Source organism: Danio rerio, chromosome 5 (assembly GCF_049306965.1).
Source record: "Danio rerio strain Tuebingen ecotype United States chromosome 5, GRCz12tu, whole genome shotgun sequence".
NCBI classification, from domain to species: domain Eukaryota; kingdom Metazoa; phylum Chordata; class Actinopteri; order Cypriniformes; family Danionidae; genus Danio; species Danio rerio.
In genome coordinates, this window is record NC_133180.1 from 70,282,254 (window position 1) to 70,535,000 (window position 252,747).

The 252,747-nt window shown below is 36.6% G+C and overlaps 7 protein-coding genes and 1 long non-coding RNA gene across 52 annotated transcripts in view; 4 read left to right on the plus strand and 4 right to left on the minus strand.

Annotated features, from left to right (window-relative positions):
• LOC141385662 (xenotropic and polytropic retrovirus receptor 1 homolog) overlaps positions 1-1,391 on the minus strand; it is a 23,044-nt gene extending 21,653 nt beyond the window's left edge. Inside the window, exons 1-2 of one of the 4 annotated variants that reach the window (XM_073951591.1) lie at positions 400-1,391; positions 255-306 (exon numbers count right to left, since the gene is read on the minus strand). In XM_073951591.1, the coding sequence (XP_073807692.1) occupies positions 255-306; positions 400-540 (193 nt within the window). In that variant the 5' untranslated portion in view covers positions 541-1,391. The remainder of the gene's footprint in view (positions 1-254; positions 307-399) is intronic. The other 3 variants (XM_073951593.1, XM_073951594.1, XM_073951592.1) reach the window with 3 other exon arrangements.
• A 2,395-nt stretch (positions 1,392-3,786) lies between these two features.
• On the minus strand, positions 3,787-11,720 carry fam78aa (family with sequence similarity 78 member Aa). 2 transcript variants are annotated; one of them, XM_068221219.2, is made up of 2 exons: positions 10,786-11,720; positions 3,787-5,262 (listed from the first exon to the last, which is right to left on the minus strand). In XM_068221219.2, exons 1-2 carry the CDS (start codon positions 11,007-11,009, stop codon positions 4,734-4,736), a joined length of 753 nt encoding a protein of 250 aa, XP_068077320.2. In that variant the 5' UTR covers positions 11,010-11,720; the 3' UTR covers positions 3,787-4,733.
• A 2,459-nt stretch (positions 11,721-14,179) lies between these two features.
• On the plus strand, positions 14,180-24,214 carry plpp7a (phospholipid phosphatase 7a (inactive)). The gene is given in 2 exon segments (NM_205660.1): positions 14,180-14,725; positions 22,058-24,214. Coding segments are annotated over 2 exon segments (861 nt in total). The 5' UTR covers positions 14,180-14,253; the 3' UTR covers positions 22,447-24,214.
• An 18,864-nt stretch (positions 24,215-43,078) lies between these two features.
• On the plus strand, positions 43,079-51,496 carry edf1 (endothelial differentiation-related factor 1). Its single transcript, NM_200745.1, is given in 5 exon segments — positions 43,079-43,247; positions 43,553-43,604; positions 43,863-44,023; positions 44,101-44,194; positions 51,121-51,496. Coding segments are annotated over 5 exon segments (441 nt in total). The 5' UTR covers positions 43,079-43,172; the 3' UTR covers positions 51,180-51,496.
• Positions 51,497-53,333: 1,837 nt separating this feature from the next.
• brd3os (BRD3 opposite strand) lies at positions 53,334-54,041 on the plus strand. Its single transcript, XM_068221559.2, has one exon. It carries the CDS (start codon positions 53,647-53,649, stop codon positions 53,899-53,901), a length of 255 nt encoding a protein of 84 aa, XP_068077660.1. The 5' UTR covers positions 53,334-53,646; the 3' UTR covers positions 53,902-54,041.
• Positions 54,042-57,442: 3,401 nt separating this feature from the next.
• On the minus strand, positions 57,443-99,963 carry brd3b (bromodomain containing 3b). Of its 38 annotated transcripts, none has more exons than XM_073949852.1 (13): positions 99,853-99,963; positions 93,821-94,143; positions 91,596-91,733; positions 89,995-90,139; positions 89,730-89,908; positions 84,485-84,853; positions 79,850-79,978; positions 77,221-77,409; positions 74,602-74,670; positions 68,018-68,250; positions 66,001-66,290; positions 62,818-62,943; positions 57,443-59,599 (listed from the first exon to the last, which is right to left on the minus strand). In XM_073949852.1, the coding sequence occupies exons 2-13, from the start codon at positions 94,019-94,021 to the stop codon at positions 59,481-59,483; spliced, it is 2,187 nt and encodes a 728-aa protein (XP_073805953.1). In that variant the 5' UTR covers positions 94,022-94,143; positions 99,853-99,963; the 3' UTR covers positions 57,443-59,480.
• A 4,293-nt stretch (positions 99,964-104,256) lies between these two features.
• LOC137495653 (uncharacterized) lies at positions 104,257-109,541 on the plus strand. The gene is made up of 6 exons (XR_012406487.1): positions 104,257-104,365; positions 104,976-105,009; positions 106,374-106,429; positions 106,523-106,669; positions 106,781-106,857; positions 108,175-109,541. It is a non-coding gene; the product is annotated as an uncharacterized lncRNA (long non-coding RNA).
• Positions 109,299-239,771, minus strand: rxrab (retinoid x receptor, alpha b). 4 transcript variants are annotated; one of them, XR_012406102.1, is made up of 12 exons: positions 239,613-239,771; positions 201,553-201,684; positions 169,827-170,044; positions 148,857-149,010; positions 147,165-147,344; positions 139,808-139,971; positions 131,528-131,657; positions 127,770-127,902; positions 124,631-124,722; positions 122,864-122,969; positions 121,660-122,345; positions 109,299-111,180 (listed from the first exon to the last, which is right to left on the minus strand). XR_012406102.1 is itself a non-coding variant. In XM_009301955.5 (11 exons), exons 1-11 carry the CDS (start codon positions 239,638-239,640, stop codon positions 122,198-122,200), a joined length of 1,485 nt encoding a protein of 494 aa, XP_009300230.1. In that variant the 5' UTR covers positions 239,641-239,771; the 3' UTR covers positions 120,812-122,197.
• Between the last annotated feature and the right edge of the window lie 12,976 nt (positions 239,772-252,747).

Sequence of the window (252,747 nt, forward strand, 5' to 3'; positions counted from 1 at the left end):
TTTATCCGGGGTCGCCACAGCAGAATGAACCGCCAACTTATCCAGCAAGTTTTTACGCAGCGGATGCCCTTCCAGCCGCAACCCATCTCTGGGAATCCATAGAATTCAAATTAATTTAATTGAAAAATCCTATCAACAAAAACATCTAAATACCGAAAGCACAAATAGCACAAATATTATTTTTACACCAGAATTCTCTCACTGGAAATCTGAAAAAAAAAAAAATAATAACCAACAAGCTGATCGTGTCTTACCATAGTGAATGAGATTAAGCCTATCTTCTTTGTTCAGCATTGACTTCAGGCTCTGAAAAATAAAGAGCGGACCTTAATTTGGTCAATTATTCATGAAAAGTTAGCCTTAGACTAGTTAAACTTGACAGTGTATGCATCCACTTACCTCAAAGCTAATATATTGTTTCTTCCATTCAGGGATCATTTGTAAAGATGAATGTTCAGAAAATGTCATTTGGACTGCTTTACCAGCACTGAGTGTGAGACTTCCAGGCTTTCTGCAGGTGTGTGTGTGTGTGTGTGTCATAACAATAGAAAGTATGAGACGTGGAGGGAGGGCAGTCACAGTGCAGGAGCACAGAGAATCACTGAAGCCATGTATAATTTAATGGGTCGTCTAAGCATTTTAACACACTTGTCATGAACTTGTATATCCATAATCCTACGTAAAAGCTCACATGCAATGTTTTAAACTAAAATATTAATAGATTATTTTCTAAAGGGAAAACAAATCTGCTATTTACGAGTAATTTTACAGTGGATATATAATGAATAAATTGTATTTCACAATTCACAAACATTCCAAAGTAGACTTTTTTTTTATTAATTCAAAGTAAAGTGACAAATCACCTGGAGAAACACAAGTCAATTATGTTTATAAAATCAAGAACATGATGGTGAAAATGTATTTAACGAATTTTTATTTTTAATAACTAAATAATAGATGAAATCAGGCATATATATTTAACAATGAACACCTGCTTGCTCACAACAAATAGACAGACGCACAGTATTCATTCATTCATTTTCTTTTCAGCTTAGTCATTTTATTAATATGGGGTCACCACAGCAGAATGAACCACCAGCTTACCCAGCATGTTTTACACAGCGGATGCCCTTCCAGCTGCAACCCAACACTGGGAAACACCCATACACACTAATTCACATACACACACACTACGGCCAATTTACCTATATTTAATTCACCTACATTACTAAACAATGTGACCAATAAGTACGAATAAAACCATAAAATGACAAATAAAAGTCCCTGCAGATGCAAGGCTTTAGAGAATTCAATGAATTCATAAGAGTAAGAAATAGGGCATCCTGAAGTATTTTAGAAACAGGTCATATAGTCCCCGTTGAGAAGACGCTCTGAAACAAAGAACAACGTTTACATTGTCGGTCATATAGTCATCAAATAAATATGAACTCAAATGCTGTTGTGAAGCTTGCATGATACAACAGCTAAAGTTACAATCATGCCTTCTGAGCATTTGAAATGATCACACAAATCAGTGTGTAAAGTGTAACATGTTGATTTTATTGTAGTTTTCACAGTTCTCCACGTCTACAAAAAAAAGAGAAGTACCTGAAACAGCTTGTGCTCCTGAAAAGCTGCCTTTTACAACATGAGAAGACAACTAAATTATTCACAGTTCTAGTTCACGGAACATCCTACAAGACACAAGTAACGTTGCAATTGTCTTGTGCAAAATAAAAGGCAACTGTTCGACACACTTTGGCCACACTAGACTATAAACAGTACAATAAGGTTTCATTTGTTAACATTAGGCTATATGCATCATTGAACTTACAATGTTAACACATACAACTATCGGAAAACATCTTTACATCTTTTATTTATTTTCAACCATTCGTACACTGTAAAACAAATTTTTCCTGAGGCGTTTTTTTGTTGAATCAACTTAGTCATGTCAACTTACATCACTCAATTTGACTAAAAATATTAAGTTAAACTTTGTATAACTTAAACAATTTAGTTTAAACCTTATTAAAATAAAAATATTTGTTGTCTTGACCTAAACTTTTTTTTCAATGTTTGTGTTCTCTTTCATGTGACCTTTTCTGTAATTTGGTGCAACATTAAGCTATTTATGGCTAAAAATCTTGTCAGGCATATTAATATTGATCGATTAATGACATATTAAGAGACTATTAAATAATTGACGTATATATTTTAATGTGTACCAGTCAGAATAAGTATGTTGTTTTGTTTTTACTTCTGTTTCACCGTATATATATATATATATATATATATATATATATATATATATATATATATATATATATATATATATATATATTTATATATATATATATATATATATATATTAACACTTTACAATAAGGTTAATTAGTTAATGCATTTACTAACATGAACTAACCATGAACAACATTAGTACAGCATTTATTAATCATGATTGAACATTTACTAATGCATTATTAACATCCAAGTCCATGCTTGTTAACATTAGTTAGTGCATATATATATATATATATATATATATATATATATATATATATATATATATATATATATATATATATATATATAATTTCATCTAAATTTTATTACACATACAATACATTTACTGTGCATATAAATCACTGTGATAACTTGCACTTCTGTGATGGCACCATTAATGCTAAAAAGTCCATAGAGATTTTGGAGCCCAATTTGTTGCCCTATTTTTCAGGAACACCATGTGTATTTCAACAAGACAATGCAAAATCACATTCTACACACTTTACAAAGTTCTGGAGGATACAGGTATATGACTGGCCTGACTGTAGTCCTGACCTGTTTCTAATAGAGAATCTGTGACGCATTTTGAAGTGTAAAATGCAACAACAAAGACCCGTTATTTTTGCCTTCCTTAAGATCAAAATGATATATTATTTCATCTATCTTTTGAAATTTTATCACACTTACAATACATGTATTGTGCTTTTTATGAATAGAAATCCCTGTGGTGATGCAGACACTAAAACTGATGTCTCATTTTTGACCCATTAATAAATGTTGATTTAACATGAACTTTAATGTACAGTAGTTAAGCAATGTTACCAAAGGAAACCTTCTGATTAGCAAAAAAACGCACTGTTTAAGTGATTAGTTACTATGCTAAAAAAGTGAGTAAACCAGTTGCCTTAAAAGCGATTATTTACTTAAAGTGAGTAAATTTGTTGTAACTTGGGACTGTTAGGTTTACTTAATTTTTATAATTATGCACAGTTTGTTTGCTTAATAATTTTAAAGGGAACCTATTTTCCCCCTTTTACAAGATGTAAGACAAGCCTTTGGTGTCTGCAGAATGTGTCTGTAAAGTTTCATCTTAAAATACCCATCAGATCTGTCCATTTTGGTGTCTGAGTATAGTGTAGCGATTTTTGTAGCTTTAAATCCAAATGAGTTGCTTCTCTCCACCCACCATTTCCACATTCGTGTCTGCTTCTCCTGCATTACAGCAGATAAACAGCAGTCAGTGATAGAGACAGACATGGATGAAGCTTAAATACCAACGCAATCTCACGGCAATTCGTTGCTTTTTGATTTAGTGGCTAATTTGTATGAAATCGTACAATCTAATTCGTACAATTTAGAACTATTTGCCCATCACCCAATGACAGTTGGGGTTAGGGATGGGGTTAGGTGCCACGCCTCCTTTTTAAAATCATACATTTTTGTACGTCTGAACTCGAATTAGCCACTAAACTGACAAAAACGTAAAATACTTACGTTTCCTCGTGAGATCAGGCTGGAAATACAGCTCATTAGTCAAAAATACCAAGTAAGTTTATTTAATGTATTTGTGGTGGAGTTTATTCAAGCCTTTCTGAAATGATGAGTCTCACAAAATGCCGTACACAGAAACACATGTAAATGCGGGTTTACTGACACCATGCGGCTGTGGTGATTATAGCAGTTAAGAATTGCATATTGATTTTACTGTCTTTGTTGTTTTGAAAATTCAACTTAATCTTATAAACCTTGTCAAAAGTTGGAACAGAAATTTCAATCCCAGTTTATTTGCAAAAAAATGTTCTATGGACATGTCTATACATGTTATTATAGCAACATGGTGCCTGTCAATCAATTTGGTGGGTGGGGAAAACAGCACTCCTGCTTCACATTGTGGTGGGCCTCCAAATCACTGGAATTTAGGTCCTTTTAACGTCAGTAAATAATAAAAAAGGAGACTTGTTGGGTTTATAAGACAGCTCTGTCCAAACAGCTTACAAAAGATGATTGTCATCATAGATGCCCTTTAAGTCAACGGGTTTACTCAGGTTTTTCAAGTAAAGCCAACTAATTGCTTTTTTTACAGTGTTTACCACACAATCAACGTACATAACGTGTTAGCAAATGATTTTAAGTTAATGTATAAGGCAACATTTTAAGTATGCAAAGGCCACACGGTTTTTTATATCTTACTAAAAATATTCAAAAACAAAACACAATAAGAATGAATTAAACAATAAGTCATTAATAAATACACTTTGTTCATTCATACTTGTAAATCAGTAACCCTGTTTTAGTATTATTCTGACTTGCTTCATGCACTTTGGGTAAATAAAATATGAACTGCTGGGTTAAAATGATCAAGATTGCCATATTTTACCCAAATTCACCTATTTTTATTCATGTCAAATCATTTCGGTTCAAGTTGGAAGGAAAAATCCTTCATGGGATCAATATTTCGGGGGAATGACCATAATGGGCTCCCCGTTTCTAGGCCGCCACATCAGAACCTGGGCATCGTTGGCGTTAGGCTTAACCAAGGCATTGATTGGGATGGGTTCATTGTGAATTTGGACTTGAGGCTGTTCCTGGACCAGTGGCTCCACGACTGTGGCTCTTTGACCCAGAGGCCTCTTGGGGTCCACTTTAACGCAGATCTGCATCCTCCAGCGGATGGTCCGGAGCAGCACCATCTCAGCTGTGGTTTCGTTCATAGCCACCAGCCAGGTAGTGAAGCGCTGGTCCCTCTGGATGGCACTCAGAAGAGGAGGGCTGCTGGTGGTGCCCACCGGGACACTCCACGTCACACTCGGGCAGAAGTTGTCGTTCATGCTGACAGTGAGTTTGGTGCTCTTTTTGGTGGGACCCACTATGGTGTACATCTCAGTGGTGCAGCCGTACCAGGGGTAGTTCACGCCATCCGAATCACTGATGGCCTGTATTTGCCCACATCTCAACTCTGGCAGCTCCCAGCTGGATCTGAAGAGGGAAGATGACACTTGTCTTTCAAATGAGAAGTGTCTTGAAGGGGGCGGGGCCTGTCAGGTACTAGAAAGCATTTGATTGGTTGCGATTTGAGGGAATGATGCACAAATAGAAAGCCCCGCCCCCTACTCAATACATCGCCATACTGAAATGAAAGTCTTTGTAACTTATGATTCACACAGACTTGAATACTGGAATATTGTCATCCATGAAAACATACTGAGTAATGCAACTCAAAAAATCCTGTAATTTTTTCTGGGAGATCTCAGTCCCTTCACTCAAAATTCATTTCAAAAAGTGCATAAAGCAAACAAGAATTTAATCCATATGCATCAAGATGTTTGGTCAGAGTCTTCAGAAGACACACAGTCATGTTATAAGATGAACAGATTTGATTTATTAATTGATTTATTTAATTAGTGTTATTTATAACACTAGTTTAACAATAGACACTAATCATCATGTAGACGTTAGACATGTTTGGACGTCTATTAGACATCTTTTAAAAACAAAAGAGAATTGCCTGCTTTTGTATTTGTCTATTTCGTGACTTATTCTTCACGTACGAGCTGACGCAGTTATGGTAATCTTTTTAGCTCGATACTTCCAGTCTCATTTACTTCCATTGATTTCCAGGCAATAAACACAGCTCGTTAAGCTGCTCAATGTTGCAAATTGATATTTTCTTATTATATTATTCTACTTGTTATGTATAGTCATGAACATACTCGTGTGTAGAGCAAATAGTTTGACCCAATTTCTGCTGTTCATTTTTCCTAGGCATTTCCCCCATAGTCAAATCATTTGGAAGTCCTCAAACAAGCGCAAAAACGAGCACATTTTCGCATGACAGAATAAGGTCGATTGTTAGATGTCTATTATATTTTCACTTTTATTTAGCCTTGTTTTAGCAAAAGTCTATGTTTGGAAGTCTATTAGTTGTATTTTGAAAATAAAAAAAGCCTGCTTTTTCTCATTGCATGCTTGATTAGTTTATTTTTGGACCATTTTTAGATGTCTATTAATTTTTTTTTATTTAGCCTTGTATTAGCAAAAACGTCTATGTTTGGGCGTCTATTAGATGTATTTTAAAAAACAAAAAAATTGTCTTGTTTTGAATTTGTATCTGTCTATTTAATGACTAGTTTATGTTTGGGCTATTTTTAGATATCTATTAAGTTTTTTATTTACATTTAGCCTAGTTTTAACTAATATGTCTATGTTTGGACGTCTATTAGATGTATTTTAAAAAACCTAAAATGCCTGACTAGTTAATTTTTGGACTATTCTAGATGTCTATTAAATTTTCACTTTCATCAAGCCTTGTATTAGCAAAAATGTCTATGTTTGGACGTCTATTAGGTGTCATAAAAAAATGAAAAAGGATTGCCTGCTTTTTTCTATTTGCATGCCTATTTGATGACTAGTTAATTTTTGGACTATTTTTAGATGCCTATTAAAATTTTATTTTTGTTTAGTCTTGTATTAGCAAAAACATCTATGTTTGGATGTCTAGTAGATGTATTTTTTTTAAAATGCCTACTTTTTCTATTTGTGTATGTCTATTTACTGACTAATTCATTTTTGGACTATTGCGAGATGTTTGTTAGATTTCCACTTTCATTTAGCCTTGTATTAGCAAAAACGTCTATGTTTGGATGTCTATTAGATGTATTTGGAAAAACAAAAAAGGATTGCCTGCTTTTTCTATTTGTACATCTATTTGATTACTAGTTTATTTTTTGACCAATTTTAGATGTTTTTTTAGTTTTTAATTTTCATTTAGCCTTGTATTAGCAAAAATGTCTATGTTTGGACGTCTATTAGGTGTCATAAGAAAAAAACTGAAAAAGGATTGTCTGATTTTTTCTATTTGCATGTCTATTTGATGACTAGTTTATTTTTGGACTATTTTTAGATGTCAATTAGAATTGTATTTTCATTTAGCCTGGTATTAGCAAAAACATCTATGTTTGGGCGTCTATTAGATGTCTTTAAAAATGGCTTCTTTTTGCATTTGTTTCTGACAAATTATTTTTAGGTTTGGACTATTTTTAGATTTTTATTTTAATTAAGCCTTGTTTTAGCAAATACGTCTATGTTTGAAGGTCTATTAGATGCACTTAAAAAAACAACAACCTTTTTTTGTATTCGTATCTCTCGATTTATTGACTAGTTTATTTTTGGAATACTGCTAGACGTCTATTCGATTTTTATTTTTATTTAGCCTTGTTTTTACAATTATCTATCAATTGTCTATGTTCTGACGTCTATTAGATGTATTTTTTTAAAGCCTGCTTTCTGTATCTGTTTATTTGATGACTAGTTTATTTTTAGATTTCTTTAAGTTTTTAATTTTCATTTTGCCTTGTGTTAGCAAAAATGTCTATTAGATGCCTTTTAAAAAAACAAAGCCTGCTGGGAAATGTCTAATTCATACAAATTATGTATGCAATTTGCATATCATTATTGGAGGCATGAGCAAAAAGTACAAAACTATATGAATGAAATATAAATTTATAGGAATTAGCCACTAAATTAAAGTTACAAATTACCCATGGATTGTGTAGATCATATTCAAATTTTGCATACTACAGACCTGATTGCTAAAATTTTCAAATTAGTTTGTTAAACTCAAACAAATGTTCTTGTTTGGGCTTCTGAAAAAACCTATACCTAAAAATGTATACTTTAAATGGTTATTGAAAGAAAGGTTTATTGGGGAACCTAAAAGGCTTTTTCTAAGACATGAGTGCATATATCCCTTATTTGCAAGAGACTGAATATTAATGTCAGGGGAATTTGAATAGTCAATCTTGGTGCAAATAACGCCTTCAGCTAGTTTTCTCAGGACTCACCCTCTAGTAAATGGTAAGTCCTTTGTCCTGCTTGGGGTGTGTTCAACTTTTTCTGCAGTTCAGGAAACAATCCCAGGAAATTGGTTCACAAACATTACTAACATCCTGAGAAATCACATTTACATAGTCTCACATGCCACCCAAACTACACAGGAGAAAGCAGCATCATTATTTATAGTAATCATCATGGATCTAAATAGTTTATAAAAGTTGTCTTAATATACAGTTGAAGTCAGAATTATTAGCCCTCCTGAATTATTAGCTCCCCTCTTCAAAGGTGGGCTAATAATTCTGACTTCAACTGTATATACATGATACATGAGACGCATATATACATGTTTTTTGCCCAATATTATATATACAGTCAGGTCAGGAGCTGTCACTAGGTCAGTATCTTTTAAAAGGTACACATTTGTACCTGAAATGGTGCATATTGGTACCTTAAATATACAAATTAGAACCTTAAGCGTACATATTTGAAGCTTGTGCTTCATCCCGCTCCATTTTCAAGCATGTTAAATTTTTATAAAATGTAAAATTTATAAAATGTATTAATTTTTTTTAATTTATAAAATGTATTTATTTGTTTTTTTGTTTAAGACATTTTATGTATAATATTTCTGTTTGAAAAATAAATAAATAAATAAATAAAATTAAATACATATTTGTACCTAAAAAGTAGAAATATACCAAACTAATGATAGCTCATATGCCTTTCTTTCTGAGAGATATAAGTTGTACTATTTGTGTAATTTCTCTACATTTCCAATGTTGACTAATAGTTGTTCAACTTTTAAAAATATTGTATTAGTAATAGATACTAGCTCTCAAAGAAAACAAGCAGAAGGGTAATGAGTGGGACAAAAAGCGGAAACAACATTTTAAAAGATTTATTATATTATTAGAAATTTATATATATACAGTACCTGTATATAAAAAAACAATAAGTATTTACTATTACTTTATTTCTGCTTTTTTAAAGAAGCATTAATTTAAAGTGAAGTAATATTTACTTTCAAGGAAATATGGTCACAAATATTTGTGTCCGCATCAAAATAAATTGACAAGAGTGTGTGTGTGTGTGTGTATATATATATATATATATATATATATATATATATTTATATATATATATATATATATATATATATATATATATATATATATATATATATATATATATATACACACACACAGTTGAAGTCAGAATTATTATACCCCCTTTGAATTATTTTCTTTTTTTTATTTTTTTATTTTTTTCCCAAATGATGTTTAACAGAGCAAGGAAAATTTCACAGTATGTCTGGTAATATTACTTCTTCTGGAGGAAGACTTATTTGTTTTATTTAGGCTCGAATAAAAGCAGTTTTACATTTTTTAAACACCATTTTAAAGGCAAAATTATTAGCCCCTTTGAGCATTTTTTCCGACTGTCGACAGAACAAACCATCATTATACAATAACTTGCCTAATTACCCTAACCTGCGTAGTTAACCTAATTAACCCAGTTAAGTCTTAAAATGTCACTTTAAGCTGTATAAAAGTGCCTTGAAAAATATCTAGCAAAATATTATTTATTGTCATGATAGCAAATATAAAATAAATTAGTGATTAGAAATGAGTTTTTAAAACTATTATGCTTAAAATTGTGTTGAAAAAAAAAAAAACTTCTCTCTGTTAAACAGAAATTGAGAAAAAAATAAACAGGATCTAATAATTCAGGGCAAATAATAATTCTGACTTCAACTATATATATATATATATATATATATATATATATATATATATATATATATATATATATATATATGCAAAACATAATAATAAATTAAATTAAAATGTCCCCATTAATGTTTCAAAATACTTGTGAAAAAATTTAATTAACATCTTACTAATTCTGACCTGTTTAATAAAATATACAAAAGATATGTGATCGTTCTAAATTGAAAAATTATAAATAATTTAATACCATTTTCTTACAACACTTTTAAAACTATAGTGATTTGAAAGGTTGTGAAGTATAAATATTTCAATTAGCCCACAACACTGTTAACAATTGTTGTAAATTACACTGTATTTAACTGTTATATGAACTGTATTTTGTTGGACAGTTATGCATTACTGTATTTTAAAGTTGCACAGTGAAAATAACCATATTTTACAGTAAAGATACATTCAATACTGTGAATACATTTACAATGTAAATGTCATATTTTTGCTGTAATTGATATACTGTAAGTTGCTGGCGAACTGCTGCCAATAAGTTACTGTAGATTGTACAGGAAATTGTTAACAGTGTAGTATTTTGAGGCTTGTGATTCTTTAATAGTCTTTTAATACATGCCATCAAATCATTATTGTTCTAAGTAAGCATTTAAATATGCACAACATTTGATATATTCCATAAATAATATATAGTAAAAACGTAAAACGGACACGTTATAACATGGAGGCTTTTTTAAAAAACACTATTAATGTGTTGACACTTATTTTTATGACAACTTCATGGACACTGATGCCAATAAAGGACTTAAAGAGTTAGACTGTTAAGCTGTGAATATTAGTTATATATTCAAGAACCAGCTGCTTTTATTTTTAATTAAAGCCCTCACCAATAAAAGCACCAAAAGACTATTCATATTGCGTTATGTGAACTCACTTACACTCCTTCGTTTCCATATATATTGAAGAAGTCCATCTGATTGCAAGCCTGAATCCATCCAACAGTCCAGATCTCTTTGCAAAGCATCGGTGGCACCTGCACCTGAGCGGATGCCCTGAAGTAAGGCGTGCGGTACCGCAGAACCACGTTTGAGGACTCATCCAGGACCGTCGGACTGGGATCGATGGAGGCTTGCAGCTCCAGGACTGTGATGTTCTCATGAAAACTTGGCTTGAGTTTGACACTCTGCACACATCCCATGGTAGTAGAGGCTCTTAGGAGCGGTGGCACAAACACCCATCAGTATCCAAAAGAAGTGAAATTCATGATGATGGGGAAAAAGTCTCTGGTAACAAGATCACTGGATCACCTTGTATTTCTTGTAATCTCTCCCAACACAAATCGCAGGTCTTTTCCCTCTTTCAGTCGAGCAAACATATAACAACAAACCTTACATGTTCAATCCAGTAATAAATAACTACGACGTGTTGGTTTCCCTCAAAAATAGCATATATGATGTCAGCTCATATGTCGTCTGTATTTAAAATCAGAAATGTTTGAGTAGCACCTGTTAGGTGTCGTCCAATTGTGCGGCATTACGACCTGTTATTACGCTCCGCTCCTGTCAAAAGTCGCATGTCGTCGAGTCGCTCCATAATTCAGAAAGTTCATCCGGATGACAGGACAAATAAGCAACATTAGACTTACTTTGCGTTTTTTTTTTATTCCACTGACTGAGGCTTTTTTACAGCTCGAGCTGCACGCCGCGTCTTCTAGCATAAGTTGAGTCCAAAATTGTGGGTGTCAAATTAATTGCCGGTGTTGTGTGATTTTCCGCCTCATTTCTGAGAGGTTTAAAAAGGGCGACCAGTCGGGTTATTTTGTGTCGCCCTTGCCCTATTATAAGGGTGGTCAGGTTCCTCTGGTGTAATACAATACTTCAGCTGTTGGCTTTTTTTATCCAAGCGGCTTAGAATTAGACTTCCCTTCTTGGCGACGTTTTGCATCCTGGGTAGTGTAGTTTTAAAGCAGGGACACAGACGTTAAACCAGTCAACAATTTCACTAAACACAGTCCAGGCCCGTAGCCAGCCTGGCGAAAGGGCTGGGTTTTTTTTTTCTCCTCAAAATGTCGACTTTTTTGCAGTTATTCACCTCATTTTCTATTTAATTATGATGTTTAAATACTCCTAAAAGTGGAATTTGAAGCACTATTTTTAGCTAGATTAGCTTGTTGTATCCTTTATTTTTGATGTACCAAAATATTTCCTAAAGATTTATAATATACAAATACAAAAGCATCGCGATTTTCTTCTAGCCTCTCTTGAAAATTCACCAAACAACAACAGCCTAACTAGTATAAATAGCAAAAGTCAGCCTAAGGCACTCGAAAAATGTGGAAAGAAATATTAAAAAGCTTTTACTGACATGGCTATTTCTTTAAACTGTGCCTACATGTTTTGATAACACCTGACTTCAACAGGGTAACCTGATGTAGCCGCAGTTTTAAGGAACAGCCATGTCAATAAAGGCTTTTTATTATTTTTTCCACATTTTTTAGTGCCTTTTTTAGTGTCTAATTTGGATGTTTATTCTGATTAATCCCTTACACAAAGAGCACCGACACATTATTTAAGCTACCCCTGAAAACTTTTTGTTTGATTTTGGATTTTTATACACAGCCTAATAAATATTAAAATTAACTTTAATAGGCTGTTTTTGGTCCTTTCTAACCTTTTCATTCATTTTTTTCTCTCAAAAATAAGGTTCAAGATTTAAAATAAGTTAGACTACTTGTAAAATGTTTTTTTTTTATTAACAAGTGTTTTTATCAATAGTGAAAGTTGACCACTTATGTCATATTGTGCGTTTTCTTAAAACCTTCGATGGGTTATTTCCACAATTTATCATGACATAGCAGACAAAATAGGTCAAATGAGAATATAATGGCAAAAATTCTGGACCAATGGCAAATTCTGGACCACCCGAACCGAAATTTGGTATTATTAGATGCTAATAAGTTACACTCACCGGCCACTTTATTAGGTACACCTCACTAGTACCTGGTTGGACCCTCTTTTGCCTTCATGCATGCCTTAATCCTTCGTGGCTAGATTCAACAAGGTACTGGAAACATTCCTCAATTTTGGTCCATATTGACATGATACCATCACGCAGTTGCTGCAAACTTGTGGCTGCACATGCATGATGTGAATCTCCCATTCCACCACATACTTAAGGTGCTCTATTGGATTAAGATCTGGTGACTGTGGAGGCCATTTGAGTACAGTGAAATGGAAATAATTTTTACAAAATAAAAGTAGTTGCCTATACGCCCCAATGAATATGCAAAAGTATAATAAAGTGGAAGTCAAGAAATCCATAAAAATAGATACAATTTTGTCAGTTGTAGTTTTTATTTTTTTGCAATTCTTTTTTCTCTTTCTCAATTAGCAATAACACAATAACTGTAATGGATACACACTCACCGGCCACTTTTTTTTAGCTACACCTGTCCAACTGCCCGTTAACACAAATTTCTAATCAGCAAAACACATATCAAAAAGACAAACGAATACATAGACTAAATATTACTTTATAATAAATTAAAACAAGTTATTTGGTGTTTGCAATTTTACTTTAAACATTAGGATTTCAATTAAGATTTATTCAGATAAATACATTAAGCAAATTCATTCATTCATTCATTTTCTTTTCGGCTTAGTCTCTTTATAAATCAGGGGTCACCACAGCGGAATGAACCACCAACTTATCCAGCATATGTTTTACACAGCCGTATGCCCTTCCAGCTGCAACCCATCACTGGGAGACAGAAAGATCAAGATCCTATAACGGAATTCAAAAGCATAAATAAACGGGGGAAAAAAAAAAGAATCACAAAGCTGCTAATTTATAGATACATTTTGCAGTGCAGGGTACAAGTTTGTCTTTGTTTGAATAAAAGACAAATATATATATATATATATATATATATATATATATATATATATATATATATATATATATATATATATATATATATGAACAAAGTATGAAATTGTGATTAGACCACTTCAATGTCATTTATAAATGTAATCTATCTATCTATCTATCTATCTATCTATCTATCTATCTATCTATCTATCTATCTATCTATCTATCTATCTATCTATCTATCTATCTATCTATCTATCTATCTATCTATCTATCTATCAATTCCTTTGCATTAAAGCAGGTGCACAGTGAGTGTGCTTTGTTTATCCTGCTTTTGGGCTGTAATGAGGCGGCATGTGGACGCGCGTCTCATGTATCCAAGCGGCTGGAATGTCTATTTATAGCGTAACTGGAATTAGAAGTCGCAACACTGAGAACGGAGCAAGACATGATCCGGGAATGGACACGGTAGAGCGTCTCTCTCCGCGCACAACAGGACAGTAAACGCAGACGGTGGTCGGACGAAATCAAGATGCCTGCGAACCAGACTCGATCCAGGGCGAGGGAGCGGAACAATGTGCTCAACAGACCCGAGTTTATGTCTTTAAATCAGCCGATAAAGAGCGGCGGCGGCGGCGGCGGTGAATCTCGCGGTACCGCGCGCAGGCCGTCGCAGAGACAACAGCCAAATCAGCAGCAGCAAGGTGATAATCCGCAGCCCGAGAACAACAAAGACAAGAAGGAGCTGCCAGAAGAAGACTGCATGCAGCTAAACCCCTCATTCAAAGGCATCGCCATGAACTCTCTTCTGGCCATTGATATCTGCATGTCTAAACGGCTCGGTGTGTGCGCGCACCCCTCATCGTCGTGGGGAAGCGTGCGCTCCATGGTCAAGCTGCTCGCGCTCACTGGACACGGCATCCCGTGGGTCTTCGGCACCATTGTGTGCCTTATGAGAAGCAACACGTTGGCAGGGCAAGAGGTTTTGGTCAATTTGCTGCTAGGTGAGTTGTTTTGTGAGAACGAGTTAAGACGGGTGCCCTTTCAAAGGGATAGTTCACCCAAAATTGAAAATGTACTCACCGTATGGTAGTACTAAGGCTTTTTGAGTTTCACAAAAGAAGATATTTTGAAGAAAGCTAATAAAACCTGTACCCGCTGACTTCCATATTGATGGTTTTATATTTGCACATTCGTTCAGTGAAAGCTTCATACATTTGTTTACCATGGTACTTTGAATATTCGAACTGAAATCGCATGCATGACTTCAAAACAACATTAGCACTATTTAATTGACTGTAAACAATGTTGTGTACTTTGATAGTCGTTTGCTGATAATATGATTTCACTGTTTAGAATTCGCAATTAATACTTTTCTGAAATTATTTTATTTAGGAGATAGTGTGAACATAAAACCAACTTCTCAAGGACATCCATAGTACAAAAACAAACTGAGGTAAAGTTGGTTTTATATTTTCACATTTGAGCTTCCACATTCCAAATATAATTTCAGAAAAGTATTCTTTGGAAATTCGCAGTGGTGGAAAGAGTATATAAAATCATACTTGTGTGTATCAAAATTTAGTGCAAGTAAAGTATCGGTTGTAATTATTACTCAAAGTATGAGTTAAAAGTAGCCCTTTCAATAGTACTCAAGGGTAGTGAGTATTGAATTGAACTGTAAAAAGCTGATGCATTTACATGTAATTTGTGGATGTTTGTAAACGTAACATTCTGTAGTGCATCGAGTTATTGCCCAGCAGGCACACAACGTCATGAGACGTCAATATCAGGTTAGATTAAGGTTGTGATGTCAGGTGACCAAAATTCATTGTCTATCCAGCATCTAAGGACGATCTTACTTTGATGTCCAAGAACAACATCAAATGATGTTGATATTTGGTTGCTTTTAGGTTGTGTTGGAAAGTGACCAAAATCCAACATCGAGCCAACATCTTAAACCAATTAATGACATATTGACGTCAAAGACTGACATTTATTCATCAGGTATATGGCAACCAAAATCCAACATCTGATAGACGTCACAGTGGTAACATCCACACAACTTCAAGCTGTAACATCATTAGACATTGATATTTGGTTGATTTTAAGTTGGACATTGTCGTCGGCCTGACGATTTTCATTTCCAAACAAAACGCAACGTTCCCACGACGTTGGGGAACAACGTCAATCTGACGTCATGTTGATGTCCTGTGCCTGCTGGGTGTTTACAGCCGTTTTGGTCATCATACAGTAAACATCCGTCACTTTCTCATCAGTGACATGCATCTAAACAGTCTCTGGGTCAAAGCGTGTAAAGATTTTGGACATCTTCTTGGACACTTTTAATGTTTCCAAACAGTTTGCTGCATTTATAAATCGCCCATGTCTTGAGGTAGTTCATTATGATGCGATTTACCTTCTATGTGTGGTTTGATTGGACAGGAATCACAGGAGTGATTTTTCTAATTTGCATAGACAAGAACAAAGAAAGTAGTGACTGCAGGTTGAAGGAAAGTAGTGGAGAAAAAGTACCAGTACAGCACTAAAAATGTAGCATGTCAGACTGCATAAACATGGCTCCCATGTCACACTGTAAGATTTTAGGCAGTTGTCATAAAGTCAGACTGAACAACAATGAAGACGCGCCAAACACAAAAGAAAACGCTCCCGGAGTTTGACATCATCCACCCATGACATTTTCACTATGCTGCGTTCTGAAATGATTCCTCACAGCAAACGTAAACAATCAGTAGCGGCAATATTGGCAAGTCTCAATAATAAAACTAGGAAGACATTTCCCCGCGGTCATTCGAATTGTCGCATGGATTGCGTCACCAAATTGAGAGCTCCTATTGGTTCTTGGATTGACGCTCATCGCAGCTGTTGTCACAAAGCAGGAAAGTGTCTGAAATCTTCTGAGTTCTGACACTGCCAGAACTTAATCGGAGGGCAAATCTGATCCCAACAGACACTAATGCCTAGTTCAGACTGAGTGATTTTAGCCCCGATTTTGGCTCGCCGACAGGTTTTGAGAAATCGCCGACAAATGCCTAAAATCACAGGTAAATCGGTGCTCGAGCACATGAGTGACAATCACACAGTATGAACTATCAAAGACACGATCTGAGAGAATCGCCGATGAGTCGCCGATGCCCGCTAGACATTTGGCATGCTAAATATCTGGAGCTGTCGGCGATTCAAATCATGCCGTGTGAATTGAGTTTTGACTGAAAATAACATCAGCGATTGCCTACAGCCAATGAGAGAGCGGCATTCACTTGCGTGTGTGTGTGTGTGTATACCTATGGTGTATACCTGCTGCAGGCCAGCAGGAGGCAGGGGTAGAAGTTAAAAGCGCTCTTTTTCAGTTTATTTGGACCCACGAAATGGAGGAAAAACTAGTGGAGCATTGACAGGACTCAGGAGCAACCGTGTCTGTTTGACGTTTCATACAGAAAGAAATTAGTTTATTAGCAACGTTGAGGAGAAATGGCTAATTGCCTTTAAACCCAGGTGAGCAAATATGTACATTTTCTACCCCATTAAAAGCTTCTTTCTCATTATGTAGTTAATAACAAAAGATATACAACGTGTTTTTGGCTGTGTTTGGACGAAGTTGTCGAAAAGTCATGCAATGTGAAAGTCCCTGTCGCCGATCCATCTTGCAGTGTAAACAAAGCAGCGACGAAACGCTAGCCCAGATAGTCATGCAGTGTGAAAACATCTGTGACACGACTATTAAAATCATGCAGTCTGAACTCGGCATAAGCGGCTGTCTGTGAACATGTCAAACCCACGATCAAAGACCACAGATTTTAGCACAGGATTTCAGAAAACTTTTTGGATTTCCCAAATTTGTCTCAGATGACCAAATTTTTGCTGAAATCTCATAGTGTGAGCAGGGCTTCAGTAAATTACAATTCCTGAGAAAAACCACTCAATTAGAGTAATTTGAGTATTTGTAATTTTTACTTTACATCACTGGAAATTCGAAATGGGAAAATCATATTAGCAGCCAATGAGCATTAGAGCACAACATTGTTGACGATCAATTAAATAGTGCTAATGTTGTTTTGAAGTGATTTCAGCCCCAGGATTCAAAGTTGGATGTCACAAATTGTCACTGGTCAAAAATAAACAAATGTGCGAATATTAAACCAAATTTACCCCAATCAAAACAAACATGGAAGTTAAGGATTCCGACATTTATCTTTTTTTTTTTTTGTCCAGAAGAGGAAAGTAGCTAATGAACGTTTGACACAAGTAAAGGGTTGGGTAAATTATTGGGTAAACTCTCTCTTTAAGAAGAAACAAAACATTAGAAATCATCACAGAAGTTTTAATGGTTTCCACTACAAATATCATTAAAAGCATTACAAACCATCAAATTTAGTACACCCTAATGGTTCCTAATGTGGTCAGCACATATTCCATTAAAATTTATTGGCAAAAAAGAAAGAAAGAATAAAATAGCAGTCCAGTAAAGACCCAGTGGAGCAATATGGCTTGCATTAAAACCAAAACAATGTCCTTTCTATCCATTCAAACATCTGTGGTGGTTTCTCCTGATTTTTTCCTTCAGCAGAGTATACATTACTATTTTGGTCCCACACTTGCTGCTGTAATTGAGTAATGTCTGCGTCTGAACCAATACAAAGCTCTCCTTACGAAAACGAGTCTTGCTTTTATAAGTCTGCCAATAAAAGCAAAACTTTACCAAATGAACCATTTTATCTGCTGTACGACAAAACAAGATAATAAACATGCTTTTATTATAATAAAACTATGGTCGATTTTGGTGAGGATCTTTTTTAGTCTCTAACAATGAGTAAAATACTATGCTTGTTACTGACATTGATGCTTTAAAATGGTAGCTAAAAAAACTGTTGTTATAACTTGATTTGTATTTGTAAAGTTCAGATATGATGCACATTTTTGGACTCAACCATTTACATTGAATTTGAATCCATTATGTTCATATCTGAGAATGAAAACATGAGCAAGACCTTAAGGAAGGCTGTGATTGTGTTCGGATTTGGATTTGAAAGCGCATCTCCAGCAGCTTGTGAGGATGCTGCTGGGTTTGTAGGTCAGTGGATGAGGGAATATGAGGATATGTGATCTCACCGACAGACATGTGACTACTGCAGGCTGACATACGGAAAACCTTTTCTTTTTTTACTTTTAAATAATAATATTATTAATTTGATTTCACTATTTATTAAAAGAAACATTTCAAACCCAACACTATTTTCTAATCATGAACTCAAACCTAATGCCATTCTAGAAGTATGAGATTATTTCTTAAGTAAAATATTTCAGCAATGGATGTCCATCCATACATGATACTGGAAAAATATGAAATATGCAATGTTGTTGTTGAATACTGCGATAACAATTTTCCTTACAATAAATCTTTATTAGCTATGTTTTTAAATAATGTATTAATTTAGTGATAATAAAATAAACTGGTAAAATACATATTTTTTCAGATCTAATTATTTCAAATTTAGACTAAACAACTGTGTTGAGAAGCAAACATTTAGGGCCCTATCATACACTTGGCGCAATAAGGTGTAAGACTTGTTTGCCACGATTTGTTGCTATTTTCAGACCAGCACAACCCTAATTTTCACATTTTGCACCACGTAGTTTAAACAGCAAATTTATTTGCGGCACTTTGTGGAGTCATGGGCATGTTGGTATAAAATAGAGGTTTGTTAAGGCGCAAGCGTTGCTATCTACGTTGAGAAACTGTAACAAACAGCGCGATTGGCCAAATAAAAGCTGGTCTAAAGTCCAGTGCAGAGTGTGTTAGTTAAGCGCCTATGCATGTCCAAAACTCTTACACATAGCTTAATGTGTAATACACAAATATCTTCAAATATGAAAAAGAATTAAAGGATTAAAATGTTACAAAAATTTTTATTTTTTACACAAATATAAAAACCACCGCCTCCATGCCTTCTTCATGTCTGTGGTTTTTCAATTTATTCACTATTTGCATTAATATAATGCTATTATTATTATTATATGCATGTTTATATTTGTTTTAATAAAAACAAGTTAAGATTTTTCATCTGTTGGGTTTTAAAGACTTCGCATCATAATATGGGGCATAAAAATAGGACGTGTGAATGGATATAACTCAGTTTTTTGACACACTTCACTACATTATTAGTTTATTGAAAATTAGACTGTATTTAGAAATAGTTTTGAAACAAATCGACAATTAGTATTTATTTTCAGCTCTGGGTTCACCTTTAAGCCGCTCCAGCCAATAGCTGAATAACAACTACTGGGAAGGCGGGGCTAGCAAGGCCCCATCTGATTTGTCAAATTTAGATAAGCAATCATTGCATAAAAAAATGTCATTTATCACACTTGTCAGCGAGATGTGTGTTGCATATACTATTATCGCGATATTGTTCCAAAACATATCTAACTGTCACTGTTCTGTTACTTTTGTTCTGTTAGTCTTTTGCTGTCAGTCTGACCGTCTGGTTACACGAGACAAGATGTTGACAGCTTCTAAACCGATTTGAATCTGTGGCATAATGGTGGTCTCAAATTAATGATATTTCTGCTAAATAAAGATAGGCTCATCGTCTTTTCAATAGTGTATCAATATAAGAAGCACAACTGAATGTGCAATATCACAGGAGTAGCAGTGCGATATGACTGTATATCAGCACTGGAGGGAGGCATGTGTTGGCTCGAGGCCTTAGGTCCAGTGACTCTAGCTCCATTGCTAAATGGCTAACATGGATTTTATAAAGAGGATGGCTGTGTTTATGTGCTTTTATGAAGGCTGTAAAACAGCTTCAATTCATTTGGAGGTGTGTCTGAGTCCACTAGATATTTTCAGAGGTGCACCCAGCTCTATGAGTTCATCATCTCCTCCAGAAACTTAACCTGGATGATGGAAGCTTTCAGCAGTGCTTCTGAATGAGCCAAGCCCAGTTTGATGAGGTGTGGTTGGTGTCAACAGGATAATTCGCCCTCGGGACACCAACAACAGGCCCTATGTCATAATCACGCCCCTACAAGAGCAAGCGACTGAATGGTTAACACGCCGCAAATATACGCTGAAGTTCAGATTTTCCAACTCATGTGATTCGCGGGATAAGCGCAGCAATCACATAAAGTGCCCAACTCGCGCCGCTTCATTTGTGTGAATCTTGGCATTCACACCGTCTCATTTGCGCGTATTACGCCACAGGATGTCTATTCACGGCTTTGCATTGACTTACATGTAAAACACTCGCACTTATCGTTTGATCCACGTCTGGTGTGAACGCAGCATTAGTGTCCCACCAGTTACGAAAAATCAAACCCCGAGCGATTAAAATCATTTTGTAGGAGGAACTACTTTCTTTAGCCATTTATTCACATTTGCAGCTGGCTGTCAGAACAGCAGAAACCGTTGCTACTTCACACGTCACTTTAGAGCTAGTATTTGATTCTCTAGCGTAATGTCTAAAATTATGACAAAACAGAACATGAACATGAAATGCCATCAGTCTACAGGGATTTCCCAGTATTTCTCCGTTGCAATCGGAAGATCACAATAATTAACCCTGAAAAAGGGTTAAAAAGCAAAGCAAATACTACTAGATTACTATGGTATAAATACTGCACTACAACATAGAAAAGAGAGAGATCGACTTAAAATGTCACTTACCTGTTTTATAATGATTTGATCAGCTGTAGTTTGATATTTACAGGGAGTTTTTCTCCCCTAAGGACTTATCATGCAGTCTCTGTCGCCATCTTGTGACGGGACATCAACCATCTTTGTTCTGCTCAGTATGATAGGCTGATGCACGCGCTGAATAAAATAATTACTGAATAATTAAAATAGGCATTATTATAAATAAACTGCATAGTTGCAATCTAAACAACTACATTCTTGCCTGAAAAAGCCTCAAAAGTGCATTATGTTTTCCAACAGCTGCAATATTTGTCAAACTGTAGTGAGTTTATTGATCTGCTGTCACTCTATGGGAGCGGAGTAATACACAAGGGTGAAGAGGCTGTAGGAGTGCTGCTATTGCAGAATATCGCCGATCAGATTCGAGAACCAGAGAGAACTTTTATATAAGAAAAAAATACCTCACTTTAAAACCCGACAGCTTTCTGCTAGGATGGCAAATTCACATGACCAGCTTGAACATGAACAAGATCTGCATGGAAAACCGTTGTGAAAAGCGTTATGGCTTAAAATCATGGCAGGAAAACATACCTATTCTAGATTTTTGTAAATGGTAGCTAATTATTGCAAAATGACAGCATTTTTCATTAACATTTCATTAAATGTGCTTGCTTTATAGCTCTCCTGCTGGATGTGATGACCGTATCAGGCATGCAGAAATTGGTGAAGCGTAAAGGCCCATGGGAAATGCCCCCTGGCTTCTTCGACTACCTGGCCATGGACATCTATTCCTTCCCAGCGGCTCATGCGAGCCGAGCAGTCATGGTGTCGAAATTCCTGCTAGCGCACTTGGTGCTCGCAGTCCCTCTGCGCATTTTGCTAGTGTTGTGGGCTATCCTGGTCGGCATATCCCGTGTGCTGCTGGGCCGCCACCATCTGACAGACGTCGGCTGCGGCTTCGCCTTGGGATTCCTCCATTATAGTTTAGTGGAGATGGTATGGCTGTCCTCCAACACCTGCCAGACTCTAATATCCATTGGAACGTTCAACTGGAGCCCCCTTTACTGATCGCTGCGTGTCTTTTGAAGGATTTCAAAAGTCGCTGCATGTTTGTTTTTTGTTAAGTGCCCTCCTCCTATACTGAAAAGTGCATGATAGATACATGTACTTTTTAAAAAACGTTATTCAAAGCAGCACACACGCACACACACACACACATGCACATGCATACACACGCATAAGCTCAATTTCTTGTTCCATTTCTGCCAAAGCAATATAAAGTTTGGAGGAATGCTTTGGGAAAGCATTGGGTGTACAGTTGATCCTTTCGCTTCGAAGAAAGGATGTTAATGCAAGAATGTTTCTTTGTTTTTTTATATTGCTAACATTGATTAAGGCCATTTGGGTATGTGTGATTTTTATTGGTCGGCTGTTGGATTTTATTGATCACGGTAAGCGAGCGAAACGTTTGCTCAGGGACTTTTATCAAGCAGCATAAGGAGTCGTTTTCAGTTTTCTATTTTCTTGGAATCGTACGTAATATTTACAGCGTGTTGGAGAGAAATGTTGTAAATGAAACCACCGTTGTGAGACTTTTTGGACTGGTTTGGTTGCCTTGAGTTTGAATTCAGAAGTACTTACAGTTCACGATACTCTTGATTGCGTCACGTTTATATGAATAAAATGACTTAAGCATTCGTACTGTACATTTCAAGCACATCTTGTTTCCAACAGAAATTGAGTTGCTGTTTATATGAAACTGTATGTTGTATGGAAGCCCCAGATGTGTCGTTTCAATTACATCTCACACCAAAACGTAACTTTTTGATTAGGTGGCTAACTTGTTTGAGTTTGTACGATATCATTTGTACATTTTAGTATGATTTGCTCATCTACAAATAGATATGTTTCCATCCACCTGTTTTTGTGCGCATTTTGGATATGCACATAAAAAATGGTTGATGCTCATTAATTTTGAAAATGTGCATAAAAACGTATGTTTATAACTAAGTAGGATAAACTTTTTATTAGATAAGAAAAGATTCGCATGAACTACAATGGAAATACTTTTACTGAACAAATTCGAGTTCTTCGCATTAAAAAGTCATGTGATTTTGTTACAAGAGATCATGTGACGATACAAATGTGTGTGAATGGACAAACCAGCAGGTTGAGCACATTGTTAAACCTCTGAAATGTTGTTTTGTTCATTCTAAAATGCCGTAACCTTTTCAGTATTAGTGTTATTATATTATTAATTACCTCTATAATTGTCAAGAGCGTCTGTTCTCTACGTCTCACATTTTCAAGCGCCACCACGCATTCATTGCGTGGCATCGTCTTCTGAGGCGCAAGTCATTTATTAAATATGGAAAAGATTGACGCAGCTTCTCCTACCACAGTAAATTCAGTATTTACTTATGATATTTGGTCCCAGTTTATCAAGAAGTGACGATTTTGTTTTCTTTGAGTCATTGGACGGAAACGCTGCTTTATTCGCACGTCTTTTATGCGATATTCCAGTTTGCATCTTTGGATAGAAACATGACTAATGACGGTAGGGTTTGGTGCCATGCCTCCTTTTAAAAATAGTAAATTTTCCTACGACTGAACTCGTATGAATTTGTACGAATTAGCCACTAAACTGACAAAACGTAAAACAGTTACGTTTCCTTGTGAGATCAGGCTGGCCAATTTGTATGGATTCCACAGCAGTTGTTATGTGTTTGGGCCTTCCGTAAAATAAAAATACCTTAAATGAATTTGATACATGATTGTTGTCAACCAAAAGTCTTGTAGTGCTGTACAGAAAAAAAGGCATAAATGATATAACACATAAGTTCAATGAGTTGTATCTTTTATCATTGTCTTTTCTTCACGATACTGATTGGTTAATAACCTTAAAATGTATGTATCTGCCCCCTGTTTATTTTCCCCCAATATCTGTTTAACTGAGTCTAAACATTTCTAAACAAAATTGTTTCAATAAATAACTGAGTTCTTTTATCTTTGCCATGTTGACAGTCAGGGGCGGATATAGTGATTTTGGGGCCCTAAGCCATTTCAGCCACGGGGCCCAAGTCCTGAAATGCACTTTTTCTACTCTTATTAAATTTTTATTTATATTGCTGTTTTTTTTAATTTTTATAATCACTCATTTTTTTTTCGACAATTAAAATAAATAAAATCTCTACATTTTAAATGATTAGTTTTCTTTAAATTAATTTCCAACTAAAAATAATTAATATATATTTTTTAGAAATTTGACTGCTGGACTGCTCCATGATGGATATTTTATTTTGTGATACTAATAATAGGTATCACTTTACAATAAGGTTGTATTAGTTAATGTTAGTTAATCCATTTACTAACATGAACAGACAATGAACAATTCATTTATCACAGCATTTGCTCATGTTGGTTAATGCAAATACAGTTGCTCATTGTTAGTTCATGTTAACTCAAGGTGCATTTATTACTGTTAACAAGTGTGAATTTAGATTTTAGTAAATGTTGAACTATGATTAATAAATGCCCTGACAAGTACTGTTCATACTTAGTTCATGTTAGTAAACACATTAACTAGCATTAACTATTGAAACCTTACTGTAAAGTGTGACCAAATAAGAATATTGCATAACATTACATTATTATAATAATATTATATTTGATTGTGTGCTAAATAATATTAAATTTAGCTAAAATTGTATTTGTTTAACTCTCACCATACAAAATATGGTAGAAAACGATGTTAGATATATAGTTTATAGATCTAATTTATACTTCTAGATATTTATTGGGGGTCCCCAGATTTCTTAGGCCTCAAAGTGGCCGCTTACCTTGCTGTTTGGTTAACTCCGCCCCTGATGACAGTAAATATTATTTGACTAGATATTTTCAAGATGCTGGTATTCAGCTTAAAGTGACATTTAAAGGCTTAACTAGGTTAATTAGGCCAGTTAGGATAATAAGGCAAATCATTGTGCAACGGTGGTTTGTTCTACAATCGAAAATATATATTTACTGCCTAAATAACCTAATATTTAAACCTAAATGTTTTTTTTTATTATAAAAACTGATTTTATTCTAGCCAAAATAAAACAAATAAGACTTTCTCCAGAAGATAAACTATTATCGGAATACTGTGAAAAATTCCTTGCTCTGTTAAACATCAGTTGGGAAATATTTAGAGAAGGGGCTAATAATTCCGACTTCAGTTGTATGGGTGTGACATCACTGAACATCATGACTCTATATTTTATGGATTCACCCAAAAATGTGTATTTGCTGTTAGTTTATTCCTCCTCAGGCCATTCAAGAAGTAGGTGACTACTTCTAAAAACACATACGAGCAAAACAGAAATAGTTCCCTGTGCCTCATGAGGATACATTTGAGGTCTTATAAAGTGAAACTGTGGTCTGTGTAAGAACTCTATAACACAGTAATGTATGCATCCTCAGACATGCAGATTTTTCACTCTATTTCAAGCTGAGCAATGTGTGCTAGGCAGTTTGTCAAAGGATGTTTACCTTTGCATTGAGTCAGTGTCGAGTTTTAGCCAGCTGTCCAGGCAATACCAAATACCACACTGACCAACTGCATTCTTGTACAAGCACACCAGTGGAAAAATGGAGGAGAAATGTATATTGCTCTAAACTGTGCCAACATATTTAGAAAGAATCAAATGCTCTCTGAAATAAGTTACTAGTAACAGTCTTATTTGTATCGCTTATGTTGTGTAGACCAAATGTCCCCAAGTGTAGCAAGACCAGTACTTTTTGACCTTTTGGTCTTAAAGTGTAAAACGACTCATAAATCACACAGAATGAAGTATTTTGAAAATGTAAAAATACAAATTGTTTTCTGTGAGTGTTGAATTTTGGGGCATAGGTATCAAACATACAGTCAGTACACTCTCAGAAATAAAGCTACGCGAGCTGTCACTGGGGTGGTACCTTTTCACAAGGTACAAATTTTTACCTAAAAGGTCTATATTAATACCTCAAGGGTAAATATTAGTACCTAAAAAGTACAAAAGTGTTACTCTTAAAATTTTTAGATACTAATATATACTTTTGAAGTACCAATATGGACCCTTTAAGTACAAATGCTTAAAAAAAAAGGTATCACCCCAGTGACAGCTTGCTTACCTTTATTTCTGTGAGTGTATGTTATAGAATCATTACGTCTATGGGAAGTCCTCATAACTTTACAAGTGTGTGTGTGAGAAACTATACAATTAGTTTATAATGAAGTTTTCAAAAATGCATCCAATAAGTTTAGCTAAACCGTGCTAACATTTAAAAAAAAAAGAGAGAAATTATCTATGAAATCAGATGAAACAACTGAATAAATAAATAAATACAGACTAGTAATTCAGGTGTAAAATTAAAATCCTTTAAAAATATATATTAAAAAACTATTTTGGGATAAAATAATGTGTTTGTGCATATATTAAATTACAAAAATGTTTTACGATTTGATATTTTATCAGTGAAAAAAAAATTTTGTCTGTTTATTTATGATTATAAATTGCATTATAGGTAATTTATCTCTTCTCTGTTGACTTTTGATGTTGAAAATGTAACTCTGCTGTTTAAAAAAGTGGCTTTGTTTGACATTTTAGTAGTTTGAAATGATATATTGAATGAGAAATCAAATTAACCTTATTCTTCAATGCGGAAGTGCGCACATTTTCGTGATTGTTTTAGAACTTCCGATTTAGTTGCCTATGCGAGAAATGACTGGAAATAACGCCAAAAAACTACCTGCTCTACATACAAGTGTTTGCATGAGTATACAAAATAGAAAAATATATAATAAGAAAATATCAGTTTGCAAGATCCAGCAGCATAACGAGCGGGTTTTAACCTCTAAAAATGAATGGAAGTGAATGAGACTGGAAGACTCAAGTCAAAAACATACAAATGTCTGCGCTCGCTCGCACGCCAAGAATAAGGTGAATAGAGAGCATTGAGTGCATAAAATAACAGAAGTACTGCTAGTTCATTACCAGGTTTCCGATCAATAATTTACAACACCAATACAGACAATATATCACTTTAAAATATTAAAAATGTCAATAAAAGTCACTCTTTTTCAAACTTTTCAACATCAAAAGTTGTTGGGTGAAAGACCGAGAACTTATAATGCAAATCAAAAACATAAATAAATTATAAACAACATAAATCACAAAATATAGAAAACTTTACTGTTTTATAAGTGCTATTCTCAACTTTTTAGTTTTAATTTTTTGTGTTGCAGTCAAACTCCATATGTGTGTTTTTGTGTGTGAGCACAATACATTTATTTTTAAAAGTACTGTTAAAAAGAGCCTGTTTAATTGCACTTCATAAGCCATCCCAGTTTTGTGTAAAGATAGATGATGTAAAAATAAAATACAACCCCAAATCAAACCAAAAGCTGGGACAGTATGGAAAAAGTAGTGATTTCTAAACTTACTTTGACTTGTATTTTATTGCAGACAATATAACAAGCATTATTGAATGGGCACCTATGATGAAAATCTTTTTTTTGTAAGCTGTTTGGACTGATATAAAGACAATGAGTCTCTTTTTTAAAATTTCCTTATGTTAAATCCAAATCCCTCCCATTTTGAGGCCCACCCCAAAGTGACATAGGAGTGCGGTTTCCTGGCCCACCGAATTAATTGACAGCAGCATATTAACAAGTCTCCGTAGTAACATGTATAATCCTATCAACAAGACAGGGCGTACACAACAACTAGGAATAAAAGATCTGTTCAGCTCTCTGTGGTCATCAATCATCAAATGTGATCAAGAGTCCTTTACAAGTTTAAAACAATTTAGATCAGAACATGTGTGTAATGAATTACAACGATTTGACCATCTTTATGTACAATTATAGATGCTCTAATCCCGGTTTATAAATCAGGTTTATTTTGTACATTAACATAACAGATATCCATACAGCAGTGGATATTAACCTGTATCCTGTCACATTTGCCATGCAAAAACAGTGCAAAGTTATACGCACGCACTGTGTGCCTGCCAAGACTACCAACAAAGGAGTCTCCTGTATTTCAGACCCATCTCCCGTATTGCTCTGTCTCCCAGAATTCCACCCCAGCCACCCCCATCCCCCCAAAGTTGGAAGAGTAAAGCATTTACCACTTTGTAATGTCATTCCTTTTCACAACACTTAAAAGACGTATAGAGACGGAAGACACCAAGTGATGAAGTGTTTTAGCTGTAATTTTGTCGTATTCTTCCTGCAAAAAAGTCTTAAGTACAGTACGAGGTCTTCGTTGCTGCATTTTGCGCTTTAAAATGCAACACATATTCTCTGTTGGAGACATGTCAGGACTGCAGGCAGGCCAGTCAATTAACGGAACACAATAAATAATGTTTGTTGCATTGTCTAAAATGAAATACAACTAACATTATTTAATGTGTTCAGGTAATTTACTGGCCTGCCTGCAGTCCTGACCTGTCGTTGAAGAATGTGTTGCGCTTCAAAATGCACTACACATTCTCAATTGGAAACAGGGCAGGACTGCAGGCAGCCCAGTCAATTACCCAAACACATTAAATAACGTTTGTTGTATTGTCCGCAGTGAAATACAAGGCAAAGTAAATTTATATATCACTACTTTCTTTTTTATTTGCATTTTTCATGATGTCTCAGCCTTTTCTGATTTGGTGTTGTAGAAAATGCCAAAATCTTATGCTACAAAAATAAAAGGAATCATGTTTAAAAAATAATAAGGATAATTCAGGTGTCAAGTGAAGGTTAGATTTGAATTCAAGCTATAGTAACACATGAACATTATTATTATTATTAATACTATTGTTATGGCTTCATTAACAGTGGAACTGCCAAAACTGCCACGCACACACTTTGTGTTTGGAATGCTTGGTGTGCATGAGTGTTTGACAGAAGAGATCAAGCCTTTATTGAATTGGTTGTTTAATATCTCAGCAGCTGTGTGTGTCAGTCTGCGTTTTCGCTCATAGCTGTGATCTGGCAGAGTGTGACCCTGACTCAGCGCTCTATAAATACCAGCAGGGGTCAGTCTGTGAGTCCATGTTCATGACTGCTGACACCCCACTGCTCCTGGCTCTGACCTACATACACGTCAATACTGATCACGGCTGACATACAAGTCATTTTGGTTTAATAATCATTCAACAATCATTTGCGAACTCAAGTTGGGCTGTGTCCAATTTTTTTCAAATATTTCCTAAATGATGTTTAACAGAGCAAAGAATTTTTACAGTATTTGTTCTAATATTTTTTCTTCAGGAGAAAGTCTTATTTGTTTTAATTCGGCTAGAATAAAAGCAGTTTTCATTTTTTTAAAACAATTTTAGGGTCAATATATAAATTATATACTATATGGGGATCACACTCCTCAGCCTTCCTGGGACAGTCTATGCCAGAGCATTGAAGAGGAGGATCTGGCAGATGGTTGAAACTAATGTAAGAATTTAAATATTATAAATATTTTTGATGTCTTTGACAATTCAAAACATGAGCTGAAAACAGGGCCAATGGACTCCACAACCCACCAGGGGGGAATGCGGGAAAAACCAGTTCCTGCTGCATTTGCATCTGAGTATGCTGAAACTCAGCTTCATCCCCCCAACTCACGCATATGGTCATTTCAATGTTTGAATGTTCTAGATTAACCAAACTGACTTTAACTATCATGTTTGATATCATTTGAAATGTCTCAGTGCGATTGGTACAATGGTCTCATTCTCTCAGAAACAGACATTATCAACACAATAAATATATAACTTCAGGCATCTTTTGAACCACTGTGAAGGGTGTGACTTTTTCCTTTTGTTATACACACACAACCCCTTCCTTGAGGGAATTCTTGGATTATTTAAGGTAAGGTTTAAGAAAGACTCAGGGCGATTCTGCCTACCCAGATCAGCCCATAACATGGAGCCTAGGCTCCACGTTATGTAAAATTTATACGTTATGTAAAAGGTCAGGTATGCATCTTTTCATCTTGGATTTATCTTTGATAATTTGATGTTTTGTATTGATCATTTATGAATTGACTGATTGAATTGGCATAATACATTTACCTGACTAATAAATTGTAATGTTTGACCATATTTTGCTCACTCTGTAATTATTAATTCAAGTAGATTACGCTGTATCCTTGTTTCCGCACGTCTTGCGTCAGGTCAGTAGACGGACTAAAATCCAATTGAGATGGAGCATTGGGCACACTAATTGTGTTTTAGCGATCCGGCTGACTCTTGATATTGATTCATGTGTACTTAGGTGGAAAGGGCGTTAACTTCCGTCTAGGTCAACAAGGTGTTGCACGACTAACCTAGATTGGGTACCCGACCTTTGTTTGAAGGTAATATTATTCTAAATTAAGTTCATATGGGAAACCATGGGCTTGGTGAAAACCAAAGTTACTATAGAGTCCAGTAGTCGGGTACATTTATATTAATGCCCTAACCTCTAATTAGAAATGATGATTGTCTTAACTCAAAGGTGTACACCTAAACTAAAGTATTTTAGAACGAGCGCGCTGGTAGCGGCCATCTAAAGTATTAGTCAATTTACCTCTGTTTAATATTCAAGACTGACCGGAGTGTGACCGTGAGGGACGCCTTCGGCCGAGGCGATTTCTCTGAGCGACATGAGCACCCGAATGAACGAATGTAATAGTTACTAGTGAAGACAAAAGGTTCAAACATTTATCTAAATTACATATTGATATAATCTTCTTAATGTTTTATGATTGGAGTCAGATAAAACGAGGATAAATATATTAATATTCTAAACCACCTCATACTAAAATTGGAGTCAGATAAGAGTTAAGTTTAATATAGATCAACATTGTGCACTGGAAAGACCGAACATGCAGTGAACCTTCATCCACCAGTGGATACCGTCATTGGACCAACTGGGTGGACCCTACACTAAAATCCAGGAGATTTCCAGGAGGACAATTCAGTTTTCGTCCGGGCCGTGGCACACTTGACCAGCTCTATACCCTCACTAGGGTGCTCGAGGGTTCATGGGAGTATGCCCAACTAGTCCACATGTGTTTTGTGGACTTGGAGAAGGCATTCGACCTTGTCCCTCGTTGCCTTCTGTGGAGGGTGCTGTGGGAGTATGAAGTCAGAAATTACTTTGTTAAGGTCTGTCTTGTCCCTATATGAACAGAATAAGGGTGCTTTCACATCTGTAGTTTGCTTCATTTGGTCCGGACGAAGGGCAATAAATGATACATTGTTGCATTTTCTGCCGTCTATGGGTTGTTTTCACACCACACTGCTGGCTTTGGTCCGAACCAGTTGAAACGAACCAAAATGCAGTCGTCTGACAAGTCCACATCACTCATTGGCCAGATGATGTTGAACATATTTCCTAAACTGCTTATTGATTGGTTAGAATTCACATGCAGGAAAATGCCAATGATCTCCCGCAAGTAAACAAAACCGGCAGACACAAAATGTCACTTTTTACTCTGGAGGGACAACTGCGCTGACTAATTGTATCCCTGCTTTAGACAAACTATACATTTCGAGAATGAAGCGTGGCTGCGGCTGGAAAACAGGGTTTTAATGCATCGCTCGTCACTTCAGGAGGTGGCGTGAATTAATTTAGCTAAACTGCGACATGGTCATCTTGCGGAAATATTACCAACGATCCATCAGGTAATGTTTTCCCCTCTCTTTCTCTCTGTTGGTAAAGCACTAAAAATCAATAAATTAAAGTCAATAAATATTTTTCCTCCATATCTCATAATGCAAAGCGCATCGGCCTACGGCAGCTGGATTAGTCCAAAAGGCGCAGTACTTATTGGGGTTGGACCTGTCTTAGTACGGATCATAATCTCAACACAAACGAACCGCTCCAGGGTTTGTTTGAAAGCGTACAGAGACCACCTCTTCAAGCAGGTCTCGGTACACTTGTTTGGTCCGCTTTTGGTGCGCACTCGAGTACAATTGCTGCATTCTCACCTGCCCAAACGAACCGTACCAAAAGGGAAAACGAACTCTAGTGCGATTCAATCTAACTAAATAAGGCAGGTGTGAAAGCACTCTAAGAGTTTGGTTCGCATTGCCGGCAATAAGTCAGACTTGTTTCCAGTGCATGTTGGGCTCTGGCAGGGCTGCCCTTCGTCACCAATTCTGTTCAAAATTTTTATGGACAGAATTTCAAAGCGCAGCCTTGGGCTGGAGGGGGTCCGATTCGGGGACCACAGGATTCCATCTCTGTAATACGCAGATGATGTCGTTCTGTTGGCTTCATCGAACATGGACCTTTAGCATTTACTGAGGTGGTTTGTTGCCGAGTGTGACACGGCTGGAATAAGAATCAGCACCTCCAAGTCCAAGGCCATGGCGCTCCACTTAAAAAAGGTGGTTTGCCATCTCCAGGTTGGAGAAAAGTCCTTACCCCAGGTGGAGGAGTTCAAGCATCTTGTGGTTTTGTTTAAGAGTGAGGGAAGGATAAAATGTGAGATTGACAGGCGGGTCTGTGTTGCGGCTGCAGTTGATGTACCGGTCCCTTGTGGTAAAGAAGGAGTTGAGCCGAAAGGCAAAGCTCTTGATTTATTGGTCAATCTATTTTTCTACTTTGACCTATGAGTCATAAGCTTTGGGTCATGACCGAAAGGACAAGATCTCGAACACAAGTGGCTGAAATAAGTTGTCTTCACAGGGTGGCAGGGTGCACCCTTATAGATAGAGTGAGGAGCTCTGTCATCCAGGAGGAGCTCAGAGTAGAGCCGCTGCTCCTCCACATTGAGAGATGTCAGCTGAAGTGGCTCGGCATCTGTTTCAGATGCCTCCAGGACGCCTACCTAGGGGGGGTTCCAGGCATGTCCCACAGGCAGTTGGCCTCGGGGAAGACCCAGGACACGCTGGAGGGACTATGTTTCTCGGCTGACCTGGGAATGCCTTGGGATCCCCCCAGAGGAGCTGGAGGAAGACTGCTGCCCCCTTAACTCGGCCTCGGATAAGCGGATGAATATGACATGATGACATAATTAGCCCTCTTAAGCAATATTTTTAACAATTGACAGAACAAAACCATTGTTATACAATAACTTTCCTAAATTACCTAACTTGCCTGTTCCATTGCACCCTATTTTTTTGCTATCAAATGATCTCTTTAAACAAAATCACATGACTTTTTTGTGCCTGCTGGTTTTAATTCAGTAAACGTGTTTCCATTGTAGTTTATTTAGCATAAATAAATTTAGTTATTGTTGCAGTTTTTAAAATTTTTTTGAATAGTTCAAAAAGAGTTTTTTACAGAGTAGTGAATCCTACTCAGTTATTCTATGCATTGTTTTTGCGCATTTTCAAAATATATGAGCATCTTGGCTTTTCCATTACGCATTTTTATGCAATATTACAAAATGTGCATAATATAATGTTGATGGAAACATAGCTAGGTATCATGTGTTTATCATATATTTAAGATATTAGTCAGGTTTTATCCTCAAACTGCTACTGTGTTTGGGACTAGTTTCTTTATCTTTTGTCATCAGTTTCATTTTATCCAAAGCCTTTTGTTTTGTTTGATTTATGACTGTTGTTGGCTGCAAAATATCTGAAATCATTTGGTGTGGTGATATTGAACTTTTATGCAGTCAAGACATACCTGGAACTACTTTGGGTGTGGATTTTTCTGAAAGTAATTGCGGAATGTTCATCATCCAATCGAAATCAAGTATTTAAAAACTCTGTAGTATAAGAGGAAACTGAACCAAGTACATGCATTAAAGGGACTTTGATTTTCATGTTAGAAAGGTGGTAAAAACGATGGCTGCCAAGGGATAAGACTTGCCTTAAAGGGACTTTGAAACAACTCAGTTCCTAACACATCTTGGTCATTTATCAAAGTTCATTTAAGCTGGATTCCATCGCAGATTAAGCTAAATTCTTTGAAAGGCTTAAAAAAGTATTAAAGTTGAATTTGGTCAAACAGATATACTACTGTTCTTTAGGATTACGATTAGAAAATGCCTAAAAATACAAGATGAAACAAAGTGTTGTGAAACATGGTAAAAACATCATATGATAAAGAAAAATAGATTGTTATAATAATAATAGCTATGGAAAGAAAATTAAAATATCACTTTCTCTGTATGTTCTCTCAGCATGTACTGGATTTATTTCGGGTTAATATTAGCTAAGGTCTGATAACATTTATTCCAAATGAAAAAGAGAATATTTGTTTTTCTCCAAAAAGTTACAACTGGTAAAACTATAATGAATAACAAATGTAATCATTTGTTGTGATAGATAAATTTCAGAAGCAAAAACATTGGTATTGTGTTGTCCTAAAATAAATGTAACCTCGTCAGAAAATATGACAAAAATAACAACGTTCATATAATAATCTATATTTGTTTTACAGCACTTTGAAATCTTTTTTAATGTTGTTGACAAAAAAATGTATGTGGTTTAGGGTTGTAACAATATACCGGTATGACGGTTTACCACGATTTGAACGTGCACGATTATCATACCATGAACAATTGCATATCAACGGTTTTAACCCTTAAAGACCGAGACAGCCGCCCGCGGCTAAAAATAAGTATTGCTCTTAAATGTTTAATAACTTTTGATCCGCTGATCCGATTCATACAATTCAAAGATTGGCATAAAGAAGAGAATCTCAGCTTTCCAGTGCTGTATCACATAACATTCGCGGACTTTCTTTTTTTTTTTTTTTTCTTTTTTTTTTTTTTTTTTTTTTTTGCAAAAAAAACAGTTGACAAGTTTGTAACAATATTTGTTTACAATGCAGAATATGAATTACATTGTCAATGAAAAGAGATATGAGAGAGAAAGACAGAAAAATAAAATAAAAATAAAGAACATGATATAAACTTGAGGGTAAGACATTTAAGAATCAAGAACAGTACATAAATTAAAGTCATTACAAAATGAAATAGTTCTGTTTGCTTTCTTATTTTTAGATAATGAAATTAATTGTATATAATGAATAAATTCTTGCAAAAACACAGGAAAATATGGTTTAGTATTAGTAAATTTGCATTTGTGGATATGGAATTTACAAAGAAAATAAATTAAATTTATAACAAAACAAGCATTTCTCTTAGTAGGGGCAGATTCATAATAACCAAAAACAATTTCTTTAAAAGTAACAGAAACATCTTGTTGTATATTATCATTAATAAATAATCCAATATGTTTCCAAAATTGTACAGCATAATTACACTCCCAAAATAAATGAATAACAGTTTCAGTATGAAATTGACAAAATGAACATTTTACATCAATATTAGAATTAAACTTTTTCAAAAATTGTTTTATAGGATAAAATTTGTTGATCAATTTAAAAGACACCTCTTTGACCTTGTTGGTGAGAAAATATTTTTGTTGCAAAGACCATATTTTTTCCCATATCAAATCTCTATAGATATTATTCCAATAAGAGATTACAGGGGACAATGTAGCAACTTTTTCAATAAAAAGAGATCTAATTTTGTAATTTCTATCTTTTTTGTTTGAAAAACAAATTTTACCCACAAATGTTTCTGTCGGATCAGAAAGGTACAATTTTTTAGGAGTGAGATGAATGGTACTTTTGAAGAGCATAGTAATTCCTGATGTTATAGCTCCCATAACAATGGCGAAATTTTTTGGACTTACTGGTATGTTATACTCGGAAATAAATTCAAAGTAATTCATTAAAAAACCTCTGTTGTTAAATAACTGACTAACTAAAAGCAAACCGTTGTTAAACCAATCACTGAAAAACAAAGATTTATTTTTATATAAAATATTTTGGTTATTCCAAATAGAAAATGTGTGAGGAGTAAAATTATGTTTATAAATTAAAGTCCAGGCCAGAAGTACTTGTTGATGGAAATTTGAAAGTTTAACAGGAATTTTGGTTATGTTATAATTACACATCAATAAAAACTTAATGCCTCCAACAATAGAAAATACCTGTTTTGGGAAAATATTCCAAATTGAGTCTTCTTTATGTAGATACTGGTTAAGCCAATTAATTTTGAAAGTATAATTTGAAGAGCAGAAATCAATACAGTTAAGACCTCCTTTATTATACGAATTTATTATAACAGTCTTTTTCATATAGTGGCATTTATTTTTCCAGACAAAGTCTGTTAAAGTTTTATCAATTAGTTTGCATGTAGGCTTATCTACGTACAGAGATTGAGCTGCATAAGAAAGACGAGACAGGCCCTCTGCTTTGGTGAGCAAAATTCTTCCTTTAATAGACAGATCTCTTTGAAGCCAACTATTCAATTTTCTTTTAGTTTTTGCAACAATTGGATTAAAGTTAGCATCACATCTATTTTTATCGTTAGTTATATTTATGCCAAGGTAAGATACTGAGTTTTTAACAGCTACTCCACAAATTGAGGAAACACCACAATTTTTAATGGGAAGTAATTCACATTTATTTAAATTAAGATTTAAACCAGATGCATTGGAAAATGTTTGTAGAGTATTTAATGCAGCCGCCACTTGAGATGAATCTTTTAAAAACAATGTTGTATCATCTGCTAGTTGACTTATAATTAACTCTGTACTTCCAATAGTAATTCCTTTTAAATTACTCCTTTTGATATGTAAATTAAGAAACTGTACTGCAATTAAAAACAAATAAGGTGATACTGGGCATCCCTGCCTTACTCCACTATGTAAAAAAAATCTTGGGGAAGTACCACTGCTTAACTTAATAGAGCTATTTATGTTTTTATATAACATTTTAATCATTTTACAAAAAGTAACACCAAACCCAATTTCTTTAAGCGCTTGAAATAAAAAACCATGTTCTAAAGTGTCAAAGGCTTTATAATAATCCAAAAAAAATATGAAACTGTCTCCATCAATCATATCAGAATAGTCTAGGATATCTAAAATTAATCTTATGTTATTAGATATATGTCTATTTGGCATAAAGCCTGACTGAGTTTCATCAATAATAGAAGGTAAAATTACTTTTAATCTTTTAGCTAAAACTATAGCAATTATTTTGTAGTCGTTGTTCAACAAAGTTATTGGACGCCAATTATCTAATAAATTTCGATCTTTATTTGGTTTGGGGATTAGCGTAATCAAACCTTGGCATAAAGTAGGTGGGAGAAAAGAGTTATCTGTACTTTCCTTATAAACACTTAACAAGAAGGGAGCAATATTTTTACTAAACATATGGTAAAATTCTGAAATGAAACCATCAGTGCCAGGAGATTTATTCCGTTTTAATGATTTAATTGCTTCTTCAACTTCTGTTAATGTGATTGGAGCTTCAAGAAAAGCCTGATCAGCATTCTCCAATTTTTTTACACAAGATAATGTTTCGAAAAAATCTAAAGCATTTTGTTTATTAAATTTAGAGGTGTACAAATCATTATAAAACTTAGCACAAAAATTAGCAATAGTCTTCTGGTCTTCACATATTGATTGATTAATTATAAGTTTTTCAATTAGATTTTTTTGCTGTTGTTGCTTTTCCAATCTAAAAAAATAAGAAGAATTCTGCTCACCTTCTTCCAACCATCTCTTCCGTGATCTAATAAATGCTCCCTCTGCTTTTTCCTGATAGATTTGATCTAATTTATTTTGATAATGGGTATATTCAACCTTTTCACTATCAGACAAAATAGTTTTAGATAGAAAATCAGAAATTTTGCATATTATAATATTTTCATTTTCTTTTCTTTCTTTCGCTAATTTACTGCTAAATGTTCTTAAAAACTTTCCGATTTCATATTTTGCTAACTCCCAATTCTTTCCAAAAACATTTTCCTCGTTTGCTTTTTTCCAGTACTTGCAAATTATAAATTCGATTTTTTCATTTACTTCTTTATAGTTAAGCAATGAACAATTCAATTTCCAGTAAGAATTGATTCTACATAAGTTGGCAGTTTCTGAAAAAGGAATAGTTATCGAGATGCATCTGTGATCAGAAAAGGGTGATGGAATAATGTCTGAATTAGCCTTATTTAAATCTCTTGAGATAAGCCACAAATCTATACGGGATTGTCTGGAAAGAGAGTTATTTCCCCATGTGAAACATTTTTGATTAGGATGAGTGTCTCTCCAATTATCAACTAAACAGAATCGTTCAATGAAAGTTTTAAAATAAAGATTTGAGTTATCAGGTGATTTTGGAGGCCATCTGTCTAACCTATTATCCAATGCAACATTAAAATCTCCGCCAAGGATTAAAAAAGCATTTGGGTATTTAGTAAGTAATTTCAAAATGTGTTGTTCTATTAGATCAAGAAGTTTTTCATTTTCTTTTTGTTGATTAAACCCATAAATATTAACAATGATAAACATTGATTTGGATATTTCAGTTACAAGACAAATATAATGGCCATTTGAGTCACATTCAGAGCAAATAATTTTCCCATTAAATTGATTTTTAAGGATGCAAACACCAGCTGATTTGTTTGTACCATGAGCCATCCATAAATCTAAACCCCACTGAGATCTCCAAAAATTATAGTCCTCTTTTACAGAATGACATTCTTGCAAAAAACAAAAATCAGTTTTAAACTTTTTCATATACAAAAATATAGCTTTTCTTTTTAGAGTATTTCTTAACCCTCGTGTATTAAATGAAATTATAGAAAGAGACATAACAAAGATATAACCTAGAATATTAAACTAGATTATTCTCAAAAAAAGGATTTGCAAAGCTACATTCAGAACGATGAGAACTGCAAACTCTATATGAACTATAAAAATAATGTAGTGTTAATTAAGGTGCATAAATTTTACATCAAAGAACAAAAAATGTTTTGTAAATCAGATTAAATTACTTAAGTATAGAAGCTACTCAGTTGAACAATTTTACTTTAGCCCATAAAGTTTTTATAGACTATATTCAGTGATATTTTTTTTTCAGGTGTGTTAATAGAAAAGTAAGAAAAAAGAATAAATAAATAAAATTGTGAAGTCAAATTCTAAATTGAGGCCCTTTTTGTAAAATACCCCTTTACTATTGGCTTAACTGTGTGAAAATAAGAAATTAGCGAAGTAAACTATTAAATCAGTTTTAATTGTCCTAAAAAGGCCATCAATTTAACAAAAAGACATTTTTTTTTAACCAACTTAATATTAACATCACACACCTTCCCATGTAAAGTCTCAAGCAGGAGGGAATATTTCGTTTCCCTCTACGAAAGCCCTACTTCCGATGAAGTATGCTCGTTTATTATCTTTTCTTGCTTTCTCCACTGCTGGCCATAGTTTGTTTCTTCTTTCTTTATCTGCAAGGGATAAGTCTTCTGATATTTTAATGTTATTTTCGCGCAAAAAGGCAGAGTCCTTTGCTGCACGCCAAACAGCATCGCGAAAGAAACGGGAAGCAAATTGTAGAATAATTCCTCTGTTCTTGTTTGGTTGCTTGCGACCTAACCGGTGTACAGTGTCGACGGCGCTGGAGAGTCTGTCCTTGTCCTCTGGTAAGAGATGCTGACAAACGTCTATAACCCTACCACGAACATCCTCTCTTTCATTTTCCGGAATGCCGTGCATCCTGAGATTCCACCGCCGCGAGTAACTTTCTAACTGTGACAGCCTTCGGTCGTGTCCCACGCACGTTTCCTCTACCTTATTCAGTGTGGATTCCATCACTCCATACTTGTTTTTCAGATGGTTAACCTCAGCACTCACAAATTCGATAGCTTCTTTCACACTTGTAATTTGTTTTGTATTTTCATTAATTACGTCCTTCATGGAGGTAATCGCTCTTGTGTTTTCTCCGATCACATTTTCTAAAGCATCAGAACGGGTGTTTATTAATTGAGAAAGAGCTCCGAGTTGGGAGAGAATGGCAACCTCCGAACTTTCAGTTTTCCGTTGTTTTGTAGCAGGTGATTTGCATGGAGTTTCTGGAAGTGCAGGGAATTCTTCCTCACACATCATAAATTCGTCAAAGTCCACACTAATTTTTGAATAATTGTGTAATTTTTCCGTTTCATAACTACATGAGGCTCCCATCGTTTCACTCACGTTACTGCTAACATTAGCAGCGTTAGCTGTCCCCAGAGACACGTTTTTGTTCTTCCTTTTCTCCGATTTACCCATCTTATCACAAACAGGGACTAATTCTGTAGTATTTATATTATATTCTCTCTTTGCACAGAGTAAAATAGCTTTCAACTAATAACACTACTTGCCAATTACAATGTTTGAGCTTACAGAGCACATCGATCCGCTTGTTGTTAGAGCGCCATCTTGGTCGGACCCCACATTCGCGGACTTTCAGAGGCTCCGGAATCAGTGCGGTTACGTCATCAACATTTGACAACGCTGATTTGACAAAGAAACGCTCGTCTCTGTGTCTCCGGACAAATCAGACATGATACATTGATGCATTGTTCCTCCTCCATGCCCAGATTGGTTCAAACTCGCTATATCACAACCAATAAGCATAGGTTTCGCTTTTGTTTGTGGACCAAGGCTGTTTCTCAATTCCAAGAACGCAGAGAATGGACTTGCGTTCTTGTAGAGTGCGGTCTTGCCAGCTGTCCTCGGAAGAACGAACTCAGGAGACCGCGAGGGCAGAGAACGCGTCCTTTGAGAAATGGGATGCTGCGTTCTTCCTGATGGTCATGTGACCTTCACGCGTTTTAAATGGAAATTAATTAAACATTACAGCCTTCATACAACGATTTATTGTTTCCCCCCTCTTCAAAATATATACTTTGCATAAAAACATTATAAATATACTCTGCACATTATAAATAAAACAAATTTTAATACGAATTTCATCAAACAAACACAATTAATGTGTTTATTCCTTTATTAAGATGTTCATGTTAATGTTTACCTTCACCGTTTCATTTAGGGAAACTCCTGAGGTAAATAAGTAATATCTCTGAACTTTAATAATAAATCTAAATAAAATGCTGCGCTTCCCACCTCCAGTCGCAATGACTTCTGGGACTTCCAGAGCGAGCTCGCTGTTGAAGTCTGCATCGGTGCGTCCTCGATATCAAGAACACATCCGGGAAGTTTCACGCGTCCTCCGTACTTGCGGTCTTGAGTATTGGAACTGAACTTAGGCAGCTGATGATGACGTTTCACGAGGACACAAGACCGCTGAAGAACGCATATTGAGAAACAAGCTTTTTGAACAACACGGAATGAGAGATAGGCATACATTTATGCGCGGCTAAATAAAACGCAAAAAAAAAGTTTTGCATGAAATAATTCTCATACTAAGTACTTTTGCATGCACAGCAGCACAGAAACATGACAAAACAGTGACACAGCAAAGACGAACTGCTGCTCTTGCTGTTTTCAAAAGACGCAAATGAAGATGCAGCTGTTTGTCTGCATTGCAGACAACCATATCCATATCCATAGACAACCATATCCATGCTGGCACATAAAACCTAAGGATGTTCCATATTTAATCTAGTTTCGTTATGTAACTATTTATAGTATAGTAAATATTTATATCTATTTTTTTACTGAGGATTTGCACCATGTTTATTTGGACTTTGACACATTATTTATTATTTTCTTATTTTTATTTGTTCATTGTAAGTGGTGTTGTTTATAGTAACTAAAAATATATTATTTGAAAAAAGTCAAATTTGCTTCACTGTTCTATTATTTTGTAACATACCGTATACCGCGAAACCGTCAAACCGTGGTATTGTTTTAGACGATTATCATACCGTGAAAAATTCATACCGTTACAACCCTAATGTGGTTTATTTTCTTTAAACGGATATAAACAAACTAATATTTTATTCCTATTAAAAACAATAAATTAACTTGAACTAAGATACTAAATTGCTGCATTTGTATTATTTCTTGTTATTCATAACTTGCTAACAACTTTGCTAATTCATTCAAGTTGTTGCGGATGCAGATGCAGTCAGATGCCACGAGGGGCAAATTAAAAGCTTTTGACCATTCATGACACACACTATATCATATGATAGAGAAAATAGATTGTTATAATAATAATAATAGCTATGGAAAGAAAATTAAGAGACCACTTTCTCTGTATGTTCTCTCATGATATACTGGATTTATTGAGGGTTCATATTAGCTTTATTCTATAAAGGTCTGATAACATTTCTTCCAAATAAGAAAGAGAATATTTGTTTTTCTTCAGAAAGTGACAAATGGAAAGACTATAATAAGTATCAAATGTATTAATTTATTGTGATAGATAAATCTGGGTTCCAGACACTTTTCAGAAGCTAAAACATTGGTATTGTGTTGTTCTAAAATAAATGTAACCTCGTCAAAAAACATGACAAAAATAACAACGTTCGTTTAATTATTAATACATTTTTACAGCATTTTAAAATCGTTGTTATTTACAAAAAAATAGGTGGTTTGTTAATTTTAAGCTGTAACAAATGTGATCTTATTTCTAATAAAAACGTTAATATTATAACGTTAATATATAATAATACGTTATTTTCTGTCATTCACAACTAGCTAACGTTAACTTTGCTAATTCGTTCAAGTTGTTGCGTCAGATGCCACGCATGGCAAATTAAAAGCTTTTGACCGTTCATAACACGCACTATTTATCTAAACTTATAATAAATTGTACGTTTTTCAGTACAATTTTAAAACCCACACCTTCTCAATACGATAAGCTTTACTCACGTTAAAGGGGCTTGTTGACATGTGCCCACACGGTGACGTATATCCGGTTTAGTTCACTAGCATAAAGAGCAAAAAGGGACGTGCTCGACAACTTCAACGCCCCGCAGTTGCCCTAAAATCAAACACCTCTAAACACACAACAACAACAAAATCATCCAAAAATCATGGCAGAATGCGACTGGGACACGGTGACCGTTTTGAGGAAGAAGGGATCGGCCGCGCAGTCCAAGTCGAAGCAGGTATTTCACACGCTTCTGCTACATATAGTTTGCTGACGTGATTAGTTCACGTATGACGAGCACATTGTTGCTTTGACCTGTTTATAAATGTTTGTCTTCGACTAATGCGATATAATGTGTGTCCCAAAGCATTAAATATCAATGTGACAGTAAAAGGAGTAGTAATGTTAACGTATAACTTCGAGAATTAGCCAGTATGTGAAACGTGCTGTTGGAGGCCATAATAAGTGTGATCATAACAACACAGTTCAAAGATCTACATGGAGTTTCGGTTTACATAACAACGTTATAACCTCTGTTTTTAGGCTGTGACTGCTGCTCAGAGAAAGGGAGAAGCTGTGGAAACGTCTAAGAAATGTAAGAATACATACCTTTTATATAAGATCTGTTTATATCACTAACTGGAGTGAAATGTGCTGGTAATTTCATTGAGGTAAAGTTGGTTTTACCTTCACACATAGTCTTAAAAAGTCTTACATTTTATTTCATAAAACCTGTAGAAACCATGTACTTGAACCATGGAAATCGTACCAAATAGTTCAATATTATATAGAGTATTGGAGCATTGCTAGCAAGTACACTGAGTAAACAATCTTGTTTTTTTTTTCTCCTTAGGGGCTGCTGGGCAAAATAAACAACATGTTGTAACCAAAAACACAGCCAAGCTGGACAGAGAGACGGAGGAGCTCAGCCACCAGAGAGTGCCACTTGAAGTGGGCAAAGTGATCCAGCAGGGCCGGCAGAATAAGGGCCTCACCCAGAAAGATCTGGCTACTGTGAGTGTTTGCCAGACTTACCGTAAGGTTCATTTATTTTTGAGGTGGTGAAATATAATTGTGCGTTTCTCTTGCAGAAAATTAACGAGAAGCCACAGATCATTGCAGAGTATGAATGTGGGAAGGCTATCCCCAATAATCAGGTCATGGGGAAAATCGAGCGAGCCATTGGTAGGATTTTATCCTTCTTCTATTTGTTTTGGTCACAATAGCTAATTGTCTACTGTAATAAAGTTTGTGTTATTTTAATGATATTATCTTAGGCTAGGCTGTTTATTTGTAAAGCACAATGGGCTACGGTTGAAGTCAGAATTATTAGCCCCCGTTTACCTCCCCCCTCTTTCTGTTTAACAGAGAGATTTTTTTTTTCAGCACATTTCTAATCATACTAGTTTTAATAAGTCATTTCTAATAACTGATTTATTTTATCTTTGCCATGATGACCGTAAATAACATTTTACTAGATGTTTTTCAAGATACTTCTATACAGCTTAAAGTGACATTTAAAGGCTTAACTAGGCAGGATAGGGTAATTAGGCAAGTTATTGTATGATGATGGTTTCTTCTGTAGACTATCGGAAAAAATTATAGCTTAAAGGGGCAAATAATATTGACCTTAAAATGTTTTTAAAAAAATAAAAAACTACTTTTATCCTCCGAAATCATTTTCGCCGAAATCAAACAAATAAGGCTTTCTCCAGAAGAAAAAATATTATCAGACATACTGTAAAAATGTTCTTTTCTCTGTTAAACATCATTTGGGAAATATTTAAAAAAGAAAAAAATTCAAAGGGGGTCTAATATTCTGACTTCAACAGTATATGCACAGCTTGTGTTTTTCAGCCACTGATAAACTTCCAGTGAAAGATTTATGTGATTATTTTCAATTTAATAAGGTTCTTTTTACAGAGTCAGTGTTGTCATGTAATTAAAATAGACATTTAAATAGACTTAGGGTGCTTTCACACCTGTAAATAGATGGTTTTGTTCTAAGGGTGCTTTCACACCTACACTTTTGTTTTGGAACATATCTCCTTTGCCCAGTTAGCGCGGTTCGTTTGGCATATGTGAACAGGGCAATCGCGCTCTGTTCCGCGCCAAAGTAATCGCTCCGAGATCGCTTGAATGAGGTGGTCTTGGCTCAATTGAAACTAACCCTGGAGCGGTTCGATTGCAGTGAGAAAGCGATCCGATCCGAGCGCGGTTATATCACAGTGTTTTATGGATATGTAATAGGCATACGGCTGTATGAAGAGAGAATTATGAGTATGGCGGGAAGTTTCGCAAGTCTCCGCATGCTCGCAAACGAGTGATAATCTCCCGGTAATCTCGCGTCTCCCTCCCGGTCCTCAAATAGGCATCATCACGCACCCTTCTCACCCCTCCCCACCGCATCTCTCCTCAGACACGTCGCGCACGCGCACCCTGTCAATCACCACCAAACCACCACCTCTCCTGACAGCTTAGCGTCACGCTGCAAAATAAACCCTGACACTGACCAATGTAAGGAGAGTTTACTCGCAGTCGCACGTGACTTGTTTTAGCTCTTTTGGTCCGATAAGAAACTTTGCAGTGTGAAAGCGAACCGCTCCAAGAGCAAAGAGCAACAATGTAACATTTGTAATCTCTGTTTCGGAACAACTGAATCGATTCATAGGTGTGAAAGCACCCTAAAACAGATAAAAATAGGAACAATGTTGCACTTTGTTCTTCTTGGTGCGGTTCGCTTTCACTCTCCAAAGTTGGTAAATGGACCAAAATAGATAAAACAAGTTACGTGCGAGTAAACTCTCCTCACACTGGTTCCACGGTTTATTTCATAGTCTCTCAGCTGTCATGCATCCCTATTTTAATTTATGACGATGAGCAAAAAGACATTATAAACCCCTTTCACAAAGTAATACCGGTAAATATCCGTAAATTTTCGGAACGACTTTACCGGTAAATTCATAAAAAAGATGTTCACACAGGCACAGACGTTCTGGAATTTTTCAGGAAAAGATCATACACGCATCCATTCCAAAATACCAGTAAATTCTGACATCATTATCCAGAAATGACCTGTAAACGGCTGCACTTTTATTTGTAAACAAAGAAGGGGTCGACATTTTCTTGATGGTTTCACTTTTATTTAAAGCTTTAGCATTCATGCAGCTGCTTTGTGAGACATCCAAAGGCAGAAACGTGAACCACAGCTAAATGTTTACACACTTGACTACATTATAAGTATTGTGAACATCTTATATGAAAACGTATGGAGGAACACTTTCGCATGTTGATATGTACATATTGTGTGTGTGTGCTGAAGCTCACCCGCTCCTTCATGTGCACACACGTCTTGAAGGTAGACAAACAGCGGTTTATTATAAGCATTTTATCAATATATTTTTAAACAGTTGGCATTAAGAAGGAACATAGAAACGTTATCTACCTAACATCTAACGGGTAAATGTGTCTGGAAAAATATAAAAGGTTTTTATTTTCCTAAACCGCGCAGGTGTGAATGCGTCTGAGTGTTCTGATTGGCTAAATTAGACGGCTTACGTCAGCACGTTCTAGTCGTGAGCACACTCTTTCCGGCAGTTATCCTTCTGCATTCACACAGCATTCCAGCAAATTACTGGTAATGTTACAACTTCTCTTTAAGGAAAATTGCTGGAATTAATTTACCGGTATTTTCAAAAAGGGCCTGTTCACACATACAGACTTTCACTTTTATATTCGACATGAAACACACACTTGTCGATAGGAACTAAGATATCCCGCCCTACTCATTCTCTCTTCATATAGCCATATAAACCTATTACATATCCATAATACACGATGTTATAGCCTCGTTCATTGGATCGTATTGCTTTCTTACTATAATCAATCTGTTCCAGAGTTCGTTTCAATCAAGTCGAGACAACCTCATTCAGGCGATCTCGGACCGATTGTTTTAGCGCGGATGCGAGTGCGATTGCTGGTTTCACATATGCCAAACGAACCACGCTAACTGGGGAAATGCGCCAGCTTCTGAAACAAAAGTCTAGGTGTGAAAGCACCCTTAAGCATTCATTTAGTTATTGAGGCGTAAAACGAGATGAAAAGCTGTGTAAACACAAGTTCTGTGTGAAGCAGCAGGCTACTGCAGAAACTCTATTGAAAATACAATGGTTAAATAAATTGGCAAATTTTAAAGACATGGCATGAAAAAAATGGAACTTAATGCAGTGCTTCTTTGAACTCGCATATATTGTATATCAATCAGGCAGTGAAGATTGATGATTTATAAAGAAATTGCACCTTAAACATGGGGATTTTGTAATGGCGCTATCGGAATGGCTGTTGTCACCGGAAGCGCTTGGGCTGGCTGACTGAAAATCTAAAGTCTGTGTGTATATACCCCATTAAAAACAACAGGGGCCTCATGTATCAACGCTGCGTAAGCACAAAAACTTTGCGTACGCCAGGTTTCACGCTCAGAATCGCTCACGTTTGGATTTACTAACGATGAACTGAACGTGGGAATGTGCGCAGCTCCACGGCAGCTTCTTGGCTGGCGTACGCACATTTTTTGTGCGTGTCTGTTTTATTTCCATTGGCGACTCCTAGAGGCAGTTGTGTTAAATTCCTCTCTACAAAGTGTCTGAGCCTTGCAATGGCAGCTGTATGAGACGGGTTCATCTAGCAGGTATATAAGGTTTCCATACTATACAGTTGACCAGCTAAACATAAAAGCGCAATTTGCAGCGGTCGCCTGTTTTCCCAATGTAATCTGAGCTATCTAACGCACGCACATTGCTATAAAGACACTATCTGAAGATGAATTTGCATGCGTGAATCAGAAACATTTCCATTCAATAAATGTGCAAATAAAATATGATGCACAAACTTATTAATGATTCCAACTTGTCTTTCTCGTGATAAATAGTAGGCAAAATCTGATATGTAGTGGGGGAAAAAAGAAGAAAGAGTTCATCAGACGCTGGATTCGAACCGAGTTCATGCTCGATTGTGTCAAAACATGTTGACATGCATCTTACGAGCTGCGCCACTGAGACTGTTAAGGGCATTGCAACATTTTACACCTATAAACCACACTATTTCTTTTTTTATTCACTCAGTGCGATGTTCAGACCCAACTGTGTTAACCGCATCAGCTAAACTCTCCCACTCTATTTTTTTCTTTTGTTGTTTATTCCGGAGAACAAACTTGCAAATAACACCGCTTTTCTCTGGTCTACCTCCGAAAGCAGCACCTCCAATTCACATTCTGTTCAAAGTTTCTCTTTTTGCTTGCTTTTGCCTTTGCTTTTTCGTTGGGTTTTGCCAAAGTGAAGTCATTAGCATATTCATACGGGGGAGGAGGCAGGGAGGGGTTTTGTGCTCGTGCATGTTGCGCTCAGTTTCACGTTCATTCAGATGTACAAAAGAATATGCGTAATATTCGGCGTACGCAGTGTTTCATACATCTGAATTTTTTTCTGCGTACGCAATGTTTTAGTATGATTTCCACGCAAGTCTTCGTACATGAGGCCCCAGGTGACCAATGCGCTGTACAGAAACTTCTGACTGTCTCCATGAATAGCATAGGTATTAGAACTGCCTCCACATTGAGGACCTTCAAAATGTCTCGAAGCTAGGGCTGTGCGATTTAATATAAATTCAGTTTCAATAATAAAGTACACATTACTCCATGCAGGAAAAACCCAGAGTAATAGAATAACACACCAAAACAAGAGATAAAGTTGCAGAAGAGTGCTGTGCAAAGGGCAATGTTAGACTATTCTCATGTGTTATTGACAACATGGCAGATGTACAAGTACGTTCATTCTAAGTACTCCTATTCATAACTAAAAATAATAATAAAATAGTTAATGTCTAAAACGTTAAGGTAACTTCGTTTGTTGATCTGGAGTATATACTCTGGGAACACGGCTCTTTAGCTTGTATGATATTACTTGAATATTATTATCATCATGTCTTATTTTCATTTATAACCATATATTTATGGTCATTCTATCATCCTTTATCACACATTCAATGCTTTTGGACTCAAGCCAAATGAGAAAACAACGATAACATGAGGAAAATAAAGATAAGCTGCAATCGTGCTGTTAAAATTGGCCAAATTTCCTAATGTTTTACTTCATGTAATGAGCTGTTCATATGTGCAAACAGGAAATGATGTGTTTCTCTGGTAATGCTATCCGTCTAAATAAACCTACTTTGGTCAGGTGGTACAAGCTGTCAGGAAATTGTATATTAATATAATGGCTGTTTTTTAAAAAAGATCATTTAGTCTTACTAATTGTAAATGTGAATTTACAGCATCATTACTCTGGTCTTTACTGTCACATGATTCTTCAGAATCTATACCTGACTAAAGTCTTGTCGTCAATCCCAGTTGTAAGAGCAACAAATAATAACTTCTAGTTGATCATTTGGAAAAGTGGCTGAAGGCAGATTTTTCTGATGAATCATTTGTTGAACTGCATCCAGATCATCACAAATACTGCAGAAGACCTACTGGAACCTGCATGGATCCAAGATTTTCACAGAAATTAAGTTTGGTGAAGGAAAAATCTTGGTTTGGGGTTACATTCAGTATGGGGGCATGCGTGAGATCTGCAGAGTGGATGGCAACATCAACAGCCTGATGTGTCAAGACATTTGTGCTGCCCATTACATTACAAACCACAGGAGAGGGCAAATTCTCCAGCAGGATAGCGCTCCTTCTCATACTTCAGGAAAAGAAGACCTTAAAGAAGGTCAAGCTGCTCCAGGATTGGCCAGCCCAGTCACCAGACATGAACATTATTGAGCATGTATTTGGTAAGAGGGAGGAGGCATCAAAGATGAATCCAAAGAATCTTGATGAACTCTGGGAGTCCTGCAATAATGCTTCCTTTGCCACTCTATTACTTTATTAATAAGTGATTTGAGTCATTGCAGAGATGTATGGATGCAGTCCTCTAAGCTCATGGGAGTCAGACACAATATTCATTCTTTTTCCACTGCAGCATGACTGTATATTCTATGCTGTACATTATTTCTGTTAAGTGACAAGACTTTTGTCTAAGGAAAGTCAGACCGTACTGTCCTAATTAAATAATTAAAACTCAAGGCATGATCATACTATATTTTGGTAAAATAAGCATAATCTAGAGGTCTTTGCCTTTCATATAAGACACTTCTGATATCAAATGGTCAACTATAAGTCAAGTTATTATTTGTTGTTCCTAAAACTTGGACAGATAATAAGACTTTTGTCAAGGAGGGTATTCCGATATGCTAATTATTGTTGCTCATTTTTAAGTTTTTTTTTTAAATAGAGAGTTCAATACTAACAGATATTTAAAATTGAAATCTTTTGTTTTATAATGTTTTTGAAGTCACTTTTGATCTATTTAATGAAGGTTGAGTAAAATAATCTTTAAATTGCTGCACCTTCCTTATTAGTAGATACTACAAAGTTCTTAATAAATATACATCGAATAACATATAATGCAGTGGTTCTCAAAGTAAGGGTCGGGACCCCTTGAGGGGTCGCAGAACAATGAAGGGGGGTCGCCTGGTGATTTCCAAAAATCTACTTATTATTATTATTAGGCCATAAGACTTACCATATTTTATCCATAACCAACTGAAGAGAAAAAAACAGTCGTTTATAGTTACTATAGTAGCTTATTTACTAGTTCTATTGGATTGCGACCCCTGGGGTAATTACATTATATTAAAGACAATAGCGTCAGATGCAGCAGATTGATTTTATAACACCAGGTTAAACTTTCTGGCCCATTTACAGCACTCACATCCAAAAAAAAAAAAATTAAACGAAGAATAGACTTTGGTCTATTTGTGTGTGTGTGTGTGTGTGTGTGTGTGTGTGTGTGTGTGTGTGTGTGTGTGTGTGTGTGTGTGTGTGTGTGTGTGTGTGTGTGTGTGTGTGTGTGTGCGCGCCATTGCATGCAAGTTTTCTGTATTTATAACCACCTCAGAGGATATTGGGGGTCGCGAGTCACTGGTATTGTTATTTTAGGGGTCGCGTGCTGAAAAGTTTGGGAACCCCTGATATAATTAATAACATCATTTTTCTCTGTTTAAATTTTTAGGCCTTAAGTTGCGTGGGAAAGACATTGGGCTGCCCCTCGAAGCCTGTTCCAAGAAATGAGTACAAAATCCTCGAAAGATCCACCATCCACTGGAACCTCCCAGTGCTAATAAGATCTTTACAGTCAATCTCTGTTAATTGCTGCATTACTCTATTTCATGGTGGACCAGACGCACTCATTTTACCACCTACACGAAATGCGTATTATCTAACGTTCTATGTCAGATGATAAAAGAAGACTTGGATTATTATCTTTTTTTTTTTTAGCCTGCTCACTGCTTTGAAATAAACTTATTTCTATGAATGACTAAGATGTGTTCTGATTGCTGCTTTTTTTCTTCTTCAGATGATGCATTAAAGAAGAGACACTCAAAAATCTTTTTTTTTTCTGTCTTTTTTCCATGAATGTTGATTTTGAGATTTGGAGCTTTTATTTTTTTGCTTCTAATGTAAAAACATCCAAAACACACTTAATGTAATGTAGTGTGTGTATTTATATAACGCATTTATTGTGTATGGCCATACACCCAAAGTGCTTCACAATCTCTAGGAGGGGGTCTCTCCACACCACCACCAATGTGCAGCATCCACTTAGATGATGTGACGGCAGCCACAGGATAATGCCACTCATCACACACCAGCTATAGGGGGAGTGGAGAGATAGTGATACAGCCAATTCGGTGGATGGGGATGAGTGGGAGGCCATGATGGCCCGATAAAGGGAATTTGTCCAGAATATCGGGGCACACCACTAACATGTTTACTACTCTTTACAAGACTTAGCATTGTCAGTTTGAATCCCAAGGATAATGAGAATACAGTAGGCAGAAAGGAAGATGGCAAAAGTAAATTAAGGTAAAGTTGGTTTTATAATCGCACATTAGTTTAGTGACAGCTCCATACACTGTTTACCATGGTACAATTAATATTCAGACTGACAACACGTGTAAACATGACTACAAACATCCAACATTAGGACTATTTAATTGACTGTGGACAGTGTTGTACTTCGATGGTGTTGGCTGTGGATATGATTTCCCTATGTAGAATTTGCAATTAATGAATTACTGAGATTATATTATCAATGGAAAATGTCAGAATATGCGAATATAAAACCAACTTTACCTCAATCAAAAGTAACTCATTACTTACCATAAAAGGACCTAAGTAACGCAACTAGTTACTTCTTATATACAGATATATACACTAGATATCGCCTGGCCTATTGTTGTCTGTTGGACGGAATGCGTCAATAAGACTGTGGCCGTCCAAAGCCAGAGATATACACATATACACAAATATCTATGATCGGGAGTTTTCCTGGATGTTAGTATGTAATTTTTTTTTCTAATTACGAAAATTATAATTTTACATCACTTTTCTACATTGATGGATCAGGCCATTCCTGACAAAAAAAACTTGAGTTTGTGTGTACAGAAATGTACTATTCACCCTCCCTGATAAATTTGATTTAATCATGTCCTGAAACACAGCTCCTCTCCTGCTTTCACTTCTCATACTGACGGAGGGAGCGATTCGTTTGTGAATGAATCCCCCGTTATGAACGACTCGTTTACTAGCCGACAATAATACAAGTTTCTGGCAGCGCAGCATCTCGTTGTCATATTTCTTTTGCATTGTTTGCTGATTTTATTCAACAAAACTAGCATAAGCCGAGTGTTTAGTGCGAGTTGGAGCTGCTTTGCTTTATGGTGAATGCAGTGACTGTCATCAATAACGTTACCTGATTAGCACAACAGTTCAGAACATACAAAAACAGAAAAAAACTTAATATTACCTATGAAATGTTCTGCCTTTGTGCATCTTCACGTAATAACACTGTCTTGACTAGTGCGGTTGAATGACATTTGTCCTGGGAGCACTGTACCAATGTGGCGGCGCTATTGACGCATGCTTAGGGTCCCTATGCGATATCAAGTGTATATATCTATGGCCGCCTGTCAGTGCTCTGAGGCGGGGGAGGGGCCGACGGCATCACCCGCTGCTCGTTGAGAAAAGTAGGGACGGTAAAGTATGGACAAGTGACAGTCCATAAAAATCTCAATTAACACAGAAAAAAGTCGCTAGATTTGTCGCTAGTCTCTTTTCTGAAAATTTGTCGCTAGGGGTGTCTGAAAAGTCGCTAAGTTGGCAACATTGTGCGGAACCACTAGACGTCTCGTCGTGAGTAACGTTAGTTCCAGTCGGATTTTTATTCAAGCGGACGTTGTTGCCACAGGCAGCCGCTGGCGTTTCTGGAGTTTAACCATCTTCGTTTTTTTCCAGTTTCCCCCAAGAAACATACGGAATACAACAGAAGACCATCATACCTCATGAACGGACTGTTCGTTACAATCAGCACAGACATTATCATTAAACAAAATGCCAAGGAAAGTAGTATCGACTGGCGAACACAAGCGCGTTTCTCCTGTCATCGACCCTGCTGTAATGGAAGCTCTTAAGGAGATTTTTCTGAGATGAATACAGATTCAACGAGACGCCTGTCCGCCTGGATCCGGAGCTCGCGATGACGGAGCGCTGTCCATTAGCCGAGAAGGCGATGTCGGAGGGCTACGCGCGGCTCCGCTTCAGGGACACGTCGCTGTTGATCTGGCAGCAGCAGCAGCTGGAGCTCCAGAAGGCGCCGCCAAGCAACTACCTGAGCCGCAGCCAGAGCTCCTGGTACAGCCGCTACGGAAACCAGGCGGTGGTGGTGCGCGACAAGACGAGACTGCAGGACTCTGACGGAGATGGACAATCCCGCATTTGCGCGGTTATGTGACGGGGTTATACCTATGATGGTGTAATCTCTCCTCAAACAATTGCTAAGACAATCAAGTATTTTAGTTAGCATAGTCAACAAATAGGTACAGTATTATATACTTGAAAAAATGTAGCTGTTGAATGTGTATTGAGTGATTTCAGCGTGATAATAGCAACGTGTGTTGCGTGAGAATTGGTCGACATGCGTGAGACTTGAAACCCCTGTGAAAGTTTGCGCGTTTGCGAACACCAAAACCAAAATTGAACACGCATGGACTTTTATTTAAAAAACTGTTTTATACGTATGGGTCAAAAGCAAAACATGTTTGTCATAATCAGTGTTGGGGAAAGTCACTGTAGAAAGTAATGCATTGCAATATTGAGCTACTCCATGAAGAAGTAACTAGTTGCGTTACTTTTTATGGTAAGTAATGTGTTACGTTACTTTTGAGTTGCTTTTTGTTACCTTTGCTGAGGCTTTTTCAAAACGTTTTTATTAAATAGGGGAGCTCTGCAATTAACAACACAGTATAACCTTCATTTATCTTTAAAAAACACAAAAATAATGTTATCTTCTGAGAACTTTCTGATGGCTTTACATGCTGTATATACAGATTAGGCATGGGCTGGTATAAGATTCTGACAGTATGAGAACCTTGGATAAAAATATCACTGTATTGTGATTACTGCTCTAAAATAGGTTTTTATTAAATGTCTGTGTAAAAAACTTAAACCTTTTCTCTCCTTTGAACACTTTTTTTTAAAGCAAAAAATTCAGATATTTTGTAACATCAAGCATGCCATGCTAAATAATTCAAATAATCAATAATTAATTGACGTCTGCTGTCTTCATTAGTTTCAAAAACAATTTCTTAGTTTAAAACTGCATTTTTGGACATCTTTTCTGCTGGAGATACCATTGTCCTAAAAGCAGAAAAAAAAACGTACACATACCTTAAACGCCTCATTCAAACGAGGCGTCAATGCTTCGCATTCACTTTGCATGGGTGAGATGTCAAGCGTTGCCGAACTGAATTGTGGGTCCGTTGGCGCTGCTTCAGTGGCGTTGCTCGCTGCAGAAGTTGGCAACTTTTTCAATTTCTCAACCACCCACGGAAGCGTCAGCCAATCAGATGGCTTTATGCAAATTCTCCAGCTCAGACAGTAGCCAATTGCAGACTTGTTTTATTGGATGGCGCTGCTATGATAATCGCTTTAGCCCCAACTTCAGACACGCCCTTCGTCAAGAGTTTGATGCTGAAGCAATGTAAGAATTGTAAAGCAGAAAAATTTAGCAGAAAAGGTTTTAAAACCTTGACTTTTCAAAACCGTGGTATACCTTGAAAATGGTTATCGCCCCATGTCTAATACAGATTAATGTAAGGTTAAAGCAATGTGTTTGCTACTTTTTGCCTTATGAGTGAAGAAAAATCACCATGCATTACAACAACACTATTTTCCTTTTTTTTCCATTTGTTCAGAATAATGAGAATATTTCCCTCACAGAAATGTAAGCTAAAGCCATCTTGGTTTCTGTTCCTGCGTTTAATCCAGCAATTTGTTTTTAAAAGCGAATTAATTTAACTAAAAAGTAACTCAAATATCATTACTCAATTTTCTAAAGTAGTGTGTTACTGTACTCGTTACTTAAACAGTTGACTACGAAAAGTAATATTATTACGTAACTCATGTTACTTGTAATGTGTTACCCCCCAACACTGGTCATAATTCATTTCACTAATAATTGTGTTCACATAAAAGGTATATTAGATACTAGAAAAGTGTTTGTTCCAATAACATAATATTGAGGAAATAGAGTTGAGTAGTCTACTTTTTAAAATATGCAGGAAAATGTTGTCACACTGAAGTGTATTATATTTTAAAGTATTTAATTATTTTTGCTAACAATGGTTTGAGAAACAAAGTATAGTCTTAAAATGATGATTATAATGTCTTGAAATGATTTTCTAAATCTATCTGACAAGATATTTTGAGCATGTAAATGAGTCTCTACACCACGTTCCTGGAGGACCACCAACACTGCACGTTTTGGATGACTCCTTTGTGTCACACCCATTACGGGTCTTTCAGTCTCTGCTAATGAGCTGATGATCTGAATCAGGTGTTTGGTTAAAGAGACCCGGAAAAATGTGCAAAGCAGGTGGTCCTCAAGAAACGTGGTTGAGAAGTTGTTATAAACACTAAGTATTGTTACACAACATTATACATATATAGCTATAGAATGACCACTTGAATTTGTTCACGAACGCAACTTAAAATTGTATATCTAGAATTCTCAATAGCTCTCTCTCTATAACATATGTGCTGTATTACCTAATATTCAATATACTGGCATCTGAAGTATTATGCTTTAGTTACTGAATCAAACATCACTGTGTTTATGATTTATGCGAAACAGCAATCTTAATAACCTATGTCATGCTTTCTAATATGGAGCTTTGATGCTGCCAAAAAATATGGAAAATAAAACTTTTGATGTTTGTATCAGTATCGTTTGTTTTTAAGATTTCTATTAACTGGTGCGCTCCAAAACAGTGACAATTTGCGTTTTTTAAGATATAAAACTTATATGAGCTGTAAAGCTTGTAGTTTGTCACTTCGCCTAAATGAATCAAAGGTCACGTCACCTCATAGTTTAGTTTCTGATCAAATTAAAACCAATTGGATGCTCTCTAGAATCTGACAAGCCTCGCCCCCTTCAAGATCTTTCTTATTTGATGCACTTGAGTTCAACCCGTCTTACTGACAGAGCTAAGATAAACCAAAACGCTATTGGCTTTTATAAAAGGGAGGAGATACACTATGCCACACCCTCTCATGGTGTTTTAGTTGAGATTACGTCAAACATCAGATACAAATGCACATTTCAAAGCACTTCATGGGACCTTTAACAAGCTGAAGATGGTACAGTTTAACGTCATTACGCTGGTCAGGAGAGTATTTTAAAATGTACCACTCTGTTAAAGATCCAATGAAATTAAAGTAACGTTTTTAAGATGTTATTTTCAGTATTGTTAGTTTTTAAGATATCTATAAGCTAGTGCGCTCAAAAACAGTGACAATTTGCGTTTATTAGATATAAAACTGATATAAACATATTTGCACACATTTGTAGTTCGTCACTTCCACCTATGGACCAATGGTCACGTCACCTCATACTTCATTTCTAATCATAACCAATCAAATGCTCTCTAGTATCTGACATGCCCCGCCCCTTTAAGATGCCTTTAATTTGATGGAGTTCAACCACTTTCACTGACAAGAGCTGTGATAAAACAAAACACTATTGGCTGTTTTTTAAGGGGGCGGATCTACACTATGCCACACCCTTTTCGAGTTTTAGTTGAGATTGTCAAACATCGCATATAAATGCACATTTCAAAGCACTTCATGGGACCTTTAATGAACTGATGATGATACATTTTAGTCATTACACTGTTAAAGAGAGTATTTTAAAATGTACCACCATGTTATTGCCTTCTAAATCATAACATCTACCTAACAAATATATATATCCAAATAGTAAAAAGACACTCTAATGGGTTTTTTGTGGTTTATTTACGAAAAACGAGGGGCTCAGTGTCCAAATCTCAGATTAGCTTATACATCAGATATTACCATGTAAGTCTTCGCCAAAAACATACCTGCCGAACTTAACATATGCAGCGCTACGCATTTTGAAAATTTGTACTCGAAAGGATGACATTTACAGGTTATAAACTGCTCAAAAAAGTTAAGAAATATACTGTAAATTGGCATGCAATACACAAATGTTCTCTCTCTTTCTCTCATAAAAAAAAAACAAATAAACAAAAGCTAAAATCCTCAGACCCAAGACAGAGTTTGACGAATAAGTAGTGAATATACATTTATATCTGTTATTATATATATCCTATGTATCGTTAAATCTCTGTCTGCATCGCGAAGCCCGGGTGGAGGAATTTCTGACAAAGAGACAAAAGTAGGTTATAGACAAGGGAAATGTAATGCAATACAGTGGTATAATAAATCAAAACATGATTAAAAGCATCCTACATGTAAGAAAAAATCCCATGAAAGTCACTTTACATCACAATTTCATGATTAAAAAACAAAACTATACACATTGGCTTAGACTCGATCAGTTAAACCGGACCCATCGGACTTTATTTTAGTGTGCCGACTAAACTTAAGGCAACTCAAGAGCACATCCAATGATTTCAAGGGGTTCAGAGATGAAGGCTGGAAAATGAAAAGAAATCCCACTGAATGAGCGGCAGTACGAGAAGAAAAATGTGAAAATAACCTCTAATACATTCATATTTATTTTTTTTTAATATATATTTATATATAAAGATTATCAGTCATGGTCCACTTCCAAACTACTCCCGGAAAACAAGTGTCTAGGTACCATTGAAAGCATTCAATACACCATTTAAGTAAAATCAAATCAATTCAAATTGAGAACATACATTAGTTGTGATACTTTCAACTAATAAGAACTATTATCAAACACAAATCCTTCTGAAATGACGTCTAGCACTGCTGCTTGAACTTTCTCCGCCGTTTGTTTCTATACAAAAAGTCTCATTGTCCAAAAGGGGTGCAATATTGTGAGGGAGGGGTGTTGCGTCTTGCTGAACTTGCGTCATTATCTTTAAGACGTCCGTATCTACTGATCTTTGATTGTCCTATGAGTGGACTTGGTATCAGATAGAAAGTAGAGCTATTCAGGGCACCAATATATCAATAGTAAAATAAAAAATACACAAGACGATTCAAATAGAAAACAAATGAGAGTATGATATAGATTAAAAACAAACAAACAAATTCAGACATCGTAATTCTACATCAAATACTGAGCCGAGAGCACCGGAGGAGACATTTTACAGTGTTGAAATTGCCTAAAAATATATATATGAAGGGTTGCCAAATTTCGTACATATTTAAACCGGTCATTTTTGTAAAAACAGAACGCTGAGAACACTCGTGTGCCTTATTGGATTACAAAAAAACGAAATAATAAATAGATTTTCTTTTTAAAAAATAATGGTAACAATGAAAAGCACTATCATACTCAGCAAAAGAATCGTGGAATGAGTTGAAAAGTCACGCGGACATGACAAGAGCCACACTAAGAGTGTAAAAGAGCCGATCGCTTATGGTTCCTTCAGGCTTTGAGAACTTGTGAAGCTACTCGATCGATAAAATGCAGCCAGGCATTTGTCAGTTTTTCCCCACTAACGCGTGTATGAATCTAACGAGCAGCAACCTAACCGAAAATAAAAAGAAAGAACAGACGCACAACCGTTTCACTTCCACAACTGACATATTTTCAAAAAAATATCTTTTTTTTTTGTCTTTTTTTAATCCTCTGGTGATACCAGGCGTTTTTTTCCCTTTGAGGGCCAGAGAGAACCTTTAAAACTCGTACTATTCCCGCTCTCCTCTTGATCTGAGCCGTCCTACAAACTATGTTTAAAATATCCTCTGCCGTCCTGCAAAGCTCTTCGTAAAAGCGGCCCCCTTCAGAGAGATACTATCATGACAACACACACTACTTGGTTAGAAAACAGAGGAGCTTGAAGGATTTGGAGTTCAGTCTGAGTCGCTGCTCTCGGAGCTGGAGCCGCTGGAGCTGCTGCTGCCCGAATCCGAAGAGCTGCTGCTGCCGCTCAACCGGGATGCCCCGCCCCCCTGCGCTGACCCCGCCTTCTCTGCTGGCGACAGGGAAGAAGAATGATTGCGCCGTTTAATAACAAACACTGAGCATTATGCATTTCAAATCAAGTCCCTAGATTGTTCCCTTAGCCACTCCCGCAGATGTGTATTACCATAAAGCAGAGACATGCACAAAGAAAGCAGAGAACAGAGTATTTACGTGCGCACCAAAGCAGCTGATATCAAGTGAAGTCAGTTAGTTACAGCACATACACAACCACATTCATCAGTTTTGGATTTATTTAGCTTCTCTAGCAGGTCTTCACTCTTTGTCCAAAGCAGGGCTCAACAGCAAGGATTTGTTTTTGTTTACAGTTGAACTTTTACTGGCCTTAACATACACAATTATATAGTTATTATCAAAGGTTAAGGGGCTTTGCACATATTTCATCTTTTGCGCACTCAAGTGTATACTAGGGAACAATGCGGTCATGGCATGCTTGCGATATGATAAGCTTAAAGGGCCTCGAAACCCCCCTGTTTCAGCAGGGTGTTTTCACACCTCTAGTTTGGAAAAAGTCAGGAAAGTGGGTGTGTCCAGCTCTGTTTAGGTGGGAGTGTCGCAGGAGGGAAAGAGGGAAGGTGCATAAAAATTTGCATAAAAATGGGAGTGTCGATTTGGGCACACGCTGATTTTCACAGAGGCACAAACACACAGACGCAGGGCAGAAAGACAGTGACTGCGTTTACATGGACATCAGTAATCAAATTATTTGCCAAATTATTAAATGGTGGACTTTAACTGCAGCTAGGCACGTTCATTCATGCACCTTGTGACAAACAAGACATTTCTCGGTAACTTAGATGCACTCGATAGGTAACGTATTGTCAGAAAGCTGTATGTATAGACTATCCCATCACAAAATGCGGGGAAAACCCTACAACACGGTGATGGTTTGATTGTGGTGTTTACATGTTTACACTCGGAGAGCAGCATTTACATCGGATCTTTCAGTCCATAATATTGTAGTGATATTAACATACTGTAAACTTAGTAACTAAATCATTTTGACTAAGGTCTGTCTTTAAACACCGAAAGAGTACTGCTGCTGATACGAACTAACTTTGCCATCTAAATAAACAAACAAAGAACACTGATCACACACTTACCAAATCTGTAGAGACTGGACAATAAACACCAACTGGTGCCGCGTCTTTATTAAAAGGAGATGAGCGGAAAATCCGGATTTCATCATTTCTAGATGTGAAAAGCTCTCGGGTAAATAATGCTCCTTACAAACGTACTTCTGCAACATGCACTGCAATCCACACGTGAGTTCAGCTGCGCTCTCATAGCGGGAAATGAAAACATAACCTTCGTTGCAGCAAATTAATAAAAGCAACACTGACAACCTGTGTCTCCAAACAATTCTTCTTATTCCACTTTTTTGGCAACACCCCGTGGCGTCTCTCTGCTGTCTGAGCACTGTAACAGTCTTCAAAGCTATCATGCATATTAATGAAGTTGCACATACATAATAGAGCGTGCTGATTGGTTTGAACCAAGTCTTTCTCATGAATTAATGCTGCACACTCAGAGACATCATAATGCACTCCCAGGTACAGACATCCAGTCTACACCTTGTGGAATATACACAAGGATCTAATCGTGACGCAGCTTCAAAAATTTGTTTCAAACCGGAAGGAGGAATTTGCTTGAAATAACACAAAAACAACCAATTTTCACTTTTCACACTGTCCTAATAGTGTTTATAGCAGCATGGGACAAAAAATTAGACTGTCAACATCTCAAAAAATGTGTTTTGGTGTTTCATGACCCTTTAAGTTCAAGTGTGCCGACAGAACAGCGCGATCTGATTTTCAAGCACGTCATGTGATAAGAACCAACCAATCAGCTTCATGATTTGTATGGAGTATTAACATTTTAATAATAACAGTAAGCTAATTACGTCAGACAAACAACCAAACTCTGCGGCGTTTAATTTTTTTTTATAAATAAAAGTTGTATCAGAGCTATAGCAGGGTTTTGATCACACCAAACTCGTTTTTTTTTTTTTTGCACCGAGAGACGAATCTTTTGAATAGTTTACTATTACAGGATTTGTACACATTTTTACAAAAATTCCATGACTTTTCCAGGACTTTCAAGTCGATTTTTGTGACCTAATGTATCATGTAATAGTAAATCATAAGAAAAACAACGAACGTTTAAATTTATTACAGCATATGAGAAAACACGCAACAATCTATTTAGTGTCAATTTATTTTCATATCTATGTAAAATAGACAATGCTTACACAGCACTAATGATGTGAGAGCATGTTTTTGGCCAACAAAAGAAGTAAAAACATCTAACTTCCATTCCAGTACAGATTTGCCAAACTAATTTTAGATGATGTTAATAGCTTGTTAAACTAGTAATAGTATGTAAAACTACTTCTATTGTAAAGCCGAGGTCACACTGCACTTCAATCGCTCACTTTTGTTAATGTCTAATCATATTGTTTAACCCCGTCCCTTTTCACAGCGCCATACGACAGAATTCCACAAGCACAAGCTCTAGTATGACTGCAGCTTAAGTTGCTTTGGACAAAAACGTCTGCTAAATGACTAAATGTAATTTCCATTACTTTTTCGAAACCTTGTGGGTTTTTCTGTTTTTCCAAAACTTTTCCAGACACGTTTATTTTCATCATAGTAGTACAGTTTCTCAAGCAGTTTGTGATGCATTTTGAAAACGGGAGATGAGCCCCTAGTCTAATGCGCCACCTGGCTTGAGAAACCCGTTCTCAAAAACTTACTTTTAGTCATTATTTGGGTCGCACATATATTCTGAATGCCTTCGGAAGAATTCAAATCAGCCATTTTAATCTAGATTAATTCCAAGATTACAGTGAGATTAATCTAGATTAAAAAAATATCTATGCCCACGTATATATATTTTTCATAGCAACAGTTAAATCGCTGACAAGCAGAATAAAAATTGTTAGTAAATTTCACACAGAAAGTCCCATCTACTGGTCCTCAGCTTTAGCCAGCAGCCCATCCTTGTTGTTGAGCCCTGCGATCCCTTTTCAGTGTGTGAATAGCATTAAATATGAAAGAAGGTCTGACAGAAGCCCTTCCATCAAGTTAGTCGAATTAGTGAAGCAGCCTATCCTTATCTCGGTTTTCTCATCCTAGCCTCCTAAATCCATCTAAAACCCAATCTGGTGACCTGTCTGCTCACATCTGCACACTACCACACAGGTACCTTTTTTGGGTGGTTTCTTGTTGTTGTTCAGTTGTCCGCTCACGTCCTGTAGCCTCTTTTCTAACTCTTTCTTCTTTTCCTGAACCAGTTCCTCTTTAGACTTGGCACTCTTTTTCCCAGTGCCCGCTGCAGGAGACACACAGCGGTGACCGGTGAGTAACGGGTTGCCCTCGTAGCCCACCGCCGTGGCAAGCAGCAAAAAGCACTCGACTACACTGGTTTTAGACTGCATGACGTCAAATTTGGGATGAAGGAATCCATCAGGTTCAATACAAGCTGAGCCCAAACAGCAGGACCACATTCTTCCTAATTTTTTTGCATCATTTCTCAGGGACTACCGATGGAAATTAGCTTTAAGGCCAACTCTGGCCCAAAATGTCATGTTGTATTTGTGCCTTTCAATTGTGAAATTCAATACCTTTTAAGACCTTTTTTAAGACACGTTCCATACATTTTAAGACCTTAAAACCACTTTACGTTTCAACCGGAAACACTGATGAGATTTTACAGCATATTTACTAAATATTAATGTAAGACATGAGTCTAAAACTAAAACATTATTCATATCCTGAATAAAAATCTGGTAAGTCTAGCTTATTCAGCAGGTTGGCGCCTACAGAACTGCAGAAATAATGGTGTTACCTTGATTACTGCAGTAAACAAAGCAGCATGATGTCAAATCTAGTAGGACTTTATTGATTTCATAAACAATGCAGCATCCTGATATTCGCAGATTTAATTCAGGTAAACTTTAGCATACAACCATACATTGCATTAACACAAATGATATAAAATTTAACAACTTGCAAAATATCATTTAAGAATATTTAATACTTTTAAGGGCCTTAAATTACTCAAAATTGATTTATCAACTTTTAATAATTTTTAAGACCGCAGACACCCTGTTATATGAAGTGGTCAAAAATTGTTTCAATGTTTCCTGTTGCGCTTTTGGGTTTTTCAGGTTTTTCTTTTAGACTTATCAGGTAATCAAAATTTCACTTTGTGAGTCGCTCTTTTTAAGAAATTGTCACAGTTGTAGCTACAAAATCATATTGAGAGGAACAAAAATAAACTGATTCAGATCTGAAACATCAGAAAACGTGCAATAGGCTACCATAAAAGGCGTGAATTCTAACGTTTAACAACCTTAAAGGACTATACAGACTATTTAAATAAAATGGTCTATTGTTGCACAAATGTGAGCATTTTAGCAAATTTTCCACATGCAACATGTTCAATTGTAGATAAACCATTAACGATGATACTACTGTTTACGAACTACGCTGGCACTGGCAGTATTTTGGAGCAATAGTATCACAGGATACTACCATAGCACCGGTAAACCGTGCAACCCTAGTACTGAATATAACTTGTATAACAGAAAACATTAACAAATCAGAGAATCAATCAATCAGAGAATTTTGACAAAATAAATAAAAATAATAATAAATTACAGGAAAATTATTTGAGTCGCGAAGTACCCTAACCTACATAGTACTGTGAATGACTGTATACAATTCTTAAAATAACATTTAAAATTTAATTGTGTATATGAGTGTTAGTTATCAAAATTTGAAGGGATAGTTCACCCAAAATTGTTCAGTTAGGCCCAATCCCAATTCTACCCCTAGGGCACTTACTTACTTAGGGGTGTCCTGATTCTCTTTAGTTTGAAGGCGTAGGGCTAAGGGGAAGGGCTAGACTTGCACTTGAAACTGAGATTTTTCAAGACCACACTTGAAACCAAAAGGTAAGAAAATTTCCAGAGTATGGCTGTTTATAAAGACTACTGGCCCGTTTACACTGAGTGGTGTGGTACAGTACGGTACGGTTTGGTACGCTTTTATGGCCGTTTCCACTGTCAAAAAGCGTACCGAACCAAACCGTACCGTACCACTTTTTCTGCACTCTTTCGAAAGGGTACCAAACGGGAGGAAGGGTACCAAAAGGTGAAGGTACACGTGCAGCAGAACGCTGATTGGTTACAGACATACGTCACGAGCTCGTGGAGCTACAAAGAATGTAAACAAAGGAACCGCCATGTTTTTTTTAAATACAAAGCTGAGACATTACATGGAAATACTATATGCATATAATAATGGGATGACCTGGGCTTAAACAAACCTCGTCGTCGTCTCAATGAACAGACACACAGCCAAGAAGAAAAATCTGCCGTGTCCTGTTGTTGTTTTACGAGCCCGTCTAAAAGTGCGAGCGGTATTCGCTTTCTTCCGGGAGCTTGGGATCGCTTCTATATTTGATACAACGAACTTCTTGAGCTGATGATAATAACGCGTGTGTGTGATTATTGAAAAGTCTCCATCATCTGATCCATTAAAAAAAAAAAAAGGACAATCACGAGAGTAAAGCGAGAGTGAAACGCGGAAAAAAAATTTTTTCGAAGCCCGGCAAAACACAGGATTGTTTTAGCAACCTGAATCATGAATAAACTGCCATGTTTATATTTGCCTTTTGGACTATTATGAACTGGGAATGACAAAATGACCCTTTGTGGTGGAAACGCAAGCCTGATAAAGGTGACCCGTACCGAACCGTACCGTACCAGTCAGTGGAAACGAGGCATAAAGTGCTATCTGTTTTTTAAAAACTAAATGATAAATCAATTCAAGAGAAAATAGCGATGCATTTTGAAATTGTCTGAATTTTGTCTGGTTTTTAGGTTTTCAGAACACTCTGTTTTTGTGGGTCGAACATGCTGGAGTGGTGTGGGCGCCATGCTTAACCATAACAACACTTGCGCGTTTAAAATGTAAACGCATTAGTGTAAACAGCACCTGAGCTGACCTTGTAATGAACCCGGAATATTCCTTATTTGGTACGACAGTGCGCCTAATTAAACGTACATACACTGTGTACAATTAGGAAACCCTAATGGTCTGATATCAAATGTTCTCTACTGTATACTCATGTACTCTTTAAACCCTTGAAGCTTCACTTGAAGGTATTAATTCCAGGAAAAGCACAAGTAAGATAATCCACCAAAAGTCATGCAACACATTGGAGAAAAGTGAGTGCTCCCAGCTCAAAGGAGGAAACAGCACAGCCCATTTCAGCTTTTAGAGCAGACGGACCAGGCAAGAAAAAAAGAGAGCTGCTTGTCTAGAAAAGTACGCCTAGAATAACGAACCATCTGAAGAATGGGAAAAGAAGGGCACTTACGTAAAGGTTTGCGCTGCTTTTTCTGTAAACAGGACTTGACGTATCGCTCCAGCTCGCGCAGCGTGGAAGGCTTGAGTGTTTCGAAGTCGATCTCGATCTCGTCTGGGTTGGAGTCTCGCAGCGAGGGCTCGCGTGATTGGATGATGTGGACCACGCGGCCCAGTTTCTCACCCGGCAATCGGTTGATATCCAGGCTGAGCTGCCGCTTCTCGTCGTAAGACATGGGAAGAGACTCTTCCTCGTCAGACTCGTAGTTTGCTGCACCAGGTTTGCCACCCTTTTTCGCTTGCCTGTAGATTGGAGATTGCGCAGTTTTCACAAAGGATAAGACTCAAAGAATTACATGAAACCCACTCTACCTCTTCTATGGGTGTGTGATAAAACTGTGAAAGTACTAGATCTGTGGCAGAACAATCGTTCAAGAAATCGATTCTGAGATTTTCTAATTCCTTCGATATTCCCTTTTAATTCTGAGTTTCGTTTTAACAGTAGATGGTGCTCCAGGCTAGTTTTAACAGCAGATGGCGATCTATGCTACTTTTTAACAACAGATAGCGCTCTAGGCTAGTTTTTATCAGCAGATGGCACACTCTAGGCTAGTTTTTAACAGCAGATGGCGCTCTAGGCTAGTTTTTAACAGCAGATGGTGCTCTAGGTTAGTTTTTAACAGCAGATGGCGCTCTAGGTTAGTTTTAACAGTAGATGGCGCTCTAGGTTAGTTTTAAACAGTAGATGGCGCTATATACTAGTTTTTAAGAGCAGATGGCACTAGTTTTATGGCAGATGGCGCTCTAGGCTAGTTTTTAACAGCAGATGGCACTCTAGGCTAGTTTTTAACAGCAGATGGCGCTTTAGGCTAGTTTTTAAACAGTAGATGGCACTCTATGCTAGTTTTTAACAGCAGATGGCGCTCCAGGTTAGTTTTTAACAGTAGATGGCGCTCTAAGTTAGTTTAACAGTAGTTGGCGCTCTAGGTTAGTTTTAAACAGTAGATGGCGCTATATACTAGTTTTTAAGAGCAGATGGCACTAGTTTTATGGCAGATGGCGCTCTAGTCTAGTTTTTAACAGCAGATGGCACACTAGTTTAACAGCAGATGGCACTCTAGGCTAGTTTTTAACAGCAGATGGCGCACTAGTCTAACAGCAGATAGCGCTCTAGGCTAGTTTTTAACAGCAGATGGCACTCTAGACTAGTTTTTAACAGCAAATGACACTAGACTAGTTTTTAACAGCAGATGGCACTCTAGACTATTTTTACACAGCAGATGGTGCTCTAGGCTAGTTTTTAATCAGCAGATGGCACTCTAGGCTAGTTTTTAACAGCCGATGGCACTCTAAACTAGTTAACAGCAGTTGGCACTCTAAACTAGTTTAACAATAGATGGCGCTCTAGACTAGTTTTTAACAGCAGATGACACTCTAGACTAGTTTTTAAACAGCAAACGACACTCTAGACTAGTTTTTAAACAGCAAACGGCACTCTAGACTAGTCATTAACAGCAGATGGCGCTCTAGGCTAGTTTTTAAAAGTAGATGGCGCTCCAGGCTAGTCTTTAACAGCAAACAGCACTCAAGGCTAGTTTTTAACCGTGGACGCTGATCTAGGCTAGTTTTTAACAGTGGACAACAATCTAGGCTAGTTTTTAACAGCTGACAGCACTCTAGGCTAGTTTTTAAAACAGCTGACGGTGCTCTAGGCAAGTTAACAGCTAGTTATTTTTAACAGAGGATGACCCTCTAGGCTGGTTTTAACAGCGAATTTTAACAGTGGACAGCTCTCTAGGCTAGTTTTTAACAGCAGATAGTGATCTAGGCTAGTTTGTAACAGCTGACGGCACTCTAGGCTAGTTTGTAACAGCTGACAGAACTCTAGGCTAGTTTATAACAGCTGTTGGCACTCTAGGCTAGTTTCTAACAGCCGATGGCGCTCTAGGCTTCTTTTTTTATACCCCAAGCTTATGCATTTAGTTGTAAATATTGAAACATCCCAACAGAACTATTGAAAAGCAGCTCACCTCGTAGTAGATGTGCTGTTGGGTTTTCGCGCCGAGGTCTTTTTCTGTGGTGTTTGCTTATTCGGTTGCGTGGACTTGGCCTTTTTGTCTTCTTCTGCCTTGACCTTGTTCTTGTCTTTGTCCTTCTCTTTGTCCTTTTTCTTCTTCTCTTTTTCCTTCTTCTCTTTCTTTTTCTTTGGTTTGCTCACAGGACCCTGTGACAGAGCGGCTAGCTGTTCATGAACAGCCTTCAGCTGAGGAGGAAGGTGGAGGGAATGTTAGCAAGCAGGGGATGGTGCATGCTGCATCGCTGCTAACGTAAAACACTAGGATCTCAGCTGTGCGGGGACAGATGATGGGACTGGTGATGGAGGGAAGAGTTTGAAGGATAATGAATGACATTTGTCCCCTACGCATCTCCCATTTTCACGGAAATGCTCTTCCCAGAAAACAGCTGTTTGTAGAGGACACTTATTTAATGGTTTACACGTCTAAAATCTTTGCAAACTAAAGTTATATTTGGACGTTTTCATGTGTTACATCAGCAACATCTTTCTTCTTTTAGTTGTACAGTAACTAAACTTCCCAATAAATTCGAACAAATTTTTGAAACGCAAGTTGACATTATTGGTCTATGCACTGGATTAATTTCGAAACTTGTCATTTTGAATAACGTTTGGAGCTTCAGGATTCACACACATTTTTACTACTAAAATTCAACGACCTTTCCAGGACTTTTAAGTAAATTTTCATGACCTAATGTTTCATGTAATGTCTACGTATGCGTGGTAAATAATAAGAAAAATAATGCATGTTAAACGTTATTAAAGCCTATCGTAAAACATGCAACAATCTTTTATTTTAAATGAATCTGTATCTATGTAATTTTTTAGATAACGTTCACACAGCACTAATAACGCGAAAGCATGTGTTTGACCATGGACAGAAAAGAAGTAAAGCTATATTTAAGTAAACCGATATTTGTTAAACTAATTTCCATGACTTTTCCAAAACTTTGTGGGTTTTTTTATTTTTCCAAAACTTTTTCAGGCCTGGAAAATGCCATGTCAAAAATCCATGACTATTCCAGGTTTTTCATGACTGCATTAACCCTGGAGCTTGCATCTCATCGTTAAAAATGTTGGGATTTTCAGATTAAACAACAAGAGATCTGTTTTTCATATGCAATTCATAAAATACAAGTCTATGGCAACTGGCACTCTGCGAGTCAAAGAAAGGCAAGTAAAATACAAAACAAAAATAATCAGTGGCTAAAATGACTGATTTTGAGGTGATTTTTCACAAAATCTGCAGCAAATTTCGGAACATTTCTTTTATTGTTTTTTTTTTTTGTGAAAGTATAATTTACATATCTTAATTCATCATTAATTGTTGGACCTCTAGAACTATTGATCTCTATAAAGAAAAATACTGAGAGAAACAGAGAAACTACAGTTATCCTATAAAGCCTGTTTTATAATTTGGAAATAAAACCAACTGCTTAAAAATAAAGGCTGATTTATACTTCTGCATCGAGTGATCGGCGTGACCCACGGCGCCTGCTTTTTGCGTAGTCATACCTTTACACGTCTGCGTGCGGTATGTGTTGCTCTGCAATAACACTTCCGACAGCTATCTGGTTTTTATGTTCCTCTGAGTCGTGTTTCTTCCAGGGTGTTTTCTTTTGTCTGAAGGCTACCTTAATGTACAAGTAGCTCAAACTTGCTTATTCAGAGGCGGGAACCGGCAGACATGCAACAACTTTAATCATAAAGTAAACACAAAACTAAAGTTTCCATCTGGAGCTCCTTCACAGGACTCGACACTTGTAAACAATTGCTTGCGCTACGTGTCATCCCAGCGTGTAGTTAAATTTTTTTGTGAGGTGCATGTCAGCCACGGCGAGCGCTATGTGACTGCGTGAAGGACCATACATGTGTGCTTGACGCAGAAGTATAAACAAAGACTATAGAATACACAAGATGTGTCACTCGAATACTTTTGAATGGGGAAGTGTAACTGTTAATATGGTGAATAAAGACGCCTTCTAGTACAAGAGCCGATCAGGGATTGCTATAGAATGACAATTCTCCGGGGGAAGGGCATAGACTAGACTTGAGTTTCTGCAGATTTAAGCCTGGTTTATACTTCTGCATCAAGTGACCGGCGTAACCCACGGCGCTGACGCATAGCCCTTCGCCGTGGCTGATGTGCACCTCTCAAAAAATGTAACTACACGTCGCAACGATGCGTAGCGCAAGCTCTGTGATTGGTTGGGTTGGTAGCGCTGACGAGTCTGGGCAGGACCGAGAACCGCGTGAATGGTGCGAGCCTGATGGAGCGATTGTTTACAAGTGTGGAGTCCCGTGAAGGAGCTCCGGATGGAAAGTTTTGTTTTGTGTTTACCTCATAGTTAAAGTTGTTGCACGTCCGCCGGTTCCTGCCTCAAAATGAGCGAGTTTGAGCCACTTATACATCCAGGAAGTGTTCAGGAAAAGCAAAACAGCAGCGAAGAAACTCGACACAGAGGAACATTTACACCTGACTGCCCACTAGCGTTTCGGAAGTGTTAATGCAGACCAACAGAGACAGAGCGCAGAAGTATAAATGCACAGCTACGCGTGTTGCATGCGCCGTGGGTTACGCCGGTCACTTGAAGCAGAAGTATAAACCAGGCTTTAGTGTGATACGAATATTCAGAAATGAAACTAAAAAGACAGTTGTTTAATTTTATTGGTTATTCGTAATATGAAATGTAATCATAAGCTTGGAGAATGTAGTTTTGGAGAATTTAATCAAACTGAATGCCCGGGAGGCGCTTCAAAGATGGCCGCCGAGTGAAATGACTTGCCTTAAAGCGACTTATAAATCAGCCTTAAATGCTAAGTCAAACATGTTGTTAGACAGCTGTTTGAAACTGTCAATGAAAAGGATGCAGAGCGTTTGTGCTTTTCTGTGTGATGAAGAAAGAAGGCTACATTATAGATGACAGATGCATATATAAAATATTAGTATAAAATAAAATAAAGGTTTAGTAATCGATGCAACTCATGTGGCCCATTTCAAAAAGGTTTTGAATGCGCGTTGCGATAACGTCACACGATGTGGATCACACTGATTGCGAAGCAAGTATTGACAACTCAAGGTTTTGCACACAAGACGACCACATTCCATTCACAAAAACTAAATGGTTTTTCAATGTAAAACTATGCAAATGGCACTCTGTTGCAAAAAGAATTACTGGCACCACAACATTTTCCTACATTTACTTGACCTGACTTGATTATTTAACATTATTTCAACAATTTACCTTAAATCAACACCCTCAGACCTGAGCTCAGTGTATCGCCAGAAACCACATGTATTAACTTTCTTTTGCCTGTATTTATTTTATTTTATTTTTTTTGACTCTCAAAGTGCTGGTAAACCATTGACTTGTACCTTATTATGTCACTAAAGACATTTTCAGCTAAACATTTGTTTAAAGATTCTACTAAAGAAAAAGAACAACATCCCGGACTTCAAATTTTAACTTTTAGATTAAACGATCTCTTTAAGGCCCACTCCAACAACTCTACCTATAATGATGAAGATATAGATTTACAAGTTTTCATTAATGTAATATAAATAGTCCACACCACAACTATAATGACAGCAGCACAGAGGAACAACACTGATGAACTCGATTTCAGAACAATTTGTTTTCAGCTGATGAAAGATTGAAAAGATTAACAGCCAATCAGAATCCTCATTTAATAAGCTTGAAGATTTGAAGCAGCAGATAAGAAAACAGCAGCACATGCTTAGAATAAACAGATCGACGTTGTGCTTATGTGTGAAAGCAATAAATTAGGGCCCTATAACATCATTTCAATTAATTTCTTCCCATATTCTGTTTACTGTTTTTTTTCTCCACATAATTTTATTTAATCTTCTGGACTCAACTTTAATACGCTAATTTCACGCGGCCGCCATTTTAAAACACGAAAGTGAGGCTGCGGTGGGAAGGAACTCGGATGTATAGGATCAGCACTGTAAACATTGATTTCAAAATGCAGATGGGGTAAACATCACTTTAACCTCATTCTGTTCAGTTTAGTTTAACAATTAAAACAGATTAGACATTAAACAAAATCATAATCTCTTTAAGCGTAATATGCTTAAGTGTCCTCCTAGGCTTCAGTTCATTGCACCAGGTAAACACCGCGGTGACGCTTCCCTGTTTGAGCCAATGTAACACGGTAAGCGATGAAACAATACAGTCCTCTGTAGCACACCCTCGTGTTGTCTGTAATAATGTTGTCCTGGTATTGATATTTTATTTTTTCCTGCTAACATTTAAGCACCGCTGAGTGCATTCTTAAACAGAGCTTTTTTGCCTTAGTGTTCACCGGTGCTCAACAGAAAGGACTGTAATTGGCCGTGAAGGTCATCAGCTCACCGCTCTTCACGGAGTAAACACAGATACATGGACACTGGAGTGTTTAAAGCTGCAAAGATTGGCCGATTGCTCATCTGTGTTTGCACTCGGAGAAGTGTGGTGAACTGATGACCTTCACAGCCAATCACAGTCATTTCTGTTGAACACTGGTAAATACTATAGCAAATCAGCGATGTTGCATTCAACAGAGCTTTAACGTTATCAGGAAATTGACGTTTTTTTATTTCAGTACCGAAATTCAGTATCATGACAAGTCTAATATAATAAAAGAATCAGTTAATTAATTTAAGTTTGATAAAAGGTTTCAAAAATGTGTGTTTGGGAAAGAAATTGTTTGCTTACTAGTGATAACTAGTGCCATTTCCCTTAACTTAGCTGAAAATAAAGTTTGATATTCCTTTGTTATTTTCATTTTCCATTCAGAACGGACCTTCGGATCACTCGCAAAGCAGTGAAATGATAAATTGGTGTCACTTTTTCTTCGCTGATAAGATATACAGCCAGGTTACACAACATTCCTGTGTGACTCGGGCGATACTTCCATGTTTTTTCCCCACCGCAGCCTTGATTTCACTTTTTAAATAGCGGACGCATGAAATCAGTCTATTGTTACAATTTCAAAACGCATGTCGATTTAAACTCTGTTTTTTTTTTTCAATAAAAATGCAAAAACTAAAGTAAAACAGTACTCAATAGTATTATAAAGGGGTTTCACAAGACTCTATGCTATGAAAATAATGCTCATGTGCCGTAAAATACACAATAAGCTGAACCAAACTGCTCAAATTATTTAAAGAGACATAGGCTGCGACCGAAATCACATACTATATAGTACGTTAAAAACAATATGCGAGCAGATTAGTATGTCCTAATTCATAGAATTTGAAAAACAGTATGTGGGGTACCCAGATGACCTACTACTTCTGGCTAATTCTAAAGTGTGCATCTGATGCACGCTATGCTATCCCATACAGCACTACAGCAGATTTCATGAACGGGAAAAGCAACGCATCTGACTCAGGTAGGTCGCGCGATCAAAATAGCGAATGTAGTATGTCTGAGTTCCGTTCATACTATTCACATTTATAGTGCAAAGAATGTACTTTTCTAACCGTGGAGTAGTAAATTTAAATGCGGTACCTATTGAGTAAAAGGCCATTTTGGATGCAGCCATGCACAATATGTGGACTAAATATTCTAATAGTCCCTTGCATTTTTAATATTCACTGGCAATAGTTCTTATAATGATTTAATTAATCAAATTCAATGATATTCCATGTTATATTTAGATATAAAAATAACTCCTTTATCAATTCAATTGATCTTTATTTCTATAGAGCTTTTACAATGTAGATTGTGTCAAAGCAGCTTAACATAGAAATTCAATTGATGGATTTTAAATATTCACTGACAATAGTCCTTATAACAATTTGATTAATCAAATTCAATGATATTCCATGTTTTTATATATATATATATATATATATATATATATATATATATATATATATATATATATATATATATATATATATATATATATATATAAATAACTCCTTTATCAATTCAATTGATCTTTATTTCTATAGAGCTTTTACAATGTAGATTGTGTCAAGGCAGCTTAACAGAAATTCAATTGATAGTGTTGTGTTTTGTGCGTCATAGAAATCATAGGGCCCTAATTTGATTCTCTTTATAGTTATCGTTCTTGGTATGACAGTGCTTCAAGTCTAGTTTAAACTCCATTCATTTAAACTCTTTAAAATCTGCCTCCATCCAAACCAAGACCAGCACACTTTCCCCTCATTAATCATATTTTGAAAGAACACAATAATCTACTTTCATTCGATTGTTATTTTCAACCGTTGAAAATAAAAGCTCTACCATGATAATGTGGAAGCACTGGACACCACGTCCCGGCATAAATTTGGTATTCTCCCCGATAAACCTGCCAATCAATGTCATTCACAGAGCAGAGAGGGGGAAACAGAGCCGAAAGACTAGCTGAGTGACAAAAGCAAGCTGACTTAAGGGAGATGCCCAGCTTAAATACACCCCATAAAAGCACCACCTTAACCCTCTACCGCTCACTTAAGAAGAAGCTACGAAAAATAAATGGAGGAGTTAGTGGGGTGGGGGACCGGGAAGTAAAAATATCATTCACCTGAAAACGTTTGGCACACCCGTTTTTTGTCCCCGCCCTGTTACCATTGGGGCGCTCCACAGCGAATTGCTGGCAAAAAAGTCAAAGTGAAATCAAGGGACAAAAAAAATGTATTTTAACAACAGACTGTGTCACATGAGAGCAGAGTAACTTCAAATCGACACAAATGTTTGACACAGAGATAGTGAAACTAGGGTTGTCACGATACTAGAATTCAGTACCAATTGATACTGATATTTTTAAAAGTTCATTTCCCACTAACAATTGAGCGCTGTTGAGCGTGCATTAAAACAGTGCAGATTTGCCATTGTGTTCACGTGCTCAACAGAAATGACTGTGATTGGCCGTGAAGGTCATCAGTTCATTGAACGCACCACTGTTTACTGAATTTAAACACTAGGGCTGTTTCTCAAAATGCGCTCTTGTCTGTACTTGCGTTCTTGTGTCCTCGTGAAACATCATCAACCGTCGCCGAAGTCCTGTTCTAATTCAAAGTTCACATCTTGCCAAGTACAGATAAAGTTCCTGGATGTATACTTGCTGTCCCCCTTTTGTCAAGGATGCATCGAGAGATGACTTGTGCGAACTTACAAAGCGCAGGTATCCCAGAATGCATTGCAGCGTAACCAGTGAAAGCTAATGGCAGAACAGAAAACCTGCACGGTTTTAAAAAATACTCCTCTGTTTCCTTACAAATTGAAGTTTTAGGAGTTTTCAGGCGAGAATGTATTTGTTTTAAACTCGAATCTGCAGTTTATTTATGAAGATAGCGCGTCTTTGGCGATGTGCCTCAGCTTATGCGGACTCTGACCCCCAGCCTGTCAGCGAGAGCTCGGCCATCACCTCCCCTGCCAAGAGCAGCTTTACATCAGTCAGTCCATCACGAATGTATCACTGGATTGCATCTGTCTATTGTAGTTAAAATATGATATTTATTACATTTTGTGCATATCTAACGGACAGTTTTTGGCCTTATATCTCTATTATTTGTTTTCGGTGTATTATTTTGTCACTGTTGTTTTGTTACCTTTTATAATCGTCTTTAACTAAGTTGTGTTGTACGAGGTTTGTCTTTATTTTTGCCAAATTGCTTAACGTTGTCTTTATTTCTTATAGTGTTCGTCTTGTACTTTATACTTGTATAACGCCCATTTTAGTTTATTAAATCTAATAACAAAAGACACGAGTCTGTATATAGTAACACATTTCACTTCACATTTATAGTGATTTATGTTTTCATTTTCTTAAATCAAAAATATAGATTTATAATAATAATAATACGATATTAATTATAAAGCCATGCTTTACAAAATTAAATCATTTTATTTTTAATGTATAGTAAAACCGATGAATCCATGTGAGGTAAGTGACGTTATAAAGTACACTGCCGTTCCATATGAAGAAGTACCCGACTTGTGTCCTCGCGTCCTCTGAGATTTCGTTCTTCCAAGTCTGAACTTCCAAGGACGCAGGTCCGAACTTTGCGTACTTGGTATTGAAATACAGCCTGTCTCATTTCAGAGGCTGCATCCTCCGAAGGATGCAGACTTCAGAGGTGAGTCCTTCGAAGTCCACAAAAGCCGAACTAGCGTTTTGAAATGAGATTATCTAGCCTACAGACAACAGATCTCATCACCTAGCAACCGTAACAGCACCCGCTAATAAAATGTGTAATGACTTTTTTTTCAAAATGATTTTAAAGCTTATTTTAAGCGATCTGAAGGCAAATCAAAATATATTTTTCTTTGATCCATACATGTACACATAAAATGTAAATGTCTTTAAAATCACTCTTTAGCAAGACATCTCATACTCTTTTTGTTATTTAATGCGTTTAGATTTTCAAGTAAAATAAACCCAATTCATATTTTGAATCGTAGTTTTCTGTTAAAAACGTCCTGCCGTTATCAGAGCGCAGTAAATCTTGGGGTGTTCAAGGCCGCATGTTTCCTGCTTGTGTATTTTTTTTGTGGATGTTCCACATACTTCGGCTGCACAATTCTAACTGAACAAAACAAAAGTGTGCTCACTCACTTCACTAGTAATACTGTCACACAGACAACATGCATGCATTTGTTCTGGGTGGGGGAAATGAAATAGTACATATTTCATATCGCAGCCTCTTTTGATTAGAGTCTCAAATCGTGATTGTGATTCGATTTCGAATAATCGCGCAGGCCTAACGATGAAAAAATCAGCACTGTTTAAGACACTCAACAGCGCTTAAATGTTAGCGAGAAATGGACGTTTTTAAAACTTCAGTATCTTCTGGTACCGAATTCCAGTATCGTGACAACTCTAAGTGAAATTAAAAAACTGTCAGGTTGTACAGCATGCAAGCCAATGTATACCAAGATGCCAACACAAACTGCAGAGGCGGTAGAGGGTTAAACGTTCAGTCCAGGGTGAAAATGGGCACTCGTTCATTTCCAAAACATTACCAAAACAGGAGACATTAAAGGAAAAGAAAAGACGTCCGAATGACTCTGACACAAGCAGTCAGACTGGTCAGGCGGTGGTGGTGAATGTGAGGGGAGCGGGTGGAGCCTCTGCCTGTCCCTCCACCCTTGGTTTGGATCTTGGTCCTCAAGTGGTGACACCCACCTGTTTGTCACTCACCTGTTCCTGGAGCTCAGCCAGCCGAGTGGCCCGTTCCTCCTCGGAGTCGGAGCTGGAGCTGGACGAGTCTGCGCTGCTCTCGCTGCTGCCCGTGCTCTTGCTCACCACTGCCGTCGCCGAAACAGCGTTTGGTGAAGATGGTTCTGCCGGTTCATCTGGCATCTTGGCGAATTTCATCTCAAACACATCCTGTGGGATATGGACAAATATGATTAGTGAGATCTGAAAAAAACATTATAAGGCTTTATAGTAATGCCGGGTTCACACCAAACGCAATTATTTTGCATTGATTCTTAAAGGGCCATGAAACCCCCTCGTTTCAGCAGGGTGTATTCACACCTCTACTTTAGAAAGTCAGAAAAGTGGGCGTGTCCAGCTCTGTTTAGGGGGGAGTGTCGGAGGAACTAAAGAGGGATAGTGTGGGAGTGTCGATTTGGGCGCGCTGAGTTTCAGAGTCAAAACACACACACAGGGGAGAAAGTGGCAGTGTTTACATGGACATCTGTAGTCGAATTATTTGCCAAATTAATAAATGGTGGACTTTAACTGCAGTTTGACTCTTTCATTTAGGGAATTCATTCATGTCCCTCATGACAAACAAGATATTTGATTCGAGGAACTGCTCCAAGCGTGTATTTTTCATGCAATGTTTGATACCGCACGGCGAATGAGAGAAAAAATACCTCAGCATTTCCCTGAAACCTAGATGCACACGGCAGGTAGTGTCAGAAAGCCGCGTGTGTTATTCCGGTCACAAAATGCGGTGAAAATCCTACACGACGGTAATAGTTTGGTTGTAGTGCTAACATGTTTACACTCGGTGCAATAGTTTGTTAGATACGAACAAACTGAATAAACAAAGAGCACTGTTCGCTTACTTACCTACCAAAAAAGCCGCATCTTTATTAAGAGGAGACTACAAGCGAATCCAGATCTCAGTGTTTGCAAATGAGAACAGCTCTCAGGTAAACAATGTTCCTCCTTAGACACGCAAGTTATTGTTGTTGAGCGTTGCGTACACAGTACTCCACGCATGACTCCAGCTGCGCTCTCACAGAGAGAAAATAAAAACAAAACCTAACTGCAGCAAACTATAAAAGCAACACTTCACGCTTGTTTTGCCAATACAACGTGGTGTTTCTGTCGTCTAAACACTGTGACAGTAATGAATATTAATGAAGTTGCACAATAGCGCGCTGATTGGTTTGAACCAAGTCTGACTCATGCATCACACTCTGAGACGTAATAAGCCACACTCTGGCACAGACGCCCAGTCTGCACGCTGGAATACAACGCTATTATCTCATGGCTGTGACGCAGCTTCAAAAATTAGTTTCAAACCGGAAGTACGAATTTGCTTGAAATAACACAAAAACAACCAATTTACACTTTTTAGTGAAATATAGGTGTCCTAATAGTGTTTTTTAGCAGTGTGAGACACATATACGACTGTCAACAGCTCAAAAAATGTGTTTTGGTGTTTCATGATCCTTTAAAATATCCTGGGAGTCTACACTTGGATATATCTACGGATTCTCATTTTTACTTATTGTTGAAGTCCCAAAAATGCGAGAAAGCCATCATGTTCGGGCTCATGACACAATCCAGAGGAGCACAAAAAGTGAATGGGGTATATGTACAAGCTAGTGTTTTTTTAGCCAAAGATGAACGAACTTCCATTTCCTTTTATAAGGCTCCTTTTACAGCATTGATGTTGTAATGTACTTAATATATAATCGCTTAAATAGATTTTCATTATCATTCATCTAGCTGTTCAAACGTAAAATTAAATGAAAGACTGTGTAAACACAAGCACCGTCAGTAGCAGCAGGCTAGCGTGACGTGTTTGAAGAGTGAGGAGAAATGCGGTGGGGAGGGGTGAGCAGGGTGCGTGACGTAGCCTATTTGAGGACCGGGAGGGAGGCGCGAGATTTTAATCGAGCCGAGACCACCTCATTCAAGCGATCTCGGCGCGATTGATTTGGCGCGGATCAGAGAGCGATTGGTGGTTTCACATATGCCAAACGAACCATGCTAACTGGGCAAACGAGACAGGTTCCGAAACAGAAGTGTAGGTGTGAATCACCCTTAAAAAAAACTATAGTGTTGCTCAACCACGTTCCTGGAGGACCAGCAGCTATGCACATTTTCCATGTCTTCTTAACAAAACACACCAAATTCAGATCATCAGCTCATTAGCAGAGACTGAAAGACCTGTAATGGATGTGAGAGACAAAGGAGACATCTAAAACATGCAGTGCTAGTGGTCCCTCCAGGAACATGGTTGAGAAACACTGCTATAGACGATCTATCTTAGAGGATGAGCACCTGACTATCTGCCTCAGGTGAGGGGTAGTTTCATATTTGCATACAGATCCACTTACAGCATTAATGAAGCTGTCGATTTTGATTTAACAGGAGGTCAAATGAATGCATCAGGCAAATATTCGTCTCAAGTAGAATTTTTTTAACTCATGCGAAAGATGTGATGGGTTCGTGTTTCTGTGTTATTCACATTGTTTGGTAAAATTAGTTCTCTATTCGCATGTTTGCACTGACTTGGTATGTAACAAATACTTAATTGTGCATTTGGTGTGACCCGAGCATAAGTGATTTTCAAATGCCGTACCTGGAGTTTTCTCGCCATGGCAACGACCTCGTGATCAGGAGGGTTATATTTGTAACAATTTGAGAACATTAACCGAACATCTGCTGCAAAGTTTTGGGCGTCTGGGTATTCTCGACTGTCCATCTTTTTCTGGAAAAGAGACATTGCAGGAGAAACAGTTTAGTAAATAAAAATACACTTTAGTAAAAAATGTTTTTAAAATTTAAAGAAAAATAAACCAATACACACACACACACACACACACACATTTAGTGGGACTAAATGCTATTGTCTTTGAAAAAAGGTAATGTAATACATATTTAACTAATTATTTAATATAACATATATGTAAATAACATATAAAATGTTAGATATAGATGTATAGTTATGTTTGAATATATTCAGTAAACTACTGATGACTTTACTTACAAATTAAAAAAATTTAATAAAAAATAGTAGCCAGTGCCATGTTTATTTTTAGACTTAGGCCCAATCCCAATTCTATTTTTGTACCCCTACCCCCTTACAATTGAGGGTTAAGGGGAAGGGCTTCAAAATTTACCCCTGAGAATTGAGACAGCACTACACCACCTGCACACATCACCATATGTCCTCGCAATCTCCTGCTTCATGTGAGATCAGACAATCATGACTGCTTTAGTTATTCCAGTTGTGTTATTTATTGGTATTTAACTTCAGGAAATCACTAAAGGCATATAGTATGTTATCATAACAATCTAACGTGGCAATAAGATCGTAACTGTACTGCGTATTTACACAGAGGCCATATTCATCAATGTAAACACACCAAAAATAACATTAACATTTTAGCAAACACTGTAAAAAGCTCAATCCCAGCCACTAGACATTACTGACAGGGTATTCCAGTGTCAGAATGCTGTGGGACTGCTGTACAGGAATTATTAATAAGGATTATAGGACGTGAAATTTAGAGGTTTTTATTTTAGCATTTTTTTTTTTAAAGCATGATGGTAAAACACGAACGCGGTTGTGAATATATGAAAAACGTGTTTGTATGTTGTAAAAATGTGTTATGATGAATGAAAAATACTAATTTGTGGATCTCCTTACTTCTGGGTTCAGCAACACTGCTGTTGTGGCTGGTGTATTCTGGGAAATGTTCGTAACCCTTGGTTTCAAGTGTGGTCCTGAAAAATCTTTGTTCAAAGGGCTATTCACCCTTTCCCCTTAGCCCTACACCTTCAAGCTGAAGAGAATTGGGACACCCCTACCCCCTGGCGTGCAAGTGCAAAACGAGGAGAAGGGCTAAGGGGTAGAATTGGGATTGGGCCTTAAAATTTGGAGGAATTTGATTATCAAATCACACAAATTTTTTTTTATTAATTTGTTATTCTGACCAAGAATAAGAACATAAAATAAAATAAAATGTGTATATAAACATATATTTAAATTTGTTCCACTTTTTTGAAAGAAATTGTATTAGACCTGGAGCTGGACGAATTAAAATCCAAATCTCGATTAATTGAGCATTTTAACTTGATTACCATTAATGAACAATTACTATTTTATTATCATTTTTTTTTGCCCTCATAGTTCACTGACAGGTTTTGTACAGTAAACATATATATATATATATATATATATATATATATATATATATATATATATACACACACATACATACATATATATATATATATATATATATATATATATATATATATATATATATATATATATATATATATATATATATATATATATATATATATATATATGTGTGTGTATATATATATATATATATCATTTTTTTTTTAACAGTGAAAATAAATAACTTGCAGTTTTAGAAAATAAATAAATAATTTTAAATGTTTTTCATATTAAAAGTAGAAAATAAGCAGTATCTCTTCTAAATAAAATAACTCTTGTTTATCCTGTAAATAATGTCTTAAACCATGTATTCTAGCATCTTCTGCAAACAAATATATTAATGTAAATAATCATTTTAATGTAATGAAAAATATGCCATCTCAAGGCCTCTCTGGCGCAGCTTCCAATCATCGTCAATGTAATGCAAAGTAAGGCTCAAGAATAGGTCCATCATTCCACTTGACCAAAGATCAGATGTGACTACAAAGCAGCCGCAGAAGTATAAATCCGCCTCAGCCTTAGCGGAGACATGTGACTCCACATGCGGTAGGGAAAGTAATTTTTAAATAAAACATTGACCTGGATAAATTAGATCGATTATAGGCAGTGTTAATTAAAAGCAAATTTTGATTTTAGTTTTAGTCTTAGACCCAATTCCAATTGTACCCCCTAGCCCTAGCCCTTGCCCTTGTCCCAATTCTCTTTAGCTTGAAGGCGTAGAGCTAAGGGAAAGGGGCGGATAGCCCTTAGAGCGGAGATTTTTCTGGACCACACTTGAAACCAAGAGGTAACATAATTTCCCAGAATACACAGCCACAAAGGCAGGATAGCAGCACCCGAAAATAATGAGATCCACAAATTAGTATTTTTTTGTCATTATTATGAATTTTTACAACAAAAAAAGCACATGTTTTAATACATTCATAACCGTGTACGTGTTTTACTGTCATGCTTTAAAAAAAAGAAAAAAAAAAAAGATAAATATTGCTATCCATAATAATAAATCCTGTATAGCAGTATCATAACATTGTGTAAATGTGCAGTATAGTTATGATCTAATTGCCACATTGTATAGTTATAATAACATAATTTAAGCCTTCTGTGATTTCCTGAAGATAAATACCAAAAAACATTGCTACTGGAATAACTACAGCAGTCGCGATCATCTGATATCTTATAAAGCAAGAGCTCACGATGACATATGGTGACGTGTGCAGGTGCTGTAGTGCTGTCCCATTTCTTAGGGGTAAATTTTGAAGCCCTTCCCCTTCACACTCGGTTTTAAGGGCCAAGGGGAAGGGGTACAAAAAATAGAATTGGGATTGGGCCTTTAGTCCTCTAAATCATTTTAGTTTTAGTCGACTAATTATGCTCTAGATTTAGTTGACCAAAATATATTTGGTTTAATTTAAGTGAAATTTAATTCAAATATAGTAGACATTTATTTATACAGAATATTGTAACTTAAAATAAAATCATTTCATTAAAATATTGATTATAGCTTTTCCATTAAAGACCAAAAATTAGATATGCATTGTTTATTTATCTTAAGTAATATGTAAAATTATGTGTCGGCAAGAGCAGTAGACTACTGAAAATGCAGGATTTTTCTTTCAGCTGTTGACATCAGAAATAGTTTAATCAGACAGACGCCCCTATGGATGAGGATGCAATCACATCCTGCATCTACTGTGGATCAGTTACTTTTCAAATATGTTTGTGTGCATCATGCATCACACACCATGATTAATTCTGATTGGATTTTTACCAAAATACATCCCCGAATCACATTTTACTCATTTTTTTAGTAAAGAAAATGTCAGTATATTTTTATTATAGTTGTTGTCGTCAGCACTTTTTATTTCGTTTTTGTCGGTAGAAACTTCTTCGCCACAAAAATCATGATAAAAAAAATTTCCTCATTGAAATTAACTCATTATAGATTCCCAATGTCGATTTTGATGACTTTTCCAATAATCACCCAGCCCTAATCAGACCTTTTTAGAAATCAAACCAATATCTAGTATAGGACACTGTTTTATCTTTTCTTAACTTCCTATATAAACAGCTAATCAGACATAACATACAATTGATCAAATACACAACTCCTAAAGCCTGGTTTATACTTCTGCGTCAAGTGACCGGCGTAACCCACGGCGCATGCAACGCGCGTAGCTGTGCATTTATACTTCTGCGCGCTGTCTCTGTTGGTCTGCATTAACACTTCCGAAACGCTAGTTGGCAGTGAGGTGTAAATGTCTCTTTGTGTCGAGTTTCTTCGCTGCTGTGTTGCTTTTCCTGAACACTTCCGGGATGTACAAGTGGCTCAAACTCGCTCATTTTGAGGCAGGAACCAGCGGATGTGCAACAACTTTTACTATGAGGTAAACACAAAACAAAAATTTCTATCCGGAGCTCCTTCACGGGACTCCAAACTTGTAAACAATTGCTCCATCAGGCTCACACCATTCACGCGGCTCTCGGCCCTGCCCAGACTCGTCAGCGCTACCAAGCCGACCAATTAAAGAGCTTGCGCTATGCATTGTTGCGATTTGTAGTTACATTTTTTGAGAGGTGCACATCAGTGAAGGCGAAGGGCTATGCGTCAGCGCCGTAGCATAGCATAGCGTTTGACGCAGAAGTATAAATCAGCCTTTACCTTAACTGTCAAATCATAAACAGATCAGTCATCAAACCCTAAACGGTATGTTATCACATGGCACAAGCTGATTGGCTTCTGTCAATCATGGTGAACATTTAAATAATCCACACTGTAAGCTGGTCCTACAGTATGCTATCAAAGTCTTATCTGAAACCTTCCACCTCCACCTGTTTGTATTTGCTATGGGATTTATGAATGCTTATTTACACAGCAGCAGCAGCAGAATATCTTACATGCTCACAGCAGCATGCCAATAAATCAACCGGTTTTAAATATAAATTAGCTACAGATATTAATACATACCAACATATTAATTTCTGTTTAATAAAGGAACTAATTGTGAGTTGAATTTTAGGCCATACTTTGACAGTGCTGAGGTCCATCGGTTGCTTGATGATTTCATGATAGTCGTGCAGCTCCAGGGCCTCCGCGTCTACAGGTTTGTAGAAGGGCCAGGCGTAGGCCGCGTGCTTCTTGGAAAGCATCTCTTTGAGGATAGTGTCACAGTATTTGAGATGATCGTTGAGCTTGCTTTTCTTGTTGCCTGGCTGCTGGACGTCCCCGTCCTCCAGGTCCTTCTTGGGAGGTTTAATGGGTCGACCTGTGCTCTCTCGTCTGGAAATGACTTTACTGTGTTTGGACTCCAACATTGCAGTAGGCGACTCACTTCGGCTGGCAGTGATCGCGCAGGTTGTCGGTGTGGTCGTGTCTGCTTTCCGCTTCACCCCTTTCTTCTGAGGACAATGACATAGGTGTGTTAGAACGTAATTAAAACAATGAAACGAAAAATTACGATTCTTCTCAGCAGTGTGCTTGACAAACTTGATATTTAGGCTGGTTTAGGGTTTTTAATTAGACCGTAATCTTCTTTAGAGAAAGTCAATCCGTCATTCGCTAGGTCAGTGTTTCCAAACCCTGTTCCTTAAGGCATACCAGCAGTACACATTTTCAATCTCTCCCTAATCAAACACACCTAAATCAACTCATCAGAACATTAGAAAAGACTCCAAAACCTGAAATAAATAGATCAGATATAGGACACATCCAAAATATGTACTGCTGGTGTGCCTCCAGGAACTTGGTTGGAAAACACTATGCTAGGATAAGTTACAGATATCAAACTAATTAATAGACTACAAATTTTCAAAGCACAAACTTGAGCAAAATATTGCAAATGTGCATATTGCACTATAATCGTCGCAATAATTGTGATATTTAATACATAATTAACATAATGGATGCTGAAAAAATGACCAAAATAAATAATTGATGCTGAAAAATTACCAAGATACCCAATTAGCATAATGGATGCTGAAAAATGACCAAGCATTTAAGCTATTTAAAGTAATATTTCACCTAAAACTTTACCATTTACTAACAGTGGGCAGTTAAAAAACTGGTGGTGCTATTTGTTTTAAAAATATATTTACTTTGTTTAATTGTATGACTTGTTTTATGAAACGGCAAAACATGACTGTTTAATTCCAGAAAGTTTAGAGATGCTTTTTCTTCCCCCAAAAATTTTATGAAACATATGTTGGTTATATATATTATTATATCGCAAACAACATTATTTAGCATGTTATCGCATATCAGCTTTTTCTTCAGAATCGCACAGTTCTAGCACTAACTATCATAGACGAACGATAAAACAAAGGATAGAACTATAGAATGATTAAATTCTGATAAAAGTATAGAATGATAAAACGATAGAACAGAATGATAAAATGACAGATAGAACTATAGAACAATAGATAGAATAATAAAATGATAGACAGAATGATAAAACAACAGATAGAACTATAGAACAATAGACAGAATGATAGAACAACCGACAAAATTATAAAACGATAGATAGAATAATAAAACGATAGACAGAATGATAAAACGATAGATAGAATAATAAAACGATAGATAGAATAATAAAACCATAGACAGAATGATAAAACGATAGATAGAACAATAAAACGATAGATAGAATGATAAAACGATAGATAGAATGTCAAAACAATAGGCAGTTAGATGGATGGATGAGCGGATGGATAGATGGACAATAGACAGACGGGCGGACAGACAGACAGATTTTTTTATTGCAGATCACATTATTTAGCATGTTATCGCATATCATCTTTTTCTTCAGTATTGCAGTCCTAGTTAGGCTTGGGCGGTATCCAAATTTTGATACCGTCAAACCGCCTCCATATTTTACCCCGGTATCCGGTATTACCGGCGTAATAAAAAAAAAAAATGACATAAGGCTCAGACAGCATCACCAAACTGTTGGCTTGAGCCTAAACCATTCAGAAACTGAATACATTCTTTGCGACCTTAGGCTCGCGGTGAAAGAGAGAGAGAGAGAGAGAGAGAGAGAGAGAGACGCACAGCACCCCTCTCTCTCTTACACAAACACACAAGCACATCTCTCCTGCGATTTATTCAGAAATTTACTTCCACACCGTAAGAAATCTGGCCGGCTCCCGCGGAACAGCAGCGGGAATGCAGAGAGCTGTAATCGGGCCATAAAAATTATACCCGATAGGTCCCGAGTCCAACAGGTACATTTTGATTGACAGCTTTATAAAGCCCGAACCCGTTTACAGCCGGACATTATTCAAATGTGCTCATGCACACAGCTCGTATGCTTTTTTTCAAGAATGAGTCATTTATATGTTTTAACATCATTTATTCGTAACAAACGTAGACTGTAGGCCACTTGGAAGTTGGAACAAAGAAATAAAATAAGTCCTCTGTAACATCGTAACATCTCAGCACTCTATAAGTCTAGGTACATGCACTTAGCCTTTAAATTGGCCAACACACCAATGAAAAGAAATCGTGCTTAACAAATCAAATTAAAATAAACTCTAAATGATGACGGGTATTTTGGCAATAACGAAATTAAGATAAAGGCTCTGCAAGATGTGTTTCTCCACTTCTCTTCACAATCTGGCATTAGGGCGGCGGTGAAGCTGAATATTAAAAGAATAATGCCACCATTAGTCTGTACACTTTGTCTACATTATGATTATATGGTTTAATTAATATTTATTTATAATTTAAAAACCCTTTACTCACCAAGATTAGGCTACGTGTGTTTGTGGAGGAACATTATTAAATCCACAGGCTTTAGCGCAGCCTCTCACTCATGGTGCGTCCAGCATAACTGAACACCCTTTCCTACGGCTACAGGTCGAGATGCAGAGTTCTGATCTGGCTGATTTTGCAAGGTTTGGGTGGGATTGTTTGTTCATCTTCTACCAGTCAGGAACATCCATTTAATTTTCCATGACAGCAGTTTCAGTGTAGCGAGTGGCCTCGTCTTTTTACCTGTCAGCTTGCGGTTTAGGGCTCTACTGTAATACGCAGTGTATGAGCGACCACGAAATACCTGCGGCTGGAATAACCGCTCTTTCTGAGCTAGTGACCGCCGTCAAAATTAGCGTTTTTTACTACTTCGTCATCATTTGTTTCACCTTTGCAGGGATGGATTTTAATGCAGGGATTTGGATTTTTTCGGGTCTCGCCGGTTCGGGCAAAGATCTTCAGCTCAAATGCAGACCTCTCGTTCATATTAACTACATCTCACTTCTGTTCAGTCGAAACTGCCAAATTGCAGGACACTTTGAAGCGCGACTCGTCACGTCACCTCTCCCTCTCTCCCCCTCCGTCTCTCCCCCTCCGTCTCCCCCTCCGTCTCTCCCCCTTCCTCTCTCTCTCTCCTCCACAGTCCTGTGTAACAACCACACATACGTTTTTGTAGGCATTAAATAAAGGATATTTAATATTTTATGACGGTATAACGGTATTGAAACTGACACCGTTGCTATTTTTAGATCCCGCGGTATACCATAATACCGTAATACCGCCCAAGCCTAGTCCTAGTCCCAACTATCATAGACATCTCAAAAAATGCTTATGCAAAATACACAGCAGGCAGTATGAAATTTATTGCTAAAGGCAGTGAATCTGCTACAAAAGCTGTTTTGATGGCGGAAACGGTGGCGCTTTAGGAGATGAATTTAGAGATGTAACATCTCAGAAAAGAGTTATGCGTGTTGACAATCCTACATCTACTTTTAGACTGTTAACACACAAAAGCACAGCATGCTGCCTGAAAAAAAATCTAAAAGTGACCTCTCAGGGAAGTGGTATCTCTAAATTCATCCACTTCAAAGCCAAGCAGCTAAAAATATTTAATTCTAAAAGGTTTCAGCAAAAAATATATATATATTTATGTTTATATGATTACAAAAAGAAAGATTATAAAGATAGAACAATTTGAAAGAATGATTAGAGAGATAAATAGATTTGATAGACAATTAGATACGAAACAAAATATGAATATACCTTATATGGATGGATGGATGGATGGATGGATGGACAGATAGATGGACAGAAAGATGGACAGATGGATGGAGGGACAGATAGATGGACAGACAGACAGAGAGACAGACAGACAGACAGACAGACATAGATAGATAGATAGATAGATAGATAGATAGATAGATAGACAGACAGACAGACAGACAGACAGACAGACAGACAGACAGACAGACAGACGGACAGACAGACAGACGGACGGACGGACAGATAGATGGACAGACAGACAGATAGATAGATGGGACGGACGGAGTGACAGACAGACAGACAGACAGACAGACAGACAGACAGACAGACAGATAGATAGATAGATAGATAGATAGATAGATAGATAGATAGATAGATAGATAGATAGATAGATAGATAGATAGATAGATAGATAGATAGATGGATAGATAGATGGACAGACGGACGGATGGACGGACGGATAGATAGACGGATGGATGGACAGACAGACAGATTGATAGATAGATAGACAGACAGACAGACAGACAGACGGACAGACGGACGGACAGACAGATAGATAGATGGAGGGACAGACAGATAGATAGATGGAGAGACAGACAGACAGACAGACAGACAGACAGACAGATAGACGGACGGACGGACGGACGGACGGACGGACGGACGGACGGACAGACGGACGGACAGACAGACAGACAGATAGACGAACGGACGGACAGACGGACGGACAGACAGACAGACAGACAGACAGATAGACGAACGGACGGACAGACGGACGGACAGACAGACAGACAGACAGACAGACAGACATTTAGATAGATAGATAGATAGATAGATAGATAGATAGATAGATAGATAGATAGATAGATAGATAGATAGATACAGACAGAATGATAGAACTATATTCAGATAGATAGAACAATCGACAAAAGATTGGACGGACGAAAAAATATCTTAAATGATACAAAATAACATAATTATAGATAAAACCATAGAGCAATGGATGGATAGATGAATAGATAAAAGTAGACAGAACGACAGACACAGACAGACAGACAGACAGAAAGACAGAAAGACAGAAAGATGATAGATAGATAGATAGATAGATAGATAGATAGATAGATAGATAGATAGATAGATAGATAGATAGATAGATAGATAGATAGATAGATAGATAGATAGATAGATGAAAAGATTGTAAGATAGCTAAACATAGGAAACTACTCCTCTATGATGAGTAAACACATTTGTAGCTGCTCTTACTTTGACCACAGGCTGTGCGGTTGGGATCATGGCCGTGGCAGGGGGCGCAGCTTGGACATTGGTTGTGATGGTGGCGACTGGAGTGGCAGCGATTACAGGAGTCTGAGCCAGCTGAGGAGGAGAGCTCGGACATGACGACGATGGAGATCCAGGAGTCAAGGCTATCGATTGCTGGTTTTCTGTTTAAAAGAGAGAACGACAAAGTCAGCTGGAAACTCTCCTCAAAGCAGCATCTTCCAGAGCTTTGTGGTGTTCAGTCAGTTACCTGAACCAGGGGGTGCTCCGGGTTTCCGTGCTTTGCCCTTCGGTGGTGGGGGTAAAAGCTCCACCTCCTCCTGGGGCATCTGAGCTACCTTTTGGAGGAAAATCTTTTCCAAGGCTTGAGCCATGAGAACAATGTCATCTGTGGGCTGAGGGTAACAAATTAAAGACAATTATTCTAGATCACATTTACTCTATTTCCACACACACACAAAAGGGATGCACGATATATTGTTTCAGCATTTCTATTCAGGCATGCGATCAGTCGAGGATAAATATAAAATGTTTTTATTTTATAAGAGAAACAAACAACAACAAAAAAAAAAAACAGAATTGTTAAAATTTTGTAGTTTGTAATTTTTTGAGTGCAATATTTTGCATGAGTTTAAATGAATTATATTTCTATTTCTAAAGATGTTTGGTGACTAAAACATTATTTTAATAAATATATTTGTTTAACAAATCTGTTTTGTTCAAATGCATCCAAATATATTACGTGTATTCACTGAAAATTTGATAAAAATATTTATTTTCAAAATGAGGTGTTCTCATTCATGCTGAGCACTAGGGATGCAACGATTATACATTTTGGTTGTACGATTATAGTCTAAGAATTGATCACGGTTTCACTGTGATCGCGATTATTTGCATTAATTGATTTCAAAACCCCACTAGTTTAAAATTGTTTTAAATTTCGTTTTGTAGTTCGGGTCCAACTAAATATTTGTTGCCGTTCTAATCGTTTAAGTTTATTTAATTGAATATATAAATATCAGCGGATATTTTCGATGCATTTATTGGGTAAAATTGCTCATTCCATGTGTTTTTGGTCATTATCAATGCACCGAAAAAAATAGACCCAGCGGCGAAACTATCGCTGCTTCAACGACGCTGACACACTGCTTCTGTATGCAGTATAAAAGCTCTTATCTGTTATCATGGATGCCAAAAAAACATGCTCTGCTCACGCTTGCGGTGTGAAACAGGCTTGAGTCTTTCAGCACTCTCTCCAAAAACACTCCGTTGATCCCAGCTAGCATTCGCCACATGATCGCTCTTATCAGCGCCATTATTTGTAACTTTAAGTGGTTTGCAATTCTGTGTATTTTCCATTGCTTCTTCCTAAAACAATAGCGATTTGAAATTTCCGCACTCACAAAAGCCCCCTGTCATCTCCCATACTCCCAAAATAATTCCGCAGTAATCCGCAGATTTTTACCAAAATTCTCTGCAGAAATAGCAAAAAACGTCCGCAGATTCTGTCTGACCCTGGTCTTGATGCACAAACTACTTTTAGTTGCTGCAGTTTTGTTCCAAGCAGAAACGCGGTGTTGAGAAGCCTTTACGATTAATTAATCGTGATTAATTAAATAAATAATTATATAGTTAATAGTGAAACCGGCAAAGAAAAAAAACATGTTAAATTATTAAAAATAATAAAAGGTGTCATGCTTAATAAAGTGCTGAAAAAAAATCTCTCTGTTAAACAGAATTTAAGAAATATTTGGAAAACTAATAATTTCACACTGAATGCTCCTCTAGATACACAAAAGCATAACAGGAAAAATAAAATAATTTAAATAAATATTAAAAACCCAAACGTACCTTGTTGTAGATGTAACAGTTTGTGAACATAGTGTTGAAGTCCTGCATGCATTCGCCAGCAGTCCAATAGTAATTATTCTCAAGCCGCTTCTTTATGGTTCCCATGTCCATTGGATTCTTGATAACTTTATGGTAGTCCTAAATGACACAGATGATAAGTTAGACTAAGTTTAAGGCACCAAATAGAGAAAAACTCAAGCCTTAAAAGCCAACATCTGCAGTAAAAGATATATCTATATAAAAGTAATATCACTTATTCCTTACTTTAATAATCCCAAAAAGGCAAATATTTTTTCTTTTAAAAATATTATTTCCTTTGGCAACATTAAAGGTGCAGAAATAAACCAGTCAATTTTATTTAATCTTTTAAAACACAGCTTGCAGTCCAAAATATAGAAAATATGAATAATTACACTTCTAAAACATAGTATGTTTAGTATTTTTCTGCTTCACAAAGATGGATTCATTTATTTAAAAATACATTAAAAATAATATTTTAAAATGCCATTTATTCCCCTGATTAAAAGTTGTAAGTTACTGTAGTCTTCAGTGTCACATACTATGATACTTTAGAAATTTTCTATTATGTAGCTCAAGAAACATTTAAAGCTGTTTTTTTGTCAAATCTTTTAGTGTAAACCATAATACTTTACCATTTATACGATTGGTTTTTTTTTTGTATTATGAAATTTTAACCTAGTTCAGCAAGAATGATTTTAAACAATAAAAAAATTATGAAATAAATCTGAGAAAAAAAAGCATAACCATTTCTGCAAACATTTAAAATGTAAATAGTGAATCATTCTTTTAGTTCAGTAAAAAATACACTTTTTTTTCATAAAATTATCATGTGACAAGGTACACTAGAATATTGATACCAAAAATTCAGACTAGTCATTATAGAAAATAACTGCATTTTCAAAAGTTTTCACATAAAAAGATGTCATTTTAAATTGTAATTTTACAATATTCCTTTTTTTAACAAACTACCCAACTAAAGAAAAATGCAACATAAGAGACAAAAAAACAACAATCTTGTATTTCAAATATGCAGTTGAAATGAAATTATTATTCCTCCCGTGAAATATTTATTCTTTTAAAAATATTCTTCATGTCTTTGCCTTGATGACAGTACATGATACTGAACAGGATATTTAACAAAAGCATTAAGGGCATGTCCAAATCCACTTTAATATTTAAAAAAACAGAAAAATATGCTCTTGGTCTAACAGTGTTGTGCTTATTCTATTAATTAGTTATGGGTTTTTTTAGTATAACTGCATTAAACCAATCAGATTCTCATCTCCAAGGATAAAAAATGAGCCTCCCCCATTTGGCCTCTTTACTTTCTCTTTAATTTACTTTTACTCCTTTACTTTCATGGAGTAAGGAAACAGTGAAAACTGACTCCACTGAAGATATCAATTAGCCTACATATTTAATGTCATTTGGTAAGTGTAAAGATTGGTTTCAAAACTATTTCTAAATTTAGTTCTAATTTCCAGCAAACTAATAAATAAACAATAATAATTGTGTTAAAAAAATAAAAGAGTTATATCCAAACACGCGTCCTATTCTTATGCCCTATATGGTGATGCATGCCTCTCGTTTTTATTAAAACAAATATAAAGATGCATATAATAAATAGCACTGCTAATAATAATAATAATAATAATAATAATAATAAAAATAATAATAACAATAATAATAACAACATTATACAAACGCAATTTGTTAAGAATAAACTGAAAGACCAGCTTTTAGTTGGTCAATGGCATGGTCTATTTCAGTTCCTCAAAATAGCAACACACCTCCTTTTTAGACCAGAACACCCATGAGTCCACAAAGTGGCGCAAGTGGATTTGCAATTTAAACAACATGGTGCAAAATGTGAAAGTTACTGTTGTACTGGTCTTAAGCCTTATTGCAGCGGGTGTATGATAGGGCCCATTATGTTAACTAGGCAAGTTACTGGATAATAGTGTCAATAAAAATCTTAAACAGCCTAATAATACAGACCTTAAATTGTTTTTAAAAAATTTAAAAACTGCTTATATTACAGCCAAAAGAAACTAAATAAAACTTTCCCTAGACTAAAAAATATGATCAGAATTACTGTGAAAATTTCCTTGGTAAGTTCCTTGAAAAATATTAGAAAAAGAATATAAATTTCGCAGGAGGAATAATAATTGTGTATATAGTAAAGACAAAAAGGTTTTTCTCACCGGCAGATTCAATTTGATTGCATCCACAGGTGTGTAAAAGGGCCACGCAAACTGATGCTTCCAAAGAGTCTTCACAACCACATTCTGCATGTACTGTAGCTGGTTGGTTTTCCGGCCCGGCTTACCAGAGTTTATGAACTCGGGTGGGGGCGGGTTAACAATAGGTGCAGGCACCTGGGCAGGGGACGTGACTGCCGACATATTGGCCAGGGGGGAAGCTGTTGCTTGAATGACGTCTGTAGCTCAGTTACAACGATCCTCTTGCTGCTCCTTAGTCCCACCTCGACACACACATCCCATCTCAGGACCTGAGTGTCAGCACGCTGCCAGCGAAAAAAACAAATCACATATATAAATAATATTTTGCACAATATAACATATAAATGCATATATTTATACACATTAAAATTAGACCAAATGGTTGATTTGCATAATTTACTGCTTATCACATTTGCAAAAAATTCACACACAGTCCAAAATAGGGCTGGACGATACGGCACAAATGCATTCTCAATATTTATTTTCCATATATTGAACGATAATGATATTTCTATATAAGTTGTTAATACTTTTAGATTTAAAAGAGTACCCCAACAACGACTGAAGCCACAAAAATTAGAGGGTCCATTAAATGGCAAAACATAATTTCGGCCACTGAAATTTTTGGTGTCCAAAAATTCGGAGCATTTGTAATATCAAATAATAATAATATTGTTGCACATTTCTGCTGTATGATTGGCTCTTAGATCAACATACAGTAAAAAAGTCCAGAACTTATCATTGTTATTGACATAAAAGTTAACGCAATTCTATATAATACCGTTTATCGGCACAGTCCTCGTCCAAAATGAAAGAAATATAAATAGCCATGCAAAAAAAAAAGTAAGAAAGCAAGGCTGGGCTGATAACCGATATTGTATCGAATTGCGATAAAATTTCGGTCAATAACAATGTAAGCTCTGAACTTTTTACTCTGTTAATCTAAAAGCCAATCACACGGCAGAAATGTGCGACAAATTTTCAGCCAACGGAAATTTAATGGACTCTCCAATTTTCGTCTTTGGTCATTGTTGGGTAATGGGTACTCATTTAAATCGGAAAGTATTAACATATATATCGCTGTAGTTCAATATAGAAAATATTTATTAGGGATGTCCAGATCCGATCACGTGATTGGAAATCGGGCCTGATTAGCTGTTTCAGACTTGATCGAAATCAGACGTTACCTCCCGATCTGGACTCAAATATATATATAACACATCTATATTTATGCGTTGGCACAGAGTTAGACCTCATTCTTAACTTCACACAGAAACAGCAACGCGTGCAGCTTGACATCACTTAGTCGCTGAGACGCTATTGGTTGAATGCTAAGAAGCAGCTTGAAACGGAAAGCGTGAGTATGTCTGCGGTCAGGTATTATAAAGTTAATGATGACAACATTGCCATAGCAGACTTTGAGATATGTAAATTTGGGATTGCCTGACGAGCACTTTATTTTGAGGCGCTATTTGTTTTTATATTATTTTTTATATATATTTACTGTTGCAGTAAAGTCCAAAAGTGAAGAATTGATCTGTCATTTATTACTTGATTGTTCAAGCTACCTCACAGAAGTGCTCTGTTTGTTAACAGAGTTGTTGAATGTAAAAATAAATGTAAATTAAGCAAAAAAAAAAAAAAAAAAAAGAAACATCCTGGATCTGTTTCTTGGCTCTTCTTTATGCTTTTTTTATGTATTATAAAAGTATCGAATGGGGTTTTAGTATTGGCAGATACTCAAAATCAAATTACTTGGACACGAGGGCAAAAAACCACGGGTCATATCTAATAATTATCGAGACTGCATTTTTCCCATATTGCCCAGTCCTATAAGTAGGTAAGTTTCTCTGGATTTACGGTATGTATAAGGTAAGGGTTTGAGATAAATGTTAATATTTGGTTTGAAATATTAAAACAGTGTAATTTACAGCAATTTGTCAGAATAACAAATGTTTTAATTTGTTGACTGAATATCATGGTTATCCCACAAAAAAATTAATTTAGTTCCTTTGAAATTTTACCATCTGAAGATGTCCAAACACATAACATTTTGATGTGATCTTATGCAAAAATCTATATTTTTATGTACATTCAGAAGAAATATTATTAGTACTTTTCAAAGCAAACATGAGATTTTACTCAAAACTATAAATCTTTAATCCAAAAAAACTGAGAATCTTCAAGTGATGTTTTATCTTTTTTTTTTCTGTGCGTGCATTTATAAAATGTGTCCAATTTACAACACGATTTAGCCAAGTTTATGCATATATTAAAATTGATAAAATGTCAATAACAATGATGTTGATCTAAGAACAATTCACACAGCAGAAATGTGTGACAATGAGAATCTAAAAGTGGTATTTTACTCTCCCCCCCCCCTGTATGTTTGTGCATTTATAACATTACACTGCAAAAAAAATTACAAATTATTAAATGTTTTGTCTTGTTACTAGTCCAAATATCTAAAAAAAATCTTAAATCAAGAAGAATTTTCTAGACAAGCAAAACATATTGTCTTGTTTTAAGAAATAATATGCCAAAATGAAGTGAGTTTTTCCTTAAAACCAGCAACATCTGCCAATGGGGTAAGAAAAATTATCTTATGTCAAAAGAAAAAGCAAGATTATTTTGTTTATCTCATTGGCAGATTATTTTGCTCGTTTTAAGGAAAAACTCACTTAATATTGGCATATTATTTTCGAAAACAAAACATTATGATTTGCTTACCTAGAAAAAGCTTCTTGATATAAGAATGTTTAGATATTTGGATTAGAAAAAAAGAAAAAGAAAAAATCTACGCAAGAAAAGCATTTTTTGCAGTGTAGCCCAATTTACACCAAGACTTAGTTTAGTTTATGCATGTATTATTGTGTACATTCTAAAGCCAGTCAGGGGACAATCTAATCGATCAATACTAACATAATGTGCATGTTGTAAAAATAAAGAAAGAAAAAAAATAAATAAAGAGTGTTTTTTATTTTATTTACAAGCATATACATCTAAATACCCAAATTAATATCCTCATTAATCCACATTAAATAATTTAGAAAAAAGACTCACAATATTGCACATGTGCCAGCTAAAACACAAAACAAACCATTTTAAATCCTGTATGTGTGTGTGTTTATGAAATTAATCCAATTCACACCATAATTTAGTTTAATTTAAGCATATATTACTGTGTACAGTCTGAAGCCAGTGAGGGGATAATGTCATTTATCAATACTAACATCACTGTGAATGTGTACGTAGTAAACAATGTTAGTATTTCATTAACTAGCACATACATCTCAATATCACCATTAATCAACATCAAATTAATTTATAAACAACACTCACAGCATTACATTGCACATGTGCCAGCTAAAATACAAAACAAACCACCTTCTCCAGTACTTAATGAAGTTTAAAGTCCTGTATTTGTGTGCATTTATGAAATTAATCCATTGTACACCATAATTTAGTTTAGTTTGTGCATACATTAATATTAACTGCCGTTTTTATTTCATTAACTAGCACATATATTTCAATACCCATAGTAATATAATTATTAATCACCATCAAATCAATTTAGAAACAACATTCACAGCATTACATTGCACATGTGCCAGCTAAAATACAAAATAAATCACCTTCTCCAGCAGTTAAACAAGTTAAAAGTCCTGTATGTGTGGAATTAATTGATTTTACGCAATCATTTAGTTTAGTTTGAAGTACACTAAAGCCAGTGAGGGGATAATGTAATTTATCAACAGTAACATCACGGTGAATGTGTATGTAGTAAACAAACGACCATTTTATTTCATTAACTAGCACATACAACTTAATATCATCATTAATCCACATCAAATTAATTTAGAAACAACACTCACAGTTTTGCTTGCACAAGTGCCAGCTAAAATACAAAAACAAACCACCTTCTCCAGTACATAACGAAGTTAAAAGTCCTGTATTAGTGTATGTTTATAAAAATTTATCCATTTTACACCTTAATTTCGCTTAGCTTGTGCATACATTAATATTAACTGCCGTTTTTATTTCATTAACTAGCACATATATTTCAATACCCATAGTAATATAATTATTAATCACCATCAAATCAATTTAGAAACAACATTCACAGAATTAACTTGCACATGTGCCAGCTAAGATATAAAAATAAATCACATTCTCCAGCAGTTAAACAAGGTAAAAGTCCTATATGTGTGAAGTTAATTGATTTTACACAATAATTTAGTTTAGTTTGTGCAGTACACTAAAGCCAGTGAGGGGATAAGGTAATTTATCAATAGTAACATCATAGTGAATGTGTATGTGGTAAACAAACGACCATTTTATTTCATTAACTAGCACATCCATCTCAATATCATCATTAATCCACATCAAATTAATTTAGAAACAACGCTCACAGTTTTACTTGCACAAGTGCCAGCTAAAATACAAAACAAACCACCTTCTCCAGTACATAACGAAGTTAAAAGTCCTGTATGTGTGTGTGTTTATAAAAATAATCCCATTTTACACCGTAATTTTGTTTAGCTTGTGCATATATTAATATTACCTGGCGTTTTTATTTCATTAACTAGCATATACATTTCAATTACCTATATTATAATTATTAATCAACATCAAATTAATTTAGAAACAACACTCACAGCATTACTTGCACAAGTCTCAGCTAAAATACAAAACAAACCACCTTCTCCAGTACATAACGAAGTTAAAAGTCCTGTATGAAAGTATGTTTATAAAAATGAATCCCATTTTACACCATAATTTCGTTTAGCTTGTGCATATATTAATATTAGCTGGCGTTTTTATTTAATAGCCTAGCACATACATTTTAATACCTGTATTATAATTATTAATCAACATCAAATTTAGAAACAACGCTCACAGTATTATTTGCACAAGTGCCAGCTAAAATACAAAAACAAACCACCTTCTCCAGTACATAACGAAGTTAAAAGTCCTGTATGAATGGGTGTTTATAAAAATAATCCCATTTTACACCGTAATTTTGTTTACTTTGTGCATATATTAATATTACTGGCGTTTTTATTTCATTAACAAGCACATACATTTCAATACCTGTATTATAATTATTAATCAACATCAAATTAATTTAGAAACAACACTCACAGCATTACTTGCACATATAAAGCAGTAGTTTGTGGTCTCCGGTAGTTAAACATGTTAAAAGTCTCAACTACAGTATCAGGGTTTCTTTCACACGACCCATTGAAACAAAATGACTAACGTTAAGAGTGAAAAACGCAGATAGATTCAGTAAACTTGTGTTTTTCAACTGAACTAACCCCGAATTATTGTAAACACCAACAAATCGACCCAAATCTGCGCCTGCCCATCAGAGGCCATAAAAAATTGCAGGTTTAGTCAGAATTAAACCAAAACATCAGCTAGCAAAATGCGCCCCTGCGCGCATTTAAACCATAACCAGAAACTCGACTGGACAAAAACATTCGCCATCCCGCGTTAAAGTAACTGCATCAGGCGTGTGTGTGTGTGTATATGTGTGTGTATAAGTTCTTGAAAAGATGGCGGGCACGGGAGAGACAGGGCATCGAGTGAGGAATGCCGAGGATCGAGCCCCACCATGTCTTTAACACAACCATTGTGTGTGCATGCCGTTCAGTCGGCTAGCTACTCAGCGGGCTAATTTGAAATCAACCCACAATGCGTCCAGCAGCCCGGGTTTTAACACTTGATACCACGAGGAAAAAACAGCGCAAACGATTACGACCTTTTTGCGTTCACACATCGACACGGTGGCGCGTGAAAAAACAGGTTTTGTTACATTGATTGTTGCAAAGCGCCGCTCATCAGCAGCCTCGACTCTGTCAGAGGAGATCCTGCTAGCCACATTCAGCTGTGTTTTCCCCCCAAAACACCGATATACCTCACCTAAACTGAACGCGAACTCCGGTCGGAATGCGCTAAACGTAAATGTATATGTTGTACTTTATTACTTTCACTCCTAGCGGCTCCGGTTGCGTTGTCCTTGCAGATTTTCGGGTAGCTTTTATTGCGAAGAAGCATAATAGATGGCTGGGGTCGACACTGGTTGGGTAGTGTTGTGCGCATGCGCGCTGCGTCGCACGGTATTGTGGTTGTTGTTGTGTGAATGAATAACTGTAGCTCGGCGCTGCCCTGCCTTTTTTCTCTTTAATACAAGCAAATACACATATTTTACAGTATAACGTCAGCTGGTCATATCTGTTAATGACTGACTGTAGCTCTATTATTATATAACTGCTACAAAATGAACACTTGCATTTTTATATAGACTAGGTGTGTATGCGTGCGTGCTAGCTGAGTGTGGTTCATAAATTTACAACAAGTGGTCAGAAAAAAAAATTCATTTTCCTTCAGCTTAGTCCCTTATTTATCATGGGTCACCACAGCAGAATGAACCACCAACTATTCCGCTATATGCATCATGCAACAGATGCTCTTCCGCCTGTCATAATAACCAAGGGATTAATATTGCTTGTGTTTGAAGATCAAGGTTTTCTCCCCCAATGTTGATTTCTTATTTATTTTGAAGTCAAAATTTTCGTATTTTATTTATTTGCCAATTAATATAAACATGCCAGAAAAAATATTTTCAGTGCATTCGGAAAGTATTCATAGCGCTTCACTTTTTCCACATTTCTTTATGTTACAGCCTTATTGCAAAATGGATTCAGTTCATTTATTTCCTTTAAATTCTACACACAAAACCCCATAAAGACAATGTGAAAAATTATTTTTTTGAAATTGTTGCAAATTTATTAAAAATAAAAACCTTGAAAAAAATCAGATGTACACCAGTATTCACAGCCTTTGCTCAACACTTTGTTGATGCACCTTTTTGCAGCAATTACAGCCTCAAGTCTTTTTGCATATGATGCTACAAACTTGGCTCTCCTGTTTTTGTGAATGTTTGCCCATTCCTCTTTGCAGTACCTCTCAAGCTCTATCAGGATGTGTGGAAAGCGACAGTGTATAGCCATTTTCAGATCTCTCTAGAGATGTTCAATAGGATTTAGTTCTGGGCTCTAGCTGGGCCACTCAAGGACATTCGTTATTCATTCATTTTGTCTTAGGGTGCTTTCACACCTACACTTTTGTTTCGGAACGTATCTCGTTTGCCCAGTTAGCGCGGTTCGATTGGCATATGTGAACAGGGCAATCGCGCTCTATTCCGCTCCAAAGTAATCGCTCCGAGATCGCTTGAATGAGGTGGTCTCGGCTCGATTGAAACGAACCCTGGAGCGGTTCGATTGCAGTGAGAAAGCGATCCGATCCGAGCGCGGTTATATTACAGTGTTTTATGGATATGTAATACATGAAGAGAGAATTATGAGTATGGCGGGAAGTTTCGCGAGTCTCCGGATGCCCGCAAACGAGTGATGATCTCCCGGTAATCTCGCGTCTCCCTCCCAGTCCTCAAATAGGCATCGTCGCGCACCCTTCTCACCCCTCCCCACCGTGTCTCTCCTCAGACACGTCACGCGCGCGCACCCTGTCAATCACCACCAAACCACCACCTCCTGAAAGCTGAGCGGGACGCTGCAAAATAAACCCTGACACTCTGACCAATGTAAGGAGAGTTTACTCGCACGTGACTTGTTTTAGCTCTTTTAGTCCGATTAGAAACTTTGCAGTGTGAAAGCGAACCGCTCCAAGAGCAAAGAGCAACAATGTAACAATTTTAATCTCTGTTTCGGAACAACTGAATCGATTCACAGGTGTGAAAGCACCCTTAGTCATTTTATTAATTTGGGGTCGCCACAGCGGAATGAACCGCTCAGGCCCGTGCAGAGACTGTCCAAAGGGCATGTGCAAGATGAAATATTTGAAGAGGGGGGGGGGTGTTGTCGTACTGAAGGGCGGTGTTGTCGCGCGTTCTGATAAGCGGAGTTGTCACATGCCTACTGAAGGGAGGTAGGGCGAGGGGAGTGTCACGGGGGCACTTTTGATCATTTTGGAAGGGCACTTTCTATCCAAGACTAAAAAGGGCATGTCCACTGCACAGGTTGAGCCCTATGTGTGCACGTGCCTAGAACCGCTGGACATTCACCACTCCATTAATATTTTTCAGCAGTTTCTCATTCAGGATGTCTCTGTACATTGCTGCATTCATCTTTCCCTCTATCCTGACTAGTCTTCCAGTTCCTGCTACTGAAAAACATCCCCACAGCATGATGCTGCCACCACCATGCTTTACTGTAGGGATGATATTAGCCTGGTGATGAGCGGTGCCTGCTTTTCTCCAAATGTAACGTCTGGCATTAACTCCAATTTTAGTCTCATCAGACCAGAGAGTTTTGTTTCTTATGGTCTGAGAGTCCTTCAGATGCCTTTTGGCAAATTCCAGGTGGGGAGTGTCTTCCGTCTGGCCACTCTACACTGGCCTGATTGGTGGATTGCTGCTCAGATGGTTGTCCTTCTGTAAGGTTCTCCTCTCTCCACAGAAGAACGCTGGAGCTCAGACAGAGTGAGCATCGAGGTATTGATCACCTCCCCGACTAAGGGCCTTCTCCCCCGATGACTCACCACAGGTGAACTCCAGTTAAGCTGCTGAAACATCTCAAGAATGATCAGTGGAAACAGAATGTACCAAAGCTAAATTTAGAGCTTCACAGCAAAGAATGTGAATACTTCTGTACATGTAATTTTTCAGTTTTTTTTTTATTTTTAATAAATTTGCAACAATTTCAAAGCATCTTTTTTCACATTGGCACTATGGGCTATTGTGTGCAGAACTATGAGGATAAAAATTAATTGAATCCATTTTAGAATAAGGTTGTAACATAAAAAATTGTGAAAAAAGTGAAACGCTATGAATACTTTCCGGATGTTCCCCGTGTTGGCGTGGGTTTCCACTGGGTGCTTCGGTTTCCCCCACAGTCCAAACACATGCGCTTATAGGTGAATTAAACAAACTGTAGTGTATGTGTGCGAATTAGTGTGTATGGATGTTTCCAAGTACTTGGTTGCAGCTGGAAGGGCATCTGCTGTGTAAAACAAATGCTGCATTAGTTGGCGGTTCATTCTGCTGTGGCAACCCCTCATGAATAAGGGGACTAAGCCGAAGGAAAATAAATGAAAGAATGTGCTTTGAACACTGCTTGGTTTAGTCCACAAGGGGTCCACCTTGAACGATAGTCAGATAGTCAGAAAGGAAACTGAGGAAACGCAACAAGAACTAAGCCAAATTCAAATATATTTTAATCTACTCTATTTTATTACAAAGACTCTCAAAATGGTCAATATCATACATTTTGACTATTTATTTTACAAAAGTTGTTTGAAACACTAAGTAAACATTTTATCTTGAACTGTTATTTAAAGGGACCACCCAAAAAAGAAAAGAAAATAGGTTTAAAAAAATCGAAGTGCTCTTTGTGCTTTATTTATTTATTTGTTTTTTTTATTTATTTATAAATAAGAAAAGAGATTTAGACTTTTAGTTATTAGGCTAGATTTTTTTTAATATCCTGAGTTTATATACACTGTAAATGCGAATAGTATTCCTTACTATCAAAATTCTAGTGTGTTTACTTAATTTTAAGCTAATTGTTGAGTTTACTAGAAATGCATTAGTGTTGCTGACATAGTAAGGTATAAAGTTCCCATAACTAATGTAATTTGAGTAAAATTGCTTATAAGGGCTAAGCCATGCTGTTACGCATGCGTACTGGGTGGTGATTTCCCATCCCCCATCCCGAGTCACAACCAACCGCCACCCAGCACCGCCATTGAAGGACAGGATTTCATATTGAGAAGATGTACTGCTGTAAATCAAGGTAAACTTTTCGTTTTAATTACTACTTTGATTTTATTTGTATAGTATCAGTAATCTGTTTATTTCCTGCACTTTGTGAAATTGTTTGCTGTTTTGTGAACTAATTAATAGCCCATGATGTTGTGACTAAACGTTTTGACCACTGCACGTTATTTGCAATACTGTCTACTTTACTAGATAAGCTATTTTTAGCTGCTTAGTCCTTTTTAATAACTATTAATAATTTGTAAAGTTAGTAACGTTAGTAATTTGTAAAGTGGGCGTTATGCTCTAAAAGAGCGGGCCGCGCCATTTTAAATGATGCACTGAGAGAGCAAGAGCGCGCGCAATGATCCGTTCAAATAGATGTAAAGTTAACACATAGCTGTAGGTCTACATTTTTAAAAAAGAAAACGAAACCTATTTATCCGCATTACAAATACAGTAACGTCAGTTATCGCTGAACTTTAGTGGCGCTTGTTGTGACGAAAATATGCGTGTTTTTTTTTAAGATTTACTTTTATGAGATCACCTGCAGGAAGCAGGTGAGGAGATCAGCTGTGATTCGGTCCGGCGTCAGCGAGCGGCTTATGACCAGACCAGTCGTTTTTTTCTCCATGATCGCCGGGGCAGCAGCAGTTTTAACCCGCCGAGGCTTATAAAGAACATTATACGAACATTATAAAGCAGTTTCAGCTCAAAATGGACCCGTGAGTGTCTTAGGTAATTTAGGATTTCGATGCGATTACGATTCGTGTCACTGTATGAGGCAGATACATATTTACACATGATGCTAAAGTGTGCTTATGCTAACAATCCCTATGAAACTTAAAGTTAAACTTATGAAAATGCGAGAGATATTTAATTAACTCATTTATTTGTTTTATATGCTATTTGTCTTTTCTTTATGCCGTTTTGAAGGTTTATTCCAGTGTTGCCGTTACGTTATTGAGTGTTTTGTATTGCTGTAATGACAAGTAAATCTGACCAGACGCGACTGAATATGTGTGATGGATAACGTTAATGATGAAGTGGTAACGTTATAACTCGTACAACCAAGCACAGAAACATCCCTTTGTTTGCTCAATATCACACAAAGGCATCAACAAGCCTTTGTTATAAGCAAACTTTCTGTTAAGAAACAGGCTTTGCCAAACCTGTTAGTTTGCATTTTTAAAGAAGGTTTCACTAATTTTTAACAATTTAGGGCAAATAAATGTGAACAATTACAAGGTTGTTTAAAATGTAGCACACCATTAGAGTATTGTGAGTGGCATATTTGGTTTGTAATATCATTATACCCTTTATTTTTTATTTCAGACTACCAGTTTGTGAGCTGATATGCAGTGGAAATGTAAGTTTTGCACTTACACATCAAAGAAAACTTTTTGAACAATACTGCACAAGCCATAGAACATATTCATGAATTGTTCTATTAACGTTACCTTGTCTCCATACTGAGTGTCAGGGTAATTTTAAATCGTTTAATGCATTAAAAGTACATTTAACAAAATTCTCAGCAAAGAACTGCATGATCAAGAATAGTCCGAATATTTTGTCCATTTGAATAATCATCTGAGGACTAGTTAGAAATAGGGTTGTTGTGTTGTGATACCATTAATTTATGTTACAATACTATACCAGCTGAAGTATGGTGATACCAAGTAGTATTGCAATACTGTAATTCATAACTTAAATCCATGAAATAAAGAAAAATGTCAGAAATAATATATTGTATATGTTATTATAGGCCTACTTGAATTTAAATAATTCCCTTATTGTTGAAAAAAGTATTTGCACATCTCTTCACCTAAAATGTATTCATTCCAGCAAAAAAAATACATTAAAATAAAGATAAATAAAGAAAACAGCATTTTTCCAACAAACCTAGGCTATATGAAGTGGTCAAAAATAGTTTCCTGTTGCTATTTTGGGTTTTTCATCTATCATACTTTTTTCACACTTATTATCGGATAAGAATCCAAAGTAATTCAAAATTTCACTTTATGAGTCATTCTTTTTAATAGATTGTCACGGTTGTTGTAGCTATTATATCATATTGACAGGAACAGAATTAAACGAATTCCGATTCAAAATGAACCATCACAAAATATGCATTAGGCTACTATAAAAGTTTCAAATTCTACAGTTTTACAACCTTAGAAGGCTCCATAGACTATTAAAATACAATGATCTATTGTTGCTGAATCGTGTAAGTATTTTAGTGACTTTTTCACATGCAGCATTATGTATTGTAGGCAGACTGTTAATGACAATACTACCGTTTACAAACTACAGTGGCACCGCCAGTATCTTGGAGCCATAGTATCACGATACTACCATAGTACCGGTAAACCGTGCAACCCTAGTCAGAAAGTTCAGTGTCCTTTTAAAGACATCAATTGAGACAAATATTTATTCCACTTTTAATGCGCATAAAAGTAAGGCACACCAGCAACAATGCCATGAGTATATTTAATCGGGGGTTGTGTTTATTACTGTTTGGTGACAAGTATAGCTCATGCTTTTGATGACAGGCGCCGGGAGTATTTGGCAGCTTTTATTATTCAAGAACATTTAACTATGTCATGTTAAAGTGTAACATCTGTTGCTAAATGGCATTGCATTGTATCATTGCATGTGTTTCTGATTTCTGTTTTTTGTTTTAGAATTTCGCTTAGCCATGTCAATAACACTTTACGTTTTTGTGCACAACAGTGACATCCAGAAGGAAGTCATAGAGGAAACACCAGCTGATGCAAGTGCTGCAGAAGGTTTGTTTTCTTTTCAAAACTTTGTGTGATTTTGTGAATTTGTGTTTTTGAATATTATTAATGACTAATAATGTTTTGATTGGATCTTTGCAGAATTCAATCGAATATCAGGAAGAAATGTGAGATCCAAGTTCTACGCTGCATTGGACACACACTGCTCGTTTGATTGAAATAAAAAAAAAAAACAGGAGAAAATTGCAGAAGAAAACTAGAAGAAATTTTCAACATGTTTATTCAAAGGTATTTTTGTGACATCATCTTTGAATCATAATTTGCATTTGATTGCAATAAATTGCATTTGATGTTTTCATTGGGCTATAATGCATGTCTACCTGTCTTTACTTTTTCAAGGTCATCTGGCAGCAGTTCTCCGGGGTCTTTCAGTCCTTTAGAGGGATGAGTCTAAAGAAATTTTCAGGATGTGTTTTGTAAGTAGTATTATTGTTTCTGCTTTCTTAGACTGGAAATGAAGCAGTCATTCCAGTTTACTTCACTTATTAATAAAAATTTTCAATTTTATAAAAATAAAACAAATGCATTTAATGTAAGTATTTGAAAGTAAGAGGGATGTTATATTATGGCCTTTGGAGCAAGAGCATTGCTATGTTGCAAATACAGCAGCTTGTGCCGTCACAGGGTCAGTTAGCTTCATAGGCCAGTGAAGTAATGAATGCATTTCTTTAATTTTTAAACACACTTGTTTTGAAAAGGAGGAAGATTAGCTTGAAAAAAAAATCTTAATAAGTGTAATACCTATGTAATATGTTGAGAGAAATATAATTTCAGTTGAAAGAACCTGCTGGATTAAGATGTAAAAAGATAGTGTTAAAAGCCACAAAGTCAAAGATGCTCCGTATTATAACCAACCCTGTGAAGTCACCTGCTGTGGGATTGTAGATGGCTGCACCCTTGTTCTAAAAGCCATACTAAAACATCAATTTTCTTATTAAAAAATAGTTATTAATACATTTTTAAAAAGTGTGCTAAATAATGCAAACTTGACTCACTGCTTTAATCTAGCAAAACCAAATGCATGAATCGGTTTCCAATTTATTAAGTTTTCCCTACAAAATATTTATATTGATTATGTAGCACCAATTGGTCTCTCACACATTTGCATTTAATTTCTTGAAAATGTTTTAAAAGTACTTTTACTGCAGTTTGTTTTATTACATTACAGTGTTTCTTTAATTAAGAAAAATTATTGTTCCTTTAGAATAGTATCATGATCAAGATACTGGAATTTAGTACCAATCTCTGCTGCAATTTTAAGCAGCAAATTTCCTGCTAACATTTTAAGCACTTTTGAGCACATTTTTAAACAGCACTGTTTTGCCATTCTGTTCACATGCTTAACAGAAATGACACTCAACAATGCTCAAATGTTAGCAGGAAATGGATGTTTTTAAAATTACTATATGGATTGGTAATAAATTCCACTATCATGACAAGCCTAGTAGAAGCAGTACAGGCAAATCCATCGTGTTGGTCTACATTGAAGAAGGAGCACCATAGCAAGGCCTTCTTATAAGAAGCATTTGAATGTAAAATGTACTATAAACACAAATAGTCATGCTAATAAGCAACTAGTTAATAGGGTAATTGGTTCCTACTAAAGTGTTACTAAATTAAGCACAAGGAATTGTATTTTTTTCACCTCTGCTTTTGGTCTCCTGGCCACTACAGGCTTTATTAGTGCCATTTAGAATATCAAACTTTACTTATTTTTCTTTCTCTATTCATAGGATGTAATTGTAGAGTCGGACTTCAGTGCAGAAGATGTTGGCCTGCTGACTGTCGTGTGTGAAGATGTCTAAAGAACCTCATTATGGATGCAATGTGGGCCTTTATACTGGAAGGAAAAGTGGTTATGGACTTTGCCACATGCAGTATGTCTCTTTTTTTGCTTTGATTTACACACTGAATTCGGACTACCCAAAGACTTTGAGCAATGCATTTGAATTTGTTCAACGTGTGTTGCTTTTGCTGGGAGGGAAGCGTAATGTGTTTTATTCGGCGAGTGCCTATATACTGCTGTGCTTTATGTTTAAAGGTTCAGGTATAATGGCATGTTTAATTACAAAGTGTTGCTTTTTAACATGTTGCTGTTTGCAGTGTTACATTTAGGACTGCAGCATTTTGGTGTTTAAAACACTTTTTTTTTTTTTTTTTTTTTACCAAAAAAGTGTATTGTGATTTATAGGGTTGTCAAAAGTATTGAGTTTGGTACCAATCGGTACTGAAATAAATAAAAAAAAAGTCCATCCATTTCCCACTAACATTGCAAGAACTGATTGGCCATTGTGTTCACATGCTCAGTAGATATGACTGATTGGCTTTGAAGGTCATTATTTTTACCACACTTCACTACTGTTCACCAGGTGCAAAGATACAAAGACACTGGATAACTTCAAAGCACTGTCGATCAGTCGATTCATCACCAGATAGCTTATATGTTAGCTTCTAAACAAATCAGCTATCGACATGGCTTTGAAACACTTCAGTGTCTGTGTAACTTTGTTTGGACTCAGTGAAAAATGGTAAACCTATGACAGTCACAGCCAATCACAGTCATTTCTGTTGAGCATGTGAACACGGTGGCCAATCAATGGTGTTTAAGAACGAGCTCAGTAGCACTCAAATGCTGGTGGAAAATGGATATTTTTAATATTTCAGTATTGATTGATACCAAACTCAATACTTTTGACCACACTAATGTGATATTTTCTGTAGGAAAATCTAAACTACACAGTCTAACAAATTAGCTTTACAGCTTAATATCTGTTCCTCTGTGAGTGTCTATATGCTGCCATGTTTAAGGTGCTGGTGCAATGGCATGTTTAATTACACTAATTCAAGTATCATTTTTCCAAGTGTCAAGTATTATAGTTTTTTTGATAGATTTTCAAACCTTTTCGAAAACTTGTGTTTTAGGGTTGAACATGTTTATTATATTTTTTGTCTGTATTGCTGTTTACAGTATATTACAGCACTTTACAACAGGTTTTTACAAAACTGTATTGTGTATAAGTGTATTGTGATACTAAAATATCACAAGTGTATTGTGAAATTCTGCTAATTTTGTCAAATAAAATGTTTACATTTAAGACCTGTATAATGTCATTACTTGTAGGTTGAACTACATATTTTATGTTCAGTTTAATTGAAGAAAATGTGGAAACCGATTGCACGTAGTTTCTTTAGTTGACATTACTTAAAATGGTGGATTAAAACAATGTTGAGACTACTAGCATTCAAGATGTTAACTGAACATGGTAGAACAGTATTAGTTAAATAGAGTTATTAAAGTAATCTTACTATAAAACCCTAAGTAAGATTACTAAATAATGACAAGTATGTTAACTAGAATTTTCTATTAAACTTACTTAATTTTTAACAGTTAGTTTACTTTATAAGTTTTAGTTTTCTTACTTCAAGGCAATAATTAAACTTAACTTAAGATTTCCTTGTAAGTTTATATCGCAAAAATAAGGCAATCGGTTTCCAAACTTTTTTTAAGTAAACTGAACATGTTAGAATTTACAGTGTACACTAAAACCCAATAAATTAAGGTAACTCACACTATTTGAGGAAACAATTGCACCAAACCAATTAAGTTGAAAAACTAGTCCTAATGAGTACTGTGAACTTAATCCATTTGAATAAACGAAGCAATTTGAGCACATGTAACACCCAATAAATGAAGACAACTCAAACCAACTAAGTACTGCCAAACCCATTAAGTTAAGGCAAATCAAACCATTTAAGTTAAAAAAAAATGAATCTATATGAGTACTGTGAACTTACTCGTTGAAGTAATGAGGTATTAAATTAACTCATAATCTTCAACACTGAGTTCAAATGAGTAAAATTAACTTTGTCCATTTTGAGCTAACACTCATTTCATTTGATGAACTTGACTTTTGGGTTTTACAGTGTATCACATTTCAGACTTTCCTCCTCACACTTCTGAAAAGAAATCAAAGCACTGTGCATTTTAAAAGTCAAAATTGTCTTTGTTTACTTTTGTTATTGTGTATCTGTAAAACAACTGATTGTATTTTGTGCTTTATTTCAATCTAAAAATAAAAAAAGAGATTTAGACTTTTTATATTAGATTTTTTTCTTAATATTCTGAGTTTATAAGACTTTCCTCTTCACAATTCTGAAAAGAAATCAAAGAATTGTACTTTAAAATGTCCAAATTGCCTTTTTATAACTTTTATTATTTTGTAACTGAAAGACAAACAAACAATCTATGATTCCTGAGGAAAAGTCAAATCTGTGATAGATAAACTTGAAGTAAATTATATGGTAAAATAAAAAACTACAGGTGAGGGCAAATTCTTCAGCAGGATAGCACTCGTTTTCATCCTTCAGCCTCCACATCCAGTTCAAGGTGCTCCAGGATTGACCAGCCCAGTCACCAGACATGAACATTATTGAGCATTTCTGGGGTAAGATGAAGGAGGATGCATTGAAGATGAATCCAAAGAATCTTGATGAACTCTGGGAGTCCTGCAAGGATGCTTTCTTTGCCATTCCAGATGACTTTATTAATAAGTTATTCGAGTCATTGCAGAGATGTATGGATGCAGTCATCCAAGGTCATGGGAGTCATACATGATATTAATTCTTTTTCCACTGCAGCATGACTTTATTTTCTATATTGTACATTATTTCTGTTAAGTGACAAGACTTTGACAAAGTCAGACCTTACTGTCCTATTTATTCTTTCATTCATTCATTTTCTTGTCGGCTTAGTCCTTTTATTAATCCAGGGTCGCCACAGCGAAATGAACCGCTAACTTATCCAGCAAGTTTTTACGCAGTGGATGCCCTTCCAGCCGCAACCTATCCCTGGGAAACATCCACACACATTCACACACACACACAGACACACTACAGAAAATTTAGCCTACCCAATTCACCTGTAACGCATGTCTTTGGACTGTGGGGGAAACCGGAGCACCCGGAGAAAACCCACACGATCGCAGGGAGAACATGCAAACAGAAACGCCAACTGAGTCGAGGCTTGAACCAGCGACCAACTTGCTGTGTGACAATAGCACTACCTACTGCGCCACGTCTTCGCCCCTGTCCTAATTTAATAATTAAAAATCACAGCATGATCAAATTATATTTTGGTAAAATAAGCGTTATCTAGAGGCCTTTTGCCTTTCATATAAGCCACTTCTGATACAAAATAAACAACTAGAAGTCAAGTTATTATTTGTTGTTCCTAAAACTTGGATGGGCGATATGACCTTAGTCCGGTGGTGTATGGCAACAAAAACAGACATTTTATATACATATTACTAAACATGAAATGTAATGACATTATTTATCTATTGTCTATCTATCCTGCATCAAGTTAATGTCTGAGAACTCTTATAGGTACAGTATGAGGCTGTTTTCTCTGCAGTCTATGTGCTTGTGAAGCATGATATCAACTTTTCTTATCATTGTTGGATGTTTTTATCATTTAAATTTCAACTGTTGTTGTGGTGCCAGATGGCAGGATGGTGTGTGGTGTATAATTTGGATAAATGTGGCCTCTCTAAATGCAAATAAGGAGAGTGTGTTGATGGAGAACTGATTTTTTTGTTTTCTTTCCAGATGACGACAACCCTCCTGTCTCATTTGTGAAGTTTGAAGTTTTTTCCTAATGGAAGACACGTTCTAGTTGCGATGCTGGACAAGTGAGCTCAGCCACTATTCACTGTTCATTTTGTCTATTCAGTGCAGAGATAATAATTCAGTAATATGTCTGAAATTGCTGTGCATAATATGTATAACAGCAGCATTATGGCTCAGTGGTTAACACTGTCGCCTCACAGCAAGAACGTCGCTGGTTCGAGTCTGGGTCAGTTGGCATTTCTGTGTGGAGTTTGCATGTTGGGGTTTCCTCCCGGTGCTCTGATTTCTCCCACAGTCCAAAGACATGCGCTATAGGTGAATTAGATGAACTAAATTGGCCACAGTGTATGAGTGTGTGTGAATGTGAGAGGTATGGGTGTTTCTTGGTACTGGGTTGCAGCTGCAAGGGCATCCGCAGTGTAAAGCATATGCTGGATTAGTTGGAGATTCATTTTGCTGTGGTGACCTCTGATAAATCAAAGACTAAGCTGAAGGAAAATGAATGAATATTTATAACATAACAACCTGTTACCTATCTGCTCAAAGGGGTGGACTGAAAACAAAAAAAACTGTAATTTTACACTTTATTTGCGGCAGCTGGGGTGCCAGAAATAAACCGTAAAATAACGGCCGTTTTATGACAGAAATTTACTGTAAAATATTGAACATAAAATTACAGAAATTTACTTCAATTTAGACTTAGGGTAAATTTTTCAGTTGAATTTCATCTTTTTTATTTTCGTGTTTTGGCTTTGATTTGTTTTATGCAGACATTTTAAGGCAGCAATATTTTTGTTAACGAAAACATTAATCCTATTTTATATTTGTATTTATTTGGCTCTGTTATTCATTATATTTGATCTTGGTCACACTTTATAATAAGGTTTCATTAGTTAATTTATTTCCTAACATGAACTAAGTATGAATGATACTTCTACAGCAATTATTAATCATAGTTTAACATTACTAATGCATTTTTAACATCCAAATTCATGCTTGTTAACGTTAGTTAGTGCAGCCTGAGTTAACATGAACACTAAATATATACCATTCATTGTTTGTTCATGTTAGTAAACGCAATGACTACTGCAACATTATTGTAAAGTGTTACCATGATGTTTTATTCCTGCCTTTTGAATAGTTGACTGATGTTTTCTGAAGATAGCAGCGCAGGCTTTTTTTACAATCTGAAATTTAATAGTCCTTTGAACAGACATTATATAATAGAGGACAATATACAATACACCCTCCAATTGCCTTGTAAAAAACAACAATCGAGCCATCCTCAGCTCTTAGATGAGGGTAACAAACAGCAGAGGAACAGGATTGAGGCTCCTCTTTCAAATGAATATTTACACCAGCAACGTTTACAATGTACAAACGATGAAATAATGACATAGAGAAAAACGACATTACACTGTACAAAAATAGAAAAATCTTTTAAAATGCATCTCTTTTGTCTTCATCGGACGTGTCCTGTGACGGATCGGTGTCTCACAGAGAAATATTACAGATTTGTCTCAGATAGGACGTGCTTTTGCTCCTGATGGTCTAACAAACCCTGTTTGACTAGTGCAAACCCAAGAGTTTTGCGTTTTGTCTTAACCTCAGCCAGGGGTCTTTAAATCTCGTCTTCACATTCACAAGATGCTGGTTTGGGAGAGTACTGAAATGCCAAAGATGTCCAATGACAAAACCCACAAAAGTCCACTCATTTAAAACCGTTTCTGTTGGTTTTAATACATTTTAATTCAACCTTCCACAAATTAATATTGCATAACTTGTAGCAAAACTCCAAAAATTGATGTTCTTCCATAGTATTTGTCTCTTGTTTTCCAATACAAATATCCAAACCTCCTTAAATCAAGATATTTTTACTTGAGAAGCAAGATGAATATTAGGCTTAAACCACACTCAAAACTAATATCTAACTATGTGGTGTGTTTGTACAGTATATAGATGTGAACATAATTATTAATACCCCTCAATTTTGTACAGGCTAGATTCAATAGTTTTGTTTAATGCTTTTGTTAAACCACAATTTTAAAGTGTTATCTGATTTTCCTCAGTTTATTTTCTGTAAATTTGGAACTTTTTCAGTTTTATGTTATTTTAGTGACCACTGTAGTGTTTTTTTTCATTGAAATCAATGTATTATTATAAACTGTAAAATATGTCTTGCTGTATGTAAGCTTGACACCCAATGGTTGAACTAGGTATTGCACTCCTAGATCAAAACACGCAAGCGCAGGTTGCTAGACTAATAAAATCAACAGGAGTGTGCATGACTATCAAGCCTAAAGGCTGATTTAAGTGGTGTTCTAAATAAAAGCAACACACTTGATAGAAGGAATATTTTCCTTATTAAAAGGAGTTTTTGTCCTAATCAACACCTGAAATTTGACATTAGAAACGGCTTCTATTTCTTGCATCTGAACAACATAAAACTGACAATGATTGCCTCAGCTACACCTCATGTGCTTTATTCAGTGTTAAATGCTAAAAACGTGAGTTTGAATGCCATTTTACATGACATTTATTGCCATACTACTGAAAGCAGCAGCAGATAGTTCACCTTAGATCTTGAGAATAAAATAAACCGTTTGAAATTGAACTTTCGAACTGTGACACATACTGTGTCAGTGATTCAGCATCTACATTAAATAATGTTAAAGTTTAATATGTATTAATTAGATTAAAAACTTTGGTCCCACTTTATATTAAGTGGCCTTAACTAATAAGCACGTACACAGGAATTAATAGTTTGTTACAATGTACTTATTGTGTAAATACATGTATTTACTGTGTACTTATGCTTGATTAAATACATGTATGTAATTACATCTGTAATTAACTTTTGTAATTACATTTGTAAATACACTGTTGACCACTCCTTACACCTTAACCCACCCTTAAACCTACCCATGCCACAAAACCTGTCCATAACCCAACCCCTATCCCAACTCAAAAGCACCACAAGTGTTCTCAAATACATTATAAACACATTAAGTACATTGTATTTATTTTTTGATGCAAGTACATAGTAGTTAAGAACACTTAATATAAAGTGGGACCAAAACTTTACCATTTCATTGGAGTGCAGTAAGTGCACTATTCTGTGCTTCTGAATGGCGGTATTTACATTTCTGTCGTGTTTCATCTCGTGCAAACAGCTAAATTGTTTATCACTGCAAATCTCATAACGTAGCGTGTTGTTAGGTCACGGGGTTACGACGTCACCTAATATTTACGCTCAAAATAATTATATTATTTGCTAATTAATAACCTCATGTGGAACTCTGAATCTGTGTCTCATTTCGGAGGCTGCTACTGTCTACTGGAGGTCGCATTTCGGTCATAGATGCACACTTTAAGAGCCTTCCTTACGCAGTTTTCCAACAAGTCAACATGGGTTGCTGAAATTTAGTTGGCTAAACTGTGGGTTGGCACTAAAGAAGCAAAAGAAAGACAGTTGTTCTGGCACGTAACTTGCATTTTCGAAACAGAATATCTGACTTTAGTATTGTTTTTCAGATAAACAAGAATGTTTACTTGTTTTTTAAATATCTGCAAACATAGTATGGTATTTTAATGCTTTAAAAGAGTCGAAAACTTACATACAGCATCTTTATTTATTTGTTTTTTAGTTGAATTAAATAATTACATTTTTCTATTTATCTTAACTTATATCAAACTGACTGGAATTATTAAGTTAAACTTTGCATAACTTAAACAATATAGTTGAAACCTGATTAACGTATTCAAATAAGTTGAAGTAACTTAACAACATTTGTAGTGTAGATGTTTTTTTACAGTGTACCAGACTTCCATGGAAACTTTGTTAATGCTTATCAAGTGTAATATTAGAATTTGATTACAGTAAAAAATATACAGTTTGATCAATTTAAGTTTCTTTATTTAATATAGTTATTTTCAAAAGACACTATTTTGAATGATACTCCCGACAAGCTAATTCTTGATATGTAAATCATCATTTTAGTTATAATTTGAAGAGTTCAGATGAAAACACCTTTAAATTTTCCTCTAGAACGATTGTTTTTCTAAGCCTCCAATATTTATGTTCAGTTATTTCACTTTAAAGGCAATGCAAAAACCTACAGTTGAAATCAGAATTATTCGCCCCCGTTTATTTCCCCCCAATTTCTGTTTAACGGAGAGATTTTTTTCAACAAATTTCTAATCATAATAGTTTTAATAACTCATTTCTAATAACTGATATTTTATCTTTGCCATGATGACCGTAAATAGTATTTGACTAGATATTTTTCAAGACACTTCTACACAGCTTAAAGTGACATTTAAAGACTTAATTAGGTTAATTAGGGTAACTAGGCAGGTTAGGGTAATTAGTCAAGTTATTGTATAATGATGGTTTGTTCTGTAGACTATCGAGAAAAAAATTGCTTAAAGGGGCTAATAATTTTGACCTTAAAATAGTGTTTAAAAAATTACAAACCGCTTATGTTTTAGCCGAAATAAAACAAATCAGACATTCTCCAGAAAAAAAAAATATTATCAGACATACTGTGAAAATTTCCTTGCTCTGTTAAACGTCATTTGGGAAATATTAAGAAAAAGAAAGAAAAAATCAAAAGGGGGCTAATAATTCTGACTTCAACTGTATGTTTTGCCATAAAAGTTAATTTACTTAACATACACACAGTAGCTTGCAAAAATGCTCCTTTTAGCTAAACATTCCAGATGGCATTTAGAGATTTTTGCATCTGAATTCTTCATTTCTGCTTGATCATGCAACACCAAAGAATAGATTAATGATGCTGAAAACTCAGCACTGAATCACAGGAATAAAGTACTTTTTAAAAAATGTATTCATATTCAACTGTGATTTAAATGTACCCAGAACTTAGAAAAAGTACACAATTCATCAACTAAAAGAAGAAAAGTAGACTTATTTGCTTACATTAATACAAATCTTCCAAAACTCTGACCGGTAATGTATGTCATTTTGCTTCTCAAGCAAATGCTTCTTGATTTTTGACCATCTTTAGTTATTTGTGGTGGATACCTTTTTTTTTTCTTTCAAAAAGTGCAATCAAAAATTGTATTTGTTTCTTCTAATGGGTATTTTTTTGAAGATTATTTTTTAAAAATAATACCTTTCAAGGCATTTACAGTGAAAGAACATGTTGGCATACTGTGATGTCTTCAGTTATATCTTAGATTGTTTTTTACTTGAAAAGGTATTTCAAAATGTCTTAAATGTATATTCATAAGGAAAGCTGTACAGTCAGATTAAAACATGGCCAATTCCAGTTTCTCTTTCACAATCAGAAACTCTTTTAGACTCTTTTGCTGTCAGACTCTTAGCAAACCTTTAGCAGAATGTGTCATTTAAATCAATAGATCTTCTGCACTTTCCATGAATGATGAAGCTCTACAATGCACACACCTCCCCCAATTGCAATAATAATTCAGAATTCACCATCATCATCATCATCATCGTCATCATCATTATCATCATCATCATCGTGAAAACACTGCTTCAGATTGGCTCAATCTGCAATTGAGGTTTGATGTGTCAACACAAATGGTAGGAAATCTATCCACCTTTTCCCCATGATTTCATAAATACTGCATTTCAAATGATGGATTGCACTTCCGGTTTGGGGAACTTCCATTCAAAAAGAACTAAAGTCACTGTAAAGTCAGTGAGGCATACTGTGTATTTGGCTTTGTGCCATGATGGAGGATAATAAGGGTGTGCTTGCTTGTGTCAGTGTAACATATGTGTTTATTGTCATATACTGTAATTAATTTTACTTATTTTATATTGTAATATTGTCACAGGCATATTTATGTACACTCACCGGCCACTTTATTTGGTATACCCATTCAACTGTTTTTATTGCAAGTTTCTAATCAGCCAATCACATGGTAGCAGCTTTAGGCACGTAGACATTAGCTAGAGTTTAAACTGAGCATCAGAATGGGGAAGAAAGGGGATTTAGGTGAACGTTCACATCTTTGAACGAGTATTTCAGAAACTGCTGATCTACTTGGATTTCCATGCACAACCATCTCTACGGTTTACAGAGCATGGTCCAAAAGAGATGATATTATCCTGTGAGCTGATAGAAAGGCAACAACCGAGGTATGCAGAAGAGCATCTCTGAACGCACAACACGCCAACCTTGAGGCATATGGGCTACAGCAGCAGAAGACCGGGTGCCACTCCAGCCAGCTAAGAACAGGAAACCTATGGTACAATCCGCACAGGCTCACCAAAATTGAACAATAGAAGACTGGAGAAACTTGCCTGGTCTGATGAGTCTCGATTTCTGCTGCAACATTTGGATGGTAGGGTCAGAATTTGGCATCAACATCATGAAACCATTGATCCATCCTGCCTTGTATCAGCGGTTCAGGCGGGTGGTGGTGGTGTAATGGTGTGGGGGATATTTTCTTGGCACACTTTGGGCTCATTAGTACCATATGAGCATTGTGTCAACGCCACAGTCTACCTGAGTATTGCTGCTGACCATGTCCATTCCTTTATGAACACAGTGTACTCATCTTCTGATGGCTACTCCTAGCAGGATAACGCACCATGTCATAAAGCGAGAATCGTCTCAGACAGGTTTTTTGAACATGATAATGAGTTCACTGTATTAAAATGGCCTCCACAGTCACCAGATCTCAATCCAATAGAGCACCTTTGAGACGTGGTTGATTGAGAGATTCGCATCATGGATGTGCAGTGACAAATCTGTCAGACAAATCAGACCAACAACTGTATGATGCTATATAGCCTCTGAAAAATTAAAATCTCTGAGGAACATTTCCAGTACCTTGTTGAATCTGTAATGAAGGATTAAGGCAGTTTTGAAGGCAAAAGGGGGCCCAACTCGGTACTAGTAACGTGTACCTAATAAAGTGGCCGGTGGGTGTATAAGCTCATTTGAGATTCCTGTGTTGCTCCTCTGCTTTATTTTGTCTTTGTTTTCTCCATAGTACAGTAATATTTAACATATGTCTGTAAGATTGCTGCAGAAAGATTTGTTAAGAGTTTTGGAGGTTATTTATGCTCTGCAGAAAGTAATTTTTTAATTCTAAGAATTTTTATTTTTAATATTCATATATTTTCGGTTTTAATATACCTAATTTAATCCATTTTTAAATTTTCACCCAATGTTTATAATTTAATGGAAGTTACTCCCATAATTCACTCAAGCATCATGGGGTGCAGGAAAAAGGTGGATAATTATCAACATTTACAGTTTCTTCCTTATGACAGACAGACAACAGAACCAAAAAAAAAGAAAGAAAATGAGGGTTTTTGCATTTGTGTCAACCTGAGGCTTAGAAATGGATGTTTTGCAATGTGTACCAAGCATTTCATGAAAGCCCAACCTTAAACTGTAAGCTGTAATGTCGCAACTCTTCCAATAGGGGGCAGAAGTGGCACTTCCAAAATCCTGGCGATTCCCTGAGGCCAGACGATCATCTGGATTCCTTTAACTCCTTGCATATTTTCAAATCACAAACACCCTGCTTGCTGGGAATTATCAGATGACATATAAACATTATTGAAAATCTTTGGAAATGCTTAATACATGTTTACGCTGAATTATAGAGGCAAAACATCATGAAAAAGCGTCTTTTTTTCACACAAATCTAACAATGAATCTTTGTGTTTTTTCATCCAGCGTGAGTTCAGCCAGGAGTACACCTGCTTTTCATTCTTTTTAGACCACTGTGTTATTCATAGGCCGATATATCTTCCAAATAGAAAGGAACTTAAAGCCAAACTGTGTGTAGTTTCTTCCTCATGAAGATGGACTCTCTGCAACCCGGACGCCTGAAAGAAACAGTTTCTAAGTGCCTTGGGGAAAAGAAACGAATGTGACTGTGGTCCTGCTAACACGCGGTACGTTTACATGGACTACAGTGTTCTGAGATAAATATGATTAAGGCAATCCTCTGATTAAGGTTCTAACATGTAAACAGAAGGCATCCTAAAAGTAAACAAAAATTGAGTTAAGTATTTCTATTTTAGCTGCATTGTTTAAGTGCCGTAGAGACACATTAATCACCCTATTATTGTTGTGCAGGACTGTTCACTCCATTTTGCATAAGGATTCGCACTAAGGTGGCATGAGCAGTGCTAAATTTGAGCTGGGTCTTGCCGGATGCTGTTCTGGAAAATGTCAAAAATTAGTGTTCTGTGTTCCGGTATTTATTTTAATGGATCCAGAATTAACTCGTGCGTAGTAAATACCTACATGTTTGTGTGTGTGTGAGAAAGAGAGAGAATGTGAATGAACGCTAGCGAAGGCTGTGTGGATTGTGTGCGGACGACGGTAGTTATCAAGCGCAATATTTTCAGCCAATCAGCTTCCTTATGTTTAATCACGTGCGCAGTGAGCAGCGAAAATAAATAGTGGCCTACCTGAATAATATATATATATGTATGTGTGTGTGTGTGTGTGTGTGTGTGTGTGTGTGTGTATGTATATATATATATATATATATATATATATATATATATATATATATATATATATATATATATATATATATATATATATATATATATAAATATATATATATATTGACCTTATTCTAAAATGCGGAAGTGCGCCTGTTTTCGCGATTGTCTTAGAACTTCCGATTCAGTCGCCTATTGGAGAAATGACTAGGAATAATAAACGGCAGAAAATGGTCAAACTACTTGCTCCACAAACAAATGTTTGCATGACTACACAGACCAAGTAGAATAATATAAGAAGAAAATATCAAATTGCAACATCAAGCAGCGTAACGAGCAGTTTTTAACGTCAAAAAATGAATGGAAGTGAATGTGACCGGAAGTGGCGAGACAAAAAGATTCAAATGGCAGCGCCCGCTCGTCGGCGGAGAATATGGTGAACACTGTAACTCGGTATATATGTGAAGTGAATTTCATGTGCAAATGAAGTGAACTTGACACGCTAAATTTGGCAAGTAAACTTTAAATGTTCACGCGTGTAATTATTAGCGAATAACAAAATCGATTTTTAGGGCAAAGCAGTGGCGCAGTAGGTAGTGCTGTCACCTCACAGCAAGAAGGTCGCTGGGTTGCTGAATCGAGCCTCGGCTTAGTTGGCGTTTCTGTGTGGAGTTTGCATGTTCTCCCTGCGTTCGCGTGGGTTTCCTCTGGGTGCTCCGGTTTCCCTCTCAGTCCAAAGACATGCGGTACAGGTGAATTGGGTAGGCTAAACTGTCCGTAGTGTATGAGTGTGTGTGTGAATGTGTGTGTGGATGTTTCCCAGAGATGGGTTGTGGCTGGAAGGGCATTCTCTGCGTAAGAAATTAGCTGGATAAGTTGGCGGTTCATTCTACTGTGGCGACCCCGGATTAATAGAGACTAAGCCGACAAGAAAATGAATGAATGAATTCGAGGCGTAAAAACTTGCTGGATAAGTTGGCGGTTCATTCCGCTGTGGCGACCCCAGAATAATAAAGGGACTAAGCCGACAATAAAATGAACGAATGAAAATTGATTTGCGCAAATCGCATCTGGTGTGATGATGCACAAAATGAAAGCCTCACCCTCTATTTAATATTACATTTCAGTCGGAATTACATCAAGATGCTAAAGTCTCAGACTTCCAACTTTAAGTACAAACATCTTAAGTGGGACTTGAGCGTAGCATTAGTATTATAACATCTAAAGCAGGAACATGACAGGTATATTCTAAAATCAACTCAGGTAAACACCTCAATCATAATATTGCCTTATTCAGAAGAAGATAAATAATTGGATGACTCATGACCATGTAAACGTACCCACTGAAATCAACACAGTGGCGCGCTTTAAGGACAGCTGCATGTAGAAGTGCATCTGAGGTATTTTGTGTCCTCTCATTCACAGCAAAATGATTGTGAGTTCAGAGATGAGGCGGTTCGGCTGTGGAAAGCAGAGGTAGACCTCTGTAAGGCAAAAGAAATAAAAAAAAAAACTCCAGAACGTTGCGAGACTTCCCAAACGTGCATGCAAACCAGGAAAAACTCACTTAATCCGGCATGGTATTCCGTAATGAATGGGTTGGACAGTATTTAGCGCATTGCGTAATGTTCCTGCCGTGTGTTTCGTACATGAGGAGTTTATGTGATTTGATGCGGCGCCTCCAGCATCTCCATGAGGAAAGTGTCGATCGGCGTGTCTCCAATTAACTTGAAGAAAAAGAGATGCTCCAGACACTTGAGGCCGATGGAGCGCAGGGCGGGCAGACGCAGCAGCAGCTTGGCAAACCTGCGCGATTTTTAAATATTACAGAGAATATTAGGCAAAACAACACTGATAATAAACATGAATGTAATGTTAATATACTTATAGAATGTTAAAAAACATAAACATACAGTGGAAGTCATAATTATTAGCTCTCTATTATTAGAAATATTTCCCCAATGATGTTTAAGAGAGCAAGGAAATTTTACACAGTATTTCCTATAATATTTTTTCTTCTGGAGAAAGTCTGATTTGTTTTATTTTGGCTAAAATAAAAACAGTTTTAAAACTATTTTAAGGATAATATTATTAGTACCTTGATAAATCTCCCTTCAACTGTAAATCTGTAAGTTTCTTAAAAATTAAAATCACTAAATTAGCACCAGATTCCAATGTAATCATTCAATTGATTGGGCGTTATCAGTGGCAGATATGGGCCAGTAGGGGCCTTCTGCGCCTATTTGTAGTCTCAGTAGGCTGTAATCATCCAGTGAAAGAACGAAGTGTACATAATCACGTGGGATGAAAGTGTGTGTGTGTACCTGCCAGGCTGATCGGGGTATTTGTGTTTACAGTAGGCCTCTAGTGAAGCATACACTCGTTCCCTTAATGCCTCCACCTCTGATGGATTAGACAATCCTTTTGAATCTAAAATAACACAAACCACAATATATTTTGAAATACTAATGATGAGTCATTTTCACTCTCTCATTCACACACACATTCAATCGCCACGGCCATTTTTAGTTTAGCTGATTCACTTATACCGCATGTGTAAGACATGCGCTGGAGTATAAGTAAATTGGCTAAACTAAAATGTGAGTGAGTCGTTTTCACAGTGTCAGCTTTATATTTCACAGGAATCACTATGTAAAGATAAACAATCAAAACCACAGAAAGAGCAACTTCCAAAGTTGAAGGTCAGGAAGAAAGTAATCATTTATACATTGAGTAAATATTTTAAATTGATCAACTGTACGACTGAAGACAATTAATGAAGCATTTCTAATTGTAATAAATGTTATATATATATATATATATATATATATATATATATATATATATATATATATATATATATATATATATATATATATATATATATATATATGATATTAGGCAGAACAACCATTTAAACCTTGATTTTTAAAAGTCTGTAAGCTTTAAAATTAGCTAAAAGAATGAAATCACCAGTTTATGATTATTTTTGTCACCAATGATTTCTGATGAATCCTGTGACACTGTAGACTGGAATAATGATGCTGAAAAAAACATGATTGGCATTATAGTTTAAAGGTTTATGAAACCCTCTAGTACTTTTTTTCTGAGATTTTAACAGATTTATGTGTGTTGATCATCAGTTAAGACAATGTTAGCACCTGTTAGCTTTAATTGTGGGAAGAACTGGATCATTTTAAGCTTTTGTCAGCTAATTTCAGCTTCTGGGTTTAAAATGATTTTTGGGGCGGGATCAAAATCAGCAACGTAGCGCAAAGCTGCAAGTGCAAAGATGACGTGTTGATTTCTCATTGTCATTCATAGCGGAGTTTTCTTATCCTATGAGAAGACCCTGCTTCTTAATTATTTATGACTGCGCATACTTTCCGAAGGCAAGTGCCAAGCTGTGAGACATGTTGATGACTGAGTTAGACTGCATCCACAGACCCACGGTACACAGTATTTAGCCGTTCATGAAGGGTCGTATGTGTTTGTGTCCATGATCTATGGGGTTTGTGGCCTGTTTCCCCGCGATGCTGTCTAGGCCGATACAGCAAAGCTGTTTGTGTCCAGCAAGCATTTTTGTCTGGAGAGCAGTACGAGAATTGGAGAATGGCGGACGTTATCTTTTATCAGGAGTTGTTCACATTTAGACACATCTCCGTGCTGCTGTGTTTGCCTAAATCCACTTGATTACTAGCAGGGCTAATGGTTAAAATAGACAGGGCAAGAGACCTGCTGCACTGTGTCTGCATTCAGACCCGGGGATTGAGGGAGAAGTCCTCATTTATAGTGTTTATATAAGCACGGTTATCTTTATAATGATATAAATTGTGGTTATCTGTATATGAAATTACAAAAAATTGTGTTCTATTAATGTCAACAAAGGGCTAGCAGTCTACTTACACAAGCTGTTATTAAACCAAACCAGCTACAGCTTCTTACACTGAAGTTTACAGTCACAGGAATCTTATTTATTCTGACTTCATTCCAACACATTTTTAAAAGACTTGCCAAAACAAACAGCATAATCAAGTGGCATCTTATAGGCGCTTGACTATGAGAATGTGTTTAAATACGCATTACTGTACCTGGATTGAACAGAACAATGGCTCGCAGGCATCCGAGTTCAGTCTTGTCCATTTGCATGTCTCTCATCTTTGACACAAGCTCTGTCAGCACTCTGGATGAAAAAAAAAAGTGACAAAAATCGCTTACAGCCAGTCTGATGAATAACAAACTCATATTTCCCCACAGCACACTCCTAAAATGGAGGGAAATGTTCTGTAACATATTAAACAGGCGCACTCTTGAGTCATCGCTCCACCTTTACATATAGTTTTCATATCGCCTTGAAAATCAAAGTCATTACGTCTTATAAGACACATCTATCTGTGCTGCGGACGGAGGATATTTCATTAGCGGAGACACCAGCATATCTCACTCTGGCAGTGAAACATTAGCACAGCGCTACATAAAACTGCCACATGGCCTAATGTAAAAATGGCATTAATCAAGAGTAGATGTGCGGGACACTTTCATGATGCGCCGTCACATATCATTATAGAGGTTCTTTGCAAAAATTCATGCATGCGTGACCTACGGCTGTCACAAATCTTTTATAAGACACACAAGGTAGATCACAAGTCCATTGCGTCTGTAAACTGAACACACTGACAGTGACTTTAAAGAAACACTCCACTTTTTTACAGCTATGCTACAATTAAACATTCATTCATTCATTCACTTTCCTTCGGCTTAGCCCTTTATTCATCAGGGGTCGCCACAGTGGAATTATTCCAGCATATGTTTTACACAGCAGATGCCCTGCCAGCTGCAACCCAGCACTGGGAAACTTTAATACAAACTTATTCATTCATACATACACTACGGCTAATTTAGCTTACCCAATTCTTCATGTACGGCGTGTCGGGAAAACCAGAGCAGCCAGAGGAAACCCACGCGGACACAGGGAGAACATGCAAACTCCACACAGAAATGCCAATTGGTCCAGCCGGGACTCGAACCAGTGACCTTGCTGTGAGGCGACAGTGCTAACCACTGAACTACTGTGTCGTCTTACAGTTAAACAGTTGAGTTTTAGCTTAGCTTAGCATAGATCATTGAATCGGATTAGACCATTAGCATCTCGCCCAAAACATTCAAAAAAGAGAGAACATTTTTACTTTCCTATTTTATTTTTGGATTTATTTGAATCTTATTTCATTCTTATCATTTGAATCTTATATTTAATACAATAATGTCAACTGGACCGCAGATTGAAAACCCGTAATATATACATTAATAGTCAACAAGTTTTTACATTTTTTTTAACCAATTTTTATTTTCAGTGGCTTTTTTTAGCTTTGTGTTTTACACATTCATTTCTTTCATAGAGATGTTTACAAATTGTTGTAAAGAATATCTTTTAAAAGTTATAAGCCACAATAAATCAACCAAACTAGTTATGAAGTCAGTCACAACTTTATAAACTTTGAATTTAAGCAAAAATGTATTCGACAATTGAACTGCTACAAGATTTTACTGTCAACCGATTTGAATGTCACACGGACACAGGGAGAACATGCAAACTCCACACAGAAATGCCAACTGGTCCAGCTGGGACTCAAACCAGTGACCTTGCTGTGAGGCGACAGTTGAGTTTTAGCTTAGCTTAGCTTAGCATAGATCATTGAATCGGACTAGACCATTAGCATCTCGCACCAAAACATTAAAAAAAGAGAGAAAAATTTTACTTTTTTATTTATTTTTTGGATTTATTTGAATCTTATTTCATTCTAATCATTTTAATCTTATATTTAAAACAACAGACAATTGAACTGCTACAAGATTGTAATGTCAGCCGATTTGAATGTCATCACTCGATTGATTAGCCACTCTCAGTGGTTATCAGTTGATAGATTTGGGCCAGTAGGGGCCTTCTGCGCCTACTAGTAGACTCGGAAGGCTATTAACATCCATCCACATGGTTAATCAGCTGTAGATCAAATACAGTTGGATGTAAGCAAGTATATTATAAAATTTCCCATTAATTGTATTCTATTAACGTCTACTCCTACCCCAACCCTAAACCTAACCATCACAGTAATGTAAAAACAGATCTAGATCTGGAGTCTTCTCTATTAGTCTAGCTGATTAACAATGTGGATAGATGATAACAGCCTTCTGAGCCTACTAGTAGGTGCAGAAGGCCCCTACTGGCCCATATTTAATCAGCTGATAAATATTAAGTGAACATTTGAAGCAGGTGGTACTGTACTTATTGGCTTTAATAAGGAAAAGAACTAATCCCATGAAACACTGCACATGATGAAAATTACAAACTAAAAGTGAACATAAAAATGAGACAGGAGAAAAAAAAGCTATTTAATCACGTCAGTATTTTTTAGTAAATTTTTTTTGCAAATGATTTTGCACTTTATCAAGAAACTTTGTGTCAAAACTGAACTGCTATTTTACTCTGACCTCATATTATTTTATATACAAAACAATTTTATTTTTTTTTCTAAAACTTAAAGTTTATGTTTGGGGAACACAACAATTTTGCAAGTGAACATAAATGGCTTATGACTAATACTGCTATTAAACTATTTAACCCTTTTATATCTGCGATCACACTAGTGTGATCAGTCTTAGCTTGTGCCTGAAGCGTATAATCACACCAGTCAAAAGTCTTTTTTGATTTTTTTTAATGAGATGCTAATGGTCTAATCCGATTTAATGATTTATGCTAAGCTAAGCCAAGCTAACCCCCCCCCCCCCTCCCCACCCCGCATCCAGATCTAGAGATTGACAGAATGGATTCAAAAATGGTAAAACTCAACTGATTAACTCCAGGTAAGTTGTAAAATCAGCCTATTTATGAATAAAGTTAAGTATTTTAAACTCTTGAGTGAAAGGATTAAGTATTTAATCTATTGAGTATTAAAATAAATTAAAAAAAGGTTGAAATATTGATTGATTATATATGGACTACTATATCTCACAGTACGGCTGTATTTGTGTAAAATAGTTTTTTTTTTTTTACTTCAATATCTATTCTATTACTATTTATAGTGCATAAAATGTACCCCTTGCTGACATCTTATCTTCATTAACATTCCTTACATTGACCAAAACTGCCAATGCTTATTAATGTTCAAGAATTCTCCTTTTGGGATCCACCAAAGACAAATCCATTCCCCTCAGAAACCACAGACATTCACTAACCTGTCAAAAATGGCTCCGACACCAGCAGTATGTGCGCTGTTTCTATGGACGTGAAGGCCTGTAGCTAATAATATCCCGTCTTTCACAGCTATGGAGCGATGCGAAAAAGAAGCAATCAGGAGTTCATTCCACCCTAGAAACAGAGGACAAAAACACATTGATGAAAGAACAAACAAGCAGGTAGCAGGAAAGGCTCACATCTTGTATCTGTATATGTGTGTAGGTTTCTGTTGTATTTGTGTACTCAACACTCTTAAAGGAACACTCCACTTTTCTCATTTTACAAGTCGCCAGCTGAGTTTTACCATTTTTGAATCTATTTCAATCAATCTAGCTTAGTTTAGCATAACTTATTAAATTGCATTAGACCATTAGCATCTCACTAAAAAATGACCAAACAGTTTTGATAATCCTCCTATTTAAAGCTTGACTGATGGAAAATTTAAAGTTGGACCATATGGTTAGGAACTATACTTTAATACTTTTTTATTTTCTGGCAGTAATAATAAAGGAACACAATATCATTGTGTAATAATAATAACGGAACGTAATATCAGCATAATATTATTGCATCTGTCCCTTGATTATTTAATTTTCAGCAGCTATGAGTACACAATGAAACTACACTGTAAAAAGTAAAAGTGCTTCAAGTACCCTGTTGAGTACTCAAGAAACTTCAAAATGTATTTTAAGTGCCCCAAAGCTCTTTCTCTCAAAAAGGGGTTCCTTGAGGAACCACTGACAGTCTTTGCAGTACTAGCAGGACCCTTTTGCAGTAACTGGGATCCTACAAGCACTTTTTGTCAATACTGAGGTTCTGGAGTCACTGTTTCCTTACACTAAGACCTCGAAGCACTTTAAAAGTTATTGGAGGAACTCAAATTTCAAAAAAGAGTTACTGTAAGATCTGTAAACTTATGTAATGGTTCCTGGTGGATCTCTTTTCTAAAAGCTAGCACTTAAAGGAACCTTTTTTTTTGTCAAAATTAAATAGGACAATTGTGGAGACCAGAAAATGAGATGGATGTTCACTTACTTAATATTTACTTAGTTATTTGTGCTTTTAGAATGATATGAAATTTGGTGTGTGTTTTTTTTGTGTGTGTGTGGCACTCGTAAACACATAAGAATATCATTGATGAGAGTCTAAATGTTAACTTAATTGCACTTAGGAGACTGACTGGGAAATTGTGAAAAAATATGTAAATTTAAAAGTAATTTTGGAGGATAAAATAGAATCTTTAATTTTTACAGTGTACAGAAAAGTCAAGCTTTAAATAGAAAAATAATCGAAAGTCTTTTTAGAATATTTTTGAACAAGATGCTAATGGTCCAATTCAATAGTTTATGCTAAGCTAAGCTAAAAGTTCTCCTTTTAAACTTGGAGATTGATTAATTAGATTCAAAAATGATAAATCTCAACTGGTTAACTCTAGGTAAGTTGTAAAATAAGCCTATTTCCAAAAAAAAGTTAAGTTTTTCTTTAAAAATGTAAGTTTTTTGGCTTTGATGGTTCATGAAGACCATCAACAGTTCATGGAATCTTTCCATTCCACAAGAGTTTCTTAAATGCTTCTTTGGAGCTTTAAAATGTTCTTTGGCTGTGTCCGAAAGCTTTAAAATTTCCCCATTGGAGGCATCAAGGTACGTCCAAATTCAAATTCTGTTTCACTTCCTTTCTACAGAGATATGTTTTATTGATCGATTTTGGAAGGTAGTATAGATGTGTCTTTTGCTTCCTTCAATATCTCACATTCCTGTGTGTAAAAGCTAAACATGGTGCCTCAAAGTTTCTGTGTAATTTTGTGTATTAATGAAACTGTTCTATTAAGAACAGCTCAATGAATGGTTTGGTTCTTGGCAGAAATGGCACCGCACTCTTAAAAAAGGTTTTTATAGGCAAATACAGCCACATTTTCACCTGATGTTGAAAGCAAGCAAAGAAATCCATATATGCAAAGAAAACAAACCTAATTCGATTACAAATGAAGTTATGCGTAATAAAATGAAATGGCACAGGTAAAAGTATTGAACAGATGAAGAAAGGGAGATGTAGAAAGGCAATGGAAGCCCAGACAGCAGTTTTTTTAACGTTTTTATAATTACAGATGCGTACATTTTAATTACGCACAAAATATTTATGACAGTGATTTTATTCCATACAGTAGTTCTTAACATGAATTGTGACCTAAACTATACACTGTAAAAAATAAATAAATGAGAAAAAAATAAAAAATAAGGCAACTTGATGCAATAAGAACTTTGAGTTGTCTCAACAACTGTTTTTTAGTTTTTCTCAGGAACAATTTTTTTGTTCAGCTAATATAATTTTGTTTATTTATGCAATGCTGATTATTGTATTTTACTAATAAAGATATTCTTGTAACATCAACTGAAGCAACAGTTACTGCTGTTGAGTCAATTATTTTTTTTTGTTTAGAGGATGATTTTTTTTCAAATTTGCAAAATAAGTAATTAATTCTAGTTAGCATATCATCCTGTTTTTAATAATTTTACTTAAAAATGAACACATATTTACTACTTTTTATATTTACTACTTCATTCATTCATTCATTTTCCTTTGGCTTAGTCCCTTTATTCATCAGGGGTCACCACAGTGGAAAGAACTGCCAACTTTTTCAGCAAATGTTTTACACAGCGGATGCCCTTCCAGCTGCAACCCAGTATTGGCAAACACCCATTCACACTCATACACCTGTACCTCATGTATTTGAACTATGGCGGAAACCGGAGCACCCAGAGGAAACCCACATGAACACATGCCAACTGACCCAGTCGGGTCTCGAACCAGCGACCTTCTTGCTGTGAGGCGACTGTGCTACCAACTGCACCACTGTGTCACCCCTCTTTCAAGCAACTGATAAACAAGCTTAGTTTTCGATCGTCACGTCACGCATGCGCAAATTATTTAAATATCATCATTCCTGTTCAACACAAAAATGTTTGTCCAGAAAACTCAGTTAAACATGTAAACATAACATTTGAGCAAATATTGTTGACATAACATATTTTTATGTAATCAATTCTTATTCACAATTCTTAGTATATATGACTGAAAAAGTAGTGTGCTGAACAAATAGTGATTTTGTTTTTTATAGTGTAAAGTGTTACCAAAGTTCTTTGTTGAACTAAATGGTTCTTTATGGCATCCTTATAAAGCTTTATTTTAAAGTGTTTTGAAACCTTTTAAGTATGAAAGAAGCTCACTATCAGCTAAACTTACATTCTCTTAAACTAAAATGAATTTTAGGACATTTCAAAATGTTTAACGCATCCTTGCAATCCTACATTCCCATTTCTAAGGCTCTGAAAGAAAAAAAAAACACACACAACCGAATGACTCTGAGAGATTGACTGTCCTCAGGCAACCTTCAGTCTAATGAAATAAATGCAACATGTGAAAGGCAAGAACAATCCAGCCTCTTATTCTCCCTGGTTCTGTACCGAAGCCATCATCCCTAACAGAATAAGGTCTCTCACTCCCAGATAATGAGATGGAATTCCTCCTTTAATCGATGCTACGGCCTGAGGCAGGATCAGATGCGTCTCTGAATCCATATAAATGCTTCTTGAATAGACTGTAATACTGTAATAACTGTAAACATACTCATTTCATTAGCCCATGCTATTTTGTTCAGCTATAACCTTACATAGCTTGAAGACTGTAGATGTATGCAAGTAGGTCGCGCCAGGTCGTGACTCACACAAAAGCGCTCTGTGTTTATTTTCTGACGCACCTGCTCGCAGAAGGATGACCTGATCGTCCAGCGGGAGGTCCGAAAAGTGAGGTATCCGCTTGGCCCACTCCACTAAGGTAAAGAGTTGCTTGTCAGCTGCTTGGCAGATGTTTGTTACAGGGTCGTTCGGCTGGAGAGAGAAACGGAGAGATATGGACACTTCAGTCAGAAAGAAAAATCACTACTGAGCTCTTTTTATGACTAGCCGAGCAACTTTTGCCATGTCCAGGGTTAAAGGAACGTAAAAGGGTAATTTTACAGCCCCTCTAGAGTTAAACTATTGAATTTTACCATTCCATTCAGCCAATCTTTGGGTCTGGCAGGAACACTTTAAGCTTAGCTTAGCATAAATTATTGAATCAGATTAGACCATTAGCATCTCACTCAAAAATTTGATTTCAGTTGCTGCATAATTTAATTGTGCCTGCAATTATTACACCAAAATGAGAGTAAAGTTCCTATAGTTCCTACAAAATAGCAAACATTTCTTTCCATTGGTCTGAAGAGTCCAGGAAAATCACGCTTCAAATAGGAAAATTATCAAAACTTTGCTCATTTTTGAGTGAGATGCTATACTGAAAACCCAAAATAAGTTGACTGAATTAAATTAAGTAAACTTGTTGCCTCAATTTAATTGAGCAATGGAGTCCAAAATTAGCATATTTAAGTTTATTTAACTTGCCGGTTTTGTAGACTATACTTAAATTGTTCAGTTCACCAAACTTAGAACAGTTTAAGTATAGTCTTAAATTCAAGTTCACTCTGAAAACGTAGCCCCGCGGATGTTTCTGGAGGCCACGATTTACGTGGCCGGAGGTACGGTGTGACGCCGCTCCTCTACGCACTCGCTGGCTTACAGCTCACCTCCGTATGGAGGGCTTTCCCGTCGGTGGAGGGGAGAGCTGGAGGGGAGCCGACCGTGATGACGGCGATGACCGAGTTCGAGTCCGGGGAAGAGCGGTATCAGAAATTAGGTAAGACAAAAACAGAATCCAAAAAATAAAGCGAACGAGAATGTGGTGAAATCCAAAAACGCGGTCAAAATCAGACAAGGGCTTTTCTTTTTTACAATGATGCCAAACAATTTAAATGGGTCAAATTTAAACAAACAAATAAAGTTTACTAATGGTCAACTAAATTTGTTTGTTTAAATTCAGCCCACTTAAATTAGCCACTTAACGTAAAAAAACAAGTAAATCCAAGGAATCCTCTTTGAATCATTTTTTCAGTGTACGTTTTAATAAAATAATAATGTTAGAATGGAAAATACATAAATTTAAAAAAAGTCAGGGTACTATAGTTATATTGATTTGTTATAGCAAAGTTTTTAAATTACAAAATCTCTGTAGCCTCTGTAGTTCTAGTGCTTCACAACAACTCCGTGACTGTTCTTGAATGGCCCAGCCAGAGCCCTAACTTAAACCCAATTGAGCATCTCTGGAGAGGCCGAAAAATTTAAACAAAGCCATCCAACCTGACAGAACTGGAGAGAATCTGCATGAAGGAAAGGCAGAGGATCCCTAAATCCAGGTGTGCTGCATCTTTTCCAAAAAGACTCATCGCTGTATTAGATCAAAAGAGTGCTTCTACTAAATACTAAGCAAAGTGTATTTCAAAAATATATTTTAACAATTCTGTTTTTCTGTCAATATGGGCTGCTGTTTCTACATTAATAAGGGAAAAAAATGGGTCCCACTTTATATTAAGTGTCCTTAACTACTTTGTACTTAGATCAAAAAAATAAATACAATGTACTTACTGTGTTTAAAATGTATTTGAGAACACTTGTGGTGCTTTTGAGTTGGGATAGAGGTTGGGTTATGGACAGGCTTGGTGGCATGGGTAGGTTTAAGGGTGGGTTAAGGTGTAAGGGATGGTCAACAGTGTATTTACAAATGTAATTACAAAAGTTAATTACAGATGTAATTACATACATGTATTTAATCAAGCATAAGTACACAGTAAATACATGTATTTACACAATAAGTACATTGTAACAAACTTTTAATTCCTATGTAAGTACATATTAGATAAGGCCACTTAATATAAAGTGGGACCAAAAAATGAGCTTAAATGAGTTTAGCAAATGGCTGCAATATAACAATGAGTGAAATTTAAGGGGGTCTGAATACTTTCCATACCTACTGTACATGAATTCTGAAATAAAATCCAGGTTTTTAAAAAAAAATTTAAAAGATGTTGTAAGCAATATTAATTTTGAGAAATGTTTCCGGAGCATCAAATCACGTAAAAACTTCAAGACACATTTGACTGAAAACTGGAGTAATACTTAAACTTCAGCTTTGAATATCTCAGGAATAAATAGTAAAATATATTCCAGTAAAACCAATCTTTCAAAGCATTACTGTTTTCAATCATATAGAAACAGCCTTGGTGAACTTCTGAACAACGCTGAGTTTCTATATAAATGTGCTCAGGCTTGTATACGGAGAATGCAATAAACAAATTAGAAACAATCACAAAATGTATTCGCGAACGCAGCTGAAACGGCCTTCCAGTTGTTATTGATTTGCCCCTGTTACTTTATCTGCATTCTGCAAAGATACCAACATGAGAAACTCGGCTGTCAAACTCAGTGATGCGAATGGAAAACTGAGCAGATATCTTGTGGAAATCACTCCTGTCATTCGTTCCCAATGGAATACTTTTATTTCCGGCTTAAGTCTTGCTCTCTAAAAGCCTTTCCCTCTGCTTGAATAAGCCACAGTCTCCAGGCTCGAATCAATCAGAACAAGCACTCATGAGCCAAAGGCCTGGCATGGTGGAGCAGTTCATGGAGCAAATTCTGCTATAGGATCCCAAAATCATCATGACTTTCCTAATCATCATGATCATCATCATCCTTCTCCTCCCAGTGAGAGAGAAAAACTGTTACATTTTTGCTTACATAACCTTGTGAAATAGAAATAGACTTTTTTTTTTTTTTTTTTTACAAAGAACATCTGCACAGGAACAAAAATTGGATTTGCTACAATTTTTAAGGTATGTGGTTGCAATCAACTTATGGGTAATTCTTCAACTAGGGGCACTTTTATGTCCTTTGATCATATATCCAAAAATATATATAATTTTGTTCAAATTCCTCTTTCTTTGTCAAACTAACAATAAAACCTACTTTTAAAATGTTAGCTTTCTATTCTATATTTTTTATATTATTCAACCTCCTTTTAGGTGTCAAACTCACTGTTTTCATGTTGTCACACACCCAGAGTTTTAAACTTCAACAATGAAAATACCATTTTAAAATATTATTCATCTGGTAATTATTAATGTATCTTAATTAAGCACTAGTGAAATAATTTAAATATTTGATAGTTATTAATGTGAGACTATTATCAATGTTATTTTTTATACAAAATATAGCTGTCGCACAGTATCAGTGTAATTTGTGTGAGATTATTTAGGTGGTTTCTATGAAAATGAACAGTGCCATCTGAGAACATGTTCAAGATCAAATGTGAGGGTGAGTACTTAAAGGTCCCATGAAGTGCTTTAAAATGTTTGATGTCATTTTTATTCAATGTTTGACGTAATCTCAACTGAAACAGGAAGAGAGCATGTGACTTAGAGTGGCTCCTCCCATTAAAAAAAAAAAAAACAGCCAATAGCAGGCCCGTAGCCAGCCTGGTGAAAGGGGTGGTTCTTTTTTTCTCAAAAAGTGGACCTTTTTGCAGTTATACGCCTCAGTTTTTAACTATAAGATTTAAATACTGCATTTTACTGACTTTTTCGGTCAGATTTGATCATAACCACACTTTTTGATGTACTAAAATATTTCCTTAAAATTGCAATAAAATTTTTTTTAAACAAGATTAATTAAAAAAATAAATTAAAAAATAAATTACATCATATATCAGTCCTAAAGTAAAAAAAACTGTCTACTATAATTTATTAGACAAAAAAACTGGTAGTCAGATTCAACTGCCTCAGTCACTATTTTACATTTCAATAAAAAAAAAACATTAAAACAATAATAATAATAATAAAAAAAATAATAATAATAATACAATATTAATTCATTCTTCAGATTTTTTTATAGCCTCTTTGGTTAAAAAACATAAAGCCTTATTCAATGGATTATTTTCATTATTTATGATGGCATAGCAGTCAAAATAGGACGAAAATAGGACAAATGAGCTCATATATGGGACAAATTCTGGACCTTTGTCAGTGAGGGGCGGGTCTTTCGAACAACCCGAACCCCCCTGGCTACAGGCCTGAAACGTTAGAACACGTTTTATGCTCATAGTAAATGTTTAAAAAGAATTTTGGTTGTAAAAGCGCACCTACAGGTGTTTCAGGCGCAGGTCAGATGTGACGGGATTAGCGCCTTTTGCTGTGAAGTAACACCTGATGGCTGATGGCTGAGGACTCCGCTTGCCATTAAAGCCTTCGTTGGACAGTTATTAAAAAAATAATGTCAAAAATAGGAAAAGGGAGGTCATGTACTGGACAAGTTTATAAACATACAGGACGTCCCGGCTAATGCGGCCAGTTAGCCTATGGATAGATTTCATCTGTTAGGAAATTAGTAACTTTTGCCTAAACGTTACCGTTGTTGGCTTTTTGAACAGTTCAATATTTTGCGGTAATGACGCCGCTGCCTGCCTTTTCTGCCTTGCTCTTTTCGACCAACACTGTTACTCAGTATCCATGTCGCATCAAAGATTCAAATGTTACCCCTCAGTGTGTTGTCACGTGACTCGCTTAACATTATTGAGGCTTCGAGGCTTTTTGGGATTCAAATTACTGGCCAGAGTTAGTGGGGTAGCGCAAAATGCGAAGGCCCCCCTGCAGGGATCACTGACGGGGCCCCCTGATTGGTTGGGGGGGGGGATTAGGGAGAGACAGCACAGGGAAACGATCACAAATTGAGGAGCAGGGAAGGGAGGAGGGGTGGAGCGACAAAGTGGGGAAACCTTCACAAACTGAGGAGCGATCACAAACCGAAAGCGGCGAGAGCGTCAAAGTAGCCAGAAGTCATTCATTTTCAATGAGAGCCGGTGGCAAGAAACAGCGCGACGCATCTTCTCCAGTGTGGGCGTCGAGGATAGTTGAAATCAAGTCAACTTTATGGTATGAGCTATAACGCGGTTCGGCGGCAAGCAATCAGAATGAAGTAGTCCACCGGTTGAGAGGTGTTCAGAGAACACAGACCTCTGAACTTTGGTTCTGACCACAGTTGTTCCCAAGAGTTTGATTATTGCGGTTGCCGGATTTACAATTATTGAAAATCGTGATGACGCGGGGCCCTGTGGGCCCGTCCGCTACGTCACTGGCCAGAGTTATTTAAAATTACACTTTATTACAATATATATTGAATATAAATATATTATATTATTATATAATAAATATATTATATAATATTAAATTACATAAAATAATTAAAGGGACAAACTCTGGACCTTTTGGCCGTGGGAGTGGTTCGTTCGAACCACCCGAACCTCCCCTGGCTATGGGGATGAATAGTGTTTTGTTTAATCACAGTTCTGCCAGTGAGAGTCGTTGAGCTCAAGCGCATCAAATGTGAAGTGTCTTGAAGTGGGCGGAGTTTGTCAGATACTAGAAAGTATTTGATTGGTCATGATTTGATGTATAAGGTGGTGTGAATAAAACCGTTAATCCATTTAGGTACAAGTGACAAACTGCTAGCATTACATTATATCAGTTTTAAATCTCTTAAACGCAAATTTTACCACTATTTTGGTGTGCACTAGCTCTTACATATCCTAAGATAAACAATACTGACACTAACATCTAAAAAACTTTATTTATGGGACCTTTAATAACACAATTTCCATTTTTGGATGAACAAACCCTATACGAATTTCCAATCAATCCAAGAAGAACTCAGATTTACTCAAGCTCTATTCATGTGACCTTCTCCAGAGCTTAAGGTTGAGTACACGAACAACCATTAAACACAATCTAAAAAAATACAAAGCAGTAAAGACAGAGCATATGCCTCCTCCTCTCTGACCTCTGCCTGATTTAGAGCTTACAGCTGCACAAAACAGAGGACAGATCTGCAAAAGGCATAAATATACCCAGCGCTAGTCTAACTGACATGGTTAATGGCTCCGCTCTTATCTAGTGACATGACAATGTGCTTCTCTGCAGTTTGTTCCCTCTCCAGGGCCCTTAATGCCAAAGAGCATTGCTGTGTAGCCCAATCTATCCACTGGGATTGGGATCGCAAAAATAGCTGTTCTTTATTTACAAACAGAAAACGCTCAAATCTGCATGTGACTCTTTCTTGGACAGCTGCAAAGGTCTTAAGGCTCTTTTTATGTTCCAGTTCAGGGTTATGTGTGTGTGTGTGTGTGTGTGTGTGTGTGTGTGTGTGTGTGTGTGTGTGTGTGTGTTTGTGTGTTTCACTTGTCAAATTGACTGTAAAGTACACTTTGTTTTGTTGTTTTGTGTCTGAAGATCATCTGTTCCAGATTTCCCTCAACTGTGACATCACAAGCCCCGCTCATTACTGCTATTACTGCTAACCATTATTATGAAATGCATTTGTTCACTATTGTTATACTGCTATACTTTTCACTTATGATTATAAAAGTAATATGATGAATAACAATAATGATCATAATAATATTATATCCTAGTAAAAACTAGTATAGATATTTACAAAAATATTAACCATAAATTAATCACACAACCATTGTTTTCTAAATGTTGTTATTATTATTAATCATAAAACATCATTATTGTATTATTATTATTATTATTATTATTATTATTATTATTAATTATTATTATCATCATCATTATATACATTACAATTCATATTTAATTGTTTTAATCAGTTGTATTATAATGATGTTTCTCTGATGACTACATAATTTGCTTGAATAATAATAATAATAATAATAATAATAATAATAATAATAATAATAATAATATCAACAACAATCAACTTTTGATTAAATTATGTTAAAATTATTATTATTAAATACATTAGTTCACTATTATTATACTGCTACTTCTTCACTTATGGTTATAAGTAATATAATAATATTATTAATATAATAATATATACTAGTAAAAACAGGTATAAATATATACACACATATTAACCATAAATCATTCAACCATTGTTTCTTAAATAATAATAATAATAATGTCATTAATATTAATAATCTTAACATTATTATTATTATTATTATTATTATTATTATTATTATTATCATCATCATCATCATATACATTGAATTAATATTTAAATACGTTGTATTATAATATTGCTTCCTTGATAACTACATAATTTGATTTGTTATTATTATTATTATTAATAATAATAATAATAAAAACAACAATCATCTTTTGATAGAATTGTTAAAATTGTTATTACTATTATTAAATACATGATTTTACTTTTATTTTACAGCTATTTCTTTATTTATGATTATAAAAGAAATATAATAGTAATAATAATAATAATAATATACTAGTAAAACAAGTATAAATATTTACACAAATAATAACCATAATTTTACCTCACAACCATTGTTTCCTAAATAATATTAATGTTAAAAATAATATTGATAATAATAATAATAATAATAATAATAATAATAATAATAATTAGGAAGGGCATCCGCTGCGTAAAAACTAGCTGGATAAGTTGGCGGTTCATTCCGCTGTGGCGACCCCGGATTAATAAAGGGACTAAGCCGACAAGAAAATGAATGAATGAATTATTATTATTATTATTGTTATTATTACTGTACATATACATTATTATTATTATTTAAGTTGATTGTATTATAATGACGTTTCTCTGATGATTACATAATTAGTTTGGATAATAATAATAATAATAATAATTATTATTATTTATTTATTCATTCATTCATTTATTTATTCATTTTCTTTTCGGGTAGTCCCTTCATTATTCAGGGGTTGCCACAACAGAATGAATCGCCTATTATTATTAATATTATTATTTATTATTATTATTATTGACACATTGGCAATAAAGTAAGTTAGGTTACCCAGGATTTTAGTCAGCTGAAACTCATCCGCAGCACACAGTAACAGAAGAGGCTAAAACTTCTGTTTTAGTTCCGTCTACTTCCACATCTGCAGGAAAGTTGCCTTTGCATTTGACATTCAGAATTGATCAAGCCCGGGCCTTTCACTGAGGAGCGATTGTGAAGCGTAACTCTGCGACACTCACAACTCACAGAGCCAAACGTTTCTGCATGAGCTGAATGTCACCGAGTGTGATTTAGATGCAGGGGATTGGCTTACAGAATTGGCAGACGGGCTCAGGTTGGCCTCCACATAGGTCTCCGTCTTTGGTTCTACTGCCAGTTCGGCCTCCAGAATCTTCTCCACGGGCATGTCCTCGTTGGCACAGCCGCCGAATTCAGCCTCGCTGCGCTCCTTCGCCCTCTGACGCTCCTCCTGAACTGCTGCACACATCAACAGAGACAATTCAATTCAAGTCTGCTTGTTTAGCGCTTTTCATACTAATTAACGTTACAAAGCAGCTTAAAAAAGAAACAGAAAAAAGTTATGGTGTCAAGCTTATACAGAGCATTCGTAAAGTATTGATAGCGCTTCACTTTTTCAACATTTATTTATGTTACAGCCTTATTCCAAAATGGATTAACTTAATTTATTTCCTAAAATTTCCACACACAATACCCCATAATAACAATGTGAAAAAAGAGTTTTTAAAATTGGTGCAAATTGATTAAACAATAAATCCCTGAAAAATCACATGTACACAAGTATTCACAGGCTTTGCTCAACACTTTGTTGATGCACATTTGGCAGCATGTACAGTCTCAAGTCTTCTTGAATATGACGCCACAAGCTTGGCACACCAGTCTTTGGGAATTTCTGCCCATTCCTCTTTACAGTATGTCTCAAGCTCTATCAGGTTGGATGGGAAGTGACGGTGTGCAGCCATTTTCAGATCTCTCCAGAAATATTCACTAGGATTTATGTCTGGGCTCTGGCTGGGCCACTCAAGGACATTCACAGCTGTTGTGAAGCCACTTCATTAATATTTTGGGTGGTGGTCATTGTCCTGCTTGAAGATAAACCGTTGCACGAGTCTGAGGTCAAGAGAACTTTGAAGCAGGTTTTTTATTTTTAAATTTGAGGGGGGAGCGGTCAACTCAAGAGCAAACCTCTATAAATAGTCAAACACATCATACCTCTGTATTCTCTTAACTTCAGCATCCCTCCACCACCCCAACTCCACACTTTTAAACCCCATACCTATTTAAATCTGAGGGGGGAGCATTCTGGAGCCGGGCTAGACACTGCGCTAGGACCTTATCTCTCTCTTTCCTGACAAGGGGAATAACTCGAGTTAGGGTGTCTTCCTAAGCAAGGGAGCCCTTTCCCAGATAGCACGGCAAATACGCATATTCTCATATGCCAAGTTCAGACTGCATGATTTTCAAAGTAGTCGTGTCACAGATGTTTTCACACTGCATGACTATCTGGGCTAGCGTTTCGTCGCTGCTTTGTTTACACTGCAAGATGGATCGGTGATAGGGACTTTCACATTGCATGACTTTACTATAGGAAGAATCGCCGACAATTTCGTCCAAACTACGTCTCACAGCCAAAAACACGTTGTATATCTTTTGTTATTAACTACATAATGAGAAAGAAGCCTTTAATGGGGTAGAACATGTACATGTTTGCTCACCTGTGTTTAAAGGGAATTAGCCATTTCTCCTCAACGCTGATAATAAACTAATTTCTTTCTGTATGAAACGTCAAACAGACACGGTTGCTCTTGAGTCCTGTCAAACCTCCACTAGTTTTTCCTCCATTTCGTGGGTCCAAATAAACCGAAAAAGAGTGCTTTTAACTTCTCCCCCAGCCTCCCGCTGGCCTGCAGCAGGTATACACACACGCACACACAAGTGAATGCTGCTCTCTCATTGCCTGTAGGCGATGGCTGATGTTATTTTCAGTCAAAACTCAATTCACACGGCATGATTTGAATCGCCGACAGCTCCAGATATTTAGCACGCCAAATATCTAGCAGGCATCGGCGACTCATCGGCGATTCTCTCAGATCGTGTCTTTGATAGTTCATACTGTGTGATTGTCACTCACGCGCACGAGCAGCGATTTGCCTGTGATTTCAGGCATTTGTCGGCGATTTCTCAAAACCTGTCGGCGAGCCAAAATCAGGGCTAAAATCACGCAATCTGAACTAGGCATTAGTCAAATATCTGTTAGTGTGAACTCGTGAAATTGTTTAATTGTTGCATGCAAATGTTTTATGTGATATTCCAGCATTTTTAGATGGAAACATAACTGTTTCTGTGTTTGTGTACTCAGTGTTTGGTCTGCCAGGTCTAAAAGCACACCAGTGGTCTACAGTGGTCAGCAGTTTAGCTTTCCTCATTTTCAGACTCTCTCTATACTGGGCAGAAAATCATGAGTGTTCCTCGTGGAGGTCAGATGAAGGATAAAGCTGCGCTCGGAGGTGAGGAGAGAGGCAGAAGGAAATGATTTCAGCGTTATTGTGCTGAGAAACCGAGAGGAACGTGTGGGGGAGAAGTGTGTCAGGTTTCCTCTCTCCCCTCACAGGCCTCAGTTCTGGGGGTCCAGAGCTTTTTAATAGCTTCAACAATATACAGCTGAAGCCAAAACGGTTCGCCCTCCAGTGAAATTTTTGTATTCTTTTTTAAAATACTTCCCAAGCGATGTTTAACGGACTATTTTCCACATTATTTGCTATTTGTCTTCTTTTTAAGAAAGGCTTATTTCTTTTAGTTTGTCTGGAATCATTTTTTTTTTGAACAATTGAAGTGGATCATCGTCTTTCATCAAAGTTGTCCCTTAAAACTATTGAACAACACCCATTCTTGTCATTCATGCATTCATTTTTTCCCCCGCTTAGTCCCTTTATTAAACTGGGGTCACCACAGTGGAATGAACTGCCAACTTATCCAGCATATGTTTTGCGCAGCGGATGTCAGCTGCAAGCCATCACTGGGAAACATCCACACACATCTATTCACACTCATACACTACGGACAATTTAGCCTTCCCAATTCGCCTATACCGCATGTCTGAACTGTGGGGGAAACCGGAGCACCCGGAGGAAACCTAACAAACACCAACTGACCCAGCCAAGTCTCGAACCAGCGAATTTCTTGCTGTGAGGTGATCGTGCTACCCACTGTGTCACCGTGCAGCCCCACCCATTCTTGTCTCAGCCCAAATTTGGAAATCTGTGTTAAACCACTTCAAATGTTGACTACTGTAGTTTACTAATGTGGTGTCTTTCAAACCCATTGTTGAACATTTGCAAACAGCGTCACAAACTTTAATATTTATTCAGTTCTCAATCTGTGTTTATAAAGCAAATTTACACACTATGCAATTAATCTTTTGTTCCATATTTTTTTTTTTTTTCGGCCAACAAAAATATTATATCTGGGCCCTAGGCTTTAAATAATAATAATAATAATAATAATAATAATAATAATAATAATAATAATAGCCAATATTTATTTAATTTAAACATTTTAACAAATAAATGTTTCAATAACTTAGTTGTGTTGCTTGCTTGGTGATCTCAGTACAAATCATTGAATGAATAAATGACTAAATGAATTCTATTTAAATAAAAAAACTTATTATTTACACTGATTAAATTAAATTAAATAATCTTAAATTATTAAATAATTTTAACAAACTCAAAACAAATAAATAAATAAAGAAAGAAAGAAAGAAAGAAAGAAAGAAAGAAAGAAAGAAAGAAAGCACTGAAGGCATTTGCAAAAGGAATAAATGAACGAACTGACAGATAAATAGCCAATTTTTAAAAAATTAATGACATTTTATTTTAGATAACTAACTAACTAACTACCTAACTAACTAACTAACTAACTAACTAACTAACTAACTAACTAACTAACTAACTAACTAACTAACTAACTAACTAAATAAAAATAAATAAATAAATAATTTACAGTTAACTCAAAACAAACTATCAAATAAATAAACAGTTCACTTTCTTCTTAGCTTTTGGAATGTTCTTAAACATATAATATTTTGACATTTATTTCATTTCTAACATTTTTTAGTGGACCTACTCCACTCTCTTTACATTTTGTTTAGCTCTACATTCAGATGATTTTAACCTTAAAATGTGTCATTTATTCAACACATTAATCAACCACGTTCATTTCCTTGCCAAACGTACACAGCACTCAATGAGCTGCAAACCGTCAGTCATTAGTGCTTTCAGCCATCTGTACAGTGCGCTGATTGATGCTGATTTCCTTATAGCTTTTTTTTTTTTTTTTTTTAAATCAGATTAAACATTTATCAGACTCAATTGAGCAGGATCAAAATGCAGGATATACAGATTAAAAATACATTAAGGGCAACTGAATTGAACAGTATCTATTGTTAGTGTAACATGTATATTGTGATACTTGTTTGTAATAAGGTAATGAGGATTCCATTTCCAACATTTTCTAGTGGAAATACTCCAAACTCTCTACATTTTATTCAGCTATACTTTCTGATGATTTTAACCTTAAAAAGTGTCATTTATTCAACACATTAATCAACCACGTTTATTTCCTTGCCAAACGCACACAGCACTTAATGAGCTGCAAACCGTAAGTCGTTAGTGCTTTCAGCCATCTGTACTGTTCGTTGATTGATGCTGATTTCCTTATAAAGTTGATAAAAACAAGTCTCATTTTTTTCAATAGTTTGACTTAAAAAAACATGTTTTATTGCATTTATACTTTTTTGAAACAATAAATAAACCGTAACATTAGTAATCAGAATACGGGGATTTCCATCAAAAGCTGTGAATTTTGTTTTAAGTGCAAAACTGAAATATTTATAAATATATAACACTTTTTCCATGCCATGTGCTCAATAGGATAAAAATGATCACTTCCTGGGATACTAGTGTTATGCTGTATATATGAATGTTAAAAAATGTCTCTGCAAGCTGAGGAACTACTTTATTTCTTTTCTCCTCTAAATAAATAAGCTGAACAGCAGGTGACACACGCATGAACAAATTCTGGTATGTTATCTTGTGTTTTTAGTCGCATGACTGATGTCCTAGGAGATAACTATCCAAATCTATTTTAAGGATGAACTTTTGTGTTTGTGGAATTGTTAAAACGAGATTGCAGATGGTTTGTGATGAAATCGCTACACAGGTTTGTCCAGTTATCCAATTGCATCATCTGTCGAGGCCAAATCATATAACTTTTCAAGGCATTTATTCAGTAAATGTGTTCTCAACATAGTTTATGTGCATATTACTCAGCTTATTTTTTATCAGATTAGACATTGATCAGACTAAGTTGAGCAGGATCAAAATGCAGGATATACGGATTAAAAATGCATTCAGGTCAACTGAATTGAACAGTCTCTATTGTTAGTTTAACGTTTATATTGTGAAATGTGTTTGTAATGAGGCAACACACACGTGTTAAGCTGCTGAGTATGTGTTTAATGCACATTTATGCATTGTGTCATATCACTCAGCTCTTTTATATCAGATTAAACATTAGACTTATTTGAGCAGGATCAAAATGCAGGATATATGGATTAAAAATGGATTCAGGGCAACTGAATTGAACAGTCTATTGTTAGTTAAACGTGTATATTGTGACATTTGCTTGTAATGAGGCAACAGACACATGTAAGCTGCTGAATATGTGTTTAATGCACATTTATGCATTGTGTCATATCCCTCAGCTCTTTTTTATCACATTAAACATTTATCAGACTCAATTGAGCCGGACCAAAATGCAGGATATACAGATTAACAATACAGATACAGAACAGTATCTATTGTTATTTTAACGTGTATATTGTGACATTTGTAATGTAATGTGTATTTATATAGCGCATTTATTGTGTATGGCCATACACCCAAAGCACTTCACAATCATGAGGGGGGTCTGTCCACACCACCACCAGTGTGCAGCATCCACTTGCATAATGCGACGGCAGCTACAGGACAACGGCACCAGTACGCTCATCTCACACCAGCTATTAGTGGAGTGAAGAGACAGTAATAGAGCCAAATCGGTGGATGGGGATAATTAGGAAGCCATGATGGATAACAGCCAAATGAGGGACTTTTGGCCAGGACACCTGGGTTTGACCCCTACTCTTTACGAGAAGTGCCATGGGATTTTTAATGACCACAGAGAGTCAGGACCTCGGTTTAACGTCTCATCCGAAAGACATTTATTTGCAAAGAGGCAACACACATGTTAAGCTGCTGAATATGTGTTTAATGCACATTTATGCATTGTGTCATATCACTCAGCTCTTTTATATCAGAATAAACATTTATCAGACTCAATTGAGCAGGATCAAAATGCAGGATATACAGATTAAAATGCATTCAGAGCAGCTGAATTAAACAGTATCTACTGTTAGTTTAATGTGTATATTGTGAAATGTGTTTGTAACGAGGCAACAGACACATGTAAACTGCTGAATATGTGTTAAATGCCCATTTATGCATTGTGTCATATAACACAGCTCTTTTTTTGTATCAAATAAAACCTTTATCAGACTCAATTGAGCAGGATCAAAATGCAGGATATACGGATTAAAATGCATTCAGAGCAGCTGAATTAAACAGTATCTACTGTTAGTTTAATGTGTATATTGTGAAATGTGTTTGTAACGAGGCAACATACACATGTAAACTGCTGAATATGTGTTAAATGCCCATTTATGCATTGTGTCATATAACACAGCTCTTTTTTGTATCAAATAAAACCTTTATCAGACTCAATTGAGCAGGATCAAAATGCAGGATATACAGATTAAAATGCATTCAGAGTAGCTGAATTGAACAGTATCTACTTTTAGTTTAATGTGTATATTGTGAAATGTGTTTGTAACGAGGCAACAGACACATGTAAACTGCTGTATATGTGTTAAATGCCCATTTATGCATTGTGTCATATCACGCAGCTCTTTTTTTGTATCAAATAAAACCTTTATCAGACTCAATTGAGCAGGATCAAAATTCAGGATATACAGATTAAAAATGCATACAGAGTAACTGAATTGAACAGTGTCTTTTGTAAGTTTAACGTTTACATTGTGAAATGTGTTGGTAATGAGGCAACACACACACACACATGTTAAGCTGCTGAATATGTGTTAAATGCACATTTATGCATTGTGTCATATCACTCAGCTCTTACATTTTCTGAAGTGAAAGGGTGCCACTTAGCTTCCAGTTTTCTGGCCGGTGTTTTCATTTACGTTACAGCTTCAAAATACAACTCTAACTACATCTGTCAGTTCTTTGTGTTAAAAATATTTATAATTTAGCCTATATTTCATCCATAACACAACTCAAGCCCAAACTAGGTTACTCTGATGACTTAAAGAAAACTTAGTCACTCTTTTAAGATAAAATAAACCACTCAATAACTTCAGGTGAAAATATTGCTAACAAGGAATCTACCCAATTTGTTCAAATATTTTTTGCCAAATGAAGTATGACTATTTAGCATGGGTGTATTTCATATGGGTGTATTTCAGAGCATGTCCCACTGTCTGTCCCACATATTTATTCTTATTTAAATGTGGCAGAAAGAAAGAACGGACGCACCTTCTCTCTTCATCCCCATGGCTAAGCACTTCTGATAGCGGCAGTACTGGCATCGGTTGCGTTGGCGTTTGTCGATCATACAGTCCTTGTTGTCTCTGCAAGTGTACGTCAGGTCCTTTCTGACCGTCCTCTTGAAGAAGCCCTTACAGCCCTCACAGCTGTACACCCCGTAGTGTTTACCTGCCGGCAGACACACGCTTTAGCACTCTTCCCAGCAGGGTTTCATTTAATTGGCGCTCAGTATCAATAATTCAGCAGCCACCACATCTGTTTTTGTCCCATACTACATGAGAGGCAGAGCATATGGAGAGACCAAATTTATTGAATGCAATACAATATAAGGAAACGACACTATGGAATGACTGATTCTGATTGGTCATTTGGGGGATTTACATTTAGTCATTTAGCAGACACTTTTGTCCGAAGTGACTAATGCTGTGTTCACACCAGACATGGCACACACGAATAAATAGACGTGAACATTTTTGAATTTACTCGCTTCTTTCGCACATCAAATTCGCCAGTGTTGGGCAAGCGATCGGTAAATGTAGCTTGTGTGGACGTTATTGCATTACTTGCTGAAAATATTGCTTTCGTTGTTGAAAATCTAATTGATTTAGAAAGTAGCGACACTACTGCCACTCTGCTGAGAAATGTAGTTAAGCTATTAGCGTCACAAATTGTAGCGACTCTACTGCCCAACACTGAAATTCACTTCATTCCTGCGTCAAATTCCCTTCACAATAGACGTGGATTTCCGTCATGCAGGCCATCTGTCTGCCCGTTGACTGTAGCTTCGTTGCTAAAGGGCTAACATGGATTTTAGTGAGTTGGTATCTGTGCTTCATGTGCTTTAGGGGGGCTGAAAAACAATGTAGGTTTGTTTGGCACCGTGTCTGATCCACTCGATCCTTTCTGAGGTGCACCCAGCTCTGTGAGTTCATAAACTCTTCCAGAAACTATACCTGCATGATGAGTTTGATGAGCTGTTGTTCGATGTCGGCAAGAGGATTTCCCCTCGGAACACCAACAACAGTCATAATCACGCTTCTACAAGAGCAAGCTCCTGATTGGTTAACGAAGTGCGAATGTCCATTGAAATTTAGATTTTTGAACTCAAGTAAAACACCCAAAACTATTAACTCGTGCTGCTTCATTCGGGTCATTCACGCCACATCATTTGTGCAAATCACACCGCAAGATGTTTATTTGCGTCTTTGCATTGACTTAACATGTAAATCACTAATGTTTGATGCTACATCCGTGTCTGGTGTGAACGCACGATGCATAATGGGATTTATTTAGTAAACGGGTTTCTGTCAAAGATTATGCAATTTTTTTTCATAGCAGATAAAACGTTTATCTTCAAAATGTATGCGTGTCTTGGCATTTCCATTAAGTATTTGCGACGAACGAATCGTTGCAGTCAACTCCTCTCTGCATCTCAAGTCTGCCAACGTATGCTACGAGCCATTATACAAACTCGTAACAGCAGGAAAGCTGTTCGTTTTAAAGACAAAATGCAGTCATATGTACCTCTGGCTACATAATTCGCGATCTCCTAAATTGTATATAGGGCTACGTTTTCAGAATGAGTCTATGTTGATTAATTGGGTTAGGGGAGGGTTGGGGTAGGGGGATAGAATATACAGTTTGTACAGATAAAGATAGCTGTGCAAGTGTGTGTGTTACCTGATGAACGGTCTCCGCAAATGGCACAGATGTGTTTGGTGAGGGACAGGGATAGGGTTCCTATGGGCTGCGCCGGGACCTTCATCACTCCGTTCAGACCAAGAGGAGGTTTAATGTCCTCTGAACTACTGACTGCATTCATGGGGGAACTGAGCTGAAAAACAATCAAAATAAATAAATAAATACACAAAGAAAACACTTTTTTTTACTCCTATTGTAATTTTTTTTGGTGTAATCTAATATCCAATTCAGAAAAAAAATTAATAGATCTGGTGCGAATTTTAATTATTGATAAAATATTTTCTGACACGTGTTGTTTAATTTTTTTTTATCTCTACACATTTTTAAACATAATTTTTTTATAACTAATTTATAATAACTATTTTTTTTGTCTTTGCCATGATGAGAATAAATTATATTTTACGTTATTTTGCAAGATACTAGTTTTCAGAATAAATGCAATTTAAAGTCTTAACTGAGTTAATAAGAATAACTTGTTAAGTTAGGCTAATTAGGCACGTCACTATTTATTTCTCCTCGAGTTCGAGTCATTTGATTTTGAGTATCTACTGATACTAAAACCTGATCTGATACCTCTATAATACATAAAAAGGGAATAAAGAAGTGTGAACAAACAGATTCAGGATGTTCTTTATTTTTTATTTAATTCACCTTGTTTCAATAACTCTGTTAACAAACGGAGCACTTCTGTGAGGTAGCTTGAACAATCAGGTAATAAATATCATAAATTCTTCACTTTTGAATTTTAGTGCAACATTAAATATAAAAAAAAATCTAATATATAAACAAATAGCATCTCAGCTTGAAATACCCGGCAGGCAATCCCAAGTTTACAAATCTCACAGTTTGCTCTGGCGTCGTCATCAACTTTATAATACTTCCAGACCACAGACATCTGCATCTCTGCAACAAAAGTGACGTTATGCTGCACGTGTTGCTGTTTCTGTGTGAAGTCAAGAAAGAGGTTCAACTCTGTGCCACTGCGTGAATATAGATGTTAACAAAATAATGAGAATGTATTAGAGTCCTGATCGGGAGGTAACCTTCAATTCCGATTGAGTCTAAAACCCCATGATGATTGGGCCTGAATTCCAATCATGTGATCAGATCTGGAGATCCCTAATATAAATTTAAATATAGGGCTAATATTACTTAATTAAATGTATTATTATTATTATTTTTATTATTATTATTATTATTATTTAAAAAACAAAAATTGTATCCAGCCAAACTTAAAGAAATAAGACTTTGTCCAGAAGAAGAAAAAGAAAATCCTTCTGCTAGATGCTATAGCATGCCTAAAATTAAAAGCAATATATAGAGAGATTCTTTTATTCCCATTTTTTACTTTGTGAGGTTTTAGAATGCTGTGTGTGCTGTTAGACTACTTGTTTGTCTTGTGTGACATTTATGGATTCTATGCTGCACCTATAATTGCCCACTTGGATTATAATACTATATTATATTGAACTTAACCTATGAAAATTTTACCTTGCTGTTTTAAATACAGAAAGATTTTTGTAAAGAAAGAAATTTGTGAAAGAAAAAAGTGAACTTTGTGTATTGTGCTTATGTGCAACAGTGAACTTAGCATTTTTTAAAGTGTGGGAAATTCATTCATTCATTCATTCATTCATTCATTCATTCATTCATTCATTCATTCATTTTCTTTTCAACTTATTCCCTTTATTAATCTGGGGTTGCCACAGTGGAATGAACAGCCAACTTATCCAGCATATGTTTTACGAAGCGGATGCCCTTCCAACTGCAACACCCATACACTCTCTTTCACACACATACACTACAGACAATTTAGCATACCCAATCCACCTATAACGCATGTCTTAGGACTTGTGTGGGAAAACGGAGCACCCGGAGGAAACCCACGCCAACACGGGGAGAACATGCAAACTCCACTCAAAAATGCCAACTGAGCTGAGGCTCAAACCAGTGATCTTCTTCCTGTGAGGTGACAGCACTACCTAGCGCATCGCCCCAGTCATTATATAATTTTCTAAATTTGACGTTTTCTCGTTTTCTCCCTAGACACCTTATTAAATCGTATCAACACTAGTTTTCAGAATAAGGCCAGTTTGAGGTCTTAATTAGGTTAATAAAAAGAAAACTAGGCTAGTAATCAGGCAAATAGATTATTCTGTAGAAAACTGAAACAAGACAACGCAGTGGTGCAGTAGGTAGTGCTGTCGCCTTACAGTAAGAAGAACATTAGTTTGAGCCTCGGCTGGGTCAGTTGGCATTTCTGTGTGGAGTTTGCATATTCTCCACGCATTCGTGTGGGTTTGCTCCAGGTGCTCCAGTTTTCTCCCAAAAGTCCAAAGACATGTGGTACAGGTGAATTGGGTAGGCTAAATTTTCAGTAGTGTATGAGGGTGAATGAGTGTGAATGGATGTTTCCTAGAGATGGGTTGCAGCTGGAAGGGCATCCGCTGTGTAAAAACGTGCTGGATAAGTTGGCGGTTCATTCCGCTGTGGCGACCCCAGATCAATGAAAGGACCAATCTGAAAAGAAAATGAATGAATGAATGAATGAAACAAAAACTAGTAAATAGGGGGCTAATATTATTAAACCAAAATTTTATTAATGGGGTTTGCCTTAGGCAAAGTCCATTCTTACTATTGTGGTTTATTATTCTGTCTTCTTCTTCTTCTTCTTCCGTACACTTTTTCGGCGCGTAACTAGTCCCGCAGCTTTCGTCCCAGACCCTTGAAAGTGGGCTCAAATTGTGCGGCTTTATCGGGAATGGTGTGCTATGACTTTTATAAGGGGTGGGTGGTTTTGGGGCCCCGCAGGGGCCCCAAAACCACCCCCCAAAACGCATTGACTCAACATTACGCCCAACTTTGAAAGTTTATAGCGCCAAGTGTGAAATTCATAGAAACATGGGATTCACAGCATCTGTAGGGGGTTGCAGCCTAAGCGAGAACATACCCCGCAAGGGGGTATAAGTTGCACCCCTGGGGCTCTAGGACGTCCCAAAGTGGTCCCCATTGACTTACATGGGCCCCATTGACTCCCATTCATTTTCTAGACACTCGTAGATACTATTCCCGGAAATCGCCGTAGCGCCAACAGGGAAATTCGTAGAGACATGGGATTCGCAACATCTCGAGAGGGTTATAGGAGGCTTCAAACCACACCCCGAAACGCGGTAAATGTTGTACCCCTGGGGAGCTAGGACGTCCCAAAGTCTCCATTGACTTTACATGGAGCCGAACTTTAACCAATCACTGTGTCCATTGTGAATTTCATAGAAATATGGGATTCACAACATCTGTAGGGGGTGGCAGCCTAAGTGAGAACATACCCCGAAAGCGGGTATAGGTCGCACCCCTGGGGCTCTAGGACGTCCCAAAGTGCTCCCCATTGACTTTACATTGCCCATTGACTCCCATTCATTACATTGACTCCCATTATAAATGTCATATGTCAATCACAGTACGTGGCAGTGTCATACTGACTTGGGGGTTGTCTTATTTGACTTAGGCAACCAATCAGCATCTCAATATGATATTTGAGCTCACAAGCCACGCCCCCCCAAACCACTTAAAGACCCTTAATAACTGCCCTATTGACTTAACATGGGGTGGGACGTCCCATTGCAGATCCCATTGACTTCCATTATAAAGGTCACACATCTATAACATTACATAGGAGTGTCATAGAGACATGGGGGTGGGCTCATTTGACTCAGGCAACCAATCAGCATCACTCTATGATAATGAAGCTCACAAGCCACGCCCCCAAATGGGTCCCATAGACTTCTATTATAATAGGGATAGATGCATATCTTTGCATTGCAGTGTCATATAGGCTTAGGGGTTGGCTTATTGGACTCAGACAACCAATGAGCTTTTCAATATGATAATGAAGCTCACAAGCCACGCCCCCAAGCTGGCCCCATAGACTGCCATTGTAACTGGTCCACATGCATATCTTTGCTTAGCAGTGTCCTATTGACTTGGGGGTTGGCTCATTTGACTTGGACAGCCAACCACATTCAAGTTCACTCTGTAACCTCGCCCATAGCAACAAAAGAGAGTACCCTAGCAACCATTCATCAACAGCTATATCTCAGCATCAGAACATCGTAGACACTTGGGGATTGGCTCGTTTCACCCATGCTAGCAAACGGAACTTCCTATATGCTACACATGCTAGCAGTGACTAGCTACATGCTAATATTGACTAGCCAAGTACTGTAACTTGCTAGAAATGCTTACTAAGTATAAATATTTCATCAGGCATGTATGTGAGGCTTGCCTAGTAACCACCCAGGGTACCCTAGCAACTGCCTAGCAACCACCCAAATTACCCTAGCAACCGCCTAGCAACCACCTAGCAACTGCCTAGTAACGCCTTAGTAAGGGCCTAGCGACCACTCAGGACACCCTAGCAACCGCCTAGCAACGCCTTAGCAACCACTTAGAATACCCTAGCAACCACCTAGCAACGCCTTAGCAACCACCTAGCAACCACTCAGGGCACCCTAGCACTGTTGCTAGCATGATGCTAGCAACTCGATTATCATGCTAACATCATGCTAACACGATTAGCATAACGCTAGCTACATGCTAATCATGTTAGCATGATGCTAGCAACTCGATCAGCATGTTGTTAGCATGATGCTAACACGATTAACATCATGCTAGCTACATGCTAATCATATTAGCATGATGCTAGCAAGTCGATTAGCATGTTGCTAGCATGATGCTAACACGATTAGCATTATGCTAGCTACATGCTAATTATGTTAGCATGATGCTAGCAACTCGATTAGCATGTTGTTAGCATGATGCTAACATGATTAGCATCATGCTAGCTACATGCTAATCATATTAGCATGATGCTAGCAAGTCGATTAGCATGTTGCTAGCATGATGCTAAGACGATTAGCATCATGCTAGCTACATGCCAATCATGTTAGCATCATGCTAGCAACTCGATTAGCATGTTGTTCTATTGGCCAGTTTAGTACCGTTTTGTACCCCATCGATTTGCCACGCAAACCCCATTCACATTTCCTTTAGGAAATGTACAATTCTAGTTATTATTATTATTTAAAAACTGTTTTTATTCCAGCCAAACTAAAAGAAATAACGTTCTCAGAAGGAAATACTGGGAAAAAAATTTCTTGTTCTGTCAAACATTACTTGTGAAATACTTAAAAACAATTCTAATCATTTTTTCCTTAACTTCAACATATATAACAACTTTACTGGGACTTGTTTACTGTGTCAGTTTACAGTGTCTTGGTTGAATAATTACATTGTTATTCTTAATTTTCTTCTTATTATATTGAAAAAACAAAACAAAAACAAAAAAACACGCACGCACACACACACACACACACAAACATCCTGCTGATTCTAACTCTTAGAATAGCATTGTGTAATTCCACATTAAACTATGTGTTGGAACGGAATCAGTTACACATGCCATTTATTCTTAATTACCCAGAACTAAAGTCATGCAAAGCGTGATGATGGATGAGCGGACCTGTGAAAGACAGGACAGGCACACCTACACACTACACTATGAAGAAAGAATGTTCGCTATGCTTTTCTTGGGTAATCCTTCAGACAGATACTGTACAAGAAACTCCACAGCTCCCTGAAGCGAGTAAAAACATTTAAATCATTCACCAGCGAAAGTGCTAAAGATTCAGCCTACTTCTGCTTATAACCAAACAGTAAAAATAGTTTATGTTTAAACACTCAAACAATCAAAAACGCAAAGTGCATGACATTTTTAAATAGAAATGGGGGACAATGCAAAACTCGGCATCACACAACTATATTTGACTTGAAACCAGTAGTGGAGCACAAAATAAAACAAAACCAAAAAAGTAAATGACAAAAGTAACTGAATAATAAAATAATAAAATAATATATATATATATATATATATATATATATATATATATATATATATATATATATATATATATATATATATATATATATATATATATATATAGTGCATCCGGAAAGTATTCATGGCACTTCACTTTTTTCCACATTTTTTAATGTTACAGCCTTAAATTAATTTATTTCCTCAAAATTCCACACACAATACCCCATAATGACAATGTGAAAAAAGATTTATTTATTTATTTTTTTTTATTAAAAAACTGAAAAATCACATGTACAGAAGTATTCACAGCCTTTGGCGTAAGGTTCTAAATTGAGCTCAGGTACATTCTGTTTCCACTGATCATTCTTGAGATGTTTCAGCAGCTTCATTGGAGTTCACTTGTGGTAAATTCAGCTGATTAGACATGATTTGAAAAGGCATACACCTGTGTATATAAGGTCCCAGGGTTGACAGTGCATGTCAAAGCACAAACCAAGCATGAAGACAAAGGAATTTTCTGTAGACCTCTGAAACAGGAATGTCTAGAGGCACAAGGCTAGGGAAGGTTACAGAAGAATTTCTTCTGCTCTGAAAGTACTAATGAGCACAGTGGCCTCCATCATCTGTAAGTGGAAGATGTTTGGATCAACCAGGACTCTTCCTAGAGCTGGCCGGCCATCTAAACTGAGTGATCGGTGGAGAAGGGCTTTAGTCAGGGTGGTGATCAATAACCCGATGGTCACTCTGTCTGAGCTCCAGCGTTCTTCTGTGGAGAGAGGAGAACCTTACAGAAGGACAACCATCTGTGCAGCAATCCAATCAGGCCTGTATAGTAGAGTGGCCAGACGGAAGACACTCCCCACCTGGAGATTGCCAAAAGGCATCTGAAGGACTCTCAGACCAGAAGAAACAAAACTCTCTGGTCTGATGAGACTAAAATTGAACTCTTTGGAGTGAATGCCAGGTGTTACATTTTGGGAAAACCAGGTACCGCTCATCACCAGACTAATACCATACCTACAGTAAAGCATGGTGGTGGCAGCATCATGCTGTGGGGATGTTTTTCAGCAGCAGGAACTGAAGTCAGGACAGAGGGAAAGATGAATGCAGCAATGTACAGAGACATCCTGAATGAGAACCTGCTTCAGAGTGCTCTTGACCTCCGACTGCGGCGACGGTTCATCTTCTAGCAGGACAATGACCCAAAGCACACAACCAAAATATCAATAGAGTGGCTTCACAACAACTCAGTGAATGCCCTTGAGTGGCCCAGCCAGAGCCCAAACCTAAATCATATTAAATATCTCTGGAGAGATCTGAAAATGGCTGCACACCGTTGCTTTCCATCAAACCTGATAGAGTTTGAGAGGTTCTGCAAAGAGGAATGGGCAAAAAGGAACTGAATCCATTTTGGAATAAGGCTGTAACATAAAAAAATGTGGAAAAAGTGAAGCGCTATGAATACTTTCCGGATGCACTGTATGTTAATTTGGCAAGCTGAACGCATTTTGTACTGTACATTAGCCATGGAGAAGATTGATTGACAATGGTCTACAGCCAATCAGGATGCAGAACACAAAGACCTGTAAAAAAAAAAAAAGAAAAAGAAAAGAGCATGGAAAATTGCACAAAAAAATCCACGAAACTGCGAGACCTCGAAAGGTGAATCATGTTATTGCGAGGGACCACTGTACCCCTAAACAATTTCTAAAAACAACAACTAAAAATCCATTTGTAGTAGAAATTAGTGGGATATAGCAACTACTACAACAAATCAAAACACGTAGTCAAAAATAACAAAAGCAAATGGCAACCTGGCTCATGATAAATGTTTCACACTTAACACTACACAACATCAAGAGGTGTTCAATCCTGAATAATTACACCTACAGATAGGAAGAAGATAGTTGTCCAATGAGCTCAAATCATTAGTCGGGAATAAATGGCAAATACAACAAATCTGAATGCAAACTCAGCTTGAAATACTTGACAAACAGCAAACAAAAGAGCTAACGGCAGTATTGTGATAACAAAAGAATGACAGGAACCAGGACAAACACCGATTTAAGAACACCTGTGCATACTGTTTACACACACAGACACAGACACACATACGCATACGCATACGCACACATATGTACCTGTACTGTCTGCTTCTGTTCAGGTACAGGCATGACCGGTTTGACATGTCCTGTTCAGTGGCATGATCAATCTTAAACGGGTTCTTGTCAACTCCTGGTGGGCCCTAAGTCTGAACACACATACACCCACCAACTATTTTGGGTAAACTGTAATTCAATATGTTCCTGGATTGTCTGTGTGCCAGGGATACGGGACTGGCAGCTACTAGATTTAGACCAGGAGACAGAGAACAGATTACCAGTCTTAACTGTAAGCCCTGAAATAGAGTCTCAGATCCTGGCAATCATGCACTCATGGAAAAGAAATTATGAGCCACCCCTAAAGTAGATCTTTTAGGAATAGCTGACACAAATGATGTTAAAAAGCATGGTACTAAATGTCAGAGTTATGGTTGATTTACAGATGTCTGTTGCACAAAATGAGTTCAACAAACTCTGGGTTGCAGAGTCAGTTTTGAGTTGACAAAACCAAATAAATCCAAGTTGTTTCACAATGCTTGGTATAAATGTTCACTGTCAACTGTGATAGTGATTAATTGTGTACTGTACTCAGCTGAAAGTGTGCAATGTGCAGCAAACAGCCAATAAGATGAATCATTTCTCACAAGAGAGTCAGCGATTCACGTCTCTGTTGAGATTAAGGCCGTACTCACACTAGGTACAGTTGCCTCGAACCGGGCCAAAGCACGCTTGTCCCCCCTCCCGTCTCCCCCGACGGCCCGCGCTCACACCATATCGGACCTCGGCACGCTTACGTCATCGCTGCTGCGCTGTTCAGAAGCGCTCTCTATGGCAAGCCTTTTTAGCATTTAAATCTTTGTTCTGACTCCATAAATATATTTAGAGATATCTCTAATTATATTTTGACTAGTCATAATTATAATTCGACTAGTCAGAATAACAATTAGAGATATCTACAATTGCAATTGTACTAGTACGAAATCAGATTGGAGATATCTGCAAATATATTATGACTAGTCATATTCCTCCATTGACTTCCATTGAAAAATATTTGCAGATATCTCTAAATGAGTTTTGACTCGTCACAATTGTAATTAGAGATATCTCTAACTGAGTTTTTACTAGTCATAATACATTTGGAGATGTCTTTAATTAATAATATTTAGAGATATTTACAAATATATTTGAAGATATCTCTAATTAATTTACTAATAGTCAAATTACAGTTGTAGATATCTTGAATTGGATTTTGACGAGTCAAAACTCAGTTAGAGATATCTGCAAATATTTTTCAATGGAAGTCAATGGAGGAATATGTCTAGTCATAATATATTTGCAGATATCTCCAATCTGATTTCGTACTAGTACAATTGTAATTGCAGATATCTCTAATTGTCATTCTGACTAGTCGAATTATAATAATGACTTGTCAAAATATATAATTATATCTCTAAATATATTTATGGATAGTCAGAACAAGGTTTAAATGCAAAAACGGCTTGCCATACGCTCTCACTCAGCAGCACAGTGGAGATTTCTCTAGTTATATCGTTTCAGTCGTTTGTTATGCAGTGACATGCAGTCAAATATTTCGCCAAACAGTCCTTAGGGATGCGGGGACACACAGTCAGATATTTTACCGAACAGATCCGCCACTTTTGGCGCTCATAAACAATCAAAGCTCTCGTGCTGCAGGAATGAGGAGGTCTGCTCAGCAGCTGGCGTGCTGTGAGGAGTTTGCGTCTTTAATAAACTACGGCAGTTTGCGATCACTAAACAGTAAGAATGATTAATAAATCCATATCAAACAGTCCCTTAAAAGTCACGTCTCGCTTTCGGGCTTTGGCGCGTTTCGCGCTCACACACAAGCGTACCGCGCCAAAGCCCAAGTGTACCGCGCTCAGGCACACCTCTTCCAACCGGGCCAGGGCCGGCCAAGTGAACCGTGCTTGAGCCTGATTCAGCGCACTCACACTTCTCAAACGATTCGGGAAACGGGCCTGGGCACGGTACGGATGGCATAGTGTGAGTAGGCCCTCAGAGATATCATTATCAGAAATATTCATTCATTCTTTTTCCTTCCGCTTAGTCCCTTATTTATCAGAGGCCGTATGGAATGGACAGTGGAATGGATCATCAACTATTCCGGCATATGTTTTACGCAGCCTATACACTCTCGCATTCAAACATGCACTCATACACTAGGGCCAGTTTGCTTACCCAATTCGCTTATAGCACATGTCTTTGAGGAAACCGACGTGAACACTGGGAGAACATGCAAACTCCACACAGAAATGCCAACTAGCGCAGCCAGGACTCGAACCAGTGACCTTCTTGCTGTGAGGCGACAGTGCTAACCACTGAGCCACCGTGCAGCCTTATCAGAAATATAATGAATTGAAATACATTTACAATATATAAACACCGCTAAAAAGAAAAATGACGACAACAACAACACATCAAAAGAAAAATCAACATAACCAAAGCAGCCAAACACAGCAAAACAAAAGAAAAAAAAAAAGTAAAGGAAAAATACAAAACAAGCAAATGGTGGTTCTGCATCACAGAATGAAACAAAAGATAATAAAACAACAACAGAAACAAAAACAAATCAAAAGAAAAATCAACATAACCAAAGCAGCCAAACACTCACAAAACCAAAAACCAAAAACAAAACAAAAAAAACAAGCAAGTAGTGGATCACATACAGTACTAAAACAAAAGCTAATAATAAAAACAGCAACAAAAACACATCAAAAAAATAAATCAACATAGCAAAAACAGCCAAACACAACAAAACAAAACACACAGCAAATAAATAAATAAATAATCTAGACACAACAAAACAAACTAAATAAAAAAGCACACATGAAAAGAAAAGAAAAAACGCACACAAAATTAAAAAAACAAACAAAAAAGGGTGGTTCTGGAACACAAAATGAAACAAAGCAAAACAATCATAATAAAAGCCAAAGTAAAAACAACAAACAAATTTAGAAAACACTATTATGTGTGATGTCACAACAAAATATAGACATGATGTTTCTGAAAGAAATAATTGTATGAAGCAACGTCTTCATTCATTCAACCATTTTTCTTCGGCTTAGTTCCTGATTATCAGGGGTCGCCGCAGCGCAATGAACTGCCAACTATTCTGGCATATGTTTATTGCAGGGGATGCCCTTCCAGCTGCAATCCAGTACTGGGAAACAGCCATACACACTCACATTCACACACTCATACACTACGGCTCAATTCACCTACAGCACAAGTTTTTGGACTGTGGGGGAAACCGAAAGAAAACCCACGTGAACACAAGGAGAACATGCAAACTACACACAGAAACACCAACTGGCCCAGCCAGGACTCGAACCAGCGACCTTCTTGCTGTGAGGTGACAGTGCTAACCACCGTGCCGCCAAAATGTAGCAACTACTACAACCAAAAACAAGCGAAAAAATAAAAACCCAACTACAACACCAACAAAAATGCCGAAACCATACTGAAAGGACAACTTTGAAATTTTAATAACTAATATTTGCAAAATGTCTAAAAAAAAGTGGACAAAACTTTTCTAAAATTAATACAAATGTATACAAAAATGAAGCAAATGTGTTAAAAAAAGCAGCCCTAAAACATTCACAATAACCCTTTTTGTGTTTTGTAAAAAAAAAATTGTGGGTGTGACACTTTTGGAAGAGTAAATGAGAAGTAGTAAGACTTTCCACACAAGACATGCCAAATTAGGCTGGGAAACTACACTCTCTTATAGTCCTGTGGAAAGAGTGAATGACAAGCGAATGAAAATAAGTAGCATGTCCAGAAAGTGCAGACAGGCTTAATGAACCGGCAGAGAAGTTTTACTATTGCATCGAGCCCACGGGAGCTGTTATAAGACAGATCACATGTGCCATGTGATCATCTCATGCCTTCTGAGCTTTAACAATTGTTAAATCTGTCTATGAATTGATGCTGCTGCATAGCTCAGTCATGAGATGCTCCATCTCTGACCACAAACACCCCTAAAATATCATCTGTGCTCTCAATGGCTTCAAGCTTTCTTCTATACAATGCATAAACATTTTTATTGAGTCTTAATAAGAGATATGCAACACTTTTGTTGGAGTTTCCTTTCTTATACTATAAATCTTATACTGTAATTTTTTGGAGGTGCTATATGTTAGTCTTAAAGCGCTAGTTTGCTACTAAACAGTGACAAAATCCACACCTAGGATATAAAAGCATTTAAAAATAGCTGTTTCTCACTTTTAAAAAAGTATTGGGCTCTATCATAGACCCGGCGCAATAAGGCGCAGGACAGGTTTGGTGCAATTTGTTGCTATTTTCAGACCAGAGCAACTGTGATTTTCATATTTTGCACTACGTTGTTTAAAGAGAAAATACATTTGTGATGCATTCATATGTGATGTAATAATAAAATAATAATAATAATATTAATAATAAATGATCATTTCTGGATGTATCTGTACCTATCTCTGCTTTTAAAAGAATAAAAAATAACACTCACCCCAAACCTTTATATATTAAAACAGAAACCAGTTATATAAAATTGTAATAATCTCTGCTTAGTGAACATAAAAAACGTCTTTCACAAAGCATAAAATCCTACTCACTCCAAACTGCAGTGTACAAGTACAAAAGCAGAAGGTAACTAACTGCTTGTGCATCTGTCAGTGTGTGTGTGAGAGGAAAGTGAACTGGCTGGGTGTTAAAAGAGTTTCATTCTGACACACACCACATGGCTAAGCTGCAGATTTTAACAAGCCATCTCATTTCCGTTGCGATTGGGCCCTGACCAGTCCCCAACCAGGCCTCTTCTGAACCCATTTAGCATGCCAATAAAAAGCAGAAAGCCCATGTGGCAGACTAAGGCCGTGTTTGACACCATGCGGTCAGAGATCAAGCACTCTGACGGGGCTAATGAGGATGAATGGGGGCCAGGGCACCTCCAAGACGCCTGTCCCTAAGCCCGTACGCCATTACTTAAGGCAACACCATTAATGTGAAACTCCCCCCTTTCCATTTCAAAGCCAAATTAAAGTGAGACACTGCATGATCTGTTTTTCAGCAGCCGACTGTAAGGAAAACACCTAAACTCATTTATTTAGTTGCGCTCTATTAAAAGAAGTCTGTAGATTTTAATTGCAATATATATTTGTAAAGGTGGCGAAGCAGTGGCGCAGTAGGAAGTGCTGTCGCCTCACAGCAAGAAGGTTGCTGGGTCACTCGTTCGAGCTTCGGCTCAGTTGGTGTTTCTAAAAAACTTGCTGGATAAGTTGGTGGTTCATTCCGCTGTGGCGACCCCAGATTAATAAAGGGACTAAGCCGACAAGAAAATGAATGGATGAATGAAGCGCTATGAATACTGTCCTATACATTTCTTCACAGTATTTTCTGAATTATAAAAACAGATTCCCCAGATCCTTTCTGTGAAAACAGTTGAATATAAAATGTAAAAAATATATATTAATAAATAAAAATAAACTACATGCCCAGCACTAAATCTTTGGTATAATTTTTAAGGAATAAAATTAATATTTGCTGACTATTCACTCATTCTCACAACCTAAGCTCATTCTGGAAACGTAGCCCCGCGGACGTTTCTGGAGACCGCGATTTACGTGGCCGGAGGTACGTAAGGCCGCGTTTAGTTTTCTCCTCCTCTTCACGCTCGCCGGCCGGTGGCTCGCCTCCGAGTGGAGGGCTTTCCCGATGCAACCAGTTTGTCCGCTTAGCTCACAGCGTTGCGTCGACGGAGCGGAGGCCCTGGAGGAGAAGGAGGAGCGGGCCGCAGGGACGACGACCGGGATCGAGTCCGGGGAACAGCGGTTCCGGAAATTGGGAAAATAAGGTTGAGAATGCGGCGGGATCCGAAAACGCAGTCGAAATCGAAGACGAGGGCTTTTGCTTTTTTTTTTTTTCTGGACAGCTTTTGCAAACCGTCGCTTGGGTTTAGGGAAGGAGGAGGAGGAGGAGGAAGAGGAGGGCGGCTGGGTCGGCCGATCTGGCGGCTTTTCGCGCGAGAACAGTGCGGGCGTGAACGGCGCACGTTCCCGAGAGGTGCCCGAGATGCGAAAAAGTGTGCGCAGCGGCCTCTCGCGGATCCGCGAAAACAAAAACCGCTCGAATACGTACCTCCCGGGACGTATCTCGCGGTCCGCAGAAACGTCCGCGGGGCTACGTTTCCACAATGAGCCCGGGTTGCATTCTCAAGTTGTTAATGAGATTCTTTTTTCTGATTAACACAAAAGAAGATAGTTGAAAAATGTTGGAAATCAGTAAGTACTGACTTCCATAGTAAGGTAAATATATACTATGTAAGGCAGTGGTTACGGGTTTCAGACATTTTTCAAAATAACTTCTTTTGTGTTGAACAAAGAAACTCAAACATTTCTGTGACAAGTGTAGGGTGAGTAAACGAAGACAGAATTTTCGGTTTTGGCTTAACAATCCCTTTAAAACTTTCTGATATGAAATCAAGTGGTAAAAAATGAAGTCTGCTGTTTTACTGCCAAGCCAAACTCGCTTTTAATGAGAACTTGTTTCTATTTAAGGGTACAAGACTGAACACTTTATTATTTTGTAGTGAGAGGGAGGTGATACGAGGAAAGAAAACTGCACAATAACTTGTTCATATGAGTGTAGTGTGTGTGGTTTTATCTTAAACTCAACTGCTGGGATTTTATTTCTCTTATTACCAGTTGGTGTCTGATAAATCCTTTCGGTCTTCAGATGAATGTCTAAAAGTCCGTTATTTAATATGACTGGAGTAAAATGGTTTAACTTGATTCTCCAATGGCTTTGGCAGGCGCTCAGTGGTTTCACTGTGCCAAAGTCTGACTCAAATACAGGACATCTCGCTTATCTCTGAATTTAAAGTTATGCATTAATGATTTCATCTTTGACTCAAACACACTCGAACAGAGCATTCGTACAACCTCTAGAGCATTAACAATACCTTATACCGGTTATGATCAGGTGAAGTGGGAGATTTATGGTAAGTACATAGTTATTATCCATTATTTGTTATTATAATAATAGTTGCAAACTTTGTGTATGCAGAACTGTTAAATGAAGTGCTATGCATACTTCTTGTGAATCAAATATTTAGATATAAATTAGTGCAGACCACGTCTTGTTATAATTTATGCTAATTCAAAGAGACAAAATTTAATTACTTCAGTATTGTAATTATTGTGCCAGAATATTACAAATTTACAGTCAGCTGCTCTTATACTGAATACAGCTTCAACTTTTTAGTTCTGATGTGTTTACTTTGTATCTGTTTTTTTTTTTTTTTTTTTTTTGCCCAACATATCTTTTATATCATATATATTTATTGTAATCAATACTTGGAAAGACTTAAAATCAACAGGTGTTACAATTTGAATAAAAAAAATCTAATCAAATGCTGAAACTGTTTAAGGAACAACTCATGTAAAAAAAAAAAAAATCAGATTTTTAAAAATAATTTACACCCAAACCATCAAACAGAATAATTTCCAACCCAGGCTCATTGTGGAAACGTTGTCCCGCGGACGTTTCTGGAGACCGCGGAATACGTCCCGGCGGGTACGTATGGCTGCAGTTTTGTTTTTCACGAATCCGCGAGAGGCCGCTGTTATGCGCTTTTTCGCACCTCAAACGCCTCTCGCGAGTGCGGTTCGCGCCCGCGCTGTTCTCGCGGGAACCCACCGGAGGCCGCTGTCCGACTGACCGGATGATTGACTGCGCGACTGGCCAATCGGCCGACCCGACCTCATCCTTCCCTGAACCCAACCAATTTTACCGATCGACCCACCCACCCGCTCGCTTCCCTAAACCCCCGAGCAACAGTTTACAAAAGCCGTCCAAAAAAATAAAAGCACTGATTTTTTTTTCTACCGCGTTTTCGGATTTCACCGCGCTCTCACCCTGTTACGAAACTCATTCACTTAATTTTTTGGATTCTGTTTTTGTCATACCTGATTGCTGGAACCGCTCTTCCCCGGACTCGAAACCGGTCGCCGTGGTCGACTCCTCTCTGCATCTTGAGCCTGCCGACGTACACGGTGAGCTGAGTGGAAAAACGGGTTGCAGCGGGGAAGCCCTCCACAAGGAGGTAAGGCAAGTGCGAAAGGGAACAGCGTCACACTGCCCCGCAGCGTTCGCATGAAAAAAATTAACGCGGCCGTACGTACCCCCTGGGACGTATTCCGCTGTCTCCAGAAACGTCTGTGGGACTACGTTTTCAGAATGAGCTTGGGTTGATAATTTCAATAGAAATGATGTCATGAGGGTAAAGTTGTTCTCTGTCCAGGTGAATGTCATACTAGCTATGTTTCCATCCACCTATTTTGACTGCATTTACACTGCAGATCTTCATGGTCATTTTGTGATTGTGGTCATTGGGCGATTTTGTGACTATACGATTTGTTTGATGACCTGCTTACATCATCTTTTAAAAGTGACTTGTATCCGATCGTCTGCATTTACACAGCACACGTTAAAGGTGCAATGACCAGGAAAAAAAGAGCGGGCGCTGACTAAAAGCTGATAATTAAAGAGTGCTCTTTTCTCTATTCCTGTATGTAATGTATTCGCAGCTTTTGACAAGCTGCTTTACTATAGTTTATGTCAGAAAGGTTCTCATTTGTCCATCGTCTTTTGATATATAGGCTTTTTTGAATCTTTAGGCATCTTAATGTAATGTCCATGGCGTGATTTATGCGCATGCTGTAGCTATGCACTAGTTTTATATTAGTTTATATTGGTTACGTGGCGGACATTGCGCTCTCTCGCACTCGTTATCATGCTTAAATAACTGTGCTTTATGACAATATGAAAGCTGTTAAGTCCTCGTGTATGAGATTTAAGGTTTGGGACTCTGCTGAAGTCTGCTCTGATATGAAAGTGTCAGACTTGACATCATTTGCTATGGTTTTTAATGACGCGCGACTCGCATTGACAGGTAAAAATCTGATCTACCTGCTTACACTGCAGACATGAGAACACAGATCCAACTCATATCGGACAATTTTTCACATATGAACAAGGCCTGAATCTGATTTAAGTAAATCGGAATCCATGTGATTTGTTCATGCTTACACGTGCATGGGCCATATCTGATCTGTGCCACATGGGAGAGAGAAAAAAAAATCGCAATTGAGTCACTTAAACAGTGCAGTGTAAAAAAAAAAAAAAAAAAAAAAAAAAAACAAAATATATATATATATATATATATATATATATATATATATATATATATATATATATATATATATATATATATATATATATATATATATAATTTTTTTTTTTACTTCACACTAACAATTACTTACAGATGATAAAATCCTCAAAACATAAAATAATTAAAAATAATTAAATGTGATTTAAAGTGACTTCTATAAAACAACTATTTACCATACTGTAACATCAATATGCAGATTCTGCATTTCTCTTCTTTTTTTTTTTTTTTGCACAATAATCTGACAATAAATGTCGCAATTAAATTGAAAGTAATTTTAATCAAATGGAAATAATAATTTCTTTAAAGTTTCTGATGTGTTGGTGATTTAATTTTTTGCGTTCGGTCTCATCATATGGTTTTTTGATTTTATTTCACATTATTTACACCCAACAAGTTTTATGATTATGTGAGGTCATTCTGAACACTTTAACACTGCTGTGATTAGGTTACATTTACACTAAAACACTTAATAAACATTTAATAAATACTGAATAAATGACCATAAAAAGTTCCTCCTGATCGATCTTCTTGGCTGTTCACAGGGAATAACATGTTCTTCTTGAGCACTAATTTCTATTTTGAGGGTTTGTCCCTTTATTTCTTAACTATGTACCTTAAAATATATATATACCACCTACATACATGCTTGAATATAAAATATTAAACCAAGTTTCTTTCAGTTTCTTGGAAACCAAACATACATCATAACAATAAATAAAACAGTAGAATTACATCACTTGGAGACTGTAATATTCCTTGTATGATGTCTCATAAAACCAAGCTTATATTGAGAGGGATTTAACAGAAACCCAATAACACCACAACATTTTACAAGTATCTACATTTTCCACCCATGAAACATTGCTTCGGCAGAGCTTTTTAAGCTATGTGTTATTAAATAAAACCTGATCATAAAGCTAAAAACACTGATGCTGAATTGATTCGATTTTCTATGAGTAAGCAAGGCTGATGCAAGCAAGAAACACTCATTTTCAAAACACCACTAAACTCTTTATAATAAAACTAATGAGGTAAACACGTTGTATAAAATATGAGTGTATATGCATGTACCACAGGAAAGACCTTGAAAGTCCACTTATAATTTCTCTTGCACTGCTGAGAAACTTTTTCAGAGCTTTTGAGCTATGAGTTATGCAAGCGTCTTTCGCCACCATTGAGTTAAAAATGCAGTGAACTAACAGATGTCCATGCCTCATTGTAACGAAAAGCTCATTAAAAGCTATTTTACAAAATCCCACTATATAGTCTGTTTGGTTAAATTAAATGAGGTAAAGAATCAAATAATTGTGTTCCCTGTGTGCGGCATGTACATCGTGTACAGTAATCAAGCTCATTTAAGCAATCAGACCTTTTTTAAATAGTCAGTTTCCAGCAAGGGTTAGGTCAAGTTTAGCTAATTCAGCAGGAGAATTCAGTTCAAATTCACGCACTGAACATCCATAAATGTTCACTCTAAAACTGTAAAAGAAACAGAGAACCATCAAAGAGAGGTTTGTAAGATGTAAGATCTGAAATAGAAATTATGTCGTAAGGATAAAGTTGTTCTCTGTCCAGGGGAATGTCATACTGTCTTTATAATGTTCAGGTCTGGACTCTGTGGAGGCCACTTCATGACATGAAAATGAACATACATTTTCATATATGAAAATGAAATAATAATGAAATTCCCCTCTTAATCTGTAATTAATGGATTTATTTATTTATTCATTTATTTATTTATTTATTTATTTATTTTCTTTCTTTCTCATTCTCTCTTTCTTTTTCTTTCTTTTTTTCTTTCTTTCTTTCTTTCTTTTTTTCCTCTTACTTTTTTGTTCTATCCCTTTTGTTTATAATTTTTTTTACTTTGAATGAACAAGAACTCACAGAAAATTAAATTCTCAAAAAATGTATATATATATATATATATATATATATATATATATATATATATATATATATATATATATATATATATATATATACAACTGTCATTGTAATGTAAAACTACTGCTATAAAAATATTTACGAGACACCTAACTTCAGGGATTTGCAGATTTTGCATTTCAATCTGACAATAAAGGTCACACACACACACACACACACACACACACACACACACACACACACACACACACACACACACACACACACACACACACACACACACACACACACACACACACACACACACACACACACACACACAAATGGTGTTTGTTGTTTGTTCACCTTATTCCTTCAGGTTTTTGGTGGACAACTTAATAGTTTTATGTTCAGTCCACTTAAATTGATTAAAACTAATTCCTTTATGTTAAGTTAACTTAATTCCTCCATGTTGTTTCAGTACAAATCCATTGTGTGGAACCAGGCATTTTACAGTGCACCCACTTTTACTGATGTCACTATTCTGGCTGCTTAAGTGTTTTGGGGTGAACAGTAACAACAAATAAGACAACAGCAAATGCACTGGTGCTCATGTACATCATGTACAGTAGCTATCAGTTTAAGCTATTAGACTTTTTGTAAATAGTCAATTTCCAGCAAAGTTCAGGTCAAGTTTAGCTAATTCAGCAGGATAATTCAATTCAAGTTCACACACTTAAAAAAAAAAAAAAAATTCTAAAACAGAAGTGATGTCATAAGGATAAAGGTGCTCTCTGTCCAGGAAAATGTCATACTGCCCTCTATAATGTTCAGGTCTGGACTCTGTGGAGGACACTTCATGACATATAATGTAATGTATTTTTTATTTAATGCCATGTCAGCAACCAAGGCTATTTTCATGGCAGGAATCTTTCAACAATAAATATACAATTTAAAAATCAACAAACAAAATAAAACATAAATTAAATAAGATTTTTTGTGTTAATACATGATAAAAATCCTAAAATCTTTTCTGGATTCACTTTGTTAAAAATGTCCTTAAAAGAGTTCATTTCATAAAAAGGTCTTCTGGAATCAGTAAAAGCAGGACAGTCCAGTAAAATGTGTTTTATAGTAAGAGGAGTTTTGCAGCACAAACATCATGACATATAGAAATGAAATAATGAGGACATTTAAATAAGTTTATCCCCTCTTTCCTTCTCTCTTTGTTTCTCTCTTTGTTTGTTTCTTGTTTTGTTGACAAAAATACATTACTTTTTACTTAATTAAAACTGTAATTGGTGGATTTTCTTCCTTCCTTCCTTCCTTCCTTCCTTCCTTTCTTTCATTCAATCTTTCTTTTTTCATTTAATCTTTCTTTCCTTCTTTCTTTCTTTCTTTTTTGCTTTTAAAAATACCATCGTTTTTGGATTTTTCTGGATGAACAAGTAATTATAGAAAATAAAACTGAAAATGAACTATGATTGTAATTTAAAGTTGCATCAATAAAAAGTAATTTACCATACATATAACGTCAGTGATATGCATTTAATCTGACGATAAATGTCACACACTCTAAAAAAATAAATGTTTGCTGTTTGTTCAAACTACTTATTTGAAATGAGCTGAAACAACACAATTCTTGAGTTTTTTTGGGAGGACAAGACATTAGTTTTATGTTCAATCAACCTAAATTTTTAAATACAAATACGTTAACTTAATCCTTTCATGTGGTCCCAACACAAATTGTGGAACACAGCATTTTTTATAATGCACCCCTAATAAAAAATGTCTCTTTTCTGGCTGTTGAAGTGTTTTGGGATGAACATTTACAATAAATAACTGCCGCTCACCTGCGGGCTCAGGCTGGGTCTGAAGCTCATGCTGGTGGAGGAAGGGCCGCTCATGGACGAATGGCCCATAGGTGAGCTGAGGGTGGAGAATGGCGAGGGCAGCCCGTTGATGGGCGAGTGCAGCTGACCCGGGCTGGAGCTCATGGTAGATGGGCTGAGGAGAGGATGGGCACTGATGCCTCTGTGACCCACAGAGGATGACAGCTGACCAGAGGAGTCTGCAGGACGGGCAGGAGGAAAAACAATTAGCACACACACACATATACTTTATTTTGTGACAAATAAAAAGAACTGAGAATAGATGATTAAACTGAAAGTTATATTGTGACCCTCACTTCATTAATTGATCATTTATTATCGCAAATGTCTGACAGTTAAAGTCAGAATTATTAATATTTTTTAAACATTTCCCAAATTATGTTTAACAGATTCAGGAAACTTTCACAATATGTCTGATAATATTTTTTTTTTCTGGAGAAAGTCTTTTTTGTTTTATTTCAGCTAAAATAAAAGCAGTTTTTATTATTTTTTAAAAACATTTTAAGGTCAAAATAATTTTTTCAGTTACATTTTTTTCGACTGTCTACAGAACAAACCCTTATTATACAATTACTTGCCTAATTACGCTAACCTGCCTAGTTAACCAAATTAACCTATAGTTAAACCTTGAAATGTCACTTTAAGCTGTATAGAAGTGTCTTGAAAAATATCTAGTCAAATATTATTTACTGTCATCATAGCAAAGATAAAATAAATCAGTTATTAGAGATGAATTATTAAAACTATTATGTTTAGAAATGTGTTGAAAAACCCTTATCTTTGTTAAACAGAAATTGGGGGAAAAAATTAAGGCTAATAATTCTGTCTTCAACTGATTATTGCTTATATAAATGTAAGAATCAGTTTATTTTAAATGTTTATAAAAGAAGCCTATGCAGGATCACCAGGAAGAAAACTTCAGGTCACACACAGGAAATTGCAGGAATATTTCCCTTTTGTGAGGTAAACAATAGCATTGTGTCAATAGCATTGTGTGCTCGGGCCTTTTTTGAGAGCCGCTGAATGGATGAATGGTGTAGAAAGGTTTAAGATTGTGAACTGTGTGCAAATACCTGTTCATTCTCGAAAGGAGGAATCAAATGTTCTTGAACTTAAAAAAAAAAAACACTTGGAAAAAACTGTATCATGCAAATATTTTCTAGATCAAAATGGCGCACCAATTGAAACCAAATTGCAAACAGCGTTAAGCAAAAATGTGCAACAACAAACTTTTGGTCATAGTAAATGTGCAAAATAGTCACTTAAAACAGTGAATTAAAAGAATAAAATGTTTTGGTGCAAAACATAACTATATTGAATTAAAGTATATAATCAACAACTACATAAAAAAAATTAATTGTTTTCATTAAAAGTTTGGGAATGCATTTATTTATATATTTAAGCATGACAGCACACACAAAACAACTGCCAAAAATCTAATAAATGCCAACAATCATTTAATTCTTTTGATACTTTCTATTCATTAAAAATAAACAGATTTATAAAGTAAATGCAGGTGAATTGTAAAAATAATTTCCTATAAAAATACATTTTGTCATCAAAATGTTTTCCGTTGTTTTTATATCGCAAAAAATAAATAAATAAATAAAATAAAAAGACAAAAATCTTATTTTTACATAATAATAATGTACATAATATTTCTTTATAATGACTTTCCATAGACAAAGTTAATTTAATACTGTACACACTGTACAATTGAAGTCAGAATTAATCCCTTCTTTTTTAAATATTTCCCAAATTATGTTTAACAATGCAAGGTAACTTTCACAAAATGTCTGATAATATTTTTTCTTCTGGAAAGTCTTATTTGTTTTATTTTGGCAAGAGTAAAAGCAGTTATTAATTTTTTTAAACACCATTTTAAGGACAAAACAATTAGCATTTACAAGCTATATATTTTTTCAATAGTTAACAGAACAAACCATTGTTATACAATAACTTGCCTAATTACCTTAACCTGCCTAGCAAACTTAATTAACCTATAGTTAAGCCTTTAAATTTCACTTTCTGTATAGAAGTATCTTAAAAATATCTCGTCAAAAATTAATTACTGTCATCATGACAAAGATAAAAGAAATCAGTTATTAGAAATGAGTTATTTAAACTATTATGTTTAGAAATGTGTTGAAAAAATCTTCTCAATTCAATCCTACCTCTAAGCCAAACCCTCACAGAAAACAATTAGCATTTCATTGTTATCAAAATTCTTCACTCTGTGATTTATGAGCCCTTTTCCTCATGAAGAAAAAAAAAAGTCCAAAAGACATTCGGTCCACAGACATATACTTTTATACGTCCCAGCAGGCACACAATGTCATGACATTAATATTAGGTTAGATTTAGGTCGTGATGTAGGGTGACAAAAATTCAATGTCCGGTCAACGTCTAAGGACAACGTTATTTTGATGTCCAATATCGACATCGATATTCGCTTGATTTTAAGTTGCGCTGGAAAGTGAAACATTGAGCCAACATCTTAAACCAACGTCATAGTCAGCAACCAAAATCTAATGCCTGATAGGCGTCATAATGGTAACGTCCACACAATGTCAAGCTGCAACATCATTAGATGTTGCTATTTGTTTTTTTAGGTTGTGTTGGAAAGTGACCAAAATCAAATGTCCAGTGTCTGTTAGACACTGACGTCATTGGGTTCTGACGTCAACACGATTGTCATTTCCACCCCCAAGTCCCCTGATACTGGGGGTACAACTTCAATCTGACGTCATGTTGATGTCCTTTGCTGGTGTAATGGTTTACAGGGACACTCTATAGGCGTAATGTATTTACACTATAAAAATGCTTATTACATTGCCCTACCCCTTGTAATGTGAATGGGATGCTGACAATGGAGGTGCGGATTTAAATGCAGGTTTATTAACAGAAAGGTCAGACAAGCAATGGTCAACACAGGGGCAAACAGATGTGTACTAGCAATCCAGAGTCGTGGTCATACAACAGGCGGATAGTCAAAAGGCAGGCAGCAGACAACGTAAATAAACAAAAAAACAAAGCAAGGGCCTAACGCAAGGCAAGGAAAACGTGTCGTAATGCTCACAAACAGGTAAACAAGACTCAGCAATGAGAGTGTGAAAGTGAGCCATATATATGTGTGGTGTAAACAGCACATGAGCAGCTCCAGCTGAGTATTCGTGTGTAATCCCAGGAGAACAGGAACAGGTGTGTGTGTGTGGTGCATGACAGTATTTGTAGTCCATGTGATGGCAGATTTGTCTGTAAATGATCTGCATGTTTACTAATGATCTGCAGCCACTAAATCCCTGGTGATCATAACACCCCTAATCAAACCCTCACAGAAAACAACCTACTTTTCTTTTTTTTTTACAAATTATTATAAATTTATGAGCCATTTTTCTTTTGGAGACCAAACGAAAAATGTCCAAACAAAGTCAAAACATACTGGATTTGCTCTACTTGAGTGGACATTTGGTATACAAGAAATACACACACACTCACGTCTGTATTTGTACGCTTGTGTTTGTGTTTCTTCCTCCACATATACAGTACTGTACAGTCAGTTGTTTTATTGACACTGTCAGCTCTGATAACACTTGTGGACTTGAGCCACAGCTTGCCTTCTCTTTACACAGAGAGTAAACACATGCTGAGAAAACACAGAGACCTTAATTACTCATCTCTGTTTTCCCCCAGAGCTACAAGGCCTTGACTGCAATCAAAACAATATCCATCTTTCCTATACATGCAGCAACACATCTCAGGAAAAAGGTCAATGTTCAAGTGTCACAGCAAATATTAAATTGAAACATCAGCGGTTTGTTTTCTCAAACCTTTCTATTGTGAAACGTTCTGAAGGCCATTAGTCACTCGGCGGGTTTCTCTGGAAATAGATCATTTGTATCAAGACTTTTATTTACGTCTAACGAGAAGCAAGAACACATGTCATGTTATTAGTTTAAAACTGACTCGTTTCTTTTAAATCACATGTTCAAACAAGTCTAGAGAAGTAGCAAACAAAAAATGTCACTGCTGATCAGGATACAGTGTTTAATGGTTGCGGTTTTGGAGCCAATATAACTTTTCACTACAGTTAAAGCCAAAAAAAGTTTTCAGCCCTCCTGCAGTGTTTGGACCAGGGTCGGCCATGTACATTTGGGGACCCTAAGGAGAATAATTTTGGGGCCCTACCTTGCTCTAAAATAGTGGAGTATTGCCATTGTAAACTGGCCCACAACGATTATATTGCTTAATAAACATTCATTCATTGAATCTTTCTTGTCAGCTTAGTCTCTTTATTAATCTGGGGTTGCCACAGCGGAATGAACTACCAACTTATCCAGCAAGTTTTTACTCAGCGGATGCCCTTCCAGCCGCAACCCATCTCAGGGAAATGCTTAATGAACGCAATCAATAAAACAGAAAAGAAAAGTATGATTTCTTCTACTAAATAACTCACAGAATGATTTGGATACTTTAAAACAGCACTGTTTTTGTCAATCAGCAGCTTTAAAAATGAAGAATTAAACTTTACTTACATGCTTTTATTTACCATTAATTCCTGCTTTGCATCCTTCTGGTGTGTTTAAAACATATGCTATTAATTTAATAAACAGATTGAAGATTCTATAGCAAAAAGTGGAGTTTTTTTTTATAAATTCCAAAATCAAAAACCCAATGAAACGACATTGAACATCCATAAATCATAAAATCAATAAGCAAATACTATAAAGTAAATATGAAAAAAATTATATAAATAACATATAAGAAAAAAGAAAGTAACAAATACTGGGTTAATGTTAAAACCCAAACACAATATTATTCCCTTCAGTCACCTTCCCTGTTCCTTACATTTAGGATGCAGGGCCCAGAGCTTACATTATTATGATTAATTAAATTAAGACATAACTTTTATAAACATGTCTCAGGAAAAGTATTACCGGTGTGCAAAATATATCAGTGAAAGACACTTCAGTACTATTGCATTTCAGTAAAATGCCTTTAAAAAATAAAAAAATAAATAAATAAACGTCTGTAAAAGCAGGAAAAAACTAAATATTTTATATAAGTGGACTATGTTTATTAATCTGTAATTGCCTACTTTTGATAAATGTGCTATTAAATTATGATTTCATTGTATCATAAGGATTTATGATATCCTTTTCCCCTCAGTTTTTCTATGCCTGAAGAATAACGTTAGTTTCATTTCATATTCGCGGTCCAATTTACAAAATAAATCAGGTATATAACGGGGCAGGCAATGGAGCAAATGCCATAGCTGTGTCTGTGCACGGATTTGGGTTCTTATGTGTTCCATAAAAATGCACATTGTCATCAAAATGTTTGCCGTTGTATTTATATCACAAAAACAAAATGTTCAAAAATCTTACTTTTACATAATAGTAATGCACATAATATACAGTTGCAATCACAATTATTTGCAACCTGAATTATTAGCCCCCCTATTTATTTTTTTCTCCCAATTTTAGTTTAACGGAGGGAAGAACTTTTCAACACATTTCTAAACATAATAGTTTTAATAACTCATTTCTAATAACTGATTTATTTTATCTTTGCCATGATGACTGTAAATAATATTTGACGATATTTTTCAAGACACTTCTATACAGCTTAAAGTGACATTTAAAGACCTAAACAGGTTAATTAGGTTAAGGGCAGGTTAGGGTAATAAGGCAAGTTATTCTATAGCGATGGTTTGTTCTGTAGACTATCGAAAAAAATATATAGCTTAAAGGGGCCAATAATTTTGACCTTAAAATGGCTTTTAAAAAATTAAAAACAGCTTTAATTCTAGCCAAAATAAAACAAAAAATACTTTCTGCAGAAGAAAAAATATTAGCAGACATACTGTAACAATTCCCTTGCTCTGTTAAACATATTTTGGGAAATATTTAAAAAAGAAAAAAGAAATTCAATGGGGGGCTAATAATTCTTATGTCTACTGTCAGACCTTTGCGATAATATAAGATCAATTAATGAAGTATATGCATAAATCTAACCGTAAGCCTAAACTTAACACAAACGGTAAACGTATCCCTTAGATCTGATTGGCTGTTTGGACTGTTGTTCCAGGATCAACATAGATGTTACTCCAGGAACAAGTCCTACTTGGTGAAATCATCGAAAAGCCATCGAAAATTATGTGAAACCCAAAAAAAAAAAAAAACACTAAAACATTTCTCAAAATATCTCAATGTCTTAAAGACAAAAGTCAAGCAAATTATCCCAATCATTTCACTGTGCATTTCAATGTGAATCCAAAACACTGAAGGATCTGAAAAACTGCAGCAAGTTGAAGATTTGAGTTGGATTTACGCCATGATTCTTTTGGCCAAACCACAACCAGCCCTGCAGACTGTCACCAACATTTCTCACTGTGAAGACTAAAATTGCTGAATGAACAGCGAACAAAAAAAAAACACACACATCTTAACCAAGCGGAAAGCTCATGTTTTCTCTCACAGATCTGGATGAAAGACCTGGCTGGACTGCAGAAATGAGTTTTGATCTGGTTTCTCACCTTATCTACATGACAAAGTATGAGTCTGTTACAAATGACGACCAGTGAAATATGCTTCTGAAGACACACACACACACACACCTGCTGTTCTGCCAAGATTTAACAGCCCAAAGCATTACACAACCCGTGGGCACAAGTACAGACATATACTGTACATTCACACACACACACTTACACTATAAACATCAACACACACCTATCCACATATTCCCAGAGCACATTTCAGATCATAAACAAGGTGTGTAGGAAGATCATCATGCGGCCCTAAGTGTCAATTTCCACCTCTTTTCTCTTTCCCACATAGACGCAGAAACACAAACACACAGAATCAAAAAGTTATTTTTGCAACTACTTATATAAAATGAGTTTTTTTGGGGGACGACTTAATCATTTTAAGTTCAATCTACCTAAATTTGAAAAAATCCACTTAAATTTGTGACAACATGAAGGAATTGCGCCCTGTATTTTTTTCACTACATTTATGCATTTATATATTTAAACATATTTGATATTTCTACATTTTCATTGTATTTAAGCACATTCATTCTCAACAAAACTAACAGTGAATGAGAATCTGCGCAATTCTGAGGAAGAGAAAGTTGAGGTTTTCTCTCTAAGATGACCACACGCTGACAGCAAGATTTGCAGCTCCAATCCTTCCCCTGAAAACAGCAGCGTAAGTATAATTATAAAACTGGACTACACTAAGAAAACGGTCTAGGATTCATTTAGAAACAGTTTTCACTGTCAAATTGCACCAAAAAAATAAAAATAAAAAATGCGGCACATTAAATAAAACGTGGCATATTTGAACCAGAACGACTGAAACAGCATTATATTGTGATCTTTATTTCATCAGATCCATATTTCAATAATTTTATTTATATTTGTTTTCATAAATCCGTGCTGGTGGTCAATCTCGAAAAAGTTGTAAAATTTAGGGGGGCTAATAATTTTGACTTTAAGTGTATATCAAACATAATGGCTGATTGATGTTTAAAGGAGCCTGTTAAATTTGAAGTACTAAGCCAGTAAAGAAGTTAAAAAGCTGTCTGATGTGCTACATGCACAGGCCCTATTGAGTTAATCTAAATAACAGTTAACTAGATTGTTGCTCCATCTCGATTGACTTTTTTTTAAAAGTATTAAAATGATTATATGAGCTACATACTGTAGTTTAATTGAGTTTTTGAAGTGTGCTTTGCTTTTGTTTCCCTGATTTAAATTTTTTGTTAAAAATTTTTCCAGTCCAACTTCCAAAATAAATCAGGTATATAACGGGGCAGGCAATGAAGCAAAGGCCATAGCTGTGTCTGTACACGGATTTGTGTTCTTGTGTGTTCCATAAAAATGCACATTGTCATTAAAATGTTTGCCGTTGTATTTAACAAAAAACAAAATGTTTAAAAATCTTACTTTTACATAATAGAAATGTACATAATATACAGTTGAGATCACAATTATTAGCCCCCCTGAAATATTAGCCCCCTATTTATTTAAAATAGTCTTAAAATAAATACTTTTTAAATTTTATTTTAGAGTAAACAGTTGGGTTTTACCACAACTATTATTTACAACTATTAAAACTATTATTAGCTTAATATAAACATAAATCAAAAGGATTAGACTATTAGCATCTCCCCTTTAAAATGAACAAACTTGTTTAAATATTTTTCCTTTTTAGATGGATAGTTCATCCAAAAAGTGAAAACTGTCATCATTTACACAACCTTTACTTGTTTCAAACCGGTTTGTGTTTTTTCTTTTTCTTTCTGTTGAACAAAAAAATAAGTTCTTTTGAAGAAAGCTGGAAACCTGTAACCATTGACTTACATTGACATTGTATTTGTTTATCCTTTCATGGAAGTAAATAGTTACAGGTAACTAATGTAAAAAAAAAAAAAAAAAAAAAAAAAAAATATATATATATATATATATATATATATATATATATATATTTATATATAGTTGAAGTCATTATTATTAGCTTCTCTGTTTATTTTTTCCCTCAATTTATGTTTAACGGGAGATTTTTTTTTCAGCACATTTCTAAACATAATAGTTTTAATAACTCATTTCTAATAACTGATTTATTTTACTTTTGCCATAATGACAGTAAAAATAATATTTGACTAAATATTTTTCAAGACACTTCTATACAGCTTAAAGTGACATTTAAAGGCTTAACTGGGTTAATTAGGTTAACTAGGCAGGTTAGGGTAATTAGGCAAGATATTGAATAACGTTGGTTTGTTCTGTAGACTTTCAAAAAAATATATAGCTTAAAGGGGCTAATAATTTTGACCTTAAAATGGCTTTTAAAAAAAATTAAAAACTACTTTTATTCTAGCCGAAATAAAACAATCTGTATGTGTATACATATATATGTCTACTTTCATTTAAAATTTGGGTTGGGTATAATAGTACACCACCTTTTTATATATATTCGAGTCCTGGTAACGTCTAATTCCGATAAAGTCTGAAACCGTGTGAAATCATGTGATCAGATCTGGATGTCCCTAATACTGATATACTGTATTTATACAACAATACATTTAATTAAATTGACGCGCATATAAAAAGCACAGTGCAAACATAAAAACGCCTTTATTAAGCATACAGGCAGTTAAACAAACAGAAACTGCTGGACGTGATGATGTCAGTAATATGCAAATTGACGTATAGCGTAATCCTATGACATTTATTGAATTTTTGAGCAGAGCTTATCAATTCTAATTGAAAATATTTGCCAAAACTGACGTGAACAAAACAACCAATTAGTGGTGTTTAAGAACATGTTCAAACAGCGCTCAAATGTTAGCGGGAAATTGACATTTTTAATAGTTTAATAATTTAACGTTTCCACCAAAACTATTAATACCTTCATTATTTCTCCAAGAGTAAATTTGATTTATGTGTGAGTGTCCGCTTTCCAAGCTAAACCCTGGAATACACTGATCGTGTTACATATCTCAACACTTTGAGGTTTTAGTTCTGTTTTACTTGAATGTCGACAAGCGGTAGAGTCTCTGTGTCAATTAGGAAAATGATTTGGCCTTATCACATAAACACAACAATCTGGACCCGACCGCTGTATAAATACTGCTACAGGACGTGTTTACTCAAACACCTACTCACTGAAATGTAAATCACGGGTGGGAGATAAACAGACGAGAGGATCAGGATATAACGCCAGCCTAAGCGAAATGTATTTGAGCAAAGCATGGTTACAGTTGGCTAATGAGGCAGCGAGAGGCAGAGCAGAGGCTGATTATTCAGAAGATGAGGGATGATGTGGAGCGTTGACTCCATCACAAACACGCATGACAAGATCATCACTCACACTAATGGACTCACTGCCAAGAAAGTGTGGGAGTCCCAATTTTGTAGTTCATTCATTCATTTTCTTGTCGGCTTAGTCCCTTTATTAATCAGGGGTCGCCACAGCGGAATGAACCGCCAACTTATAAAGCAAGTTTTTAGGTAGCGGATGCCGTTCCAGCCGCAACCCATCTCTGGGAAACATCCACACACACATTCACACACTACCGACAATTTAGCCTACCCAGTTCACCTGTACCGCATGTCTTTGGACTGTGGGGGAAACCGGAGCACCCGGAGGAAACCCACGCGAACGCAGGGAGAACATGCAAACTCCACACAGAAACGCCAATTGAGCCGAGCCTCAAACCAGCGACCTTCTTGCTGTGAGGCGACAGCACTACCGACTGCCTACCTACTACTACCTTTAATTTAATTTAATTTAATCAATTTAATTTAATTAAATGTGATACATTCATTCATTTCCTTGTCGGCTTAGTCTCTTTATTAATCTGGGGTCGCCAGTTTTTAAAAGTTTTTACGCAGCGGATGCCCTTCCAGCCACAACCCATCTCTGTAAATTAAATTAAATTAAATTAAATTAAATTAAATTAAATTAAATTAAATTAAATTAAATTAAATTAAATTAAATTAAAAATTAAATTAAATTAAATTAAATTAAATTAAATTAAATTAAATTAAATTAAATTAAATTAAATTAAATTAAATTAAATTAAATTAAATTAAAATTTATAATTCTGAGTAAAAACATGTTTAGTTGTGACTTAGCACTGTCATTTAGGCATGGGCTGGTGTAAGATTCTGAGGGTATGACAACCTTGGATAAAAAAATCATGGTTTCACGATATTGTGATTATTGTGATTGTCTGGGTAAAAACAACTTTTTTTCCCCATTAAACATACTTTTTTTTTTTATTTTAGGAAACATTCAAAATAGTAAAAAACATGTCCAGGCTGAATAATTCAAATAAAATCATTGATGCCGGCTGCCTTCATAGTTTCAAAAACACAGATTTCTTCACAACTTGAAAAGGCATCCTTGGATATCTTTTCTTCTTTGGATTTAAATGAAACCTCTGACTGTTCATGTCTATAGCATAACAGGATAATGGTTTATAAGCGACTTGTTTTTCAGTTGTTTGCTGAATGGGCTGACCAGTAGATTTTGATGTGAATAGTCTTTTTCTGCTGGAGATACTGTTGCCCTAAAAGCTACCATAAAAACCAAAATATAACCTATAAAAACATTTTAAAAAATCCATTACATATACCACAAAAAGAAAACAGACAATTTTATCAGTTTTCAAATCTTAAAATCGGTTATCGTCCACTTACTTTCATTGTTTTTCTACATTTATGTATTTCTTTTCTCTTCTTGTCTTTAATTGAAAACACTTCATGATATATTAATAATATAATTTTAGACATTTTGTTATTAACCTTATTATTAAAGGGATGATGGGTCATTATTACATTTTAATAATTATTTCATTTTTGTTTATTAAATGTGCATTTTTAGGTTATTTTAATTTGGTTTTTGAGCACTTTAAATTTTATTTTATATTCTTATCTATATACTTACTTTATTCTAATAATATTAAACTATTATTAGTTTATTATTAAACTACTATTATTTCTAAATTCACTTTAAAATCTATTATTAATATTAATATCATACATTTTCTTATGAAATATATAAAAGGTCATCATTATTCTTTTTAATAACAATTATTTAGAAAATTACAATTGCCATTAGCACAATTTGGTTTAATTTAGTTTGGTTTAGTTTATTACAGACTAAAACTTATGTTTGTTTCACATGTGTTTTTCATGATCAGTACATTTCGAGCACTGTAATTTTCATTGTATATTTCATCTATATATTTACTTTTTTATCTAATACTAATCTTAAAATATTAATAGTGTATTTTTAAACTACTATTATAAAAAAATCTATGAATTAAATTAAATTAAATTTTTATTTATTATTCCATGCAAAAATGCTATAAAAGTTTGCTACAAACAAACAAACAAACAAACAAATCAATGAATAAACGAATAAACGAATAAATAATTAAACAAACAAACAAACTGATGAATTAATTAATAAGCATACAACATAAATAAAAAAATAAAAAAACCATTAAATAAATAAATAAATAAATAAATAAATAAATAAATAAATAAATAAATAAATAAATAAATATGTAAATAAATTAAATAAATAAATATATAAATAAATGTTCTGGTCTGTTTTCTAGACTAATCTCTCACAGATCAAGTCAAAAGAACCCACGTCTCTCAGAAATCTTCTTCAGTCCAAGTCTAGATGGGATTTATTCACCCTATTTATTGTCTGCTCAGCATCTGCTAGTGTAATTCTAAGGGTTATAAGTTTGTCTAAATCCCTGATCCAACATATGAGACCTATTAATACTAATGCTTACTCGAGCGGCATTAAAATAAAACACACATGAGATGAGCTCAGCACTCAAAAACTTCCAAGATCTCATTAAACAGGTTCAAAACAATGAGACTGAAAGCTGGGTGAATCAGCCAGAAACCGCGCACAGGAGTCTATTTTCAATTGACTCATTTGAATACAGAGGAAGAGAGTGGTTTCGTGGCTTCCTACATTAGATCGGCACGGGTGTTTAAATCAAAGCTTCCCTAATGCGTTTAGTCTAACACTTCCTGAGCACCTTCTTTCCCTTCTCAGTTTCGTTCTGAACCCTCATCAGATCTGCAGAGAAAAAAAGGCAAAAAAAAAATAAAAATACTACAGTAAAATAAAAAACGTATCCGTCAGACCATATGACGAAACGCAACTGACTTTAAAAGGTAATAGGAGATGAGACTCTGGAAGGTCTAATGCATGTTATGCTCAAAACACACCCATAACACATTAAGAAAAAAGGCACAACCCTGTTAGACCATGTGCCAGGGCGCAGACCATATTTTTCTGTCCTTAAAATAGCAAAAGTGGATTCAGTCACCCCCCTAATACTTTTGCGCCATGCGCTTCAGACTTTGCGTCTTCATTGCTAAAATAGGGCCCTATACATTAACAAAATATGGTAGTTTACCACACAATTTAGACATTTATTTTACAATTTTGATAGTTTTTTTTAACAGTGAAGGTCTGGCAACCACTATAAATACTGAGTACTTACAAAGACTATAGATAAACAAAGATGGGTTACTTGCAATAATATTAATAGGTGAGACGGGTTCTACCTATTAGAATAGCCAATCGTTACTCTTTACAGCTTTGGGGGAGGGATTTGTACAGATTCACTTATTTGTTTGCTTGTTTTTTTATAGTCGTCCTCCAGATTTTGTGACCATTGGACACGGTCATAAACAAGATTGGCTTTATGAAATATTGTACATGCGCAGTAGCTGTAGCAAACAAATTTTTAAAAATCAAATAGTTAAAATCATTGTTCAAATTGTTGCTCATATTTAAGGCCAGATGGAATCTGCGGACGTTTTCTGCTATTTCTGCTAAGAATTTTGGTAAAAATCTGTGGTTTTCTGCAGAATTATTTTGGGAGTATCATTACTAAAACCGTAATATGTGAAATAAAAATAATATTATTTTGACATGTATTTAATGTTTAAAATGCAAATCCAATTAGATTCACATTATTTGGTAAGCAAAGCAAGTCTCTCATATAATTTATATCCACTAAAAGACAGAAAATATTACTTTACAAACTGCATTGTACATAAATCAGATAAACATTTTCATATAAGTCAATAATATTACTGTAATTAATTTAAAAACTTAATAAATATAGATTTTTACACATATTTACTTAAGTAAATAAACAGAGTTAATGATAGGCTAAAAATCTGCAGAAAATCTGCACGGGCAGATTCTGTGTGGGCCTACTCATATTGATTGAATGATGCAAAATAAGCAGTTTGACGATTAACAAAAATTTAATGACCAGCGATTCATCTCCGGCTGTCACTTTTAATAAGACTCCCCCGACAAACACAGGATAAATACATTGAACAGAACTTCCAGGATTTCCTCCACAGGTTTAATCCCAATCGAGACTCAAAAAGTCTTTTGAATTCACCCTTCAGGAAAACTACTTCATGACAAATTACAACAATGCGATGATTGTTCCGGAATTAAAAGCCGATAAACAGGATGCACGCTTTTCAACACTTCTCATCTTGTTCACAGAGGAAAAAGAGAAATGATCTGATGATCTCAACGCATTAGCATTTGCATTTTTTTGTCTGCTGATGTAAAACCACAGGCAGCCACTGTGATTTCTGAAATATTCATGATCCTCATTCCCCCTCTGGGTTTTCTTTTGAAACGACCGCCATAATGTTTCAATCTCAGTTCCAGACAGAATTCATTTTAAACCCAGCTTTTATCCGGAGCTGACAGACAGAGGCTGTACATCTCGTTCATGACAAAATGGACAGTGTAAAAAAAAGTGTTCTGAGCAAGTTCAACTCGATGCTGGATATAAATCGTACTTGCTTTCATCTGATTTATGTAGTATCACTGAGAGATTTCAGATGAGAATGACTACAGTATTACCAACAGTAATGGTACACACGTTCATTCCCAAGATTTTACTACATTACAACATTTGTTGGCAGAGCATGCGACTTGGAGAGTCTTGGACAGTCTTGAGTTATGCTTAAATAGTAATAAAAATAACAAATATTGTACTCAAAAGCAGCAGACTTAATTTTAAATGACTTTTCAAATGACTTTTCAGTAACAAAGTTAAAGAAATTCAACAATCAAAAGTAAAATAACACTGTATAGGCTTCATTGTATAAATGATTAAACACAGTTTACATTTACATTTAGTCATTTAGCAGACGCTTCTATCCAAAGCGACTTACAAATGAAGACAAGGAAGCAATTTACACAACTATAAGAGCAACAATGAATAAGTGCTATAGGCAAGTTTCAGGTCTGTTAATCTTTAAAGGAGCAAACTTTAATATTTCATGTGTCCAAATGGTTTAAATTCACTTGAAAGCGCTTGAGATCCTGCAATGTGACTATTGCAGATTTGTGTATTGCGAGATCGATGCTGAAACGACATTTATTGTGCAGCCCAAAGAAAATACTGTACCGTTCATCCCCCAAGATATCTATTTAGCACATTTCTGTGAGCAGATTGTTTTAGTTGAGCTAATAAAAGCAGAAGAGCCCAAGGTGATGCACCTGTTTAAAGGTCTTGCTGACTGTATCAGATATCAGCCAGCCATCTGCAGCCCTTATGTTCATGGCATGTTAAAGTAAACACTTGCATATATTACTGGTCAGAACGATGCGCTTCATGCTAGCTATGCTAATGCAAAGGCCACAGGCACAGTCATGTTTCCATGCACCTATTTTTATGCACTTTTTTAGCATCACATAAAAAAAGACTAGATGGAAAGGCCAGGATGTGACTAAATTCAGAAAATGCTCATGAAAAACTGATGTGCGGAATTGAGTTAGATTCACTTTTTATCCCATAAGAAATAATGCACACAAACCAGGATGAGATTCCTTCAAAAAAAGGTCATGTGATTTGATTGGATAACTGGACATACCATGGGATAATCTTGTATTACACCATCTCAAATGTTGTTTTTTAAAAAAACACCTAAGAAAATGTCCTTCCTTAAAATGATTTGTATATTTATTTCTTAGAACATCAGTCAAATGAAAGATAGCAAGAGAGATTTTATTATTGTGTATCGTCTGACAAAGACACAGCTTATTTACTACACACTGTAAAATATATACGTATTATATACATTACTATATATTACTATATATATATATATATATATATATATATATATATATATATATATATATATATATATATATATATATATATTCATTCATTCATTCATTTTCTTGTCGGCTTAGTCCTTTTATTAAAACAGGGTCATCACAGCGGAATGAACCGCCAACTTATCCAGCAAGTTTTTACACAGCAGAAGCCCTTCCAGCCGCAACTCATCTCTGGGAAACATCCACACACACATTCACACACACACTCATACACTACGGACAACGGCTGGTATTCTTCCCTCCAATTTGTTTTGAATTAAAAAAGTGATATATATATATATATATATATATATATATATATATATATATATATATATATATATATATATATATATTAATCACTTTTTTAATTCAAAACAAATTGGAGGGAAGTTCAAGGTCACATAATATAGTTTTACAGAATAAATAAATAAATAGATGGATGGATAAATACATAAATACATGAATAATAAATAAAAAATTATTAAATAATTAATTAATGATTGATTGAATGCATGAATGAATGAATGAATGAATGAATGATTAAATAAATGAATAAATGAATACATAAATGCATGAATGGATGGATGGATGGATGAATGAATACATAAGTACATGAATAAATAAATAAATAAATAAATAAATAAATTAATTAATTAATGGATTGATGGATGGATGAATAAATGAATGAATGAATGGGTGGATGAATGAATGAATGAATGGATGGATAAATAAAAATAAATAAATAAATAAATGACTGAATGAATAAATGAATGCATGGATCGATAGATGATGGATGGATGGATGAATGAATAAATGAATAAATAAATGAATGAATGTATAGATGGGTGAATGAATAAATAATGAAATAAATAAATAATTGCATGCATAAATGAATGGATGAAAACATAATTGAATAAATAAATAAATAAATAAATAAATAAATAAATAAATAAATAAATAAATAAATAAATAAATAAATAATTTCCCAGTACTTATGCTGGATAAGTTAGCGATTAATTCCGCTGTGGCAACCCCTGAAAAATAAAGGGACTAAGCTGAAGGAAAATGAATGAATGAATATATAAATAAATAAATAAAAATTCATGAGAAAAAAAACATCAATAAGAAAATATGGAAATTTTATATAAGGATATTTTAACACTGGCGAGGAAAAAAAGATAAACAGATGCTTCACCTTTGTTTAAATTTTTTTTTCAAAAATTTTTTGCTAGTTTCCCATGATTAAGTAATGATTTATATTCTCTTGAACACAAGGAAACTGTGTTTTATTATCAAATATTTTAATGCAATATTTAAATTTTGCTCTTTAAGTGAACTCTTTGCAACACTGAATGCAAACATGACCAGTGTATTTCTGATTTCAGGGCATGGGAAGCTGGTCCCTGAAACTGAAATGTTATCAGTTTCCGCTACAAGACGAGAGTGAATGAGATGATGAGATAAGCGTCTCCGCAGCGCAGGAAGAAAAGAGCTGGCTCTCTATAAGCCACCTGTGAGATTGAGCTGCCGCTATCTGACACACTCGGCTACACGTGTTTGCACAGAGATGGACAGATATGAAGAGCTGCTATGGAGTCCAGGGGCTGCTCGCATTAACCCAAATCACACAGTCAACATACAGCAGCTGACATGAGGAAAGTTCACTGCTTTAATGACTAATGAACGACTGGCTTTATAAAAGTATAGTTAGATGTAGTCAATGTCCGAATTAAACATTGACAATAAGGGGGGTAATGTAAACTGTAGTTTGTGTAATGCATTCTTCAGTCATTTATGTATTAACTTAAATTACAACTAATTTATAAGTAAAACATATTGAAGTTTTTAGTGAGTAACCCAGCGGTCCTAGCCGGGATTAAACCGAGGACTCTTTGCATGGGAGTCAGTTGCTCTAACAAGAAGGCTAAAGACCATGGCCTCTGTCATCTGACCTGTAGTCATGGCCTGTGGCCTCTGTCGTCTTTCGCTAGAGCACCTTTTGAGGTGAGAGGAGTGAGATTTACCTACATAGGACTTCGCTTGGTGGCCTCTGTTACACTAACCCCCCTAAACCTCACTCCCATCCCGGACGAGCCCCCTCATATAACCCATTGGTCTTACTGCACATGACCCGCTATGAGCTGGGATCAAACTGGCAATTCTTTGCATGGGAGTTGGTTGCTCTAACAAGGAGGCTAAAGTTCATGGCCGCTAGCATCTGTCGCCAAAGCACCTTTAGAGGTCAGAGAAGCGAAGTTTACCTGCACAGCACACACTAGCTGGCCGATGTTACACTCACCCCCCTAGACCTCACTCCCATCCCGGACGAGCCCCCTCATGCAACACATCGGTCCTACTGCAAACAACCTGCTATGAGCTGGGATCGAACCGGCGATTCTTTGCATGGGAGTCGGTTGCTCTAACAAGAAGGTTAAAAACCATGGCGTCTAGCATCTGTCGCTAAAGCACCTTTTAAGGTCAGAGGAGCGAGGGTGACCTGCATAGCAACACGCTAGCTGGCCTCTGTTACAAGTGTTTTGAGGCATATTCTGACCTACAGTATCCTCTGATTAGCTATTTCAGACGTTACTGTAGGTCAGACTATACAAACTGTGCATCTAATTTGACTATTTGTAGTTATATGTAGATATAAAAACTTATTTTATGATAAATCGTGTCTATAGGTGCGCTAGATCTGCCAGTTTCAGACTATTGAATGAGTTTTTTCCCACATAGACTGATTATGCATTCACAATGGTATGAACCATTAGAGGGGTGGTCAAATGTATATTTATATTATATATTATTTTTATTATTTCTGTGTAGATTTGCATGTTCTCCCTGCATTTGCATTGATTTCCTCCGGGTGCTTCGGCTTCCCCCACAGTCCAATAACATGTAGTAGAGGTGAATTAGGTATGCTAAAATTGACCGTAGTGTATGAGTGTGTGTGAATGAGTATGTATGGATGTTTTCCAGTGATGGGTTGTGGCTGGAAGGACATCCGCTGCGTAAAACATATGCTGGATAAGTTGGCGGTTCATTCCGCTGTGGCTACCCAAGATTAACAAAGGGACTAAGCCCAAAAAAAATGAATGAATGAATTATTTTAATTATGAACATTTTTATTTAAAATACAGATCAGAGTGAACTATTTATCAAAATTAACGGGCTGACCCCCCAGTAATTCCTCCCTGGATTTAGTGTATTATACTTAAAGTTAGACATGTCTCTGATAAGTCTAAAGCAGTGATGGGTATATAGGCGCTACAGGAAAGATTACATTTGTGTTTTTTACATAAGACAGTGAAAGACTTTAAAATAACAGGAATGTTATTTGAATTCATATAGATGTGCTATTCTTTATAGCTTAAACATGTTTAAAAAACAGAATAGGTTTGATTCAGGAAATCAAAAACTGAAATCTGAAACAAAATGTGTACCTTTCATGTAAAAATGCAGGAAAACATAAAAAATGTAAAAGTATTAATGTATAAAATGTTGAAAGTTTAATACAGAACGTTTTTTTTCAAATTCATTTAGCATTTTATTCATTGCAAAAAGACTGAAATTGTATTAACGGTGGTTAATTTACTGTTTCAACATCAGTAGGAATGTATTTAAGGAAATATTATATAGAAATTAAAATAATGTGAAAACAAACACAGTTTCTATTACATAATATTATTATCATATAATTAGTATACCATATTATATAACATTTAATATGGTCCATACATGGCTTCAATGATTCAAATAACTTATTAAAAAAGTCTTCTGGTTCTTGCAGTTCATCAAGATTCTTTGGATTCATCTTCAATGCTTCCTCCTTCATCTTACACATGCTCAATAATGTTTAAATCTGGGCTGGCCAATCCTGGAGCCACGTGACCTACTTTGCTCTTAGAAACTTTGGTGTGGAGGCCGAAGTATGAGGAGAAGCGCTATCCTGGTAAAGAATTGTCCCTCTCCTGTGGTTTGTAATGTAATGGGCAGCTCAAATGTCTTGATAACTCTGGCTGTTGATGTTGCCATCCACTCTGCAGACCTCTCGCTTGCCCTATACTGAATATAACCCCAAACCAGGATTTTTACTTTACCAAACTTGATTGATTTCTTTAAGAATCTTTGTTTAATTATCATCCTTTACAATAACGTTGCTTTAATATGAGATTAACTCCCCATTTATGTGTAGTAACTGCTGATTTGGGGCCTTTAGCCAGGACAGATTACTGTACATATTTTAGATACATGACAACAGATTTTTTTAAAATGGCAATAAAAAAAAAAAGAAAAAAAGAAAAGTTTTGTTCGATAAAAAGTGCATCTATACAGCTATATATTTGCTTGTTTTGACACATTTAAAGTGTGTGGCTAAGCAGTAATTATTTATTTTTGGTGTGGTCAGAGATACATTTGGTAAATCCTTAATTTTGAGCCCTAAAAAACTCATGTGAAAAAAAAACACAATTGCAAAAACCATTTGCTCATGCACAGTAAGCAAGCTTATACTTAACACACACAAACAGTGAAATAAATTAGGAGGCATGTAGACAACACAACATCTAAATCAAGTCATTTTAGCATGTCAAAGTCACATTTATTAATATAAAAATATATTTTTCCAAGCAACAAAATTGTGGCTAGTAAAAATGGCAAGTTGCTAGTAATGTTGGAAATCTACTAGCCTACTAGTCATAAATCTACTAGTCATTGGTATAGTAGTAGCAGAAGTAGTAATAGTGTGGTTGTTACAGCAGTAGTAGTAGTCGTTGTTGGTGTAGTAATATCAGTAGTAGATGTTGTTGATGTAGATGTAGTAGAAGTGATTGTGGTGGTGGTAGTAGTAGTAGTAGTAGTAGCAGTAGACGTTGTTGTATTAGTTGTAGCAAACGCTATAGTAGTATCAGTAGTGGTAGTAGTATCAGTATTAGTAGACACTGTAGTAGTAGTAGTCGTGGTTGTGGCTGTAGTAGAAGCAGTAGTAGTTGTAATATAAGTAACTTTCTGTAGTAGTAGTTGGTGTAGCACTTGTTATTTATTATTATTGTTGTCATTTATTTCTGTTGTCCTTTCTTTCATTTTTTTAACCTCATCATACATTAATAGGCATTGTTGTTACTCCCTACCTCTGACTGGTTTCTTTCTATATGTTTTATCTGAATATATATTCTATATGTTTTATTTATTGACTGTTATTGTCCCTTATGTATGTACTCTGACCTGTCCACCAAGTTACCTTTACATGCATACACACACTCACACGCACACACTCAAGCACATACCAGTACATGACTATATTGTTGTTGTTTTTGTTTTGTTTTTGTTTCGTTGCTTTGTATTTGTTATTTGTTGATTTTTTTTCTTGTATTTGTATGATTTTTGCATATTCTAATTAAAAAAAAAAAAAAAAAGGAAATCTACTAGCCACAGTGGCTGGTGATCAAAAAAGTTAATGTCAAGCCCTGACATTATAATAAGTAATGTGTGTGTGTGTGTGTGTGTGTGTGTGTGTGTGTGTGTGTGTGTGTGTGTGTGTGTGTGTGTGTGTGTGCGTGCGTGCGTGTGTGTGTGTGTGTGTGTGTGTGTGTGGTTCAAAATCTTTCATCAAAGTTGTCAAAAAACAACATCCATTTTTGCCTGAGTTTTTGAAAACTTTTTGATGGACTTAAATTAAATTATGCATTTTATTTATCTCTAGGAGAATGAAATGTAATAAAGTATTTGCAACAATAATATCATAGTAATCCTTGCCATTCATCCAACATCACTAATAAGCAGAACAACAAATGCTAAATAAAAACAGACCCAGCCTGGTTTGAGTAAAAAGAAAGAAAAATCGTGTCCACCAGCAACAACTATAAAACTCATGTCCACTGATCTGATGAATGCTTCTCCCTTCAACCCCTGACCATCATCATCATCATTATTATCATCATCGCTAAAGACTTCTATTTTCTCTTTCTGCATTAAATCAGGACAACAGTTCCTGCCACTCTCTCTCTCAGCGTATCACTGCAGTATGTGTGCGCACGCTGGCCCACTTTTAGGATACAAACACACACAGACACACACACACACACTGTTGCCCAATCACCGGTGGGACAGGACGGCTGGCTTGCTGCCCTGAGAACTAGAGCTTATACTGTGCGTCTGCCAATCGGAGCCCTTCAGGCCGTTTTAGGGGACGCCTGTGCATTTTATTTCATTCTCACATCAGCATCCTGCAAACAGGCCAATATAAACCTTCATCTTCTAAAAAAGCCTTTGTCACATTGCACAATGCAAGCAAAAACACACACCTGTTCCCAAAGCAAAATCAGCAAGAATTCACAATTAACAATGGCACTGCTTTGATTAAGAGGAGTGATCTGTATTGTAGGTAATGTACATTTTCTCAGAATAAAAAAAAATAGGTTAGGATAGGTGCACTGTGACAGGGATATCATAAATGAGATAATCTTTCTTTGTGACTGTGCCACAGTGATAAAGATTTGATTAAAGCTGATAGAGCTCCAGGACTCATCATTTTCCTCCAGCTTCTGAATGTCATGTTTGCTCAGTATCCAGAGACTGAATATGACTGTAATGAATTAAAGCAATTACTTTTAAGGATGTTCATATTTTTCTATTGAAACGTTTCATTTACACAAAAAGATTGATTGATTTAATGATGGATTGATTGGTTGCTTGTCTGTTTGCTTGGTTAGTTGAATGATTGGTAGCTTCATTGGTTGGTTGATTGCTTGATTGGTTGGTTGGCTGATTACTTTACTGGTTGGTTGGTTTGTTGGTTGGTTTGAGGGGTGATTGGTTTGATTGGTTGGATGGGTGATTGGTTGATTGGTTGGTTGGTTTGATTGCTTGATTGATTGGTTGGTTGGTTGGTTGTTGGTTGGTTGGTCAATTGCTTCATTAGTTGGTTGGTTGGTTGATTGATTGCTTCATTGGTCTCTTGGTTGGTTGATAGCTTCATTGGTTGGTTGGGTGGTTGGTTGATTGCTTAATTAGTTGGTTGACTGAGTACTTGACTGGTTGGTTGGTTGGTTGGTTGGTTGGTTGGTTGGTTGGTTGGTTGGTTTGATTGCTTGGATGGGTGATTAGTTGGTTGACTGATTACTTGACTGGTTGGTTGGTTGGTTGGTTTGATTGCTTGGATGGGTGATTGGTTGGTTGGCTGATTACTTGGTTGGTTGGTTTAATTGCTTGATTGGTTGGTTGGTTGGTTGGTTGCTTGATTGGTTGGTTGATTACTTGAAGGGTTGGTTGGTTAGTTGGTTGGTTGATTGCTTGAATGATTGGTTGGTTGCTTGGTTGATTGATTGGTTGACTGGTTGACTGCTTGATTCGTGGTTGGTAGGTTGAGTGCTTCATTGATTGCTTGGTTGGTTGATTGCTTGATTGGTTGGTTGGTTAATTGCTTGATTGGTTGGTTAGTTGGTTGATTGCTTGATTGGTTGGTTAGTTGGTTGGTTACTTCATTGGTTGGTTGGTTGGTTAATTGGTTGGTTGGTTGATTGCTTGATTGGTGGTTGGTTGGTTGAGTGCTTTATTGATTGCTTGGTTGGTTAATTGCTTCATTGGTTGGTTGGTTAATTGCTTCATTGGTTGGTTGATGGGTTGGTTGGTTGATTGATTACTTGGTTGGTTGGTTAGTTGGTTTGATTGCTTGATTGGCTGGTTGGTTGGTTAATTGCTTAGTTGGTTGGTTTGATTGCTTGATTGGCTGATTGGTTGGTTTGATTGCTTGATTGGCTGGTTGGTTGGTTGATTGCTTGGTTGGTTGGTTGATTGCTTGAATGGGTGGTTGGTTGATTGCTTCATTGATTGGTTGTTTGGTTGGTTGGTTGGTTGGCTGATTGGTTGGTTGATTACTTGGATGGGTGGTTGGTTGATTGCTTCATTAATTGGTTGGTTGGTTGGTTGGTTGGTTGGCTGATTGGTTGGTTGATTACTTGAATGGGTGGTTGGTTGATTGCTTCATTGATTGGTTGGTTGGTTGGTTGGCTGATTGGTTGGTTGATTACTTGAATGGGTGTTTGGTTGATTGCTTCATTGATTGGTTGGTTGGTTGGTTGGTTGGTTGGTTGGTTACTTGAATGGGTGGTTGGTTGATTGCTTCATTGATTGGTTGGTTGGTTGGTTGGTTGGCTGATTGGTTGGTTGATTACTTGAATGGGTGGTTGGTTGATTGCTTCATTGATTGGTTGGTTGGTTTGTTGGCTGATTGGTTGGTTGATTACTTGAATGGGTGTTTGGTTGATTGCTTCATTGATTGGTTGGTTGGTTGGTTGGTTGATTACTTGAATGGGTGGTTGGTTGATTGCTTCATTGGTTGGTAGGTTGGTTGATTGCTTGCTCGGTTGGTTGATTGGTGGGTTAGTTGGTTGGTTTATTGGTTAGTTCATTGGTTGATTGGTTGGCTGGTTGGTTGATTGGATGGTTGGTTAGTTGATTAGTTGGTTAGTTGGGTGACTGGATGGTTGATTGCTTGATTGGTTGGTTGCTGGATTTATAATAATTGATTTTTAGATTGATTGATTGATTAATTAATTGAATTATGGACTGATTGATTGATTGATGGATGAATGTAATCAGCAATCCATAACTTCCTCTATACTCTAACCACAGCTGAGTAGACACTTGCTTATAATCTCTCATAAATGTTTTGAACTTTTTTCATTTTTAGTCCATTTTAAGTATTTTTAAATCCAGCACTTATTATTAGGGCCATACGATTAATCAGACGCAATCTTCATGTGCAGTATAACTGACTTTGTAATCAGCTGTAAATCTTCAGACACTGTTTTCAGATAGACCAGCAGACCCTACAGTTCTGTAAGGCCCTTCAGTTCAATTTACCACAGACCTATAGTTCAGTGACAAGCTACTCAACAAAAAGATCACGAATGATTTATTCAATGCGATCCAAGAAATTGTTTTACAATTGAACAGCTGTTTGCGTCACTTCTAAGTGATTTATGGCTCTGTGATAAAGCTAATCTGAACGCATGTGAGAATACCACATTTAATAAAATTTTTTGCTAAAATCTCACCTCAAAACTTCAGTCGAGTGTTTAAAATAATCCATTATTTTAAAATCTCAGAATCTCATAAGTAATCGGTCATCAGTGTACTTTTTTTTTTAATTCTGTGAATTTGGTACCATATAGTACTGAAGTATGTGATTTCGGATGCAGCCTGTATCTCTCTTTTTGTAGCCTATTTGCAGTTTCTGCACAAGAGCGCCCCCTGACCTTTGGAGGAGATTTACTGCTGTTCACAGAGTTGTGTTTCCCAGACAGTATGTGCATGAGAATTGCAGTTTTTACTGCATCATGATCTTGATTTCATTTAATTTAATTGTTCAAATCTGATTATTACTCGGGTGACATGGTGGCTCAGTGGTTAGCACTGTCACCTCACAGCAAGAAGTCCGCTGATTCGAGTCCCGGTTGGGTCAGTTGGCATTTCTGTATGGAGTAAGTATGTTCTCCCCATGTTAGCATGGATTTCTTTGCAGTGCTCCGATTTCCCCCACAGTCCAAAGACATGTGCTTTAGGTGAATTGAATAAACTAAATTGGCTGTAGTGTCTGTGTGTGAATGAGTGTGTATAGATGTTTCCCAGTACTGAGTTGCAGCTGGAAGGGCATAAAGAGATGAATAAAGGGACTAAGACGAAAGAAAATTAATGAATGAATTGTCAGATGCTAACAAAATCTTTAGTTTCCTCTCAGAAGCGTGCATCACCCAACGCATTACACATACGATGAAGCTGAGCACCTCAGTCTGCTTTATGGAGAAATCGGCCTCGATCATCAGGAAGAAATTAGCCGAGCGCTAAGCAACACAGTCTCATTGGCTGCCGGGCTCCATCTGAGGTCAGCCCAGACATTCCAACGGATAATCTTTTCCATCCCTCCACTCTCTTGTCTTTCTGTTTTCCTCGAAGAGCTACCACAGCACAAGGCTGGCTTTGTGTCGCCTCTTCACAAGCTCTTTCTTGCTCGCTCAGTGTGCTTTAAGCGAACCGTACAGAGCGGCCTTCGTTCCCAGCTCTCCCTGCACCTTCCAGTAAAGTTATTTTCTAAAGCAAGCTAGTAATACGAAGCCTCCGAATTAGGAGCATCACCACATCACAAAGCTACGGGAGTGTTAGTCGAGCTATGTTTGCTTCTGGAGCTTCGCCCACTTTTCCCAGCATCCCGCTCTTTGTTCTGCTCACTCTCTCTCTCTGAACTTGTAACAAAGGGCTGTAATTATGGTGGGCACAAACCAGAGAGAAGGAGCGATATTATAGCGTTCTCTCACACTTCAAATACTGCCGCTCGCTACGAGTTACAGGAACCCATTGGGATGGATGGCAGCTGTGGAAACTGTGTGTAATCCTGTAAACTTCTAGGATGGCCGTTTTGATGCGACAAACAGATTTGGTGTATTCTGCATTACAATATTTACAGTACACAAGTCCTCATGATAAACAATGGAGATACACAGATCCTCATCATATCATGCTGTTGAATAATTGCACTGAAGACTGACTTTCAAATGCTACAATTAAAGGAACACTCCACTTTGTTTGAAAACAGGCTCATTTGGTCACCTAGAGATAAAAAGTTGAGCCTCATCTTTTTATTTTTTCAATTCAGGTGATCTCAGAGTTTTAGCTTAGCTTAGCATAAATCATTGAATCGGATTAGACCACTAGCATCTTGTTTAAATTTTTTTTAAAAAGGTTGACTATTCTGAAGTTATGTGTACTAAGACTGACAGAAAATATAAAGTTGCTATATTTTAGGCCGATATTGCAAGAACTATACTTTTATTACAGCATAATAATAAAAAACTTTGCTGCCATATTATTACAGCAACGCAATAATATTACACAACTAGGTAATAACAGAGGCGCTGCATAATATTATTGTGAGAACAACTTTCAAAAAGCACTTTTTGGGAAATGAAACGATTGTTGTTTTGGTGTTAACGTTATCAAAACTATTAACCCTTTCAGGCTCAAATTAAATTTTAGAAACAGGTAAAATCTATGCTTTTAACTGTTGCAAATCAGCAACGTCTGCCTTGAGAGGGTTAAAACAGTGACGCCATGCTTGTGTGTATTACGAGTTCATTCTACAGACAAGGGTGAATACCTGACATCCTAAACAACTATGGTATTAAAACATGAGTGTTTTTTTACAAAGTGATATCGCCACATACTGGCTTTGCATACATAAAGCCGTGGCCCTATAGACTTCCTCTCATACAGTAAGCAAGCGAATGCGACAGATCAGAAATGCAAGCTTATGCGACAAGTTTCAGAGTTCGCTGCATTGCAAAGTTCAAGCTTGGTGAACTCCGCCCTGCAAAATCGCATCACGTGAGACCAATCGGACATCAAAACAAGACCTCAGTGTACAGAAGTTTCAAATATGGACCAATCGCTCACTTTTTAAAATTTCAAATCATCTAATTTAATCCTGCCCCTTTTTGCAGCGCTGAATTGACAGAATTTTACATGTGTATGTGTAAGCAAGATCGCTGGATTTCACTAATAATAACTCATGGACTCATGCACTCCGGTCACACTCACACATGCTTCCTCATCTAGACTGATTACTCGCACCACCTGAGGATTGTCAGAGACTGATTGCACACACTATTTAAGCCACACACTCACTCATACCGTATGCTGAGTCTTGTTTATCTTTAGATGACATTACAACGCGGTACTCCTGTCTAGTTTTCCTGTGTTTCAACCTAGCCTTGAATTCTTGTTCTCCCTGCCTGCCGCCTGCCTTTTTGACCTCTCGCTTGTTAACGATTACGATTCTGGACAGCCTACACATATCTGTTTGTACCTGTTGACCTTTGCTTGCCTGACCACGATTAAACCTGCCTTTTTGGATCCTACCTTCAGTTGTATGTGTCATCCCCTGCGGTTACAGAAACTCTAGCGTGACAGCATTTTAGTGTTTTTGTGGATCCAGGTAAATAGGGGTTGTTTCTATGACATTTGTGATACAATAAAGATTACGTTCTTAATTCAGAAAAATATAGGTGCCCTTACTTCAAAATAAAGAGCATCCAAAACTTTTATACATACCAGAGGTATGTCTGGCAGCATTTCGCCTTTAAAACGAAAGCAACGGTATGACATTGTTGAAGGCTTCTGTTTATTTTCGTGTTACTAGCTTACAGATTACCTCCGAATGGACAGCATTTCTGATATTACTAGTTTGCCCAGTAGCTCATTGCATATGCTGATGGACTTGGGACATGAAGCTGAGTTGACTGCAACGATGGGGTTCTGTGAGTCCTGTGAAGAACGGCTACAGAAACCAGGTAAAACAAAAGCAAAAAATTAATAAAACAACTCGCTGAAAATGTGGCGAAATCACACAGCCACGCAGCTTTTCTTTTTCTAGATTGCTTTTGAAAACACTATTGGTTGGATTCAGGGAAGGGGTGGGTTGGTCAGGCTTCTGTTTATTTTCATGCAACCAGCTGACCGATTACATCCGTATGGACAGCATTTCCGATGTTACTAGTTTGCCCAGTAGCTCATTGGATATGCCAATGGACTTGGGATATGAAGCTGAGTTGACTGCAACGATGGGGTTTGAGTCCTGTGAAAAACGGCTCCAGAAACCAGGTACAACAAAAGCAAAACATTTATAAAAACAACTCACTGAAAATGTGGCGAAATCACACAGCCTCGCAGCTTTTCTTTTTCTAGATTGCTTTTGAAAACACTATTGGTTGGATTTAGGTAGGGGGTTGGTTGGTCAGTCGAGTTGAAAGCAAGCTGTCCTGGTTGGCCAAAGTGTACATTACGTACATTACATTACGATTTGTGATCATCAAAAAGCTTAAACAGCGACCTCTGGTGAATTTGCAAACACACACAAAAAAAAACTAAAACTGCAAGCAGACGTACCTGAGGTACATATTCCACTGTCTCCAGAAATGTAGACCTGTGTTCGTATCTGCAATGAGCCTGGGTTGACATTAACATTGCTCAGCAAACATTATACAATTGAGCTACGCCAAAACAACAAACCCTATTGGTTCTTTTGGAAATTAATAAATGCCACCTGATACTCAAGAATGAAACTCGTTGGTTCTTTTGGAAGCTCAAACATGCCATGTAACTGTCAAGAATGAACCTCATTAGTTCTTGTGCATCAAGCAAACAAAATTCTGCATCTGTGACCAAACCTGACCCAATGCTGTAAATATTGTTCACTAATCAAACTTTATATGTACTTTAAATGAACACCTAAATTACATCTCTTCATCATATAAAGCAATCATGTCTCTTCAAGAGATTTGCTCCATTCATGAATCTACTTTTTGACATCTTTATGAACGTTTTGATTGTAAAGATAGCTTTTTGTGTTGCAAGATGAACATCATAGGGGTAAATAAATGATCACATAATCTTCATACTGTTGGGAAATAACTCGTCAGCAAATATAACCCATACCACAACAAATGTAAAGCTCACTCGAAGGTATAATGCATGACCTAATGCTAACTAATGGGATCTTACTGTAAAGTGTTAGCAATTATCTTCATATATTATCTCGAAAAGTGACAGCCGGCTTTGAAAAAGCAACAAGCCTGGGGAAAAACCAACTTTCAGCACACCGGCTGAAAAGCAACCGAAAACAAAGAGACCTCCAGCATGTGAATTCATCATGTTGAAACATCACATGCAGGAATAAGAGCGGTGAAATGTGCCCATTAAAGCAGGGCTGAGGGGAGACACTCTGTATATGGGCTTTGTCGCAACATGTTTGAAGCAGAAACTATTTCTCATGAGTGAAACTGTATCTTGCGTTCTGCTGGGGAATGACAGGACAAGACATCCTACACATGGAATGAAGACTGATTTTGCCCCACAGCGTTGACGTTACGCATGGATGATCCAGTGCTGTGGGGCAAAATCAGTTCAACGCAATGGAGCTAACACTAACCAGATGGCTTACAGCTGAATTTACATACTGATCTGATGAGTGTCTTTGTGGCAGGCGCAAGTGCTTTGCTATCAGAGGCGAGTAGTAAAGCATTACAAACTTCTTTACATTTTTAATTATATGCACAATATTTACATTTTTTATTAAAAAAAAAACATTGGTTGACTTATGTACTTACATTATTTTAAATGTTTTAAAAAATGTCCAGCGAAATAAGCTATTTTAACTAGTCGGTTTCAGGGAACAAACCCCAAAGATGCTTTATTATGTTTATTAGACTGCATAAAACAATGTATATACACTCACCTGCCACTTTATTAGGTTAACTGCTCGTTAACGCAAATTTCTAATCAGCCAATCACATGGCAGCAACTCAATGCATTTAGGCATGTAGAAAAGGTCAAGACGATCTGCTGCCGTTCAAACCGAGCATCAGAACGGGGAAGAAAGGGGATTTAAGTGACTTTGAACATGGCATGTTTGTTGGTGCCAAGCAGGCTAGTCTGAGTATTTCAGAAACTGCTGATCTACTGGGATTTTCACGCACAACCATCTCTATGGTTTACATAGAATGGTCTGAAAAAGAGAAAATATCCTGTGAGCAGCAGTTCTGTGGGCACAAATGTCTTGTTGATGGGAGAAACCCAAATTGGACAATACAAGATTGGAAAAACATTGCCTGGTCTGATGAGTCTCGAACTCTGCTGCAACATTTGTATGGTGGGGTCAGAATTTGGTGTGAACAACATGAAAGCATGAATCCATCCTGCTTTGTATCAACAGTTTAGGCTGGGGGTGCTGGTGTAATTCTGTGGGAGAGATTTTTGCCCTATTAGTACCAATTGAGCATCGTGTCAACACCACAGCCTACCTGAGTATTGTTGCTGACCATGTCCATCTCTTTATCACCACAGTGTACCCATCTTCTGATGGCTACTTCCAGCAGGATAACGCACCATGTCATAAAGTGTGAATCATCTCAGACTGGTTTCTTGAACATGGCAATGAGTTAACTGTACTTTGCCTCCACAGTCACCAGATGTCAATCCAAAAGAGCACCTTTGGGATGTGGTGGAATGGGAAATTCTCATCATGAATGTGCAGCCGACAAATCTGCAGCAACTGCGTCATGCTATCATGTCAATATGGACCAAAATCTCTGAGGAATATTTCCAGTACCTTGTTGAATCTGTGCCATAAAGGATTAAGGTAGTTCTGAAGGCAAAATAGGGTCCTACCTGGTACTAGTAGGGTGCAGCATTGTTGCTTCTCTGTGTTATCATGAGAGGAAGAACAGCGGCCATCAATAATCTGTGGCATAATAAAAGCTCTGCTTCTTTTGTGTCAATATATAAAGCCACTTTATTTAAAGCTGGACATTGGATTCTTTATTGCTCTCAAGTAAAAATGTATATTATTAACTTCACTATTACTCAGGGCCGGCGCGTCCATAGAGGCGACCTAGGCAGCCGCCTAGGACGGCAGTATAGAGAGGGCGGCATCCGCGACACCTCCCTTACCACCCGCGTCCTCAGATATATTCGGGCATTGATCGACAGAATAGAGAGGGCGGCGTCAGCGACACCTCCATCAGCACCCGCGCGTCCTCAGTTATATCCGCGCATAGGGCGGCAGAATTGAGGTCCGCGACACCCGCGCATCCTCAGTTATATCCGCGCATAGGGCGGCAGAATAGAAAGTGCAGTGTCCGCGACACCTCCCTCCCTCCCTCAGCACCCACGCGTCCTCAGTTATATCCGCGCACAGTGCGCTGGAAAAATGGTCTGCGACACCTCACTTCATTATCATAACCGGTCACTTTCGTTTTCACATTGGGGTTGAGGGCAGCATGATGGTCCTCTGCCTAGGGCGGCAGTTCAGCTTGCTCCGGCCCTGCTATTATTTAAGTATTTATATAATTGTTTTACTCGTACTTGACAATTTTATTTGTCTTCTCTAGTCTACCACTTCTGTCTGCAGTGTTGTTGCATGTGAATGTGTTTCATACCTGTGGATATCCTGCGATGTTGTGGCGGGTATGTATCCGTGAAGCCGGAGCAGCCATTGGGTGAAGTGCCAGCGTCGCCCGGCCGGCTCCGCAAACACGGCGGCGCTACTGCGCAGGGGTTTTTCAGGAGCCCTGTGTGTGCGAGACACAAGAAAACAAGGTGAGACTCATTCACTTCCACTGAAAACAGGTAACCTGAATAATATGATCTGCTGGTTAAGAATCTACAATGTAAACAGAGTAGTGAAACGACAACTTGACTATTTATAGTCCGTAATAGTGAGCAAGCATTTGTCTTAGCTGTCTATTTGACGACTAGTCTAGTTTTGGGATATTCTTATTTGTCTATTAGATTTTCACTGAAAGCCCAATTTTAGCCTTGTTTTAGCCAAGCTGTCTGTGTGTAGATGTCTGTTTGATGTCTATTAAACACAAAACTGTTTGCTGGATTCCACCCAAAAAGTGATCCTTTATAACATTACAAGACAGAGGTGTCAAACTGCTGCCCTCCTCCTCTCTCTGGCCCATAATGAGATTCAGCACCCCCCCTCCCCCATTTACTATTTACATGGCAGACTTTGTAAGTGGAAAAACTGACCGCTTCACTAGTGAGAAAACAATTAAACAGACCATCTGCAGCAAGAGGATAAAGAATGAGCCTCCTCCATTCATTCCCTTTACTTTCTCTTTTCTTTAACTCTTTACTCCTTTACTTTCGTGGATAAGGAAACAACGTTGTGCGCACTTTACTGAAGACGTCTGTTAGCCTACATATTTAATTTTGTTTAAGCACAAAGATTTGTTTCAAAACTATTTCTTAATTCAGCAAAAAAGTTACATCCAAACACTAAATTAATGAATGAATATAAATATACATATAATAAATATTACTGCTAATAATGATAACATAATATAAATGCAAACTGTCATTGTCTTTGACATGAAGAAAGTTTGAAGGCAATGGTTTTTGTATTTATGTCGAAAATAACAATTTGTAAAACATTGTAATCCTTTAATTTTTTCTTCATATGTAAGATATTTGCGTATTGCTCAACATCCTGTGTGTAATAAGCAATGTTTAAGCGTAATGCGCTCTGTGGTGGACTTTAGACCTGCACCCTTCATGAATTATTGACGGGCCCGGAAGTAGAGATCTGCGCGGGACTAAATTTTGAATCCCGCTCCCGCCCGCACCCGCCAGGTTTTAGCCCGAACCCGACCTCCCGCTTATATTAAGAATTTATTGTCCCGCTGCCAGACCCGCCCAGTTTTCTGCCCGCCGCGCCCGATCCCGCTAAAGAGCGGGGGAGAATAAAACAGAAAATCCCCCAGCTATACAGTCCAGACAGCCAAGCTGTCTGTATAAACACACGCACACACAGCACCAAGCACAAACACACAGACAAATCTCTCTCTCTCATACGCACGCGCGCACGCGCGCACTAACACACACACAAGCACCAAGCAGACACAAAGCCGTTTGCTGTTATATCAACTCAAAGGCTTGTAATACCATGTATCAAGTACCAATGTAATACCAAAAGGTTTTATATAAAGGTATATAAATACTGAGTCGCGCCAGCTCCGGGCCGCAGCGCACATTACTCTCGGACCGATTCAGGCGCGGATGCGGCAGCGTCGGCTCGCTTACGGCAGCCGCATCTGGCCCGATTGATTCGGGCCGGAATCGGGCAGTGAGTCCACAAGCATCCGGAGTGGTAAGTCTCTGGCAGGCAAGAATCTAGCCGGAACTGGCCCGAGTGTATTTTGCTATCTGGAAATAAGCTCTCTCTCTCTCTCTCTCTCTCTCTCATTCGCGCGCGCGCACACTAACATACACACAAGCACCAAGCACACACACAGGCAAAGCTCGCTCGCTCTCTCTCTCTCTCATTCGCATAGCAATATCCGCGATATTGCTAGACAGCCCACTCCCGTCCCAAATTAAACCCGTTACCGACCGCTCCCGCGATATATTCGGAAATTTATTCCCACGCCGCAGAAATCTGGTCGGGTCCTGCGGCGCCCGTGGGACAGCCGCGGGAATGCAGACCTCTACCCAGAAATCATCAGTGTGTGTGTGTGTCTGTGTTTGGGGGTGGGGGGGGGTCTTCAAAATAGCAACGTGCCAACAACGTGCCTTAACACACCTCCATAAAGTGACGCAAATGCTATTTAAATATATAATATTTAAACAGTGTGGCGCAAAAAGTGAAAATTAGGGTTGCGCTGATCTGAAAATAGCAACAACTGCCACCTTACATATGTCTTGCAGCTTATTTCGCCGGGTTTATGATAAGAGCCCAATATTTTAAATCATTCACAGGTTTCTATCTTCTGTTAAACACTAAATAATAGGATATTTACAAAACTTTGGGTAAATTGTCCTTTTAAGGATTTTTAAAATTAATTTTTTTGGAAGAACTATCTCTTTACAAAATCAAAATGAACTTTAATGTGCACACTCGCATACTTGAAACATTTGCAATAATACATGTTTCTTTCAAAGTGACACAAATAACATTTTCAACAGCGTAAGACAAACCCAAAAGTCATATTAATAAGAATGAAACTACAAAATTGTGACCGAATGTGTGTGGTCCGCGCTACATATCGCTGATTGATATGAAAATAGCTTGACCTCATGAAGTTTTATTTGTTCGCTAGTAAAATTGCAAGTGCCTCATTTTCATCCATCTCCGAATATGAACTTTCAGACCACCCAATATACTGACTCACTACATGACCTTGAGCAACAAAGGACACACACACACACACACACACAAATAGACAAAATCTGCAGGCTGTGCTCTTTATGAGACCTGGGATATTTGCCCCTTTCAAATCCCTCATTTACGAGACCTTGATGAGAGGCCATGGCACGCATCCTTTTTTTTTGTCCCCAAGGTTTCCATCTCATCTCTAAGACAATCAAGCTCAAGGTCAAAGATCAAACCTGCAATTCAATTCATCATGGACGTCATAAAAATCTCTCTTTCAAGGGTTCTTGATTAGCTCTTTACAAAAGGGATGGACCGCGGTACATGCAGAAGTTGTTGCCTTGACCATCTGATCATCAAACAACCTACAAGTGGCTTTTTGTATCCCCGAAAGATTGAGGGCTTTTATTTTAACACCTTCTCATCTTATTTGACTGATTGGAGTGTGTGATTCAACGAAATGAGTTCTGCATGCTAAAGATCTGTCTAAAAACCTACATAAGTCATTTGTGCAATAGTGTGTGGACAGCAAAGAATGAGTTTGAGTTTTTGTTTTGTTTCCTGTCCAAGTGCCTAAAAACTCATAAATGAAGTTGCATTTCCATTTCCAAGAATAAAATTTTCTGTTTTCAGAAATAATAAGTTATAAATAACTTATAGTTTTCCTTTAAACAAGCTAAATAATCTGTCAATGGGTTAAGTAAAATAATCTTATTTCAAAGTGAAATCAAAATTATTTTACGTACACCGCTGGCAGATTAACTTGTTAATAATAAAAAAAAAACTTAATTATTTAAAGGATATATATATATATATATTCATTCATTCATTCATTCTCTTGTCGGCTTAGTCCCTTTATTAATCCAGGGTCGCCACAGCGGAATAAACCGCCAACTTATCCAGCAAGTTTTTACGCAGCGGATGCCCTTCCAGCCGCAACCCATCTCTGGGAATCATCCACACACACATTCACACACTACGGACAAAAAGCCTACCCAATTCACCTGTACCGCATGTCTTTGGGGGAAACCAGAGCACCCGGAGGAAACCCACGCGAAGGCAGGGAGAACATGCAAACTCCACACAGAAACGCAAACTGAGCCGAGGTTCGAACCAGCGACCCAGCAACTTTCTTGCTGTGAGTCGACAGCACTACCTACTGCGCCACTGCCTCCCCGAGATATATATATATATATATATATATATACACACACACACACACACACACACACACACACACACACACAAGAAAATAAGTATTGAACATGTCACCATTTTTCTCAGAAAACAAATTTCAAAAGTTGCTGTTGACTTGTAATTTATATTGATAGCAACCAAAGAAATTCATATATGCAAAAAAATAAATAAAATCTAATTAGTTTACAAAGTTATGTGTGATAAAATTAAATTACGCAGGGAAAAAATATTTAACACATGAAGAAAGGGAGGTGAAGAAAGGCAGTGAAAGCCCAGACAGCAGCTGATATCTCCCAGTAGTTATTCAGCAACCCGCTCTGACCTTTGTCATTGTAAATTATTATTCGTTGCTTTAGTCCAACATCTACATTAGCAGGATGATGAAGATGAAACCAGGTGGACATTTCAGCAGTTAAGTGAAATATTCTTGTTTTACGTTTGAAATAAGATTATTTTACTTACCCTACTGTCAGGTAATTGAGCTTGTTTGCTAAATTACCTGACAGTAGGGAAAGTAAAATAATAGTATTTCACTTCATTTAGACTAATTTATTTATTTATTTTTTTTTTTTTACAAAATTCTTCTTGATTTAAGAAATTTAACTTTTAAGGCTAAAAACAAAACAAAAACTGTAAGCAAGAAAATGCCCTTTTTTTTTTTTTTTGCAATGCAGCACTTCTAGACCTTGTTTAGATTCAGGCTGTCAAATATTTTGTTCTCTGTCCAGGTAAATCTCATATTGACCCTTTATTATTCAGGTCTGGGCTCTGTGGAAGCCATTTCATGACTGTCTGTGTTTTATTAGCCATTTTTCTCTCCAAATATGCTTTCACTGCATTTGCAGTGTGTTTGAAATCATTATGATTCATTCATTAATTTTCCTTTAGCTTAGTCCCTGATTTACAGCGCAATAACCCACTAACTATTCCAGCATATGTTTACGCAGCAGATGCCCTTCCAGCCACAACCCAGTACTGGGAAACACAGATACACTCTCAAATACATACACTCACTCATACACTATGGTCATACACTACTGGAGATCCCAGACAAAACACAAGTGAACACGGGGTGAACACGCAAACTTCACACAGAAATGCCAACTGGCCCAGCCGGGACTGGAACCAGTGAAATCATTATCATGCTGAAAAATAAAACCATGACCAATAGGATGGTTACCAGAAGCAATGAGAAAATAGATTAAAACCTGTGTGTACTTCAGCATTCATAATCCCAATCAAAAGAAATGCAACTCAAACCAGGACAGAATCTTTAGAATTTATTTATATATATTACATTTATATATATTCATTCATTTTCTTTTCGGCTTCCGTGACGCCCCATGCACATAAATACAGTTGAAGTCATAATTATTAGCCCCCCTTTGAATTTTGTGTCTTTTTTAAATATTTCCCAAATGATGTTTAACAGAGTAAGGAAATTTTCACAGTATGTCTGATAATATTGTTTCTTCTAAAAAAAAGTCATATTTGTTGTATTTTGGCAAGAATAAAAGCAGTTTTAATTTTTTAAAACACCATTTTAAGGTCAAAATTATTTGCCCCTTTAAGATATATATTTTTTCGATAGTCTACAGAACAAACCATCATTATACAATAACTTGCCTGATTAGCCTAACCTGCCTAGTTAACCTAATTAACCTAGTTAAGCCTTTAAATGTCACTTTAGGCTGTATGGATTAAAATATCAAGCAAAATATTATTTACAGTCATCATGACAAAGATAAAATACATCAGTTATTAGAGATGAGTTATTAAAACTATTATGTTTAGAAATGTGTTCGTATGTATACGTATATTCATATAACAACACAAAAAAATCTGCCATAAATATCTGCACAGTACTGTATACACAGTTATTCACTAAAAGGCAAACAAAATTGTTTTACTGTTTTCTTAAAATACACTGAAACTAGACGTAGTATTGGTTTTGTAGGTTTTGCTTTGACATATCCTGTCAGTAAAAGGGAAGGAGAATGAATGCTTTTTGGCAATGCAGCTTAGACAGTGAAGATAGTATGCTGGAACAAAAGGTCCGATCCATAACCTTTCCTGAAACGCTGCCAGGAAGACACGGAGATGTTAGGATGAATGGAGAGAGAAGCAGTCTAAACTGAGAAAGGCTTTTAAAATAGCTGCAGAATTCCAGCCATCCTCCTTATGGCTGCACGTGTAAACATAGACACCATCTTTACAAGAGACAGTCAGGAAAAGGACACCCATAAGAAAATGGGTCAGTGACATGTAATGGTGTCAAGCAAACACATGTGCCAGCTACATGTCGGCTTCATAGTTTATTTTTTTTTACCTTCATCATGGGGAAAAAGTACAAATAAAAAAACTATTTAATTAGCAGGCAAAATCTAGGAAGACAAACAAAAACAGCATTTAGTTGGGCTTTATTTGGATCTAAATGTATTTTACTTTTAAAATCTTAAAGCTGTTACATTACCACGCACAATACTCTTGATAAAACTATTTTATAACAATGCACCAATACATATTTAGATTTCTGGACCACAAAAACATTGACATTCTCCACAAAAACAACACAAATATTACATATTTGTGTATATTACACAATACAAACATTTGATAATATTTAGCTGAGATATAGCTATTTAAATATGTAGATTCTAAGGGTTCAAAAAGCCTAAATATTGAGAAAATTGTGTTTAAACTTTTCTAAATGAAGACATAAAATATATCTGTGCAATATAAGACTGGTTTTGTGGTCCAGGGTCACATATTTATGGACGTGTAGTGTAGTTTCTTTAAAAAGTGATCACCAACCGTTGGCCTGGCTTGCCATCCATAATACAACACATAACCAAAAACACTGTTAAAAAATGCAGCGTTCCATACAATCTCTCCATGTTGTTCCAGCACAAATCAATTAAGTTAACTTAATTGCTTTTACAAATTTAAGTGGATTGAACATTAAACAACACTTTGACGTGTACAATAACACCAGTGTAATAAGCCTTGGGGGGTCTCTGAATCATACAATCACACCGGTGTGATTAGAACCTTTAGAGCGTACGTCATCAACTGCTAAAATTTTAATCTGACGGCACGCGCTAAGGCACAGAAAGAAGTGCACAGCGCTTGTCATAAATCGCAATTTATTTGTGCTTTTAAACAAATAACATTTATTTTAGATTTTAGACATTCAAGTCCACGTAACTACAAGCAAAACATACCATTTAATGTTTGTAAAATACACGCAAATGTCTATGGAGATGGCAATAATAATATTTTTTCAATGTAACTGGACGATGTGCTTTGTTCACGTAAGATACACACTGTTTATGTTACTAGAATATTTTCTCCGTTCCTCTCCAAGATAAACAGTTGCTTACCTTCATGTAATTTGAAAAACATTTTTTTGAATAAACATGATGTAAATCCAGAAGCTCGGATCTCTCCTGTGGTTGTTGCTAGAAGGGATACAGCTGCCATAGGAAGTTAACGAGAAGTCCTCAGCTGAATCCCATCTAGACTTCACCATGCTGCAGGAGAGGGTAAAGTCTAGATAGGATAAAGCTGAGGATACCCACGTCAATATAGCATCATTTTCATCACTTAAAAAAATTCCCATCTATGGGAAATATTTGAGAATCAGAGTATCAGAAACGTCACAATCTAATTAGAAAATTTGTCAAACAGAAAAGGGCAAAAAGAAACAAAATGTGATATATACATAGGCTGCATCCAAAATCGCCTACTACTCAGAAGGTACTGCATTTAAATTTGCACGTACTACTCTACTGGTCTTTAAAGTATGTTTATGTTAGTATGAACTGAACTTATATGTACCGTCTCCGCCATTTTGTATTTGTAATCTTCACCAGCACATGTAAACTCTGTTAGAGAGTAATTCTGAGTTCATTATAGTCCAAAAGGCGATTATAAACATGGCAGTTAGTTTTTACGAATTAAATTGGATTAACATAAAACACAAAGATTTGTGTTGTTTCAGCTTAAAGGAGTACTTTCAACAAACAGCAAACATCATTTTTGGAGAGAGGATAACTAACAGATCAGCAAGTAAAACATAAACTAAAACACAAACATGTTCAAAGATACTGGACATAAGGAACTCCCTGAAAGAACTCAATAAGAACTCAATCACTCAAATCCAATTATGAGAGGAAATGAAAAAAAAGGGAGAGAAATTGAAAGAAGGTGAATGAGAAAAGAGCCCTCATAAACCTCCAGCATACTCCAATATTTCATCAGCCCATTTTTTTCTATTTCCTATGGGAGGAACAGAGTCGAGTCTCCGTGGCTTTCAGAGCATCCTGTCTATTAATCTCTCGATATTAATCTCCAATCTGCCTCTTAAAAGCAGAAAGTATGTGGAAAAAATACTCAGTTAGGAATGATTGACGACTGACGGTTGAATTATTAGACAATGATGCACGCCTGATGTGGAGATGCAGTGACATGAAAATGATTGTTTTGTAATTCACCGGAGTGAATTGTTCTGATTGTTACGGTGGCCGGGAAGTGCAAAACAACATTACAAAGTTTGAAACACTTTAACAAAGCTCGAGACAAATTTACATTTTAATAAACATGTATACCTATCATCAGACACAATTGCATAGGAAAAACAATTTTACCAAGGATGAAACAAATTTACATTTTAGAAAACAAATTAACAAGACGCAAAACACTTTTACAAATCCCGAAACAAATTTACAATTACAGATTCCCTACGGAAAGGGAATGTACCACACCCCGGAAGTGACATAGAATGTACCACACACCGGTAGTGATGCGGGGGAAAGTTGTTGTTGCTGGTGAGCACGGTAAATTCGCGCTGTGGAGTACATGGCATAAACAAAGTTTTTGGTGACCAAACATGGACAGCGGTCGATGGTTGTTTTGCCCGTTTTGTGGCAAACACATGAGCAGCTTAACACGGTTTTACTTTGCGTGTGGTCGGTGTTTAGTGTTTATAAAGGACGCGGACCAGACGGAAACGCCAGACCTTGCGCCAGACATGCTACATCAATGTGTTCAATATTTTAACGAGATCCACTCGTACGCTGTAATCGTGAACATGATGTCAAGTCTACACGGTGTTAACCTCTGCTTGAGGACTCTTAACAGTAAACTGAAGGAAGCCGATGTTATGGTTTAACTGGTGTCCGTGTTAACTGAGGCTCTTTTCAAATGTGCAAACTATCCACGTTTGCAGATTGGTCACTTTTTTACAGCAACAAAACATGCCCATACCGAATAAAGATTCTTATTCACTTGGTGTCAGTGTATCATTGTTGATTTAATATTTGTGTGGCAGAACAGCATAAACCAAAATTAATCTAAAGAAATAATTATAATTGACATGTCATTAACGGGATTCGAACCCAAGTCAAAAGGTTCTGCACGAATATTAACCAACTTATCCAACTGAGCTACTCTAGCGTACAGGTTGAGCTCGGTTTTGGTATCTCTAACAGTCAACATATGCCGTGCTTTAATTGTTTCCATGTACTTGCATTTACATGTTTCTATGCACTCTCACGCTGATATTTTCTCAGAATAGCTCTAATTTATTTTATCGCAGTTAGTCAAACCATGATTTTTATAGTTGTAGACTTGTGGAAACCTGTCTACAAAGTCACACACGAGCTGGATATTATTGATATTTTCCAGTGTGTGTGTTACATTCCGGGTCACTACCGGGGTGTGGTACATTCCCTTTCCGTTGGGAATCTGTGATTGTAAATTTGTTTCGGGATTTGTAAAAGTGTTTTGCGTCTTGTTAATTTGTTTTCTAAAATGTCAATTTGTTTCGTCCTTTGTAAAATTGGTTTTCCTATGCAATTGTGTCTTATGATAGGTAAAAATGTTTTTCAAAATGTAAATTTGTCTCGAGCTTTGTTAAAGTGTTTCAAACTTTGTAATGTTGTTTTGCACTTCCCGGCCACCGTAGATTGTAATATGGTTTGCACACCTAAATGCATTGATCAGATGTACTTCGGGTTTTGGTGTTGGATGGTGGTGAAATTACGAAAGTTTTCCGGGAAAAACAACAAAACGGGAACGGGAAAAATGGGATTGTTGGCAGGTATGCATGACACACAATCAGTATTGATCCACACAGTGGCAAAAGCTGAACTATTTTGAAACTTGACCATTTAAATACGTAAAAAAAAGCAGCACGCGTCACGTTTTCAATATTGGTTTTATATGGCTCATATATTACGTATATGAGAATATAAAGAGTTAACCACATACACTGCAAGCCACGTGGAGCGATTACAAGCAACAAAACAAAATTAAATGGAAAGTAGAAAATCAATTTTACAAGAAGGCAGCCATTTTAATCACACTAACACTTGTGAATTGGAGGAAGAAACTGGTACACAAACTGTGTACTGTCAAGCTCAATTGTCAGGTTTCAATTTTTCCAAGTCTGCGCACACAACAAACGTCACACTGACACACTGCCTAAAGATTCATTACCCCGACGATTCATTTAAAACACTCTGATTCGACTCTTTTCAGAGTGGAATTACCAACCTACGTAATACTATTGAGAACCGGGTACAGTTTACAGTGGTGTTAGTAACTACTATAAAGCGTGTTTCGGGCGGCCGCTGCGATCGGATCCTATACCAATGTTGGGAACCCGGGGGTTTCACAGACCGTACCAAAATATAATAAATAACAAAATGGGTGGGTGGCTGGAGATGGGTCTGAAATACGGGAGACTCCCGGGAAAAACGGGAGTGTTGGCAGGTATGCATGACACACAATCAGTATTGATCCACACAGTGGCAGAAGCTGAACTATTTTGAAACTTCACCATTTAAATACGTAAAGAAAGCAGCACGTGTCACATTTTCAACATTGGTTTAAGACGCAATATGAGAATATAAAGAGGTCACCAGAAACACTGCAAGTCAAGTGGAGCGGTTACAAGCAACAAAACACAATTAAATGTACATTTTGAAAGCTAGAGAAAACAAGGAGGCAGCCATTTTAATCGCACTTACACTTGTGAAATGGAGGAAGAAACGTACATCAACTGTGTACTGTCAAGCTCGATTGTCAGGTTTCAATTTCTCCAAGTCTGCGCACACAACAAACATCACACTGACGCGGCTAAAGAAAGGGTTTCACAAACCGTACCAGAATATAATAAATAACAAAATGGGGGGGTGGCTGGAGATGGGTCTGATATATGGGAGACTCCCAGGAAAAACAGGAGTGTTGGCAGGTATGCTCACACATACACTCTGCACTCTGACTACTTCAATATTGTTGATATGCTGTGCTGGGCATTTCACTCTGGCTGTTTCTCAATTCCAAGAACGCAGAGAACGAACTTGTGTTCTTGTGGAGACCGGTCTTGCCAGTTGTCCTCGGAAGAACGAACTCAGGAGACTTTACCCCGCGAGAACGCGTCCTTTGAGAATTGAGATGCTGCGTTCTTCCTGATGGTCACATGACCTTCACGTGTTTTAAATGGTAAATTATCTAAACATTACAGCCTTCATACAACGATTTATTGCTTTTCCCTTTTTCAAAATGTATACTTTGCATAAAAACATTATAAATATATGTTGCACAAGATAAATAAAACAGATTTTAATACGAATTTCAGCAAACAAACACCCTTAATGGGCCCTATCGTACACCCGGCGCAATGTGGCGCAAGGCGCAGCGCAATAGTCTTTTACTACTTTAAGCTTGGCGCAAGGGTCATTTTGAGGTGCTGCGCCACGTTGTTTAAATACCAAATGCATTTGCGCTCGTATGTGCGCCCATAGGCATTCTGGTCTAAAAAAGCTGGCATGTTTTGACGCATTGCTATTTTGAGAAACTGTAAATAGTCTGATCTTTAGACCAGAACAAAGTCGGTCTATTGTTTGGCGCAAAGTGCGCCTGGCTTACACACTACACACAAGATGCAATACGCAAATATCTTTACATATAAAAAAGATATAATATATTAAGGATATATATATAGGATATAACTATAAATGATTAAAATATTACAAAACATATTAATTTCTAGCCTACATGAATTTAAAAACCATTGCTTTCATACTTTCTTTATCTTGGGAGGCTTTTTCAGTTCATTCAAGTTACTTTTGTATAATGTTATTATTATTAGCAGTATTATTTATTATATCCATATTTATATTTGTTTCATTAAAAACAAGCTTAGATTTGTCCACCTGTCAGGTTTTAGACCATATGGGGCATGGCAGGTGTATTTGGAAATAACTCAGTATTTTGACCAAACTTTGTTATTATTAATCATTTATTCGTTTGCTGGAAATTAGAACTGAATTTAGAAATAGTTTGGAAACAAATCTTTTTGTTTAACAAACGAAATTAATTATTTATAGGCTAATTGATGTCTGTGCGTAAAGGTTTCCCTATCCAAGAGGGAATGTGAAAGTAGTTCCATTATCTCTCATTCTCACGCAGTAGATGCTCTGTTTAACAGTTTTCTGTTTAAAAACTGTCAACTGTTAACTGTTTGCTTGTGAAATGCTCATTTTTTCCACTTAGACTTACTTTGCGTCCTGTAAATAGCGAATGCGCTCTTGGCGCGACACAGCTGGGTCTTAAAGGTAATGGGAGATGAGACTCAGTGGCGCAAAAAGGGGGTATGCAGTGTATGCGGCGCATAGGGGCGCCACTCATGGGGGGGCGCCATTGTGCCAAAACTATTTTTGAAATTATACATATTATTATACATATTAAACAAAATAAATACATATTTTTGGTTAAAAATGTTTATCCTGCATTTTATATAAATATTCAATTGTATTTTATTGAATAAAAAAATTATACCACCCCTTCCTCTTCATTGACCATTTGATTGATCCGTTGCTTGGTTACAGTCACATGTTCAAAATGGAGAGAAGAGTAAAGAGACGTGGAGCGCAAAATAGAAAAACAAAAAGAACACAAACAATGCCTTAAAAAAACTGCCACGACAAATTGGATAATAAGGAATTGGTAAGCTTAAGCTTAATATTACCACACTTTTAATCAACTTGTAATGTTTTTGGGAGCGACGGGCTGCCATATCATTAATTATTCATTATCGCCACTCAGTCACTGCATGGGCTTTTACTTAACGTAAATGCAGACAAGGTGGTTTTGTCCAGGCAGGGGACAGTGACGCACGGCCACACCTGAACAGCGTCCGAAATCGCATATTTGCATCCTGTATAGTATGCGAAAAACACTATAATTCTATGGGCTAAAGCCATGATGAGCTGGTGTAAAGTTAACTTTATGGTAAAGGCTTTTGACAGTCGTAAATTCATGGACCGTCAGCTTCAAAAGAGAACATTTTTATTTACTGCATTTAAATATTGATTACAGTTGCTATAGTTTAAAGAGCAACAAATGAATTTAGTTTGATCCTCTGTTTTGTTTGATAACAGAGGTGCGAGTCTGACTTTAAGAATGCAATGAAAACATTTGTTTTGTTTATGCTAATTTAAGATAATATTACTTGTGTTTCAAATAAAACATGTTTACATATTATTGTGTATATTTTTTCTATTTACACACCTGAATCTTAAAGTATCCGCTCTCATTCATCTTCAAATCGCGTGTATAAAAGCCGTCTTTATCACTATGGAGCGCCTCCGTCACTCAGCACCGTTCTACTGATTCAGAGGCTGCATAAGGGCGGCAAAAGACGCATAAAGCTTTACTGGAAAGGACGTGAATGCGGCCGTTTTTACATTAATTTTAACGTGCTGTCAATCAAAATAATGTGAAAGCTTAGTTCTCTTTAACAGTTTTGCATCACATTTGAGATCGGCTCTGTGCAGCTGCTACTTTCACTTTTCATAGAAACATTACAAATGCGGGAGAAATACTGGAAAAACACACACGAAAGACAGCGGATAGAATGGTAAAATATGGTAGAATTAATATGGCAAAAACGAGAGGATTTGTAGGTATGAATTGCATTCGTTGGCACATACATTTTAATTCAAAATCATTTAAAACAACATGCAGTCACGCATCCAAGTGTAAAGTTCATGTAAAAGTTTTATCAAAATAAACTGTCAAATCATACTTACAGTTGAGCTCAAAAGGTATGAGTAATGTGAAACATTCTATTATTAATTGATTATTTAGCAAAAAATAAGAGGGATCACACAAAATGTATGTTTAAAACCTAAATATTAGGGCCAGACAGAATCTGCAAACATTTTTTGCTATTTCTGCTGAGAATTACAGGCAGAAAATACTACTTTACCAACTGTATTGTAAATAAATCATATGAACATTTTAATATTAATATTATTATATCACAATAATATTAGTGAAATGAATTTGAATACTGAGTAAATATAAATGTACACAAATTTACACAAATAGATTCAATGATGGGCTAAAAATCTGTAGAAAACTGCAGATGTCTGCGCACGCAGACTCCGTGTGGGACTCTATACTGAATTTATTTTAGGCGAAATAGACAATAATACATGGATTAAAAAATTCCCCTATAAAAATTTTAGATATCTAATTATAGTGATTTTTAACCCTGTTAAAACTATAGTCAGAATATTCAAATTTTTTGCAACTGTCATATTTATTAATCCCATCCAGATCCATTTTTATACCCTATACATGTTTTTTATAAATTAATTATGTATCATATTGATACATCAGGCCTTTTGGTAACTTTTTCTGCTCAAAACTAGTTCAATTTAGTTCCCAAAAAGTTTGCCTATAACATTTTTATCAAATAAAACATTTCAGGCAGTTTGTCTCTATTTTTTTAACTAAACATTGTACAGTCTTTTTTATTTCACTTTGTAAAAGGTGTGATAGCAGTTTCAGTCAATTGTTCATGTGAAGACAGACCTTACACCTCTCGCATATGCATGTGAGAAGTTTTTGCATTTTTAAGTTCTTTTGCCCTTTACGACTCCCATATCTTTCATTTTGTTTTGACAAATGTACAAAAAGAAACAAAAACAAGACATGTCAAGGTGCTATAATCATTTGGTGAGGAAAATGGAATTAAGAAGAAATTTGGGTTGGGATGAAATGTAATTCTTTGTGACTTAACATGCTTAATGTAATTATACTTTTACTACTTCATACTATTTCAGTTGCGTTCAGAACTTCGACATGTCGATGAGGAAATTAATATGGTGGGGCGCAAAACTTGAACTCGCATACCCCTCAGTAAATGTGCAGTTGCGCCCCTGATGAGACTCTAAATGGTTTATTCTCAAAACACACCTATAACACATTAAGAAAATAAACTCAACCCTTTTAGACCATGCGCCATAGCGCAAGGCAGATTTCCCGTCTTTAAATTAGCAAAAACGCGTCCTGACACGCCCTGAAAGCGTTTGCGCCCTGCGTTTAGCGCTCACCGCATGGACCATCAAAATAGAGCCCAATGTGTTTATTCCTTTATTAAGATGTTCATGGTAATGTTTACTTTCACCGTTTCATTTAGGGAAACTCCTGAGGTAAATAAGTCATATCTCTGAACTTTAATAATAAATCTAAATAAAATGCAGCGCTCCCCACCTCCAGCCGCAATGACTTCTGGGACTTCCAGAGCGAATTCGGTGCTCAAGTCTGCATCGTTGCGTCCTCGATATCAAGATCATATCCGGGAAGTTTCACGCGTCCTCCGTACTTGCGGTCTTGAGTATTGAAACTGAACTTAGGCAGCTGATGATGACGTTGCACGAGAACACGAGGGCGCAAGACCGCTGAAGAACGCATATTGAGAAACAGCCTCTGTCTCACGCTGAACGCTGTCGACCAATCGCAACAGGCTGTCTTCAGTCCAATTAGCGCAGATTAGCTTCGTTCTAAGGAGGGCTTTGGGAACAAATGAATCGCTTAACGAATAATATGGGAGTCACTGGGATAATTAGGTAAAACTAAATGCATATCGTAAGACAATGAAAGTGTTTTTTGACCTTGCAAGCATATCAGCCTCTTGATGGAGACCCCTAAAACCGAAATATGACCTTTTTAATGTATAAGAGGGGCTCTTTAATATAACAAGCACACACGTGTTAACACATGCACGCACAATAATGTTAAAGTGCTTTTTTTTATTTTTAGATATATGACGGTCTGGCTGCAGGATGTGCCATCCTCCTGTTTTCTCAGTCTGTCGGCTTCACCAGTGATGTGTAAAATATGAGGTCCATATATCCCTGGTGTATGACACACGAGAGCCTGCGAGTTGAGTTCATTTGGAAAGTATGTTGGCTATACCAGGAATAAATTTTAGGAAATATTTGGCTCTCTTGCAATCATAATATTAATTATGTAGTGAGGGAGAATTATTTAGGGCAATTTGCAAGCATCTAGAGGGGGGAAAAAAGAGAGACGCTTCAGTTTTTGGGAACTACAGTTTGGAAATAATCAGTTCCTTAGAAGATGTAATAAATATTTATTAGAAATAGAGGTGTATATTTTTATAAGAATGATCAGAGGAGATCTGAAAGGGAGACAAGAGGAACACAAGCTGTTGCATCAGCAAACACAGCTCTCATGTAGCTGGTTCGCTACTTGGTTAATTAACACCAAGATAAAAGCTACACCAGTTCCCACATATTGGATGTTACGCAGCATTTTGTGCGATTTTAAAGAGTATGCAAAAGAGAACTCTTCTTGTGTGGTTTCACATTTTAGAGGTTTTTTGCATATGGAATAGCTTTCCTGAGGTAAGTGTAATGTGTTACATGACATAGTTTGCAGTGTATTATACCTTACAGTATTAGCGATAATACACATGCTGATCCATTGATTATAGAGCTCATACACTTCAGGAAGTACTGATTATTTCGATATACCATACAATTTTGATTATGTATACTACAGTATATTATAGTAAATCTCTTTTGCATGTCTCTCTTTAACTAAATCAAATTATTATGCTAATTTCAGTGCAGCACAAATTCCTAAATGTTAGACTAACATCAACAGTTGTAGGCGTATTTCATATGGTTATTCTGACCTAAGTTAATTAGCCAACTGAATCAACTAGCATCTCTTTTTATACATCCATGTTGACATTAAAGTCATTCGTTGCTTGGGGTTTCATCGATCTTAATAATTTCAACAGCAATACCCAGCCCAGGCTCGTTGCGGATACATACCTAGGTCTACATTTTTGGAGACAGTAAAATATGTAATTGGAGGTATGTCTGCTGGCAGTTTTTGTTTTTATAAATCCACTAGAGGGCGCTGTGTTTGCTTTTTGAAGATCCCAAATTCTCTTGCGCATCCTTTTCTCGTGTAATTACACTAGAGGGTGAAATATACACTTCAGCCAATTAAGACAGCTTGCTGTCAGCTGACGCACTCATTCCCTTCCCTAAACCCAACCGATAGTGTTTTTAAAAGCAATCTAGAAAAAGAAAAGCCATCACTTTGCATTTTCGGCAAGCTGTTTATTTATTTATTTTTTGCTTTTTTTCCGGGATTCTGGAACCATTCTTCACCTTACTCGCACTCGTCATCGCAGTCAACTCTGCTATGTATCCCAAGTCTGCAACCTACACAGCCAGCCACTGGGCAAACTAGTAACAATGGAATAGTCATTCGTACGAAGGTAAGCGGTCAGCTGGTAGCACTAAAAGGAACAGAAGCCGTCATTGCTTCATTCCGCTCCACATCGTTTGTTTTACAGACAAATTAGAGACAGATGTACCTCTGGGTACATATTTCGCAGCCTCCAGAAATGTAGATAGAGGTATGTGTCTACAACGAGCCTGAGTTGGCAATACCTGCTCATTAGTAAATTCACTTATTTAACTTTCAGTTATTTTTAAAGCATGTGTCAAGATGCAGTCGCATAAATGTACATAAATAACAAAAAAGTTGACTTTAAAAAAGTCGTTCAATCCCTACTTCCAACATAGGCTCATTCTAAAGACGTAGCCCTATATACATTTCTGGTGATCGTGAATTATGTAGCCAAAGCTACATACTGTGTGACTGCTTTTCATCTTTAAAATAAACGAAACTGGGCGGTATGATGCTGTTCCATTTTACGCGCTTACCAGCTGAACAATTAGCTTGCCATGTATGTCAGTGGACTTGAGATGAAGAAGTTGACCACAACAATAGGATTCGAGTCAGGAGAAGAACAGTTCCGGAAAGCAGGTAAGACAAAAAAAAAAAAAAAAAAAAAACAACTTGCAAAAAATAAAAATAAAAAAATCTTCAAGAGTTCACACTTAGCTTATAATCAATAGAGCATAACTGGCCCGAAAGACAGCCCTGAGCTTGTAATATCCTTGAGCCCGGGGCTCCCTCCCGTTAGAAAGGCGAGAGGGGAGTTCGAGCTCAGGTAGGTCTCAAAAAGTCCCATGCTTGAGAAGTATAAGCTATGTTGTCTTGGGTGATTATTTGGTTTAGTCGATAGGTTATGCTGTATGTTTTTGGATGGTGGGAGGAAACCGGGGAACCTGGGGGAAACCTACGCAAACACGGGAAGAACATCCGCACAGAAACTCCGCACAGAAACGCCAACCGGCCCGATAGGAGGTTGGACCAGCATTGTTCTTGCTCTGAGGCAACAGTGCAAGCCACTGGGCCACCGTGTTGCCCTATCGGGAAAAAGGTTGGGAAGTAGGGGTGGAGGGGGGGTTAACTTCAAGACGAAGATAACTGGAGTGAAAAACTTTGGTTATTTATAATGCTTCCGTAATCATCTAATAGAGCAGATTACAGAGCTAATGAGGTGTCAGCGGTGTTGATCATAAACATGTGATCCTCTCGAAATTAGTTTATAATAAACCACACAAGTAAATAACGGTGAGAATGTGGTAAAATATGAAAAACGTGGTAAAAATCAGGCAAGGGCTTTTGTTTTTCTGGATTGCTTTTTAAAGTTGTGGTTGGGTTTAGGGAAGTGGGTGGGCGGGTCGAACAGTGCATTTGAAAACACTATTGGTTGGGTTTAAGGAAGGAGGAGGGTAGGTCAGTCAGTCAGTCAGTCATTCAGTCAGTCAGTCATTCAGTCGGTCAACAGCAGCCTCTGGTGTATTTACGTGAGAACAGCAGGCGTACAGAGCAAAAAGACTACACAGCAGCCTCTGGTGGATTCGCGAAAACAAAAACTTTAATAAAATATAGCTTCTGGGACGTATTTGGCACTCTTCAGAAATGTAAACAGAGGTACGTTTCTAGAATGAGCCTGAGTTCGCCTACTGCATAGACATTCACACAAAAACATGACTGTTGTGCATTAATTAGTGTTTACACGTGTTCTCGTCTAAGGTGCCGATTAGAGCAGCATCTCCAGCAGGTAAATAGCCCTCCTTCCAGGCAAAAGCACACACATACAGACACATCACTTGCTTTGACATCCTGTTCCTCGCCTCCTCATTGTTCTCTTATGACTTCCTGTACCGAATCACACACTCACCAATGTAAACAACCCTGGCAGAAAATAACGTGAGAAAAAATGAAGACAGCAAACACTTCATGTCCTGTCCTGCGAAACATGCTGTTGGTTACGTCACTCCAAAAGCATCAACCAGGAAATATGATGAAATATCTTTGTATCATTCCATCAGCGTTATGTCAGGATGCCGCGTCGCATTACAAAACAATTAAATCCGACAGGTCTGATGGCTTGGAAAATCATCTGACCGGATGAGGGGAAAGGGGTGAGCGGTTCATTCGTTCCTAAACATTCTTGAAAGTGCAACTCCAGTGCAACTTCACCCCAGAGACATCTAAATCAGTCTGGAAGGAAACGCGCACGCATAAAGGAGCCAAGCGAAATGTATAGCACAATCCAGTCTAATCTTTCACGCCCAAGGACAAAGGAAAGCCTACAATGATGTCATGCACAAAAACATATGTACGTTGGGATTTAAGAGCAAAGACGAGGAGGACAAAGCATCAACATTTAAATGGAGAAGACGCAGATGAAGAGATGTGACCATGTTGGGAATGGCACGTCTTGATCACACTGTAGAAACAGATTGCACTGAATGCATAATGATGAAATGTCTTTAATGACCTACTGGAGAAAAGATGGACAGATCGCGGTGCCCTTCAGGATCTGTTTTAATGAGTTTACTTGGGCATGCTAATTAATTAGGCAAAAGCTGAAAGTGTTTCGATTGAAAGTGAATTTGGGATGTTCTCAAGGCCTCAAGGCATCCGAGCTGAAATGAGATCCGGTCAGTTTTCTGGTCAGAAAGTGTGTCAGCCTTAGGGAGAAGGCTGCATGTAAACCAACACATATACTGTACATCACATGTACATGACAAGGTGTCATACAATGTGTCAAAGCTACATATCATTTTAAGTGACATACAGTGGTAGGTGTAGAAAATATAGTGAGATAGCCACCATTCAGTACTCTCATACCAAGTAATTCATTCATTTTCTTTTCGGCTTAGTCCCTTTATTAATCGGGGGTCGCCACAGCGGAATGAACCGCCAACTTATCCAGCATATGTTTTACGCAGCGCATGCCCTTCCAGCTGCAACCCATCTCTGGGAAACCCATCCATACACACTCATTCACTACGGACAATTTAGCCTACCCAATTCACCTGTACCACATGTCTTTGGACTTGTGGGTGAAACCGGAGCACCCAGAGGAAACCCACGCAAACGCAGGGGGAACATGCAAACTTGAAACGCCACTGACCCAGCCAAGACTCAAACCAGCGACCTTCTTGCTGTGAGGCGACAGCACTACCTACTGCGCCATTGCATTGCCCACATACCAAGTTATTAAAAATAAAGTCTCAATCAAATATATTATTACAATTTTAACTAGAACCTAAAGTTTGTTGACGAACCTTGAGTCCCAGCGCAGTCACATTGGCTTCCTCAAGCCAACATCAAAGGCAGTTGGCAGGAAGCCCAGCGGTTAGGGCTGCTCGATTATGGGAAAAATCATAATCATGATTATTTTGGTCATAATTGTAATTACGATTATTCAAAACGATTATCAGTTAAAGTCAAAATTATTCGCCCTTCTGTGAATTTATTTTTATATACAAATATTTCCCAAATTATGTTTAACAGAGCAATTTTTACAGTATTTCCTATAATATTTTTTCTTCTAAAAAAAGGCTTATTTGTTTTATTTCAGCTAGAAAAAAATCAGGTTTAAATATTTTGAAACCTATTTTAATAGCTCAATATTTTTAGCCCCCTTAAGCAATATATATTTTTGATTGTCTGCAGAAGAAACTACTGTTACATAATGACTTGCCTATTTACTCTAATTAAGCCTTTAAATGGCACTTTAAGCTGAATACTAGTATCTTGAAAAATATATAATAAAATATAATGTGCTGTCATCATAGCAAAGATAAAAGAAATCAGTTATTAGAAATGAGCTGTTTAAACTGTGTTTTAAGCATCTTCACTGTAAGAAAAAACTTTAACTACAAAAGTCCTTCAGTCAAGAGCAGCGAGTGGATTTTGTCCTTTTGTTGTTTGATTAATAATAAAAACAGCAGCAGGAATATCGTACGCTGTCACTTTAAGAATAGTGCGACTCCGATATGGTTTCTCTTTCATGTGTCTTGATTCTCAACTTGTTTGTTTTTTACACAAATGAGGATTAATATGAATAATCACTGAACACCGTGCATGTATTTGACCATTAAAGCGCTCGCATTAAGATGGCGTTAGATGTGCGTGTGCTCTGCTGTCCGAGGCTGAGCGCGGACCACACACACACAACAGCAAGTGCTCTTTTGCGCTTTTAAAAGTATGAATGATGCGCATCCCATGCTGCAAAAGTTACATTACAGCACATCTTTTAGTCACTTTCACGTGGTCCTGGAAAGGAGGTGGTATATGATGGAATAATCGTTTATCTCGATTAATGGTTTTTCATAATCGTTAGAAGCTGTAATCAAAATCGAAACCGGATTTTTGATTAATTGCACAGCCTTAACAGCTAAGTGGTTGCTAGGCAGTTGCAGTTTTAATCACAGCTTTAATCACGTCACCTCATACTTCAGTTTCTTATCAAATCGTGACCAATCAATGCTCTCTAATATCTAACATGCCCCGCCCCCTTCAAGACACTTGATTGCTATGTGCATAAGAGCTGCACAATTAATCAAAAAAAGATCTCAATCTCGAGACGATCTTAATCCAGCATTTCTACGATTCTGCCAATCATATTTTCAAGTTCAGGAGAGAAGCAAAGGCGGCTGCCCGAGTCTTGTCATTATTTCACATACATTGCTCAGCAACATGGACACCTCCAAATGATGTTAAAAGAGTCACATACTGTATTTATAAGGTATAATTCACCCAGAAATGTCATTTTTGTCTTCGTATAATGCTGTATTCGTAGCCAGGAAATCACACGTCACGTGAGCTGCAGAACGTGAGCTGTTTCCACAGAGAGGGCGGGCGCGCGCTCTACTTATTGATAGATGCGCTGTGAATAACAGGTAATAAAGCTGTAAATGATATTCTGTTTGTGGCACAGAGTGATCGTTTGAGAGCCGCGCGCGAAGTATGAACAGCACTTAGTGGTGAAAATAAAACCGAAAGCGTGCACTTCATTGAAATAATCATATCGCATTTTAGAGTTGTGAGGCAGTGGCACAGTAGGTAGTGCTGTCGCCTCACAGCAAGAAGGTCGCTGGGTTGCTGGTTCGAACCTCGGCTCAGTTGGCGTTTCTGTGTGGAGTTTGCATGTTCTCCCTGCCTTCGTGTGGGTTTCCTCCGGGTGCTCCGGTTTCCCTCACAGTCCAAAGACATGCGGTACAGGTGAATTGGGTAGGCTAAATTGTCTGTAGTGTATAAGTGTGTTTGTGAATGTGTGTGTGGATGTTTCCCAGAGATGGGTTGCGGCTGGAAGTTGGCGGTTCATTCCGCTGTGGCGACCCCGGATTAATAAAGGGACTAAGCTGACAAGAAAATGAATGAATGAAAACGTTTTAGAGTTATGACTGCGACAAGCGTTTAATATGCTTTTTCTTTCATAGCGAACACACAGTTGTGCATAAAAATAAATGTTTACAGTGTCAGTATAACTACTCTAGCCTATATAATGTTGATTTTACCAGTGAATTAAATAATCTAAAATTGTTGTCAATGACAGATTGCAAGCATATATCTCAAACATAATTCAACATCAGAATTATTAAAGTAGAATAGAATTATTTATAGAAACCAGTAGACCTACGCACAATATTAATATTGTTGTTTTACCATATGTTTGAGAAAAAACAATAATAATTGCAGACTCAAATTAACCTTTATTTTACATCTTATTTTAAGATTACAGAATCGTGAGAAAATCGTAATCTTTATTTTAAGCAAAAGAATCACTATTCTCATTTTAGCCAGAATCGTGCAGCTCTAATGTGCTTGTTAATTAAAAACAAGATTTGTTATGACCAATTTTAACAATGATTGAATTTAAGATTTTTACCTTTGAATTGACACTCAGAAACCCTGGTTTAGACCTTGAGTCACGACTCAATTAAGTTATTAGGTCGAAAATGGAGCTGGAACATTTATGTACTCAACATTTGCTGCAATTACTAGTGCAGCAGACGTGGCTAGAAATAGCAGCGCTATCCAAGTTCATGGCTGTTGTAATGACTCATCTTTCTGATTGTTTTGACTGTAGTGTTTAATGAAAACACATGACTGAACTTTTTTGCCCTTGAGGATGCGAATGGAACAGGTGAAAACCTTGTCCTCACTATGGTGAAATATATCAAAAGATCATTAAATATATTAACGGAATATATAATAGAATCTCTTTATACTAAATCACCGCTGTGGCTTTAGAAGAGTTTGAGCATAGTGAAGACATATTGCTGAGTCTAATGAGACTTTTATGGTGTGCCCTTTTTAAAAGGCTTGAACGTTCTTTTTAATGTAATTTACTTGAAAAGAGGAAACTCATTCGGGTTTAGAAGAACTTAACGGCAAGCATTGATAAGATCCACATTTAGTGCAGGGCTCAACAATAAGGACTGCCCGATGGCCCGGGGCCAGCTTGAGAGACGCTCGGGACAGTAGACAAGATCATAGATCAAAAAAACCATTTGTCAATTGTGTAGAATCGAGAAACCGTTTGTGCTTTCAAGCCTTTAAATGCTACCCTCTCTGTCATGTCATAAACACCATATTGCTTTTCAGTTCCTCTTATCTGATTGGATATTGTGAGCACGTATCTGGTTATTTTTGTCTGTACAGCAACATGGCGGCAACATCAAATTATGAAGCTAATGTCTTGGAAGCAGACATTTATGTGGGTACAACAGGTTAAAATGAAGCGGGGTTTGGCACAGTTTGTCGTCAGTTTGGCAAAGCAGCCACCTTTTGTTAAATCAGTTAGAACTGCAATAAAATACCTGCATGTTTTCCATACTGCACTTTTTGTTTCCATAACACTTTGAATTAATTATTAATCAGTATATTAAAATACATTAAACACAGTAACTTCTAAATTCACAGACATTGTTTTGACGCATTATTCGAAGTATGTGTCTAAGAAATAGCTATTAACTTGTTGTTGTTTTGGTGGGACCAGTGAAAATTTTGGCAGGGCAAGTAAAAATCTGACCTACTGGCCCAACCGGTCCAGTCGAAAAATCCTTAGCGTTGATCCCTGTAGTGTAAACATTCTTGTTGGCTGTACATATATTTTCACACTATTTCTATTTAAAAAAGAAAAAAAAGAGCTAATAACTGATTTATTTCAAACATAAAGTCTGAATATACAGGATGGGCCATTTATATGGATACACCTAAATAAAGTGGGAATGGTTGGTGATATTACAGTTTTTTTCAATGGCTATGACAGTTTTTTTTTAAATACATTTAACAAGTTTCCTAACTCTTAACACGGTTATCACAACATCCATCTTCATGGGCTATACAATTAACACATTTCTTGTTGCTTTGACACAAAATGCATCCAGGTAACACCACTTTAAAATGTTTGAACTTCTTTTACATACAAACACAACCAAGACCATAACAATGTAATTTTACAGTCAAATTTACAAATGCTTTCCCACAGTGGGTCAAAACAGATAAAATCATGTTCTAAACAGAACTTACACAGGGTAAAGTCACAGTGAACAGCTGATCATATTGTGAATTGAAACACAAATATATTACCTCTATTTTATTCCATTGCTAATTGCAGTTTATACAACAGTTCTGTCGGGTTCTTTAATTTGATTGGCTGATAGCCATGTGATATTCTGCAATATCAGAACTCGTACAGCCTCTTTACCCTTTGTGTATTACTCCGCCCAGATACAGCCAGCAAAAAGCAGACACTACAGATCTAAAGTTTAAAAAAGATGCATGCTCAACTGTTTAACTGAGCTTATAATTTGAATCCGGAAGAAAGTAGTTCCTCAAGGGTTTTTGAGACTCTCCATGTTTGATTTTGATGTTTTTATACGCAATTATGCCGTCAAACTGTTGTATAAACGCAATATCACACTCGTAGCAGTGCGATATGGCTGATATGGCTGTATAGCGGCACTGGTGGGGGCACTACCAACGTACGCCTCCCACCAGTGCCGATATACAGCCATATCCCACTGCTACTCATGTGATAAATATATATATATATATATATATATATATATATATATATATATATATATATATATATATATATATATATATATATATATATATATATACATATTTATATCCATACAACAGTTCTGTCTGGTTTTTGAATCTGACTGGCTGATAGCTGTGTGATATTTTGCAAAGGCCACTTCACAATATAACTCCACCCACAAACAGCAAGCAACAAGCAGAGACGCTACAGTTTGACAAATATTACTGCTGTAAGACAACAAAATGTTTTTTTGATTGTATTTTTTAATTTTGGAATCCATGCATCAGATGAGCTTTTAAAGGGGACCTATTATGCAAGTCTCTGATATCCCTCAGTGTGTATGTGAAGTTTCAGCTCAAAATACCCCATAAATAATGTTTTATAACTCTTTGAATCTGACTCTTTACAGCTTTGATCCAAATTGTGCAGTTTTGGTGACTGTCGCTTTAAATTCAAGAGATTATGTGCTCCCAGCCTCTTTTAAAAATGATCTTTAGCGGATACAGTGTGAAAACTCAAATGGCGAATGGCTGCTTCTCACTCAGGACTCTTTATGCTAATGAGGAAGAGACTAATGTAACTAAGGGGTGGGGGTTTCCCCCTCTGATGACACGTATAAAGTGAGAATGTAAATTTCTTCAGACTGTTATTTCACCATTACAGGCTGCTTATATTCACACACCCATGCCACACAACTGTGTTTAAACCCCTTAAAAAAGTGATTTTTGCATAATAGGTCCTCTTTAAAGTGATCTGAACAGCCTTCAGCATTCTTTAATATCATGAAAAGTGGTTTAGCAAACACGTGTAGCAGCAGAAGCTCATTACAGTGACTGTAACAGAGCTAAAGACACACAGCGCAAGTGTGTCTCCTGTCAACCGAGCTCATGCACAAAGTATGAAGAGGCAGACTCACACTTGAATACACAAACCAATCCACACACACACACACACACACACACACACACACAAACACACACACACACACACACACACACACACACACACACACACACAAACACACACACACAAATACTCCCAACTCACCAGAAAAGAACAATCATGGGTGACACCTGAGTTACCAGAACTAATCAGCTTTTCATTCTTTACCTTTAGTCTCTGGATAAGCACTTTTGCTTTCATTTCAAGAGTTCGCCCTTAGCTGATGATTGATTATGGAGCGTGTTTGACATGCTGTCCCGGGAGAGAGCCCCGAGCTCATGAGGGTGATAGGGGAGTCTGAGTTCAGGTAGGTCTCGAGAACTCCCCTGCTTGATAATGTTGGAAGTAGATTATAACGCTAAGAAGTGTCTATGCTGTCAATTTAGATTTGTCAATTTGTTACACGTTTTTGGTCTGTGAGAGGAAACCGGAGAGCCCGGTGAAAACCCACGCAAACACGGGGAGAACATGCAAACTCCACGCAGAAATGCCGACTTGGGCAGGTAGTGTCTGAGCCGGTGATATTCTTGCTGTGTGGCAGTGGTGCTAACCACTAGGCCTCTGTGCTGCCCTGACAAGGAAATGGGAAGAGTAGGGGTGGAAGGGGGGATTCTTCAAGATGAAGATGGCTGAAGTAAGATACTCTGGTTGTTTATAGTGGTTCAGGAGTTGTCTGATTGGTAAATCAGTGTTAGCTAATGTGGACCAGGTGCTATCAATCATAAGCGAGCGCTCCTCTCGAAATTAGTTTATAAATAAACTTCACTTAAAGGGGCCGTTCCCACAAACTGAACATTCAGTCATTGCTGTCATAAATGAGTGCATCTGATTAATTTATGTCAAAACAAGAAAAAAAGATTTGAAACTGTACACAATAATGTGACTTAGGGTGCTTTCACACGTACACTTTTGTTTCGGAACGTGTCTCGTTTGCCCAGTTACCGCAGTTCGTTTGGCATATGTGAACAGGGCAATCGTGCTCTGTTCCGTGCCAAAGTAATCGCTCCGAGATCGCTTGAATGAGGTGGTCTCGGCTCGATTAAAACGAACCCTGGGGCGGTTGGATTGCAGTGAGAAAGCGATCCGATCTGAGCGCGGTTATATCACAGTGTTTTATGAATATGTAATAGGCATACGGCTGTATGAAGAGAGAATTATGAGTAGGGCGGGAAGTTTCGCGAGTCTCCGGATGCCCACAAACGAGTGATAATCTCCCGGTAATCTCGCGTCTCCCTCCCGATCCTCAAATAGGCATCATCGCGCACCCTCCTCACCCCTCCCCACCGCATCTCTCCTCAGAAAAGTCGCATACGCGCACCCTGTCAATCACCACCAAACCACCACCTCTCCTGACAGCTTAGCGGGATGCTGCAAAACAAACCCTGACACTCTGACCAATGTGAGGAGAGTTTACTCCCACGTGACTTTTTTTAGCTCTTTTGGTTCGATTAGAAACTTTGCAGTGTGAAAGGGAACTGCTCCAAGAGCAAAGAGCAACAATGTAACATTTGTAATCTCTGTTTCGGAACAACTGAATCGATTCACAGGTGTGAAAGCACCCTAAATTATGACAGTAGTAATCTTAGATTTTCTTAACCTTGCAGCACTTTTGGTGAACATGCTTTCCGCTTGTGTCAGGACATTTAGAAACAAAACAAGAGACACTAGCTGCGTCCCAAATGGCACACTATACACTATGCACTCATGCACTATGTACTTATGCACTTACACTCTCAACAGGATAGTATATGTATGTAGTGACGTCCCAAATGGCACACTATTGTTTTTTAGATATTGAATCCTTTTCCCTGATGACGTTTGACGGTTTGCAAATCAGTGAAATAAATGACCGAATTATCAAATAACACCTGCCGCGAGTATTGCCGCATTCACCATCGGGAGGCGCTATAATCCCTCTCGTAGGAGAATTTTGCTTTCACCATCCAAAATAAATAAAGTTATTCAACATGTGAGTCCAATAGCTCCGCCCCTTCCACTACGTAAGCAAACCTGCAGTCGTTGAGTGCGTGAAGTGTCCATCATTACACACTTAATTTTAGCAGCTGAATGAGTGCATCATCCGGGTAATTAAAGAGCACTTATTATTTTTAGAGTTTTCAGTGTGAACACACAACTTACACTATTTATACTACAAAATGGCGTAGAATAGTGCGTAAGTATGCGATTTGGGACGCAGCTAGTCTTTATAATAGGAAGCCCTAGGAAGCGAAATAGGAAGCGAAAAGGTGTGGGATAAAACAAGATGATTAGAGATTAAAAAGCGTGCGATTGGTCATTGTTTTAAATTCCTGTCCAGAGAGGTCATGTTTTGATCCTCGATTGGTCTCACACAGTTATGTGATGCGATTTCGCAGGTCAGAGTTCACCAAGCTTGAACTTTCCAACGCAGCGATCTGCGAAATTTGACGCACAAGCTTGCCTTTCTGGTCTGACACATTCGCGTGGTATATTTGGAAGTCTATGGGGAGAAAAGTCCAGTGTGACCACAGCTTTAGTCCCTTTTTTATTAGGGGTCACCACAGCGGAATGAAGCGCAAACTATTCTGGCATATGTTTTGTGCAGCAGATGCCCTTCCAGCAACAACCCAGTACTGGGAAACACTCTCATTCACACACACACACACACTCAAACACCATGGCCAATTTAGTTCATCCAATTCACCTATAGCGCATGCTATAGCGAATTTCCGAGGAAACCCACGCCAACACAGGGAGAACAAACAAACTCCACACAGAAATGCCAACTGACCCAGCTGGGGCTTAAACCAGTGACCTTCTTGCTGTGAGGTGACAGCGCTAACCACTGCCCTCCCGTGCCGACTCAATCCATAAAAATTCAACAAACGGCAGGAACACCAATCAAATCTGTTCTTCTATATAGATTCTAAAAATCATATTCAAAAGATAATTAATATTACAAAATCATTGGACAGAATTTTAAATTTTGGCACAAACTCTAAATCAAAGTCATCATGAAAACATCCTCTTCTATTTATAAGGCCAACGTCAAGTTTTTCAAACATAAGTAGCAGTGATTCAGCAAATGATCAAATCTCTAAAATAAATAACCCAGAACTAAACCGCGGCGACTCTAAAACAAGCCAGTGACTCAGAGGAGCTGAACTTCCTTTCAAAACCGCTCTCTTCTCCAGGGTGCAAATTGGATCCGTCTGTCCCGTAGGGTGTAAGTGCAGCAAATAACACCTGTCCGAGTATCACATGAACAGTAGTTTAGGGGGCCCTGTTACTGTTTAAAGGAATTTTTCGGTGTGTATAATTTGCTGCTCTCATGGGAGAAGAAACGCAAGATCCATATCTCCCATCAGATCTTATCTGAATTACTGACTGCTCTGCATTGAGCCTGTAACATATCCTTCAAAAGAGCAGGAGTGTGTACAGGACGAGGAGACGAAAAGAGCGGAGAGAGGAGAAAAAGGGAGGAAAGGATACCTTAAACAGACTTGGTTGCTTTTTATGGACAGTATATTTACAGTCAGTGGAGGTTTAAGTTACGGTATGTTCTGCACTTTGTAAAATGTTCTGTCGGGAGCAAAACACATAAAACAGGAGAAAACATTTTTAAAAGCACAAACTCCTGATTTTGAGTGTCTAGTGCAAGTAGAGTAAAAAGCTTATCATATTATTAACATATCGTATTGTTTTTTCAAAGTTCAAAGATATGAAGTTACTTATAGTCCACAGAATGTCTAAAGAGGCCATCACGATAATTTGCAAGCAAAAACCTATTAAATGCAGACAGAGGTCAGACTGTCTGTCATGTGCAGTGCAGAAGTTCATGAGTTTGCACCTGGTAATTAGACAGCTGGACCTCTCATTAACATGTCAGCCGCAACACGCAGAAAAAAACAAAGACAGACAGACTTGAACATATTAGATAATTACACTGTCAGTGACCTGCTTCTGTGCAGCATTAAAGACAGAGCAGTCTGGCAACACACGCACACGCACACACACACACACACATACACATACATCCTTCACCCTTCACACTCTAAACGACATGGTACTTATGCTGCCATAAAGATGGAAAGTGGGGATGGGAGAGGTGTTGTACATTCCTCAGATTCTCCAAATCCATTAACTCTAAACTGAATTACCATGCATAAGGTCAAGTGTAATCCCATTAACACCGCAGCAGAGGAAAAGGGACATGACTGGTCTGAAACACTCTCTTAAAGAAGTTTTTATGCTCGCTGGTATCAGCTTGACTGAAGTTTTGTCTTGATGACAATATTATAAGATCTATCTATCTATCTATCTATCTATCTATCTATCTATCTATCTATCTATCTATCTATCTATCTATCTATCTATCTATCTATCTATCCATCCATCCATCCATCCATCCATCCTTCCATCCATCCATCCATCCATCCATCCATCCATCCATCCATCCATCCATCCATCCATCCATCTATCTATCTATCTATCTATCTATCTATCTATCAGTCTGTCCATCCGTCCGTCCATCCATCCATCTATCGTCCGTTTGTCCATCCATCCATATATCATCTGTCCGTCCGTCCGTCCGTTTGTCCAACCGTCCGTCCGTCTGTCTGTCTGTCTATATATCTATCTATCGTCCATCCATCCATCCTTCCATCTATCTATCCATCCATCCATCCATCCATCCATCCATCCATCCATCCATCCATCCATCCATCCATCCATCCATCCATCCATCCATCCATCCATCCATCTATCTATCTATCTATCTATCTATCTATCTATCTATCTATCTATCTATCTATCTATCTATCTATCTATCCATTCATACATCCATCCATCCATCCATCCATCTATCCATCCATCCATCCATCTATTCATCCATCCATCCATCTATTCATCTATCCATTTATTTATCTCTCCATCCCTCTGTAAATTTGTGCATCCATCTGTTCATCTTTCTTTGTGTCTGTCTGTCTGTCTGCAAATCATTTATTTAGAAAATCACGGGATCTCTAAGTCAGAATTTGCTAGGGGTATGAATAATTTCAGCCTTAACAAGCAATTCGTTATTAAAAAAATCTTTTTTAAAACTTTATGTTTAAAAATGCATGTTTTTTTGTTTTTGTTTTTTTTTGTTAAACAGCATCTGGGAAGTATAAATTAAATCATGGATAATAATTTTGTCTTCAACTATCTTCAGCATGTTCTCACATGTTTGTTGCCCACTGTTCTACGTTCTATACATGCTAAAGCTTCCTCTAAACATACGGGATCAAACAAGGTCCACGGTACAAGGTGCACAGTTGTCATTATCAAAAAGTCATGCATACACACTGCATAGGGCAAATGATTAACAGGGCAGATCAAATATACCCCTCTGCCATCACTGCTTAATGTGTCTGTCAAAAGCTTTTAAAAGCTGATGTTTAAATTGCAACAGTTTGTACAACACTGAAACCAGAGAAGATCTAAACACAGACACACTCCCCCTCCCATGGATATATGCTGTATCACCTGACACACCATCAGACAAACTTTCTCAAGTGCAGTTTGGCCCTCTGCGCAGTGGCGTCTAGAAAACAGGCCTTTGGAGACAGACAATGGCTGGAGGGTGTCTGAGCGACGCTGTCACTTTAAGCAATTAACTTTGCCTTTAAAGCCGCTCTTATAAAACTGACAGCTGCAGACATTCACAAAGGGCCAATCACTTCTTCAGAAACACAAAACTGCTGGGGCCGTAAACCAAACTGGTTGGCTTTTATTGGAGTGGTCCGGCATCCCGTATACACCCCCATCACCACCACCTCCACCACAGACGGGCCTGTCTTACAATGGGACCCTCTATTTCTTATTAACGCTCATGGACTTGGGACAGTTGTGGCTGGCAGTGACCTATAAAGAGCCAACTTTAAAAAAATACACTAGTAAGGTTAAACCCTAAAATTTGCTGTGTGGATTCCAGCATACCTGTTAACCCTCCCGTTTCTCCTAGGATTCTCCAGTATTTAACAATTCTATCACGCTATCATCCCGTAAAGGTATTTTCTCTTATTTCTCCTGTATTTTGAATCTTTCTATGAAGGGTGGCAAAACATTTTAAAGAGCCGATCCTCCCTTTACGCAACCCATACTGCCCATACCACTAGGGGTTCAGCGGGGTACCTTGCTCTTAAATCTAAATCTGTTCTGGGCTTTCGTTTTATTTAGGCATGAAAACACTTTGAAATAAATATTAAAACGGCGTGATTCCCTTCCTTTCCATTATATATATATATATATATATATATATATATATATATATATATATATATATATATATATATATATATATATATATATATATATATATATATATATATATATATATATTAGAGGTGTGAAAATATACTGGTCTCACGGTTCGGTTATGATTATCATGCCTTCGATTCGGTTCAATTCGATATCTCGATGCATCACGGTCCATTGACGATGCTTTCCATGTACAGTGTTATATTTTAGGGAGGGAGGCTATAACAAGCTGTCTGTATAAACACACAGACACACAGCACCACACTGTCTCTCATTCAAACACACACAAACATAGACAGCACCAAACAACAAACAAACGCGCTGAGCGGAGCAGAAAAACAAAAAAAAAGAAGCACTTTTCCGACGGCCCCTTACTGAGAGCTCCTCTCAGCGCGTGCTCTCCTGGCTAAACACATATTGCGAGGGCTTAAACGGAGCAGTGCTCGTAATGTCGAGCGAAAAAAAAGAAAGACAGCTGTGAAACATAACCAGCTTTGTCTTTTTGTAGGAAACACACTTTAGATCTTTTTAGGGTAAGAGGTTTTTGAGTCATTGCCGTCTCTAACTGAATGTGTGTCAGGAATATCGAAAACAAAACCAACTGAACCGCGCTCATTTCTGGCACCCCCCTGGATATACAGCGCCCGTAGCATTTGCCTATGGTGCCTATGCCACGGGCCGGCCCCGAGTTGGCTGAGTGTTGTAAATACCCGCGCTCGCCTCCCTCACGACAGAGCGCATATTAGATAAATGACGTCAGTACATAAAACCCGTTTATGATTATTACTGAACCAATACCGAATTGTCCGCGTCTGCATCGCGGTGCACCGAAGAAACAATTAATTTTGACACCCCTAATATATATATATATATATATATATATATATATATATATATATATATATATATATATATATATATATATATATATACATATATATACATATATATATATGACAATGACACAATGACGATGACTCAAATCATAAATATAAAGCTTCTTTGATTGGTCTCTTGTCAAGACAAGGTCTAAAACAGATCTGAAACAGTAGGGATTAGGCCAAAGGAAGGTTGTATAATTCTTCTATTTATCCACGAACTTATATTTTCTCTCTCTCAGATTTCACTCTCTGGAGCATCTGATATCACGTATCTCATACATAGGAAATGTGTTTTTTGCAACACAGGATGTCTTATTAAAAGTTGCATTGCCTTCACATGTAAATCACTTGCGCTTCATCCACGTCTGCTTACTGCACAGGCTACAAAACAATCCGCTCTACTTCCATGTAATGTAATGATTGTAAGGGCGCAGGTGAGACATAATTTTTCGAGAGACACACGTGCGCTGCGTATGCAACGTCTATAAGTCATGTAAAACAATGAGTTGCAAACTGAAATTAATATATTTTGATAATATGGTTTAGAATTTAATGTTTCATGAGATTATTTAATTTTTTTGTGATTATTCATTCATTTTCTTGTCGGCTTAGTCCCTTTATTAATACGGGGTCGCCACAGCGGAATGAACCACCAACTTATCCAGCAGGTTTTTACGCAGCGAATGCCCTTCCAGCCACAACCCATCTCTGGGAAATTTTTTTTGTGTTTATTTTGCGTTTAATTAAGAATTTTTCAGGGTCGCAAAAATTGGCAACTTTTTCTTGATTTTGCGTTGGATTCAGCGATCGCGGAATCTCAAAAACTAGGGGGTTTGTATATCACTTTCAAACTGTTAAAAATGTCAACAAAAGTCAGTTTTTCAAACTTTTCAACATCAATAGTTTTGGGGGGAAAACTCAAGATTTCATAATTCAATTCAAAAGTATAAATTAGTGAAAAAAGATGAATCACAATACATGGAAAACTGTCTAATCATAGGTATATTTTGCAGTGTACGTAGCTTGGAAAATGAAAAAAACTGTTTCACATCCATCCGTCTTATTTGAGAGATTGATTCAGATTCTGAGATTGGGATGTGGTCTAAAAGGAGCTCAGGTTTGAAGAACAGAATGCTAGTGCATTTGATCAATCCCAACAATAGCTCAGGATAATTACAGAGAAGAAAGAAAGATCTCGATAAATCCGAGAGATCCAGTAAAGTCTTCAAATCTCAGTTGGTTCGAAAGCTCCGAGTTCCGCCCCTTTGAAGTGTTTGAGATAACTACTGAAGTGTGCTGACATCGATTGGTTGAGCTTTTATGGCAAGCTGTTTTAACATTTGACTTCTTTTAATAGGTTATCGTCTACATTTATATTAGCCATTTTTATTCGTAATTAATAGTGATAAGTCAAATAGTGCTATTTAGTATTGTGTTAAAGTGTGTGTGTTACTGTAATTATACAAATAATGAGTTTTGTTTTTTACTGCTATATGGTATCAGATTCTGTGGATAAAAAAAATGAATCATATACAGATACAAGCTGTTTATTCATTGCTTACGTTGATAGAGTCAATCAAACTGATTTATGTTTTGACTATTTTTATACTATTAAATGAAAGTTGTGGTTTGTTTAACGCTAACTACTTGTTATGATGCTTCATTGAGTGGTATTATAACAAATACATGTAACACTTTAAACTAGTGTTACTTTTTCTTTTGATACTACTAGTAACAATCCAATGCTAACCTTTCGATTACACTAACTAATAACATTTTCACTGACATTGAAATCTAATGAGAGTTTAATGAGGTTCAATGTCAACGGTTCACTTAGTAGCTCTTAGTAATATAAATATCAAATAAAGATAAACATTATTTATTGGTTATTTGCAACTAAATGTATTAATTTATTAAATAATATAACTTATGAGACAACAGGATTTATTTAGCATTTTATAGCTTTGTTTTTACTCGATCAGAATCTGTATTTTAGCTTATATAGACACTATTAGTAAGATGTTAGTGGAAAAAAAATATATAATCTATAACAGATACAAACTAGAGGTAACTAAATTAGTTTTAAGAACATATGAAGAGCTCAGGGGCAAAACGCCTTTAAGTGGCATCTGAAATTTTCCTTTAAAATGGGCATTTCTGTCACGCGCCTGTGTGTAGGTTCAGTATTTTTTCACTTTATGGCAATGGGTAGGTTATTTCCATAGCCCTTAAATTAAAACAACTGAACATACCATACAGGTACAAGATGTCAACATGATGTCATATTGACGTTGTACTCGCACGTACCCCAACCTCGTGGGGACGTTGGATTTTGTTTGGAAATGAAAATTGAGTTGACATCAGAACCCATCAGCCTAACGTCAATGTCCAACTTAAAATCAACCAAATGTCAATGTCTAATTATGTTACACCTTGCCACTATAATATAAGACGTTGGATTTTGGTCACTTTCCAGCACGACCTAAAATCAACCAAATATCAACATAATTTGATGTCATTATTGGACATCAAAATAACGTTGTCCTTGCTTCAATGCTGGCTGGACATTGAAGTTTAGTCACCTGACATCATGACCTAAATCTAACCTAATAATAACGTCTTATGATGTTGTGTGCCTGCTGCGTAAACACACAGGAGAATGCTTATTTTGGGAGAAAATTTCAGATAGCACTTAGCGGCTTTTGCACCTGAACTCTTCATGCGGATATATATGTATAAACATATGAATTTTAAAATTGTGAATATACACAGCAGTCAACGTATGAAGTGGATCAAAATGTTTTAAGTAAGTTGTCCTAAAGCAATGGAACTTGTTTTTTTTATCCAATTCAAATGCTGACTACTGTAAATAAAACTGGAATAGTTACAAGCTGAGTGCGAATTACAGGGGGGTTTGGGGGGGATTGACCCCCTTAATTAACGCTTGATCCCCACTGAAAGACATCAAAACAAGATGCATGAGGGGTCAGCTCTTTAAAAGTAAGAAACAGCTTTTTTCAGTATTAGCTTGCTTAAATATTAATCATTAAAAATGTATAAATATTGTTCTAGAGCACTGATTGACATCTTAAGTATTTACAAAACACATTTCTTGTAAACTAGGTGTTTATATCTGCATGCAGCCTAAAAAAAGAAAAATCAGACATAATTTGTATAGTTTGACCTACATTAACCTCTAAAATTGTCACTAAATAGAACTCAAAACACTGAGCATGTACACATTTTATTATTAAATTAAAAGTAATTTAAATACATTCATTAATTTGACTTACTTAAGAATGTAATACCAAACTACAGAGTTTACACCCATGCAGCTAACAGGAATGTAACCTAAAAGAATGAACTGAAGTGAAGTTTTTATATTAAATAAATCCAACGCCTAGCAATTATTAAACGGATAAAATAATCGTGAAGAGTAATTGTAAATTAACGCTTGATCCCACTGCAGGACATCAAAACAAGATGTATGATGGGGGTTATCTCTTTAAAATAAAAAAGCTTTGTTCAATATTATTAATTAAAAATGTAACATATAAATGTATAGTTCCACAGCATCGATTGACATCTTAAGTATTCACAAAACACATTTCTTGTAAAATAAGTTTTGATATCTGCATGTATTTATAAAAAGAAAGAAAAATTAAACATAATTTGTATAGATTGACCAACAGTAACCTCTAATATAGTCACTAAATATACCTCAAAACACTGCAAATGTATACAGTTTATTAATAAATAAGAAGCAATTGAAATACATTCATAAATTTGACTGACTGAAGCATGCATTACCAAACTACCGAGTTGACAGTCATCAATGTATAATTCACACACTGGTTACAAGTAACAGGGATGTAACCTAAAAGAATGAACTAAAGTAAAGTTGGTATAGTAAATAAATACAATAGTCTAGCAATTATAAAACGGATAAAATAATTGTAAAAAAAAAAGTAAAAAAAAGTAAAAACCGCTTGCCATACACCATCGGAGTGATAAATGTGACAGCGCAAACTGAAGAACGAGCGCTCTTCAATAAACTATTAACATTGACTGTTTGACTGAAGAGATCGAGTCTGCACTTCACCAAGTATTAGTCCCACACATTCATACAGCAGAAATACTAACATACAGATGCCTCAATGCATGGACATAAACTTAAAGATAACAATCCTGTTCATCATGGTTTAGGGTAGCTCGCTGGCTCATTAAATCTCACGTCCATTACCTGCCAGCGAAAAATTCCGAAGTGTTATTATTTTAGGAAAACCAGAGACTCACAGAAACAAACGCAAACATGCAGTAGTTTCGTTTCGTCCAGCACTTCTGAGCACCAACTGCTAGATGTCTGCACCTCAACATTACTTTAGCGTTAAGATAATAGAAACCATATTTCCCCGGAGTCAAACTCACCTAGAGACAGGAATGGTTTGGTTTCCATATTAGCGCATGCCAGCTCTGTTTCTTGTGGATAATGATTTATTTCCCCAGTGGGCAAGCTGTAAGATCCAGTAGGAAACGCCGGCGGAGCGAACGCCAGAGATCCGCTGTCAAAATCCACTTAATATCACTAAAGTATCTACTTCAGTCGGCTCCATCCAGTTTGTAACTCCGCTCTCTCTCTCTCTCTCTCTCTCTCTCTCTCTCTCTCTCTCTCTCTCTCTCTCTCTCTCTCTCTCTCTCTCTCTCTCTCTCTCTCCTTTACTACTCCTTCAGAGCTCAAGCTCTGCCTCAGCACAGGGGCCCCGCCGAGGGAGACTCCGACCAACAGCACTTACGCGACTTACGCAGCGACAATCAGAAACTGGTAGTAGCGCCAGGGGCGGACTGGCAATCTGGCAATTCTGGCAAATGCCAGAAGGGCCGGACCATTTTTTAAAAAGTGGGCCGGTCAGTTTAAAAAAAAAAAAAGTTTTTATTTTTTATATGAATTGTTTTTACATGCAGGTAGCTTTTATCTCGTGCAAGATGTGAATATTATGATGACGATGATTATAGTAATAATAATAATAAAAATAGTAAATGTTAAGCCAAGTGTGCCGCAAGCCTACGTTTGAGTGAAGGTTTCGGCCGTTAGATCGCCCCCTGGGGGCTGGCTGCAGTACAAGTCATAAAGCCCGCCTCCTCTGTGTTAATGAAGGAGACTTGAGCCCATATAAAAAAAATTATTACACTTGCAATAAAATGTCCCGAAAGATAGTTCTGGTCGATTAAGGCACTGGTTATTGTGCTGAAATAGGTGCAGATCTTCATTTTTGTAAACAGTTTGTTTTTAGCAGTAATTTAATGCTGGGCGTGTCATCGTGATTGACAGCTGTGATTGACAGTTTCTCAAAGCGCGGCGTCGACTGAAGCTTCGGCAGGAGACTGAAGTAGACTGAAATGTTATTATTCGATTTCTGTGTTATTTTACCATGACAAAATGAGTTCAGCAGTAAACTATAGTTTCTGACATACATGATCCTGGTGGAACACTGTTTATTCGCTAAGTTCAGGGCTTTTTTCGGGCTTTATTAGTTTGCTGATACACGCCTAGCCACCCAGATAGCAAAACACAGTTCCGGCTAGATTCTCGCCTGCCGGAGACTTATCTCTTAGAGCTCAGACTGACTAATGTTACCTCTGCTGGACCTACTCCGGATGCCTGGACTCACTGCCCGATTCCAGTCCGAGTCAATCGAGCCAGATGCGGCGGCCGAGCGAGCAGGCGCTGCCGCCTGCGAGCCGGAATCAGCCCGCGACGCCGCGAGTAAGTTATACGCTGCGGCCTGGAGCTGGCGCGATTGAATGTATAAAACCCTCATATTTGTTAACGTTATTACATCCATTTGTGTTGATATGACAGCAAACGCATGCTGAGAAGTTCGGGGGGCGTAGTTGATTTTACATAAAGCGTTTGATTGGAAGCTCGACTCTGCTCATTTTCGCGGCTCCTCCTCTGGCTCCATCAGACAATCCTTCTGCGCATGTCTGGCTCCAATTTCAGCAGTCTTTTGCGACAGTTTGTGCCCGTCAAGCAGGCGTTTTGCCCTCAAGGCGTTCAATGGGAAAAAGGGCTGTCGCGTCGTCCATATTTTTTACAGTCATTGTGTTAAGCATTTGGCCCAATCTGTGATGGCTGGCTGGTTTTAGGAGGGGCCGACCCAATCAGAGGTTACGCGGACGTAATCAAAATCTGGCATAAATGTCAAACAAACAGTAAGTGCAACACAAGCTAAGTGTCAGAGATCGACCGTGAAAAAAACGTGCAAAAAAGGGCTCTAAAATCAGACGCTGCCAAATGCATGAAGTTAACTGAAATATTCTCAAAAAGTTCAAATTCGTCTGCTGCATTAGTGGACAGTATCGCCGTAGAGGAGGTAAGACGAAAACAGAAAATATACTTCTAAGTCATTACACTAACATATACTAAGCCATTTTGACGCCATTCACACTACTTCTGACATTAACCAATACTGTGTTTAACAGTAAGCTTAGCGTAGAACTCCCGTACATTTTAAAATGTTATTATAATGTGAGATCTTGGGTATAAACTGCTGTATGCTACTGTACTAGCAATATTGTCTAACATGCCTAAAAAAACATAGCTATAGCCATAATACTGTAGGCTTTTGTAGTGAACTCTAAATACATAGCTAGTTTCTAAAGTAAAACATTAAATACATGTACAGGTTACAGTGTGTAATTAATCCTTAGGTAGGGGTGGAGAGAATGACAACACTGCAGAGAATGACATATATTGTTATTTGTGAATAAAAGTATGCTAGTGTTGCATGTCCATTTGTGTGTGTGTGTGTGTGTGTGTGTGTGTGTGTGTTTGTAATACACATTCACAGGTAACGGGTTGTTTTTGTTCCAGTCACATAAATTAAATGTTTAAATGTCTATTACATATGGTACTGCTTATATTATTTCACCATCTGTACACCAATATAAGTAGTGAATGTGCGTGTCCGTGATTGGGGCTGTATCGCTGTGGTAATGTGGGCTGGTGTGGCTACAGTGCCAGGGCTGAATTTTTGTCCCAGTCCGCCCCTGAGTAGCGCATTACGTTTGCCTTGTTACATTTACTCAGACTCGGCGCCAGGATGTCATAACTGAGGCGGCATTTTAATCCCATAGAGGGGCACTGGACCTGGTGACTGATTTGGTCCCTGCTGTTTCTTTCATTTCAGCTATTTATTCACTTATTTATTATTACTTTGGCATTAATATACTTTTTATAGTAATAATACTCCTTTGAATTCCATGCAGTCACCATTATCCACCCCTTCTACATAAATGTGGTTGTCATCTACCGCCCACCAGGTAAATTAGGTCACTTCCTAGATGAACTGGATGTTCTTCTCTCATCTTTTTCTAATTTTGCCACTCCCTTATTGGTGCTAGGTGACTTCAACATTTACGTTGACAAACCGCAAGCTGCAGACTTTCAGACTTTGCTTGCCTCTTTTGACCTAAAAAGAGCACCTACTTCTGCTACCCACAAATCAGGTAATCAGCTAGACCTTATTTACACACGACACTGCTTCACTGATCAAACAATAGTAACTCCACTACAAATATCTGATCATTTCCTTCTGTCTCTCAACATCCACATTACTCCTGAGCCGCCACACACTCCAACACTGGTTACCTTTCGCAGAAACCTACGATCTCTCTCACCCAATAGACTATCCACCATTGTTTCAGACTCTCTTCCTCCATCTCGCAAACTCACTGCACTTGATTCGAACAGTGCCACTAATACACTCTGCTCCACACTAGCATCATGTCTAGACCGATTATGTCCTCTTGCATCCAGGCCAGCCCGTGCCAGTCCTCCTGCACCCTGGCTCTCGGATGCTCTCCGTGAGCATCGCTCAAAACTTCGGGCTGCGGAGAGAATTTGGCGGAAAACTAAAAATCCTGCACATCTCTTAACATACCAAACTCTTCTGTCCTCTTTCTCAGCTGAGGTTACTTCTGCAAAGCAGACGTATTACCGTCTGAAAATCAACAATGCCACTAATCCTCGCCTACTTTTTAAAACATTTTCCTCCCTCCTCTATCCTCCTCCTCCACCCGCATCCTCCACACTTACTACTGATGACTTTGCTACATTCTTCTGCACCAAAGCTGCAAAAATCAGTGCTCAATTTGCTGCACCTACAACAAACACACAAGATACAACACCAACACCACACACACTCACCTCTTTTTCTCAGCTCTCTGAGTCTGAGGTGTCCAAACTTGTGCTATCTAGCCACGCAACCACCTGTCCACTCGATCCCATTCCCTCTCATCTCTTGCAAGCCATCTCTCCTGCAGTCATACCAACACTGACTCACATAATTAACACATCTCTTGACTCTGGTTTATTCCCCACTACATTTAAGCAGGCTAGGGTAACCCCACTGCTAAAGAAACCCAACCTGGACCATACGCTACTTGAAAACTACAGACCAGTATCCCTGCTTCCATTCATGGCCAAGATTCTGGAGAAAGTAGTGTTCAATCAAGTCCTGGACTTTCTTACTCAAAACAATCTCATGGACAACAAGCAATCCGGCTTTAAGAAAGGCCACTCAACTGAGACTGCCCTGCTCTCGGTCGTGGAGGATCTCAGACTGGCTAAAGCAGACTCTAAATCATCAGTCCTCATTTTGCTGGACTTGTCAGCTGCTTTTGACACTGTCAACCACCAGATCCTGCTATCTACGCTTGAGTCACTGGGCGTTGCGGGCACTGTTATACAATGGTTCAGATCTTACCTCTCTGACAGGTCATTCAGGGTGTCTTGGAGGGGAGAGGTGTCCAACCTACAGCATCTAAACACTGGGGTACCTCAAGGCTCTGTTCTTGGGCCACTTCTCTTCTCCATCTACACATCATCTCTAGGACCAGTCATCCAGAGACATGGATTCTCCTACCACTGCTATGCTGATGATACCCAGCTATACCTCTCTTTTCATCCTGATGATCCCTCGGTTCCAGCTCGTATCTCAGCCTGCCTGTTGGATATTTCACACTGGATGAAAGATCATCATCTTCAGCTGAACCTCGCAAAAACGGAAATGCTTGTAGTTTCTGCCAACCCGACTCTACACCATAACTTTTCAATCCAGATGGATGGGGCAACCATTACTGCATCCAAAATGGTGAAAAGCCTTGGAGTAACGATTGATGACCAACTAAACTTCTCTGACCACATTTCTAGAACTGCTCGATCGTGCAGATTTGCACTCTATAACATCAGAAAGATCCGACCCTTCTTATCTGAACATGCAGCTCAACTCCTTGTTCAAGCTCTTGTTCTCTCCAAACTGGATTACTGCAACTCTCTACTAGCTGGGCTTCCAGCTAACTCTATCAAGCCTCTTCAACTGCTCCAGAATGCAGCAGCACGAGTTGTCTTCAATGAACCTAAACGAGCACATGTCACTCCGCTGCTAGTCCGTTTGCACTGGCTGCCAGTTGCTGCTCGCATCAAATTCAAAACTCTGATGTTTGCCTACAAAGTGACTTCTGGCCTAGCACCTTCTTATCTGCACTCACTTCTGCAGATCTATGTGCCCTCCAGAAACTTGCGTTCTGTGAATGAACGTCGCCTCGTGGTTCCATCCCAAAGAGGAAAAAAATCACTTTCGCGAACGCTCACGCTCAATCTGCCCAGTTGGTGGAATGAACTCCCTAACTGCATCAGAACAGCAGAGTCACTCGCTATTTTCAAGAAACGACTAAAAACTCAACTATTTAGTCTCCACTTCACTTCCTAATCTGCAATTGCCTATTTGAATATCACACTAACTGTACAAAAAAAAAAAAAAAAAAAAAAAAAAAAAATTACTAACACTTCCCTTCTTAGACTTTACAGACCTGAAACTTGCCTTTAGTACTTATTCATTGTTGCTCTTAGTTGTGTAAATTGCTTCCTTGTCCTCATTTGTAAGTCGCTTTGGATAAAAGCGTCTGCTAAATGACTAAATGTAAATGTAAATGTAATAATATGCACAGTTTGCAGCTGGAAGGTCATCCGCTGAGTAAAACATGTGCTGGATAAGTTAGCGGTTTATAACCCTGTGGCGAAAAGCCGAAAAGAAAATGAATTAATATGCACAGTTTCGCTATTACTAATTTTTATCAATGAAGGTTATGTAATGATAACGTTTGCATAAATGCAGACGGATCATGGCTTCAGCGCTAAACGAGTGTTGTAAATTATATTTATTATTATTACTGTATTATATATAATTAAATTATTGAATATTATTATATATTTATTAATAATGTAATAGTTTAAAAGTAAAGGTAAAAATAAAGATTTATGCTAGGCTATCAAAGTGTTTTTTTTTTTGTTTTTGTTTGAGAAATTGTCCAGTTGGCATTTGTAAAAACACCACCATAAACCATTAGGTTATAAGGGCTACCCATTATTTTATTTATTTATTTAGCATATCCTAATAACTAATTTTAGGTTACATCTTTAATTTTTTGGGCGATGAGCTACAAGTCAAAATAAAATCGATATGCTAACTGTATTTAAGCTGTTAAAATAGGCCACCACTATATTTCCTGGTGTTTAATTTTGCATGAGCAAATACAGTAGCATTCATTCATTCATTTTCTTGTCGTCTTAGTCCCTTTATTAATCCGGGGTTGCCACTGCGGAATGAACCACCAAATTATCCAGCACGTTTTTACGCAGTGGGGGAAACCGGAGCACCCAGAGAAAACCCACGTAAATACAGGGAGAACATGCAAACTCCACACAGAAACGCCAACTGATCCAGCCGATGATCGAACCAGCGTCCTTGCTGTAATTTAATAATATTAAACAGGGCAGGCGGTTCATTCCAAAGTGGCAACCCCAGATTGATAAAAAGGACCAAGCCGAAAAGAAAATGAAATGAAATAGATCAAGAAGGTCGCTGGTTGGAATCCCGGCCTGACCAGTTGGCATTTCTAAGTGAAGTTTGCACGTTCTCCCCGTGTTGGCGTAGGTTTCCTCTTGGTGCTCCGGTTTCTCCCACAGTTCAAAGACATGCGATACAGGTGAACTGAATAAACTAAAATGGCCGTAGTGTATGTGTGTGAATGTGAGAGTGTATGGATGTTTCCCAGTACAGGGTTGCAGCTGGAAGGGCATCCGCTGTGTAAAACATGTTGGATAAGTTGGCGGTTCATTACGCTAAGGGGATCCCTGATGAATAAAGGGACTAAGCTGAAGGAAATTGAATGAATGACTGAAGATTAAATAATAATAATACTACTAATAATAAAAGTATCAATAATAATAATAATATCGATAGTAATAATAATAAAAATAATAATATCAATAATAATAATAATAATAATACCAATAATATTGATAATAATATTAATATCAATAATAATAATAATAATAATAATAATAATGATAATAATAATATCAATAATAATATTAATAATAATATTAATAATAACAATAATAATAATATTATTACTATTATTATTAATAATAATAATAATAATAAACAATAATAATAATGTAAAAAATACTTCAGAAAAAGGAGAACTAAAACAGTCCTGTATTTGACCCTGCATAAATCAAATCTGTTTCATCAGGAGTATTTTACTTTTCCTTGGACAGGATGGACAGCCTCAGGGTTGTCTATCTATAGGACAACTAAATGTGTTACCGCGTGTCATCCTCATGTTTCATCCTCCAGGGAATTCATCATTAATGAACGTACATGGCACATTAAAGATCAAAACCATTCATTAGCATCGTGAAACGTGTATTAAAAAGAATATGCATAGATTAATACAAATTAAGATATAAACTCAATGCTACGGGGGATTGAATTATAATGTGAGGCAGATATACTTTCTAGTAGTTCTAGTCAATTTTAATATGAATAGCCTGTTATGGTGCATTAAAACCTAAATCTGTATTAAAACAAAGAGTAAAAGTACAGTAAACTATAAGGAAGGGCACTGCAGGCAAAAAATGTATTTATGCACTTGTAAAATGTGATATTTGAGCTTTTTGCCTTTTCATGATGTTTTATTCATGAATTTTATTCGATCTACTATTATTTTTTATATATTGAGATAAGGTCACTATCTCAACATTAGTTTTCTTTTGAGCCATAGATATCCACGCCAGCAGTATTTATATATATACACCAAAATTCACATCTGTATTCTGAAGGCGTTTGTGTTTCAGATAAATATGCTAATACATTATTTGCATAATACTTTGAAACAGATTGATTATTTATTTTGCTGTTCACAGTGTTTTCTGAGTTATAGAGTGATAAAAAGTAAATTTTGTGTGATAAACATCAGCACTTATTTAATGAAATAATCAGTGCCTCATTTGCATATTTAAACGTAACATTGTGGAAAACTTGGAAAACAGTTTTCATAATTTTTATAATAATATATGACCTGGGAAAGCAGAATGATACCCATTATTTTTTTAACCCCACTCACTAGCAGCATCTTGCCCTAAAAATATACAGTTGAAGTCAGAATTATTAAATTTAAATTTTTTCAATTTTTTCAATTTTTTCCTTTAAATTTTTGTTTCTTTTTTAAATATTTCCCAAATGATGATTACCAGAGCGAAGAAATGTTCAAAGTATGTCTGATAATATTTTTTCTTCTGGAGAAAGTCTTATTTGTTTTATTTTGGCTAGAATAAAAGCCATTTTTAATTTTTAAAACTTCATTTTAAGGACAAAATTATTAGCCCCTTGAAGCAATATTTTTTTTCAATAGTCTACAGAACAAACCATTATTATACAATAACTTGCCTAATTGCCCAAACCCGCCTGGTTAACCTTATTAACATAGTTAAGCCTTTAATTGTCACTTTAAGCTGTATAGAAGTGTCTTGAAAAATATATAGTCAAATATAATTTACTGTCATCATGGCAAAGATAAAATAAATCAGTTATTAGAGATGAGTTATTAAAACTATTATGTTTAGAAATGAGTTGAAAAAATCATCTGTCCATTAAACAGAAATTGGGAAAAAAATAAACGGGGGGGGGGGCTAATAATTCAAGGAGGCTAATAATTCTGACTTCAACTGTATATAAAAACATGATTGCAGTATAATATAGCTAGATCCCAGTTATTATTTATTTATTTATTTATTTATTTATTTATTTATTTATTTATTTATTTATTTTTATTAGTTTTTTTCTTGTTATAACATACAAAACCATACAAATATATAAAATGTATACAGGTTCTTCACAATTTATAAATTTGTTTATCAATTTAGAAAATAAATAAATAATTCAACAACAAGTACCAAAAGTATAAAAACACTAACAATAATAGTACAGACCATAACAGGACAGATACATTCATATTTCAAGTGAGGAAATGAAAATCTCCCACATATCTATTTCCTTGTAATCGTCATTTATTCTGGCAAACATTTTCTCATATGATACATCGTCAATCATGGATTCCATCCGTAATTCAATAGGGCATTGAATATCCTTCCAAAATCTCAGTATTATACGTGCTGCTGTAGTAATGCCCAAAATTATAAGCGTGAACTCATCACTTGTAACATGTGAACCTCAGTTTTGCCACCTAAATGGCATATCCTGGGTGAGAGAGGGATATTAAATCCCAAACATCTACCTAATTGTCTTAACACAGATTCCCAAAAGGGTTGAATCTTTGTACATTGCCATAATGTATGAAAGTATGTACCAATCTCCTGTTTACATTACCAGCATTTATTATCATCTAAGCATCCCTTTCTAAAAAGTCGCACTGGTGTGATAGTACCTATGAAGTATCCTATACTTTATAAGTTTACCTCTTAGTTCCTTTATATAATTTACAATTTCCATAGAATTCCATCCCAGCTATCTTTATCCAAATCAATGCTAATATTTTTTTTTGCCAAATCAGTCCTAAATTTTCACAGTTTTTATCATTAATCTTTGAACTAAATTTGTAAAATGTAGATACTTTTTGAAGCTGTTTTGGGAATTTGAAAAATGTTTCCAAGAAATTCCTATTCTTTGCCTGGGAGACCTTTTTTTCAAAACAGTGTCTGATTTGTAAATATTTCCAAAAATGATCTTGTCCTTCTAATTTATTTTTAATTTTTATTTTTAAATAAGTTGCTTTCTAATATACAACCACAAAACGTTCTTGCCTTTTCACCTTTTTTACAATTACTTCAAAAGCAGATGCATTATTAAGCCCGAATAGCACAACTGGGAACTGGAAAACTGATTATTATGTTGCTAATATCACTTCCTATTATGGACACAATGATAATAATTTTCTTCTGGAGAAAGTCTTATTTGTTTTATTTTGGCTAGAATAAAAGCAGTTTTAGATTTTTTTAAAAGCCATTTTAAGATCAAAATTATTAGCCCCTTTAAGCTATATATTTTTTTTCGATTGTCTACAGAACAAACCATCATTATACAATAACTTGCCTAATTACCCTAACCTGCCTAGTTAACCTAATTAACCTAGTTAAGCCTTTAAATGTCACTTTAAGCTGTATAGAAGTGTTTTGGAAAATATCTAGTCAAATATTTGAGTAAAAGCAGGTGCATTAGGGTGCTTTCACATCTGTAGTTCGCTTCATTTGGTCTGGACCAAGCGCAATAAATGATACATTGTTGCATTTTCTGCCGTCTTTGGGTCGTTTACACACCACACTGCTAGCTTAGTCCGATCCAGTTGAAACAAACCAAAATGCAGTCGTCTGACAAAATCCACATCTCTCATTGGCCAGATGTTGTTGAACATATTTCCTAAACTGCTTATTGATTGGTCAGAATTCACGTGTGGGAAAATGCCAGTGAACTCTCGCAAGTAAACAAAACCTTTTACTCTGGAGGGACGACTGCGCTGGCTGATTGTATCCCTGCTTTAAACACATTACAAAAATAAAGCGCGGCCGCGGCTGGAAAACAGTGTTTAATGCATGCTGGTCACTTCAGGAGGAGGCGTGAATTAATTTAGCTAAACTGCGACATGCTCATCTTGCGGAAATATTACCAACGATCCATCAGGTAATGTTTTCCCCTCTCTCTCTCTCTCTGTTGGTAAAGCGCTGTCAACAAATATTTTTCCTCCATATCCCATAATGCACAGTGCATCGGCCTACTGCAGCTGGATTAGTCCAAAACGCGCAGTACTTATTGGGGTTGGACCTGTTTTAGTACGGATCATAATCTCACCACAAATGAACCGCTCCAGGGTTTGTTTGAAAGCGTACAGATACCACCTCTTCTAGCAGGTCTCGGTACGCTTATTTGATCCACTTTTGGTGCGCACTCGAGTACGATTGCTGCATTCTCACCTGCCCAAACGAACGGTACCAAAAGGGGAAACGAACTCTAGTGCGATTCAATCGAACTAAATAAGGCAGGTGTAAAAGCACCCTTATTTAACCCGAATAGCACAACTGGGAACTTTTTATTATGTTGCTAATATCACAAGCTTCCTATTATGGACACAATGTTAGCCACTTCTCACACACATCTTGATGTTTGATTGGTCTACAGACAGTTGTTATCTGATTAGATGCTTGTTTAATTCATTGTTTACAGTTTTCTGTCTTATCGGTCTGCGTTTTCTCAGTGCAAACTCGACACCTCTCCAATAATGCTTGTCTGAGCAAAGAAAATGCTGCCTCAGGTCTAATTAATCGTAAGTTTAGAGGTCAAATAGCTTTTCAGAAGCGCATGGCACAGTTTAACTTCTGAGTTTTTAGCAATGCTGTAAAAAAAAAAAACAGATGAGGAGAGAGTCATAGGTTACAATAACAGCTGGTGAGATCAGGAAAGCGCACTCACTTTTCAAACACCGTCTTGCTCTGAGGAGACCGAAATGACTTTTCTAGAAGGATTGAAATGATTTCTCAGTTCAAGCACCCCTATTGAGAGAATAAACCCAGCCTGTACATCAAATATTAATACTTTACCTCCCACTGATAACTATATTAGCTGTAAAATGCAATGTAAGATCAGTTGAGTTTCAGAATGTCGACCAAACTAACTTGTTTCATACTTAAACTTAACCATAACATAGTATTAAGTATATAACACTTAAAATAACCTCAAAAAATAGAAGCTACTCCATCAAGCGGGGGTTTTATCAGGGTTTAGCGATAGCAAAACCAAACCCTGGTGCAGCGTGACTTTCTCAAGGAGACAAATTGAGATGTGTCTCGCTGACTGATCTCTTAAGGATCAACGCCAAGTGCAGGGGCTTCAATGGCAGGAGTGATTTAGTGCGTCTCACTCTCTCTCTCTCCGCTGGTCAGCCACTGTGGAGGAAAGAGAAGGGCAATCAGACCCCTCATAAATCTCCACACTTCCTCCCACCATCACCAGTTCAAGAGAAAACCCCCTCGTACACAGACCATTAAACCTGTTTGCCCCCGGACACACACACTCATTCATGCACACACACATACACAAACATGCGCGCACACAAACGTGTTGGGTTTTCATGTTTTACGGGGACGAAATTATTTTTATTCTGTATATTCTGTACTCAAGCACCTAACCGTACAGCTAAACCAATCCCTCATAGAAAACAATCACAGTTTTTCATTTTTAAATTTTATTTATGAGCTGTTTTCCTCATGGGGACCAAAAAAATTAATACATTACACAAGAAATGACTTTTTAAATGATAAAAATGTTTAAATTAGTCATATGAAAGCATTATAGATCCATGCATTAAGATTAATTAGTTAATGGAAAATGGAACAAAATATTTTTGTATATGTTGTTTTTCAGTACAACAGAATCATGATTTGTAATGTAATATCCAGTTGAAGTCAGATTTATTAAAACCCCTGTTTATTTTTTCCCCAATTTCTGTTTAACAGAAGGAAGACTCACATTTCTAATCAGAATATAGTTTAAATAAGTCATTTCTAATAACAGATTTATTTCATTTTTGCCATAATGATAGCACATCATATTTTACTAGATATTTTTTAAGACACTTCTATACAGCTTAAAGTGGTAAACTAGGTAGGTTAGGGTAATTAGGCAAGTTATTGAACAGTATAGCAATGGTTTGTTCTGTAGACTATCAAAAATATCTAGCTTAAAAGGGCTAAAAATGTTGACCTTAAAATGTTTTTTAAAAATTGAAAACTGCTTTTATTCTAGCTGAAATAAAACAAATAAGACTTTCTCCAGAAGAAAAAATATTATCAGACATACTGTGAAAATTTCCTGCATCTGTTAAACATCATTTGGGAAATATTTAAAAAAGTAAAAACTCAAAGGGGGGCTAATAATTTTGATTTAGACTGTTGTTGGACACCCCAAAACCAAAATCTCACCTTTTTAATGCATAATAGCGGCTCTTTAAATAATGCAATGTCTGTTTGATAGACATTAGGGGTGGGACAAAATATCGATATGGCGATTTATCACAATATTTCCGGCAGATATATATTATTGATACTAGCACATTGATATTTATTTAAATGCATAAGAGATCTAAATTAATTCATCAGTCTTGCACTGCAGCCGTTTACCATTTTGGCTTGTTGTTGTCGCTTGTC

Excerpts from the sequence above, each read along its gene's own strand:
- brd3b (XM_009301936.4), bottom strand. The coding sequence starts at position 94,021 with ATGTCGGCAGTCACGTCCCCTGCCCAGGTGCCTGCACCTATTGTTAAC. Across the intron at positions 91,734-93,820 it reads CAATCAAATTGAATCTGCCG|GACTACCATAAAGTTATCAA; the intron begins GTGAGAAAAACC and ends TGTGTCATTTAG. Across the intron at positions 59,603-62,817 it reads CAAGAAACCACCCAAAAAAG|CAGAGAAGGCGGGGTCAGCG; the intron begins GTACCTGTGTGG and ends CCCTGTCGCCAG.
- fam78aa (XM_068221219.2), bottom strand. The coding sequence starts at position 11,009 with ATGAGAACATCACAGTCCTGGAGCTGCAAGCCTCCATCGATCCCAGTC. Across the intron at positions 5,263-10,785 it reads ATGGAAACGAAGGAGTGTAA|ATCCAGCTGGGAGCTGCCAG; the intron begins GTGAGTTCACAT and ends TTCCCTCTTCAG.
- rxrab (XM_009301955.5), bottom strand. The coding sequence starts at position 239,640 with ATGGAAACCAAACCATTCCTGTCTCTAG. Across the intron at positions 147,345-148,856 it reads TTGCGGAGACCGTTCATCAG|GTAAACACTACGGGGTGTAC; the intron begins GTAACACACACA and ends GTCTGCCGGCAG. Across the intron at positions 124,723-127,769 it reads GTCGGAGCCATTTTTGACAG|AGTGCTGACAGAGCTTGTGT; the intron begins GTTAGTGAATGT and ends TTTTTCATCCAG.
- brd3os (XM_068221559.2), top strand. The coding sequence starts at position 53,647 with ATGACGGAGCGCTGTCCATTAGCCGAGAAGGCGATGTCGGAGGGCTAC.